At 37.2% G+C, this 288,358-nt stretch overlaps 1 protein-coding gene across 5 annotated transcripts; it reads left to right on the forward strand.

Moving 5' to 3' along the window:
- Positions 1–39,340: 39,340 nt before the first annotated feature.
- UNC5D (unc-5 netrin receptor D) lies at positions 39,341–168,920 on the forward strand. Of its 5 annotated transcripts, XR_009960921.1 has the most exons (18): positions 39,341–39,564; positions 92,460–92,678; positions 99,222–99,365; positions 103,650–103,753; positions 127,370–127,550; positions 128,363–128,530; positions 129,964–130,128; positions 138,404–138,589; positions 139,618–139,995; positions 142,457–142,541; positions 148,353–148,521; positions 150,207–150,434; positions 153,888–154,037; positions 158,044–158,208; positions 160,108–160,286; positions 162,572–163,090; positions 165,509–165,542; positions 166,860–168,920. XR_009960921.1 is itself a non-coding variant. In XM_062596761.1 (16 exons), exons 1-16 carry the CDS (start codon positions 39,459–39,461, stop codon positions 162,774–162,776), a joined length of 2,832 nt encoding a protein of 943 aa, XP_062452745.1. In that variant the 5' UTR covers positions 39,341–39,458; the 3' UTR covers positions 162,777–168,920. The 5 variants fall into 5 exon arrangements, 2 of the variants coding, with proteins under 2 accessions (XP_062452745.1, XP_062452746.1); XR_009960920.1 differs by having other exon boundaries at positions 162,572–166,924; positions 167,842–168,920; XR_009960919.1 differs by having other exon boundaries at positions 162,572–162,856; positions 163,020–168,920.
- The last annotated feature ends 119,438 nt before the right edge of the window (positions 168,921–288,358 follow it).

The raw sequence follows: 288,358 nt of genomic DNA on the forward strand, positions 1-288,358 counted from the left end.
TGGGTAGTAGGTCAGTATAAATACCAAGAAAACGTGTCTCTGAAATGACTAAATCACTGTTAGCAATGGGAATAAGGCTCTTACATCACTTAGGAACTTGTGAATTTCTTCCCTTTTAACTATGTGATCCTGGGCAATTTACTAACCTGTAACAATGCCAAAGCTTGAATCATAGTCTGAATCCTAGTTCAGTGATTTAAATACAATATCATCCTACTGCTTCTCAATTATTTATGTCTACTGTTTCTTAAGAGAACTTTGTGATACCAGCAGGAGTTGAGTTTTAATTAAATATGTCCGTATTTCTGTATACTAAGTTAGTCTCCTGCTAGCATTAATGCACACTTACTGACTGTAGCAGCCACCAATATCCAGGGTTTAAATCTGTAAATGAAACATTTCTGTATTACTAGAGAGTAGGAGGTTTATAAGTAAAACAAAGTAATGAATTAAGCAGTACAAAAACCGACAACTGTTTCTTGCATTAATGTGCAATGTAGGAGACTCCCAAAGCATATCAAACGAAGCCCTTCAGGGAAATTCTACCAATTCTCAACTCCTACAGTATCAGAAGATTATTTTGTGTAAGCCATCTGAAAGGTATTGTAACATAATTAGTTGTTCGGAGTTCAAGGAAGCTGCTTGCCAATTCTTCATGGATTTCATTTGTAATTTGCCTCAGGAGTGTGGAAGTTGCTTCAAAACCTGTTTAGAGAGAATTTTGCAGAGATAAGATGGTAAATATGCTTGTAAGGTTATGCAGCATTTGGCTAAGATGCAAACAAAATAGAATTCTATTGTGATCATTTGAAGACCACTAACTTTCTGTAGTTCCTAAGTCTGGAATTACCATGGTCTAAATGGACATTTAGTTTGCCACTGTGTAGTTTAGCTATTAATAGGTTTATCTAATTACATATTTCGTAAGATTCACTGAGCAATGTTACTTATTAAAATTCTACATCCTTCCTTTTTAAATGCATGACTTATTAAAAGTTTAATCATTCAGTGGGAAATGAAGCATTGCAAATTTTATATATATATATAGTGTATGTATATACACACACATCACACACAGCTAAAGCCTTCTGAAGTCAGTGGAAATTTTTCTATTGATCTCAGTGCTTTTTGGATCAGATTTGTAAGATACATGTAGAGGAAACTTCAGTCCCTCTTAACTGTTTGCATGAGCAAGATGATATTTAATGGTTATGAGTTACACCAGTACTTACCTTCTTTTCTGTTCAACATGAAATTTGCTGCACAACAGCTTTGGCCAAAGAATACGGGACAAACCTGCAGTTATTCAAAAAAAGGCTATAATCAGTATTTCTAAAGATGCAAAAGGAATTTTGGAACACAGATAATGTAAATAAATACATTTATATTCATTAAAATCTTTTGTTAGACTCTATTCCAAAGTTACTGTGGAGTAGAGAAGTTGCTGGAGTTGACCTTGACTTTGATGCTCTTTCTGGTTTAAATTCGATTTTGCTGAAGTTCCTTCTTTTTTCTGAGAAAGTTTAAATGATTGGCTAGTCCTCATGTCCTTTGTTCAATTTTCTTTCATCACTTTTCTGATTAGATAGTTGATCAGGGTAAAGAAACGCTATGTAGGATACAGCTGTGTCATGATCTTAGCTGGTAATGACAAATCAATTAATCTGCTTGCCTGGGTTATGAAAGACTGAAACATTACTGCAGAGATTTTTGATATGTGAAATCCTGGTTCCACTGGAGACAGATGGACCTCTGCCCCTATTGAATGAGGATGTTACTGCTGGGGTCTAAAAACTAGTTGTAGTCTGCAACAGGCTCGAGTAACACCTGAAAAATTCCCACCAGCTGCTTTTGACACTGCCTGGGACAACACATTAAGAAATTGTTTTCATGTGCTGTTCTTTTCTCAAGTTATTGAATTTTCTTTGGAATTCTGCAGATATTTCCAACTGTGTGTTTCCAGTTCTTAAGTTAAAAAGATTTTGCTAACTTACTAAATTTTTAGTCTCTATGCACAGTTTCATGCTGGTGCAGCTGCAGTACTGATGATAACTAGTTCAGATTAAAAAATTGCGCAGATTTAGCTGATTAAACAGAACAAAAATAACGTTTCTGCGATGACCTGTGTCCTTATGGAATGATTACCTTTGGGCAACTGGAAGGATTAGGAAAAAAAAAAAGACATCTACTAACGTAACTGATATTTTTATAAATTAGAGTAAACCAGATAAAGTTGCTCTCCAGACTTTGGAAAGACTTTGCTGCGAATCATTCTTCGTTTTTCATTGACATCAGCAAGAGAACAGAATAAGGTTTTGAATTCAGAACAGACTTCCTCATGTCACTTCCATTATCTCTTCTGTCAAGTAGCAAAAAGACATATTAATGACCAGAGTCTTAGAGTATTCAGGTTGCAGAGTCACACTGGTCAGTTTTACAAAAAGACTCATTTGTACAGAATGGAGAAGAAGATGAAAAGATTCATTTGAGTGACTCACTAAAGTTAATTAGTGGCTACAGGTCTAAAGAGTCCTGGTTTAAACTGTGCTCTTCCAGGAAATGTCATTAGCCGTAGACTGCAATGAACATTGTCCCACTGGGCAGTGTTATTACTGAAACTCTGGTATTTACTCTTTTGTAGCAATCCACATCCATTTTGGATCTTTGCTTCTGGTCTAGGGTCCTCTTTCAGTACTTATTGATTACATATTTTTCCTTTATGATTTCTGCTTTGTGAGGTGCTTGGTTAATTGAAAGGTAAAGAAAACATGAGTTTTTGAGGAAACAGAAAAGTAAAATGAATTAACTGAATTCTCATTTCTCTTCAGATATGATAAGGTGCTCAATTCCCTTCCTTTTCTTCCTCTCACCCACAGAAATCTTAGCCATTGTGCTTATTTCTGAGGCACGACATTTTGTCCCAATTCTATCACATTTATACCGTGCTAAATTTTATCTATTTTTTCATATGTAGTGACATTTTTAACTGAGGTGCTGTAGTGATGCAATAATGTATGTAAAATCTCCTTGGTGATATGTTACAAAGGGAAAAAATAAAACTGTAACGGAAGTGATCTTGAGAAATACACACCTTTATCCTGACTGACTTTTACTTCATTTTGTGTCTCAGTGCAAATTCTTTGTTACATGGCCTCTGCAGTTGGGTCACCAGCAGATTTGTGGTTTAGAGTAAGAAGACTTTTCTCTGAATTTATTTAAAAATCCAAAATGTAATCTCTTGTTTTATTCTGTGATATTGAACAATACAAATATTACAATTAGTGTGGTGGCCTTGTATCAGCCAAAAGGACTGTCAAATCTAGTAGTATATAGGAATTTTTAGATAAGTTTTACCTTTGGGAAATCTCCAGATTTTCATTTTATTTCTGGAGTTACCCTTTCCCTCTGGAGAGGGAAAGATAACACCTCTCTTTCATTAATGAGCCTTCTTTTATTAAATTATTTAAATACAAGGCAATGTCACTACTCATTCTTCCTCAGTATAGGCAGCCCTATACTGAGATACTAAGGACACTTCTAAATGAGATTTAATAATATAGTAGGACATTTAGCATATATTAATTAAATATCAGCAGATGGTAAGGAGAGCCCTTGCTGAGAATGAATAAGTACAGAGAGAAATATAATTGCCATGTAATTAAGCCAAACCTGCTGAAACAATGAAGGTGCAATTACTTTTTTATTAACACATTACACTTACATGCAATGCTAAGGAATTTAATTACTACCTAACTTCAGTTACGTCAGCTCTGGAGATAATACAAGTAACAAAGTTCTGAATCTGAAGATTTGCACCATGTAACAGTATTTAGATCCATAATTACTCACCATCTAAATTGTGTGAGTAGCTGTACTTTTAACAGTCCAATAACTGTCAACATAGAAAAGAAGATTTGCTTTTCCATCCTTCTTCCTTTCCTTCCCCTAAACTAGACCCAGTGATAACTTCCACTTGAGAACCGTTTACTCTAGCACTGCAAGGTCACAATACCACCTGAGCTTAGAAGTGCTGTGGAATATTGGGCTCTGGGGATGAGCCAGCTTCTGGTCCCATCTCTCCTTGTGTCGCATGCAGTATTTACTTGTATACCATAGACCTTGATAGTGGGCTAGTTTCCTAGCTGTTCTTGTTCCTGAATTCCTCTTTCTGTAACCTGTAGCAAGTGATAAGCCTGGACAGGCAGGTAAGATGGTTCCTGTCAGTCACTGCTGTTAGAAAGTCATACAATAAGTAGAGCTCTTGTGTGGATGTAGGCTGCAAGGTAGAATGTAAATTGTTTATAAGACTTGGGTAGACTGAATATTAGTGAAAACTTTTCAAAATCTAAACCATTTGGGTACCATCGCCTTAGAAAGAAACTTACAGTATCATGGTGACAGCAACAAATTCCATAGTTTTGCCAGCCCACATACAGAAAAAGCATTTCCCTATTTCTTCCAAGCAAAGATGTGCTCAAACTATCGTCTTCTTAAGTGTCCTCAAAGCCGTTATTTGGGTAACTACATTTCCATTTTCCTCATTATGATGAAGACGTAAACAAGACAGATTTATATAGAACGTGTATTTAGAATAAAAATCAAACTCTTAAAAAAGTTCCATAAAGTCCTTAGGGATCCCAAAGAATTTAGGTTTTATACCCCATTTTAAAGACGGCAGTGCGTGTATGCCTGGAGACAGGTATAGATCAGTGCTTGCACACCAAAAAGCTACTTTTCAAGTGTATATGGATGTTGGAATAGATGTTTGTGTGTCTATATCTCATTGGGTCATTATTTTCGAAAACAGGACAGGACAGGACAGAGACGTTTGCCGGTTGGTGCAATTCTTACAGTTGCTGGAACTTACAGTAAGATGACTAAACTTCAGCTGCAACAGGCCTTTTTAAAGGTTTTTATTTTAAAGGCTGAGCTGAGTGTTAAGAGGTGTTTAAGCCTTATGCTAGACCTTTGCATACAAGTGAATTTTATTCTTATTTGATAGGTCTTTTTTCCAGCTAGTCCTCTGGAAGTGTTCAGGGAAACCTTTGTCCCTCTTACCTAAGATTCATTCAGCAGGTTTACAAACTCATCAACTGAAGTATTATCATTGCAATCAACTCCTTTTCTTTGGCTCTTCTTCTCTGAAAAACTCTGGTGGAAACACTTAATCACATTTCCAAAGAAAGCAGTTTAGCTGTTGCTGCTCTTCTGTATTTTTTATCACAAGTGTGAAATTAAAAGCCTGCAAGTTCTGTTCCACGAGGATCAAAGTTCTTCTATCCAGATGAGTGCACAAAGTTACATGACAAACTACTGAGCTGAGGACCAACTAACATATAACTGGAGACTGACAAGGACTGAAATGTCACAACTCCAGCTATCTATATTTCAGAGTATTTAGAATAATTGGATAATGAAATCTGATGGTAGGCTTCAACATAAGGAGTTAAAAATTATCATTAGATTACCCACTTCACTAGGGAGTTCGTTACATAACAGAGAGTGATGCTTGACTGTTCTGGATTTTTTTTAAAACACTGAATTCTGAGAAGGTAAATCCTGAAAATAGCCTAAATTCTATGAATTCAGAGGTCTAAAACTGTTAATAGCCAGAGTAGCATTATTGACTTAGGGTACATTTTATAGATTTGAATTCAGTATGTGTTCATTGTAGAACTTTAGCTGCAATGCTCAAATTTTCCTTGAGGTCACATAGACCTCAGACCACTACCATGCACACATATCCTTTGATCAAGAGACTAGAATAAAGTAGTCATATAGCATTCAAGAGGAATGATGCATGAATTTGCACATCCTCTTGCCTTAGGTCTACCTTAAGAAGAGACCTATACTTTGTTTCTTTCCGTCCATTTCAACAATTCCCTGATGTACTTCACTGCTTTGAAGGCTCTCATTTCAGACTCAAATGGAAGAGCCAGACTATTACTAAGAAACCATGTGCTATAAAGGGAAATAGCAGAATGAAACAGAATAATGATTTATGTGCTCCAGTGTCTGATCTCTGACAGAAGACAATGCCATATGCTTCAGAAAGAAGCTGTAATAATTTCACTGTCCCCAGCCAGTATAAAGCATACAGGTGACTTCTCTTCCTGACTGCTGATGTCAGTGAAGAAATGTGAGTATTTTAGTAGCTTTCAATAGGGTTCAGAATTCTCTATTAACTTCGTGCTTTCTAAAATTTATTCCCTTAATTCTGTAATGTATTTTTTTTTAAAAAATGATGATTTTAAGGTTCCACTGTATCACACCAAACAAGAAGCATAGTTGGGATCAGGACCTGGTAATCTTATTCTCCATAACAGGGTAAACACTTTGTTTACTTTTGTATGGGAATACACACCCTATTCGATAAAGCAAGCTATAACACCAAATTTTTCAACTCTAGTCAATCAGAAGTATTTGTCCTTCTTTTGTAAACTAATTTGCAAGAGAAGAGACAGATTCTTATCAAGATATAATGCACAAATATAAAGATTGTTTTAATGTAGTATAGTATAATCCAGTAAAAGAACAGCAGTGTGAATTCCATTTTAAAGCCGTGTGCATACTGCACCTACTACACTGCATAGTGGTTTTGTGCATCTCTATTAACGTAGGCAGGATTCAAACCTGACAGATACTGACAGCAACTTATTAGGGTATGAAGATCAAGTAAATGCACTAGAGATAGTGCTTGAGACATCGTTGTCAACTCATCATCAATGTTAAGTGCAGGCCAAAACAAATGTTTGTTTCAGCGTAATTGACTGGATATCTTATTAATTGCACTAGTTAGTAATTATCAGAGAACACTAGGAGAAATATAAATGTATTTATTTGGTGTATAGTAGAGGAAACAAGTGTTCTATTTAATACACTGATAGATTGCACCTTATCCCTTGTTTCACAGGGTATTTGTTTAATCAAGACTTTAGCTGATGTGAGCAGTCTCTTAAAGATTACAATTCCATCCCCAACAACCTTGATACAAATCTTATCAGTGTAAGGAAGTGACAAAAACGTATCTCCTCTCCAAGACAGTCTAAGGATTAGCTTAACAGCATCTGCATTTTATATGCCACTAATGAAAATAATAGGTGAAAAGCTTTGTTCTTTACTGATACCATGGTTGTAGATACAGGGGTTGATGTTATGCACAGCAATATAATATCCTATAAACCTATTACTAATTTGAAGGAAAAAAAATTTTAAATGATATGCTATTGACAAACAAGTACATAACAGTCTTCAATAAATGCAGACCTTCTCTGGATTAATCTAACAGTAGTTCTAAGTCTTTTTCTAAACATGTTTGAGTCTCAAGAGTTCTTTCAAATTAATCATTAGATCCCTGATCATTATAACATGCTTAAATTTCCCTGTTTCACTTCAACTTAAGAACATGCTTAAATTGTAACCATCTGAGCTAAACCTGCCCCCAAATTCTCTGAACTGAGGTTTTTCTCAGTTCACTTCACTGATGAAGTGTGAAGCATGCAGAGAGCCTATGTGGAATATGAAGCTGTTAAGCCTGCTTTATCTTTCCAGTTTAAGACTGACTCTTCTGTGCTCTTAGGCATCTTTGTTGTAGCAGCATGAAGAGCTGGCTTACTTTGAATGATTTTAAATGCTTCTCCCTTTTACCCCTACCTTTTACTCCTTTTTTTTTTTTTTTTTTTTTTAACTGTATGTTCTTGCCTGTTTGCTGGAGCAGAGAAATGCAGAATTGTAGTTGTATCTTGCATATATTCAGTGATAGCACTTCTCAGGAAAGTCAGACATTTTAGCAATGGACTCTTGATTTCTTCTTTGATATTGGGTCTCCAAGACCCAAGACCTAAGAGTCTTATTCTTGGAAGAAGAGAACTCTTGGCAACCCATAGTATCATGAGGTCTAGTGATATAATAGCCCTAACTTTCACATTGTCAACTATTAGGACCATAAACTTCGTGTATAGAGTCTCTCAAAATGTACAGTTCTATGTGAAGAAATTCTAAGTTTGTGATATGCGAAAGGCCACCATCTGATATGTCTATATGTAGAAATGTTTGCTGCTCTATCTGTAGTCTGCGACCAATAGATGTCTTCTCTCTGCCTAAAATAAGAGGCTCTTGATCTTGTTTAGGGCTCACAGATGCTTTAGTAATCAATTACTCAAAATAATCTTAATTTATTTTTCATTAAATTGAGTTTAATTCTGAATCTCTTAATCTTTATAGTAAAAAGGTGATGTTGATCTTAGCAGATCCAGGATTTGGCCTAGTCTTTATCTTTATTTTTTGTATTTCTCATCTTCAAAAATGAAATTTGATCTATCAGTGGTGTTTTGTTTGCTAGTTGTTTTGTAGTGAATTTATATAAACTTATGAGTATCCATAATGCTATCAGTATAAAACCTTCAAGGAGAGTGCTTGCTCTCTCAAAAAAGCTCCATTTGATCCAGCTGTGGTCCTGTGTGATTTTTAAAGCTCATGGTGGTTCCTGAAAGATGCTAATCTCATGATTAACGATTTACAAGATTGTGCGGTTCAGTAGCAGGTATGCTCTGCTATTGGATACATCAACAGATTCAACTGAAATCAAAGGTTCCTGTCAGTACTCTATATTTTCAGAGCTAGGCTTTGAGTCTACATTAGTCTAGATGAAAGCTGACGTTGTGAAGAACGATACAGTACTGACTCTACACCTGAGGTTCCTGACTAGAGTGTCCTTACAGTGGCTGATACCTATTTAACCACCCTAGTGGTTTCACCCTAGTGAAAGCACCCTAGTTCATCAAGCATTCAAAGCAATCAGGAGGTTAAATCATACAGAACAAACACCACTGGCTAATGTGTGTGCGATATAATAGAGCAGAAGAAGAAGTATCTCTTGTGGGCAGAGAGTGGCAGGGCTAGAAATTTTGTGAATTGTATCATTAATAAAATATATTTTATTCTATTTGATGCTGACTTTGGAAGGTGCCTCTATGATTATTACATTTTTAAGCATCAGAAATTTTTTTCTAAAGGCTTTACCCGAGGCTAAATTGAGATCTAATACAAAATTCAAATAGGTTCTGCTGAAATGCCATTAAAATTTTAACTTTATGTTCTTTCAGGAGGTTTAAAAGTTATAGCGGCAGAGCTGTACAAGCCAAAAGGAGTTTAACTGTAAGATCCCTGTATTCTGTAATAGGTAGATTGTCCAACCTGAGGTATATTCTTTGTTGTGAATGTATTCTGAATATTTGGATTTTTTTCTGGGTAAATGGATATGATCACTAAGGGTTTTTCAGTACTTGATCCTTTCATATGACTTTCACTATGAAGTCTTAAGTTCTTTTTATCCTGTTAAATTAAAATTAGACAGAGATTTCTGTGTGAGTTTTATGGTGATACTGCTCTTTAGAGCTTGCCTGTGCCATGATGTCTGTGAAATACACCCATGTGAAAGGAGCCAGAAAGGTGATTAGCCTGTTTTACTTGTATCCAGGACCCATTGCTTTATTGTTCACTGTCAACTTTCAGCTGTTGTTTATTGGTCTCTGACCATAGTCCATGTCTAAACTGCAGGACTGAGGAAGGCTACTCAGTCCTTTGGCCTGACTCCTGTCCAGGTGGAAACCCAGATGTATACCAGCCGTCCTCTGCACCTTGCTTCAATGGGAAGGGATCCTTGGTGGTTGAACTAGAAGAGAGTTGCAGCATCCTCTGACTATGTCCCAGTATCACAGACTATTTGTCAGTAAGTGATCGATTTGACAGAGCTAATAAAGGATAAGTTGAAACCTGCTAAACATCCCAGGAAAAAATGGCTTTCTTGCTTTCTGTGAAGAATTTACCTTTTCATCAACATAACTGTTCATGATATATGAGAAATAGATTCTTGGCCCATCCCTCTCTCCATATGATCTATAGATGTCTTCATAGGCTTATTGCGTGTTACCTGCTACAGTGGTTTTAATTTATAATACAGGGTATAAAACCCTGGGAAAAATGTCTTTTGCAGGCTGTTAAGCATTAATGTTCTCACAGAGTATTTTTTTAATATGGCACGGACACTCATGGTAATTAAAATGCCCACTGATATCAGAAGCATCTCCTGTGACACTTTTGCTTTATACTATCTAAAAAAAAACTTCCAGGCTGTCATGTCTCTCTGAAATTATTGCACACTGTTTTTAGTTCTGATAGTAGCTACTGAAAATTTATGAATAAGCTTGTCTGCTATCAAAAGCTACCTCGTGGAACTTCAGTATATTGACACTCCATCATGATACGGAAAGATATATCATCTCATTTTGTTGTGGAAAATGTTTCTGCAGGAAGTCAGGCATAGTTAATGACTCCAAATAGGCAGCTCTGAAAAGTGTAGGCTGTATTTATCTCTGCTGTGAACCCAGAACAATAGCAGTACTACAAATCCCTTGTCTTCTCTCTCTGTCCAAAACTCCTGACTAATCCTGCCAACATATCCCAGCTATGAGCCAGAGGGAATGTTACTAGGGCTGAGTGCATAGTTGTTGTTTATATGGATGCAGAGTTGTCAGGGGATCAGGTCTTTCCAACCACTGGAAATCAGAGGACTGTCCCTACAGTGATGAGCACTATGAATCTCTGGAAAGAGATTGTGAATGGGGTAAGCCCCCACATAGCTCTTGTGGAAAGAGTTTTCTCCAGGCCTGATGACTATAAGAACAACCCAGTGGACACTCTAGTGTGCTGGTCTGTGCTGTAGGTCTGCCTCAAATTAAATGGGGATGATTGTCATAAATTTTTTAATGTGGACACCGCAAATAGCAAGACTGTGGTCAGCTTGGCTCTGAAAGTTAGTTTTACCGCGGTTTCAAAGCTGTGCTGTCCTCAGAGTAACTGTGCAAAATACTTGTTTTCACTATACTTTTTGTAAATGGGAAGCAAATACACCAAAAAAACAAAGCATGGAAAGTAACAGTTCTTTTATAATGAACTGACTCTGACAGATAAAATAGCCAGCAGCACATGATTAAGCAGATCACCTTGCATAGCACGTCACACTGCTGTGACACCAAGTTTTCTAGAAGGTAGTTGCAGTTTACTGATGAAAGATACTTGTATGGTTTGTGTGAAGTCTCTCTGATTTTATTTTAGTTTAAGTCTGAGAAATCAAACAAAGCACTATGACTCCCTTGATCATACAGTGTTGTTTCACATGTGACTGTTTATTGGTGTCCATTTTATTGAATTGTGTGGGATAGCACATACAAAAAATAACACCATAAGTGGAGTGAAAAGTGCAGACATCGGTTGAAGAGTCAGCAGGGCTGGATGTGGAGGGCCATGCTTGGACTTTATTTCTAGTTTCTGTTTTTCTTCAGTGTGTTGCCACTTTTAAGGAATTGTTTGGTCAGAGGAATGGAATAGGAAAGTGATTTGTTCATTTCAGAACAGTGACTTTTTTTTTTTTTTTTTTTTTTTGATGTTCCTTGTCAATGTTATCTTTAGTAATTGACAATCTGTACAATTCATTCAGGTGTAAATGCAAACGTAGGGACCTATGATTGAACTGGAGAAAAATTTGGGTAACTAAATCCCAAAGTGAAAATCTGATTCCTCTTCCTTAGTTGTTACCCAAGCCTAGAGGTGTGTAAACTTTGAAGCAGTCCACTTCAAGCCTCCCCAGCTGTCAGCCCTGTGCTCCCATGTTGGATTTATGATGCTACTTGTAAACATCTTCCTGTGGGAGCATCATTCTCCCTGCACTGGAGCGAATCCTGTCCAGGTGATCTGAGCTGCACATTATTATTCTTAGTAGCACTGTGAGAGGGTGGCAAGCTGGATAAATCTCCTGTTGTGTTCTGTTCATGCTGTAAAAGTAGGAGGCAGCAAAAGTAGAGGGTAAGTAGAACCGTGAAAAAGTTTTCATGTTCCTACTTTCCTCTGCATCCAGAACTTCCTACCTTGCAGTTCCCTGTCACTATTAGTTCATTCAAGTGCAAATGTGGGCCTTAGGCAGAAGATTGTAGCCTTTTACCTGAGTACACTGGGTTACTAACAGGAGTTTCTTGGCACCCAGGTTGGTGCTTGTTCCCCTGAATCAGAGTGCCTTAGACACGCACCAAAAGTCAGTATGCATATTGCTGGGCTGGGCTGGCCCGGCCCTTTGAAAAAGATACTTGATCAGAGGCACAGAATAAGAATGTTTTGAAAAGTGTGAATTCTAACTTTTTAAAGCTTAAAATGCTGCTCACTCTTCATAAACACAGACTGAATATGTGGAAAGAGACCAAAGGAAACAGAGCAGTAATTAGTGTAAGAAGAGGAAGGAAAAAATCTAACACGTAACTGGGGTATCATCTAGTTTTTAAGGAGGTTTGAGCTAGAGGAGTTCTGATGGTGTAGACAAGAGTATCTTTTGCTGCTGTATTATCAGCTTTCTATAACAACAATACAATAATCATAGTGAGAATTATGATTTCAATTCCTGTGATTGCTTGCCTAGACCAAAACATATGTTTTCAGAAATACAAAACTGAAGTATATATATATATAAAAACCCTGCAAAACGTATGACTTTCTTGACTCTGTTTCTTAACACAAACTGAATTTTCTTATCTGATGCCCACTGTGTATTCATTCAGCTTGCTCACACTACTCTTTTGTAAAAATCTAGATGCCTTTGTTTTGATGGGGTTTAACATTGCCCAAAGGGTTGTATGCATTCAAGTGTAGAGGAAAAAAAAGTTCCTTGCTGTAAAAAGAGTGACTCAAAATGTACATCTTCAGTTCAAAGCACAGTTCCTGATCCTCTGAGTGGCTAACCATGGCAACAAGCTGTCATTATCAAAGTTCAATTGAATTATTTCTACAAGGTAATGTGCTAATGCATAGATTTTTTAACTTCTGTTTTAGTTTCAATGGCATGGCTCAGACAGAACTCAGATCTTTCAAGGAGGTGAAATGGAGGGATTAGGATATGTATAGAGTAGACTGATTTTACTTTGGTAAAATGCCACTTATACTGAAATGATCACTGGGTTTTAGGTGTTTGCATTTGTGCATAAAAAGATAAACTGACTGTATTGATTTTTGCAGAAAATGCAACAATACTGGAAATTTTCCTGGAAATACCAGGAAAAATCTGAACTATAATGAATTTAATATATAATCTGACTTAATCTCATTTTTTAAACTGAAATTACAGAGATCCTGTTCGCCTAGTCCCATTGCATCTTTAACTGGCAACTGGAAACAAAAGTGCTACTAATTCTATCTGAAATCCAGAAGGTTTTGGAAAGTTGAACTGATGCATAACAGCAGAGTTACTCCTGACTTGCATTAACCTAACATTTTTGGCAGTTTTCCATTGTCTGAATTTGTTGGCATTTTTGTTTGTTAGTTTTAAACTGAAATAAAAAAATAAATACTTAGTTCATGGAAATCAGTGGAGCCTCCTCTGATTTACACTGACATGAGCACTGTGCTCACCACATGGCTATGTTTAACCCTCTTTAGTATTTGTTCTCTCTTAACTTACAAGAATAACTACATTTAGTGGAGGGCTTATTGTTTCATTTAAGAGTCTTAAATGAAACACATGGTGCTTGCTGGGAGCGTGAATGAGCAAGGCACACTTTATCTCCTGTGTTGTTAGAGTGCCAGAAGGCTAGGCTATTTTGGGATGAAATAACAGACAGAATTAATATTGTCTCTGACAGAAATCAGTCCAGGGTTTTGATATTATTTATTCCAGTGATGAGGATAAGGGTCTTTGTTTTGTCTTTTAAACTGTCACACCCTTTTCAGCTACTCATATTAAGAGCTGCCTTAGCAGTCACAAGATGGATTTCATGAGAATTGGATGTCATCTCTTTCACTAAATAGCCAACTGGTGCAGGGAGCCTAAGTGAGTTGGTGAATTTTCCCCCAGAGAGAATTTCATTTAAATTAGTGGATAAAATTGATACTTCTTCAGAACATCTGTTCCTGCTTCTAGACTCTTGATTGTGGTGATAATAGTATCTAGTGCAGCTATCTCACCCATGTTTTCCAAATCCTGGCTATTGATACTGTTTAGCATTTTTAATCAGTCTTGCTGCTTTTCTCCTTTAAAGGCTTGCCTTTTTAGACATAATTAGACTTTTGTTTATGCAAATATTTTATAAGCAGCTGTGTCAGTCATTATGTTAAGCTCAAGACTTTGTACTGTGGAGTGGTTCAAAGGTTCAGTAGACTCTTAAATCACATATACCAAAGGAGGAATGGCATAAAAGGCAATTAAAAGCCAACCCACAGCCATGTCTTGGTAAGCGTGTGTAATAAGAACTCTCCAGTGACTGATGTGCAGCTTTTCTTCTGAGTTACTGCCAATAAAAAAAAAATTGCAACTTGTCACTTTGAAGTTCTTTGAAGTTTGAGTCATTGGAGGTATTCAGATTTTATACAGACCTCTTGTATGACTCTTGTACACTTTTAGTAGTCAATTTATTGACAAAAATTATTTGTAATATTAAAGCGGATTATTGAGATCGTAAACTACACCTACATGACTGCATGCTACTGTTCTTACAGAGATGATGAGGATACACAATTTTTTGAATCACTATATATATAAATCCATCTCCTGTGATCTTGGTTCACATATGTGATTTTTTTTCTTGCATTTTTACCTCTTCACTTCTCACCTCTGTTTCCATTTGAAAGATACTAAACAAAATATGAACTCTGACATCTAAGTCTTAACCTTTTGTCATGATGAAAATTGAGCTTTCATTCCTACTTGTTTCTTTCTGTGCATAACTATCTTCTAATTATGACAGGGCTATACCTCTCATACAGTAAATTCTTAGTTTCCTGAATAGCCTTCTCATAGATAACTTAATCTGTTGAATTTTCATTTAAAAGTATTCAGAAGTGGTGCTTGGAAGGATCTTTTTTATACTGAATTGCATCTGCGCTTTAAAAAAAATGGTGGGAGGTTTTCCCTCTCATTCTATAGTTTTTAAACTGTCATCTTGTTGACATCTAGTCTAATACTAGATTAGCAGAGGTAGGTAATAATGGAATGTGACTGTATTATCCATCTTGCCACATACTGTATCACTGTCAGTTGAATTCACAAATAGACATTGTTTTTTCCACTGGGCATCTTCAAATGCTTGGCCTGTAAAGGCAACGAAAGGTGATTAAAAACTTCATGGAGTACAGTTTTCTGAAGCCTACAGCTACTTGACAGCTAGGTTTTAAGTGCCAAAATTGAAACAACAAAGCAAAACAAAACAAAAACCTGTTCTTTAGAGAGAGGACGTGTAGAGTTGTAATATTGGTGCCACTTTAAAAAGAATAGAAAATTTTAAGGTGGGTGTACATGCACAAATAAAATATATTTTTGTTACTGGAGTCGCATTCTACTGAAAAAGTTTCATTTTCCTTGCTATTTTGACAGCTGGCTTTCCAGCTACCCAAGGCATGGAAATGTTCTAAAAATGCCCTACTATCATGACCACAAGTTCAGCAATGTCAGTGCTAGAAATACTGGCAGTCCTGCTGAAGAAGGCCTCTAGCATTTCTAATACTGTTGATTGGGCTCTGAACAGACTGGTGGAGTGATAGAGATAAAAGAGTCAGCAGGTTATCTGCATTAGGGTTTCCAGTACTGCTAGCAGCTGTGGGGCTGAGCTTGTTTTTTCAATAGAGGAAGCATAGAGCATTTATAAATAAGGCCTGCTGTAGTGATTCTTGTGCATGAATGTAGTGGATTCACACTGCTGTCAGCATGTATGTTCAGTCCCTTGAACTCTGGGAAAGTGATTGTTTCTGGAATTCGATTTGTGCAGCAACAAAGGGTTAGCATTCTTTAATTTTGCATTTCAAGAACAAGCCTTGTTATAATCAGGTAGAACATAAGCATTCTTTGATGCAGCGATTGTGGTAATTGTGGCCATGTGTTCCCTTCAGGAACTGATGGTATGTTTATTCACAAAGCTTTCAAAATGTTACAACTTGTAATTTAGGTTTGGACTTTTTTTGAATAAATTCCTCATTTTTGTCCTCAAAAGGTGATATCAAAAGGAATATAAGCCCTATTTTAAGGGATGTTATCTGTTTCAGAGCTCTTGGTTTGTGGAGTATTTATTTTGCTTTCTGTGGGTAGAATGTCTTTTAAATAATTTCTAAACAAAACACTCTTTTCTTTGTGTTCTTACCGTCTCTTTTCTTTCTTCAAAGATGTTCATCAGTGAGGGATGTTTTCCACTGTGCATACAGTAAAACTATATTCATGGATATGCCTTTCATTTTAACTTTTTCTATATTCTGGCATTGCTAATAATCTTAGTTCTTGATCACTTCTTTTCATTGAAACTATATCAAGAAGCTTCAGTTGAGTTATGCATTGTGTGCACTTAAAATTTACATGTTTACAAAATAGATATAAGAGAAAACAAATAAAGGTTGGGTGTAGTCTCATGATCCTTCAGTGTGTAGGTAGACAAGAAGTCATTAGGTGGCCAATGTGAGGTCAGGCCTTGAGACCTATAATAAGAGATAGAAACCAAAAGAACAGCTCCTTTACCCCTTTCTAGCAGTTGCTGTCAAACTATTAATAATACTGATAATAATGTGTTTCAGAATTCCTGTCTGTAACTATGCACCACCTGGATAGCTGGGAAGGCTTGTTGCTAGTCCAAAAAAGTGGTTTGTTGTTTGGCTTTTCTCTCTGTGCTGCTTGGTAGTAAAGATCAGTTCAGATGCTTGAGGTGGCAACCTGTTATGACTTAGGTCATTCCTAATGAAGGATCCTACACTCTGTTACATTCTTAATGCTGAAGTTCCACAGAAGTCCGTTCTGTGTACTTTCTGAACTCTTAATTTTTTACATAGTAGCTTGTCTGTTGACAGTTGTTTTGAAACAATGCAATGATTTATGAATGCTTTGTTAACTAGAAAAACTCCTCGCTGCTGTTGAATCTTATTTGTTATATTCTTTGGGTTTTATTTGTTTGTTTAGTTTAACGTTTCCATTAAATAATGGAAAAAAATAAAGGTATATTCTATAGCAGATAAGTAACCTAAATCTCTTAAAATCTTTATAAAATAATAAGGAACCTCATTTTTAATATAGAACTGCACTATTTTCACTAGTATTTTACCTCATGTGCTGCCATTTGGTCACATAAAACATATTTAAAATAATTTTATATAGACATTCCCCCAATACTGCTTTCATAGTAGTTACCTACAAAAAGTTCCCTCAGAAATGTTTATTCTTTTTATATATATATATAAAAAAAGACTAATAATGGCCAAATTAGAGCTTTCAGTTAACTGTGTCACCAGGCAAAAAAACAAAAGCTATGCTGCAAACACCTATTAATGCCCAAACATTACTTCAAAGAACTAGTGTTCAAATAACTTTCTTTTGTCTCTTTTAGCTGTTAAACTGGGGTTTGATCTTGGGTATATTGGACCATATTCTTCCGCCTGCTTCCATGTAAGTTTAATTTTCATCATATACCTTTAAAGACAGCTACCTGTGGATTTAGCATTAAGCAAGTTTAAGCTTAAAGTTAAGTGTTGTATGAAATCTGAACTCTAGTCCACAACATTCAGAAGACTGCAAGACCTAAGTCTTTGTTAAATGGACTGTCTGACTGGAGCCAGGAAAGTACTGCAGGCTGCTCAAGGACCTTTCTTCCTTAGCTTGATGTTTTTGTATGAGAATCTCCAATCCTGGTTTAAGAGATGAAGAAAAGAAAAATCAAAGGGCCTTTTCATTAAGTTCGGCCACGCTTCTGCCTATAATAACCACATTGCAACAGCTAAGACAACTTTTCTATTTGTGTTGTCAGTTTTTGACTAATTTTTTACTTCATCTTGCTTGGATGCGGAAGGTGCAGTGAGGGTGACTAATTGCTTTTCTTAGCCTTAAGACAGATTCTGTGTAGGTTCCTGTCATTACTTTATCTATGCCTAAATGAAGCATCTAGTTCTAAAATGTCTTCATGAGAAGAAGCAAATAAATAAATACAATTTGAAATACAATGAAATACAATAAAACTGTATTCAAATCTTTCTGTCTATGATGAGACTCACAGTTATGTGTTGGATATTGATTGTTAAAATGTTCATGATATGTAATATTAAAGGCATTATATGTAAACGAGAGCATAAAACCGTGTTAAAAGCCTATGGGCCTTCACATTTCTTGCCATAAACAATCTCAAAGCATTAACAGGCTTTCCTTGTTTTCTCGTTACTGCGTTGTAGCTCTCTGTGAGATCCTTTAAAATGTCTGGTACGTACCTTTCCTAGAAAAAGGAGATGAGATGCCTTGCATCATGGGCTCAGTCCGAAGTTGCAGTTCCCTTATTCTTCCCTGCAAAAGAGGCTTGACGTTAGGTGTTGACAAAAATGTTGCCAAGGCAGTCATCCTAAATTTGAGGACTGCTGTCTGCAATAGGAAGAATTTATTGCCCGTTTAACAGCTGTCTGTAAGGCACTCGGAGGATGAATAAACTGTAATGAATTGGAGCAGCTTATGCTTCATTTATTTATTTATTTATTGGTAGTGGAACTGGTAAGTAGTTTGGAATTGCCTGGGCTGTTTCTGGTCCTTTCAGTGGATAATTCTTAGCTGTACTGTGGTTTGCATAGTACTCTGTGCACCTGCACTTCAGCTGGGGAAATCCATGATATGAACTAGTAACAGCTTTGCTAGCTTCAAGGAGGTTGAGGGTAAGGGATAAAATCTCAATATTTTCAGAGTAGAGCTGGCAGATTGTCATTGTTTCTGAGCTTCTTGTTTTAGTGCTGTCTGGCACTAGTGACACGATGTTACGTGGTTAGGAAATGTCAGCTTCATGGATGAGCTGTCCAATGATAATGTAATTTTTCTCAACAGGATGAGATCCTGGATGAAAAGAGTAACTGCCTACAAGCAAATCTCTTTCCTTTGGTATACCACAATCTACCTAGAGTCGGTTAGTTAAAGTATGAGGGCGGGGGGAAATCCCAATGTCTTTTTGGTGGAAACGGTAACTATTTCCATCTTCTACAATATGATTCTCTGTGGATATTATTACTGATATACATGTTAATCCTATCTCTCCTAGCTTTCCAAGCCAGGTGCACACATGCCAACTGCAACAGCAAAAGCCAGATGGTATAAAGTTGCTAAGATCCCTTGGTACTTTTTGAAAGAGGGGATATTATTCTGAATATCCTGGCTAAATTATAATGTATGCAATTGCATTTTATCTAGCTTCATTTTCCCTTTCTACTGTTTTAGGAAGACATGTATTTTCTAAAAATCTCTTCTAAACTGAAGAAAGTCTATGGTGTTTTTAGAGCAGAGCCTAAGCAGAATACTTCCCTTTCCATACCAGGTGAAGTTTAATATGCAGAAGTGCTTGATACTTGTCTAGATATAAATATTATGTTGAAGATTTTTGACAAAACGTGTGCAGCTATAGCTGGTTGAAATGTAGAAGTGTTTCTTGATTAGAAATCCAGTTGCAGCATTTGTGTTTAAATATTTGGCTGCCTAAGAGAATTAGAAATTCTATTTTCTTTATTTATCCCTCAGAGGGAAAAAAGTAGGGAAAACAGCAGATGAAACATATTATCACTGTAAGAAGTCACTAGAAACAAGAGTTAATCTGGAATGTTGGAATGGAATCTGGACTGTTCACATCTTTCTCTCGTGCATCTGACACTGGCCATAGTCAACCAGTATGCTGCTAAAGAGATTTCTTCCTAGGCACTTACTAAATTCTAGCTATCTGAACCCAAGTGTGCTATCTTGCAAATTGTATTACACATATTTTAAGGCAATTTGGAATTCAAGAGGATCTGCAAAAGAGAGAGGTGTTGCAAATTATTTTTAAAACTTCTTTCTTCTGTACCAAAGCATTATGAAAGAACCAAAATGTTCATATATTGGTGTCCAGAAGTAGGATGACAAAATGACGGAACTAGAGCTATGTAAATGGGACTTGAAGCCCAATATTTTAGGAATAGTGCACATGTAAAAGGGTAACACTCATGCATGGAAGACAGATACTGGAAAGCATGCACAGTTCAGATTATGTAGAAATAAAGGTTAAGCTGGTCAGATGGCTTGCATCTTTCCATTCACTGACATACGATGCTAAGATTCAGTGAACAAAAATACCTTTTTAGGTCAAATTCAATTTTAGGAAGGATAGTAAAGGATTCAACTGAAATAGAGCTGGGAGGCTTCCACAGATGCTCATGAGCTGATTTTAATAATGACGGCATCTCTGCAACCAGAATTGTGTCACTGTAATAGATCTTCGCTTCAAGATAGAGTTTAGAGAATAAATGCTACTAACCACTAATGGGTACAAATATTCCTGATGAAATTCAACAGCCTTCTTTACCAATTCATCTCTGAAACGCTAGGAGACAAACACCAATGTCTTTACATCAGCCATTCATAAAAAAGCCTTTGGAATACTTTGCACACTTCAAATTTTATCAGTTCAAAAAAGGATGAACTCAAAGGCTGGTGCGGAGAAGAAAGATCACTGTAATGGAGAACCTGTCCCATGTACCTGGCTTTTTAATCAAGCAAAATAAAGAGAGAAGAGGCTGTGATTACTCTGCATTAATACAGTGGTGGTAATTCCAGGGCAGGGGGGGAAGGACAAGATTAAAGGACAAAACTGACAGAAGACTAAATTGGTGTAAATTGATTGTTTATGTATTTAGGCCGGAAAATCTTCTGATGGTCTTAGTGGAAATGGAGCAAAAAAAACATAGAGAAAATAGCCAATTTCAAATGTCAAATGGGTATCAAATCTGTCAATGTTGTCAGACTTCCAGAGGTCTCTGCAGCAGCTTTCCATGATTGATGGGTTAGTGCCTGGCCAGTTGCCTTCAGGGCATTCTCTTATTTCTAAAACAGGAGGTGGAAAAGGAGGTGCTAGAAACTGGTATTCTTCATTGCGGAAATATTCTACAACACAAGGACAAGATAGAGTAGATTCATCATTGTTCTATTCCTGCTCTGTTCTGACTAATGTTATTTTGCCATCCCCAAACTCTGTCTCCCAGAACCATTCTTTGTTGTTGAAGACTCACTGTTGGAACATCAGGACACTACCCAGGAGGGGACACTAGCAATGAGTTGAAGTCGTAAAATTTAGATTTGGCATCTAGTCAATAGTTTTTGGATCCCATGCTTTGCAAGCCATTTCTGGATCGCATAAAAATGGCTGTGGTCCTGACTTGCTTTCTACAGCTCACTTTCTTGTCATACTTTCCTGGAAAAGTCACTTGTGGAGCTTATAGTAGCATTGCCAAGAATTGAATTGTGGGGAAACTGCAATTTTGGGAAACTTACTTAACCAAGTTTCTGAGAGCTCTGACCTCTTGCTGCCTCAGCCATAGGATTGGCAGGTGCAGCTGCAAAATAGAAGCAGTACGTTCAGAGGTTGGTAATCTGAAGCTGTTTCTTATCTCCACAAACAACAAAAAAAAGTCAATAAAACACCAGGGTCTTGGCAGGAGGTCCAGCACAGATCTAGTAGGAAAAAAACAAGAATTAAAAAGTTTGTTTTAAGTAGTTACTGTTTTTTGGTTCCAGTGGTGTCTCTCGTGAGAAGCAGAGATCCCTTTTTTCACTCATGTACAAGTAATGTCCTTCAGGATCTGCTGTTGCATTACAATCTAGTTTAAATAAAACCACAAGACCTCAATTCTGTGGGTATCCTAAGGTCTTGCTTTCAGGCCCACAGTGTATTTGACCTTGTCATGGAAGGCATCTTTGCACATCTGCCTTCCCTCCATCAATAGGTGGAGCTGCTACAGAGCAGATCAATAGAAACTTGATCAGACAGGGCCTCAGTGAGTGTCAGCCTTGCTTTACAACATGCAGATCAGAATGCTATCGGACTAAAACCTGAAATCATTAAATGGAATTGATACCACTTATAAGTTACGTCTGTGCTTCCTATCCTATGAAAATACATATGGATGAGAAACATGAAACTCTGTTTTTTGAAAAAGACTAGTTCATGAAGTTCAGGTGAATTTACATAATATACCTGCTACTGTTGTTCAGTTTATTGTGAATATCACAATAAACTAAACATCACACTTTTTATCAGCTGCCAAATCCTTTGATTCTTCTTTGATGAACTTTTTTGAGATAAAACTATGCATTTTAGAGGAATTATTGAACCTTTAAACCTTTCATATTTCAGAAAGCTGAATTCTCTCACAACTTCAGTTTAAAACTTACTTAGAGTCTGAAGGCCATTGCTCTTACTAGACTTCTCTTACTAAGCGCCATTACTAGTCCATATAGTTCCCACAATTTTAGAAGGAGGTGCTACATTCCTAGAAAAGGGATTTTGTGCCTTTAGCTTAGGATAGGTAGAGACAGAAGATACAGTAACTTCACAAGCATAGTTAACTACTGTTCTCCAGCTGGGCTGTGTTAAGTGCTTTGTGCTTTTCACCCATTTCAATAGTTAAGGACAGCCAGCTGTGTGCTTTAAGCCACCTGGTGGTGTTAAACTAACATATTCTTTCAGCAGAGCATGGACATGGGAGGTAATGTAGCTCAGCTGACAAATGGTAACTAATGAAGCTAAAGCACTTTGAGTTGCTTATGATCATCTGTACAGGCCTTGGATAACACCGTTCCCAAAGTAGTTTCAGCTCTTTGTATAGATTCCCCAGCTGAGGAAGACTAGCTTATAGAATGGAAGGGAGAGCTGTTTTTGCCTCTCTTGTAGTAACAGAGAGAGTAGTTAAAGATCAGGAAGATAGCTAGGCTGTGGTCTTCTTCTCTTCCCCTCGCCTGTGATTCAGTACTTGTTGATCAGAAGTTGTGAAGTAAGATTTATAGAAGCTGAGTATGATTTTTAGAATGGGTAGGCATTCCAGCTTGCTCTGCATTTGCTCAGAAGAGCAGAAATACAGCATATGCATGCAGTGGCATTACTGAATAATAGAAGGCTTGTTTTGGTGCCTGTAACACCAAGAAACCTGAGATAATCCAAAGATGTGATACAGCTCTCTGCTATCTCACAGGAGATTATTAAACCTTAAAGGTAAGAGAGAAATGTTACAACTTCTTCTTCCTTGTATTATTGAGAAATCAGTCTTAAAAATTGATGTCTGTATTTAGAAAAGCACATCTAGTCACTCTGCTTTTTAATGAAATGTGTGAAAATGTACCCAAGAAACTATGATCTCCTAAGAATTAACTGATGTTGTAATCAGTATTTTTCTTGATGAAGAAACAAACAAAACTTCAATACCTTAACAAGAGTTAGCCACTCCTCCTCTTCTCCCCCAGCCCCTTCTCGGTTTCTTTTCCCTAGCCTTTAGCACAGAGCAGCAACTGCATGCCGCAGGTGTGACCCCAAAGAGATAAGGGATTTCACTGGAGCATGGTTTTCATTCTACCCTCCCAGTGATCTAACAGAGTTTGCTTTAATAACATTCCTTTTGTTCTGGTAGATAATCATGGGCTAGCCCAGATAGCATCACAAATTTTCTGCCTTCTGATAATAGGATCTTATCAGGGCTTCAGCAGTATATAGCATTTTACAGGATATGGCTTTAGTTAAAATGACAATATGGAACAGCTGAGGTTAGAGTCTCTAGTCTGGCATCTCTGTAACATCAGACTGAAAAAGAACGGGGATAATAAATGTCCTTCATTGGGTGGTAGAGAACTATTTTGCTAATATATTAATCATCTGCTTGCTAGAGTTAATTCATTAGAAAACTCTAAAGTAAGCTCTGTGAAGGCATATGGTGACCACACACTCTTTTTTCCAATGAGTCCTCAAATGTGCTAAAACTGAAATACCAGGGATTATACCTTGATTTTCAGTCATAAGTCTCAGTAATCTATGAATGGGAAGCTCAGGTCTTGAGATACAGGATACAAGATCACTGAAGTTCTCCCCAAATCTGTGGCTGTTTCTTAGTGAGGAAACAGTGTCTTCTGTGTTTGGGCTATATAACAGAGGATTTGTTTCTGACCTCTGTACACTGTCACAAAAGAAATAGTGTTACAAGCAGCAGTCTTATGGTGCTGAACTAGTTTAGAGAATACAAGCAATATCTTCCTCTCACAGTTTCGAAATGCAGATCGTACAGAAGACCACTGTTGCTTGGCTCAGAAACACAACTCTTTTAGTGAGTATGTGTGTGGGGGGGGGACGGATATTCCATTTACTATCCAGTACAGGCATTTATAATTTGAAGCTAGTTCTTCAGTGCCTTACCGCCAGGTTTGTGCTGGCATTGAGCGTTCAGGTAGATGAAGATCTTTTGGCAGCTCTCTAAATGCACTATTCTGTGCCCCATGCAGAGTAAAACCTACAGCTTCTTTAAACTTCACCTATCAGAATTCACAGATCAATAGCAACCCACTGTCAGGGAAAGGTTTCTTATCTTTTCTGCTACCTAATGCTCCCTACTAGAGAAATCAGGGCAGGAATAGTGAGTCATGCCTTATCTGTAGCAGAAGGCTGGATTATCAAAAAGTCTGCAGTATGCAGAGCCTCACCTTCTCTTCCCATCTGCCAGCTCAAGAATTCTCAGCAGTACCTGTTCCTACTCACCAATTCAGTTTCATATTGACAACAGCCTGTTCTCCTTCACTCCTTCTGTCAAAGATCATTTGCAAACCATGTTTTACTGGTAGTTGCAGAACTTACTGAAGTAATGATGATTTAATAGCTGATGGAAAAAAGAGGAAATTTTTGAATAAAATTTTCTCTTTAAAATAGGTTGGTTCATCATGATCACTAGTGTTCTGTGGTAGTGCATTATTTATGACAAAGCTTTAATTGGTCAAATATTACCTGCGGAGAGAATTCAGGGTAGTGTGATCTGGACAGTCAGCTAAACTATGAAGACCTTCAGTCAGGTTTCCACTTCTGTCTGATTCAGTGCAAGGAACTTTCCTACAATGTAAGTGTTAATCAGGTGTTAGGGCATGTGACAAATGTGTCTGTTATTCTGTGGCTGTCTGCACGGTTAATTTTATGAAGATAAAAGAGCAGCTTGCATGAAAGTCTGGAATTTACTGACTCTATAGTCTATAGTTGGGACATGCAACCAAAAAAAATAGGAAAATCAGGACATTGACTTTGGGTCTTTTCTGTTGCAGGTAAGTGCCTTAAGAATGCCCTGTTATTAGAAAAATGGCTGTAGCAGTAGGTCCAAACTCTGGTTTAGCTTGATTATGAGCGAGAGGCCAAGAAGCTCTGGAAGGTAACATGCTTATGCAGGACTTGATGTTTAACCTCACTTTCCAATAATAATCAATGTATTCTTTATCAGTGAATTTAACATTTTCATTCCTTTACTGGAGATTGTGTTCTATATGTCTGATGTGATGTTCTACTCTAGCAATATAATGTAATGCACAATAATATAATTGACATTATAAAAAGTTTTTCATATCAAGATCATGTAACTTGGAGTGCAGATTTTGCTTACATAACATTAAAAGAAATGGTTTTATGTATTTCTCTGTAAAATGCTGTGTGTGTGAGTGTATGTACATATAAGTGCATGTGAAATACAGACCTATTTGAAAACATCTTTATTCTGATCTCTAGAGCACAAATAAAATAACAAAAAAGTCTGCAGTGCTCAAGTTTATAGTATTAAGAACTCTATTGTAAGTCACAGCTCTGCTTCTAATCAAAGTGTGGTTTCCTAATAATACTAGTTTACAGAGCCACTTTCACAGTTAAAAATATTATATCTGGCTTATAAATGTAACATGTCTTTTTACCTTAGTTCATTACAACTACCCTTTAAATAACCAATAATTACGATCCTTAAACCTAATGGTAGCTCTATCTTAGGAGACAGCAATTATTTAGTACTGGTTTATTTTAAGAGTTGAAGAAAAATTGCTTTCAAATACAGAATTTCTCTAAGTTTTTCTTCATGATATGTGCTTCTAATAAGTTTTCATAATTACTGTGTTACCTAGTTTGACTATTCTATTTTTCTTCATCACAAATCTTCTTTATAGCTTGATCAAGGAGTTAGCTATTTCAGCTACTTGTGTGAGGAAACATGAGGACTTAAAAAGCGTGAAGTACTTTGGCTGGAAGTTGATAAAGGAAAAACTCATAGTAAGTGTTATTTTTCAAAGTTACATACTTTAGTATGAACTCTTTTGTTATTGTTGTTTTCTTGCTTTTTTAAAATGAAAAATCATATGTGAATTGATATAGTCCGATTATACCATTCTCTGTACTTACTATGTAACAGTCATACCTAGAATCTCCAAGAAGAAGTTGGAGGCTGTTTTGCAGGAATTATGTGAAGTGAGAGGTGGTGCCTGACTTTAATGGTTGTGCTTTAAATACTTAACACAGCCTCAAAAATGGGAGGGAAGATGTAATTCAGAAGAGTGAATTGACCTGCTCAGAAGTCTTCATCCAGGTTAGTTGTTTCCTGCAGCCAGAACTACTGTCATGTGTTTTCCATCATTATTCTCAGTTGTTTCGGACTTGTACTTTCATAGTGAACCAAAAATTCAAGTTCTTCCTCCATCAGTTTATTGTAACAGAGTTAAAAAAACAAAACAAAAAGAAAACAATGATGAGCTTGGATAACTTATCTCTGTCTTGAGAAAATGCTTGACCTTGAAGCATTCTTAATAGCAGTATGGGAGCAGGAGACTTCCTCCCCCTCTTCCCCCCCTTCCCCCCCCCCCCCCCCCCGGTTGCAATACAGTCTTCAGTGTCATATAATTGTCTGTTGTGACCTGTCTTGAAGTTGTAATCTGCTTTTTAGAAAACACTTTTCTAGACTCTGCTACCTACTGTAAAAGTGAAAGTGGAATTGCATGTATTAAATGTATTAAATTTCCTTTATTTTTTAATGACTAACGCTTGAATTATGAGGAAAAACACAAGTGTCCAAATCCTACTGAAGGTGAGTTTTTTTGTAATGCTTAGCTCCTGGGCAGAGGTGAATTGGATCCAAATAAAACTGTTTGTGCTTTAAATACCACAACTATATTGTAAGCAGAATACTTCCACTTTTGACTATCTGCCAGCATTTGATTGTGGGAATGTATTTTCATTACTAAAGCAAATGTAATCATAAACCTTTAAGATACCTTCAAGATTACAGGAGGTTGCTCTCTTCTGATTAAGTTCCTCAGAAAAACATCAGTGTGTGAAATCAAGTATCTATAAGGAAAGCAAAAAACAAACAAACAAGAAACAAAACCCCCTTGCAATTCACTTTTTTTTTTTCCAGAGCTCAGTAAGTTTTCCCTATAGCAGAGAAAATTCAACTTCATCTTTCATAGAAGGCCACTTACACTAAGCTACTGACTTTATGGTCTCTTGTGTGATTACTTATGACAGAGTTCATTGTATTTTGTTTGAGAACATAATTAGTCTTTAGTACATGACAGTGGAATGGCTAGCCCACATTACGGTGCTTACTGCTTCCCTCTGCTGTGTGGAACTAGAATTGCTCAACCCTCTTTCATAAACGTTGTCTTTCAGAGAACTACCGTTTGGTGGCAGGTAGCACAGAAGGATTTGAGGGTATACCCACATAGCACGGCAATGTAGTTTGAAGAAGCAGTATGTTCATCACAGCAGGGTGCTGCCCCATATTCTGAACCACCTTGGCTGTCTCTCCAAAGCAATTCATTGTGTTCATTTTGCTTATCTTTGGTTCTACCTCAGCTGGACACTCTTCAGGAAAGATCCTGTTTATTCTGTTTACATCAGCTGAGTCTTTCATTTGGGTGATGCAATGTGTTATGTTGATCAAAGTTCTTGTCAATGAAATGCTGATGTAGCCTAATTCCTGCTGATTAGGTCTGGGCACCTCAGGAGCTGATTCTGCTGGTCCTTGGACATGTACTATGTTATGTAAGAACTGCTCGTAGCACACCTTGGGCCCCATCCATGTTTCAGTTTGCTAGGTAGCACTGAAATGTACCTGATTTGAGGAGACTTTTGGCACTAGATTTTGGTAACACTTTCAGAAGAGGTTCTTTATTTCTATGCAGCCATCTCCTTTTATTATTTTCCCCTGTAATTTGCATGTCAAACTCTAGAAAAGCATTCATGTGGCTTGTTTTTGACAGATGGAATAGGCTAATTCATTTGAAAAGGAAGCAGTGTTTCTCTTGATGGTAAAGGGATTATTGAAATGCTGAAGAGAGAGGTTGTTTTCTCAGTTCCTACCTATAGGTTGGTTCTCTGATACTGCAAAATCTGTATTAAACACTGTGTTAGTTTTCATGCAATGCAAGTATAAAATACTGTTCTTCACTTGTCCACATATACTGAAAACAACAGAAAGTTCATTCTAGTAAACAGACTTCAAACACTTCTGGCTGCTGTGGGATATACAGTGGGATTCATCTACACTTTACAAGATACAGGCAATTTAGCTAAAGTGGACCCAAGATAAATTAGACTGAAGTCACGTGATAGGTTTGCTAGCTTTAGCATCAGAGTGCTGTTATTCCTAAATGTTGATAGCATTGTACACTGGAGACAAGAAATCCTGAGTTGAGCTGAAAATATCTGAACACTATCACTACAGCCTACTAAAACAACTGATGTCATTTTCTTTTTTTCTGTACATATACAGCACACTTTTTCTTTTAAAATGTTTGAGGATGTTATCTCTATTTCTGACAGATTTTCTGATAAAATGGTGTGCTGAAGATATTGCAGGGTAGGGAGAAAAAAATGTTTATGCCTACCTTAACAGTCTTTTACCCTCATAATTTCATATTTATTTATTTTTGGAAAGAAGCAACTTCCTATCAGATGAAAAATACCTGGTTAATATTGTTCCTTTGTTGTTGTTGTTTTAAATTGCTCTGTAACAGTTCTGTCTTTGAGAACCTGAACAGGGTGTGAGTCTAGAGAGTCATCTGCCTAGAGTTCAAAACTTATACAAGTCCATGGATGGATGATCTTGCTCAAAGAAAGATAGAATCATAAAATCGGTAAGGTTGGAAGGGACCTCTGGAGATCACCTAGTCCAACCTCCAGTTTTAGCCTCTACAGAATGTCTGTGTGCAATATAACTGATTATCTCTGAGAACATAGAAAAATGTTGCTGAATTTACTGTTGTTGCTACCAGATCATGACTATTATGTGCATGATAGGGCAATGTATGCTTATTACTGGATATTAGAAACAGGAATAAACCCCTGTAAAACTTAGTAGGAGCAAAACCTGTATAGCTATATGAATACCGCATTTTAGGAATCATGCAGAAAAAGTTAAAGGTTTAACAAAGTATAGTAAATTTTTTATGCCAGACCTAAAATTCTCTCTCAGGCCCTTATGACTCCATGGATTTTTCTTAGGGGTACCTGTAAAAAGATAACTATAAAAAATGAACTTACAATTGATTTAAACTCCCTGTACAGGGGTCTGCAGCTCAAGGAAACGTTTTTAGGGCTTTACAAAATGAAAAAGATAGAAAACCACTGTGTACAAGTTTTGAATTTTAACTGCACATTCCCTCATAGTAAATCAACTTACTCTTTGTTACAATAGATGGCATTACTTCTCTGCAAGGCATTTCGGTGAAGCTTTTCCTATCCTTTCTATGCTATTGAGAGAGGTGCACGCTTCCTGTGTGGAAGAAAGAGGAAGCTAGATCAGCCTACAAGGTGAGAATGATAAGTTCTATAGGTGGGTTTGAATTGAATTGGGAATGGCAGGCTTTAAAACTTTACATTCAGCAGCAGCGCTTAAGCGGGTTTATACAACCAAGACCTCTCATTCCCAGCTACGCACCACTTCCAGCACTGTGTATTTTTTGATATGGCATGAACCACATAAAGGATCATATTTTATCTAGGACTGTTTCCCCATCTGATGCCTAATATGGCTGTTCCAATGTTTGTATTGGCATAGCTCCTAGGGTGCGTGAGAAGGTGGGATGGGGCGGGTTGGGCAAAACCTGCTTACATTCACAGTCAGCTGGTCAGTGTCAAACTTCACCTGTAGTATAAAGGATTGAAAGTAAACTTCTTTTGTTGTAGAGTTTCTTGTTCTGTGGTGCATTTAGAAACTGGAGGCAAAGATATGAATATATGAGAATGCACTGAAATTGAATCATAAGAATAAGTGACTGTACATTATGTATCTATTAGCAGAGGATGTGCGTTCTTTCTAAATGGCAGAAGCTATAGTTCAGGAACTGGTTAAAATGTTTGTACAGCTTTTTTTCTCTCTCTCCCTCCCTCCCGTAACAACTATGTCATTTGCTTAGCTGTAATAAGTTCCTTAAAGCCTCTTGTCAGTATTGTGACTGTACCTCATCCCTCCTGCAGAACCCTTGTATATCTTGTGGTGGAGTAATACAGATCCTATGATGTGCTCTTCATGTTACAGTTGTCTGAGAAATAGACTTTAGTTCTTTATTCAGTCAACACATTTTAAGTTTCTGAGTCTCCTTAGTACAAAATCCTCAAGCAACTGTAGAAGTGAGTGGACAACCAGTGTCTGCCACCCTTCTAGACAAATGGTGTTGCATTTGTATAACTTAGTTCTTGCCATATATACAGATAGAGAAGCATGTATCATGGTAGACCCTGGTTAGCCCTGTGCATGAACATGCCACAGGGTAGTCATTTCTCTGCTACAGTGACCTCTATTTGGGAATGATTGATCAGGTTTTGTACATTCTTACGTAGTCCCCAGACTGGTGCACAGGCAGGCAAGCGTGCCTTTCTTACAGCTTGTGAATGTAGCCCAGGGTCATGCGCTTAGCAGCAGAAACAAGTGCAGTCACCTAACAGTGCAGTACTTGGGGAGCAGCAAGAGGTTAGGAAATACATTTTGTGCGCATGATGAGATTTGTCAAAAAATTGGGTTCTTTGCCTTTAATCACCTGAAATGGGGAGAAGGAGTGTACTAGCTATGTGGTACTGGACAGATGCACATTAATAGATACTTTTCAAACAGTGTTATAACTTGCATTGAAATATATTTCTACTCTTTCTTTGCCTTGTAGCTGAAATACTTTTTATTTTTTTTACATTTAAGGAACTACTCAACTGCTTGTTGACCATCTCAGGTGGGAATGAAGAACAAACAGTTCAGTTTTGTGATTTGTCACTAATTATAAATAATTCAGAGCTGTTGTTGCTAGGTAGATGCCCTCTGCTTTTGTGCTGGAGATTAAGATGAAAATAATATAGCAGAGTTCCCTTTCCCCCTTTTCCTCTTGTTACTGAGAAGTCATTATTACGTGGCCATTTCAAAGACAACTCTAGGTAACTTAATAACACGACACTTGCATATTTCCAGTTCCGTCAGAATTGTACTTAATTAGGGTGAAAATAATCTTCCATTTCTCATGACTCATCATGAAGCTTCAGTGCACTGGTTAGCAAAAAGGGGAGACAGGAACTGAGTGTGTGATTAGTCCAATGCATTGAGCAAATCAAAGCAGGGTGAAGTGTTCCTAATCAAGCCAAACATATTTACAATTTAAATGACTGGTGCCTGCTTCAGCATCTTTCCCCAAGCACTTCAGGCTTCACAGGAAGCATGTGGCAACATCCAGACTAAAACTCCAATTGTCTCATTAACCCTAGTTCAGAGCATTAGCCTCCTGTCTTGCTAGTTAGCTGATACTGTTTCTTTGCCAGGTTCCATAAAAGAATTTTCTGAGCTTTCTGTTTTTTGGAATTCTTTAAATTAAAAAGTTCATTTATGTGTTTCCATTGTCTTATGACCTGTGATTCTATCCATCTGTGTTTCATGACTTGACTGCAGTCATGCCTAGCTGCTGAATATTTCTCAGCCTTTGCAGGTTAATTGTCAGAGGGAGCTGTTTGTAGATTGTGCTTTACAGTGCTGTGTAAGTTCGGATGAAAAAAGGTGGCAATAACTGCCCACTTGATGAGAAGGATCTGAACTTAGTAATAGCCTTTTGAGAACAACAGTATCTCTGACTGAGACTGAAATAGCTAGACATGTCACTCACTTTTTCTGCACAGGCAGAACAGGAGCACACTTGCCTGATAATTCTTGTCCCTTGCCCTCTAACTGTATCTCCTGCTCAGACAAGGGCATCACTGCCAGTGAATGAACCACGCTGTACTCTGTACAGCAATGTATACAATGTTTTAAAGAAACTCTCAGGTAAAGTCCATTAACTGCTTGAATGTATAATCTCTTTTCTTAAACACAAATTGACAGTATCTAAGCCACTGAATTGCTTGTCTAATGTCCTGCTGCATTCGATAATCTTTGATTGCTCTCAAAGCAAGCTAATTGACGCATACCTCATACTTGCCTCATCTGTTTCTTGTCATGCAGCTGTCAATCCAAGTAAAAGTTCAGACAGGAATATCTGAGCAAGGATGATAAATCTGGAATAGATACTTAGTGAGTGACTTTACAGGATAGGAAGTACTAGTGATGGACACTTTCCATTTGCAGTCTGAGCTCTTTGTACACAGGTTTGAGCGTGTTGAATAGCTGCCCTTTGCCTGTAATCCAGCAGCAGCCACAACAAAAATGCCGGGAGGTGCTGACAAGTGAATGTAGGTGGGAGCTGAGTATTAATGTCTGAAGAGAAATCTAAAGGGGCATGGAAGTAAAATAACAATAATTAATGCTGTAGTATGGAATCTTTTTTTGCCCATTTGAATGAAATTATGTGCAGCTGATTCCTCCAAATTACAAATCAAGGAGTGAATTAGGTATAAAGATTATGACATTTTCTAAATGCCTAGGTCTTATGATTTTAAAATCTATTAGTGGAGTTCAGATGTTCATCACTCCTTTGACATGTTAATCCAGTTTCTTATTCTGAGGGAAAGCCAGCAACTGCAGCATTTTACTTAGTATAGATTAAGTTTGCTAAATGGTGCTTGTTGATTGTGGAATGAGTAAAAACAAAGGAAAATGTGAATAGTAGTATTGTGCTTCATTTTAGATAAAATTTATGCTGGTTTTTTATTGATTCATCAAAAATGATGCCTTATGACAGCCCAGATTGTGACTTCACTCTCAAGCAAGTGAGGCGGAATCTTTTAAAGAAGTATCATGGGCTTTTTTGAAGTGTGTTTTTTCCCTTCACCAAGAATACTGAAGTTTCTTTGGAATAAAAGAGTTTACATCATTTTTGATTTATATGGAAACAAAATAACACAAAACATAGGAGCAACATTCTCTCATTTTAAGTTACTAAAATGTAGAATAAAGAAAATATTTCTAAACTCAAGCTAAGAAGAGTTATGTACATTGTAAATAGTAAGATTACATTATGGATTAGAGGTAAGCATGCTATTCTGGTATCTTGGTGAAAGATAACGTAGAAATTGGTTTATATACTTGTCACTCTCGATGTGCTCAGCACCTCAAAATATTCTATGAGGCAATGAGTTGGGGTTATATTACAGGGAAGAATAATGCAGAATTCTGAGATGCTTTCAGATAATTCTTACTCAGCTTTAGAAAATTAGATACGAGCTTTCTGACAGGGAATCAAATTCAGATATGCAGCTACGCATATATACAGTAAATGATTCTGCCACTAGATGTCCTAATGCATGGTGTTGCAAATCCAGTGTGAACAATGGTGCACAAAAATTATAAAGTTGGGACTCAAAATATGTAATGACGGTTTTTAGCTTGTGGACTCTAATGCCTAGAGTAATGGTAAAGAGGCTATAAAACGAAAAAGAAAGCTTCTTGGCAGAAGGCTTGTATTCACAGCTGACTGGCTGATGAATTGCCATCATTCATATATGTTATATTTTAATACTACTATAGCAAATGAAAGAACTCAATCTAATGCTGTGATTGTTTCTTAGTACAGTGTGGTTGGATGTAGTACTGCATATTGCTACTAAGGATTTCTGTAGCACACAGGGGATTAGGTCTCATTATTCGATATGACTTTAGAAATTCTTATAAGGATACAGACCCAATTCTAAAGGAAGTGCCATCTTGAAACCCTGATCTTATCCAGAGGAGTGAGAGGAGGAGAATGTTACACAGCAGGACAGGAACATGATCAGACTTTTTACTTAGTATAGTTTATTTTCAAAATTTCTACATTGTAAATGGATGAAGCATCAGGCTGTCGTCTTATAGCCACTCTCTCTGCTCACAATATCCCATCCACCATGAGGTTGCTATCTGACAGAGGTCTGCATGCGTGACTTGCACAGTTAAAGCAGATGGATGTTGTGCAATGGGTGTTCTGTGCTTAGGCTGTGCTCATGAGATAGATCTCATTGCAGCGAGATGGAGAAATGGCTAGACAGAACTAGTATCTGGCTGTTGTTTTTGAAATGTAAGCAGCCAGAGGGCTTGTTTGTTGTTGGCCTAATACTGAAAAGATCATTTAAAAAAGGCCAGGAGGAGGGAATTGTATTTTTCAGCTGACGGGTGATCCAGAGCACTTTCACTAACAATCCAGTTCCATGTTGTGCTGAGGAGAGCTCTGTAGAATTGCAGGTAGACAGCCAAGGTTGATCGTTTGAGAGCAAAGGAGAGAAATCGGGCTGAATTTTGTTATTAATGCTACACCCACCTGCAGTCTCTGTATGGTACGATGCATAAGAATGGTTTTGCTGGTCTGACCCTTAATGGTTTGTCTGCCTTCTCATCTGTCCGTGATAGAAGTAGATGTGTAGGGAAAATAGAAGATACTTTTCATGCTATCATCTTTCAGCCATTGATGTATAGGTTCTTCCTGAGTTTGAGGTTCCTTATATCACAGAATGGTTGAGGTTGGAAGGGACCTCTGGAGATCATCTAGTCCTAGAGTACGTTAGATGGGATCAGGTCCAGGCAGGTATTGATTATCTCCAGAGAAGGAGACTCCACAAGCTCTCTGGCCAGCCTATTTCAGTGCTCTGGCACTCTCACAATGAAGAAGTTTTTCCTTACATTCAGGTGTAAAAATAAAATATGTTTCTCTCTCCTGGCATATGCATGCACATTTGGATCTCCAAACCTGAAGAATGCGGTCTCGGTATGTAGGAGGAGGAATTTAATCCACTTCTTTGCTGTACGGAGAGGAGTTATACTCAGTCTTTTGAGCCCAGACTTCCTCGTTTTATTTTTTTACTTGTAGTGTGATAAGCAGGTGGCCATTTCTTTGGTTTGATGTCATAAATGGACTAATTCAATGAATGCACTATAATCGGATTGTGAGCTAAGCTCATAAATATTGCTGAACTAAGCCAGGTACTGTCAAAGCTACCACTCTTCCAGATGTGTTAGAGCATTTTTCAGATCCCATTTTATTTAGTATTGTCTTACAAGTGAAAGAAGGGAAAAGATAAATGTCTGAAGTATGCTAAGAGCATGTAGTGGCTTCTATGTCACTACAACTGAGCGCTTCTTCAAGTAATTTCATTACTTACTTGTTGTTACAGTTGGATGTTCTTGCCTGCTCCTGAATTATTTACCTGTTGTACAGATGAGAGTATTTGCATTAGAGCCAACTGCTATGTGTCTAATGTTGTCTGTGAGGCATGTCAGTAGTTTAGATGCGCTTAATCTCCTTTTGTCATTACATACGTTGTGTAGCTAGGTACATTGTATCAGAGTCCAGTGCCATCTCGTGTGTATATAGTTGCAAGAGTGGGAAAAGAAGGAGTTTTCTTTTCACCTGTTTCTGAGAGGATGTCAGCAATGACCCTCCCCCAGCCTATTATGTGACATACAGGTGATGTGATTTCTGTTCTATTGGAAATCACTGTGGGGTCCTCCAAGGTCATATTTCAAATAAGAAACAAAACATAATCACCTGGCTGCAAACTTCTTTGTTGCACCTGAGAAGAAATAGGGATTGAAAGCACCTTTGCAAGCTCATCTGGAACATTCTGCTGAGCTTCCAGGGTGAAGGAGATGATTTCTTTTTTTTTTTTTTTTTCTTGATGATATGGCTCTGTGGCTTATTGAAAATTACTAGATTATTGAATATTATATCTAGAAAAATTTACTTCATAGTTGTAACCTGCTGTTTAATAAATTAATATAGTTGAAGGTTGTAAAAACTTTAGCAACCAGCTGAGTGGTGCAATGAGACCCAACCTAAGATGTGGAGAGGAAGAAAAACATGTTTAGAGGTATCTAGTGAGTGAGCTGGTGACAGAGCTCAGAATTAGAGTCAAGACCCTTGGTTACAGATTCTGGCAATCCCTCCCATAGGCACTTTCTTACTGTCTGGATATATGTTGTTACTGTGACCAAGATACTGAGGAAGGTTGCTTTGTTTTTGTTGGTTTTGTCCTCCTTTTTACTTTCCCTTCAGTTTCTCTTTGTCAGCAGCTGCATCAAACTTCAAAGTTTCTAGGAAAAGAATCCTAGATGGGAAATATGGATACCATGTCAAAAATAGATATTGAGATATTGTCTATTGTAAAGTTTAACCCTTGAAGTGCTAGAGATGAACAAACTTCTCCCTTCTAGCACCTTGAGTTTCTTCTCTGTTAATCTCTCTACATTTTTTTTTTTTTTTTTTTTTTTTTTTTTTTTTTTTTTTTTACAGTAATGTTATCAGTCCTTGTCTGGATTCTCTTCCATTCTTGCTCTCACTCTGCAAGGTGTGAGCAAGCTTTCTCTAGGTTTCCTCTTACTCTCCCTGTAACTCTCCCATCAAAACCTTGTGTAAATACCCTCCATGCAGCACAGGAGGCTGTAGCAACTCCACTGTTAGAAGTAATGTCATACATTGGACTGTCATAGATAGCAGCTTACAAAAACAAAGCTCTAGGTATGCTATAGACCCCAGCGTGCAACAGTGTTTCAAGGAATTAATTTTACCTGAAGCTGCGTTTCACCAGCTCAAATTGCTGCACAACTCTCGCCTTGAGATTTGTTTCTTGCAGAATATTCTGCTTATTTGTATTTCCAAGTGCATTGATTGAAGTTAGCAGCTGTTGCCCTTTTTTTTCAACTTGTGCTCTCTTCTTCCTCGCTGCAATTGTATTATAAACTGACAACTTGATATTTTTATCCAGAGCATCAAACACTGACTCAGTGGCATAGACAAGAAGAGAAAATGTGCTTGCAGCAAAAATGGCTGTATGTATATACTAGAAGACAGGAGTATAATGTTTGCACCCTAAGACTCTAAAGGGAGTATACTAGATGGTTTACAGGACTTGTAAAAGCATTCTTGTATAGTTTCTTGGTTGTATTGCTCACTGTTTTTTGGAACCTGTTGGATGTGGAGGTGACCTCAAAAGCTGTTGAAGAAACATATTTTTCATATACTTGCTCTCTGCCTTTGTAGCTCTGCTCTTCGTTGTGATGCTCACATCGCTCCATTGTGAGCAAACACATGATGGAAGAGGAATAAGAGATGTTCTGATGTGATGTTCTCAGATACTGATTCCCCCCCCCCCCAAAATTCTGTTTACAGATTCCTTTTGCTTTAATTGTTTCCATCTGAAAACTGTACAGAGTTAGCTTGGAGGAGGACCAATTGACAAACCTTGTTCTTAAGTATTTGTAACTAATCCTTTTGCATTGTTCCGGAACTTATCACTGGCGAATTTCAAAGTATTTTGTAAGTAGTAATTGATTCCCCTTAAACTTGCAAAATAAGTTCTTTCTTTAGAATTTGTGAAACTGGGGTAGAATAAACTTAGCTTGGTGAAGTGTAAGGCATAAACAGGAAGAAACCACTGAATTCTCTTATGGCCTTCTGACTAGAAAATGGAATTCATTTTCAAAAGAATGGGAGGTAGAAAACAGGTTTTGAACACTGATGTAACATTGGAATGTGTTGTCTAGGAATGTACAAAGATAATTCTCTTATAAAGGCAGCGATATAAACATGATCAATTCACTCTTAACTATAGTGCTGTAGAAAGCTTGTGAGTGCTTCGTTAATACCAAATTTCTTTCTTTTTTTCTTCCTTTCCATGAAATGGAACCTTTTTGCTCCACTGCTGCAGTTGCTGGATTCTGTAGGAGCACTGACATACCAGACAACGAATTTACTTCCAAAATATTTTAATTTACTTTCCTGTGTCCAATATGTATCTTTTCTATGCATAGGCATTGCTTGTTTGTTGTTGAAGAAACACTGCATGACTCCAGAGCAAATGCAGTGTTGAAAGCCATCTCACCCTCTTCACTGTATATGGAAGGTACAAGTGCATTTACCCACAAATCATAGTGCTTAGTATAGATTAACAGTTCAGATTTTTTATTTTTTTTTTTTTTTTAGAAATCTAGAAGTAAAACTGTTAAATGGCCTGATTTTCTTAATACTTTTAGAAATCTCATGCTTAATATCAAAACACTGAGGCTTTTTTCTCTCCTTTCCCTTTCTGCCTGCTGTCATTACAGTAAACTACGTTAATTCCTGAAATATTATGCATTTGCTAAATATAAGGAAGGATTTTGTGAGAATGATGTTCTTTGCAGCTGCTCTCTCTTTACTAGAGGGGTAATTTTCAGTTTTAAGCAAGTCATGCTCTTCGACTGCTACCTTTTGTCTTCTGATTTCTTACTGATCAAATTTATCTAAAATAGAACAAGAGCAATTTCAACTGAGCATACCTGTGGTGGTTTTGGCTTTGCAGGGGTCATTTGTTTGTATGTGTGTCATACTTCCTTATTCCAGTATAAAATAAAAATGTTTATATATTATTAGATTGGAGAGGGAGAAGAGAGAGTGAAACAGTGACACTCCTGGCAAAAAAAAGAATTTTTGATCACAGAACCATATGATATTAATAAAGATAGCATAAAATGTGTTTGTTTTGGGTGTGGGGGTGCCTGCTGTATTTCCTCCTGTTTCTCTTAACAGCCGTACTTTATTTAGGATTAGGGCTCAAGCGTCTGAATTCGCCGGAGTAAGGTAGAGTAACTCTCTGAAAACCCAAGAACCGTAGTGAACGCAGCCGAGAGGGGTTTGCGCTCCCCCCACCATGACCGTCTGCCCCGAACCTGGCATCGCGCGCACCATTTTGTGCGCTGAACTTTGCTCAAGCGAGTGTCCTCTCTGGGGAAAGCGTGGCTCTTCGAGTGGAAGGCGACCCACCGCGCTCCTCTTGCTCACGGAAGGCAGTGCAGGGTGACAGCTGCTGTGCCCGGGGGGTTTTTATTAAAACCCAAACCGTGGGGGGAGCGCGCGGAGCCCCGCGGGCCCGGGCGCACCTGCCCCCCGCCCCGGCGGCAGCGCCCGCCCCACGCGCCTAATCGGCTGCGGGGGAGGGGCGGCTCGTTAGGGAGGCGGGCGGCGGGCGGCTGGCAGCGGCGCGGCTCCGCTCCGCTCCGCTCCCGGCCCGCCCTCGCCGCGCCCAGCGCCTCCCCGCACTCGGCGGGGCGGGGGCGGAGGGAGAGGAGGAAGAAGGAGGGGAGAGAAAAAAAAAAAAAAAAGAGGAGATTTCCCCGGCTTGGACTGCGGTCCGGAGCGTTCGAAAGGAGATTTACATCCCCTTCTGCTTCCCCCAGCCGGAGGGGAGAGGACCGGGAGTTGTGGGGACAGCATGGGCGAAGGGGCTGGAGGGAGAAGCTGCGTCCTGCGCCAGAGGCGGCGGCTGCTGCTTCTGCTGTTGCTGCTGGGGCTCTGCAGCTGGACAGCTGCCCTCCGAGGTAAGCGGGCGCCCGCCCTCCGGGCGCGGAGCAGCCGCGGCGCCCGCCTGCTCGCAAGTTTGCAGCGGGCGCGCTGGGCTCCGAGCGGTCCCACAGGTTGCTCCGCGAGGCAGCGGCGGCGGCAGCCCGCGCCCTTCGCGCCTCTGGGGAGGCGCGCGCGGAAAAACCCTTCCCTGAGGGCCCGGGACGGGGGCGCGGCAGGGTCCGTCCTGCCTTCCCTGTCGGCCTGCCCGCCCGGGGTCTGCGTGAGTACGTTAACGGAAGGGATGTCTGAGAACACCGCTGGAAAAATGCCACCCACGGGGGAAGAGGTGGGAGTCGGTAGAAAACATGTTTTGCTGCAGGACATCGTGTCCGGGAGTTAATTTGAGGTAGTGCGGTGGGAAGGACAAGCACAGAGGGAACGTCGTATTGGGGGCTGCGGCTCTGCCAGGAGTTTGAATCCTTAGAGTGGAGATGATTCACCACAAGGCTGCTAGCCTGATGGGCAGGGAGAGCTCTGGGCTATTAAGAAGCGTCCTTGAGAAAATGGTGGGGTTTGGGAGAATCAGTGACCTCCTCTGGACTAGAGTCTGGTGAGACTCTAATTGTCGAACAACACAAGTGTGTAAGATGGATATGCGTGGATATGTGCATGTTTGTGTATCTTTTACACACGTGTGGGTGAATGTTTAAGATCCTTGGAGTCTTAAGCATTTTTCTGCTAAATCACTTAAGTGAAATAATCTCTTCAGAGAAAATAGCCAAAGGATGTCAACAATTGCTTGTCACCTGGCATCCCTCATGCCTTGGCTGTTACACCTGGACTTCTCAAAGGATTGAGAATGTGCCTGGGAAGTAGGAGGCAGCAAGGGCAATACAGTGTTACGTTACTTTTGGAGGGTGATATCTGATGTTGCCAACACCTAAATTCTGTTTGGAATAGTATGCTCATTAAGGATGGCTTGTCTTTCCAGATCATAGTAATCTCTCAATCAGACTTTGTAGATCCTGAAAGATTCTCCTTAGTGTCTGCTATCTCAGCACCAGCCCCTCTGTGAAGGTCTCTCTTTGCATGCCTGTTATGTCTGTGCTGACATTTTTTTTTCCGTTGCACTTTTTTGATTTTGATCTTTGAAAAAACTTATGATTCATAAAAATGAGCTAAATGATGAGAACAGAGTGAATTCTAGTCTCTCTCTTTTTCTCTATAATGCATTTTTTACTGTTGCTTCCATCAAAATCTATCACTGACTGCAGAGGAATGTGTGTGCATTTAAATCAGTAGTGCAAGGTGCATATTGCCTTTGTTTTACACATTTGAACTCTGAGAGTTCTTGCACTGTGTGAAATGAGATCAGGATCAGGCCCTATAAGCACTTGAAACTTTGCACTGCAAATCATGTGCAGCAGGGCTACTCTGCTGTTGCTGTTAAGGAACATGTTTCAACTGCTTAATTAAAGTCTGCCATACAGGTCATTTCAGGTTCTTGACTGTAATAGAGTTGTTTCAGGGCATTATTATGAGGAATAACAGGATATTTTTAGACTCAGGTTACGTAGTTGTAGTCTCTTAGTTGTGATGTTACATAGTGTTTACTTGTAGCTTTAGCTGAAACCTCAGTTAACCTCGGTTACTGACCCACTGAGCTATAAGATTATGGTTTATGAAGTTGTCTGAAAACTGCCTCTCAAAGCAACTGTGTTCCAGGATTCTAATCTGAGTAGGGCTTAAAGAAAAATGAAAGCATTTTAGATAACCTTTATACTACGTTTTAAATCTATTGGAATGAATATACATATATAGTTTTGGGTTTCTGTTTTAAAGTAAATACTGCATAGATACAATAATTTGAAAATAAGAAGGAAGTCATCTTTGCATCTTTATCATCTGATGCACAGAAACTGTAATTTTGAGTTGCATGTATCTGAATAAAGATGTCTGTTAAATACAGACATTAGTTTTCTCTGTCCTCACATTAAAGCCTACAGCTATATGTTGTGTGGTATTTTTAGATCTGGGTACGTTTTGTTCTAAATAAGCATCATTTAGGAATTTTCCTGTTCTAATAGTACCTGTGCATTTACAGTACTGCATGGTAGCCACTGTATAGTGGTACTGATTTTGTTATGATAAAATGCTCCACAAAGCCATCTAATGGAACATGGGTGGGTCTGTGAACAACAAACTGTTGAAGAAAATACCTTCTTTCAATCTGAAAGTCTTTTTTTCTTTTTTAATTTCTTCTTTTAACATAAAAAGCACTGAAAATATGCAGTGTGGAAAGCTGCATATCTAAAGCGTTATTTTGGTTCTAGGAACTATGAAGACAACCTGGTTCCTGGACAACAGAGCTCTTGGGAAAAATAATACTGTTTTTAAAAAAGATAAAAGTAGCTAATTCTGTTGATACAGGAATAAATTCTGTGGTGAAGATAGGATGTATGTGCAAGTTAATTTGAGTCTTAATGGTACCTTTTGCCTTGCATTTTGCACTGTCCTTGCACAAATTATTTGAGCCTCCCTTTAATTCATTGTAACTTGGTTAGAATTTTATTTATATATCTGAATTCTATCCGTATTTGTGAAGTACTTCATCATCAATATCTTAGAGCTGTTTAAGAGCTAACACTGATGCTTTGGGGAATATTGCTGATCTGCTGTGGCCAGCTCTGTTTCTATGTGTACACTAAATTAATGAAGTGGGTTTTTTAGGTGTCCTGGTTTTTACATTGGAAAGGGAATATATTATTTCTATTGTTTTATTAGATTGTCTCAAGTTCTGTTTCTCTGTTCCTGATACCTGCTGAGAGTAAAGCTGTTTGATTTTTTTGTAAAAACGTTCAACAGTTTACTATTTGAATTTGAAGGAGAAGTATTTCTTACTTGTCAAGCCTATTTGATTACACAGTGTCAGCATATTGATCTATTTGATCTTAAAGTATGTCATTAACATATTGACTAGGTGTAGACTTGAAATATTTTTAACAAGTGATACAGGAATAAATAAAAATTAAGGGAAAGTATGAACAATATTTGTAGTTCTCTTGTGTAACTTTGTTCAGATCAGTCCATTCAGATGTGTGTTTTTATTTTGTTAGGACAAAACTTTCATTAAAATAACAAATGACATGCTCTGCCTCGAATTACGCATCATGCAGCATGATGATGCCTTACATATGTTTCTCAGTTGATATTTACATTATTTTAACTCTAGAAATGCTCAGAAAATAAACTTTCTGGTGAGTTTAACAGTTTATTATTCCTCTCAAATCTTAAGAATGATACAAGCTTGATGTGCTTGTGATACGGCATTGCTTTTGTTTTCATACATGGAGAAATTAAGATTTAGAAAGAAGACAGTTATCTAAAGCCACAGAAAACACTCGGAGACTCAGCGTTTCAACACTGGATGCACAGATTTTAGGATAGATAGTACGTCTATCTGTATGTCCTGTATGTTGTGGGTTTTTTTTTGTTTTGTTTTTTTGTTTGTTTGTTTGTTTATTTTAGTCGTCATCTGGTTTTTGCAGTCCTCCTGAAATTTTTATTCATCTATTACCATGTTGGTAATGTGTTGTAACATAGTTCGTGAGATAATTCAAAGAAAGAGTAAGTTGGAAGGTCTGAACATTTCTACTGAGTAGAAGACTGACTTTGGATATGAATATATTCTAATTGCATCTGTTACAGAACACTAATCCTAACAGTGATTCTTTTAATTTAATAATTAACTCTAATAATGCTCAAGTATATTACAGCTTTGCACAGAGAGTGCGCTTTGGATTTCTGGCATAAAGCAGGTCAGGATAGCAGTAAGTTTGCCTTGTATTACTCAAACAGAAAATCAGAGAGCTATGTGTGTGATGCTGTCAAGGAATTGAGATGTGCACAGCCTCCATCATATGCTTTCTTTCTAATATATACATTTCTGAAAATATTTCACTTCTGGAAGGACAGGATAATTCTGCCTTTAACGTAGTATGTTGCAGGAATACTTTTTTTCTTGACTTAATCTTCATAGGCATGTGCTTCTTCATATATTTTCGTGAGAGATGTGTAATTGCTGCCTTTTCAGATGTAGGGAGCAACGCTTGAGCTGTATGGGGGTGAAATGAGCTTTACATACTGTGAAAGAAAATGTCCATCTCCATACAGTAAGTTGGCATGGTATCAAGATGAATTTTCACCAGTGCAGAATAGAAACTACTCTGAGGATACTTTCACAGTGAATTACAGAAAGCAAACGCAGATAGTATGATACATGATAAAAGGGAAAATTACTTATGTGTAAAGGATCCCTCAGGGCCCCTTTTCTGTATTTTTAGTCCTGCTTTCTGGCGAAAGGTAGAGTCTGAGAAAAAGAGCAGGATTTTAACACCAGAGGCTGCTGTTTCAATTTTTTTAGATGCTGCTGCTCTTGCCGTAGAGCAGATGGTCAGATTCATCTGTATAATGTGGAAGTATTCTACTTTAAGAATGTTAATTGTCAAGTTGTATCATGTCCTTACCTTATAGCATGATTTTTTTTGTAGATATGCAATTTTTTGTACTCCATTGTATCTCATTAGAAGTCAGTAAACCACATTTTAGAGCATCTTGCAAGTAGGTATTGAAAATTGCTAACACTATGTGTGAATTTAGGTATTGTCATCCTTGTAATTTACCTGTACAGTTTTGATCAATGTCTGTTTTCGTCATCTTCCTGCCCTCTCCCTGCCCCCAAATCTCTTCTGTGGTCTTTTTTAGCACAATCCAAAAGTCTTCTTGATACAGGAGTTACTATTGTAGGCTCTTGGTCGGTCTAGTCCAGCTACTTACAAGAGAGTTTTTAGTTCCAAACATTTTGTAGGAACTTTAGAGAATTCCAGAGGGCAGCTATGCTAAAATATGCTACTTTTTGTCTATCTATTGTTTGTTTCTTTTTGAATTTTAAAAAGTCTCAGACCTCAGTGAAGCCCTGTTACTCTGAGTTCATCTTGTTCCATCTAAAAATTGTTAAAAATGGGAATGGGTATTTCCTTCAGGAAAATTCAGCATGCTTTGAATTTACTCAGCTATTAGCTTAGTTTTGAATTACTGAAGAGAATGAATAAGGGATATCTAATTAATCTGATTATACAACATATTTTTTCTTGCAGTGCTGTGTCTATTTCGAGGTAGGACAATAAGGAATTAACATGGTATCTCAGACAAGAAAATGTATGTGAGATTACATGGACACATTGTAAGTGTAATTTCAGTATACTGTTATTCTAGTCTTATATTTTACTTGCTCTAAAAAAAGAAAAACACCAAACAGCTTTAACATACATGTTTAAAAATCCTCATGTGAACATCTCATTGGAAACTTCCACTTAATGTGCAGTGGAAAGGGAAAAAAACAAGCAGTCAGTTACCTTCATTTCTAGATAATAATGTTCTGGGAAGACTTTAAAAGTCACAAACTTACTGCTTGCAAATGAATGGAGATGCAGCCTTGGACTGGGCAATTTTAGTCTGTTGGAATGGGAAATGGGACATCCTAATCGTAATCAACCACTTCGTTGGCTGCAGCTAAGTTAACTGTCTGAAAGAGAGCTGGCCTGTAGGAACAGTGGCTTGGCTGAAATACTAAATATGTGTTCTTTAAGTCTACTGTTTCACAGAAAATATGTTTTAGTAGAGGCTCTACCTTAAACAGGCTTGCAGGGCAACTTTGAAAGGTAGCAATGGCATGAACCTGTAGCTTCCAGTCTGTGAATGCAGCAGACCAGATTTCTGTACTGTCTGTGCAGAATACTTCCAGTAATTCGCAGTTCTATAACTGCAAGCAAATCATATGCTTACCTTGTCATAACTAGGGACTTACATGTTGAAGGCTTGGTGAGGACTTGAATATACCAGCAGTTTATTTTTAGTTCTGGAATTGAACTGTAACCTTAAAGAAAGTGACTTCATATTTTTCTGCTTCCAACAATTTTTTTTGAAGGTAACTCAAATTCTTCTTGTCCTGTATACAGTACCTGCCATAACTGTAATTCTGGTGTAATTGTAAATTGTTTTGATACTTTGAAGGCCCAATTGACACTGCAACACCTGAAGCACTATAATAAAAAAGCATAATTCATCTGCAGTTAATGCTTACTGAATGTATTTAGAAGTATAAAGTGTAATCAAAATGAATGAGACAAGAAATAGTGTAGCTGAGTGTTTTTCTTTTCTCCTTATCTATGCCTGTTTTAAAGAAACAGCAATAGGAACACATTTTAAAAACTGTTTTTGTCTTTTCTACCTGTTTAAGAATGAGAAGTCTTTCCAGTGGTTGAGAATCAGAGGAGAACTGCTTTTTGCCTTTATGTTGAATGTGAAATTAAAATAATATTTAACATGCTTCAATGTCTAACTTGTGTTGATTGCCAATTTTAAAAAAGTTTTTGAAAAACTTTTATCTCAGTTGATTAGAGTTCTGTCTCTAGAATACTCAAAATACTTTGATTTTTTTCTGTGTTCGTTACTGTGCTCTTTGACTTGCTACACAGAAAAAACGGAAATATACATACAGCTTATTTGTAAATGATTAAAGGAAGTACTCATTTTCTAGTTGAATATGCCTGTTTTTTTTTCCTCAGTGGAAAATGCTAAAACCTTTATTCTGTGAGTTTTTCTGCATATATAATTACTTGAATCCTGGCAGAGAATAAACATAAAAAGAGCAAACATGGAGATTTCTTACAGATTGTCAGCAGTTATTCACAAAATTACCTTTCTACTTGCACCATTCCTAATAATAAATTGCATTATGGAAAAACAAATTTTCCCCAGTAATTGAATTCAACCTCTTACATAAAAGCTTATCTGATTTGCAGTTACACAGATGTGTCTGTGACTTTTATGGTGACAAATGCTTCATGATAACTATGTTCTAGGCCAGACTTAAAACTGCTGAAGATCTGTGGTGAGCCATTACCCTTTGAAATATTAATTTTAGCTTCCAGTTCAGGAGGTATTTGTTTTTGATGACATATTGTAAGGTATTAACTGCTGCTGACATATTTTGAGTTGGAGTTTCTTGTTTTTGTCTTTTACCCTCACTGTATGGAGAGTGGACTGTTTGCATAGAATAAAAATGTTAATGTTGGATAGCAGTTAACAACCCTTTGCCTGTCAAAACTATGTACTGTAGATCAGTAATGACTGTAGTGAACACGCTGGAAGACACTAGGTGGTGCATATTTTTAATGCATGTCATTCCTCTTTAGCACTGTGTTCTAACAGAAGACTTCCATGTAACATCCTGAATGTTTTTATGCACGTTATGTAGTCCTAAAATCTAAGTCATCTTTAAAAAATATAGGTGCATTTCTAATTCTAAAGTTTAATTATTTTTCCTAGATGATTACACATTTTTAAAGGCTTTGTGGGTTTCCATTTATGTGATTCCTAGGCAAATGATCAGCAATTTCTTTTTCATAAGGGAAAGAGCGAAAGTAGCCTACAAATACTCTAGTGATAATCAGAACTGGAAAAAAAAAATCTTACCATTGATAAATTATGGAACTTTCAGAGTCAGTAGGTGAAATCTATAGTTCTAAGTCACTGAAATGGTGTCAGAGCTGCTGGCCATTAGTATTATTTTTGTCTGCTGTGTCTATTCCAAATTGTGTTAGGCTGGGTTTTTGGGGGGTGGGGTGGGGGAGGGAAGGGAGGGAGGGAGGGATGCCAATAATCATCTGGTAATAATTTATGATATTAAACCTGGCACTTATTTTTTTTTTTTTTATTTCTGAGAGAATGCAAGCATCTCAACACTTACTGCAAAGGGCTATACTGGTAATTTTGTATCATGAAAAATTTCCAGGACTCAATTTAATTTTGATAAGCGTAAATGTGAAACTGACCTTTTGAAAGGTTTTGTGAATAAAATAGCAGGAAACTCCGTATTGCTAGAACAATCACTAATCTTGTAGCAAGGACCTTCGCTTAGACCCCAAAGAGTCGATGTGTAAGTTTTGTCTTTGGTCACTTTTGTTTTCACATCTGGGTCCAAGAAAAGTTGCTATAAAATGTTCTGTTGCTGGAGTGTGGTGGTTTCTCAAGGGAGAAAGTAAGAGAGATTGCTTAAAACTTTGAGGTTACTCCATTGCTGGAAATGTGCTGGCTTCACTCTTAAGAGCAGAAGGTTATCTGTGCATGTAAACCTGCATTATTTAACCCTGTATTATAGGGAATACATGCTTATTCATGTACTCGTTCTGTTCATGTATTCTTTCTTGTCCTGCTTTTTAGGCTTTTCAGAAATGGAAAGCAAATTCACTAATGCTAGTGTGATTTCTAATGGTTGTAGTAAGTTAAATGTGGAAACAAGTTAGTATTTTTCTGCTTGTCTTTTGATAACCTAGTTTATGTTTTTACTACTCCCGAGGAACTTGCTGAATGCGCAGAGGTGTTTCATTAATACCAGCTTTACCACAGTAACAGCAGAACTCTTTGTAGGCCCGTTGTAATATTAAAAATGTAGGATTTTGTGTCAAATGAGCTAACAAAATAAAAAATGAATTTGAAGTATTTAATCTGTCAGCATCAATGAATCTAAGAGGATTATCATTCCATTACTGCTAATAGATCTTTTCTAAAGATAACTTTGGTACTTGACTTGTCTGTTTCTGTAAAGATTGTTACAGATCTAATTCAGGCTACAATTTAAACTGCTCTATTTAGATTGAATCTGGGAGTTAGTAATATGGTACCTTGCTTTTGTGGTGCTTGGTAACTTTACTTTAGTAACTTGAATACAAGCTCCAATCCTTGCATCTTCATAAGGACTGTGTAGTGTTTTCTGTTTTCAGTTATAGTAAGCATGACTGTAACAGTTAAAATTTGAAAACTGTATTTTAACGAACTACATGCTAACCTCTCCTTTCCACCTTTCTGAGGAATTAGGGAGGAGTTGGAATGGCAAAAATAAAATTAAGCATTACCTTTATGATGGATATCTTCCTCCTGCAGTTAAAAAGAGTAACAAAATTCCTGTTGACTTACCCTGTTGTAAGAAAAATGTCCTGCAGACTGGGATTCTCAGCTTCTGAGTCACCAGGTGTTTGTCTAGTTCTTCCAAAGGACAGGGATGTGTTTTTTGGAGATAAGCAGGTAAAGCTTCCTTGATACTTTAAAGAGAAAGGCGTACGATTGTCTCCCCTCCTCCTGCCTCGACAAACTCTACAGGTAGGAGGGAGAAGAGTACATGGTGGATAAACCTTCTGATTTTAGATGGAGTCTGGGTTATAGCTTTCTATGTAAGTAAATGTAAAAATGCAGGTACAGAGGTCTTGAGTTCCAACAATTAGCATTATTGTAGCAAAGAGATACTTCATGGTGACAGATATTAGAGTCACTTAAAACCAGCAGTTACATTCCCATTCTCACATCATATGCTGAATTTCTCACTAGAAAACTGTCACAAGATTTTGTGGTATACATGGGATTCCACTAAGTTTTATGTGCAGGTTAGAAAGTGTGTTTTGAGTAGCAGAGAGGCTTTATTAGTGCTTGATTTGAGAAATTTTCTTCATCCACATCTGGGTGGACTGGTGTTCCCATTGCATATAGTATTTAGCAGATGCCTAGCTCTTTCAGAAGACACGCCAGAGATTGCATGTAAATGAAGACTGCATCCACCCCTTACAGCTGTAATCATCTCCCAGATTAGCATGGCGGTGCTGTAACTTGTGATGTCAGACTGAATTTGATGGCAATTGAAGCTCTACCGATTACTTCAAAAATTGTTTCTGTTCTGTGAATAAATTAAAGGATTTTCAGTCTCCAATATTTAGTTCACTTTAGATCACTGTTTCGAATCATCAGGGTTTTAAAAAGATGAATATGTTAAATGTGGAAAAGGTGGCATGCATTATAAGAGCAAGATTCCTTTGCAAATTGAGTAGTGATGTAATACCACTGCAGGAGAGGAGAAGACTAGTAAAATAGGGTAAATGGAGACCACAGTATTCTTGAGTCTTGTCACTTACTGCTTTGATACAAGGTTATTTCTGTAACTAAGAGACATTTCCAGCTGAAAGATTCAGCAGGTATAACTGATTTGTGTGTGTGTATTTGAAATACAACCATGCTTTTTACACCTTTACCCCTTGAAGATACGAAAGCAGTCAAGATTTTATGTTTTTTAAAGGGTAGGAACAACATCAGTGAAAGAGGGTGGGGTGCAGAAAACTTACTGCTCTGTTGTCTGAAAGTGCTGTCACTGAAATACTCTGTATAAGTGAATACTCTCTATAAATGTTCTCCAGCAGCTTCTGTGTGGTTGAAAAGGTGGTCAAGCTGAAAGGTGAGAGAGCTTCTTTCTGCTGACCAAATATTAACATTTGTCTGAAAGTGCATCGTGAAGGATATTTACACTTTCTCCTCCTTCTCTTTCTCTTAGAGTTGCACCTCATGCAAAAGAATAAATAAGAAATATTCTGGAGCTAAATTCAGAGTCCTGCTATCCAGCATAGTGGTGGCTAGCCAACTGACAACCCGCATAAATGAAATCATAGCCATTAAGAACCTGGCAGACCTATTCTCAAGTGAATTTTTGCCTTTGGAGTGTCAGTTATAGTTAAAGTCTTTTTAGTCCTGCAGGGGAAAAAGGTACGCCTGTCATGATGGAAGCAAATAACAGCCACTGTGTGCTTCCATTATATCTGGCTGCATTTTACCTGCTGCTCTATCATGCAACTTGAAATATTCCGTCATCCTAGCCTGTCATGCTTAACCTCTGAAACAACTTAACATGAGAAACTCACAAAAGCTGCTAGGAGGAGATAGGACTCTTACTGTTTTTGTTCATATTTTCAACCCTTGCTTTCTATACAATAAAAACTCACAAAACATTCTGACAGCTCACATGCAGGTTTCTTAACTCTTTGAAAATTTTGTATTTAAAACATTTTATTAAAAGTAAAAATTGTCAAATGGGAATTAAGCTTTTGTTTTCCTACTGTGCAGACAGGAAGGGACCTCATTAATCCAAGAGGTGTTATGGAATGGGGAGAGTGATTCACTTCATTTTTTTCAGTGCAAATTTTCTCCTATAGCTGGAAATAAACAACTAGTTTTTGGTGGTGGTTTTCCTTTCGTTCATTTGTTTTAAACTAGTAAGTCACAGGATGACGTGATGCATCCAACCAAAACACTGGCTTGTACACATATGTGAGCAGACTTGAGCAAGAGTTTGCTACCCTGCAGGTCTTTTTTTCCATGCCATGCAGAAGGAATACAGAAAGGGAAGCAATGATTGTTGTCTACTCCAAGTGAGATTTGTGAGAATCATCTTTGATCAAAAAATGGGAACCCAATACTCTGATCTGGCTTCTGATAATTTTAAGTAGGGCTGATCTTCTCTTTTCATGGCTATTTGTATAAGATGGATTCCATCTGAAAAGACTTCTGAAATTTTGGGAGAGCAAAAATCTCCAGTGTTGCTTGAGCACCGTAGTGATATTCTGTCTCATTTGGACTCCTGCATTCTTTAAGTAAGCTGTAATACTTTGTGATGAGGACTCAGTATTGAGACCTACCTGATGATGATATATGGTAATGGCTCATAATGGTTTTCATGAGTTAGCCTGACCCAGTAGGCAGTTTAAAATTCATGTACAGTATCAGCTGCAAAACAATGTCAAAACCTGTAAGAGAGGGGGGGGGGAGTGATAGTTATTTCAACAAGTATTGACTTGTACTTTAGCTCTTCTTTGTTCCTATTTATTTCATGGAAAGAGGCTTATGAAACATTTGTGGCAGTGTATTCCACATGGTGTTCAGAGAAAAGACTCAGGAGTCTGTTCCCAGGGTAGCCATTGATGGGAGAATGGAAAGCAAGTGTCAAGTAAAAGCAATAGGCACTTATTTATAGTGGAAAGAAACACTATGAGCATTGCTCACCTGTCTTAAGAAGGAGAAACAGAAAAAAAAAAAAAACCCACTGCATTCTTGTAGATCTCTATTTGTAACACAAACACAAAAGCATTAAAAAAAATCAATTTCTTATAGACTGTAAATTGCTCCCAGCCTGCATCCTGCTTTGCCAAGTACAGGACAGTTGCCAGTATTGTGTTTCAGTTGCATGTCTCAGCAATGACTAATGAGCAATTGTGCAGATTTGGAATAGTACCATCTCCAATTTAGTCATCTTATGCTAGTTAATAACCTGGACTGTTGCATTGCACATTGGTGTCTCCTCTTCTTCCCCCCACCCACCAATTTATTTACATCTTTTTAAAATGACTTTGTTATACTTCTGAAAGATAAATTCTAGTGGAGACAGGCTGCAGTAGCTGTTGGCTTTCCCATAGGCAAAGTTCCCTGGCTTCCAATTAGCTGCAGAAGAAATCCATCTGACAAAGAAATAGAAGAAGAAATTCATATACTCAGTCCTATATAATCAAGACATAAACAACCCTAGAAAATGCATAAAGAGGGTCAGCAACAGTGATTTAAATATTTTATATTCTGCAGACAGAGTATACTATTTTTGGAAATGCAGGAGGTAGTCATATATTCCAGTTTTATACATGACCCAGATTATAATTTTTGCCTAATATTAAACAGACAGGGTGTTCTATAATACTTTCTATTTTAACACTTCAGTACCAGTGTTGCTGTGGCTTAGTAAAATATTTCAGGAAAGTTTGGCTTATGCTTTTAGTTCTTCTTGGTTAGTTTTCTTGAGTGTTAGAAAACCTCTTTTACCCATTTCATGAAAAGATTTTCTCCTGATCATTAAAGCTTCTTAAGACTTGTTTGAGAGACATGATTACTTTGCACACACTTCTCTTTTGCATAAGTATATGCAAAATTATATAATAACCACTTGTTAATAGTTTTTACTAAGTTAAATTTATGGTGTTAATTTGTCCTGTAAAAATTCTAAAACCTTTTTTTTAATATGATTAGAATTACAAAAAAGCAAGGTGCTATGCTGTTCAAATATCACAGCATTCACAAATTAAGTTGGATAAGTTGCATTTCTTTTTTAAATTAATTTATTAATCTTTATTTATTTTTTAGGCCAGCTGTTTGGTCTGTTAGCCAAAGAACACACCTTTTATTGGTGTACCTAGATTTTTTTTCATACCACTAGCTGTTTCTTTAGAACTGGTGGTCTTGTGATGATACAGCTTCAAAAATAAGAGTACTGGCTGCCTCAATATTTTTTATTTTTTTATCTCATTGACTCTTATTACAAAATTGCAAAGAGTTTATATATAATAGATTTTTGGCAAACATATTTCTATTTTTGTATGCCAATATGCTTATCAGCTGTTCTGTAATTATTCAAAAATTCTATTGGTCAGTTGTTATCTAAATATATAAAACTGCTTTTAAGTTCTGGAGCAAGAAAGGTTAGAGCCTGAATATCATTTCCTTGTTTCACTGAATTGCTGAGATATTAATGGGATTTGCATCTCCTCTATTTTCCATTATTAACTCAGCAAGATTGAACCACTGTGGTTATTTTCCTTGATTTATTGCACTCCATCATTATTACCCTTGATTTGGTTGTTTATGTATCCTATTTCTTTGCAGAAATGATTTTCCTGAATTTCACTTCTATCAGAAAACTTTGGAGAGAATAATTTCCAAAGATACCGTAATGAAGCTAAATAACAATTTTTTCCCCTTTGAAGTGCTGTCAGCATCTTGATCAGACTTGACTTTCTACTGCAGTCTTGTCAGTGTTCTTCTGGATTCTACATTGACAATAGTTAAACTTTCAGTGTGCTGACAATACTGGCTATCATGCTGTATTCAGGAGATTTTTTTTTCTCTTCTGTCTGTATCTACACAGGCCTTGTCTTAAGGCTGTAAATCTGCCATGGTCTACATCCCTCCTGTGTCCAAGCCATATACAGGCTTTTTGTGGAGAGAGCCTGTGAGAGTCTCTCTGTAGGTGCGCTCACCTTCGGAGGGCGCTGAAACATTTGGAGATCTCTTGGAGTCCCAAAAGTTACCTAGCATAGGTAACTTTATGCTAGTTGTTACCTAGCATAATGACAAGGACTCCTAGACACTCTGAGTAAAATAGATAATATTTTACTGAAAATAATTCTGCACTTGAAGGCAATCAGAATAGATAACTTGAATAGACAGGTGTCTTTCACCTATGAATATCCGTATCAGACAGTTGTTCTATCTCTCATGGCCAGACTGATATAACAGTACAGAACTATACTAATAAAGTTTGAGAAATTCTTAGTAATGCTACAAACTAATACATTATTGCTTATCAGATATATGAATGTTGTGTTTCAATGTTTGCTTTTTTAAAAAGAACTTCAGAAGAATGTATTTGTCTTGCAGATTTCCTAGCTTTTCAGAAAGGACTGAAAAATGCTTTCTGGAACTCTAAGAAACTGTCTTCTCTTAAATCTGTCTTGACAACTGTTTAATGGTATTATCATCACAAATAGACTTCACCAGTGCTGGAGAAATCTGAGCAATTTTAAGTGACGTCAGAGTTCATGGAGGCTTGCTGTCTAGAGAATAGCTAGATTAAAGACTGTAAAGGTTAAACTCATCTTGTGAACTGTAAATAGTGGAACTGCTGATGGAAGGAATGTATCTAATATAGTAAATGGAAGCACTATAGGCCAGAAAGTGAAGGTAGTAGAGTAAGGTGGAAAGATAAAGGTATTAAAGACGACGAAGTCAGAGGCATGAATGCTTTGATTAAGATGTTAGTGTGCAATCCAGAAATGCGGTTTCAGCTTCTGATCAGCATTTTTCTGATCAGCCTAATTCCTGTGACCATGCAGAAGGATCATCTGGTTTCCCCATTTCAAGCTCTTACCTTACTTTTTCAGCTTAAGCTTTTGGGATAGGATTTCAGTGTTTGTGGTGTGGGGAAAAATGGAAGCACATAACTCATTAAAATCATTCTTGAATCATTCAATCTCTTGGACAGCTGCTTTTGCTCTGATCTGGAATAGGTTGTGAATGAAATGTATGTGATGATCAGATGGCCATCTATTGGACTTTGGGAACATGTCCATCATTAGTGATTAGTGTCCATCACTGGCACTGATTTAATTACTATTTGATTATTTCTTCTCTGAACTTGTTTCATTTTCAGAGGCCGGTACAAGGTTTAGACTTGATGTGTTTTAGTAAGGACAACAGGTGAAAGCTTTTAGGCTGCTTATAAGCTGTCTGGATTAGATCTCTTTAAAAATAATTTTGTTTAAGGACATTATATTAAATAGCCTTAAATCACTTACCAAATAAGTCTGCCATTGTGTCACTTATTTTAAAATTCAAAAAATTAAAGTAGACCTTGTACAATGTTGCACATTCTTTAAAAAAGGTGCACCTTTCCATGGTGCATCTTTACCACAGTCCTAGTACTGAATATATTACAGACTTTCTTTCTCGGACTCACCCCTCTGATCCTCCAATTACTCCTGGACTTTATATTTCATTCCAGGATGCCACAACATTATGCAAAACATCTTTTATTTTAATGCTTTTTCTATATTTTCATGAATAGACAGGAGACATTTTGCTGCTGTTAAGGGTCAAGTATTATGGGCTGCCATTATGACCTGACTTTTGTGAGAGCCCTTCTCTTTTCAGAAAGGTAATGTGATGTTTGTTGATGCTTTAGAGAATTGCAGTGTGTCCTGAGCCAAACGTATTGCTTAAAGTCTTATATGTGACCCAAATACAGACTACAGACTTTTTTTTCCTCTCTCCCTGTAAAGTGTTAGGTAGCTTAGAGAATGCATTGTTAAATGTTGCTAACTCTAGCATCAAAGTTTCTGTATTGTGCTTTGGTATTAAAACAGTAAATAGAACAGTACTGACATGTTTGATATGAACTATGCTTCTTTTCAGGGCCCAAATTTATGTCTTTCAGCTGACTTTTAGTTGACACTACCTTCCACACCCCCCCCCCACCACCACTGAAGTAGGAATCTGAGTGGTGCCAATTTCTAAAACATAGAACAAACCCAAAAGTCAGCTAAATGATGTGTGTTGTTTCTTGTTGTTGCTTTTGTGTAAGCAATACTCTGTTGTTGCTTTTATGTAAGCAATACTCTGTTATGCATACTTTAATAATATTACATACTTTATTAATAATACTGTGTCTATCTCTGTCATGGTTCTGTTTCTTTCTCACATTAAAAACAAAGGATATTAGTTTGCCTTTCTCAAGGAAGGGCATTGATCTGCTCATGAAGAGGTCTGGCTTACAAACCTTGTGAAATCTAGAGGAAATCTTTGATTGGCATGGAAAATTGCCACGGACTTGACTTTGCATGCTGTAACCTCACCAGAGATTCGTTTTGATGCTGTTTTGTTTCCTGCTAATATAAAAACAAAAGTTACTGCATTCCCAATTACTACTTTATCTGTTGTATACATGATCCCTTGGGAAGACGCTTGCTTGTAAATGATTTACATGTTTGACAGCATGTTTCTTTTCACTATGTTAGAAATGTAGGACAGTATTTGTCAGTAAGAGAGGCCCTCTCTTCATTTTCTGTTCTCTTCTGCAGGTGGATAATTATATTCGCAGGTCCAGAAGAAAAATCTGATGTCATGCAATTTTCATTAATTTTGTAATAATGTAATCTCTGTCAAGGAATGTAGAATGAATCAAAACCTAAATGAGAATGACTTTTTAAATAATAAAATAGTTGCATGCAGCTAAGCTTCAGTGCATTATCTTTCAGACTCCTGAAGCTGTTAAAGTTGGAAAGTTGTAGTACATCTCAAAGGAACCATTTTTAGTTTAATATATTAAATTACATTAAAATTAAAGTGTAAAAATAGCTTCTCCTAAATTATATCTGCAGCATGTGACTTCTCAGGTCTATTTATTTTTTTTTATCCTGCTAAAGTTATGAGTGAAAATGTTACAAGCTTTTTCTATTATATACATGGTGAAAACCAATTAGTCTTGCAGTGCTGGGCCTAGAAACCTGCTAGTGTAATGTAATCAGTCATGAACAAAAGAAAGTTATTAGAATCATTTACAGTAGGCTACTCTGGAAGCCATGGAAATGTATTCAGTTCATTGAAGCCAGAGACTCTGGGAAGCTCCAGTGCAATATTTCTTCCCCTCCTCCAATCTCCAGAAATGCAAAGCATGCCCTTTAGGTCCCCCATGAGACTGGGGAACTGAAAAACTTTAATGCTTAAGTAAATTGTCTGCGTCAGGTTGAAAGAAGTAGGACCACCACAAGCACTTCTGAGAAAAAGGCCTCTTACCAAAAGAGAGAGAACATCTATACACAGTATGAACCAAAGTTGGGGCAGGGGGTAAGCAGGAAGTGTTAAGATAAGCTGAATAAAGATTGAAAAGATAAGTTCAAAGATGTATGTGTATCTGATGTATATTATATTGTCTGAAAAGTGGCACAGAAAATAGTCAAATATGGAGACAGTAGTACCTATTAAAAGCGCAAATAAAATCGCTGCCTTGCTAAGGGAGATAACAGCAAAATAGTAAAGAATTTCTGTTTAGGAAAGCCCTACGTTTGGTTTCTACTTAGTGTTCCAATACCCGGAAAAGTTACTGAGATGAGGTATTCAATAATGCCAGTTTGCTGCATATTTATAATGGACAAAATTCTTATCTCATTAGGGATCACAGAACAATAGGCAAGCCCACTGGAAGATGAGAATACCTCCTACAGCCTTGTGTAACCTGATAGCCACTCACAATTATAAAGTAAAATTTGTTTGCGAGATACTGTCAACACAGCAATCCTCTGCAATTATTTATACTTTATGCTGAAGATGATTAATCATGTATTGTTTTACATAAACCTAGAATAAAATATATTCCATATTAGTTTTATAAGTAGTTGATGGCTTTGAATTGTGAGTCATTTCTCAGTGTTGACTGTATCATACTGAAGACTAGAATATAGTGTTAAGGGACAAAAAATAAGTCATTTTTTACTTAACTAGTCCCACAAGTCACCCTAGTCCTCCTAGTTTTATGCTTTTTGTAAGAACAGAATAGCTTTTGAATAAACATTGGCCTTTGTTTTCTGCATAAACTCATAACATAAATGCTACGCTTTGAATTAACAGCTAGTACTGATTAACTGTCAAAAATAAAAGCATTGGTAGGATGGGGGAAAAAACTTCAGGAATTTTTATTTTTAACATTCCAAACCACGTTTCTGATGAACCTGCTTGTTCCCAGAATGTCTGTGATATCTGTAAAATAAGAATTTTCTGTCTTGACTGCAGGGGAGACTATATGTTTGCAGTATCCAGCATATGCTTGAATGGGATTATAAAACTTCAGGGAACTGGGTTTCTCTTCTTTCATTGCTAGGTCAGCTAGATAAATGTAGCCTGGGTTTGTAGTGGCCCAAAGCATTGATCATGGGAGTTACCAGCTTTAGTTTAGTGCCTTGTCTTTAACTGACCTTGTTCCAAGCCATCATCACAGCTGTATTGATCTGAGCCCTTGTCACTTTCAGCAAAATCATTTTAAAATGAATCATTGGCTATGTCTCTACCACTCTGAGCAGACTCTATAGCCTACAGAGCAGCTGAAAGTATAGTTTGCATTCTGTTCCTCTTCCATTTGTAAAATTTTGTCCTGACAGCCTTCGTGAGCATACTTGATGGCAATGTGAACATATCAAACATACTCCAAAGGGTGCATTTTGTCTATGCCCAAGCCCATGCTTGCAAGACTGTAGGACGGAAGGCAGATGAGTTTTGTCCAGCGGAAAACTTTGAGGCCATATATGTGCTCATTAAGACATGAACTCTTGTCTTAACTCTTGTAGGGTTTCAAATTTCACATAACTTGGGAAAATCATTTCTGACTACAGCGGTGTTCATGGAATCAGTTTTTGGATAGAAGGAGTCTGATTATTCTGCCAGGAAAGCTCACTTGTGCACTTGCGATGTCTTTATAGTGCCTCAGTATGATACCTTGCTAGATACTTTACAATATCTGCCTGCGATTAGCTGTGTATCTTCACGTAGCTGTGGAATTGAATAATGTAACGAGAAAAAAAAAAAAGGATTCTGAATTTATTGGTGGCTGTTGCTCAGAGTACAGTGGGAATCTGAGAAATTAACAAAGATTTCAAGTCTAGTTTTAATGAAATTGTTCAGAATGGTAATGGTGTTGGTCGCTGCCCTCTTGAATCACTATTGTGTCCCAGCAGGAATAGTTGTATGACAGTTGCCTCCTGACTGGCAAATGGAAAGGTTCAACTAGGAACCTTCAAGGTGAAAGAACAAGGTTCTGCCACTGGTGAATGGCTACAGATCATCTTGTGGACCAGGCAAAGCGGAAAGATGAGTGCACTTGGCCTCTCCAGCAAATTATAGAACCATTTATTCAGAGAGCATTGTTCTGTTTTCCGTTTAAAGAGTAATTTAATTGCATGTGCATTAAGCTTTTCTTAGATGGATCACTAATGTCAGTGATTCAAAAACCATGACCTCTGCTCTGTAAACTCTTCTCAAAGGCTTGCAAAAATATCTAAGCTGCATAACCATGTCTTCTCAAAGGCTTGCAAAAATATCTAAGCTGCATAACCATGATGACATAATTGTCAAATACGTAATTGTGCTTTGACTGCCTGTAACGCTTGCTGTCGCTTGAAAATGTCAAAAACTGCTACCGCAGGCTATGCAGTCATTAAATATCAGTCCATGGTATGTTCTTTGCTTGATCAAACAGCATCAGTTATCCTCAGCTGTATTAAATTTTTATATCTTGTGTGCTAGTGAATGCTTTCTGTTGACTTGGGATCCTTTTTAAGCTTTGTGTCTGCAGCCTCTGAATCAGATTCTAGAGCACTGAATTGTTCTATGGAATTGGATTTGGAATCCTCTAAAAGAATTCAGGATGAGACCAGTGATAACGTGTTGCTAACTTACGTTTTTCAGAGCAGAGGAAACCTTCTTAGAATATGATCTTTACCCACTTTTTTTTCTACAAGTACTAAGATCCATATCTACAGGAATCTTGGTCCTTTGTTATTCCTTGCTTGGCAGCTGTACTTCTAGGAGTCCATCAGCTTGAATAAGGGTTCACTGTTTCATGGTAACCACAATACTTTGAATGTACTACTACTAGTAGTAAATCCATATACACTAATGATAAGGAGACTTTCTGAGGATTTGTATTTTGGCAAGAAGCCAAAAACCAGGATTGTTGTTACCCTTCTATCACTCTCTACCTATGTATGTATTTCTTTTTCCTGTGCTGAAAATTTTCCTCATCTTGTTTTTTTTTTAATGTTGTCTTGACTATACATCTTTGACTAAAGCATCATTTCCTGATTCCACATCTCCCTAACAAAGTCTTGTAGAAGAAAGTGATACAATTCCTATACTATTTTCCTGTTCATTTGGTTGGGGATCTTAAGGTCTTGCTCTTCCGTTTTCTGACCAGGCTGTGCTAACCACTGAAGAAACCTGTGGCAGGAGAGAGGACATATACCCTGCTGGTTAGTAATAAATCCCAAAGAAGGCGGTCTCTTTCAACTCTGGTAGTCCTATGCCTATATTCTGTCTTAAGGAATTTGTCCTTCCAAACTATTTGCATCTGCAAGTGGTAAAATATCTGATATAACTGTATCTGGAATACTATATGAAAGTGTTTATGCCAGTCTCAAATTTTTGAAGACATAACTCTGATGACAGCTATGCCATTCAGTTCTGTCCCGCAAAATTTTCTGAATATTGCTCTGTTTTCTTTGAAAGCAGCAATGTTGATGTGAAACAAGAGAGTTCTAAATGGCAAGCTAAGAAAGAACTAAGCCTGTCTGGGCTTTGACAGCCCTCTCTCCATGATCTAGTTAAATGAAAATGAGTAGCTATACATAGCGCCACAGATGTTTTTTCTACATATTACTTTTTGTTGTTGTTAGGTTCAACCCAAGATGTTTGCTTTAGGTAATGAAGTAGAATTTTTCTTTTTCCAAATTGACTCTCCTTGCTGTGGTCTTTGTATCTGGAGACAGTGGAGTGCTTTTCATCCTGCCAAAGGGAGAGAAATTCTGATTCTGTTGCTTTTAACATCTGTATTAAGATTGAGTTACTAAAAGTGAAAAAGTGGTACTCAGTTTGTGTGAACTGACATCACAGAGCACTTTCAGGAACCCCACGTTTGCAGATGGTGAGCATCTGGACCTCTTTTCTCTGTGGAAAGATTGAAAGACAACTTAAATGAAAGTGTTGTCAGATCCTAAGTGTGCTTTTCCTGGTTGTACCTTACTGAAGAGGGGTATAGATTTAGTAGTTTGACTGAAGAAAGGTGTAGTGTTCATAGAATAGAAGCATTATGTGGTACACATCAGATTAAAATTATGGGACTGGTCCTTTGGATATGTGATCTTACTTTGAGAGAAATATACTCAAACCTGCCAGTTATCTTTGTCTAAATGCTGGACTTCTCTACTATTTTCATTAACTGTATAGATCTGAACCTACCACTAGTATTTGAAACATTACTTTTAATTCAGACACAAATGTGATAGCTACCATAGAAATGCTTTGTTTTCCACTTTGCTGAAAAGGGTGTATCTGTTTCTCTTGTGGCTTTATTTTTTCTCTTTTTAATGGTATGTATGTGGTCCTATCAGATGATCCTTAAAAATAACCTTTGTGAAAAGGCTACTTAAGTGTAGTTTTGGCTTATATATGTAGCAGGTACAATTGTCATTTGCTTAAAACAGTGGACTGAAAAGCAGGAGTTTTAGATCTGCTTTTGTAGATTTTATCAATGACCTTAGGCAAGAAGCTTTCCTGTTTTGTGACTCATTTAATCTGAAATAGGTAATTTTTTCCCCACTTCTGGTGTTTGCTGTTACTCATCTTGATAATAACTCTGACTTTAAAAGCAGTATTTTACTAAGTTGAGTGTAAAATACTTCTTGCCAAAGGGTTTATTTAAATTAGTGTTCGCTTAAAATGCTTTATACATGATAATGATGACTATGTTTTTGCATATTCTTCTTGTGAGTGTATATATAGCATTAATTTTTATTCTTCATTCTTTAAACTGAAAGTTCTTGGAAGGTGTTTTGAAGAATACTTCACAGGAGAGTTGTGGCAGTATAATGTTCAGAAAGCTGGAAATTTGGCAATTTTAGGACAGTCTGTTTTTATGGGATATATTTCTGTCTATCTTGCATAGTTGTAGCTGAGGATAGACTGTGTATTTAGTTATGAATAGCTCCTTTCCTAGAATCTTTATTTATGTATAAATTCACTGTAAAATCTTCCATTATTGATTGCATGAGGTATCCGTACTGTATCTGCAAATATGGCTCTCTGTGCCCGCTGATCTTGTTCAGGTGATTGTTAGGGTGGAAGATTAAAACTTTGGCACTAGAAATTATTTATGATGATAATTAAAAAACCCCTATCTGTGTTATTTCTCCCTACTTTTTCTACATTGTTATGTCTATTCTATTTTAAAAGGCATTAAAATTCCACTTCTAGGCCATATTTACACAAATCTTTAGCATCAAACTCATTTCTGTAACTGTTGCGCTTTCCTGATTGAGACTTCTAGTGATGTTTTTTTTTTAGCTGTAGATGCAATGAATATTAGCTTAGGTTTAAAATCCCACACAGCAAAAGCTGGTTCTTTTTCCAGTGTGAAAGAAGACACATCACTGTGTCTTCTTTCATACATCATCACTGATTTAGGAGTTACAGAGTGAAAAGAAAATGCAGTTGCAACTTATGGTGGATGTGTAATAATTAAAACCATCTACTGTAGCACAGAACTTTGGTAGCTGTACTTAATTTGTTTAAAGACAGCAAATCAGCAACTATGACTTTGAATCTTAATGCTTTTACAGCAGACTGTATGCCAATGACAGCCCAGTCGATTGCACAGCAACTACTGGCAGAAGAGATGCTGCTCAAGATTATCCCATTTATTGCTTCAACAGTAACTAAAGTGGCATATTTCCAAGAAGATCTAATCTGAAATTGTTTTGCAAGTTCTATGTGTTGTGTCAATTTGTGGAGTAGAAAGATGCAAATAGATCATATGCCTAGATTTCTAACCTGTGTTTTGAAGATCTGAAGTATGCATGGGAGAGGATCATTCTAGCTTTTTGGTTGCTATATAGTGATAATGCTTTGGGCTCTAATATAAAGACCTATGAAACCGAACTTTTTATGAACCATGGCAGGCCTTAATGTGCTGATGCTTCAGCTTTCAAGTGTTTTCTTTCACTGTGTTAAACAAGATATGGATAAAGTGATAAGAGACTTTAAAAATTATTGTATAAGGACAGCACACTGTCATACAGTAAAGCATTCAACCTGAGGGTAAATGTACAGAAAGTAACTTGGTGTTTTCCATCCCTTGAAAGTGCTTGTTAAGTTCGTTTGCAGCTGCTGTTTCCTTGAAGTCTGTCTTTTTTTTTTTTTTTTTTTATTTCTCTCTTGCTCTTCAAAGTGTTGTGAGCTGGAGAGAGGATGCTAAGCACGACTCTGAATATAGAAATATTTATTGTCCTTAAAAAAGATTAAAAGACAGGCTGAACATTTAGAAATTAAAGGCTTGTACCTGCCTTTCATTTTTATCTGCAACATGAACCAAGTACTCACTTCAAGATCAGATGATGAAATTTAATATGGGCACCATTAGAATAGTGAAAACCTGACTTGGCAGTATCTGTTCTTGAAATTTTACCTCTGTAGCTGTCTCTGTTCTCTTCTCTTTATTCTGAGAAGATACTTAATATCTATAAATTAAATTCTGTGAAATGCAATAAGAATTCCTGTTGATGTCTTAAATTGTTGTTAATTTTTTTCATGTAAAAGCTCGTAGTTTAAATAATATTTTTAAGAGTATATTGCATGTAACAGTGGCTTCATTGATGACATTTCAAAAGTCAATCAATATTAATCCAAGTTTAGATTTTAGAGCTCTATTAATATTCAGTGATTTAAAAAAATAAAAAATCTTAAAGCATTAAGATTTCACTCTAGTATAAAGGTACTGTGATGTAGTACTCTGGCAATGAGTTAGAATTCTTAGAAGCCTAGAAATGAAGTCCTTGACTTAAGCTCTTTGAAGCACAAAGCATTTTTAATAGTACAAGATCAAATAGGAAAAATTGCAGCGTCTAAGTAAAATAGTTTGCTACTAAACATGTATCTCATTAATGGCTTGCATTTCTAACTTAGTGTGGATTTAGATGAAATGTCATTGTACATTCCACAGTCCCAATGTAAGCTCTAATAATAGAGCATGGATGGGACTAACAGGGAAGGGCAGAGAACATACTGAGAGTGTTATGATGTATTTTTGTGATAGAAATAATATCTCTGCAATATGATCTGTTTTAAAAGTACTTAACAGTGACTGGTGACTAGATCCTGACTTACACATACAGTATTGCACGTGTAATATTTTGTTCTTATTTAGCAGGTTTCTGCTGGGAGTATTTGACCTGCTTTACAGAAGGGAAGCTGAGGCACAGTGAAGGGAATAATTTGCTTGAGACTACAAAATAAACCCGTACCATTCTGAGAATAGAGCAAAGTAGCTCTATTCTCACTAGACTGGAAAATCTAGTGTTTTCCACATAGCAAACCACAATATTATCCTGTAAAGACAAGAGAAGTTAAAGAAGCATTCAGGGAGTAGGAAGATATAGCGGTCTGTGAATGGTTAGAAGAAAAACTCTGTGCTACAACTAAGCAGAGATTAAGGGGTTTACGCTGTTAATAGGTAAATATAAGAATCTTAACTGATTTCATAAAGGTACCATGCTATTTTTTCTTTATAGCACTGAAGGACAAAACAAGGTATTCTAAGCTGCTGCTGTCTAGAGAAGTCTTGTGTAACCTCTTGGTGCTGAAAGTGGCAGAGAGGATAAGGTGAAAGAAAAAAAATGACCAAGCAGATGGGCAAGAACAGGAATAACTGCGTAAAAGGCTTGCCCCCTAAACTAAGCATTGCACAGCAATTTGCATCAGTTTCTCAGTGAAACCTTTATTGTAATAGTTTAACTGTAAATTGAAGCTGCCTTGGGACATCATAGCAATTGAATTTTTCTGCGGATTCATAGATCTTGAATGGCTGCAATTCTGCTGAATGACAAGATATGCACATCTGTGCAGCAAGATGGGTTTCTTCCATCAAACATAAAACTTAGATTTCTTCTTGATGTCTTTTTGCAAAGAAACAAAAATGAGATACATTTCTTTATTTTCCAGTAGCTACTGACTGTGTTTATTTTTTTGCTGTTAGTAAAATCAAACTGAATATTAGCACCAAAAAAAAAAAAAAAAAGAGGAACTTGACACTTGATGAGTTAACCGTGTGTTTCTTCATCTCAGCAGGAAGATATGGGTAAGGTTATTCATGAAGGCTGGAAAATAAAGCATATAAATATCTATGTTGCTATTCTGTCTCCTCTCATTTCCATACAGATTGCAGTATTTGTATGGTTACAACTTCAGTATTGCTTTATACTTAGATGTTGTTCATGCTGTGCAGCATGCTGTGATGGATATAACTAAGGGATTGAATGACTGATACCAGCACTTTTGGTTGTGTGTAAGTGTATATGCACAAGGGGGCTGTACTGCTCTATTTTGTGAAACATAATTGTAAAAAGGTATAGATCAGCACTTCAAGAAATTGAAGAGGGAGACTTTACCTTTAACAGGTGGTAAGAAGGAAAGAAATACCATGTTAAGGAGGTAGAGCAGGGTTTCTTCACCAAAGCAGAGGTAGCCATGTCAGTCTGACAGAGTATACACAGATGTACTGTGCAGTGTCAATGGAAGCGATGAAGCAAATTGTTTTTGTTTATCTTCAAGGATAAATCTCACCACAGTAAGTGATGAACTAACTATGGAACTGCACTGTGAATAGAGAATTTTGGGGGGATACCATTGCTCTAAGTTCTCATGATTTATGTAAAACTCTGTTCATTGTAGATTTTAGGGAATAGCTGTATTTAAGATATTGTAAAACCTGTTGTCTCCAGCACAGAATTCATATGCTGACCCCCTAACAGGCATTAGTCTTTGTGTGACAAACTAGTTGAGACTCACAGTTACCTCCTTAGACTTAGATTTAAATCTGGGCATCAATTTTAGTATGAAATAATTGAACTTTTCCCCTAAAACAAGGTGGAGAAATTGAGCCTGATGAAAATTGTTGAAATCTGGTATAAATACCAGATTTCTTTGGTTTAAAACATACTTCTTAATACTTGTTGTCTATTCCACAGGCCTGTTACTCATCTTGCTTTACTTTTTTATGTTCTATATGATGTCCAAAAGAGTTTAATTACTTTAGTTTGTGTCGGCTTGACTAAAGATGTTTGACAAATATTTTTTATAAAATCATGAGAAACCTAATCTATAGCACAGCCTTTTAAGATAGCTCTGTACTTGTCAACCTGCAACTTAGTGCAGCTCTTCAGTCATGCCAAAGCGAGCAGAATGGAATAGACTGAATAAGCAGCGCATAAAGTTTTCATTTCTAATTGAGCCAAGCCTTGTTTGTCTCACTTTCTGATATTTATACGATGGTGTTATTGTGTCTTGGGGGACCACCAGGGTGCAGCAACTTCCGCTGTGAATTTTGCTCATTTTATATCAGTAAGTTCTCAAGCATGTTGTCAGTTAGAAGCTGCTGGTGCTGTACCACCTCAGTCAATCAATTTCCTATGCTTTTTCTGGCAATTTTCAGGGAAAAAAAAATCTTCTATGTTTATGCTGATATAGCTATGCTTGTATGCATCTTTGAACATCATCTTTGCTCTCTGGTGGTGACCATCTGCAAAGGTCCTCTTCCTTTTTCTTTTCCTTTGTCACCATCTGAAAGCAACTTACCAGGTCAGCAAGGTAACTTATGAGAAATGACCTGTAAAACAATTTAGATAGCAGATCATCTATTCTTATTGATGCCTCTAGATACCTTAATGCATTCTGGAGGAATTTGTCTTACCTGTGTCAAGGTTTTTCTCAGCAAGCAGCCATTTTCTCAGCAATAACAGTTTACTTAAACCATATGTCGTCTTACAGTATTCATTTGCTTATATTGGGAAGATGAGTGTCTGCTTGCAGGTGCCTCTCGATTTATGGCTAACAGATAGCCATTTTTGTTCTGTCTGTGTCTGTTCCTACCCTTGCCTTCTATGCCAATCTTCCAAGCTGGAGGAGAGAGCAAAGTGAAATGGATAGTTCTGTGTACACAAGGATGTGTGAAGAGAGGTTCATTGACTTAAGAATTTAGTATGATACGTGCTTCACATAAGGCTTTTTCTTATAGCTGGACTATAACTCCTTCTTCCCCCTCCCTCTCCTGTCTACTAGTCTCTAGTAAAGTGTGAATTTTTGCTACAGACTTTACTTCAACTTGAGGCAGTCTTGGGGTCTCTCTCCTAACCAGCTGTATCTTTTTATAAAAACTTAGAGGACTTTAATTGTTATTTGTTTATTGTCATTTGACTTTCACCCTGCCTCCAGTGTAGATAGCCAACTAGTTCTCCAGGCACCAGAGAAACCTGAGCATTGTAGAGGGAGTGTCTCAGTTAAAATAAGCACTGGGCCATTGAATTGTGGTTTAGGTACAATTTATGCAGACCATTTGGCTCTGAATATTCAAACCTCAATTCGAGCACTGCTGTCAAAGGAAGAATAACCATGTATAACCAGGAAGGTCTTTATTCTTCAGTGTGTTTCATTTCAGTCTGCCAGTGGCTGACATGCAGCAAGATTGCGTATGGCTTATTTTCAAAGGCAAACAAGCTAGAAGGGGCACTTCTTACCTTAAAGTATCACTGTTCCCAGCCAACTCTGATTTTTAAGCGTATTAACTGAGCAAGATGCTTCGTTCCATTATGCCAGTGAATGACTTACTGGTAGTTAGCTATCAATGACTAGCTGTGGGTGACTCATGCTCATATCCTATATCTCAGTTCTGAAGAGTTTAATCTCCTGTTTACTGAGATCCTGTGCTGTTCTATGTCGTTTTGGTGATCTGTATTATCAATATGTTTACTGATTGCCTGACATTGTCTTCTGAATGTCAGCCTCTCAAATAAAAGGGAATCATACTTCGCATAAGCCAGTTGAAAGTTGATGGGAATTTTCCTTAAATACAAAATTGGAAATGGAGGATGAGAAAGTTGATGGGTGAATGTAAAGATAGAAAAAGAAGTGATTTCTGTAATTCCAATATGTGTGCATGTCCAGGTACACAGAGTTTTCAACAGGAGAAACTTTAGTTTCCACCTTTAATTCACCTTAAGTCATGCTGTCTTTCAGTGCAGAATTGATGCTTACAGAAGTTGCAGCGGTTTGGTGCACAGAAACCAAAAGAATTTTTTGAAATTATGGTTGGTAGCAAACAGTGTTCAGCTGTAAATGTTGATTTAGTCTGTATTCAACAAATTTTGCCTGGAATTTTAGAAAGATAGAAAATATACAGCATAAAATACTGGTCATTTCTTGAGTTTTATGCAGCAGTCATAAGCACACAACTAAAAGTTATAAACACAGTGACCAAAGGACTTAAACATCTGTTCAGTTCCTGTACGTTGGGAACTTGTTTTGTGTTTATAAAGCATAAGTAAACTGCAGTACAACATTCAATACCATCTTAGTTATTAAACCTTTTAAACTAGCCATGCCCTTCTATTTTCTCATTATTTATTTCAGATAAGTGCATATCCATTCAGGTAATCATGCTGTGTAACTAGGAGGAATGTAGATGGTATGTCTTGATGCAATGAATAGCAATCCAGGAATATAAATTATATTTATGAAGAAGTCGGGAGTGCTTTAAATATTGTGAAGCTACTTACTTTGATATTTTGGGGATAATGATGCTGAAACACTAGGCTTTTTGTAAACTGTTTAATGGCAACAATTTTCTAAATCAGAGCAATCTGAACTTCCCTATTTACAATTTCCAACTACTATAGTCTCATAAAGAAGTTTACAACACTGACTCTTAAGCTTATGTGATGGTTACCTAGCACTGATGCAATCACATTAGCTTCAAACTATTTGAATATTTTTTCTTTAAAATTATAAAGGATTTTTCTGCCATCTTTTATGCAGAAACAGAATATTAACAGATGTAAAGTTTACTCCTAAATTGTGTTAGAGGCTAAGACAGTGCATTTCTTGAAGGTATTATTTGTTACTTTCTATATATTTTAGACTTTATTTCTGAAAATATTACTGCAATATCTACTGCAAGCTTTTGGTGGTCCAGAGATTGAATTTCTCTTTCTGTGTATTTTCTGTAGAATGATGAACTTCTTCCACACAATATTCTTCTAATGAAATGATTCTCAGACTTCTGTTACAATGCCGCTGATGTGTGCATTCATTCAAATGCAAAATGTGTGTTTTCACTACGTTTATGTTGTACGTTAACTATGCGTGCTCTCATCCTAAACAGAGATCTGAAGCAAATGCTTGAAAACTGAGTGATAGCTCAGTTGCTCTCCCATGGCATATGGCTACATTAAGATAAAGAAAGTAGCTTATAATAACAGATGGGTTTGAACTCTTCTTGGAGCTGTTGAATACTTTTTAATTTACAATGAATCTTTCATACAGCATTTAACTAACTGTATTGTTGTATTCTTTCGAAATATATGATGCCTTTTTGATACAATTGTCTAGGAAATTTCATGTGTGGTTAAAATCAAAGAGTCATTGGAATATGAAATAATGTAATTTTACTGAAATTTTGATGCAGATTTGTTGTTCAGTTTTACGTTTGAGAAGAAAACAAAGCATTTTTATCCTGATCCTTTTCTCTTGGCTACCAAGAAAAAATAATATGGATTAGAGGCAAACATTAGTAAAAATAGTAAAAGTCATTTAAACACAAGAGACTAGATTCTACAAATAGCATATGTCTGGGAGCTTTACTAAACTCCATCTCAGAATAACTTTGTATTAAAAGCCCACAGAATGTCCATCAAAATCCATGAATTTCCTGATAAAATCTCTCATCAGCTATGCACGTGTTCCTTTCCATAAATGATTGTCTATATTTCTTCTGAAGTGTAACATTACATTAGAAATGATCACATGCATCTATTAAAGGAGATGCCTTTGGTTGTCAGCATCTCGCCTTTATTTATACTTACTGAATTTTAGTTTAAAAAGAAAGAACTTTTCCATCCCGTCTCCACCATCATTTTTTAATTCAAAGTATCATGTTATTTGAGAGAATGTAGTTGTTGCCATGTTTTGGTAGGCAGAGGGTAAAGTGAACTGCTACTTTACCATTTTGTATTTCAGTATCTAGGCTTCTGTTCTTCCTCCTACTTTACTGTCACTGACTGCTTCTAGCGTCATCTAAAAGGAGCTCATCACTACCATTTATTGTATTGGAAATGGCAGCGGTGGAACATTGTTCTGGATACCCCTCCGTTGGGGATGACTAAGAACATTGGCCCTTTATCTTGTAAAAATCATGCATGCACCTAACTGGAAAATACATACAAAACTCATGAGAACATGTGCAAACATTTTTACAGTTCAGTGGACCAAAGTCTGAATAGGTTTTTGTGATCTCAGCAACCACATTCACAACAACTAAGATTTAATTTACTAGGCTAATTATCCAGAATTACAGCTGTTCATTACCAGGCCTCTTGGTTGATTTGTTCCAAATACCTAACTACTAACTCTTTTTTTTTTTTCTTTTTAATTGCTACTGAGCTGTTCCAAAATTTGAGCTATGATCATAGATGTTGAGCACTTTTGAAAATAAAGTCATTACGCATTCTTTACCTCTTTTACCTCGTTCTTGTGGAAGAACAGTTTTAGATTATATATTAATATAATAAAAACTCAATAAATGCTCACCACATACTATGCATTACTTACAGAACAGGTCAATGAAAAGACAGCCAGAATGAAAAAATCTCATGGTAATATAAGAACTCTGGCAACATAGATCCCCTTTTCTTGCCTATATTGCGCTGTTCATACACAGTGATTTTTTTTTTCCCCGATATATATTCTTAATTAGCCTTCAGAAAACATACAGAACATGCCTTTGGGGGCTAAATTTAGTTTAATTAACAGTATATGTTACCAGATTTCTCTGATATTATCACACTTTTGTCTTCCTGCCTGAAAGACACACATTTCTTGTTTGTATAGTTAACAGATTAAATAAAACTGTAAAAACGTTTATATTTTTAACTCCAGAGTTTTCTTACCCCCACATGCACCTTTTAATGTTTGAAATTAAGCAGCGAGGAGATTTAGGCTGAATGTTTCAAGGCCATTATAGTTAGCTGTGCCTCTGAGATCCACTCAGCAATGTAATGCTAACAGAGCACTTAATCTGTGTCACTGCAGAGACTCTAGGGTGCATGCCCGACGGAAGGCATTTATTTACCAAATTAAAAGCACAGCAAGTAAAGGCCTGGGTGGTATTTAAGCATATTTTATTGACTCCTATTCTGCTTCCATTTACTAAAGTTCTCACTGATGGAAAATGATGGATGAACTGGTTGCTTGGCTTTCCTAAAGGTGAAATACATCTTCTCTGATTTATTTCTTTTGCATTGACAAAACAGCTTTTGGTATAATTGGAGAAAATCCAAGTCCAGCTAGACATGTAGAATCCTGGCAGCTTCTCTTACTGCTATATTACACTCAAGTTTTTAATAAGTCTCACAATGCAGATTCTGATGGATTTGAGATTTTATGCCAAGTCCAGTGTTAAAGCCATTGTAGAAATCTATAAGCATGTCTGTGAATAATAATAAAAAAAATACGTATTCAGATCTTGACTTAAATGAGGCTATGCCAATTTACAGAAGAGAGGGATCAGGCCCATAATTTCTGTGCATATGTTATATATGGTTATACATACAAATATGTAACCCAGCTCTTATTTGTTAAGACTACACAGCATGTAATGCTCGTTCAGAAATATGCGTTGAATTTGCTATGTTATCAGTCTACTGGAATTCTTATGTTTGATTTGATACTGATTTATTTAAACTTGCAGATTCAGCCGAGTCCATAGGTTAGATTTCTCACAATATATATTATGTAGCTTCCCAATTCAGAAAATTATTTAAAATATGGCATTATAAAGCACTGCGGAAGTGTGATAGGATTAGTCATATAAAGGGCTTACTTTCCAAATGCATGTAGTTAAATTCAGCCTAAGGATATGCCACTGATTCAGGCTTAAGGATATGCCACTGACTTTACTACATAGGTAAGAGCCAAGACTGTATCTTGTCTTTTTCAGTATGTCTTTTGAATCTATTTTCCTGAAAAGACAAAGAATAAAAATGCCTAGATTAAATATATCTTTTATAAAATAGAAATATAATTCAGATTAAAACACATACAAAATTTAGCATTTCAGTGTTACAAAAGATTTTTATATCTTTCCAGTGAGTCTTTACTTTTTAATGAAAATGTGGATTTTTATCTAGATACCTGTCTTCTTCTCATTTCAAATATCTCGTTTTACCATGTTTTTGGCTATTTCCTAAAGCTCATGGTTTTATAAATTCCTTTCCAGACACTGAGTTTAACTGCAAGGCTACATCAGAGCTGTCAGACTTGACAAATAAATCTTCAAATCTTAGAACAAAAGAGCTTTCAATCACAGAGCTGGTGATAAACATACTAGATTAGTAATATTGTTTTTCTTAAGAGAGAAAGGAAAAAAATGACTCAGTGCTGAAGTAACAAGTGATTTTTATCATCTTGCAAATATGAAAAGAGTATTAAACTATTGTTCATAAAGCACTTCAGCATAGTTCCTGAATAATTTCCTATCGTTCTCAGGACTTTACATAAAAGATCAGGAAAGAATTGTCTGAACATAGCTGACTGGGTTCTGGGCAGTCCAAGACCAGTTCATGTGCATTTCCTAGACACAATGCATTAGGTTCAGTGTGTGTGTATGCATGCATGTGTGTTCTGAAATACATGAAAGTAATTGGAGGCTGACAGATTTTTCTCCTTTAGGTTGAAATAGGCATTGAAATAGTAATGGTTTGGTTGTGGGTGGTATATGTTTTCATCTAGTTTGTCGAGCATGTACAAAAACTACTTTTTTTTGCGCTAAACCTTTAACTTTGTGACCCTTCCAAAAAGGCTATAACGTTGTGCTAGAGTTATGAGGAATTCAATTCACTTCCTTTCGATTTATGATCATAATTTATACACTGAAGTGAAGCTCAGTGAAGCAGGTCCTGGGGTGAACATGTGCATATCTTATATTGCTCTTGGCATCAAGAACTTCCATTAGAAGATACAGTTCGCATTCTGGAGTTGTACTATATGCATACATTTTATTTTTACAAATTTCTTAAATTTCATTCAAATTCAAGTTCTTTTTATTACTTAGTATACTGTTTTGGTGAAGAGGCCCAAAACACTGTTACGATTAAATTCTCATTATTTTTGTCTAGGGATACAAGGTGCTTGTAGAAACTTTTGGAGGAAGAAATATGAAAATGTTGGCAACTACAAAGAAAAAGAGTATATCCTAAATTTTCAAAATATGTACTTTTGGTACCTATGTATATTATTTGTTCTTTTCTAAATGGTGCTTCCTTCCTTTCTTTCTTGTTGTGATAATGGGTTTGTATTAGTAAGCACCAGTAATTTCCAACTACAATTAAGTTATGTTATGCAATGTTAAGCAATACAAGTCATACAGATAAGAGCTTTGCTGTGAAGAGATTGCAACATAAAAAGCACAGAGAATGAGGGGAGAGGAGCACCATTTTACAGATCAGAAACTGAAACTCAGAAATAAAAAGCAAAAAAAGCACCCTCGCTCTGGCAAGAGCCAGAAATCAAAGCCGAATCTGTTTGCCCAAAACGTGAGACTACTGCTCATCTGAAATCACTAAAAAATTACTGTTTTATTTTATGAAGAACTTGGTGCTATCTGAATACAGGATCTTTATAGTGATTGCATTTTTCTTTTTTTAGAATAAACTAGTATCAAGCCTTGGGCAGACAAAGTGGGAAGAAAGAAATTTCATTGTAGTCCTCCTTTTGGAAGGTGGTCAGATAACACAGTAATGGGGACTGCATAAATGAGAAGATTGATAAACAGTGTTCTGGGGATTAGTTGTCAACATCATGACTTAGTTCACTGAGTCTTACTGGTATTTGGAAGGAAAGATAAAAGCCTCTACAGTTTGTGCACAAAATACACACCTGTAAAGAAGTTCTACTGAGTCCAGCACACCAAAAAAACCATGATAGCTTTTTTAACTTAACCATGTTCAGCCCTGCATCCATAACCTATGACAAGACTTCGAGTAATTTTTCTCTCAGATAAGGTTCTTATACAGGACTTTCATGGTCGAGAGGTGTGAAGAGATTTTCATCTGAGTTCATTTAGATTGTCAGTACTGGGTCTAAGAATTAATGTTCATTTCTGACAGTGCTAGAGCTAACCCAGCTAGTAAGACGTGTATTAAAATGTATTTGTAAGTGTCCTACATCTGCTATGTAAATGACATAAGTATGCTCCTGACTAGAATTCCTCCCTATGTTCTACTTGTTTTCGCAGGCAGCTTAAATGGGGTTCAGATTCCCTAACCTGCAGGGGCAATGGGAATGTGCAGAGGCTGTGTTCAGGGAACACATTCTCAGATCCTGCTCATCAGGTAAATTTAATGTCATGCAAGAATAGCATCTCTCTTGTATGGTGAATAACTCTTCTGTATGTCTTTATAAATAAATCTTTCTTAATGGTTAAGTTTTATTGCTTAAAACTTTTTTTCTGTAAATGTAGATATTACAGCACAGACAAGTTGCAGGTAGTCTTTCTTTTTTTTTTTTTTTTTTTTAAGGGGAGGATTGTTGAGGAATGATATTGATTCAGAGTCTCATTCATGCATCTAAATAAAATCCTATTTAAGAGTTGAATGTTCTGACATGAATTGTTGCCATCTTTGGGCTTTGGACAGGTCAGATGCATTAGTCCTTGATCGAATGTAATTCTTCAGACTTAACTAGACTCAGCAAATGAGTTAAGCATAAGTTGCAAGTCAAGCATGTGCTTAAACCTCGTTGAATTTTTAATGGAGTGTGGATGCTGTTCTAGATACTTAGTATTTTTGTTATTATAAATATACTAGCCCAGACTTGCACGGAGATTGTTGTGCTGCTATTTCTCCTGAGAGAAATGTAATATATTTCCTGCTTCTGCAGACTGAGAGATCATCAGACAGTACTTGAACAGAAATACAAACTTAGTACTTAGTGTATATAGGGTAGTAATAAGTATTCCTGTTTTAAATGATAGACAAATGAATTAGGGGAATGTTGTTGGATCAACTTTGAAATTTTCATAATGTTACTCAATAGGACATCACTTTACCTGCTAACGAAAGACTTGACAGGTGAGGCAAGACAAAACCCCAACTGTACTGGACATCAGTGGGAACAGCTGTCAATACAATTGCTGTCTTATTCATCAGAGTGCCAAGTGAGAGTTGGCATTTGTTACAGCTAGTAAAGCACCATGTCTCTTAACAGTGAGAAACTGAACTTAAATATCATGTTTGTGGAGTTTGAAGGAGATGGATTTTAATGTTATACTCCATAGTTTTTTTGACATGCTGGAAAAAAAACCCTGAAGTGTGCTGTAATTTTATCGCTGCTTTTTGTTATGGGAGGAGCTTGTGAGTTGTGTGACTAAATTTCTGAGTGCAGAAGACTGCCATGCCTCTCCCAAATCAGGAAAAAAATATATATACTTCTTTACCAGATACTGTATCTACCCATAGGTTATATAATCTATGCCTATCACAGACATTATAAAAAATGTACACTATTCAATACCAGAGTCTGTATTTCTGATTTATTCTTGAGTTAGTCTAACACTTCAGTTTATCGACTGTATTAAACATAATGATGCTGCCTTTCTTGCCATAAAGTAGCTTCTACTTCACAGTTGAAATAGTCCAGTTCGTAATGGCATGAGGAGCCCTGTACTATGGGTGCTTTGTTGATTTACTTACTTGACTTGTTCAAGATAAACATTACAAGCCATTTTAGGTAAGTAATGAAGAAGATTATGTAATGTCTTGTTGTTGGACAAGAAGTAGACATTAGATTTGAACTGTAAATTGGAATCTGAAGGGACTACCTTTTCCTTTGCAAGAAATAGAGTCCCTTCAAGACTGAAGTAAAGTCATCCCTCTGTAACTTCTTTCCCTAGAGCCTTTGTCTGTTAAAAAAAAAAAAAAAAAAAAAAGTTGGGGTCATGGAGTTTGTCTTCCTGTGTGTTTCAGATCTGACTTGCTATGTAATGCATGGCTTGGTCCAGGTGTTTCTGGAATTCAGTTAGTTAAATGTTAGTTAATATCTTAAAAATTGTGTGCACGCGTAAACTGAAAAAAAAAAAAAGAAAAGGCAACAAAAAGCTTACATTTTTGAGATTTCAGGGTCAAATCTTGATGTTCCTATAGTCCTTGGGAATTTTCTACTATAGCAACAACAACGGATCTACAAACTTGAGGCATGGTTAGGATTTTCTAGCATCTACAAGCAGCAGATTCATCTTTATTCTTCAGTAAAGTAGCAGAGCAAATTCTTGACATTTACTGGCATATTTCTGGTAGTATGTATTTGGTAACCTCTAAAGGGAAAAACATGGTAGTTTCTGTACTCTATCAATACCCTGAAGCCAAAAACTATAGAGAAGAGCTACCAGTAGTTGTTTACTGAGCTCTTCAATTTTCTGTTCTCCAAGGTCTTGACTGGAGTTTGAATTGTAGGAATGTATTACTGTTTTTTAAAATAGTTCTACTGTTTGTTAGAATTAATCCTGTAGCTCTGGAAATTGTTCTTAGCCCACTGCAAAGAAAAATTCAGTACAAGAGAACAGTTGATGCATGTAAATGGATAATCTGTTTAAATACAGGATGATTGCCAGCCTCACCTGAAATTGCAGATTTGAAGAATAAACAACTTGCAGCAGAGTCAATAGCCATAACTCTTCACATGACATGACAAAAGCTGTCAAAGCCAAAAACGCCCTACTTCTTGAATAGCAATATGGAGAAGGGTATAGAAAAGATTTTTTGCAAAGTAGAATGTGATTCAGATGGAAAATGTCAAGTTTTGATTATTAATGATCTTTGAGCTGCACAAAACTGTCAGCTGTAGGGGGGTTTGGTGTAGGAGGCTCTTGATACACAGTATTTTCAAACTGATCTCTTTTTCATTTCACTTTGTTTCTTTTTCTTTTTTTGTCCTTCCCCATTCCTCCTCCCCAAGTAGCTGAATAAACAGGCAGTTTTAGTTAATAATTAGGACAGTAGCTGCCAGCTAGCAAAAATTACAGGAAACTGAGTTGAGTGAGTTACAACTCAGTCACAATTATACTTGAATGTTCTTGTCTCTGTATTCTGGTGCACTGTAGAAGCCAATTTTATTAAAAAGATAACATATATATTATTTAAGAAATTGATAGGCAACTGAATGAGAAATCATTCTGTGCCAAGGTATTACAGAAACTGATTTTGGGAGGAGATACTGAACTAGCAGCAGGAACAGCTCTGTGTGTGGAAAAGTTTGCTTTTGTGTACCCACCAGTTTAGGTAGATTTCCAAGAGACTGTTGCTTTGTGTTTGGTAACCACTCAGTCAGTGATGTGGTTGGTGTGCGCTGTGGAGGGGTTGTTTGCCCTAGAGTTGCATTACCAATTCTTTGGTAACACCAGGCTTTCTTGGGCTGGGATTCTGTTAGCTATGTTGAATAGTCATAATGGTTGTTGATGAATGACTTTTTAGGTTTTCTGTTGAAAGGCTCTTTTAGGTATATTGGCACACTGAACAAAATAAAAATAAAATGTTACTGTCTCAATTCAGGTAGGGTTTCTTTGCTTGAAGTTGTAGTAAAACATCTTTGAGTATAAGAAGGAGAAAGAAGAATTGTAAAAGATGTATTTTATTTACTCAATTAACTGGAGGACACTACAGAATTTTTATCATGTTCTAGAACAGGAAACAGCTTATAAGAACAACAGTAAAATAAATGAGGTCTGTGAGACATTTAAATTCTATATATAATATTGTAGTATAGTAGAATATTTTACTATTTCAGTCCTGGTTACACGGAGGCTGGGATAGCAATTAATTCTAAAAGAGAGGGCAATGCTACCACATTGTATACCCACAAATACATTTTTCTTTTTTCTGCTTTACCTTCTGTGATGTCTTTTCGGTGTGCTGTTTTTGTATATCTGCTGCTCTTATATATATAACAGCCTATACAAAAGTGATGCTTCATAAGCTTTTTATTGTTTACTTATATATTGTGTGTGTGTGTATATATATATATATAGAGAGAGAGAGAGAGGTTAGAACTAACGCCTATTGCAAATTTTAAGCTTTATAGGGTAGAAAAATAGTCTCAGTCATCCTTTCCATTTCAATAAGATATTAAAGTTGCAGTAAATCATGAATTTGCAGACTACACCTACTTAACATAGTAGAAAATGAAATTGCAGATGTCTTGGATTAATCAAACCAACCAATAAAACTGCAGGATATTTTCAGGAGAATAACAGTTACAGCTTGATTTAAGATTATTCTTTGAAAATATTGCTATTAAGGTGAGCAAACATAGGTATTTATGCCTCCAGTTTTCAAAGTATTAGCTAGTCACTTCCTTTTTGCAAGCATGTAAATTTAGAGACCCTCTTGAGAGAAGAGGTTCCAAAATGCAGAAGAGCCAGATATGCAGTGGATCCAAGCTTTTAATTCTAGATTGAGTTGGAATAGTCAATAGGAAATAATGAGAGTAAAGACCACAGGGTAATTAGGTTCCGTTTGCTTTGGGGCATTAAGAAGAAACTGCCAGATGTTGAAAATGGATTGTTACATCAGATGTATGGCAATCTAATCTGTTTTTGTGAGTATATTTTACACTTTCCATGTGCAGTGTCCTTGTCTACAATTGGGTGCAGATATCTTAATGTGCAAATTTAAAATGTTGATGATAAATGTGTCCTATATTCTTTCTAGAGTATTTTTCTTCTTATTTCTTTTTCCATGTGTTGTCTAGTCTTTCCTGCCCTGTTATGTCTGAGTTGGTAAATTCATCTCTTTAGTTATAGAGGGAATATAGGAATATGTGAGTATCTTCTTGTTTCTGGATTGTCCTTTGGGTTTTCATCTCAACTGCTGTTTCAGAATTTGAATCATACTATTTATGCAGATGAATCAGGGTACATGCCTAGCAGCCGAAGGTAACACTGCTGCAGATAAATAATGACCCACCATGGCATGTGAGTTAATGAAGAACTGCCCAGTCTGCAGTGCTGTTATACCGATGTGCTGTATATGATGTTTGTTTTACTACTTCCTTATCCTCTTTTTCTACCTATGGCTTCTCTAGAGATACTCAAAACTCTCCTGGATGCTGTCATGTCTAACATGCTCTAGGTGACCCTACTTGAGCAGGGGTATTGGACTAGATGGTCTCCAGAGGTCTCTTTCAACCTCTATCATTCTGTGATTCTATGATGTATTATAGGTAGAATTTATTGCAAAGATGTATGTTGATGCCTGATTTTACATATTTTCTTAAATTATTAGGTTTGAGTTACCTGAGGAAGCAAAAATCAACTACAGAATTCTTTAGTAGAGGCTTAATTAGACCATTAGGGATTTAAGACTCTGCTGCTGAGAATTACACTGTGATTTCTTATTCTTGACTGTTGAGTTTATTTAAACTACATTTCAAGATATGTATTAGACCAGTGGTTGCACATGAAAATAAAGGCCATATCTTGGGAGAGTTTCTTTCTCACTTTAGGATAAAAGAAGGGGTTTAAGTAGAAGAGAAATACGTATACCGTTAATATGAAATGGACACACGCACCTTGCACCTGTCATGAAAGTTGCTGCATTCCATGCAAGAAATTTCAAAGTTGTAATCTCACCTCCACTATGTTGTTTCTTGTGCAACTTGTGCCTCTTGACATATATATATGAAATTAAATAAAATAAAGTGGAAAGCACTTTCTCATAAAATTCCAAAGTTGGAATAGGTGGTTACCTCCTTTGAAAACTGGGCAGATAGTATTTATGGAACAGTGTGTAGGTATTTTTAGTCAGTAGTATGTAAATCTAATGATGAAATGTTTAGAGCCATTCTGAGAAGATGTCTAAATTTAAAGCCTTTAAATCTTTCTATAAATATTTGCAGTACCAATGACCTTTCTGTATTTTGGTAGCACTTAAAATTCCTACCATGACTGTACTGGTTCTGCCTGCTAAACTTGTATGTGTATATATATGCAGTACAGCTTTATAATATCTTTCCTTTTCTTTCAAATGAGTATTTCCATTTCACTGTCTCAGTAATCCAGAGTAACTGAACTAAGATCTGATCATCATAATTTTGGCTTCTGTGAACATATCGCAAGTGAAATTAGGCAATCTTTTTTATTAAGTGAAAAGGAGAGTTTTTAGTAGAAAATTGGTTAATATAGGGAGTTTTCTTCCTCTCTTTTTAATCAAATTTTGCAGATGTTGTTTTTGACAGTATGACAAGCATTTGCTGTTTATTGACAATATGACTAAAAAAGAAAGGAGGTGTGTTTGCTAGTGAACAATCTGTGCGCTGAAGTGTCTGTGCTTACTTGACTACTCTGTTTTCGGGAATGTTACGTGATTTCTGAATGCTCTGTCAGATTCTTGGAATGAATTAAGTGTAACAGGCTTTTATAGTCAGCACTTCAGGATGGAAATCTGGCAAAAGACGGGAGTATCGGATGTAAACGGTACAATTTGGGATAAAGTTGACTGAAAGAGGCCATGCTAGCTGAGTAGGAGCTAGGGAGAGCTGTTTGCACATGCTAGGAAAGAAATGTGACCTCTTCTCATTTCTCTTCCTTGTTATATATTTTATTTAGTGGAAACTTCACTGTATCTGTTTCACCTCAGGTCAGCTGAAACCTCATACCCTTACAAAAAAGAACTTTTTAAAAAAATCCAAAGAAGTGCTATGATTCAGGTTTTATTGCATCTTACTAATGTATTTGATAACTGGCTATGGTTCAAAAAGGGAATGGGTGGGAGGCAAAGTCCTTTTGTATTTAGAGTTGTGTCATTGACTATTCAGATTTTAATGACTTAAATGCAATGCACACTTTTTTTCTGTACTATAATTTACTTTTGACAGTGACAGATACTTGAGTTTGATTCATAGCAAGGTTACTGTGCAAGGCAAAATAGGAAAATAAATGAAACCCACCAACTTTTCAAATGGGAGCGATATTTTAGGTAATACTGTAATTAGTGCATGTAGGCATAAAAGCTATTTCTGAACACAGTAAGGTAGATATAATCATATCTCTCTCTGCATACCTCTTGAGATCTTTGTCATCTTATCCCTAGTTAGCACAGCTCCTTTATACATCAAAGTGCATGTGGAGTCTGGAGAGCTTATTGCTTGATGAAACTAAAATCCTGTGAGATTTTAATGCCAAACCAGGCATTGCCCCTGAAGTGGTGCACATGAACTAATATTTGAGTAAACAAATCCCAGAAATGAGCCTTTTGACTAAGTAGTTTTGAGCTGAGTGTGTAACAACTTGCACTGAAACCAGTCTCACCTTTTTTGGCAGCTTTTCCTAGTGCGGTACTACAGGATTTGCGTTATATATACGGAAAGAAATTTGTTTTTAAACTCTAATTTAGCAGAACATTTGAGGTCCAAGTTAAGCCAATATTTAAGATGAATCCCTGGTCCTCTTTCTTAGAGGAATAGGAGATAAATGATTGTATTTGTTAATTTTAGATACTTCAGACAGGAAGACATCCAATTCCAGAGTACTTTGAAAATCTCAAGTAGGAGCTCCATAATAATTTGTTAACGTTATTTTTACTCGATTTTAAATATTATGAAATCTGCTGTTATTGTTTGCATCTGTAGAGCCTCTAAGTTAATTTATGTCTTGAGGTGTTCCTGTAGCTGATGACAAGTCCTACTTTAATTAGGCAAATGCCAGTCTTTAGATCGATAAGGATTCCCAGATCTTTCTCTTTTTCTATTTCAAAGGTGGTGGTTACTGTTTTCTGTTGCTGACTCCAATGCAATTATGTGCCCTCAGTGTTTGATATGATCAGGTCACTGGTTCCTCTCTGACTGGAATGTGGGGATTTGAGAAGTCTAGATGGACAGGGGCTCAAGTTATGAGCATAGAATTAAACAGATACTACGTATCTTGCTTTTGCTGGCAGCTGAAGAAAAATGTTGCCGTGCTCTGTTACGCAACGTCTGTCATTGAGAATTATGTGTATTATCATTCTGTGGTGGAAGAAAAAAGTTCTTCACCTCATTTAAAAAAGAAATTAAACTGATGTTTATCTGCAGAACAGCTTTGATGTTGCAGTAGTTTTAAGAGAAGAGCTGTTTGGAGAATGTGTTGATTTTCTTTGCCTCCCTCCTTTTCTAATACATTGTCAGCAGTTGTACAGCAGCCTTATTATTTGCTTGCAAACAAAATGTTGTCTCTAGTCCAGTTTGAAGCAGAATATGAATAGCTTGGCAGTAAGAATTTCCTCCAGTAGTTGAATCAGCAGTTGGCCACATCAAAGTCTTTAGCCCTAATAATGATCATTGATTTGTGAATTGAGTTTGCGGAAAGCTCTGTGGCTCATTCAATAAATAAAATGGTGCTGTAGCTAAGAATAAATGTTCTACCACATGTGCAGTTATGAATTAGGTATGAATTCATTATATTTATTGTTGCCCTGTTGCTGAGCTTGAGGTACTTGCATCATCAGGTGCTGGATTTTGGCCCAAGGTTTGATAAACAGCTATGATAAGTCAATAATTGTACTTGGGAGAAATCCTAGTTTGCATGCATCATTTGTGGGTGAATTGGAGTTTTTAGTTCACTGCAGGTTAGGTTTTTCCCATGCAAGTTAAACTTTTTGATACATCACAGTGCAGCTGATCCAAATGGTAATTATATTTTTGCCAGTGAAATGAGAGCAGAAGGAACTGGAGTATCTTTCAAGTGGTACTAGCACCTGAAGAATCCCATTCTCCCAATTTCAATGTGATTTTAGTCTTTTTAGGAACAGGGAAAGGAGAGCAGGTTACATTTGAGCTCTAATATATAATGAAACTACTGGTTTTCTGGATTTGCTGGGTCCTAATAAAATGAGTTGGTGATATTTCAAAACTAACTGCTGCCTACATCATCATCATTTCTCCTTGACCTTAATAAGTACATCAACTTTATCCTGACATCATTCTGTTTATGCTGATGAATTATTTTTTATCCTTGAAAGAAATCTAGACAGTTAACTATTCTATGTGCAACACTATTTGTACCATTACTAAGTTAATCTTTGATTTTTGTTTTTAGTAGTCTTATGGATTAAAAATCCACTATTTCATGTTCATTATTGATAATGAAAATGAGCATTTTGGTCTCTTGTTCTTGTTTGGTTCTCGTTCATAGGCTTTCTGTGTCATAGACACTTGCAGTTCCAAGTTACCTTTTATGTGTAAATTGAAAATCGAATAAAAGTTCTAAAATATCCTTTGGTTTAAAAACCTTAAATGTAGAGTTTAGCAACGTGGTTTACTTGTCTCTATGCTCATAAAAAAGGTGAGGGAATTATTTATTTGGGAGTGACTTACTCACTTTGGAAGATTTAGTCTGGTATTTTTAGCTCTGAGCAACATCAAGCTACTGCAATCACTAGGAAATGAACTCATTAGTTCATATAGCAGGGTTTCTTCTGGGAAGCAGAAACTGTGTGTAGCATTTGGGTGACAAAAGTATAAGAACAGAAGAACCCTGATAAAACAGATTTGCTCATTTTTTGACCCTGTATCTTTGCTTACTGTTTAGTTCTCTCAGATTTATAAGTCATACTTTTTTATGCCAGTTGATAAACTGGATCAGCAAATCTAAACCCTATTCTGTGGAAGCAGATCTGAAGTATTTTACTAGTTGTCCTCTCATCTTTCATGACTTCAGCTAGACTCTTACAGCAAGAGGAATATGGCTTGATTTTCAAGCAGCATACTCATAATATGAAACAATACAAACATTTTTCAGTTCTTGTTAGATGGGATCTCATTCATGTACTGAAACAAAGGTAAACCTCACTGAGTCAAACATCTCAATTTCCAATTTATTGTCTGCAGAGTATAAACTAGAAACTGGCAACCATAAGAATAAAAAGGCATCTGATATGCTAATTTGATTTTTTTTTCTTTTTTTTTTCCAGAGGAATATATTGAATTGGAAACAAGTTAGTATTATTTTGCATCCTTAATAGAGTGTGCTTGCCAGTCTGCCTTTATACAAATATGCATGTGCTTGACTGAAGACTGTCAAGTTAAACATAAATGTAGATCTCAATCAAAATTGAAAAAAAAACATGCCTGGTCATAACTAGTAGTGCAGTACTGTAAACCTCTTTCTTACCTCATTTTATTTATCTTGATGTTACTTCATTTTTTTTTTTGTTCCTTTAGCTTTATATCAGTACTGGAATATTCTGTGGTGTCTTGAATGAGTGAGTGGCTGTAAGTTTGAATAGTTCAGAGCAGATGTTACCTTGCAGCTTTGAGCATCCATATACAAATAACTGATGCAGATATACATGCTGGGGCATATCCAAGGACTGAAATGAAAATACAGAAATCTGTAACGAAGTCTTAATCCAGCAATGGACTCCATTTTAAAATTGGCAATGTTCAGTGTTGTGAGAAGTACTGGGGGTAGTATTCTTACCATTTTGACCACTAAAGTACACAAGCAGGGAGGAATAAGTTTGTGCCAGTTATCTTACTAATGCAAGCACAAGAAGTTCCTGTAGGTGCTCAGGCTGAATGTTCAAAATAACATCACCCAACTGCTTACTGTTAGTCAGGTTAAGTCTTACCTGCCAGATTTGTTTTTGTGCAGAAGATAATGGGATGTTTGCCTTACAACTATTCATGTTTATAAAGCAGAATTGTTTTAAATATTCTAAAAAAGACTACTGCCACTTCCTCTTTAAAAGCTTTTAATAAAATCAGAATAATACGGTTAGGGAGATTCTGAAGCCATTATGCAATTACTGAAATGATACAGTGCTTGCTGTGAAGGAGTACATAAGAGTACCTAATTCAGAGAAAGTTATGTTCACTTTTTTAAGCTGTTTATGGGATGGAGTGCAAGTTGTCACTGAGTTTCAGTGACACAAGCCTTTCAGAACAGGTTTCATTGCAGCTCTCATAAACATCTGCTTTAGCATGCAGTGAATACCCCTTCCTCTGTGGTTGTTGAAAGCTTTGGCTGAATGATGAGGTTTGACTGAATGTGCTTTAAACTGTTAAAGTTAGGTGAGAGGGATCCTGACTTTTTGGTCTAATAAAGATATATCTGTCAAGTCTAGTGAATCCGTCGTGAGTAAAGGAGCTAAGGCCTGAGCAGAAATACCATTGCTTTGTGATTGCATAGTGTACTAAAAATTAAAATACTCTGTCTGCTCTCACATTCTGTGAAGACTGCTAAATGCTAAGTCAGTGTAACTCTGGGCTTAGTTCTTGGAACTTGCTACTGCCAATGTAACTTGTGTTGGCAGATGTAGGAGCTGGATATAGGTTGTTTCCATTACTACAGAAGAGGAAATTCCTGTTTCTTCAGCCTCTGGGCACGCTTGACTACAGTAAATACACCACACTGGGAGAACATTTGATTGTGCAAATAGGCAACCTCAGACTGCACTTTGCTATAAATTCAAAAGGCAACTCCTTTGCTGGTTGCTCAATGAATCTCTTAAGCTTTTTGCGCCCAGTGTACCCTTGGCAGAAGCATGAAAGACATAAATGTTTCATAGCATATCCATAAGGTCTGAGTTTTATTGCTGTGCAGCTATGGCATAACTTAATTTTGGGAGCAAAAGACGAATCTAATAAAGAAATATGTATAACTTTCAATGTAAATGTGAGGTATCATCTAAATATACGCAAAAATCCAAGCAGAGCACTCCACTTGAGTAGAAACTTCTTTTTTTATAAAGAGAAGTTCCTGTTAGCAGGGTGCTTCTTCGTGAAATACCTTTTGGCTGCAAGCTTTAATCTTCACTCCTCAATCTACAGTACCCTGACTTTGTTGATCTTTAGGAATTAGGATTCCTTTTTACTCAAATAGTTTGGTAAAGAACTAGAGAAAAACTGAGGCTGAATTTCTGGATAGATATGTTATGCTTTTAAACATAATTTTATTTTATATAAATAAATATATATATATATTACTAACTTATACTCTCTGTCATGTGCAGAGAAATTAAACCAGCACTATGAGTTTTAAGGAAAGTATACAGCCCCTCTAAATCTCAGACCACATTAAGGGAAAGAAAGATGGAATAAAGGAAAATTGAGAAAATAGCCTCATGCATATTAGCATAAAAAATCTTTTCTATGAAAGTGTTGCTTACACAAGCAGTAATATTTACATTCTTAAAGCATACTGTCCCATCAATTCTGTTGACATATGGACATCATAGTGTCTTTCTCAGATGGATTCTATATGAGAAGACATTTGGATGATTTTATTGCTGTTTGGTGAAAAATGAAAGCAAGTATTGAGATGCAGATCAGAATATTTTAGGAAAATACTGCTCAGCTCCTGAATTGTAGTTAAGAGTACTCGTGTGGTCTGCTTGTCAGTGAGAAGAATAGATGGTTCAAGCAAACTCATTTACTTGCCTTTCAGTGGACTAAGAGTGTGCCCATGGTGAGTTTTCATGTTTTAGCCGAGGAACAGTGAATTATTAAAGCAGGCTCACTCAGGTGCTTACAATCGTGGCAGGTCATTCTGTCATTCTCCAGACAGTCCCACTCACCAGCTTTTGAGCCTGTAGATGGTCTTTTGGGTATACCAGGACTTTCTCTTAACATGTCTTTTTTATCTTTGTTGAAGAAGCATTGATCCTGTTAAAGCTTAGTGGTTAAAGTTACTTAAGGTAGGTTATGTAGGAAAGGATTCTTAAAGTGGATAGAGAACCAGGCAGTTAAAAATGTGTAAATTATACTTCACAGTTGTCTTAATTTTTAATCCTATTAAGACAGCTCATTTCCATGATTGTATCCTGAATTTTGCTCTCCTTTCATGCTAATAAGCTGGACGCTATGTCATCCACTCATCTAAATAACAAAGAATAGTGTCTGCAACTGAACACAGTTTTGCTAAGCACTAGAACTAGTACCCATCACATTTGGTTCCTAGTTACATGACTTGCTCTTAGTCACACAAATCAGTTTCAGACCGGCTATTTAGTCTTCTGTAAAATGAAATTGGTAATACTGACTACTCAGATGTTGTCAGACTTGCTTGATACATGCTTTAATGTGATCAGAGAAACCACAATGCATTTCAAAGCAAAGAAAAATGAGGAAAAAGAAAACTATAGGTGTACAGCTAATAATTTCAAGTAGAAACATCCAGCCTCATACCTAATATGTGGCCCATGTACATAGAAACAAAAATCTTTTTTTTTTTAATTCAGATATGAGGGATTATTTTACAGCTAAAGATTTTGAGCACACTGCTTTTGTGTGATAATATTTTAGATTTATTTCCACAACTTACTGCAAATTCATTCTTTGGAGTTTTCATTGCAGAAAATTGCCAGGAGGAATGGATTTTGTCTTCCTCAGCTGGCAGAACAATTTTCCACCTGTCGCCCAAATATTTGATGAGAAGGATTATGGTTCAGCTGCTGAAAGTTTATATCCATAGGAAGCAAGAGGGTCTGATGAAACTAATACACTGACACCAAATGTTGGTTTGCTGGGATGTATATGCTGCACTTGTGACTTTCAGCCTCTGCTGAAAATTTAGAAGACTGGCTATAGAGATGTGAAATACAGAAAAGACTGTGGTTGTAGAGGATTTTTTTAAGCAGACCTTGATTTTCCACCAGTACTGCCTTTTGTTCAAAGGTGATCTATCCTTTGTTAAGTGCTTGAATTAATTAATGAAGTTTCTGGGTTTTCACTTTCACCATCAGGGTTTCCAAACACTAGTTAGTCTCAGATCTTAGTGTAGCAGATTTTATCAGCACAGCTAGAGGAGATAGAAGATTTATTTCTACTTTCCCATGAGGTGGCATCCTATGAGATGTCAGTTTTAAGAGTATCATAAAAACATAGATAGCAATTATCTTAGATGTACAACTTAAAAGCAGGAGAAATACTCCCTCCTTGTGGGTTAGATGAAATCTAGTTTTAAAAAAATAAAAAATAAAAAGCACTCTTTGGTTGCATAATCAAATTCACTTAAACTCCTTTTTATAGAATGCCCTGAAACTGGTAACATTGATGTTCTTAGACTTCCTTACTCCTGGGTATACAAACATTGTTAACAAGAGAATTTTTCCTCACAAGCCTATTTGATAGGTACTTAGCACTTAAGCCGTGGGTTTTACTATGAGATTCAGTCCATTTTTAAAATTGAATAGCAGTAATCTGAGTTTAATATAATTTAGCCAGCCTAGAATGTTCACTGTGATACTAGCTTTTTTCCCCCCCGCCCTGGATAAAGCAAAGATGATCCCTGAAGATGATTCTGTGTTTGAAATTGTTTGGTTTAAGGTATCTTACTTATGTTTCACACCTTTGAAAACCACATTTATAATAGAGAGAAATACACATTTCTTTGATGTTTGCTACTTCAAAAGATACTTGTTATTCAAAAGCAAGTTCATCTGTTTATCAGTCCTCAGATTCTCTCTGCTCTAGAGTGGCAGTAATTGGTACAAACATAGTCCAAAATACTTCATTCGTCCATGTGTGTCTAAAGTGCACAATAATTGGCTTAATTATTTTTGTGTTTGGTTCATGAAGTGTTTACTTTAGTGAAGCATAAGGAATTTATATATTCTGTAACATGAATTTTTTCATCCTCTGATTTCCCTGTAAAAATGAATTTGCGTGAACAAGACAGTTGACATTATTTAGTTTTTAGAAAGTAATGGACTGTAGGTGGTTCAAGGATCACCAGGAATTAATAGTATCAGACATATGAAAAAGGTGGTAGGTAGTGCTCATATAGAAGTTCAGCTCTGATCATCTCTTGTTGTCTCTTTCAGACAGTGAATAGATGTGCCCTAATGAACAGTGGGATGGTTTAGTCAGGGAAAGGCAGATTTTTCTGAATTGCTTACAGGGAGCTAAAACTTAGAGTGCAGAAGATTTCCAAGAGCCTAAGAAATCAAAGACTAATGCCAAAGTTTATAAATTCAGAGGACTTGGAAAAAGAAAACAAAAGGGGAGGAACTTCTGAACAAGACAAGGAATCTAAAGAGGGAATGCCTTTGCATCGGTGTAGCTCATGTCTCCCTGTTGGAATAGGTAAGATAGGAAGGAACTAGTTTGAAGGAGATCCCCCAAATAAGGAAACAAAGAACAAAGGAAAAAAGAAAACTGACAAGCAGGATAGGGAAGTCAGGGATCCTGAGAAGACTTGAATCTTAGGAAAACTTAATTACGAGTGGGAGGAAATTTAGATATGGGGATGATCATGTTTGTTACTTTTTCTAGAACTTTGTTTTCCTTGTACTATCAAAATACAAAATGACTGTTTACTCATGAAATGTCTCTGTATCTGCTTCCAGGTGTTAGGCATCTCTTTGTTTTGGTGCCTATTTAGACTGTGAGGTTATTAAGAGAGAGTCTTTGCCTTGGAAAGATGTCAGAGATAAAGAGAATAGGGAGTACTTTGACTTACTCTGGAATAGAAAGCTTAATAGCGCCTAGATCTGATGTATTTGCACTCAAATATAGTAATGTGAAAATGTTCAGTTAGGAAAACTTCATGAAGGCTGTGGCGGAAAGTGCTTGATTTTAAAACCTGAAAGTAATGGAGTCTACTGTGGTAGGTAGCATCAAAGTATGTAGTTGTTTTATCATGGTTATTGTTACAAAATGAATATCCGTATTTACCCTCACAAGCTATTGGGTTTGTTTAGGACACTTTTCTTAAGAAAAAATCTAGAAAATATTACTTCTTCAAAAACTACAATCTTTTCAATTAAAAAAAAATTAGACTTCATTTTGCATTATATTTTAAAATCTCACTTAAAGCTTTTTCTAACATCTAAATTATATCTTTTTCAGATTTGAAATACTGAAGGATTTATCTGTGGTGCTATCAAAATTTTAAAATGTGAGCAGTGAGCTAGGCAATGTAATTTGAAGGGAAGAGGTTGCTTGTTGCTGTTTTTACTCATGTATTTGTGGGAGATTTTTTAGAGTATGTGGCAGGAAATAACATTTTAATTAGGATTAGACTGAGACTGAAATGCAGAAGGGCATTTATTTTAATGTATCTGAAATATTGTTGTTTGATTCTTCTGTTTAAGTATGATAAAGGGACCAGTAAAGAAAGTCTAGCGTATCATAAATCACACTAAATATTTAGGATGCAAAAACTGTAGTTACCACAACACATTAAATGGATGTGATTGCACTCCCTGTCTAATTAGGTAGCCATATGGAGAAAAATCTATTTTAAAAAAAAAAAAAAAAAAAAAAAAAAAAAAACAAGGAATGCTTTTTTGCCGTAGTGAACTTTCTCAGATTATGTAATCTCAGAGGCACAGAACTGCCTTGGCAGCCTATCTGCACACAATATAGGAGTGGCCTTGCTTACCTATGCTAAGGATTGTGTGAGCTACTCAGTGAAGTTCAGTTCAGTTCTTGCCAGATGCTAGTTTCATCTGAATTGTAAGATGTGGTATAACAGTGAATTCAAGCAATTACAGTTGTGAATCCTGCCAAAGTATAATATCTATCTATGAGTCAGCTGAGGATAGGATATAGAGAATCATTGCTCTTTTGGTGTACTGTGATCTTTGCTTCAAATTGATTTTAAGAGCACTTAACCTAGTGCTAGTTAGGTTAAAGTGAAAAGATACACCTTGATTTCTGTCTTTATGTTAAATATTTTGTTTAAAGATGAGCCACTTCAACAACTCTACTGGTGATGGGATAAAATATTTTTACTTCACTCAGTTTTTCTGCTGGTGAAGTGAGCTGGACGAAAGGAGTCCCACAACAGGTGTAAATTTGTTGTTTTTAGGTGCTCATCGGTAACATGTTAACAAGGATCTGAAGCCACAGCATGGCCTCACCCCATGTGCACAAAGAATTATTCTCTTAATTTCAGTGGGGCCAGGATTTTGTCCTGGGTGTCAGGCCCTAAATAACAAATTCAGTGGAGTAACAATGGGAGCTTCTGACTTCTCTGGTTGAATGTTCCTTATTGAACTGTCCACTATTTTTCTTCCATGCAAGGGTGTTGCTGCCTTGTGAGGCATGCAAAGCATTGGTGGGAGCATGAGATTTCTGTCTCTCTCCAAATTCTTATAATGCCATTTTTTTTTTTATTTCCTAAAAGCTTTGGTTTTATAAAGTGTGCAGCGACATAGTGTTACTGAAGATTGACAAGATGGAAATTGGCGTAAATGACCAGCAGTAAAAAGCTAAGAATTATGATAGTATTTTATGAAATATATTTTGAATATAGTTTGAAATATTGGGGCCATTTGCAAAAAGGCCCCTTTTGATCTCATTTGAAAATCATCATAATCTCTTAGCACATACACAATATATATGTTCACACACAGATGAACGGAGTTCTAAGTGAGAGATATGTATTATTAACAGAAGTGATGGCAAAATATAGTCTCTTTTTTCATAATCTACTAGATCTGTGGATGTTTTTAGACTTGCTTTATTTCATCATCTTACCTTTCATCTAACTTAATCTCGTTATTTTCAGTAAAATCACATATATATTGCTCTCAGCTGTTCCTCTATTATAGTGCATTCCCTTCACTTGGATATAGACTGTGCTCTCCTCTCTTATGATTTGGCTGCACTGTATGTGTTCAGTCCTTTTAAATCTTTCTTCATAAATTGATCCTTCCTGGCTTATTTTTGTTGCTGTTCTCCAAATTTTCTCACAGAATTGACCATCTACTGAAATAAGTGCACTGGGACCAAACACATTCATGCTAAAAATCAATGTGAATTTCCTGAGTTTAACTACAGAGAAGAGGATGTGACTTCATAAAAATGAGAAGCTTGTATTTCAGTGCTCCAATATTCATATTGGGTATAGGAATTCAAAAAACAAGATGCCTAGGCTTAATTGGTGTTGAATGGATGTCCTTGGATCCTGCTGTCTGTGATGTAAGCTGAGAAAGCTCACTGTGTTGCAGGCTCTAGCTCTACAGAAACCTCTTTTCAACTTCTATATCACCTTAAAGGGGCTGCAGTAAATGGAATCATCCTAAAAGCATATTGAAAATTTACTGTAAGTGGGTATGAAATCGCAGTTTGCTTATTCCACTGCTGGTGTGCTACGGTAATGCTGTTTGTAACATGAATTTCTCTGTGGTTAACGCTCTGATCCCTGTTAAATCTACAGCAATTGTCTAAAGGAAATTAAATTCAGTGTTTGAGAGAGAGGCAGGTCTGATAGTTAAGGCACTAGACTGTCACTCACAAGAATAAGGTTTAATTTCTGCTTCTTCCACAGACTTTCTGTCTGACCTTATGCGATTCATTTAATCTCCCTGTGCCTCAGTTCCCCATCTGTAAAATTAGGTATACTGATGATGCGTTTTTCTGATGCTTCAATTTTCTTTGGTAGCTCTTACATGTAAATTATTGTGATTGTGCATGTGTGTGTCTGTATATGTGTGTGTGTGTGTGTTTCTCTCTCTGTTCAACGCCATGCAAAACAAAATCCTGATAACTGTTGCTTTCTTCAGGTGTTACTAGCTTATAATAAAATGCTAAATGGCATTTAATCAAATAAAGGAGATGATACATAAGATGAAAAAACATGAAAAATGTATATTTTCCTTTCCTTCCCTTTCAGGAAATGATAATGGTGAAGCCCTTCCAGAGTCTATCCCATCTGCTCCTGGAACACTGCCTCATTTTATGGAGGAACCAGATGATGCCTACATTATAAAAAGCAACCCCATTGTCTTACGTTGCAAAGCTATGCCAGCTATGCAGATTTTCTTCAAGTGTAATGGTGAATGGGTCCATCAAAACGAGCATGTGTCTGAGGAAAGCATGGATGAGACTACAGGTAGAGCTGATGTATCCTTTCAAAGATATATTTGAATGCAGTGTCTATAAGCAGTATATAAAATAGAATAAGGAAGAGGAGAGCACATTCAGAGATAAACAGGAAAACTGTAGATTTGACTTAGTTGGACTTAGTGGAGGAATGGGAGCCAGCTCTAATTCCTAAGTCATATGGTGGTGTCAGCTCTGCATGGAGCACAGCCAGTAAGCCTTGCTAGGAGGGCAGGATGTATTAGCCTAAGCTTCTAGTGCATTACTGTGACAACATGTTTTAGTTGGCCTGATGGGTGGGTAAAACCAACTCATGTCAGCTTGTGAGGTACTAGATAGATAAAGCTTTATAGGGTTGGGAGAAGCTGTTTTCCAAAATGCAAAAGGGGAAGCAGATGCTAGGAGGAAGTAAGAAATGGGCAGAACTGAAAGGCAAAGAAGGCAAATATTCATCCTGGCAGAGCAGACATAGTACAAACAGGGAAAATGGAGAAGAAAAATGAATGTGGATGCAGGAGACAATATGCAGAGAGGATAACAAACTGAATATGTACCACAAACTTTCCAAAGTGGAGGTCTAGGGTCTGGTTCAGCATTAACCAAAGATGATGAACTCTCTGAAAGAAAATTAATAGTTCTAGGGGCAACGTTAGTTTTGCATATTTTGATTGAGTAATACGTAAGAGGAATTGCAAAGAGAGAAAACCTATATTTTTATGAAATTCGTCAGCCGGGACAAAGCTTGAAAAGTAATGTAGTTCTCACTATGCTATATGAATTGAAATTTCCCTTCACCCCAGCAGTGATAGATACTAGATAGGTAATGAATCTAAATGGGAGAAATCCTTTGTGTAAAAGTGTGTATCTAAAAGGAGAGAATGAGAAGAGAGAAAGATGAAAAACGATCAACAGATTTTATTGTGCTCCCAGCACCTCCTGTATCCTTTCTCATTTAGAAGCATCTTGATAAGTATTGCAAACCAATTTAATGCTGCACCATCTTGTAATTTCACAATTTTGTTTTGTTATTGCTTTGTTCCTCCTTTTAAATTCCAAGATTGCTAGGCAACTCTGTGTCTCAGAAATAACACTGTAGGCATAACATCCTCTCTATCAATACAAGAAATTCCTTTTTAGAGGAAAAATGACATTTAAAAGAAGTTACGTTTCCTAAAGCGGCAGTGGTATTTGGCATTCTTTTGTAAGTGACACATTCTGAAGAAATTTCATACTAAAGGCTTTTTGTAAATGCTAATCTGGATGAATTTTAATTTTTACTGTTACCTTTTTGAAAAGAACTTAATAAGCATAACCTTTACTTCCAAAGGCATTGCTGAATCAATATATAAGAAATGTCGTCCCTAAATGTTTTTTTCCATATGGTTAATGAAAATCTATCTTGTGAACACTGCAATTACATTTTCTAAGTCTTGGATTAATAACAGAATAAAGAAAGATAAAGCAGTATTAGACATTAGGGTCTTTTTAATAGCACCAGTAACACTGAGACTGGAGATACAGAGGCACACGCATAGAAAATGGGATATGGAATATAAAGGTTGCAGTTTTGATTTTAGACCATGGTCAGAACTAGTCCTAAAAGTGTTGTTCTCTGAACATAGGTATTGTCCAGACAGCTCAATGTGTTCTGAAAACTACGGCAATGGTCCTGAGATCATAAAAGTGCAAGTAAAGGCCGTATGTAATAAAATGTTGAAAGACAGGCATGGACATATTCTCTCTCATGATTTATCCATAAATTATTTTGGAACTCCTTCCCAACCTTCAGTGGACAGCAGACTACTGGTTTTTGTTTCTTTTTTAATAAGTATAATGGCAATGTCCTAATGTTTTGGATATAAATCTGGGATATAAACATGTCTGTTACCAAGCATACACTGTATGCTGTACAGTGTATATATCCAAGTATTCTGGATACTGTGCAGCTTCCATCTGTGAAAAACTGCATTGGGTTTTATGCCAAGAATAGTGCCCCTGGTTCAAGAGTGTGAGAATGGTGCATTAATTGAAAGGGAGTCACACTAAATGAAAATGGGTCTGTCCTTTTCCACACTTCCACTATTTGTTAAGAGATGAAAATTCTGAGAGGATGTAATAGACGAGTGGTGAAAAACAACAACAAAGCTCCAGAACAAGAGAAAGTTAAAGGCTAAAAGCAAAAAATGTATCTTAGCATCTCTACAAATTTTTCCCAGCAAGCTCTTAGCCAGGTACATGCAAGAAGTATTTGGCAGTGGTACATGAAGGCACAATGTTGCTGATAGATTTTTACTACAGCTCAGTATTGTGCATGTATAAAAGGACAGGAAGAGCAGCTGTCAGTAGGCAAGAGTATATTTTTTCATTGTGCTGAGTATGAAATGCCATTCTATAAGATCTTATTTTTATAGAACAGAAATAGTCTTAGAGTAAGACAAGAGCCACTGTATTAATTTGAAGAGCAAGATCATCGTGAGAGGAAGGATAGTTTTGTAGTTAAATATTGGGCTCTGACAGATGCTGGCTGCCTGAGGATGTACTATATGTTCTGGTAGGCTTGCAGAGGTTGAACTGAAGTCTTTGCTGTTGTGGCTTTGGGACTTTCTGTGCAGAAAAATCAGTGTAGGCACGCCAGCATGCGCTACAGCTAGGATGTATACAGGTTTCCACCTCTGATGCTACAGTCAATTGGTCAGTTAGTGACCACACCATTTCATCTTGACCAGCCTTAGTTTCTGAGCTGCAGAAGGGAGATGATAATCTGTAGTCTACCTTTTCTGTTTATTCCACAAACGTAGAAGGACAAGGACTTCTCGCTTTGCACTCTGCCTCATAAAGTAAGAGCCTCAGCTACTTATGCTACTGTGGTAAAAATAAAATAGTTATGGTCTGACTCATTTCCTTCTGCTTTGTTTTGCTTGCCTGAACATTGCAGCCTGCACCTCATAATTAGTTTTAAAATATTTCAACTTTAGCTTTTCCCACAGGATCAGACCTGCTGAGAGTAACTAGAATTTTCTTGTCTGATAAGTAAAAGGATTACAGCAATAACTACTGTCAGCGTTTTTCTCATTTAAACAAATAAAGCTGACAAATGCTGAAGTTCTGTGCAGCTCTGTTATGTTTTGTACATAGAAAGCAATTATTCATCTGCTGCCAGCATTAGTCTATCTGCAACTAAACCATTCAACAGTGCAGAAAGCTTATTAGCATATCAGTACCATAGTCATAATTTTATATTCTGTAAGGCTGTACTGAATAACAAAAGATGATGGTTGTAATTTGCAAAGTAATTTAAAGAGTTGGACTTGTAGTGCTTATTAGAGTTGCCCAAGTTCCAGGTACAGTGTTGCTGCTGTTCATAACATGCCTGTTTTTATTTTGCATGGATTTTTTGTTTAGTGTCATTTTCTATGAATAATTTTTCTGGCATTTTTTGAGATGCAGAGGGTAGGTGAATATGGCTGTTTGGTGAACTATAGTGATGTTAAACAGAGAACATATACCTCTGTCCCCAGTAGGTTTGCTTTCTGTAGTTGCTTCTAAAAGAAATGAAAATAAATGTACTTTTTGTGTACAGAGTGTAACTTTGACTAGACACGCTCCAGAGGTCCATTCCAACATCAACAGTTGTGTGATTTTGTTATTTTGGATGCATCTGTTTGGTGTTTTGACAAACTGGGAGACCTTTAAAAGGATGTGAATTCCTACCCTTTGCATTCTCAAAGTGCTGAACTTCCCAATCTCTGAAAATCATGTACTTCTTGGTAGTCTGATTCGAGACACATAAAATGCTAATTGCTTCAGAAAATATAGGCTGCTATATATTAATTAAGCAACATATCGATGAAAGATAGAGCTCGGCTGGAGATTTTCTTGCCCGGATGCAGCCCTGTCTGACATGCTCTAGGTGGCCCTGCTTGAGCCGGGGGGTTGGACTAGATGATCTCCAGAGGTCCCTTTCAGCATTACTGATTCTATGAATCTATCTTAGCAAAGCTGGAGCTGTAGATTTCTGTATTCGGAATAATGTGTGTAGGAATGATTTCTGCTCCTCTTGTGCATGTGCCAGCTTTTTAGTTTGGTATCAGTAAAGGTGCTGTTACTACAAGCAGCAGTGCACCAGAAAAATTTGCTGAGCCACACACCTAGTTTGGTAAGGGAACGACCCTCTGTATTACGCATTTTTCAAAAACTGAGAGAGTTCAGAAGATAGTATATAATAACCAGATAGGTGAATGCTAGCACTTGCAGCAATGTTGTGGTTAATGGCTAGTGACAAAGAGAGTATTCTCTTCCCCAGGAAGTTGCTGCTTTAGAGGTCATGGTGGGACTAAGCTGATCATGGGATGGGAGAATAGCTGGAGATATTAAGGTGCAGCCAATTGTCAAGTAATTTTTTGACCTTTGCAACTGTTCGGACTGCAGCACCTTTACAGCAGTGTGCAGAGGAGCATTGTGTTTGCAGACAGCATAGGTATATGGATTGATACAATGCATATGGTTGCACAGAAGTGCATGTCATCTAACTGAATACTGGATGGGTGGTTCCAGGCTGCAGGCAGGCCCTCTTCTAAGAAATTGTCAGTATTTGTCAAGTACTTTCTTTGGTCTTTGTCCAAGAAGACATTAGCTACATGAGTTGCAACCTTGTTGGGCACAGCTGTAAATTAGCTTGGGTTTGGAAGCTCTCTAGCTTTGATATTCTGTAGCTTTGAGATCATTCAGAGAGCTCATATAGCTTGATTCCCATAGGCACAGCATCAGGAAAGTGTACATTTGTCAGTGTCATAATACATCATAATGAGATGCTTAAACTTTACCCAGTTAAGTCCTGCTGTGTCAAGTCACCAGGACTCAGAAGTGCTCTAATGGAACTTACTGCTGGTGCATTTATCTTTAGTCTATAAAGATCACCCTGCAAAGTGGTTGTATGGCTGAGAATTCAAGGATTCACCTCTGTCAGAGCAGTTTGGATGTTTAAATTGAGAGGGTATATTTTCATCATCCAATTTACAGTCAGTGCCTCACTGAGGAGAGAAGCATCTGACAGAACTGCTGAGTTCCATGTGCGCTGTTTAGTTCATAATGGCCTGCTTTCACTGTGGCACAAAATAAGGGATTTTTCATAAACAGTTTTGTTGAGAAATACATTGACATATTTAAAAAACAAAACAACACATAGAAACAACCAGGAGCAGCAATCTCTGCTTTTCACATAGTGAATAAATATTTAAGTGACTAAAACGATTATTGAGACAACTCGGGTAGATACCACAGATTTGGCCTTATCCTCAGGTATTGTTGTGAAATGTGACAAGCCAAACAGAGTAAATGAAAAGAAATAAAAATGCTCTTTGCGTACTGGTGGAAAAATAGCACAAATTTTGTATTGCTTTATGGTACTTAAGGCTCATCTGACCTTCCTCACTGCTCCTCATTCAGCATCCCCAGTGGGCCTTATCTCTTCTATTTCCTGAAGGAACAGATTGAATTCTTGATACCTTTCAAAAGTGAAATACTGAGCTGTTAATGATGCCTGAGACTAAGTGAAAACCAGTTTATGGAGTTCAAGTTTAGAAATTTCTTCCTGCTTTATAAACTTCACAGACATGGAATATTTTCAGATTGAGTTTTTATTCATTTCTAGTGAAGGGGAAATAAGTACCTTGGGATTGTACAGGAGAAAAGGAAGAAAGTAGTAGGCATGAAAGTTTTCCATTTTCAATTTAGTGTTTTTATGACTACCTCTTTCAAATGATTACTAATGCCTTTTAACACAGATTTGGGTTATATTTGTTCTCCCCAAGACTGTCATACAAAGGTAGTTGTAGATATGGCCAACATCCCAAGCATACGAAATTAGTAGGAGTCAAGCTTAAAAGGCTTAGGTACCTTATGCCAGTAATTCACCAAATTTTCACTTATTTTGGGGAGAAGCCTGATGAATTAGCCAAATCTCAGAAGAGACCTGATGACTCTCCTCTAAATCAAGGCTAGCCAAGAATAAAGATGGGAAAAGCCCTGTGCATTTCTTAGACTGCTATTATTTACATGACCTCCTGGATACAAGTGAAATTTAGCAGTATCACCCATCCACCTTAAAGTGTTGTCTTGCATTTGTCTTCAAGCTTTGTCTGAACCAAACACTTGTATATTTCTGTCTGTTTTAATTTGATTTGGGGTAATTAATAGGCCTGTTAGGTACTTCAAATAGGATTTTAAAGGCACCGAGAACATTAGATGGGAATAGTTTTATTGTATATTATAAAATTCTGAATAAGTACCCTGGGAGAAAAAGGCACAAAAAAAAAGGTTTCTGAAGGAGATGTTGTTTTCTTCCAAAGACTGCAATGGGTGGATAGTTCTTTTAACTCCATGCATTATGACCTAGTTGGCTTTTAGAATTTAATTAGTGATAATATATTATTGTCAAAGTAATTAAAGTTTTGCCTTGATAAAAAATGGAGTTGTTTAATTAAAAGATTTGGCTAACCTTGGCCCAAGCCCACGTATCCTATGTCAGCTAATTTTATGTATCTTTTCCCTTCAGGCTTAAAAGTTCGAGAGGTGTTCATCAACGTGACAAGACAGCAGGTGGAAGATTTTCATGGACCAGAAGATTACTGGTGTCAGTGTGTTGCTTGGAGCCATCTAGGGACCTCAAAGAGTAGGAAGGCATCTGTCCGTATAGCTTGTGAGTAGAACAAATGTTCTGCTGTTCTAGGTTTTGTAAGGTATGGGAAAATATTGTTCTTTCGAGTTTTTATATACGTTTATGTATTATATATAAAATGGATAGCGCTGCTGAGGCACTGCTGTCGTTGCAAATTTTCACTATGGGCTCCTGGAGGAATGTCACAGAAAGCATACTTTTTTTTTTCTTTTCTTTATTTTTTTTTTTATTTTTTTTTCCCCAGAGCTCCCTTTTATTTTAATGTGAATTGATTGGTTTGCATTTACACTCAACAGCTCTGTTTTTCTCAGAGTTTCTGCTGCATATGCACAGTGTTGCAACAATGCAATGTATAAAGGTTAATGCAAACTGAAAATTGCCTGGAAAGTGCCCTTTTGCCCCATGTTGATGACGGCTCTAAAACCATCTGGAAAATCATTTAATATTGTCTGTCTTCACAGAAAAACTGCAAGAATACAATAGAAGCTTTTGTATTATGGGATTTTAAATCTGATTTTAAATATTGAAGCATATCATTGTTTGTCAGGGATCATAAGGTAAGAGGAAAGTGAAATGAAAATAGGAAAAATGGGATAATTCTAATCAATGGAGGAAAAGATATCTTCCCTCTCCTCTTAAGAAAATGAGATACAAGTACCCTTAATGGAACTCAGACATATTTGGAAGTTCTGTCTTGTCTTTATGGGACTATGCATACATTGTTTAGAAAAAGAAGTTCAAATGCTGTTCATATAGACATTTATAAGAGCCATTACTGAAAGGTCAAGTCAATCTAATAATACAATTATTCATAAGCTAGGTAGATGGTCTCATAGTCTTTATAGTTGCTGAGAAACATGGATCAGATGGTTGAAGCTGTCATCCAAACAAGTTGTAAAGAGGATTAGAAATAATTTATTTTATGTAACAAGGAGAAACTATTGTTCTTACAGTTCGTTGATGGACTGGAAATTTGGACAAAAGCTTCTCGAAGTCAGGCCATGTATTGCATGTGTCATAGTGAAGAAGTTACAAGTTTAGTACATGCTTCCCATTTAGAATGGGAAGGATCAGCTAGAGGATCAGCTCTCCTTGTGGGAAAGGCAAGCTAATAAAAATCCTCTTTGTCAGACTTCTGGCAAGTAGGATGGTTCCATCTCACTGCTATCCTGGCTGTGACCTAATGTCACTAGAGGCAGATGGGAATGGATGTGAGGCTTTTGTGTTACCCAGATGCTAACAACTGCTTTTTCCCATTCCTTCTGCAAGGCATTATGTTTTGACCTTGGAGCCTGTGACGTGACCTATGGAGTTGTGTCAAACACATGGTATGATACCTGGTGTTTAAAAAATTGGGCCTACATAGTTGTGCTGAGTTTTTAAACTACTTGAAAACCATGCTGTATCTCTGCTGCCTGTCCTAATGGGATTAGAAAGGAATCCCACTATGTGGAATAGAATTACTCAGTTAAAATATCTCTCTTTCCAAGTCATACTAAACAGGGACAGATTCACTACCAGTGGTAATTATGATGAAGGTCAGGTGGTTATGGTAGTTGCAATCACTGTTTGACAAGGGAGCATTGTTGCTTTGTATTTAAACAGAGGGAGTAGCTATGGTATTGCAGGCTCTTGTAGGCTGACAAATTTAAATAATAAATAACACTAAAGATTACTTAAGGGCTGTGTGTGTATGCATGTGTTTATGTTTTGGGGGAGGTTATTTTGTAAGATCATCTCTTTTAGCACAGAAGAATCATTCCAGAATTTTTAATATAGTGAGGAGCAGAGGACATTTGTTCCCAGATAAAAAGTGTTCAGACTCAGTCCATCTCTGGTCTTCATATCTGAAATAAGATGCTGTAGTGTTATCACTCACAATCAACAGGCAACTATAGGCCTGTCAGCCTTACGTCCATCCCTGGTAAGGTGATGGAACAGCTCATTCTAGATGTCATCTCCAGATACATGGAGGAAAAGAAGGTGATCGGGAGTAGCCAGCATGGATTCACCAAGGGGAACTATTATTCTGAACTGAATTTTTACTGACTTCTCTCTGCACTGTGATTTCCCAATTCTGTAATGTGGCAATATGAGTGAAAAAAATAGTTAAAAAAAAAAAAAAAAAAAAAAAAAAAAAGAAGAAGAAGAAGAAGAATGAGCAGAAACAGGTGGAGCTGTGTGTTGGGACTTTTAAACCCATCATTATGGTACCAGATCTTCTGCAACCACATCTCCAGCTGCCAGCCATAACTGCAGATATTTTATTAACCTAGCAGGCACTCCAGAAAACTCTCTTCATTTTTTACTTTATGCAGTGTACTGACTGGGGCTGAATGTTGCACTTGAGAATGGTGTTCCTGTACTGGCCATTTGCTATGCTACTTTTACTTAAAGCCATGTTTTTTATAAAAAGAGAACAGCACTTCTTGAGTGCAGAGGTGATGGAATTTGTTAGTAGTCCAGATAGAAGGAAATGAATACCTGCCAGTAGATGTCTATAAGTCCCAAACTATGAATTTTCAGGGCTCACCCTCTAATGGACCCATGTCATCCTATCTCTGGTGAACAACCTAGCTGCTTAATTTGGGGAATGGATTTCTGACTTAGAGAATACTCTACAGGGAACTAGAGAGGAGAGGAAAATGTGCAAGTCTAACTGATAGCATACGGAACCTTTAACTATTTCATTTCAGCTTTTTGATAGTTCTTGTTACAGTGTTGCATAGTATGGCATTATTTACTTATTTGTTGTACTTAGAGCGTGAATTGTGAGTCTACACTTTATGTTTCTCTGAAAAAAAAAAGGAGGTAACTTTCTTTAGGGGAGTGTGGAATGCAGAGAAAATGAGAAGATTGGGCTTACTCAATTTTTCGTCCTAGTAGAGACATTTCTAGGCACAACTGTGCCCTAAGTTTGAGTGAATGCTCTAGGTGACCCTGCTGAGCAGGGAGGTTGGACTAGGTGGTCTCCAGAGGTCCCTTCCAACCTTACTGACTCTATGATTCTATGAATGATTTTTACATAGAATACTGAAAAATGAATTGGTTATCTATGTGAAAAAACATCAACATTAACAAAGAATCATTAAAAGGAAAATATATACACTATTTGCATCTTCATCTAGTGCCTGGCTATGATGGAGCCACAGGACTACTTGTTCTAATGTTCTAACTCCCAGAGATGGGAATTTTTTTTAGGCATGCAGTCTTCCGCTTTGTTCAGTAGGTCCTCATCTCTGCAGTCCTTGCTCTGTTCGTGGAGGTAAGATTAGGAGTTGTTCGCATGCAGTTTGGTCTAAGATCAGTACATACTGAAATATCTACTATTTCTATATCCCCAACATGTGATAGAAAAACTTAGTGAAATCCAGACGTGGACAGAGCATCATGTCGTCATCAAAATGGCAGGTAAATGAATATTTATGAATAACTCCATGTTAGAATGCTGCTTATGATAAATGTGCTAATTTGCACATCTACTGGAGTCCTTCTAGACAAACCTTAAATTGATTTTCTCTTTTTCATTCATGCTAGATTGCATAGCCTCCTTCCAGCAATAAGATTTTTTTTCTTTGATATTTGGAAATAGATAGATTGTTTTCAGTCCTTTACTATCATTCCCTACTGCTTGCAGTATGTAGACAGTCTAAACAAAACATGCAACACAGAACATTTTGGAAAATATTCTGCCACTCCCCTGAAGTAGCATGCCACTCACCTGAAGTCAGTTGCACTCTGGAAATTATTCACTCAGTCTTGGATTTGTTCTGCTAGGGTTTATTTAACATTTGTCAGCCTACAAAAGCCTGCAATACCATAGCTACTCCCTCTGTTTAATATACAAAATAATGATGCCCCCTAGTCAAACAGCACCCCATAGCAATGCCATGTAATTTTTTTCTAACATTTAATTCTCTCTAATTTTGGAAGGCAATGGCTTGAGAGATTACATGTAGGACTTAAAACATGGGGTTAGTGGGTTGTAATATTGGTTGTTTGTGTAGCCACAACATACGATTTCTTAAAGGTTGAGGTACAGAAACAAAGCCAAAGGTGATAGGATCTCGTCTGCTTTCTTCATCTGTGGACGATGAAGTAACTTTCAGTTGTCCGGTGCTTTACACGCATACTTAAGAAAAGAATATGACAGAACCATATTGTTGCTAACTTACTACAGTCTACCTAGTATTGGAAAAGGAGGAATGGCTTTTAGAATACCTATATTGCAGCATTTGAACTCTGTATCTATCCAGATAAACTACACTGGAGATACAACGAATGATTACATTTAACTCTTCACAGATTTGCGGAAAAACTTTGAGCAAGATCCACAAGGGAAGGAGGTTCCTATCGAAGGGATGATTGTTCTCCACTGTCGGCCACCTGAGGGAGTTCCTGCAGCTGAGGTGAGGTTTTGTACTGTGTCACTGCTGCCTGCTGATACCTCCTTGGCTGGTTAAAAATGGGAAGAGAAGCAAAGATGGCTTAGGTAGTATGTGGTTTTCAAGGTCAAGTGTTGGTTACGCTGTTCTTCTTTCATGGGCTGTTTAGTATTTTTGATTAAATAAGTTTAAAATGGATTTTTTTCAGAAATCATGAATGTTTGCTGAAAATTTTCTATTTTTGATACAAGTTTTCAAGTGTTATGCTTAAAAATGGTAACAGTTTGTTACTTTTCTTGTCATAAATGACTTTTTTTCATTGAAAAATTAAGTTGATAGATGGTTGCTGGAGAGAGAAGATTTACTGGAAATAATTGTTTTTTTTCCATTTAGCTTTAATTTGTCAACAAAGCTGAATCTAAACAAGAACTAATGCAAGGCTTCAAAATGGTAGGAGCCAGACTGTTCTATGGGGGAATATGTTCTAAAAAGGTTATGTTTAAAAATATGCTTGACATGCTTAAAAAAAAAAAAAGAAAAGAAAATACATGATTGTGGAGGGCTATCATAGCATCTAACTACTCTTACCTACCAAAAAGCAGACTGGTAGGTGGTATTTTTCTGCTCTGAAATTATGAAAGGTGAATATAACAGTGATATTCAGTACTTCCTGGGCTCTCCATGACGCAAGTGTTCTGCAGCTAATCAGCTGTATCAAGCATTGTTCTTTAGTAAAGTTGTTTCTCTGTTGCATACTTTCCTTTCAATTGGTGTGTGTGTGTGTATTTTCTGCCCTGTTTTGGAGTTTGAATTGGGATGGATTTGGGATATTTAAAGCGTTTGTCTTGATAATGATCTATAATTGTACTTCAAGAATGAAGTGAGAGATTATTTTTAAAGTTTGGGGGGTTGGTTTTGTTTTTTTTATATGGAATATTCAATTCAAATAAGAAAGTGCTGAGATGAATATTGTCCTCCTTTTCCTCGTCTAGCTACAGACTTCCAAAATAGTAGATTAAGATAGCATATACAATATCATGTAAAATGTTCACATCTCACATAAAAACTCACTTTTCCTAATGATATCTTTGAATAGTGGAATATTTATTCTAGTTTGAAAATGCTAGTTTCTAAGGACAAAAATCCTTTCCATATTGGGTAAGAGGGAGTGACTATTAAAAGATAAGCATACTACATGTACTTTTTGTCTTTTTCTTTTTTCTTCCATGCTTTTTTGCATAGCCAGTTTAGACTATAAGGTCTCTGGAGCTGAATAAACACTTATCTTTGTAACTGTCTTTAAAAGGCTGGGGATACAGCTAATACTTTTCATCTAAGCTGTGATGCTGCTTCACTGAAGTTGGGTGAAATTGAACTAGAGATGATTTTTGGTCAGGAGTCCTGCTGTTCCTTACCCTGTCTTCCAGTTCAGCAGAGACCTTGTCTAATGGTTAACTTCCTGAGGTCTCTCCTGCCAGACTGTGGTGTTGTATTTACCAGTGAAGCAAGCTGCCTGCTGAACAGAAGGATGTGCAGGACTTGGGGAGATGGAGAACAGGACAAACTAGTAGAGCAATTAAAGAAACCAAAGGAGCATTGTCATACTGTCATTTACCAGTGATGATGATGAATGGCTGCAGAAGTAACAGCTATGCAGCTAGGTGGTCTCTCTATGCAACAGACTGGTACTGCCCTAATTGAGTAGTTGCCGTTTGTGCACGTGTGCTTGATTCAGGTTTATGTTCAACTAATTGGATATCAGTGATAGTATTGCTACAGCAGTATATGCCTCAGCTGCCAAGTACTTACAGGGAAGATTTGTGAAGCCAACGCTGCCATGGCAAGACAGAGATCAGTAGTTTAAATCTCTCCCATATATCTGGCTGCTTGAGCAACAGTCACCACTTTGAGGCTCTATTGTAGGCACAGCCCCAGGAATACTGTGCTGTATTTACCCTCCCAAACTCTGCAGTGTGGTCTTTAGCATCTTTTGATAAACAGGGAAAAAATTACCAATCAGAAGTAATTTTTGCCTCTTGTCTCCATTATCAGCATGTTAAGTTCTAGTTGAAGGTACAAAAGAAGCAAAGAAAAATAAACTCTAGGCAAAGAAGCATGCCTTGTGTTAGTTAAGAAGTAGTATACTGAGCAGATGCAATTGAAAATTCACAAACAGGAGAAGTGCAACAAATGATGCAAAAGACTCGGAAGATCAGATAGAAGTGTTAATGAGCAAAAGCAAATAGATTAAGGAATAGTTTAATTTGTATCTAGACATTCAATGTTTGTTAATCCGTCATACAATTTTCGGCTATTACATTTACATCTGTTGTACATTATTTTTACTTACGTTTAGTGTTACTAAAACAATTGTACTGCGTTACAGAGGATTGCCCAAATGGTTGAAGTATCTGTTCTGGTAACGATATTTATTTGTAAACAACATGGACAAAGATGTAATTGCCCAAACATCCCTAGTCTGTGAGAGATTCGTTGCCCCTGCTTTCTGCACAGGGGATGCTAATCAATGCCTGCAAAGTTTCCCCCAAAACACCAGCTGGCAACCTCAATGGCCTTTTTCTCATAGAAAAATGTGCACTGCTTAAGCAGGTTTTCTGAGTGGGTATCCCTCCACATTGCCAATGTATCCTGTCTTACACAGATTCACTGTCAATGTGGTAAGAATTTCTGATTTGGTTTACTCCTTTCGCCTCAGTTCACTACATCGCTTAAAACTAGATGACTTTATAGTAAAACAAAGTGAATATTTATTAATAAAATGCCTAAAATAAAGTTCTGATTTACAAGAAAAAGCCTGGAAACAAGCAGTGATAAAATGAGTAGTATGCTGCTATGCATGCTTCTTTGTTTTTTGCTACTAATTCTCAAAATCAGTGTTTAAAGGGTTAGCAAGAAGTTTTCAATTGAAAAATTCTACAAATCTCATGCATTTTCTTTGAAACCAAAAGAAGCAAATTATGAGGTACTGGGTAAATAGATACACTTCAACCTAGCAGGCATGGTTTACTGAACTGAGTGATTACATACATTTGGTTGTTTTCCAATTTCTGTATAGTTAAATAATACTTTCCATGCTGTAATTCAGTCACCTGGGAAAGAGGGTGATTCTGGCAATTAGAAGTTGATACCTAATTCTGAACTGAACACTAATGGTCAGTAATGCAGTAACTGTTTTGTTTTTGTTTTTATTACCTTTTAAAATAACCATGACCAAATTCATCCCAGTAGATCAGTATATTATGTCTTCCTCTGTGTATGTTGTGAAAGCATTTAGTAAGGCCATTGTGCATGCCTGTGTGCTGTGTTGTAAGCAAAACTCTAAATGATAACACTTCTGTTACCGTGGCTGAATATAGTTCTTTCCATGAAGACGGGAAATTTGTTTCAGATTACAGAAGGTGCTGTATTTTATAGAATTTGGATTAGCACATCTGAGGACAGACAGACATTTTGTGCAGGTGTATGAAGCAGTTAGCTTTAATGTGGCACAAGATTTTGGGAGACAGCAACTGTGCTCCTTCTTGCTGTGTGGGGAAGGAAGTGAGTCTATTTTGTGGGCCACTGCAAGTGCTTAAGTGAAGCTTAGCAAAAGAAGTAACTGATGTCACTGCAGTTTATACAACATTTGTTCTCAGTGTAAAGATTCAGTGCTGTTCGTGCTTATCACTGTAATAAAAACTGATGTTATGGCCCAGAGATATTGGTAAAGAATGTCTTCATTTCATAAAACCAATTACTAAAATGTCAGAGAAGGGTGATAGGAGGGAGGTGGGGCTTGATGTGAAAGACAAAGCAGCTCTACAAGTTGCAGATACCTGAAACAGAACTGGCAGCCTAACTGCATGTTTGTCACATAAAGCTCCAAAGCTTAAGAGCTACTTAAAAGATTAAAAAGAGTAGTATTTGGATTATTTACATTTTCAGATATTTTTTCTACAATTGTAAACTGAAAATTTATCCATATTTTTAATCAAATCTGAGACCTTGAAGTTATTGGTTCCAGAGGCTAGGACTTACTTGACGTTTATCATGAGATTTGAGTCAAAATTGGCAATTTTACAGTTTAGAGGTCATGTAGAACCAGTGCACAAAACAGAATTTATACTGCTATATTATGTATTTTCATTTTTTCTTACTCTATTATTTATGAGCATGAGACCTAATTAAAAGTGATGATTGCATTGCTTGATACTTACTGTTTAGCAGAAAACCAGTGTGTTTTCAGAAGAATTTTGTCATTCTGAACTGCACTGCTTTACAGTCAACAAACAAAGTATCTTTCTTTTATGAAGACTGGGAATTATATCCAATGAAAAGCTGACATTTTAATTGTTTTCTACAGATTAAGAGTTGTAGAGTTCTCAATAAACCCTAATTTACTGATGTCGATTATAAAATTGTTACTGCTGCCAATAAAGCCCGTAAATCTTAACGGATCATACTGCTTTGGACAATGAAATTTCACATAAAGGCTCAGTATGCAAGGTTAGTTCTACGCTTAGCAAGGTAAACAGAATTACTCAGAATAATTCAATATCTTTAGAAACTGGATATCAGAATAATGGATCTGGTCTGTGGCAGTAAGTTTGAGGTTATAAGTTCTTTTGATTTTTTTTCAAGTTAAGGAAGACCAGCCCTGTTCAACACTTGGATGGGAAATAACTGAGACAGCCAGTGAGCCTTGTTCTGTATCAGTAATTGTTACATGGAGTGCATGCGGGCACTGAGAAGTGAAGATTTCAAAACCTAATTCTGGCAATGTATCTGTGGCTCTGATCCAAGAACTAATTTCATTAGAGTTTGGATGAAGCCCTATATGAAAACATAATGGAAGCTTGTCTTCCATTTCATTAGATGCTGAATAGATGCTCAGTGTGGTATTGTTGGATTTTTTGGTTAATTTTGTTTTGTTTATTTTATCCATACTCTGCATGGACCTAGAAATGCAAACAGAAATCAGGCTAGAGAGGAGACTCATGCACCTTTCATGTTGTCATGCCAGTATCTGTCTGAATGCCTTGGAAAAGATTCTGATTCCATCAAGTTCAGGAACATTATTTTCCTGAAGAGCTCTTATTTCCTGTGCTTGCCATAGTCACAAGCTAATCTAGTGATTTATTTTTGACAATGGCTATGAATGACTGATACGGCCAAACCTCTAATAATACAGTACAGTTCAATAAGAGGCAGCACTTTACAACTGGAATTAATTTTAACTTCAGCTCAATTATTTATGTGAGCCTGCCTCCACTAACAACAGTATAAATCTTCATCACTGGATGAAGTCTAGTCACTTTTCAGATATTCTCACCTAAGTGATTTTAACCCATGCTAACTTTTCCTTGTTTAAAAATCAGTTAGTGGATTTCAGCTTATTTCTTAGTGAGCAGAGATACTTGTTACTAAATAAATCAGGGGTTCCCAGGCATGTATATGCCACTAGGTGCCAGCTATGGCAACCTCCTACTGTGCTTTGTGCCGGAGAAAGTGTTTGACTGAGTTGCAGCATCAGGGGTCCACATTTGAGAATTTCTGAGATGTCATCATCACCTACATCTCTGCCAAAGGTGCCTCTTGGTACTAATCTTTCGGGGTAGGAGGACAAGGCTGAGATCATGTAGTGATAAAGACCAACCAAACTTCACTGAGTGAGATTCTCTGGAGGGAATTCTTCTAGATCTTTTTCTACCATCTCTTCTAGCATGAGTAGGGCTTTAGTATCCCATCCATCAGTAGTGATGAAAATATCTGGATTAAGTTTGCTGTATGTATTAATTTCCACAGACAATATATATATTAAAAGAAGTTAGGAGAATATGGATTAAATGCTTGGATTGTGGTTTAAATGTATCCAAACTTTATGTAGTTTAAAACTTTGCTTGTATGAATTAATTTATAAATAATGGAAGCTAATGTAACATTGTCAGTGCTCTGCATGCTCACATGGTTCAGTTTTAGTAAATAGTTTTTAAGCTGAATAATACACTAGTAAAAGCAAACAATCAAGGAGGACTTCAAATAAAGAACTGCAGTATTCTAATTCAGCTTTAATGCTATAAAGGCATAAATCAAAAGCACCAAATCCTGATGAGGCAAGCACTGATTTTAATGTTGCTTTGAAATGCACTCTACTGTCTTGATTCATTTAGCAGCAAATTTCATTTGTTGCTTGTGTCAGCTATGTCTTAAGTAGCAGATACATATAAGCAGCATCTCTCTAAATCTGTGATCCCTTTCCAAGAATTTGATGACAGCCTTCGTGGAACTAAAGTCCATCTCTTGTGTGTGAAATATTATTAAACATGTCTGATTTTACTACTGATAAATCCTCATTTGGCAACAGCAGTCACAAAAACTGAGTAAGTGAATTTTGAATTCTGTAGCAGTAAGCATAGGCAGGATTGGCCCCTACCTCTAAGTCTAACAACACGTACCACATACCATCTGTTCTGGAACACCTTAGCTCTGCTCCTAGGTCATGCTGCCTCTCAGGTTTTATGCAGGTCAAGCAATTAGCTGTCTCCAGTGCTGTAGTCCACTCTATTTCTGTCTCTGCTGCCTTCATTAGCAGGTTTCCAATCTCTGTAGTTTGCCTCTATGTAGAAAGGAACATAAGGAAATTTGGCATGTCTCCACTTTGAGAGGTTGCTGGGGGGTAGGGCACTTTGGGTACATTGCCACTGCAGTAAGAGTGAGAAAACCTAAATCCTGACAGATTTAGAAGATACTTTAAATTCTCATGCATTGGCATGGGAAGCAAAGCAGAGTTGGTGAGCAGCTGTGCTTATAGGCATCAGCACTAACCCAAATAAATTTAGTTTTTATGAGCTAAACATCACAACAAAAAAGAAAATCCAGCGTTTAAGCTGAGCATGTGATAATCCCCTGCTGTGGCAAATGCTGATTTAAATATAAGAGAGCCTCTGCTGGCAAAGGTTTGGTGGGACCAGAGCCATTTCTTTCACTGTTGCTGCAGAGCTGGCCTAGGGAAGAGACAATTCTGGCTTTCAATCTGCACAACAGATTTTCCCCATAGACGTGTTTATTAATTGTGTGCAATAGGGGCCTCATTTAGCTTGGAGTGTATGTGAAAAGGCTGCTGTAGTATATCATAGGAGTTGGCTAAATTCTCTGTTGAGGCATTAATGCCCAAATCATGAACAACTTCTGATGGAAGAGAAAGGAAACATCTGGGGCTGCTAAGGCAGGTAGGTGTCAGTCAGTCACAGGTGATCACCATAAACAATAGAAAGTAGAAAGTACTTTGCTGAAGTGGAATTTCAATCTAGTTTTCTTGTACAAGCCCTGTAGCTCTTACTGGTGCTAGGATGGGACATGGATTGTTGCTGGAGATGAAGCTTGAAGAGTCTTCAGGTAGCCTGTTTGCCAAACTGAAAGCCTTACATATGAAACTAATTCCAAAATCTTACATATAGCTTCTTATTATTTCTGAAACAGAGTTAACTCTGAAAAACAATCTCAGAGGAATGCGTAGGAGAAGAGTTTGAATCACTGTGTAGGCAAGATCTGATAGCTTTTCTGTTCACAGACAGAGAAAGAAAGAAAACCTGGTCCAGCCAGTAAATGGGTAGATTGATTTCTAAGCTACCTCTGGAAAACCTGAATTATATAGGCCCTGGGTATATTCAAAAAAATCTTCACTGAGCTCTCTGAAGATGTATCTTAGCTGAGATATTACTTGCCTGTTCAGTCATTGGGTCACCTTGGGGTGACCTTGGGGTCACCAAAAAAAAAGAAAGAAAGAAAGAAAGAGAAAAAGCATATGGAGGGCTGCCCTGTCCACGTATGTGAGATCATGTTTATGTCTGTGTGAAAACAAGTCAGGGGATTTTGTAGATCATCTGTTGACTAGTTATTTCTGAGTTCATGGTTTTGACAGTATTTTTAGCAGAAAAGCTCTGAATCTGATTACACTGCTTCCCGACTCTGATCCCAGCTATCTTCTGTGTCATCAGATTTGGCATGCAGTGCTGATAAAGTGCACACTTCAGGCATTTTCACAGTTGTGCCTACTCTGCTTCCCTTTCTGATAATTCTGAATGCACAAGAAAGCAGTGAATTAGAAGGGTGTGCTTGAAAGCAATAGCTGCAAGGTAGTATAGGCAAAACAGATGTTCCAAAAGTGAACATTGATAGAACTCGCATGAAGGTGCCTCCTCACCTTCTGAGTCAACTGAAATCAGTAGAAGAAACTGAGTAATTATACATGAGACACAATGACAGAAGACCTCAGGTACTCCAGAGAAGTTGTATCTAACAGCTAGAAAGATTGATGGACTCAGTATAGTGGCTTTTGGAAAAGAAGGGCTCATTTAATATCTGTCAACCAACAGTTTGTAAATAACCTAACTAGCCTGTTGTTACCAGAGAAAGAGAGAGCAAGAATTGAAGTACTATAGAGGAAAACCTGTTCAAAAGGAAAACAGTATTTAAAAACAAAAAAGAGAAAAGGTGTTATGTTGCCTGATGGATTTTGTTAGTCTCTCCCGATTTCCCTCCTCCCACTTCCCAAATTCTGGGGCATCTTCTCTTGGTTCATTCTAAACCTGAAAAAAGGTTTATCAAGAGACAATTGTGCAGGCCATCTTGAGATCTCTCAAGGAGTAATATGCTGAAGTCAGAGCTACAGTGTAATTCTGTCAACAAGTAGTACAAACTGATGCTTTCCAGTCATGTAATTCAGGTGTTCTTAAAGAAGTGCTCCATTTTATAGACTAAAATACGTAATGAGACCTTCTGTTTCTTTTCTTATACTTAAGTGAATTTTCTGATGCATTCTTTTCTTCTCAACTGATCTTTACTTTGATTTTTTTTTTTTCCCTCTAAATGGTTGCTCTCTAGTCTGTTCAGTTTTTTGAAGCTTCTCTTATTTGGCAGGGAGGGGTAAAAAAAAAAAAAAAAAAAAAAAGATCCTCTCTTTTGCTGCATTTGACAAACTTCTTGTTCTCCATATGTATTTGGAATATTAGATTTTTTTGTCTATTCTCCATTGTTTAAAACTTTTTGAAATAATTCTTTTTTTAAAGTGCATACTCTTTGCTTTTCCTTTTTCTTTCCCTCCAGCACACAGTTGGTTTCCCCTTGGGCCTCTATTGGTATAACACAGTATTTGCATGGCTCCGGTTACAGGACTGGGGAGCTAAGGTGCGATATTGTACTTGATGTCATGTACAGTCCAGTAAAAATCTTTTTGATGCTGCTGCATTTAAAAAGAAAGGTTCTGTAACCCTTTACATGTAGATTCACAGAGGTATCTAAAGCAATTGAGCACTGTTTCTCTCTTTTTTAGAAATCTCAGATTTAAATTGGTACACAAAGAGGTGGAGAGTCAACCTGAGTTTCCAAAAATGTATTAGGCCCTTATCCTTGAAAAATACATGTACTGCTTTTTTTTTTTTTTTTTTTTGATGTATTACAGTTCTGCCATTAACATGATACAGTGCTGTTCATACCTATTATCTTTACTATATAAAGCAACTTTGGAAAGATTTCATATCCATAATGCTGGCAGGTTGGTCAGCTTAATCATACCTTAGTATTTTCCTGTACTCTTGCCAAAGGATATTTTCTTTTCTATTAATTTTAAGAACATACAGAGTGCTGGAGTTGCTGTCTCTGTGTCAAACTCAATTACTTTCAAAGTAAAACAATGAAGAATTTGGACAACTTGATTCTGTCACTTGTGCAGCTCTGTACCGGCTTAGATGTAGCATCTGGAATCAATATGATTAATAGATCCTGGTGCTTTGGGATAGAGTCAGCAAACAGAATAAATTATAACATCCTTTCCAGTTCATTGATGGTAATTCCTTCTTACTGTCTGATTCTTGATAGCCATGATGTTGTAGTCTGTGACTGTTGTCAAACCAATCTTGAACCATTGCCTGGAAAGTGCTCAGTCAATACCCATTTAGTTAAGTTTGGGATAATGTGTTCTGTATATTTCACTTTATTACTGCTTCAGAATGTAAAATATTACTACTTCTGGGTATGGGAGCAAAAATAAATGCTTGCTTTTTTAGCTAGTCATCTCCTTAAACAACTTGTTTTAGTACCTTTCACTATTGGGGCAGGTGTTGTGGTATGTTGGGGTATGTATGTGGTATGTTCTAACATATTAGACATGTGTTTTCCATCACTGACACCAGGGCTTTGAAATTCTCAAGGTGTCATAGGTTGTTCCTGTTTAATTCAATGGACTTGATAATCAGTTTTTTAAATGCTGTTTTAATTGGACAGCCAGCTTCCATATTTAAATTAACTATCAAAGGGAGTTTCTGTGACCTTCTTGAGACCTGGATTTAATGTGAACTTAGTATATCGTAAATTTGAAGAATGATGTGGAACTGGTAATTTTGTAAAAATGGAGCAATTCCAATAACTGTCATGGAAATAAATGTAGTTAGCTAGTGGTGAATTCTATCATCTTCAGTAGTTAATGTGGATTTATACTGTTCTTCAGAAAAGTCAAGCTCTTTCTATTGAAGCTGCATATAAACCATGGTATTTGAGATAAGCATTTATAAACCTCTAATTTTCATTAAATAAATAAAAACTAAAAATCTTTAGCTTACTAGACAGTGCTTGCCTCTGTCAGAACAGTGCTGCAGTGATCATGCTACTAACTGTGAGACCTGCAGTTTTGTGGTCAAATACAGTATTAGCTTAGGGGAGCCAAATCCCAACTTGAAATGTCTGATGGAAAACTCTTTTGAAGCCCATTGCAATGTATGAGGTGCAAATCTGAGCAGAAGTTGACATTAAAATTTATTTTAAATCTCTTTTTTTATAAATAAATACTCTCTGAAACTAAACTTCTGAAAAGTTTGCGATATTTATGAGCATTAGCAGCAACTTACAGATTTTTCTACAACTACTTTTTATAACAAAAGGGCAGCTGTTGTGCTAAACAGTATTACTCATGAGTGTAAGCTTGTGTTGATTTGAGCACTCTGCTGAGGTTTCTAGAATACTCTGAAATATCTTTATCATTTAATGTATTTTTAAAGTTTTAAATGTGTTGTATCTGGTGCTACTTTTTCAAATGTATACCATAAATTTTGACATTTTAATGGACTACTGTAGATGTTCTAGTGAATATCTGCATGAGTTCTGATGGTTTATTTACCACTATGGGTTTTAATGGAAATGTAAAATAATTTCTCCTTTGGGCAGTACATATTCTGTTGCAAATATATCAACAAAATGTGAAACCCACATAAAATTCAAAAGCTGCAAGTATTCCAAAAGTAGTGAGAGCCATTGCTGCCTATTTTACATAGGCTTGTATATTTATGGAACTTGTACACATACTGTAAAATGTAATATAGCAGGATAACTGTATTGTAATAAACCACAGGCAAAAAAGGCTGGTGAATTATAGTCTTCAATGAATCTTGTTTCTAGTTATAGAAAACAGTATGATTACTAAATGCAAACAGCATGCATTTTATGCAGTTAGTTATAGATCTTGCATGTTGTGTCTTGAATATCAATATTTACTTTACTTCCAAGGTACATTAGTTACAAACACAATAAGTGTCTTCCATTTTTCACCAAAGACATTTTACTTTCAAGTCTGAGCTCAGTATGTGCAATATGTTTCAATGATTTTTTTATCTAATGTAGGTTCTTCCTAAAGACTAGTTTTACTTAAGCAACTACTGCAGCCAACAGTGACATTTTTTAAAACTTGTAAAATTAATGGAAGTTGTAAGAACCCTAATAGTCAACTTACACATGACAAAATTAGATCACATTGCATTAGGAACAATGAAAGTCAATTCCTCGTTCATTGTGAAGGAATTAAGGAAAATTAAGGATATGCCTTTGCATAGAACTGGTAGTCTTTTTAAAATGTTGTAAGTATTTTAGCATTTTTTATTAGCTATATGGCTGTATATGTTTCAGAGCAACACAGCCAATTATATAAATTGAGATACTCAGTTATGTAGCTTAAACTAATGGTCAAAAATTTTTTTTTTCTGTTTGCTTTCTTACAAGTGCCTTTTTTAAGATATGATTGCTAAACTATTCAATGTTGTTCTGGGATGTATTTTTGATGCTCTTTTTTGGACATCAGCAACTCTGAAATGTTGTGGAAAGCCCGTATTGACAACTCAATGCTTTTTTTTCTAATGCTTGTTCTCTCCTTGTCCTCTAATATTATCCTTGTTTCTGCTGCAGACAGCTGACCAGCAAACAAAGATCCCTTTTAAAACATATCTGATCGAGCAAACAAGGTCAGCTATCTACACTGCGTAAGTCACTTGTGGCTACTGAGCCTCCCCATAGAATAAAGTCTTGAAAACACTTTCTTTTTTTCAACATCAGTATTAACACAGTGACATATCCTGATTTAAGTGAAGCAAATAAAGTAAAACAACCTATCAGTTTTTGACCCTCTCACATTAGTGCCCATTTCTCTAAACTGCACTCTCACAATCGTAACAGGAGCAGCTGTATTCTGTCAGTTAGGTCTAATACCCTAATCTAGAACAGGGAAAACGAGGGATGAAAAAGCAAGATGTCCTTGGAGTAGAGCATTTCCATATCTGTTGCATTTCACTGCAGATTCAAATGTTACTACTAGAATGTGAGTATCTTTTACTGAATGGCAACCCATGTCCTCTTAAGTAATTTTGTTTTGAATAGCCTTGTGTTCTGTAATGTGCAGTGCAGGAGTACAGAAGTCGCTCTGGTAATCAAGACTAGGAGACCACACAGACAACCAAAGGGAAGTAATTTATTGCTTGTAGTCTTAGAACATTTATCCTGAGCTACAGAATGCAGTAGCCAACACTCTTGTCTCTGAATTGTGGTTTCTGGTAGGTTAACTCCTGGAGCATACATTATTTGTTAATGAGTTAGAGATATTGGTAGAAAAGTTACCAAAAATACTGCAATTTTTTTAACACAGCACAGTGAAATAAATGGAAATGAAATAACCTGTAGTTACCTCAAATTAGAATGGGGGGGGGGAGGGGGAGAGAATTCCGTAAATGACTAGTAGTGAATACTCAGCTAAGCTCATTTCCTTTGGGATAATCAGTTAAGTGAGAAACTGTGGTCCAGTGTAGATACTATTGACTCAGACATAAGTAGCTGAAGTTCTAAGAGTTCATAGCTGGAAAGTATTCCCCACCTGCAAACTGGGATTAATAATACCCACTGCTCTGAAAGTGTTTGAATCAAAGATGCATATGAGAAGTGAACAGTGTTTACGTTGACAGTGACCTGGAGGGTGACGCAACTCCAGCTGAATAGTACTTGTGATCCTGCATCTGTGAAGTGCAGTAAGGGTAAAGACACTGACTGCTTTATCGGCAGCGCTAAAGCACGGCAGTGCATTATCTGCAGTGTTAAGTCTACTGGTAATTGATAAAAACATGGTTTTGTCTCTCGATCCATCCAGTTTTTAAATCAATAAGAATGTGATCTGATAAAGAGGCATGATTCTTCACTGCCTTACTCCATTTCCATTTTTGTAAGTTTGTGAAATGATAATTAATCAGAATGTCGTGCACTCTGTAAGAGCCTGATGAAGGCATGAACTACAAAGCTGGGAAATCTGGAGCCAAATGTAGATTTTAATACTTAACCACCTTGGAAAAATGCCAAATAATAATGATGAATAGTTAAAACAACAGTTCCTCATATGTTCTTTTTAAAAATTGTTTATGCTATGTATGTTTAGCAATATGAAGAAAAATTAGATTGCTGGAAAGTATAATTTTGTAAAGGATTAGTACTAAAATTACTGTTTACTGGCAAAGAGACATTATGAATGTATTTATTTTCTCTGTTGATTCTGGAAACATTTTCCCTTAATCATCCAAGTATCATGATCTATAAGATCAAACTATCACTTCTGATTGTTTTTGTGTTGACGATATTCCCATTTTCAACTACTGATTTTGCTCCTTTTTTCCTCACAAGTTTAATATGGTTAATAGTTCCTAATATATTCCTATATATTATCCTAATATATTAGGATATCTTAATATATTAAGAACTGCTATTAGGAATTAGGTTAGTAGTTCCATATGCGTTATTACAATGACCGGAGTGCTACAGTACCTGATCTTGCAAGGACAGTTAGGCACAGTAGTTACTCTGACAGAATTGGAACAGCTCTGCAATAGTTTATGAATACTGTATGCTGACCTGGTTATTAGGGTGTTTACTGTAATGTATTTTGTTTAATGAGAGAAGTTGTTATCAGGAAGCAGAGAGGGAAGGGAAACAGTACCTCAAAATTAAGCTTTCCCAGTGAGAAAACTTGCAGCTTTTAAAGAGAAAAATACCTGAATGATTATCTTTGAAGACTTCTTAGTGCTTGGCTGCAGCCAAATTGCATATAAGGCCAAGGCTTGTAAACTGTGAATTCAAAAGAACGCTATTTAAAATAAACACTTTCAACGGAAAGATGATTACAAAGGGACACTGACAATTCCAATCTGACCTGCATAAGTTATCATTTAAATCTGATAAATCTTCAGGGGACAGAGGCTTTCATATGAAGGTTATTGTTCAAAAACACCCCTTCTCCCTGAGTATCAGCATAAGAAAGCGGTCTGGTCGTTCTAGCCATCCAAACCTTCTACAGGAACTGGAGTGCTAAATGTAGTCAGCCTTGCTGGCTAAGCATGACTGATGCCTACTGCTCAGGGTCTGGAAGAGAGAACTGTGGAATTCACTTTTGCTGAGGGGAAGCAAGACTTAGGAGTGTTCAGAGATGCAACTATCTCAGGTATGATTATAGAAAGCAAATAATAGTGACTATTGTTGTAGTCTGGATCATACTCCCTACTTAATGTGCTATCTAAGCAATACTCTTGATACTGAGTTTTCAAAAATTTGGGCCTCTATACTAAATTTTCTCGAGAGCACTAATCTGAAGTGTGGGTGGGGATACTTTTTTTTTTTTCTTTTTTTTTTTTTTTTTTTTTTTTTTTTTGGTAATGCCATGCAGTCATGTTTGATCAGTAGCAGATAAAAGTGCAGGAGCAGAGATCTCTTTATTTGTATCCTTTGTTTTGAATTACTGTAAGCTTTCTGTGATGATTTTCTTATCTATAAAAACTTGCTATAAATGTGATACTGCATATCAGGATGCCATGTTAGCAAAACACTGCACACAACATTTCCAATAATCTTATCTAAAAATGTTTTTTCAGTGTCAACTGTACATATAATTACTATCCAAATGTCTGTGCACTGAAAAACAAATAAAACTTGACTAGTGGCACCATAAACAGCATTCCCGGAGGCTTTAACTGTTGGTTTCTTTCTAACCATCTTGATTCAGAGTAATGAGAAATACAGTGTGTATTGCATACTGTTAAACCAAGATCTGTGTATTAATACATATCTTTAAATTCTGGGTTACCTAGAAAAAGAAAAGCACTAGATGAATCCCATCTAATCTGCTCACCTATCTTGTGAAGTTTTATAGTAAAGGGACTGGGGTTTCAGTTTCAACCAGATAATTTATTTGTTGCTTAACAGATAATAGCTGAAGTCAAGTCATCTCTGAACACCCTCCACTGGAGAAGCAGCATATAAACCCGCACAATAACCTTTGGCTTTATTAACAGTGATTCATTCATAATTTTTTGCATGAAGTTAAAAAATAGCATTTCAATTAATTTTAGAATCTTACTCCTCCAAAAAGAGAAATAAACTTATTTGGGGATCCGACTGCATCTTTAACAATCGGACAATGTACGATTAGCAGTGGTATACTCAGCAATGTATCTTATATGCAGTCTCAAAATAGCATGGCTGAATCAACCCAGTGCACACTTTATCTTTACCACTGCAACTGAAGATGAACATACAGCCTGTCACGTTTGTCATTGTACTGACTGAAGGGCATATATGAATTGCTTTGTGACTCATCTCTCCCATGTTAGCCTTCTTCCCCTCCTCTGGATTATTCAGCAAAATCAGTTTTTAGTAGTGATTTCAAAGCCCACACAGAAAAATGCTTGTTTTATTGCAAACTGGACATAACTTAAACTGAGTTACAAAAGAAAATACAGTGTTAGTGTATACCACACTTAAGAGAATATGACCTCTCTTGGCTTCCCTTGCTAGTTGAGGTTTAGGTAATAAATACATTAGCTATGTGCCACATAAAGTGAAACAATAAAGAAAACGTGCATTAGCAGCATACAGCTCTTGAATTTTCAGATGATTCTTCTTGCAACAACTGAGTGCATCTTTTCAAAGAGAAGATTCCTGTGCTGCTTTTCACAGTACAGCCCACAAAAGCTCAGGCTGATTTATGAGTTAGTCAGTGTGTCAGATTTATGTAATGAGATTATATATTCAATCTAATGAAGGAAAAATATGCTTACTAGAACAGTGTGACAACGCCGTGATTAAATGATTCTGTAACAGTATTCCCTCAGTGGATTCATTTAAAAAATGCAGCAGGTACAGTTGACCTGCTTCCTGTGTGTTGCTAGTGAAAGGCTCCTTGCAAGGAAGATTAATGTTACGATCGTGTTGATAAAATAACTATGTGATAATAAAGGTAGATATGAATGGTTTGTAGCTGGCAAACTGGCTGTTGTTTTTGGTTAATCTCTCGTGATGATTTATGCTGTTGGGAAGCTGCTTCTGCATATTTGTTCAAGTTTTAGGGTGGAAAGCAAAATAGAACTGTAGCAAAGATATGTTGCCACCTTAATGCATGTAACTGAAGCACCTGCCCTGCCTTTAGCCTTTACTTGTCCGTTCTAGCCTACCCAAAGGAAGATTTCTCAACCTTCACACACCTGAATTCTTAGAGGAAAGAGTTCTGTGGTAGATTGCAGTTTTGAAGGGAATATATTTTGCTCCTTTCCCTGAAACATTACAGGACATTGCAAAAAGCCATTTTAATAAGGATTTTTTTTAAAGGTTTGGCAATATGACACCTAAATCAATGATAAGGTAGGAAAAGCCTTTTTTTAGGCAAAGCCTGAGCTGATAGTATGGGAGAGAATATTCACAGAAGCTAACATTAGCCTAATGATATAGTCTTCGTGGGCCTGCTCTGTGGTCAGTGGGGAAAGCGTTTTCTCCACTTGATTGGAAGCAGATACCAAAAACACCCATTCTTAATCATGGTGTGGAGGAGAACCTATTTTTTTTGTTAAAATCAATTTTTGGAAAAGTCTTTCCTTCAAGTATGTTTTGTTCTCTGGTTAAAAAAGAAACGCTTTCAGTGAGAGATGAGCTATTTCAATGTTTTGGAAATTCTCAGACTTTCTTTTTTCCTTTTTAACAAAAAGTTGGATTTTAGAGAAGAAAACGCATATTCCTACTTCTTTTGTATATATAGCAGCATAATGTTTGTTGTTAGGGAGTTAAGAGCTGAAGTAGAGATGCCTTTTGTATTATTTATATTGAATTAATTAAGTACATTGATATGCAACAGGGGAAATGGCACTGGAATCAACTTTAAGATGTTCTCTGTTCTGTGGTTGTCGCTATAGGGATGTGAGAAGAATTAAGAGCCAAAAAGAGGTTCCTCTGAGTATTTCATTAATGAGGTTTTGTCAGTTTGGATAGTTCGGTTTTGTTAGTTCAAAATTTTATGTTGAAACTTTATTCCTCTCTGTTTAAAGTTGTAGGGAAGATTTTTTTTTTATTTCAAAAACAGATGAATATGTCAAAAATTACTTACAAGGGACATAGACATATATGCATCTACATTCCAGAATACTACTTGTTGCATTGCTTTTCACATGGTCTTCAAATTTGTCTCTTTTTTTCCCTTTCTACCCACAAAATGCACTCTTGTGCTGTATGTCATAGGAATATTTACATGTAATTTTCCCATATATAGGTGTATTAATAGTTCTTCACTAAACATGCTTTTTGATAATATTTATTACCAGATGCACAGTTCTGATCCTTGCAAACTAAGGCTAGTGTTACTAATGACATGACAATGTGAGTCTTCCCAACAGTAGACAGATGTATAGATGAAAGGGAGAAACTTGAGAATAAAGAAATGAGAACAAAAAAATCTTGAGCATTCTTTTAAGCTAGTGATATAACATGAGGTTACAAAGCAGGTCATTGCTTTTAAACTAATACCTGGTCAGGTGTAGCCAAATATCTGAAAAGATTTTACTGTCATTGTCTTTTTAAAATTCGCTGTTTGATCAAACTCCTCGCTGCATTACCTTTGGTTTTGTCAGGTTCATAAAAAGACTCTGCCTCAGTGCAGAGGAGGGATGTGAGGAGGAATTTCTTCCCTGTGAGAGTGACAGAGCACTGGAACAGGTTGCCCAGAGAGGTTGTGGAGTCTCCTTCTCTGGAGATATTCAAAGCCTGCCTGGATGCAACCCTGTCTAACATGCTCTAGGGGACCCTGCTTGAGCAGGGGGGGTGGACTAGATCTCCAGAGGTCCCTTCCAACCTTACCGATTCTGTGATTCTGCAAAGGAAGCCTAACATACCAGAGATGAGCGATTTGTGTTTAGTGTAATTATCTACAATCTCATGAGCAGCAATATACCTATTTATTCATTGCATTTTCTACCATACTTTCTGCTGTACTTACATTTAGAATATGAAGTGGATCCAGCAGTGTTATTCAAAAGATACAAATACTGGCTTATTCTCTCAGAACTTAATGAACAGAGATAGTGGCAGAGGTATATCAAGAAGGTTAAGGATGTATTTACTACTTTCTCCATTTAAGAGGTAGCATACTTAAAATCTGTAAATAGACTGTGCTGTAAGAAATATTTGTGCTGCCCTAAGTCAGGTGTTGACCTTTCCCGTCTTAAAATCATGAAGCATTTATCTTGCATCCAAAAAGCAATTGATTCCCTCTTCAAGAAGAGCTGACATTCTAACTATATTATCTCTGAAATATGTGTACTCTGGTTATTGACCATATGAGAAAGTTGGATGTTATATTTAAAGGGCAGGATAGAGTAATCCAAAAGCAGGAGTATGAAGGTGTTTTGTCTTCTGATCTATAAAATTACTGTGTGTGCCCAAAGGATTCTGGGTTGTATTATTCCTGTTGGGTATTATCTCTTTATATTCTCGAGCAAAATACACTAGGAAGAATAGAGAATTTAGTTATGGGCAGTCAACTCTCAAGATGTTTAAGTAAAATCCAGCATTTGATGAAGAACCCTTGATACACCAAATCATTTAAGGCTTGTGACTGGTCTCTGATGTACAGTCTTACCTTTAGGATTTAAATAGTAAATTTTGGCATTAAAAACAAACAAAAAACATTTCTATTACTGTAAATAAGAATATTCTTAAACTGCCTTTTTACATGAATTTTAACAGTTGTAGAGCCTCCCCATGAAATTTGGCAATAGAGAAATAATGCTTAACTAGAAGAGTATTATTTCCTCACCTGCAGTCCGTCAGCTTTTTCATTGAATTACACAGATGATGCCTGTGCAAAGGCCTAACACAGTGCCCTTCAAAGTGGAATGACATGCCCCAAGTGACAGTTGCCATCAGGCTCAAAAGCAGCTGAGGGTTTGGGGCGTAACATTCCATTATGTCTGGTTGAGTTTGGATAAGCTTTATTTTTAAAGAGAGAGTTCTCTAACCCCTATCATAATCTACCTGGGATAAGGTGTACTTAACTGATTTCATTTTGATAATGCTGTAAGCTGGTCTTTGATAATTGCTTCCTGTAATTGGAACAAATTTATTATTATGCTAATTCACCTACTGCTGCCCAATACATACCAGCAGAGTTAATCCGTATCTGCCCCTGCATTACTTTTCTAGATCATTACGTGATTAGCCTTTGTTAAAGTTGATGGGAGTATTTTAATTCTGAGCAGGTTAATTTCTGGGGAAAAACTCCTGGATTCCATGTATAAACTTAGCGGAATAATACAGTCATTTTTAGGTTTAGTTCAAGATAGAAAGGTGTAAGATCTTCAGACAGACTTAAAGAAGGAAATGTATTTTAAGTGTGTTAAAAGCTGACAGTCAGTGCTGACCTCCACTGACAGCAACAGATAAAGCAACAGAAGTAAAAGGCTGATGAGTTTTGAATCCACTCCTCAGAGATCCCAGGTTGGAAATTCAAACACAAGCCTCATTTCAGTATGATGACATGGTTGGTTTCTTTGTTGCCTTTATTTCATTTGATTGATGTGGGTGAATGTGTTGAAATTCTCAAAAGAAAGCTTGCATCACTGCAGGTAACAACAATCTTGTCATCCAGACTTCCATAAATTTATCAGTTTATCCTTTAAATTCAACCCTTAGTTTTTTGAAAGCATTAGTCTGCTGAGGTAAAGACAGTGAGTGAGTTTGAAATAGTCTTTTTTTGTTCAAGGAGGGTGGAAGCTAGAATTAGAGATTGAGAATTCGCAGTGTCATCAGGTCTCCTGATAAGAAGGAAAAGGCAATGCATGCTTTCATTTACAAATCATCTTTTGATTGCATATCTCAACACTTTCATGTTTATTTGCCTTCTGTTTAATGTTCTCCCTTCACACTGATCATCATTCTTTTAAATGCTTTGCAGTAATGTAAATAATTTTCATTCACTACTCCTGGCAGTCCTATGCTCAGTAAAAAAGTAGCCTGAGATCCCAAAGTGCTTGTTTAACAGAAATCACAACCATCAAAAACAAGGCTAACAATCCCCCCCAAAAACACCCCCACAAAACTGATGTGATGGTAGAGCCAAAATGCAAAATTTATGTGTATACTTGTGAAATTATGAACTGCAGTCTCCAGTAATACTAGTCAGGTTTGTCATTTCATTGAATATTGCTATGTGTGTTTGTCATTACACTGCGCACATTAGTTTAATTCTGACTGTGACCATTGAATTTCTGTCACTTGATTTACACTGGTTCTGTTATTCCATGATTTAAATTGCATTCCTGATTTTATTGAAACCTACTCTGATAACTAGTATTAAAGTTAATTGCACAAGAGGAACAGAAGAGTAGATGGATTACTTGATTGTTTCTTGTTTTACCCAGACTAAAGGGAAACGTGTTATAACTGGGTGAATATATCCAAATAGATATTATTAAGGAAGAGTTCAGGACTACTGTATTTGATAAGGTTGTTCTGCTACTACTCCAGAGCTATAGCTGGCCATCTTCAGTCAGTACAGCTCAAAGTGTCCGCCAGGTCATCTAAACTGGGGAATGAAAGGAAATGAGCATGAATGCTGGCCATGTGATTGCCTAGGATGTTTTTAGCAGTGGAAATTGGGGTGCCTGAACTACTGTGTGTTAAACTTGGGACACACCATGACTGACCAATATCTCCTGACAATACTAAGGAGAATAAAGTCAGGGAGTGGGACTTCTGGCTCAAAGTCTCCTCCACGTTTACTTAAACAATTCCATGGATCATCTCTGAGGCTGAACAACAGAGGGCAGCCTTCATGCATTGGCTTCTTTGATGTGCAGAAGCTTGCCCAGTAATTCACTGTCTGGATACTTCACCCTAAATGCTCATTCTGATGTGTACTGTAGCATACAAAGTCAAGTCCCCACAAAACTTTTTAAACTTTTGCAATGGAGATTGTTTAAAAAAAAAAAAAAAAATTTGAGCGGCAAGATAACAATGCAACAAAACGCAACATTATCATACAGCCTTTTAAGGATATAGAAATAAAAACAGGTTTTGAATATTAATGGTAACTTTAATGATATTTTATCTTTGTTACCATCATTGTTGGCTAATAATGTCAGTCAGGAGAGAAGAGTATATTGAACTAACATCTTTTGACTACTTTCTGTATTAAATGAATAATGTATTTCATACTAAGCTAATGCCTCCTTTAACAGACCTGTAAAGCAATCTGTTTATTTACTCCCAGAGTTACCACATAAGAAAACTGTGCCATAAACCCAGATTCTTTTCAAGATAAGTTCCCAGCTGACTGTGCAGTGACACAGAAGTGTGAGAAGCTATGGATATGTCAGTCGCACACCTTCTGTCCTCAGCTAAGCAAAGAGACTGATGCCACTGGAAGACAAACCTGCTGTCTGGCATGAAATCTAATTGGCTTTGATGGTCAGCTTTTGCAAATTTGTTTATAAGCTGGAAAATCTACAAATTGCAGACCATCTGCACAGAACAGTGTGCTAATGAATGCCTGTAGCTAGCAAATCCGTAAGCTCATTACCTCAAAGTTACAAGTCTTTCCACAAGTTCCCAAATGAGATTATTCATCTGTACTGAGATGAGAAAAGTATTTGACTTCAGGGTACGACGGTACCTCCTTAGATCTAGAAATGCTATTAAAATGAGTCATATTTGTTCAGCCTTTTAATAGCCTTTAGTATTTTTTTCTGCTTCTATTTTTAATATTTCAGTTCTGTAACAGCAGCTTAGTGTACCTTAAGTATTTTGTTTAAATGTTTCAAGTAGAGAAGTACCTTGCAGGTAATTTCTGGGTCTACTCAGAGAAACACTGGTAGGTGAACTAGAAGAGATGTATAGGAATATATTAAACACAACATTTATGTTCCTTGGCAACAAATACTAATGGCTTCCTGGTTTAAGAATGTTTATTCAAATTGAGTCTGTTAAGATGTAGCTCTTTCACTATGTGTGACTTGGAGCAAGTGAAGTGGAATTAATAATAATTATTCATGTATCATCGCTGGGTAGTATGAGACTTAATTGTTCATTGTACAATGGTTTGAACACATAAAGCAGTATATATCAAAAGCAGTCATCTTAAATGTTTATTTTTCTCTCTTGGAATTAAGAGGTTAAGATTTTCTTCTGTTTCCTTTGAATAAAAATCAATCTTGCTAAGTTACTGGCCCATGCCTACTGCCCCTGTAGTTTAAAAAAAAAATGCAATGGTCATTAGTTGATTTTCACTTAGACTGCTAATCTCATTTGGTTAGGTTTCTCTCTCTGCTCCCTGAATCCCAACAAGTACTTTTCCTATCAAAATAATAAGGACATTAGACTTAATGCATCAAGTCCCTTGGTTTGGCTTTACAGATTTACAGATATTTTTTTCACATTTTTCATTCTTTTAGGGAAACCGATAGTACTCGGACAAATTAATAGTTACAAAGGAAACAAAATGCAGGATATAGTTTCAAGAAGAAATACAGGGAAAATAATAAGATGCAAATATTTAAGAAAATGATTTCATGTTCAAGCTTTACTACTTATGGTAAAGAGAACCAGGAGTAAATGACATATTCAATTAGACCAACTCCCATGTGTTCTATCCTAGCCTCTGATTTCTAGGATTAAATCTTAAAGCTTCCTAACTACCTAACAGCACAAGGAAAACAGTGATTGATTCTTCTCCTTCTTTCTTTTTCCTATCCCCTTCTTTTCTTCCCTTCCCCCCCCCCAGTAGAACAAAGATAACTCCTCCCTTTTAATCCACATTACTTGCAACTCTGGAGGAGCTTTTTGTTTTGCCTCCCCCTGTGAATATCTGCCTTGTTGGGGACCATGTTTTAGCTTTGTAATAAAGATCAAAATGAAATTTATTAATTCCTTGAAATATTGGAATAATTTTGCAGACCTACTGCTTCCATCTTTTTTTTTTTTTTTTTTTTTTTTTCCTTATTTCATGATTTTCTCTTCTCCATCTTTCTGCAGGTGGAATGGCTAAAGAATGAGGAGCCCATTGATTCGAACCTGGATGAGAACATTGACACCAGAGCTGACCACAACCTCATCATTCGTCAGGCCCGTCTGTCTGACTCTGGGAACTATACCTGCATGGCTGCTAACATTGTTGCCAAGAGAAGGAGCATGTCTGCAACAGTTGTGGTATATGGTCAGTGAAAAATATTCAGTTATTATGAAGAAACTTAATGTGTGTGCTTACTGCTTGAGTACCCTGTATTTTTAACATTCAATTATTTATAAATCAAGTGGCTACCTTCATTGCTATTACGAATCTTAGTTTTGTTGCTCAAGGCTGAGATGATGCTTTTTTTACAGTGATTAGTATGAAGTTTTTGTTAAGTTATGTCAATAATAACAACCCTTGCTGCAGTTATTAATAAGATCCAACTAAATCACACAAATAAGCCTTTCCTGTTATCAGGAAATGCTTAAGCACGTGCCTAGGGAGGTGCCTAAGGGGTTGCCGTAATTGGATCTGGGGCGCTGCAGTGTACAAGCACTAACTAATGAATTAGATGTTACAAAGCAATAGAGAAAAGAGCAGAACATTTCCTTTATCGCCACTCCCTGTTGATCTCCTTGTTCATTAGAGAGTAACACTTTATTGATGGAGGTAGAGCATTCCTAAGCCACGCTATTAAAAAAAAAATTGTTTACCATTTAAGCAAAGCATATTTAAAAAGGATGCCTGCTTTTACCTCCTCAGAGTCCTTTCATCAGTGATTGCACCGTTTATCATATTGTTCTTCCAAAACAAATGCTTGCATTTTTTGACACCATGTCCTTTATGTAATTTTGTTCTGATACTTTATAGGTGCCAATGTTCCTACTTCACTTTGAATTTATCTGCAAGATGTGAAAATCAAAATCCTGCCTTAGAGTGAAGCGATCTGAGCACATTTTTCATTTAATGTCTCTTAATGCATCTACAGCAATGTCAAGCATGTGTGTGTTTTGCAGTAAATGGAGGCTGGTCATCATGGACTGAGTGGTCAAACTGTAATGCACGGTGTGGTCGAGGCTGGCAGAAGCGATCGCGAACCTGTACCAACCCTGCACCGCTCAACGGAGGTGCTTTTTGCGAAGGAATGTCAGTTCAGAAAATTACCTGCACTTCACTTTGTCCTGGTGAGATATCCACGATTTCTTCAAGACTAGCTTTAAATGTCACACTAAAAGAGCTCTTCTCACCTGAAATGCTTAGTAGACAATGATACTTTGCAGAGTCTATTAACATTAAAAAAGGAAATTGGAGGTAGTTGCATACTTATTCAGATTACAATTCAGAGCCTTGTGTCTTTTTTATTTTTCTTACAAGAGCAATAGTCACAAGCATCTTAGGGCCTGATCTGCCAGGTTTCTGAGTGCTTAAACTTATATTGAAGCAAACTAAATGCTCAAACACAAAACAGCAACTGGTTCAATATAAAGAATAATGTAAGGGGGGAGGGATGGATAAAGGAGGGAAGACATTTCAGTTTCAAGGACTAGACTTCACACTGGGAATTCTAACAGTTCTTTAAGTTGTGATGACATTGGTAATGCTAGAAAGAGAAATGCAGAAACCTGAGTTCAGGACCTCACTTAGATTATTGGTTTGCAGACCTGAGCTGAGGACTTCACTTAAAAGGATTATCTGTTTTGAAATATTTGCTTTAAAATATATTAACCTTTTAAAATTGAGCTTATGTTATACCTGGAGCAGTTACATCCCTGGACACCGTACATTTCCTTGTTTGTTCACCTGAAACCTCCCTTATTTGATTTTGGAGTTGATGTTTCACGTGTACAGCTAGAAAAAGTGGGATTGAATATGTGAAAGTTTTACAATTCAGACGGTCAGAGCTTAACCTACTTGGATTCTCTTGTAATCTCTTTTCTAGCCTAAATGAGTTTTTACATAGAACACATCCTAAACTTGGTTTTAAAGAATTTAATATTATTTATATTAGTTTCTGTGTTCATTTGACTTTTCCTCGATTTATGCATGAGAAGATGGGGATTGTGGACTTCCTTTTCATGTGGGACAGTGTCAGAGGCAGCTATAAATAAGTCAGCAAAGAAACATATTGATCCATTGTCTTGCTCAGGGCATTAGCTAGAGGCCGACAGGCCTAGCTATGCTCTTTTTTTAAGTACCAGCATGGCTTTTTTGGTAGGGTAATGTGTGGCCTCTATACATCAACCTATTTTAGGGTAGACTTTTTTTCCTGAAACATAATAAGCTAATAAGTATGTGGCAAAGAAAATGTGTACTACTGCAGTTTTAATTGACTATATTTTAATTAACTTTATTTGCAGTGTTGCATACTGGTGCTACTTAAAAAACTTCCTTATCCCACACTTGAGGTGGTAGCATCCTAATGCTGAATTTTAATTCTACATCTCATGAGGCTTACGTCTGTTTCTTGTGACTTACACTGTATGTTTTACTTGATGTGACCTAAAGAGAGATAGAAAGCAAGTTTTCTTGGTAGGATTTCTGAACTATACCTGTCTGACATGCAGTGATAATGTGGTGTGTTTTTTTTTTTTTTTTTTTTTTTGACCTCCCCATTCAGTGGATGGAAACTGGGAGGTGTGGAGTGAATGGTCTGTTTGCAGCCCTGAATGTGAGCACTTGAGAGTTCGAGAATGTGTTGCTCCACCTCCAAGAAACGGAGGAAAATACTGTGAGGGTTTGAGTCAAGAGTCAGAGAACTGCACTGAAGGGCTTTGCATTCAAGGTGAGTAAGAGTTCGCGCTGAAGGGGATGCGGGAGGTATTGCCTAGAACTGGTAATACAGTCTTGGTTGCATAGCACACATGCCCCACATTCATGTCAGTAGAACTCCTGTGGCTGAAATATTACTATGAGAAAGAGATTATGTTTTTAGGAAGTTGCATATGTGTAGTTTGGAAGCCACAGTGATTTCTGTGTCACTGGAATTGTGTAGCACATACTTTACCTATTCATTACCAGGTGATTCTAAAAATTTAAATGAAGATTTTTGCAATGTGTAATTACGACTGCCTGCTACAACATATTTCACAGTACTATTTATCCTTCTATCTTTTCTTGCAAGTAAATAGAAAAAGCACCAACATAAATACAGTTGCTGTTAGAGCTATGTAAGGTCAAAGTTTACTTCAATTTCTTACCTTTAACACGTAAGTTAAAGGCAAATTTACTGTGAGTTCCTTGTGAAAGGATTTACTCTTTAAATGTCTGGAAAGAACCTGGCATGTAGTTGTTGCTAGTATCAACAAACAACTAAGGAGCCAAGAAAATCAACCCTGCGGCGGAAGTAACAGTGTAGAGTTGCAGAACACCCAGGGACAGCTGCATGTTCTGGAAACAAATGAGAAACTAACAAGCGTATTTGTACACGGAATGCTGCTCCATATCCGTGAAGTAATACTGTCATCTGCTTGCTCTCTAGCAGTGAAATAGCAGCCATGGGAACAATGAGGAATGATAGGGCTGAAACAAGCGAACTGAAAAAGCCTTCTTTTTTAATTCTGTTTTTAAATGATCCCCTTTCTTTGTTTCCATGGCACTGTATTACCCTTATTTCTTGATCTTAAACTGAGGTTGGAGTCCAGTCTATCCTGAGTGGCACAGAAGTAAACTCCAGTGAAGATGCTATAGCGGGAATCAAGAGACCTGGGTTTGAGGTCTTGGTCTACGAATGGCCTCCTTGATTACATGGGTGTTACTAGATTAGTGCTTTAACAGAACTACAGAATCAATAAGGTTGGAAGGGACCTCTGGAGATCATCTAGTCCAACCTCCAAAAGATTTCCTGGTGCTGGTTCCACTGGGGCTTGAACCCAGGACCGTCAGCATGTAAAGCAGATGTGACAACCCCTACACTTGAGATATATACATCTACTACTATTATTATGAAAGGGCTCTTATACTTAATGAGACCTAAAGTTACACTGGGGTACCACGTAAGAAATACCAAGCATTTCTGTGACTTATATATTCTCATGCTTCCTAGAGAACTGGCCGTCATTTCTCTGGTGCTCTGTGACATTAAGCAGTTGCAAGATTTTTCTTTTTCTTTTTTCAACATGTGGGTTTATATTATTGCTAGCAGCCATTTTCTTCACCCACTATGATACCTGCAATGGAAAGAATGTGTCTGTAAGTCCTAAGCCTGCCTTGTCCTAAGCCTGCCTTGTGCTCCTAACCATCACATGTATGTTCACACTAGTATAAGTGTCTATAACTTCCCTCCATGTGTCCCTTCCTAATACTAGCTGGCAGTTTTAGAGAAAAAGAAACAACTATGCCCAGCCAGTCCTTCAATGAAGTATGTATGGTGAAAAGCGGAAAATAATTTTTTAAACAAAACTCTTCTTTTTTTGTCCAAATATTTTAATAGTTTTCTTAATGGCATGTAGCATCCTGTATAATTACAAAAGCTTCATAAATATCTATATATCTCAGGTGAGACTTTAAATAAGATTTTATTTGTTCTTTGAGGGAAAGATTATCTTCAGTTTTATTGTATGTCTCAATGCCGTAAATTTTCCAGGATTACAGAAAAGCTCTTAAGCTCCAAGGCGTTACATAGTCAAGCTTTATGATAAGAGGACATGAATGAAATTAAAACCTGTTTCCCTCCTTGTCTTTTTAAAAAAGAATAACTTGTAAAAATTTGTGTGCATTGCAATTCATTCAGCGTTTGAGGACCAACACAGTGATAATCAGATGCTTTCTGAGGTCTTTCTCCTTCCTATACATTAAATGAATACCCTTCTCTGCAGATGGCTTGTTAAATCCAGAGTCCTTTCATGCGTGCAGATTACCATATCCATTGGAAAACTGTCAGAAAGATGCATTGAAAGGGGCATGAAAAGATGCAGCTGAGATGTGTATGCTCATCATTGTTTGTGGCAGTCATGAATTTCATTGGAGTTAGTAAAAGGTGGCCCTATTCAGGTCAGTGCTTCCGAGAAGAGACCTAATGATACTGCAGGGTGGTAAAGACTACCTGTCCTGCTTTGGGGATAACATCATCTTATATTGTATAGTTAATGTCAGTCCTGTGTGTCATCTTCCAGCTGTGCTTATCATTTAGAGTTAGAACAACAAAGATTCCTAAGTCTATCTTGGTAGTCTGAAAGCAGCTTGTGGCCTGAGGAAAAGCTATTTTTATTAAGCACTGAGATTGATTATACACATTTTGGAGAAACTAATTTCACTTGTTGGCAATAGCTTTGTTCCATGGGAGCAATCTCTGAAAATCCCTGCATGCTTGTAGCACAGCTGGTATCAAGTACAGATTGGATCTCTGAGCATTCCTCTGTCAAGAACAAGGTGTTGCATCTCACAGGTTTCTGTTGGTGGTTTTCCAGCTGTCTACTGCCTCTGAATTTCTGCTTTCTTAGGCACTCTGTTTCTGAGGAGTTCATCTAGATGCTATTAATAGGCAGATTTTAGAATGTCCCTGTCACTCTCTGTAGTGAACTACCACTTTAAGATTGGTGTGAGTCTGTCTCAGATGTCACAGAAGTGCAGAAGGTTAGTGATAGCCAATTGTCTCATGAGGACTGTTTGATACTTAATTTTGATTCCAAGAGTGGATTTTCAAGAACTGTTCTGGTAAAGCCCTCTGAAGCTTTTTGTATAAACAAAGATTTCAGATACTGGACTACTAAAATCTTTTATCCACATTTCTGCAGATAGAGAAAAAGGGATTGGATGTTTGGAGTTCTGTCTGCAAACACGCTACCAGTGTAATATTTTTAGATATGTCTGTGTTCCCTCATCTCAAGCTTAACACTGGCTGAAGATCCACTCAGAATAAGGCTGCTTTCATAACAAGAAGTATTAAAATTGCCTTTTAAAATTCTCAAGCATCAACTATATACACTTAAGTATATTCATTCAGTGTTTTGTGCCTTAACTGAAAACATGCTTTGAAAATGACTCTACTTTCCCTTAATGAGCAACTTTTAGTCCCAGTACAGGCTTCCAGTGCTGAACTCTAAATAAGTCATTCAGAAGTAAATCAGTATGGCCTGCTGCTTTAGTGAGAAGTTTGTGTGCAAGTCCCATCAGCAGACAGAGAAAGGGGCTAGGATTTCAATGGGTACGATTGTTTCACTTAGTCTCAGATGGTGGTAGGAGAGAAGGAAATGGTTGGCTTTTTCCTGCAGATAGTGATGTAGTAGCTTTGGCTGCTGAAGATTGCCTTCTAAAGGGATTAATGCTTTTGGTCCTGTAAAGATCTGAGCTAAAGTAAAACCACTAGGAGCTGAAAAACTTCAGGCTATAAGGAGCCTGTTGCTAATTCATCTATCTTGTCAGAAAATGAAGTTTAACAAAGAAACACCAAAAAAGTGGGGTCCCCAAGACACAGACATCACTGATTAGAGATGTAGTGCAGCCAAAGTTGTTGTTTTTTTTTTTTTCTTTTTTTTTTTTTTCTGTTGTTAAATTTAATACCTATGAAAGCTATCATACTGACAACCCTGGAGACATAGGTTCTCTGTTTACCCATAGAGTGGATTACACTAAAGTCACACAGTCAAATTCCATAGATATATAAATGTATCCGTATTATACATATGGATAGTTTATAAATATTTATATGTAAATATCTGTCACTAAACATTCTTTCTTTCTAACATTAAGAATTAAATAATTTTTAACTTTGCAAAGAAATACACTTCAAAGTTTTGAACTTCTTATCTAAGATATATATTATAAATAAAAGCAATAAGGAAAGCTAACAAATACTTGAACTAACCAAGTGAGAAATGACTGTAAAGAAACATCTGGAAAGAGATTAAGAAAAAGGGAAGGAAGGGGAAAATATTGACAACATAAAATAATATTGTCAGCAAACAAGAAGAAAATGTTTCATTTATAGAGCTAGACAGGAGCAATATAGGAAATAGATGTGCTCTGTGTAAATTTATTAAGTGCAATTTTGTCTTTCTCCTTCCCCCTCTTTTTTAGATAAAAAACCTCTTCATGAAATAAAATCCCAAAGTAAGTTATTTTTTTCTCTTATAAATATGATTTTTCTCATCTTCTCTGTAATTTTGTTTTATTTGTTTAGAAGCTAAATAAAACTGGAGGTTATATGAAAGGCTTTAGAATTTACTGAAAGCATCTTAGTGACTTTATGATTGTAGGTTTTAGACTAAAAATAAAAAATGCAATCATTCTTCAGGAATTGTGCATCTGACTGGGTGCTCATTCTACAGGAATGCTTATCTTGTAATTGAGCTCTTGAGTACTGCTAAGGTCTCAAGAGTTTGTCTGCCTTGGTTTAAATCTGGTTCTGCTACTGGCTCTGTGTCTGATCCTGGTCAGCTCACTTCAGTCTTAATTTATTGCCTGGTAAAGAGTGTTTACATGCTTTACCCTGTATAACATTTATATACTGCTTTAGGGGGCTTCTATCATGCAATCTTTTTATTTCTCAGTCTTCACTGATTTCAGTGGAATTTTAGTTTTACGTAAACATTTAGAGTAAACTAATTGAAACTTTTTTTTTTTTTTTTTAACAAGAAAAGACTTGGCACACTTCACTTTTTATCAGAACCACAATTTCCACGAGATCTGTTTTGAAGTTGAGACATTGCCTAGTTAGCAGTGACCTATAATCTAGTTAGTTCTTCATGACATAGGAACTAACTAAATTGCAGCAAAAATGTGATGGAATAGAAGTAGTAATTATACAGCAGCACAGGTATTAGCTGAGATGTCTGCAACTCGTGGTGGGTAAAAGGTATTTGGCTGCTAGTTCCATTTTAAATATGCTGAAGTTAAGTAGGGTCTATCATAACCACCCAGTCTGGCCCATTACATAGTTCTGAATGCGGAAGGAGCTCCCATTACAGCATTTCACCTTCACCTTTTCCAGTTCTGAATCATTTTCATGGATGCTCAAAATTAAATTCAGGTAGCTCCAAAATGGGCTGTAGCTAACTTGGTTGCTTCAGCTTTTTTAACTTTGTTTCACCTTTATCCCACTGGAATCATTTCCTGACTGGTCACACTGTACTGTTGGTGTGTGTCATAGCTTAACTCATGTCACTGATACTTCTTTGTTTAATGGCAGAATCTTGAAAGAGCATCATCAGTCAAATTGCTTTAATTTCTGATTTCTTAAAAAAGAAACTGTAATGGAATTGGTTTTAAGATGAAAGGTTCTTAGGAGAACTAAAAGGTGAAGTTAGAAATATATAATGTAGCTTGTTGCAATTCAGTAAAACAGGAGCTTAGCAGAAGACTACATGAATCATCACTGATGCAAAATCAAAGTCAATTACGAAGATAATTGAGAAACAACTTGCTCTACTAAATAGCCTTATACATGATTCTCTGGCTTTTGGTCGCCTATCATGTCTGTTAGGACTTGTGCTCCTTGTGTTGGGATGTGTTCTCTAAGAATGGCCATATGAAGAAATGGACTTCAATTTTTGCTAAGGGGTACCATCAGAGAGATGGAAGTTGGGGGAAGAGGGGAAGCTAGAAAAATCTTTTCTATCTTGCGTCAAACTCGTGGGAGACTGGGGAAAATGTAAGACCTGCATAGTTCCTGGAAAGCACTTACTGTAAATGAGATAATTCAGTCAATTACGTTTCTTAATGTACTAAACCAAATGTTTCATTTTCTGCTCCTGCACATCTTCAGGTGCTTTATGAAACTTAATCATAGTTAATAGAAAGTTCATTACCATCAGATGTGCTTTCAATAAATGTTGTGTAACAGTGTCAGGAGGTGGAGTGAAATACAGACTACAATTACAACAAATGTACCCTGTAACTGAAATGTGGAGGAGGGGGGAAAACACCCCAACCTTAGTGCTTTAGGAGAGTTGCTACCTCTGGGTTGGGAGGATGCAGCTCATTAAGTAGTAATTGGTTGACTGTAAATGTGTTTTCTGTTTGTTTTTCACTTTGCTCCCTTTTGAGAAAAAGTAAAAACATGAAAATTGCTCCATACTCCAAAGTTGCCATATTTTCTTTTTTTCTTTAACTTCTAGTCTTCAAAGGAAAGGGAGTTGCAAGCTGTTAATCTTTTTTTTTTTTTTTTTTTTTTAATGGAAGCTTTTTTCAAGGTGAGATTATTTGAAAATTCAACGGCTGCAAAAGTATTTTCAGGGCTAAATAGGTGGTGCTAGTGAAACTGATTTCAACATGTTTATTTGGGGTTGAATGAGATATTTATGGTATTATTTTAATACTAAATGGTTGAGAATAGGGAAGGAAGAAGTGTTTTCTGTTAATGAAGTTTGATCGAAACTATTTTACATATACTTCAACTGCCTAAGTAAAAAAAAAAAAAAAATCAGTTACTCACATTGACCTATTCATAGCAGCTATCCCATATGCATCAACCTACTTAAAGCAGTGTTTTCCTACTCAGTTTTTCTGCTGCTACAACTCATATGGCAGTTTCACTTCTGTTAGAGAATAATCCGTACTCAGCTATTGCATGTGGCAGCTGGTGTGCCTTCCCAGGAAGTTCAGCTCCTTGTACTGTTAGTTGTCATTTAGTTTGTATAAGAAACTGGCAAGCCAAGAAAATGAGCTTTTCTGATTCTGCTCACAGGCAGTCATTTCCATCATCTCAGCACTTCGAAGTTTCATGCTGATTTTATTTTAGCTGAATTTTAAAATAGTCTGACCTTCTACAGAATACCTATGCACTACAGAAATGCCCTCCCCCCAAAAAAGCTATGGAATGTCGTTAATTGGCTATTTATTCAATGCTAAATTTGACTTCTTGACCTGTTTCTGTACATTGCAATTTATTTACTGATATTGTGCAGTCTGGATTTCCCAGTCATTCTATGTCATTGTTCTTTCATATAAATAAATGCCCTTTCTTTATATACTTAATGCTTCCCACTTGATAGCAGAAGAACCATATAGTGGGACAGCAGATGATACACATTGAATATATGATTATCTCATGTTAAACTGGAGTTTAACATTAAGGGAACTATCTAAGGACCTACTAAGTATACTTGCTAAGTAATTTAATTTCATGGTACATAGTCCCAAATCCCAGAAGATCTAGGAAAGTGTGATTGTATAATTAAATTACATAATATAGCAGGTTTCATTTGGATTCACTCTTTTAAAAAGAAACAAACTCCTCTGCTTTGCTTTACAAGACTGAAATCTTAGAAAACTTGGTTCTAAGTTTAGCACACAGGTATCATCACAGGAAGGTTCAGTTTCCAACTTGATTTTAAAGCATCCAGCTGAGTGTGCTTGCAGGAATCCAAGATGATATGCAGGGTTTCCTGAGCCCCTCTCTGACTTATGAGAAGAAACAGTCCATAAATAAATAAATATTTCAAATATTTATGTCAAATAAAGCTCGCATGGAGAATGAAGAGTGGAGAAGGGCCTGGGGGAAGTAGGAGAAATGTTCCCTAAGGCTGATGAAGAACTCCTTTTCCTCAGAGAATTCATGACCTTCTGCATCAGCTCCAGAACTCAGACCTAAAACTTTCCCTGGAAGCTAGCAGTAGATGAGAATCATGATGATACTTAAAACAGCCCTCTGTAGCTGCAGTTGTTCAACATTCTCTCTTTAAGGGTTGTATTACTGTAGCTTAATGATCTCCACTGGGCTAGAATGGGAGCTGAACCCCAACAAGGAACGCAGGCCAGCAGTGTGTGATGAGAGAAGGCTACTGAGTATTCAGTTCTCTGCATTGATTGCTACAAGTCAAACTCTCCCATTAAAAAAAAAAGGGAGGGGAAGCCAAATAGCATGATGCAGTCCCTAGAACAATGTAACCTCACCTATATGGAGTGATGCATCAGGAAGATTTTCTCATGCTTTCAAATGCTTGCTTTTCTTTGTTCATCTGTGCACCACTGGCCTGCTGCGATGTGCTCCACGTTAATGCCCCAAGCCATACCTTCTTGGCCACATGTCTTTGGCCTCATGTTATCCCTTTGCTCATGGTTTTCAGTCAGAGCATTTTCATGAGTATTGCTGACTTGGTACTTGCTTTCTCTCCTTTCAGATATTGAGAATGCCAGTGACATTGCCTTATACTCTGGCCTGGGAGCAGCAGTCATTGCTGTAGCTGTGCTGGTGGTTGGTGTTACCCTTTACAGACGCAGTCAGAGTGAGTACGGCGTGGATGTGATTGATTCGTCTGCACTGACAGGAGGCTTCCAGACATTTAATTTTAAAACAGTCAGACAAGGTTAGTGTTGCAATTTCATTTTCTTTTCTCCAGAGCTCCTACTGCAAAGAGATACTAAGCCCATATGCAGTGACTGGCTGGTGGGGGTGGGGGTGGTGGTATCCTAGCTTAATGCTAAGCAGACTGGTCAACAGCCAGGTGAAGGTAGCTTAAACGTAAGGAACAGGATCTGGGCTGTTAGAACTGTGATGTCTTTTCCTGTCTCTGCTACTGATGTGTCATGGGAAGCTGGACAAATAAATAACCTCTGCTGACTACATTTTCTCCCTTTAACACTACAGAAATACTGTCACTAGATTCTAGTATGGTATTTGTGACTTGGACACATGGACCAGATCTCTTAAGTCTAGCCTGTCTAGGTCCAATTTATAGATGGGAAAATCAAAGTGCAGCTGGGTGCTACATAGGATTTACAAATGCATGTAGTGTTTTACTGAAACTGACAATTAAATACAGGTCTAATCTTTTCCTCCCCCTGATTTGGGCATAGAGTGATTCAAGCTCCAGTTCTTGCTAAGGAGGAACTAGCTATAGCATACTTAGTACCACAGTATGGGCTGAAACTGAACCTGGAAGATGAGACACTCAGAAAGGCAGACACACTATCATACAGTCTACTAAACAGTTACTCAAAATTTGGCATTTTTATAAATTATAGCAATCATGACTCACATATAGGACATGAGTCACGGGTCATTAGCATGCTTAAGTCCATATGCATGTTGTTTTTTCATTTCTCAGTGTAGATGTAACTCGTGAGACTTCAGAACATAGAGTCAAAGGGTTTTATGCATCTCGAGACTGTAAACCAAATCACTGCATGACCAGGAAGCCATTGCAAGGTTCCTAATTTCTATTCCTCTGCTCTGTGGAGATCTCCATAAAATGGATGAACTATCCATATCCCTATCCATACTATTTCTCAATTTGTCTGCTATCCAGATGCTTTATTCAGCAAAACTGCATACCATTATAAAATGTAGTGTATAAAACAGTAACTAACTCCCTGATCCACTTCATTCCATCAGGTAACTCCCTGCTTTTGAACTCAGCCATGCAGCCTGACTTGACAGTGAGCAGAACTTACAGTGGACCAATCTGCCTGCAGGATCCCATGGACAAGGAGCTAATGACTGAGTCTTCACTGTTTAACCCATTGTCAGACATCAAAGTCAAAGTTCAGAGTTCGTTCATGGTTTCCCTAGGGGTGACAGAGAAGGCTGAATATCATGGAAAGACACATTCTGGAACCTTTCCTCATGGGAATAACAGGGCCTTTGGCACAATACATGCTAGAAACAAGGCTACATATGTTCAGAACCTTTCTTCTATTTCAACAAAAAGTGAGCTCAAGACAACTGGTATTTTTGGACACTTGGGTGGTCGTTTAGTGATTCCAAACACAGGTGGGTAGACCCTTTGTTTGTTTTTAACTAAAAGCTTATAAAGTATGTTTAGATGTAACTGGTTTTATGGGGGGGGAGGGGAGAAAGAAAAAGAAAAAAGGAGAGATTCCCTTAATACAAAGTTTGAGAAGTAGTACATGTTGCCTACATAGATCATTATGGTCAGGACAAAGTTTGGGATGCATTATTCCTTCCTGTTTGAACTGTTGTAAATCATTGCCTCCCTTCACGTCTTTGGTGTTAAAGTCATATTAATCAAAGCTCCCTGTCGCTTACTCAGTTCCTGAACCAAAAGAAGGGCTTCTCAGGAGGCAGTGGAAGAGTATCGAAGATCATGAGGTCATATTCAAAGGGGAATCTAAATACATTACTGTCTAATTGTGTGAACATTGTCCAAGTTCATTATGTTATCAAAGAAAAATCTGTGGCATACAACAAGTGGATGCCCCTGCAGAATAGCTTCCACTCTCAATGAAAACTCTAGTGTGGCTTTTGTTAGCATTCACTTTCGGCTTTCTCATTTTCTTTAGCTTAATTCTTGCTTGACAGATTTCCATAGTAGGGCACTTTAAAGTTAACTGGCATTTCAAGATTGGGCTGTGCACTGAAACGTTGCAGTAGAGATGCTGAATTTGTATTGCTTAAGATGAAAAGTTTGTTTTGTGACTTCAGAGCTTTGTGAAGCAGCATGAGATTCTGGACTTAGGTAATTGAGTTTGTTAAATCTGCAGAAAATACATGACAACCAAATTAGAATCAAATAAAGGACGTTAATAAGGTCATATTCTGCAACATGTTTCACTGTAGCATGTTTGTGTCGTGCTGAATAAAATCCCTTATGTTGAATGCTTCCTTGTTCAAAATGGCAAATAGAACTAGCTTGATGACACTACTGCCAACTAACAGGGTATCTTTTGGACTCCTGTGATCTGTCATTCCAAATCTCATTTAAACTCAACTTTGATTACAGTTGGTTAGTGTTTTCAAGCTTGTGGTTTCATACTATGTGGTTGAACTGAATGCTTTAAGGCTACTGCACGGCCTTATCCTTCACGTTCAGTAAAATTGGGATTTGAAAAGCATAAAAAGACATGGCCTGTATTTAAACAAGATTAATATTAGTATATAACTGAGTGATATAATATTTAGTGCAGAATCATGCATAACATATAGAATGAAGTCATTTCTTTACAGACATTTTTTGTTCAGGAATATTAGAAATAATTAGGAATATTCAGAATATTAGAAAGGCAGATGCACTAAGTCAGTATAACAGTCATAAATGAGGAAGTCCTTCATACTATGTATTTAGCTATGTAATGCTAGCACCACCTACCAGATGATTCACATGCTTATTTGGCCTGCATGCAAGGCCATTTAAGATCCACTTATGTAAGATCAAATTTGCCAATCAGTTGTAAATTACAGTGACATTGCATCATGTTACTGCTTAGCTGAGGTTCTGCAGGTGTAATAAATTCAAAGTACTTGATACCTAGTTTTTCTACACTGAGTATGCTATACAACAGTGTAATTTCACTGTTTCACTGGTATCCAGTTGAGAGCATCTTTGTTCATTTCTAATTTATATTAGTTGAGTAAAAGGAAAATTGTATCACTTGGATTCAGTAGTTATTATGTGAACTAAAAGGTACAGTGATTACCATACAAATTTAGTTTCATTTGGTTAGACGATCTATTGGGAGATTGTGATCCCAGAATCACCCCCATTTTATTTCAAGGTCAGAAACAGACAAAGCAGTTCAAGAAAAGTTTGAACTATGATCATGTCTTGTAAAGCAGTGAGCTATGCAGATGACAAGATCTGTACCCCTAACAGACATTTCAACAAGTAGGGCAAGAGTGAAAAACAGTGAACAAATGCTTATGACATCTTTTGAAACTGGCTTCCCCTCACTGCCTTCTAGAAATTGTCAGAGCCTAACCTAAAATTTACCAAAGATAAACATGCTTTTTAATGTATTTATTATGGGGAGAAAAGGAAAAGAAAAATCAAATACAGAACTTAAAACACTTTATTCTGTTGCTGCAACAGATAAAAGCCTATCAAGGTTATAGGGAAGAAGACAGACCTTCAGTCACATCCGGATCCAGTGTCACAAAAAATCCGGATTCAGTGGCACAAAACTGCAGGAAGTCCATTCTTTAAAAGCTTTGTTGGGGCAAGAAGTTTTTAGCCATTTGAATTTACAGTTTCTGGCTCTAGAAGGACCTTATTTTGATCTATATCTTTGGAAAACAATGAAATATTAATAACTGTGTGCATCATATTGCGTATTTTTTTAGAACCACTATTTTAGAGGAACTTTCTTCTATTCTGGTAGATAGCCTTTCTAGATGCTGTAAATCAGAGGCCAACTGTGAGTTTTTTTTTTTTTTTTTTTTTTTTTTATCTCCAATATTTTTCCAAAAGGTAAGCTCTGCCTTTGCTCTTTTGTAGGAGTCAGTTTATTGATACCACATGGAGCTATTCCTGAAGAGAGTTCATGGGAAGTCTATCTTGCCATCACTCAGAGGGAATCCAGGTAAAAAGTACATTAAAAATCACACAGTAATACCTTCCAAAATCTGTGGAATTGTCTCATTTTATTGATTTCTTGTCCGTGCTGTCTCAAGGAATGGAATATGCAGGAGTTGTTCCATCTTCAGTGCTGCTGGCGTGACCATGCTGTTGTGCTATAAGCCATATCCTTATAAATGACACAAAAAGCAGGCTTATTACATGATGCTCCTGTGAAAATACATGTAATTATTGCAAATGCTGTTAAGGATGGGATACCTCAAGGAAACCAGTGTATGACAGTGTTGAAATTGGTGTTGGTGATGTGTCATTTCTGATTTGCAGGCTTCTATATCACACAAGTCTACTTATAATAGTTTATAAATTACCTTTAATGGAAACTTTAGATCCAGAGACTTTCATAATCTGCAAACCACAGCTTAAAATTTACTACCTAGGTCATCAGTTTGAATGACCCTATGGTAGATAGGTACAGAAGTGTTGTTACTTCATGACAGACATTTGGTAACGTAGATGATGTGAATAAACGACTGCATGTAACAATTTTAAATATTTTGGTTGTTTTGTAAGTCCCCATTGGAATGTTCCCTTGTTGGATTCACCAGCAACAGCGGATGAATGGTGGCAATTAAACTGTACTTTGTTCTCTAAATAGTTTTTTCTACATTCTGTCTGATGGGACAGGAAGGTGGTGTTTGAAATACTGCTCTTATTTCACAAACGAATGAGTTCTCTAGAATGCTATCGAGTTCTCTAGAATGCTATCATATTCCCTGCAAAGACAAGAAAAAGAGAAAGAAGAAGAAATAGGTTTTCGGTAAATGCAAGTGTGTGTTTTTTTTGTTTGTTTGTTTTTTTTTTTTATGTTGGTGTCCATGTGTGTTGCAAGTGTCTGTTATACAAAAGGCACCTAGCTTGTATCTAGGTGCTTTTAAAAACTATTTGTCCTGTTAGATACAGGATGCTAAATACTCTTGCGAGTTCTACATGTGGATGTTTCCATTATTCCGTTGTAATCACTGGAGCTGTCTCTGTTCTGCATTGGAAGGCCTGGAATTGGCCCAAAGCCACTTGCTTTAGAATGGATTTTCCCCCTTTATTTTTATAAAGAAAAACAGCCAGAGAAACAGATGGTTTTAACAGATTTTGATAGCTGTTCCCATAAAAACATTTCTTGGCTTTAATTTTCACACAGCATGGGTTATAAAGAATCAAAGCACTCTGCTACTCTCTCATTTCTTTGAGCCTGACAGCCCCACAGATGAGTAGAACTCAGGTTTGAGTCACATTTTTTTTCCTTGATTCACTTGGCTTCAGCTAGAAATTTTGAAGAAACCCTGCAAGAGGGTAAAATTACCAAAATGAAAAAAAAATAACTAATTCAGGAAATGAGGTTAGCTTGTTTTGACAGTAGCATTCCTACTAGACTAACACCAGGATTCGAGGGAAGGTAATGATCCCCTGATCAGCTGCAAGATTGTGACTAGAGATTGCATGACCTTGCACAGTAGCTGATGAACCCCGCATGCTCATCACAGAAGAGCTAGAATGGGGTCTAGTGTGTGGCTGTTGTCTCTAAAATGCTAATGCTCCACAACCACCCGCAGCCAGCACACATGCTTGAAGAGGTTTCTGAAAGGCAAAAATAAATAAAAATTACATGCTGCAAATCAATTAGATTGTTATGAAGGAGAGAAATATTAGCCAGCTGTGGGTCCTCCAGATTATCCTGTCTTACTGGGGTCTAGAAATAAAAGAACAACAGCTGTAGCAAAATCACAAAAAGTACTGATGCCTTTTACATAGCTAGATGCTTTAGCTTTCAGGCTTTCCTTCTGTATAGAAGAAGCATAATGTTCTAATTTGAAGAAAAATTAAAATTGGTAAGAAAAAGATGATGTAGGAGAGAGGCAAGAGAAGCTGCAAATTATGACGACGATGTCGTACCTCTAGAAATTGCCACTATTTGACACTTTTTAAGTAAAGAGAGGAAACTTTGTCAAGTACTTAGTGGGCTGGCGTTTTTTTGTTTTTATGTGTAGCTTTTGCATGTTGTTGCAGTTGAAGACAGTGGAAGATTTGAAATTCCAGTCAGAAAGGGTGGTGGTATTCCAATCATCTGTTGATGATTGATTGTTGATTTCTAACAAGCCTGTGCTTGTTAGAAAGTCTGAATAACTAACTTTTCTTCAGCAAGGAGGAAAGCCACTTGTCTGTACATCTGATTGCATGCTGAAAAGATGATCCACATTGTATAATGATACTTCATTTACGTGTGTCATTTCTTTTATTGCCAGTTGCTCTGTAAGAACTATCAAGCCCTGTTAGAATAATTTATCATAAACATCATTTCCAATCTAGTTAATTACCATGTAGTGAGGATACTAATCTTGACAAGTTGAGCCTGAACTTTGTGCTTCAGGAGAACATAGAGTAGCCTGGGGGATCTGATGATGAATGCATTGTCTGCTGTCTTTGGAGTATTGTATGTTATTGGGGTTTGTTCAGATTTTCACAAAACCACACGTTACTGTGTGGTTCCACAATGAAAACAAAGCATATACATAAATTAATTCCTTGCTGTGTGCTGAAATTAGATAGTGAGATCACTGATCTAAGGTGGTAGTAGTATATAACTCACTATACAGTCCCTAGGCATAACCTTCTTACTTGTGTTAAGGGTTAACAGACTTTTTCTAGAAAACCCTGCAACTCTTTAGCAACTCTTTGATCTATTTACCTTGCAACTATGCGAATATTAAATACTTGCATCTCGTAATGCTTTCCTTTCCTGCCTTGCCTAATAAATGGCTCTGAACTGTGTCAGATTCTTAATATTGTCAGTTACTATACAGCATACTCTTGCTACTCGCAACATGTGCGAGTTCATCTAATTAGCTAATTTCAGTTCAGTTGCCATTAAATAATTCCCAGAATTCCCATATGTCTGTCCAAAATGTTCTACAGGGAGAATGATTCTCTAATAGCAACTGAATAGCTCCTTTCAGAATAGCTTATCATTGGTCATTCGCACACATCCCTGCTATTATTCTTCTCCATCAGAAATTATACAGAGTGACTCTGGAATCTGCCAATGGCTGTGACACAGCTACATCCTTTCAGTGACTGTAGCTTGGGGCGGGGGGAGTTAGTATGCTAAGATTTTATTGTCCCTGTCTTTCATAGCAATTTTGCAAGGCTGCTACCAGAACCCTCCCACCAGTATTTTAAATGTATGTATATATAAATATATAAAGAGAGAGAGCGTATTTCTTTTTGTATCTATATCTGTCTGCAGTGTTTTGTTTCATTCTTGAGACTTCAAAAATTTGAGCTATTTCTGATGGGAATCATCACTAATAGCTTGACTAAAACTGGCTGCACAGCTCTTAGGGTAAATGCAGCCTTGTTTTTGAAATAACCTATATATTGCTCCAACTATCAAAGATGAATTGTCACGCTCTGCACTAGGGCTAACTTCGGAAAATTCCTGCCCTCATCCTCTCGCATTTATGCATTTGTCAGCAGCACCCACTTGGTGAAAGACATGTCTGTTGTAAGAGATACAGAGATGCATCTACCAAGTTAAATAACTAACATTTGACTCATTTTCTGGAAATACGATTTTGTTGCCCCTTCTTGCAGCTGCGTCAAAACAGAGATAAGGAAATAGAATGTGCCAGTTTTTTTCTGAGGTACAGCAGAGAGAAATCATATGAATGGAATTAACTTACTGAAATACATATGTAAACAGTTGGCTGGAGGGTTTCTGATCATTTTCAGACATTTTTCTTTATAAGAACTCAGGATAATTTCTTAAATTAGCTGGAAAGAGAGGTGATTTGGGAAAACTGCTCCAAGATTTTATTTTTAGGAAATCAAAGGTAGCTACCTCTATTATCCCAAAATAAGTGATGTTATTTTGTACAAAAACAGTGTTTCCTAGCAGTGAATGGTTTGTGAAAAATTGTGCGTTTCACTGAATTAATGTCAGAATGAGTATTTCAAGCAAACAATTCAAACAAAACTACTTGCTTATGCCTATGAATAACAATCATCTTACGTGTCTCTAAATTCAACAGGCTGACTGGCACTGCTTGCTTCCTATAGAGCTTGAGTGTAAATGCTTTCCTGCAGGAAGGGCTACAAGCACTGTACGATCATAAACACTGCTCTGTGCTCCTGTCTCTTTCTTCCCTCTCTTATGCATACACACTCACTGTTCAGATAGAAAAATGGCAGCTAGAATAATTTCTGCATTTGTGCTTTGATATTTTTTAACCTAGAACGCCTACAAACACTTAAAAACAGTGACACTTAGGGAAAAGTTAGTGTTATGACACTTGAAAAAAGCACAATTGGCCTTTTTTTTAGTCAATATGCTGAGTCTGCTTTTCTTTTTTCCACTCTGATCTTCATCACACAGGTACTTGTATATGTACTACTTTACGTGAATTATGTCACTGAAGTTGTTAGAACTTTTCAAGTCTTCAGGAGAAATGGTCTTACTACAGTTATACTGAGAATGCTACTCCTACGTAATGTTAGGTAGATGCAAAGGTATTTGCATGAATGGAATATAATTAAGTGCAAGTCTGCACTCAAGTGTGCCTCCATGAGCACTACATTCACTTAATTGTATATACAAGTTGACTTGACTATACAAGTAAATTAGCAGCATAGTCATGTAGCACTAGGCTTGGCATAGGCGGTATGGGAGGGTTTGGTTGTTGCTGTGCTGCTATTGCAAAACTTGAGCAATGCTTTTGTTAGCTTGTGACATGGCAGTGAAGATTATATTCTAGTTGTTAAGCAGGGAGAAGCACAAGGTTTTCCCTCATTTGTATCTTGAAACACCGTTCTCTACAATTTTAAGAGTGAACTATGCATCCAGTTATTAACAAGCCACAAAAACTGGGTCTTAGAACCCAAAGGAAAGACTACAGTGCAAAAAGCTGGAGCAAGATGGTTCAAATTCCAGCATTTATATCTAACAAACAAACTAGTCTGATGCACTTTGTCACTTACTCTGCATAAGTGTTTATGTTATAAAAGGTAAGAAAAAATAGTTCATGTATGTGAGACAAAGTTACATTTAGGTTAGATTAAGGGTGAAGGCAGAAAGATTAATGTCAGCGACTTCATCTTTATAATTGAGAAAGCAATTAATCTACCAAACATAGACGATTACGTTCAGATTAGATGAATCCTTATAATTCCTCAATTGTGTTGACTAGATCTCCATTGACTATAATGGAGCTCACATATTTAGGCAGAAAGATTCTATCCCTAATGTCTGCTTTAAGTTACCTATCTATCTTGTTCATCTGGCAGAATATGAATATGGTTTCAAACAAGGAAAATCACACTCTATCTGAGGAAATTTATGAGAGACTATTTTTAAACTATACTTTACTACCATAGAAATATTGTTGATGGCATTCTTTGCAAGCAGAGTTAGGTGGTAGTGTAACCAGCTGGTCCTGTAAGCAAGGTTTACTTTCATAGAGTAATTTTAGTGTTGCATTTGGTTTAAACATATTGACATATATTTTAAAGATCAAAAACCTAAACTGACCAGCCAAGGATTTGAGTAGATGTAGCCTAATAGGTGTGTTTGATCTCCAGCCACTGATTCCATATGAAAATCAGCACAGAAGTTGGGTTCCTTTTTTTTTCTGTAGAAGATGAATGAAACAGAGCTTTTTTGACGAAAAATATTTTAAGTATTTGTGTAATGCAGGTAGTGCAAGTACATTTTCACTCCCTATTAAGGAAAAATCCTGAAAGATTTTTATCTTCTTTTCATACAAAGCCTACAGCCAGATGGCACAGATGTTCTTCTAGGTCCAGAAGTAAGTTGTGGTCCCTCGGATGTGTCTGTCAGCACTCCATTTGCCTTGACTATACCACACTGCGCAGAATTAAATTCAGAGCACTGGAATATTCACTTGAAAAAAAGAACTCAACAAGGAAAATGGGAGGTAAGTTTAGACTTCTGTTCCCATTCAGAAGATTGTACTAACCAGTGGAAGCATCATTACCCGTAGTCAGGAGCTGGTCAAAGATGCTGTAAGGGATAGAACCAGGAATTTTTAAGTGTTCTTTTTCCTTTAAAAATAAAAAGGATTATGCATTTTGTCAAGAAGTAGTTAATCTTCAAGTGCTATACTAAAATGTGCAAAAAAGGAACTTCTTTATGATCTTTCCCCTGTTACATGAGAAGGTACCAATTTTATCAGATAGCAGTTAATAACACAGCCAGGATCCATTTATTTTGAAAAAAACAAGTTTTTATAGGTCTTAACTCCCAAAGAAACTCAAAGAGGCTATTATATCTGAGCAAGATTTTATCATGATATAAATTAAGTTATGCAATTGGTAAAAATATACACTCGAAATTTAACTTTATTCTTTTTTAACCGAGAAAGGGTCCTGCTGATTTAAAATCTTGTCTCTTCACGCGTCATTTCAGTGAGCATTCAGTGATTGCCCTGTGCTAGTCACCTTTGACGCTAGTGTATATTACCTAAAGTATTTCCCTTCCTTAGTTCAAAATACATTTTCTTATCCTGATTTACTAGGGTAATTAAGCTTTGTGCACTCGTGGCATAGATGTTTGATTATTTGTGTCTCTCCACCTTGTCCTCTTCCATATTTTTAAGCCCATTGGTTATTTTCAGCCAAAATTGGCATGCGGGCAGCAGCCTCAAACACGTGAAACTTCTTTTGGGGAGAGATCCTACTAATAACACTCCTGAAGAGAACGCTAGTGCATGAACTGAGCCTTTATTCAACAGAAAGGTTTTGAATTTCCCAACATTAAATAATGTGATCATTGTACATATTATTAAAACCATAGAGTCCACACGTGAATCCACAGCCTAACAGGCTTTATTCTACTGCTGCTGATGGAACTATTTGGTTCCTTGCATTGTGAGGAAACAAACAGTAGTTAAAACATTCCTGGTTATCATAATTCACCCTCTCCTTTTCCTCCTATAAGTTGCTATGTTGTTCCTTGCCCTTCTTTAACTCATTTCAAATTCAGTTTAGTTCTCCTGCCTTAGACGCACTCAATAGTCAGCTCCATCAGTGTTGGTTACAGACACCCTGGGACTAATGAGGAGGAGTGTAACATCAGACTGCAGACTGCTCAAATACTTCATCTAATGATGTTATAATGCAGAACTGAGCATGAAAGACAAAACAGTGGGGTAGGTGTTTTTCTGATGAGGGTAAACATAATTGTAATGGTTGTTGTGAAAGCATGTCAGATACCCACTACTGCTCAAGGCTTGCTTTTTGAATTAATCTTCAAGGTAATATCTTAACTTGACACTGGGAAAAAATTAGCTAGAAAGTCAAGAACACTTGAAAAATGCTAAAACTGCTTATGCATCATCATCAGGATTGTTGTTGTTATATGCTGTGTATGCATTGAATTCTGCACAATATATTGTGCAATAGCCCTATTGCTGTCTGAAGGCTAAATAGTGAATATTTACTCATACAGGCAGTCTCCCTTCCCCGATGTCAGCACAAGTAAAGACTATGCATACTGGCACTCAGATGTACTTTATATTCCACTTGGGGGAAAAAAAAAAGTGTCAGGACTCCTATTCTCAAAGCCTACTGATATTTTTTTAACTTGAGTTTCATTTTGCAGGAAGTGATGTCTGTGGAAGAGGAAACTACTACTTGCTACTGCCTGTTGGATCCTTATGCCTGTCACATTCTCTTAAACAGCTTTGGAACTTATGCTCTTATTGGAGAGCCCATCTCTGACTGTGCCGTTCGACAGCTGAAAGTAGCGGTTTTTGGATGCATGTCTTGCAATTCTCTGGATTACAATCTGAGAGTATACTGTATGGATAATACACCTTGTGCATTTCAGGTAAATGGTTTCATGCTGTTGTTTATTTTTAGTTATTTTTTCCACAGAATACTGCCATCCCTTTTTCCTGGGGATAGTCCCTGGGTTATGGCAATAGTCCAGAACTCCAAAGAATTAGTATACTGTAATTTATTCTGTCACTGCTGCATGACCTTTATGGAAAAAAGTTAGAGAAGAGATGTAAAAAAATGTTAGGTTGGGTTCAGTGCCTTGGCTGCATGAGCACAGGCAGAGCTTGCCTGCATTTGCAGCTGAGTGATACACCAACAGAAGCAGAAAATGTAAGTCATTATCATTTGATGTATATATTTATCGTGGTCATTACCCATACACTGTTATTAGTCAGTTCAAATTTCTTTTATAATGTGAGAAAGTAGATAGATTCTCTCACAATCTTTTTCTACAAGAATTAAATTATAATTGTGCATGTCTTTCCCCTTTAACAAAACAAAACAACCTCAAGTGGCAATTAATCAAAATTAGCATGATTTTTCCATGTGGTATATCAAGAAAAAACAACAAAATTCACTGGTTTTTGCATCCTTGGTAAACCAGAAGCTTTAATGAAATGGATTTTTTTTTTTTTTTTTTGGAAGCAGATGAACACAGTTATGATAGATAAATTTTTTCTTCCTTTTCCTGTCTTGCAGAATAGAAACATGACTCTTAATGAAGCACACGCTAATATCCATATGCTTCTAATAAAAGCAAAACCACTAAAAACTACTAACTAAAAATAGCTTTGTAATTACTTGCACAATTTGTGGGATTAGTACTTCTCTGGGCCCCAAATTTGGAGGCCCAAGTTCTATCTTCAGATATTTGTGTATGTATACACCATGAACATATACAAGTAACTTTGAGTCATACATTCAGTTAATATAAACCTTTATTGCCTGTTGCCTTTAGTGAAACTGTGTGACTCCGCATCAGTTATGAATACATCCTGTGTGTATTCATGCAGTATTGTGCAGCAGGTTTATACAAGTTGTACAGAGCTCCTAAGAACATTAAAATACACAGGAAAAGGTCTCAAACTCTATTCTGCAATGCAACTATGAAAGAGGCTCACAACAGGGAAATGAGATTAGTCTTATTCAGAGCAACCATTTATTTTTTTTCATGCTGCTTCATACAGCATGGTGCAATCTCTTTCAGTGATTCATTCATACTGAATTTTACCTTCAATATACTAAAAAAAAATACATTAAAACTCTCACCCAATGCAGTCTGATTTAACTGCACCATCTTGTTTCTCAAATTATTGTGACATTCAGCAAAACAATGAAGGAGCCTGGATTATTTTTTCTTAATATGAAATTAAGTAAGATTTCAGAGCTACTTGTTTTTTCTGTAAAAATTTGTTAAAAGAATAATTACCAGTGTTCCCCCCTTGCAGAAATTAGAACAGAATCTTTGTACATAATGAGACAACTGTATATTTATGAAATTCTCCTTTCCTCATAAATATGTTGCATCAGTTCAATGCCAGTGTAAATATTTATATTGAGTAGTGGCCACAGAAAATACAGACTTTTGGAAACAGTGTCAAGAGTTGGGCCTACCAGGTTTTGTTTTGGCACTATTGCTCCATTACAGTGGAGTCCTGAATGAGATGGGAAACTCCTCAATGCCTCATTTTGTCCATGTGTGAAAACAGATACTACTTTTCTAACAGATCCTTTTGCCCTTTAGGCAATTACAAGTGTGTGCAAAACTCTCAGCTCTCAAGAAATAGAGATCTATGTAACAACCAAGTCCCTTACATTTTGCCATAATTCCTTTGATGCTTGCATAACGAAAGACTATATGCATGATTAAAGGTAGAGCATCTGGAGTACATTTATAAAAATATCCAATGCCTTCAGGGAATTTAAAAAATAATTGTGAAATCCAAATACATCTTTTGCAGTTGAAATTCAAAAGCCAAAGTGTCAATTCGTATTCTTTTTTAAGACAGAGCTGCCCCATTCTTTCATATAAACCCAACTGTCAGGAGTTGAAACACACAACTCTTTTCAGTTGTCCCATGCAACAGGACAAGATGCAACAGGCAGTAACTGAACCACAGGAAGTTCCATCTGAATATGAGGAGGAATTTTCTTCACTATGAGAGGGACAGAGCACTGGACCAGGTTGCCCAGAGAGGTTGTGGAGTCTCCTCCTCTGGAGATACTCAAAGCCCGCCTGGATGCAACCCTGTCTAGCATGCTCCAGGTGACCCTGCTTGAGCAGGGGGGTTGGACTAGATCTCCAGAGGTCCCTTCCAACCTTACCCATTCTGTGAAACTGAACACCTATAAATAGCTTTGTAGTAAATATCTGTGATTATAGTTTCAGGAAGCTTGAGCATTTATTGTATTTTCAGAAAACTACCACAGTTCTAGTAGCTCTTCTAGCAATAATTTTAGACTACTGATGAGCACTGAACCCCTTTGATACATACAGATTTTATATAATTTGTATGGATAGAAAAGGTAATTTTGAAAGACTTCTGCTAGCTAATTTTAAAATACTTCTGCAAGCTTTTCTTCTTTGCTCATCTTTATGCTGTAACCATGAGAAACACTGCTTAAGTACAGGCAGGGTTGATTTTTCTTACTAATGCATCTTACACTCACAGACTCAGAAAAATTTATGTTGGAATTAACATCTGATCTGCAGTCCAAACTCCTGTTCAAAGCAGGGCTGACTTCTAAGCTAGCCCTTTGAAGATTGCTCAGCATCTTGTCAGTAATTCTGAAAACTCCCATGGGTGGAGAAATGAAAGCTTTTTGTGTAATGTGTACAACCTAGTGTGTTTGTTTCAGTGCTCTTTAAAGTTCTGAGTGTAGCTTCTCACCAAAACTGTTGTCTGTTTAATCTGGAGAACTAAGTGGACTGTGCACCAAGTATGTCTTACGCTTTTTGTATTCCTTTTAGTCTGTAAAGTAAATTTCTTACAGTGCTTTGTACATCAAGTGTATTATGACTGGTAGAAACAGCCTGTAGGAGTTGCTCAAAAGGCTAATTAACGTAGCAAGAATAGTAGTCATATTCTTGGACAGATAAGGGACTAACCTGCAGTGATGTCACAGCTTAACCACAGTTTTTGTTTTCCTCTTTGGAAGGAAATAGCTCTACCTGGAAATGGGCTGACACAGTCTTGCTTCTCTCTCCATGCTGGTGTTAGAGATAGCTCTGCATAGTGAACTGCTGGTAAACTTCACCTTTCCAATAGTGGTCCTGTGAGATGCAATAAAATAGTAACAATCACACATGAATAATTTTCAGTTAAAAGAAAACCGGCTGGCATTGACCTGGAAATCCAAATGTGAAGACAGCCACTACTGAGTTGCAAAACCATTATAAAAGTTTCCTTCTGAATTACATGCCAGCTCTGAAATTCTTATTCATTAAATTTGGTGGTTTTTTCTAATAATTAAAGAAAGCTTTTCTCATCTGCTATTGCAGGAAGTGGTTTTAGATGAAAAGCTCCAAGGGGGACAATTACTGGAAGAGCCAAAACTTTTGCATTTCAAAGGGAATACCTTCAGTCTTCAGATATCTGTCCTTGATATCCCTCCTTTCCTCTGGAGAATTAAACCATTTACTGCATGTCAGGTACTCGGTAATTTTATTTGCTTACATTTTAATTCAGAAGCAGTGAGAATTTTCACTCGCATGTTGATAGTGAAGACAATTGCATAGCATGGAATATGGCAAAAAAAGCAGTTTTAAATATATAGCTGTACTTTTCAAAATATTACTGTAACAGATCTTTAAAGTTATAAACTGTAATCTAAATATGACACTATGAAGTAATTTATGCCACAATTTAAGGAATGAAAGAAACAGCATCATTCTCAACCTTACATAAAGAACAACGTGCTTTTAAGTGTTTTTCTTTTATTCTGGTCATCTATTTTACAGCTTAATAGATAATCAATATGAGGATGTTCCACTCCTACATTAAACACAGTTAAAAAGACTGGCAGGTTCTTGAGCAGTAATAAAAATCATGCAAATTTTCTCCTAATACAACTAAGCATTGCCTTACCCCAAATTATATAAAATAAAAAAGCTCTGTACTTTGGTTAATTAATCCTCTCTTGATTTTCCAGTCCTAGGGAATAAAACTGTATGATAAATTCAACCTCAAAGCACTATTAGAAAGTTTTTCTTTTCTGGTAACTGCTTTCTAATAAACATTCAATGGATGTGAAGTAAATGCATTTAGCAGTGTCTTGTGTAGATCTCTTCTGACTGCTTTAAAAGGCAGATAGAACACCTTCCACTGGCCCATGGTAAACAATATTTTTAGTTAAATAACCAATATAGAGGAGAAAAAAAACCTCAGTGGTTTAACTGAATTTCCCTCACCATGGTGACTGCTTCAAAAGCAACATATTACATTGCTGAAAAATTCCCTAGACTTTTCTTGCATCAAAGAAACTCTTTTAAATAACTATAGTAATAGAATATGCAGCTGTTCAGAGAGGTAAATGCTTTCACTCCCTTATATTGGATCCACAGTAGAAATGCCTGTAGTTCATGCTGTTTGCAAAGACTACTACAAAAAAAGGGTTGCAATTATATAAGAAGGAATAGAACCTAAGAACCTAAATAACACTGTGTTAAATTAGAAAAACAGCCTGCAGGAAACAATAGTTACTGTGCTGTCTGCAAACCATCTTTCTGATAACCTAAGTAAGAGTTTCTGCTATTCTAGCTGCCTTGTTTCTTTGTAGGTAAGAAATTCGGGAGGATTATTTCTGCCTGCTTATTTCTGCGAAGTTGTTATTTCTTTGGGGCATTATCTCCTTTGCTGGATTTGAGTCCCTAGTGCATGCAAAGTGCTGAGAGTGAGTCAGAGGCCCCAAAATATTTTGTGTGCAGTTCAGCACTTTTCCTAATGCTATGTACACTTCTATGAATAAATATATTGTTTATGGCATATTAAACTCGGGTATTTTTGTTCTCTGTTGGCAAATAATAGTCTGGAGTTTCCAGTTGAAATTGAACTGCAGGGTGCTGTTAAAACAAGTCCTGATAGCCATGCAAATTTCTCTGTATTAATGTTTACGTGCTGTAAGGACCTCACTTTGCTGAATCTAATACAAGAGGCACAGTCCAAAATAGCTATTAAATTTATTGCCATAAGATAGAAAATAAAAAGTCTGATGTGGGAGCCATAACCCACAGAAGAATGCTTAAGTAACGTGAAGTGCTGTATCTGCTTTAAGAGAAATGTAAATTGGCGACCCGTTGAAAATTTTGATCATAGAGGGCAGATTACCCATGCTCTCGGCAGCTACCTATGGCAAAAATGAAGCATATGCAAAACCTCTGCTGACAAAATGGTCTGACAGGATGCTGATACTGAAAATTTGTCTTTTATATTGAGTATAATTTAAATGACTTAATTGAAAACTATAATAATTATTTTAATAGGAACTGCAGCACAACTTCTGCTGGCTTTGTATATTCCCCCCTCAGTCTGTCTGCACCTACAAAATCATTTACATTCTCTCTCTCTGCTAGAAACTTAAGTTATAATGGGAGAATCAAACTGAAAGCATTTCTGGAATACTTTAAACACACATTGTTCACCATACTTTGTCCCCCCATATTAAATTTCATGTAATTTGTTCTTCAGCTGAATGATTCTTCCACTTTGAATGAAAGCAGATGATTACTCTGGAAAAATTTAATTACAATTGATATACTCCTAACACTTTCCTATGTTTTATCACTGTTGGTAGCTTGCACTGCTACCAACTAAGGATCTAAACACAGAGCTTATAATTATTACTTATTGCATCATTATGGATTGCATGGGACGCTCTTGAGAAGATGCAAAGTTAGCTAAATTTCAGTCATGATTAAAACAATCCTCCTTATTTTAATCTTGACTGCCTTTCACAGCATAGACTATAGTGGCTAGAAAGGGCCGGAGTGTTTTAGAGTGAAGCTGTTCTTGGAAGGTTTCTAAGCCTGTGTTCTCAGATTGCCACTGTTAGCTAATTTCTTCAGGGACATAGGTTGTGATCTTGTAGCGAGTTTGCTACCTCCTACACTGAAAAACAACTCCCTCCCCACACACACACACACAAGAAAAAGACAGAAATTGCTTAGAGGAAGGCAAGAATGAAGAAAAGCATGTTTTCTGTGGGGTAAAGACTGAAAGTCTCACTAGACTTACATATGTAGATTGCTTGTAAGAGATAAAAGCATTATATACTTTTATTTAAACATCTAATTAGGACAAACGATTAGTTGGTATATCACTTAGTAACTACCCGTAGAAAGAATTATAACTACCTCTACAGAGCACAGTATTATATATGCATGTGTATGTGTCATTTATTAACCTTCTATAAGGCTATAAAAAAATGCAAGTAAAATACACGCCCAGGTTAGATTTGGTTATAGTGATTAGTTTATTTTCTTTGAAGGATCAGCTTCACATGCTATTCAAATCACTTCTCTTAAATAAATGTTGCTAAAACTGTGTGGGGAAAAAGGGACAGAGTAATCCATGCATTTATACAACTGTTTCAAAAAAAATCTGATGTACAAATCTTCATTTTAAACTAGTCCTCTCATTTTAGGATAATTGCTCATTGATGCTGTTTAATGCTGTCCTGTAGTCACATGGATGAATGCTGAGATAAAGCATCCTTTGCTTTATTCTTCAGGTTGCCAATGTTACTGTATTTTCTAGTATTTTGAAATTAATGGAGAGTGTCTTTAGTTTAATTACTTTCACCGTTTATATGCCTTCAAGGCTACAGTGTAGAACATCATAGTGGGGTTATGTCTTTTGTTAGCTTGGAAATGTAATACACTGTCTGAAAACATAAAGAGAGGAGACCAATAATAAAACTTTAGTATTTAGAAAGCAGTCTTAAAACAGAAGTTAGCTGCCCCGTATGAACTTCTCTTGTCTATTTCCATGCATTTTTAGGAACTCGAACAACTAGAGATGCCAGAGATACCTGATGATTAACTGATTGTTTCAGTTCTCTATATAGCATTTGATGAGGGTATTCAACCTACGAACTGTCCATGGCTGAAATAGTCTGTGACTACAGTGAGTCCCCCTACAGTAGAGTGAAACTAAAAAGTAAAACCTGACCAGTGATGTGTAATGGGCTGCAAAGAACTCTGATTAGGGAGGTGGCCGTTTTTAAAATGGGATGGAGCAAAACATCATTAGGAAATGCGCTATCATGATCTATTTGATGTAAAATTGTTCTTTGATTCTGTAATATAAGGTGATGGCAAAGAGACACAGATTAGAATAAGAATTCTGTTCTCTGCCTAGGGAGAAGAATAAGTGAAATACATTTTTCTGAAGTTTCATTTTAAATGAGACTCCTGCATCATTTGTCTCTTAATGAAATTCAAGCTTGCAATAATTTTAACAGCCCAGTGTTATCAATTGAGCTGCCATTAATTAGTTTTGTGCTACTTTTGTATTTGCAGAGATGTTAGTACGAAAGCAATTGCAAGCAAAAATCATGGATTTTTTTTCCACTGTTTTGCAACAGCTTCTCTTTGTTTGACACAGCTTCTTTTTCGCTCTCCTGCTTCCCCTTTCTTACGGGATACATTTCTTTCACAGGAAGTCCCATTCTCTCGAGTGTGGTGCAGTAACCAGCAGCCACTGCACTGTGCCTTTTCACTGGAGCGCTATACTCCAGCAACTACGCAGCTGTCCTGCAAGATCTGCGTCCGACAAGTCAAAGGTCATGAGCAAATTCTACAGATCCAAACATCCGTTCTGGAGGTAGGGTTCGCTCTCTTTTTTGTGTTGTCAAATTGCAGTACAAGAGACTTGTCCCCCTCCCCATTTCTGTCCTCTGCCTCTGTTAGTTTCTTATGCCTTGTTCAAATCTGTAACAAGTATGTAAGGCCCTACAGATTCAGTTTCCAGAAGAAATCAAAGTGTGTATTTACAGAGATTCCACAACACAAAAAACAACTTATAGTTGAATCCATGGTAATAGTTTTCTTTGCAAAAAGCTTTTGAGTAACTTGCAGAGAGCTGAGGGTGGAGAATAGATGGACTGCCTGTATGGTTCTGGGGCATAAGCTATTCATTTTATTACAGTATTTTTGAATACACAGCATGGCTTGCAAGACTGTAGCTGTGCTCACACATGAAATAAAGCAACTGTTGTAGTCAAGCAAGCTGCTGATGCATGCCACAGCAAGTAAAATTTCAGCTATCTTTTCAAGATTATTGGGCATCTTCATTTATTAAGGATTCAAAAGTTTCCAGATGCCTCTGGATTAATGATATATACCTATTTGCAAAGATCCATAACTAAATGCACTGTGCAGAGAACAGGGCAATTAAATAAGAAAAACACAGTCATTCAGCATAAAACACATGTTCAGAATATGGCCAAGTATTTTTTCAGTTCTTCATTGTAATTTCGTTAAAAGCTTCTATCATTCTCTGCATCTGAATACAATACCACTGCTGTTTTTTATTTTATTTTTATAAAGGGACTTATCTGTCTAAAAACCCCCAGAGCATGTTATAATTCTGTCTTCAAACACATTCCCTAATATGAGAGACTTTCTCATCTCTATCTCAAAAAGTGATGGTAGGGTGAGGATAATTTACTGTAAAATAAATAAGTAAGTAACTTGATCTATTCACTATTTTACAAGTCCCTAAACTAACTAGGTAGCAGTAGATTTTCATACCCTGTACTTGAGAGAGAAGCTACTATTGTTCTGAATATTTAAACAGTCAGACAACATGATCTATCTACAACATTGCTATTACTTTGCATGGATGACTTTTGGGATGTCAGAAATGTGAAAAGACTACAGCATTATTGTTATTTATGCTGCTTTGCACTGAAACTAATAATACATGGGAATGGGACTCTCTGACACAAGACTAATGCAGTTTCATAGGAGAAGAATTGACCAGAGCTACAAAGAGGAGTCAGATTCTAAACAGATTTTTAGTGTGGCAGAACTGAGGTGTTTACAGAATTTAGGTGCTTCTTAAAGAAATGAATGGGAGGTTTAAAAGTCTGTATTTTAGACTAAAGTAATTAAAGATTTATGCAGCCATGTCCTTTCATGACTTAAGCCTCCCAATCACTGCTCTACTGGACTTCATCTGTAACCTCCAAAAAAAAAAAAAAAAAAAAAAAAAAAAAAGGAAATTGGAAACTTGTGGAAATAAAAGGACACTATTTTAAAGTGGTTTTTTTTTTTACATAGATGCTCCTGATATTCTTAGAGTTCAAAAATCTAAAAAACTTAGCTCTTTCTTTTCTGTTACCAGTCCTACAAACCATAGCTAGAATCTCAGATTTGATTCCTGCATCCTCCAAGAGTAGACTCGATAGACCAGTAGACATACATAGGCAGGGTTGCTGCAGGTAGATTATGTGGGCTCTTTGCAAGGCGACTGCACACAAGAAAGCCAAAAGAATACAGAACCCTATGCATTAACAGCTGTTTTCATTCACAAAAGGCTGTACAAAAATCTCCATGTCCCAGTTCCCCTCCTTAAAAATGAGTTAGTATCTGTTCCTTACCTCACAGGAGTATATCACCAGATTCTGATGTCACTGTTACCATGCTAAGGAGATACAACTACATACCTCCGGATAGACTGAAAGCCCGATGCTGTACTAACTCTTTTTTTTTTCCATAGAACGAAAGGGAAAACATCACTCTCTTTGCCCATGATGATGGCAACTTCCCTGCACAGATGGGCCCAAAAGCCTTCAAAATCCCCTACTCTATCAGACAAAGAATATGTGCAACATTTGACACACCCAGTGCCAAAGGCAAAGACTGGCAGATGTTAGCACAAAAAAACAGCATTAACAGGTAATGGAAGGCAATTTTGAAAGGTGAACATTTACATATGCAAAGGGAATAATTTGCTGCTATTACCATATTTTTTTGCTTGCTGGTATTAAAGATGTGTGAATAGTAATTACCATACTTACTCTCAAGGGTAAACTACATTCTTTTACATATGGCTATCTACAGCAAATAGGAATGGCTTTCTCCTCTGAATAAGCCTGTGTGTCCAGTAACTACCTGGTGTCAGTTTCTTTATTACAGCCTAGACCTGTTCCTTGTGTGTCTGCAAGAGTTGGGTCTTGGTAAAGTATTTGACTGTAGAAAGATTTTGGTACTATTGTGTATTATGAAAACAGTGAACTAAAGGACTACTTAGGTTGCATATTCTCCCAGAAAAATCATATGGCTTGTTTTTATGGCTTTTATCCTCCTATTTTCTATTTCAAAAAATACACCTTTTGTAATTTTTGAAGGAAAAGGCGTATTTAAAGAAAGTCTTGCTCTACTTGAAACAGTAATATTACCATTATTAAAAATGAAAGACACTGTAAAAACTAATTTGCTCATTTTGCTTTTTCCTCTCGGCTAAATTGGTTTGGCAAAGGCACTTTATTCACCGAAATACTTCTGGATGCTCAGAACTCCACCAGCACATTCCCAGTGGGGTAGAAGTAAACTGAAATCAAGCAAAACATGCTTGACTACTTTTCATGGCAATCTCAAAAAGCCAAATCTGAACCAAAAAAGGGAGTAATTTATAGTCTGGCAGCACAGAGGAAGTCATAAAATTCTGGTTCAGTTACCAGCTTTTACTACCTGTTGTTAGGCACTTAAATCTCTCTTTGCTTCTATTCCTCGTGTGTAAAGTAAGCAAGAGAAATTTCTACTTTCAGAGGAAACTGAGAGGCAGTGTACTAAGGCGATTACTATGACTTTTGTGACATCCCTTTAATTTTGGTTCTGTGCAAAGACCTGGTGGGGTCTTTGTAGTATTTATTTTTATAAAAACAAAATTCATAGGTATAAACAGAGATCTGTTGAACAGTTTAAATGACCTTAAATGTTGCTGTAAAACCAGATAGTAGAAGACTTCATAGATTTCCATGTAGCTGATGTAGAGCATAATCCGTTGTCATCATGATTTTCCCCACCCTTGCTCCCCACCTACCACACCTAGTTTACACCTACATTCTAGATGTGCTTTCATCCTCTTATGACACAGTAAGGCTCAATTCTGTGTGAACTGCCCCTTCTTTGAAAATGCCTCTCTTTTCAAACTTTTGCACTGGGATTTTACTTACAGTACAGTTAGGTTTTTAGGTTTGAGATTTTTAGGTCTTTTACAAATCTCTTTGATTTTCATAGTAAGTAAGTTAACTACTAGCATTTAGGTAGTGTCTCTGTTTATATGAGGGAAAGCTTGAGTTAAGACAGGGCATGGTACTTCACTGTTTGGAATTCATTAGAGAACAGGTAAGGGGCATTAGTGACCATGCTGTCATTTTTATGTTCCTCCTTTGAGGAGACAGTGTTACAATTCTAAGCTAAGCCTATTCAGAGCAGTCAAAAGAAAAAAAAAAATACAGAGCTAACGTTTGTTTTACTCATTTAAACACATGATGTGCTTGACAACTTCTTCCTTTGTCTGTGAATGGTAATGGGGTCATACATCAAATTAGGGTTTGGCATTTCAGGATTAACCAAGTAAATGGTATATGTAACACTTATGCTTACGTACATGAAGGCAACAGATTTATTTCAATGATTATGTCCAAAGCAACTTCAAAATGTGGTTTAAGGTAATCTGTGTTCAAGAAAAACATTTTGATTGACCAAGTTCTTGGCAAATATTACCACCCCTTCAAAGTTCTAAAAACCACAGGCATCTACATTTTAATAAAACCTAAATTTACAAATTAAAAGATAGAGCATATCTTCGTATAATCACAAACATCGATTAAAATTAGCTAATTTCTCTTCCTGACAAATACTTAAGTTTACTGATGATGTTTTCCAGACTTGACCGATCATCTAAATTATATAGAATGGTGATGCTGGCCAGCATTTATGTACCTCAGAGTATACAAATCCTTGTTCATCCTACCTCTGCTAAATTCAACATGTGACATTTGAGAAACAGGTTCAGGAGTTTGTGTCCTTTAGATGGCTGCCTCCACTTACCTAATTTAGATCTTGCTAAAAAAAAGACTTTTTAAATACATCTGTAGTGTCAGGTTCAAATTCATGTAGTCACAGTGTACGTTTTTCTAATCCTTTTATGTCACCTTTTTCTATCCTCTTTTTAGGAATCTCTCTTATTTTGCTACACAAAGCAGTCCATCTGCTGTCATTTTGGATCTCTGGGAAGCCCGACATCAGCATGATGGTGACCTTGACTCCCTAGCGTGTGCTCTGGAAGAAATAGGAAGGACAAACTCCAAAATCTCAAACGTAACAGAAACTGAGATTGAGGAGCCTGACTTCAACTACAGTAGACAAAATGGACTTTAGTCATCTCTTCTCCATTCAATAACCGATGGCCAGCTTTGACTTTTACACTAGAGAATCTCTTTGGCAGGGAGGAAATAAGGGTTTGTGCACGTTGTGTATAAGGAAATGGACATTGATTTCCACAATGTAGTTTTCATTTGGAGGAGCAGAAGTCCCATTTCAAATCATCTCACTAATGAGGAAAATTTAAGCTTCTCCCAGTCCCACAGCGCGCTCTCATATTAAATTTTAAATATTTTTCAGTGTCGAAAACGAAACTACACACCTACCATTCCCAGGGGTAGGAAGAGGTGAGCTAACTAGAGCTATGAAAGGTAAGCACTATGATATAATGTGTTTAGGAAACAGCAATGCCAATGAGAATAAAAAATGCCTGGTGATAATCAGTGAATATGATATTGAATATTTAAAGCCATGAGAAGTTACTTCTAGTTTAAAGGTATGTCTTGGTGGAACCTTGAGTCCCTTTTGTCTTGCATCTCTAACTTAGCACGCTTCAAGAGTGGATTTAAAATGCCTTTTGATAGCATCATGGAGTCACTTTGTATTTGCTGTAATCTAACTGCAGGATGGTTGAAAATCAGGCATTATCCTGTTCAGACATTTGAGGAAGCAGAAGATCTCGTAACTATTTAATTGTCATCCAAACAATTCACTTTAAAAATTCAATCACTTAATGAATGTACCTTTATTGCAGTTTTCCTGGCCATTCTGTTAACTAAGTAATCCAGCAAAATCTTAATCTGCATGTGCACGCAGATGTGCACAACATGCAAAATTTTATAAAGTTCTCAGTTTGCAGACTTAGTCAAAAAATTATTGTTTGGGTCAGAGTAGGGAGAAGGGGGTTTAAACAACCAAACGAAACACAGGAAATTGCCAGCCCTATTTTAGCAATTTGCACTTTTTGTATTACTCCATATTTGGGGACTAAATTAAAATGTGACGGTGAATTCAATCAGCACATCTTAATTTTGGTTTGATTACAGAAAGAAACAATAAACCCCATGTGGTACTCCCCAGAATTGGCTAGAGTTCGTTCTAGAATTTGCCAGTTTAGCATAATTTTCACAGTTTTAACAGAATTTAATAAAGCTAGCTGCGATGTACTTGGTTTAGTCACAAAGATTTTGTATTTATCACCAAAACCAGGATTTAACTCGAGAATTCTCCTCACTTTTCATCCATCTCATACAAGAATAATTTGTTACTTCAAAAGAACCAAAAAAAAAGCTGTCACTGTGAGAGTGTCCTAGTGAAACTGGTACTAACCAGATTTAACCAGTATTTTTGCTCATATAATATATTCTTCAAATTAGTTGAGGTGCTTGTTAGCTCTGGCTATAGGCTATCAGCTTTCATGGTGTAAACACAATCAGTATAAAGCAGGAATATGAACAGGATTTAAGAGCTTTATGGAAATGCATTTTTTTTTTTTAACACTCAGATTTGGTTGAGAGGAGCATGACAATCCATAGGGCACCTACTCAGCATGCACCTCCATAATTATCTAAAACTATTTTTCCACCCAAGATTCCATTTCTGAAAGTACAATTAACAACTCTTGATGCCAGACTTTGCTTGTTCTCACTGATCTGAAATTGGAACCTCTATTGCTTTTCCAGCTCAGCAGTCTGGAATAGATTCTTCAACTTGCTTAGACTCCCCCAAACATTTTTTTGTATGTTAGTATTTCATGCCACCTGACATGAGATTTCCTGTTTGCAAGGGGAAATAGTAACGGCTGCAAACATATTAAGACCAAGACAAAAATAGCAGCCTATTCGACAGCAAGCTGTCACTTTTATCAGCAGCACATGGTTATTTTTATTTGATTTTTATTTCTAGTGACTTCCATTCCTCCTCCTCCAAAACCTGTTCTGCATTGGACAAAATGTCATGAATTAAAAAAATGAAAAATAGGCAATGGCATCCACAGCAGAGCGCTGCACAGTTTTAGTGAGATGCCGTTGTCTGGGAAACCTGCTACAGTCACTCTGCAACAGTTATTTTTTTTAGCTTCTTCTCAAATGCAGTTTTAATTTGGTTGTTGCTTTTTCAAACTAGCTTAGGTTAGTTACCACAATAAAGATACCTAAATATATGATACAGGTTCTGTAACTTGAAAATGTCACAGGATTTTCCCCTCTTGTTTTCCAAATATACTTGAGCCAAACACAGTATATGGGGTTGAAAACAGTTGCTATGTAGAGTTCACACCTTAAAGCCTTTTCTCAGGAAATGCACAGTGTTTACTTCAAAGACTCTGGTCTGCTGTGAAAAATCTCTGTACAGTGACACCCAGCTCTTCTTACCAAATGCTCTGTAAAGCCTAGAGAGAAACTAAAAGCTGTCTAGACTGACCTCCTCAAAAGTGCATCTGAAAAGGCCTTCAGACTGAAGGGATCCGGGATGTATACCAATATCCAGGTTAGATCCAAAATCTGCTGAAATCCGGTCTCTGAGTTAAGGTAATTAAATAGCTGTCAAATAGCTAATGAATAGCTGTTGAAAGTTAGTTTCTTGCAGTGACCAGTTCTGTCAGTCAAAAGGAAACTGCTCAGTGTTGGGCCTGAGGTAAGATTTTTATGTTACCTTGCTCAGTGGTGTGTTGTGGTTTTCCCTTTAGATTTTGTTTCCTCTTTTTGTTCAGTTTTGCTAAAGCAGCTTCTTTGTACATTTTTTGTGAATTTGAATGAACTTAGTTATGATTTTTTTCTTACCTATTACAGTTTTGATGCCCTTGGAGACTGGAATTGCCACATAGTAAGACTTACTTACCTTTCCACCTTTATAAAGGGGCTGAAATGCTAACCAGATTTCTAGCCCTAAAGCTTGTCTAGTTGTACATCTGAGTCTTGTAACTGTCAAACGAGGTCAGATGAAATGTTAGCCCTCTACAGTTTATCTCTTAATAGTGACCAGTACTGAAAGGTTAGGAAAACAGTGTATGAAGTGAGGCCTGCAATAATGGATTTCCTCAGCAGGGGTTTGCATCCATACAGCTGTGTTTAATAACCACTGATTCTACTATCCCTCAAGATTTTGACTAATTCCTTTAGAACCAATTAATAAAATATCCAGGGGAAACAAGCCCACAGTTTCCTTTTTCCTTTGTTTAAACAGCCCTCGCCCCTTCCCTCAGATTTCCTTTTGTTTAAAATCTGCTGCCTGATAATTTCACTGGGTTCCCCTACCTCTATAATGTAAGGAGTACTGAGTAACTAACAAAGTCACCTTTTCCACATTATTCATTATTTCAGACTTGTCTTGCATGTTATTTCCCCTCATCTTGTTTTTTAGGCTGAAGAGCCTGTGTCTATTCTGTCTCTCTGAACATCCTTGTTGTTATTCTCTATATCTTCTCTAGTTCTTCTTTATCTTTTTGGAGATGGAGTGACCAATGACCTGTCTGTTTTGCAGCAGCAAATAGGCTAAATCGCTCAATTCATCCAGTCCTTAAATTTGTCACAGTTCCAAATTCAGTACCAAGCATCACAAAGGATGAGGATCTTTCTATAGCATATATAGCCTGTAGCTATGAGAAATGCCTGTGAGACAGTGTAGGACCCTCCCTGAGAATGCAGAAACTGACTTATTCTGCTAATTCAATTATGCAAACTAATACATCATCAGGAGTGGATTCAGCTGCTTGAACATGCACAAAATAAAACACCTGTGAGGAAAACCAGTGTAGCTTAAAGATAAGACTGAAAAGTGACAGAGTTCAAAATCAGAAAATATTACCACAAAAAGGAAAAATGTATTCTTCATGACAGAAGGAAGTAATGGGACAACAAGAACTTAAGTAAGTTGGACTTCTGAGTGGGGAAAAAAGCTAAAAACTTCTATGTAGTTTTCCTCTACTCATGGGAGAGAGTTGCATCTACTGATTACCTGATATATTTGGTACAGATATGCCTGTTTTCTGATGCTCTTTCTGCTGTTTTATGTTACCATCATGGCATGATGATAATACTTAACACTTTTACTCATAAAGGCTAATATCAGTTCTCCTCCCCTTTTATGTACTGTCCCAGTTTTAGAGATGGAGAAGTTAAAAAGGTTTTTTTTTTTTGAAAGTGTTTCATGTAAATGAAGCAGCCACAAATGGATTTTGGGCTACCACTAACAAAGAGCCGTACAATGTAAGTAAAATGTTAAATGGTTCCCCCTCTATTCCACAGTAGGAAGCAGCTGATTTTTGACAGCATTTTTTCCACAAAGTCTGTGGTAAGGATGCTTTGCAACATAATGTTCTCTCAGAATGGTAAATCAGAACTTTATGCAAATACTCTATAAATAGCTATGTCAAAAATGATTAGCACTCCTAAAATTCTAGAAGCACATTTTTAACATCTGTTATGTGCAGATTATTTTGAAAATCTGGACCTACATGATTTGATCCAAAACACAGATGTTAGTCAGCATCTGAACCAGGATTAGTCACCAGAAATTCAAAATTTATTGCCTTCCTCTATTTTATAAATTACGACTTTGGAAAATAATTAAAAAAAATACTCTTTGCACACAGAAAAGTAAAAGGAATAGAAATCCTACATTGCATACTTAACACTCTATCTGGCTTTCCATGAGTCTGATACAGCAAAACAACCATGTTGATTTTACATAACCTAAGAATCTGCTTAAATATATTTTCATCTTCCTAAGCATTTTTTCTGTATATTTCTGTGCTGTGAGTCACTTAAGACTAACAGTTGTGTTTTAAAAATGACATACAATTTTGTCACCAAAATGGTGCGCTTCACAGCTTCAGCAGACTGCAGCATCATAAAGTTAATCTACAGTTTTTACAACATTGCTTTTGCAATCTTAGTGGTTTACATTACAATCCTTTAAGCCTCATGGAAAGAAAGCCTTCTCTGTAAATTTAAATGCAAACTTCCATTTACCAGTGCATGTCCTATAAAGCCCTATATACTCCCACAAATATTTTACTGGGCTTTTTGTAGCAGATGAAAAGGTACAGACACAATTCTCTTAAAAGACAGAGAGCTATTACTATTATTACTGATTTTATTATTGTTTTTATCTCTGGCAACAGCTGGTCTCCTCTATGGCCTGTGCACAGTTTGCTGTGAAGTTGGGAGAGACAAGGATCTTGTTGAGGACTATAGGTATTGGCATCATACAAGAAGTCCGTTCATATTTTTTCCCTTGAAAGACAGTGCTGTATGGGAGTTTTAAACATTCAGTAGTTGTTCAATTCCAGATAGTATTTCCCACTATGAAAATAATAGCTTTATATAAGCTAAAACAAGTAAGAAATGGTTGTGGATTTCTGTTCTTGATTTGAGAGTTTTCAGTCTTTCTGCCTACAAAATACACTTTCAAGCAAAGAACTGCCATAAGTCTTGGATAGTAATTAACTGACTGAAAAAAGGCAGTTACTTCAAAGTCCTCAACAACTGTGAATGATCTGAAAATCTTTCTTTCTAGCTTTTGTTTTACTAATTTGAATTGTTTACACAGTAGTGGAAGTGGTCACATTATTCACTGAGAACCTTTTTCATATTAAACCTGCTGAAGAGAGTTTTCTATGAATTGTTCATTCCTAGGGTATGTTTTCTACAAAATTACTCCCCCGACATTATTCCTGCTGAAGGAGAGGTTATATGATTTTCTGCAGCAGCATGTCAAATGGCATATGTGCCCTTTTCTTTGATAGACAATCATTATCTAGTTAAAATTAGTTAAAACTTCAGAGATTTCTGGACAAATACAGTAAGCTAAAACACTAGGTATACAACACATTTAATACTTGCAGTGGTAAGTCAAACTCCATACCTTAGGAAATGATTCATGATCTTTTGCCAAAAATGAACAGTCTAGCTCATACATTACCAATACTGATGGTGTCTAAAATCTCTTTTCCAACATGAACAAAAACAAATAAATCACTCTAAGATTAAAGAATCCCTTATAGAATCATTTAATAGTATCTGTAATGCAGAAAATGTAACTGATGTTTTACTCATTGCCACAAGTAAAGTAAGAAAGCTGTCAGTATCCATGCTCACTATTCTGTTCAAAAATAAAATGTATGTCTAGAAATTTGCCACTATATTTTTTGTATTGGAGGTGAATAATACAGATTCTAATAGTGTTTCTTGTCTGGGGCTAGGGTGGGTAGGGTTGTAATGTAATTTTCAAGCTATTGCAGAAGCTGCTTTTAAATAAGCTGTTCAGTCGTGCTGAGTAACTGGTTTGCACTTTACAAGGGAATCTACGTAAGCCAGGATTCAATGGGTAGCCTCCTTGCCTTGCTGTTGACAGGGTAACTAGAGCTGAAGTCACTTGTGAAGATTTAGTTTACAGAAAGGGAGATTAGATGACCCACACCTGATCTGTAATTTAGTGTACTGTAATCTAATGAGATTAGACACTTGCCTACTGTAGAACTGTGGTTTTGTCAGCAGCTACTTTGTTTGTTTGTTCCCTGGTGTGATGACCTTGCTTAAGAATGTCTTTCCACAGATTTAAGATGATGTCAGCCCCTATGTGTTATCCGGTCTCTGTATGTATATATCCTACTGTCAATCCCAAAAGGAAATGTGTAGCACAAAATGAAGTTAAGGGTGCTGTGCACCAAGCCTGATCTAAATTTTTTCTGATATGGAGGGAGGAGGAAGACATGGATTTAACAGCAAGTGTATCTGCTGCAGAGAACAAGATTGTTGCCTAACAAATCCTCACTTAGAACTGATTGAAGCTTTGTTTTTGCAGTCAAAAAATTTAAGACTTGTACTTCCTGTATTGAAATTTGGACCATTAACTTTACGGTGATCATATCCTTTCAAAATTCCTTTGATTTCCCCCCAGTACATTGAAGCTGGGAGGAGAGGGAAGGGAATATTCACATTAAACTATATAGCCTTCTGTATTCTCCTCACTTTCCAAGTAAAAAAGAGACACCATTACTGAAAATCTTAAAGATCTGTGATGCATCAGTAAGCAGTATACAGATGCCTCATTGGGGAAATGACATAAATATACTTCTAGTATTTATTTGGGAATAACCAACTTTAACATCATATAATTTGACACTTGGGAGATGCAACTGCCTCTTCCCATTTCTTAATCAAATTCATTGTAACTTTGCTGATTTCATTTTATATCTCAGTACAAAAATGTTACCTTTGATAATCTGGATGAGATAAAAACTTGGTGCTGGTCAGTCTGTTGAGTCCTAAATCGATGTTTTTTGCATAGTAGACCTACCCAACTTACAGACTTTTAACCAGCCTTTATGCTGAAGAGGAAAGGGGGGGGAAACTTTAAGCTAATTAATTAATTACTTTCCCCTTGAAATGCTGATTAAAATAAAGTCTACACACAGCACTACTGTAAAAGTATTCCTCTACTGAGACCTATTTCTAAGACTTTTCTACTCCTTTATTTTTATAATGAACAGGTTCTGAAATTTTGGTTCTTGCTCAGTAGACTAAGCATTCTTCCCTCTCCCCATTTCTCCCCATGGTTTCAGTTTGTTTAGAACTGAAAAAAGAGGTTTGAATGCTTTCTTTAATATGAACCTGAAGGAGCAAAGAGGACAGAAGAACATTAAAAAAAAAAAAAAAAGAGAAAAAAGAAAAAAGCATGGCCTTGGCTTCATACCACACTTTCTGTGCCTTGTTCTATCAATGTAAATTCTGAATGTTGTACAGTAAAATACTTGGGAAAAAATCCTTGGAAAAGGCTGCACTGGCTTCTTTTTTCAGCACATGTACATATATAAATATATATACATATATATTTGGTAATGCCAAACACCTGTGTTATATTGTACTGAAAAAAAATATTGGACAGTTTGGATGTTTTATGTAGAGTTTGCAAAAATTGTATGGCTATAGCCTTTTGAAGATAAATGTACAGACATAAATTACTGCATATCAGTTATTTATGAATAAAGAGTCTTTTACTGACATCTTAGATTATGAGTGGCATATAGATTTATGTGATAAAACAAGATTTTCTGAGTGCTTTGTAATATTTCACTATTTTGTGGTTAGCCTTGTACAGGAGTTTTTGCTACCGGAAAACTGTGCACTGGGCACTTTTTTCTAGAAAAACTGCAAAGCCTACAGGAATAGAACCAGAACTCAAGTTTACTCTTTACTGACAACAGACAATTCAAGAATATCATCCTGTTTTCATATTGGTCTGAACTACAACAAAATAAATCTTAAAATTTACATTAGCATTAGTGTGCCCAGAGGTGTAATCAGAAAGCCACTGTTTACAACGTAACTATTACCCATACATTGTAATCTGACTGTGAAGGTGGCAAATGAATACAAGTATCATCTGTGCTCATCTTCTTACGCATACCCATTTCGGGGAGAATGACGGACCCTTGGTTTAAGCCAGTATGGCCTTTCTCTTGTTTCTAGAATTTAGCTACTCCCAGCCTGACTATGTCAGGAATGGTGATACATACTCCTTAAATCCAAGTCATCCTAGCCAGATAGCATGTTTATACAGAAGTATAAAAGGACCAAAAAAAAAAAAAAAACAAAAACAAAAACAGAACAAAACAAAAAAAAAACCTTCAGATTTCTGCTAGACGCAATAGATAAATAAATAGCCCTTTTCTGGATGGATCTGATCTACACTTCAGGTATTACTGTCACATTAACACATACAATTAAGTATCATTCACAAAGATATTAGCCTGACAAAATGAGTAGCTGGATATGGCATTCCTCTCAAGTGAGATGTTATAAAATGTATCATTGATACATACATAGCAGCGGATGCTATGAAAAGCTGTAAAAAGTCAAAATATCCTTCCAACATTTTATTATGTACATTTAAGTTACCATCAACAATATCACATGCCATATAAAGTAACAGCCACCCTCTACAGGACTATCAGAACTGCCCTTGGAATTCACTGTAGAATCACTCATGATTAGTTATGTTTACAGAGAAATAATGTATGATAAGAAATTTAATATATTGTGATTTAATGAACAATTACTTAGAAATTACACTGCAAGTAGAGGTTGTTATCAGATTATTTCAAAACAGAATGATGGCTAGGAATTGTTACAATGAACTTCATAAATTTAGGTGGCTAGAACAATGTCACTGAAACCATCTGCCCTGAAATAGCTTAGCTGCTTTATTTTTTTCCCTCCATTATGAGAGAATCTCTCATGAGTGTTAGAATATAAGATAAAGTTTTATAAATGATGCAAGCCCCACCACTATCACATGCACAAATCTTACTCTGAGAGCAAAAGCCACACTGAAAAAAATGAACATGCTCATTAGCGCTTGATCAAGATACTCTGTCCCTTCACAGGAAAAAGTCCAAAATGGTCAAGCATAAACCCCCAGCTGCAATCAGCTTGATTCCTATCCTTACCTTCAATATATGTGATGAATAATATAAAGAAAACAAAACTCTTTCTCTACTGTCTCATCACCTCCTTTTAAAGCATACCATGCAGCATCCTAAAGATCAAAGAGGAGTTGATCTGGCAGGCAGTTCAGATGACATGACCTGGGCCTTCTGAACTCTGCATTCTCTGCTGTTTTTTTCTTTTGTGGAGAATTGCTGAGAGAAATCTTTACAGAAAACAATACCTCACAGAGTTTGTCTTTCTTTACTGAATACAATACTTTACAGGATTTGACACTCTTCAGCCACCAATTCCTGGGTGAAAAACTATTATCCAACTAGCCCAGAGAATAGAATACTTGTGCTCAAGGAAGTAAAACATGCTGAAGAGAGAGAATACGAGAAGAACAATGCTAACACATTGAACTGAAACTCAAGACAGCCAGACATAATTCTACACCACATTTTCTGTGTGACATTAGTCACTTGATATTTTTGTGCCTCAGCCGAGTAAGATGAATATAGCAATACTTCCATCTCCTCTATCCTCCAAAAAGAAAGGAGACGGAGAGGGACTCTGTGTTTCTGTGTGCGCATATCTTAGTATTTTAACTCATCAGAGCAAGGACCACCTTTCTCATAGGGTGACTAGTAGGACAAGATTTGGACCTATAACTGTAATTATCAAGTTTCCACTCACTGCTGAAGTTAATGGGGTTTTACATTTATGTCCGTAAGTCCATTTTCTGCCCAATCTATTTTACATACCTTTACCAGGCACACCATAAAGCAATAAGCCATATTTTACTTACAGAAGAAGCTGAAAATGCTGAAAAAATTAATATGGCTAAAATAGAGTATTCTGGCTGTATTTACAGGCTATGACCCTGAAGTATCTGAAGGGAGGGTGTCAAAGGGATGGGACTAAGTTCTTTTCAGTAATCTCATGCGAAATGACTAGAGGCAATGGGCAAAAACTGAACCACAGAAGTTTCATCTGAATATGAGGAGGAATTTCTTTATTGTGAGAGTGACAGAGCACTGAACAGGTGGCCCAGAGAGTTGTGGAGTCTCCTTCTCTGGAGATACTCAAAACCTGCCTGGATGCAACCCTGTCTAACACGCTCTAGGTGACCCTGCTTGAGCAGCAGGGGGTTGCACTAGATGATCTTCAGAGGTCCCTTCCAACCTTACCCATTCTGTGATTCTGTGACCACACGACAGCTGCCTCAACAGCGTGGCTTACATTGTGTGTACAATAGGCAAACACATTATAAACCTTTTTTTTTTAATATATATGAATAAAACATTAGCAATTCAAAAACTCAGAATTTAGTAAGTACAGAAAAGCTTCCTGATGAATGCAGAGTTCAAAATAAGTTTTAAAGCAGGTCCTTTAAAAAGTTCAGCTCCTTACAGCAGAAATATTATAGCATTTCAAATAATCTAGTATTAGAGCAAACTTCACTGTGAATGAGTGTAAGTCTTGCTTCTTAATTATGCATGGTGCTACTAGGATAATTTTTCCAGAGAATTAATGAGGATATCTCTAGTACTGAAATGAATGCAACAGCTAAGAAATTCTCATGATAGAAAAAGCAACATTAGCTTTCTGAGAGTATATAAAAATAACACATTGTCATTTTGTAAGTAAGTCTTTTAGTCTCACTATACTACTGTAGAGAGAGCACAAGTTTTGTTCTGCCTGAAGGCACAAACATTTCTGTACTAGGTTGATTTTAGAGGCAGAAACACCATGCTAATGAGAAAGACTGTTCTGTGTGTCTGTGTGCATCTGTATTTCTAGTCCTGCCTTGCTAAGCAGATACATATTGTGCCAAAAATCTCTGGGAAAAGCAGTATGACAGTATTTTCGTCCTCCTTTAGTGGGATAACCAGCTCATTAAATCTTAACACGAGGGCATTTTATTAAGTGACAGATTTAAAGATTTACTTTCCCATTATTCACCTGCTTTTCCCCTTCTGCTTATTCCTTTGTATTCGTTAATGGCCTTTCCCTTGTTATATAATCCTGTCAGGAGTATAAAAATATCTCTCAAGCCTTCTCACTTGTCCTAAATCATTCAGCCTGTACAAATGAGAGGAGAAAGTGTGCATGCCACGGCAGAGAAGGAGTTCTGTCCTAGACTTCAGTAATTGTCACTGCATGCTAAGGAAGTACAAGGCCTAATAAGGTCATAAAATAGAATGACATGAGCTGGTATGATAGGTATTTTTTCACTAATACTCAGAAAATCTGGATTCAGTGGGACAGTAAATTATAGCAATTGAACAGAAATGGTGCACTTAATTATTCAAGATTTTCCGAAAGTCTAAGGAAAGTAGCAGAGCTAGGAGCACCTCCATCCTCAGAAAAGCATTAAATATATTGGGTGGTGTTACAACCATTATTCCCTGTGTCACCAAGCTGCTTTGGCTGACTTAAAGTATTAGGAATTGTACTGTAAAACAGTAGAAAACATAGTGTCCAACTGGTTTGGGGCTTTGAATGTAAAAAATAATACCTTATACAAAGAACCAAACCTGCAACTATGATACCATTTACATTTTATTTTATAGATATATGAACTCCTGCATTCAAACAGACCAAAGGTTCTGCAAGAATTGGTACTAAGCTACTTTAAAGGAAAACAGAAGAAACACTGCAATAAACCAGTTACGGGTTAGCTTATCTCTAAATTCTTATTAATCAGAAGAAAGCCTTATGCAAATATGTCTAGGCAGCTCATAAAATATAATCTAAAACCAGTTTTTCATTAAAATCTACCTTCCAGAAAGTCTTTCATGTCAGAAAACTTCACTGATTTGCAAGACTTGAGCTAGCACTCATTTATAGAGGGAGTGTTATCCAACAGCTATCATGATCACTCTGCAGCAACGTGGCTTAACTGTTCCAGAAAGTGGTCATCAGCCATGAGGACTATTAAAAAGGAGGGAAGAAAGAAATGGGAGGAAAAGAAAACAAACAAAAGTCAGCATCTGGCATAGTAATCCCAGAAGCACAACACTCCCCTAACACAAAATGGCAATTAATCCTACATTGTAGCCTAAAACCAAAGAGACAGGCAAATGAGAAAAATGAGGAAATATATATCCAAATCATTTACTGTATACTTAAGGATGAGTGCAACTAGTGGAGGACAATATGAGGCAATACATAGTGGGGGGTGGGGGCAGTGGGCAGTGATTTAAGCTCAAGTCCCAAAGCTGTCGATGTTACTCTCTTTGCACAGCAAGAAGTCAGGAAGCTTCCCCAGCTTTTGAAGGCTGTGGAGTTTTTTTTTTTTTTTTTTTTTTTTTTTTTTTTTTCCTCAAATCAAAACAAAACTAAAACAAGAAAACTGTGTAATGCAGCCCACATTAAAGCCATCCAGGGATGGCACAGTGGAAAAAAATGTTGCATGATCCCCACTGTAACTGTTCGTAAATGGACCAGGCAGACAGGAGGAACAGTGGCTGCACACAAAGTAACTCAGCTGAGGTCATCCAGCTGGTCAAAGACTGAGCTGAGGAAAAAACCCAGAGTTAGTACGGAGGCTATTAAACAACGCTGAAACTCTTCTCTGATGTAAGGATTGCTTGTTCTGGTTTCATTATTGACTGAATGAGTGACCTTGAGCTTGTGGTTAATAACTTAGCTACTTCACTGGTGCAATGCAACGATGAGTAAGAGATTGTGAAGGCTGTAAAAGTGCTAAGTGTAATTATAGTGTCAGAGAGGACTACAATGTGATTTTAAGGGTGGGAATAATAATTTTTTCTTCTGGACTTGGGCAAGCTTAAATCCTTTTTTACTGAATAAGATGCATGATTTGTCTGCTACTCACTACTTCTTTCTATATCCCATGACAAAAAACAAAAAGGAGCTAATGAAGTGACTACTGAGTGGATAAAAAGTGCTGAAGACGTTATGTACGACCACAGCTGATTCTCCAACTGTCGAAACCAAAGAAAATCTTTCCTTTCTTTGAAAATGCTCAGTGGAGACAGAGTTTCTATAAACCATGATGTACACTGGCATTCAGTCATTGAGGATTGGCTACTGACTTTGGGAGTTATGGCAAGTTTTCAGTGTAGGAGCTTAAATCAACAGCAGGATAAAATGAAAAAGCAAAAAATAAAATAAAATAAAAACTAAGCAGATTACTGCTTTTGTCCATTTCTAGCTCTTGAAGATTCCCACCCACTAGTGCTGAAGGTTGCAAGATTGGAGTTAAAAATTCTTAGACAAAGCAGAAAAGAGGTTGAAACACAAGACAGACACCCAGAAAAATCCCAAGCAGAATCGCCTAGATCTGTTATTGTCCATTACCACTTTTCCTAGAGGCTCTCTAGCTTCCTCTGCTAGCTGCACCAATCATGTTTATCCAAAGTCCTCTCCGTGTTTGCGCTGCATGGTGTCACTCAGCTCCCTTTTCCCCTGAATCTAGTGCACTGTAACTTTTATTTCAGCAGCTGACAGCTACAAATCAACTTTTGAATTCATTAGACAGCTCTGCTGAATCACTTCCCAACTCCTAAACACGTTTCTTCAACTAACAGTCTTCCTGGGCCCAGTCAGAAACTGAGTTTTCTCTGTTTCAAAGCAATGTATGCATAGCCTCACAGACCTGGTCAGATGTTTAAGTCTATACTGTTCCAATACTGTAGCTCCACTAAACAGTTCTGTGGTTGGATGGAAAAATAAACTAGAAGCAGCCCAGAGCACACATATACACAGATCCCAAGATGCTATCTTAATGCCTAGCAAGAATTTCCTACTGCCATGTAAAGGACACTAAGTTGGAAGTACACCACCACATACAAAAGCAGCTACAAGTACCATTTTGGTTACGAAGTGCTGAAATATTCCAACCTCACCCACTCACCCATCCACCTACCAACAAATTTTGCTGAACCAAATAACTATTCTGAGAGAGACATAACAAAAGTCAATAGCTAATTGAAGAGAGACACAGGAACTGTTAAGGTTTAAAATTGTAAAAGCAATTCCAAGCAATAAATGGTAAATGAATTTTTTACAAAATAAGGACAAAATCAGTCATCATACCTAACCACATTTAAGGAAGCCTCAAACATTTATAAATGGATAAGGACAGAATCCAGAGACTTATATTCAAGGTCCAACTCAAAAGAATGTATCATATTAGTTGAAATACTTTCATGTGAGATAGTAAAGCATAAATTGCAAGGCAGGGTAGAAGAACTTCTATTCCATTCTAAAAAAAGACTATGAAGACTCTTGTAATAATACAAATTATTGATTTAGCTGGTCCTAAGGTTTCATTTCTAGTTGCTCTTTCTTCTTCTCATACATTCCTGGTGTTCAGTGATGGTAACACTTGCATTGGGCTTTGTAGCTTTACGATACGCACACACAGTGGGTTGCATTTGAAAAGCTTCTGTCATTCTGTGTTAGCTATATTTTCACATGCTTTCAAAAATACTAATTTAGAATATTTTTCCTCCATATAGTTATGGGCATTAAAGGATTAAAATTTGCTCCTATCCCCTACTTAATCTCCTGAAAAACCCTTCAAAGTTTTTTCCAGTAAAAAGAATTACACAAACTGGTGCTGAGAGTGAGGTAGATGGAGGAAATCCTTTTCTGCCACATGAAACTGCACCGTTATCTGAGGTACACTCTGTTGGTATTGTTTACTTAGCCTTTATTTGAAGCACCTCATAGGCCACTATGAGAAGAAAGTTCACAGACTACCTAGACTCTCTGAGTCTTGGAAAGCACAGCCAGAGTCCCACTCAAAAAGCTGTGTTTGTTTCTTCCTCTGCTTTTAGCTCACAATTTTTCACAATGCTGGAGGTTTTTTCCAGTTCCTTTTCATAAGAAAAAATTAAGATAGAAATCTAGCTCAGCCCACAGATTCTTTTTAAAAACTGAATGAACATCTTCCCAATATCTTGTCAAGCTTGAGTACCGATTTTCTTCCTAGATCAGGTTCCCTAGTGGGCTGCAATGCAAAACAACACACACATAAATATAGCACTAGAATTTCTTTCAGACATGTGGCACTTCTTTCCCAAAAGGTTTTACAGATAAACAAAGTCTTTTCCTTCTGTAGGTTCTTCTGGAGAGCTGCCCTTAACTGAAAGTCTGGCCTTTGGAGTCAGCTAAGAGAACAGAAAATAAAAAGGTTTATTCTAAACAGAGAGCAAAAGCACCTCTAGCTTAAAACTTCTGTAACTGGAGTCGCATGCTGCTAATTCAGATACATTGGTCACTCTAATACAGCTCCTTCAAAAGTCCTTGTTTTTATTGCTTGAAGATGATGAAGAAAGCTCTGCCTTGGAACTACTACATGTAATAAATGACAGTCTTTCAGATCTTACCAGTTGATCATCATGAGCAAATAAAAGAAAGTAATCCAAACTGCCTGCTTTAGCATCACTCGCAAATTAAAATCAGTTAGAGAGGCTAGTATCAATAAACTGTCATGGAGAGTGTAGACACACACACTGCCAGAGTTCCTAGTCTTGTACTCACACTAGGTATTACCTTGGGCAAGCACTAGGCATTTTCTAAGTTTACCAATGGACCAAAGGAAGGCCTTTAACTGTAATGTAAGTGCTTGGCAGGCTTTAGGTAGCATTTTCGATAGCATGTTGAGATTAGTTGAGCCAAGGAAATGGAGAGATACAGTACACAACAACACTGCAAATATATTAAATACAAAATTCAAAACCTAAATAACATATCAGCTGAACTAACGCTGGCAAAGAAAACAAAGCAGCAAGTAACTCAAGGAAATGCCCTGCAACTTTTGGTATGTTGTCTATCATGTAGCTAAATGGGATGATCACTTAATTAATCACATTAAGGTTTTGGAAAAAAAACAGAAGAAGTAAGTATTTCTTAATCACAGTGTATCACACAAATGAATATGCTCCAAGAGATTTTTACTATGGATAAGTAGAAGATGCCTTATGCTGCTCATTTCTGTCCACAGATATTTAAAGATTTAACCTTTAAAACTAAGCAAATGTTTTCAGCCTTTCTGATGTTTGGATGAGTTCCAAGTAACCCTTGAAAAATCTTTGATCAAATAAAATTCTATTTAGAAACATTTCTCCATTGTTTTTATTTCATGGTTGTTTCCCTGTATCTATCTTCAGAATACTTGCATAAAAATTGAGGTTTATTGCTAGAAAAGTGAGAACTGAGAAGACCATTACTGAAAGAAGAAAGAACTCAAATTTTAGTTTTATATCAGACAGGTTGTAATCAAGTACAAACACAAAAAGAAACTGATCACTTGTAAATAAAATATAAATGTTAAATTATGATTCTGTAAAACAGCACATAAAGCTGAAGATGCAGTATATAAACTATACAGCTCCAATAGAGGGAGGAGGACAAGGAAGAGGATTTTGTACTGACGTTATAGACCCAGGAATTTGAAGATCCAATCAGTTCTCAAACTTATGACACTCAGAGTAGTCACAGTTTCCTCGCACGTTCTTTACTTATGTTGTATATATGCTTATATTTTATATGATTTATATATGTATGTATTTCCCAAAAGAAGACAGAGATGTCCTGGAAAGAGAAATTCAGTAGCAAGTATAACATTTTTATTCTCACCATGATACCCCTACTTCCCTCCTACTGTTCTCTCTTGACCAGTCCAGCATTATCTTTTCTGACTAGCTGTGCTTTGATTTTACCCTTTCCCCCAAAGCAAACTTCTTTCAAGAAGAATGGCAAATGCTCAGTCTTTGCTATTTGCTCTTTGATGCATCCAGAGTGGTCACACTCCATTAAAACAAAATAAAAACAAAAAATGTTTTACACACTTCCCCTCACATTGTCAGCTCCACAAACAGATGTTTTCTTTTTTTTTTTCCCTCCTCCTTCAATCAATCAAAATCAGGCTGCTGTAACTGTTTTTATTTTAACCTGTAATGTTATCAAAATTACATTTGTAGCTCCTGAAGCAACTCACAACTGGGAAGGTACAAACACACCTTAAAGCCACATCTGTCCCCCCCCATATGATAGCACAACCGGTGAGGTGCATATTGCATGCCTTCCAAAACACAGCATCCAAGTCTTTTCCCCTTGAGACAGAACACCGAAAAATGTATGAACAATTATTACCATTCTTGTGAGTAACGGGAGTTGTTGGGATGCACACAGTTTTAAAAAAAATCTGGCTTTTTTAGGATGCTAATCAGAAGCTGAGGTCGTTTAAGAGTCATTTGTGGGTGATGAACACTTCTGAAAGTGGGACCCTCAGTTTCTTTATAGCCATTTCAAATATATACATGTATTTCCTTTCTCATTACCTGGAAACATTCATTTTTGCCTCTTAGAAGTTTGTCCGCTTCTAGTAATTATTTGTTACTCAATATTATAATCTGCCTATCACAGCCATCTACTGAAGTCAAATTCAGGGAACTAGGACAGAGTAGACAATGAGCAGCAGAGATCCTGGTTTTATGAAAACACCAGTAACATTAAAATTAAAGGGAAAAATACATTAAGCTTAGGATTAATTTACAAACTCTTCTAAAAAGCAACAGTTGCTGTTTAAAAATGTGCTATGATCAAACTAATACATGGGGCTGTCATAAAGAGTCATGAAGCCCCTTGTTTTCCCAACCTTATCATGGAGCTACAATAAGGTACAAAGAAAGAGTTAAAAAAAAAAAAAAAAAAAAAAAAAAGTACAAGAAAGTTTTGCTGCATATAAATTAAATTAAAATTTAACTTACAAAATGGTGCTGTGATTTTTTCTTGCATTTCTTCTTTCACTGATTATTTTTTCCACCTAAACTCTCTGCCATCTAATACACTTCAAAGATCTTGCCAACAGCAGACGCATTAAAACCCCACAATACACTATTTTACAGAGATTATAGATATGTATAGAAAATGGATGTTGATCTTGAAAATAAGTGTTTTTCTGAATACTCCTTGAGGATTAAACAGCATGCTGAACAAACTACTGTCCTTTTTTTTTTCTTTTAACAGGTGGAAGAAACATTATAAAACACCCTAGACAATTGTGCAGCATTTTTATCCATGCTTATTTTAATCCTACAGTACACAGTGCTATTATGCATCTAAAAAAGTAATTAGGCAGGCAAAGATTATTACTAGGGACATTTTCAGAATGATGAGAGGGCTGCCAATGAAAAAGACTAACCTTAGGCTATCTGAAATTGAAATTTTTGGTTAAATTAATAACTTGATATGAGACCAGACGGTAACACTGTCTGTCCCCTGCAGGACTGATAATGTCTTTTGAAATTATGGGAAATTATGGAAAAAATAAAATAAGAGGCGGGTGGGTATCACCTCTGAGGACAGATAGAGAGGCAATCCTCTCAGTTTTGTTGATGCCACGGAAATGTAGGAGGTGGGAAACAAATGGAATTAGACAGTGCCCTTCCTTAACTGCTTGACAAGCCAAGGGAATGTTTTTGCCGACTGTGGATAAATTGCAAGAGGAAGCTAGTAACTCCTCTAATTCGTTCCTAACACTTTCAAGATCTTTTAACGTTAAAAAGGGAAATTGCCTCATTACTCTCATTATTATTCATAATAGTACCAGTAATTTTCTGAGGTATTTTACGGAGCAGATTGAAAAAAAATAAGGCCTGCTCCCAGAGCTGATGTTTACAGTCTAATTTAGACACGCAACTCTAGGTCAGAGAGACAAATAGTGTCTCCAAAGATAGCAGAGGAAAGACAAAAATTAGAGTAATAATATCATGCACTTAATTCGCTGTTTCTATGTGCAAAGCTAGATGCAACGTTTGGTTGAACTAGTGAGATCCAGACACTCAAGAAGATAGACCTCTCTTTGAAAGGTGGCTAAGGAAAAGGGGAGTAGAGGAGGAGAAGAAAGTAGAGTAGCAATATAAATAAACAACATTAAGAAATTAAATAATACTGCAAGCTAGCAGGGCTCCTAAGTTGGCCAACATTGGAAAATCCATACGTTTACCCAGTGTTCTTTATCTGTTCAGTGAAACAGCTCAGATGAGACAGGTCACAGAGATCAGCAAGGACAAAGACTTTTGCTAAATATTAGCAGAACTAGAACAGCTTTATTTCCCCCTTTCTTTCTAAAGGAAATAAAGGAGAATGAGAAATAATAAAAAAAAAAAGACAACAACTTAGAGAATATCAGGAGACTGTGATACAGTTAAGAATTCGATCACTGGAGTAAATGGATGAAGCCAGCAGACAATTAGATCAGAAATTACTGCATTAGTGGGAGAAGGAGAGAATCACATGGAGAAGGTACACTGCATCCTGTCAATTTTCTTTTGGGCATCCTGTCAGTTTTCTTTTGGAAAATCTATGGGCGTACCTTCCTGCCCTTGCACTGATCACACTGGTCTCAAAACTTGAGCGTAGCTGTGCCTGCACTGATATGTTCTGTTTCTAACATGAACTATCAGTACTATAGTGACAAAAATCTGGGTTGTGCCTATTTGAGGATAATTCATCAGCTTGAGCCACTGAATCACTATCATGGCAAAAGAAGGACAAACATTCTCATTATAGACAGCTAAGTGCTTGCTGCTTTACAGACACTCTCTTGTTGTGTGTACCTTTCAAAATTACTATGTAGCCTGTTGTCTTTGTAGTACAGTTTATGCACATGCTCTCTGAAGTCTCACTCATTATTCTATTAGACTTTAATGGTGTTCATAGGTTGGTTAGGATTAATGAGGCAAAAGTCCTCAATCAAGAAGCAATTTAAGAGTACACTGCTAATTCCACTGAGTTCTGTAAATTAACTAATTCAATACTAGCTGTCCTTTTTATTTTGAGGGATGATTTGCATCTGTATTTTCCCTGAGTGATGCCCTTAAGCAGCTACAATCTTGAAGAGCATTTCCAGCCCAACGACTGAAATCAATCACATTACAAGGTGATGAACGCACAAGTTAGGAGCAATGCACTTAAAGAATTCATTGGCATGCAGCCCAGTGATATGAAGATTATGGTAGTGTCTGTCTGGATAAGGAAGAACACAGTTACTTTGGACAGGCAGGATGAAAAGTAGAATAACCTAGCTGATTCATTCCTAACTTGCAAGGTGGAAATTCAGGAATGTTCTACAGAGATTCTTTCTTGCTTTAGGATTTGAATATACTGTTTTGTTGTAGTAGCTGGGAGAAATGGGTAGCAGTTGGACTCTGGCCCTTTTCATTACACCCTGCAGCATGGTTATGGCAAGTCAGATGCACTGTTCTGGAAATGGATAGAGACTTACAGCAGCTCACCTTCTCATTGGTACAGCATTACCACATTACACTATCTGCAGCTGGCTAGATCTAATTGTAAATTAACCTTTTTGATCATCAAAAGACAAAGCAAATATTGTTATTAGTTGTCCTCCACTAGATCATTCCATGAAATAATATAATGACTGAATACTAGACAGACATCTTGAGGTGCACACTGACTAGAACTCATCAGAAAATGGCAACATTTTAATTAAAAAGAGATAAATACTTTATAGATTGACTCTGCCCTACAACTACATATTATGGCAATAAAAGAAGTAAGCAATGAAGTACCGTGTGTTTAGACTAAAATACTGCTTAGACTTGAAGAAACCTTCTTGCTAGATTATAAACCCTATAAAGCTAGGTCAAATGTAAGGTACTGCTAACCAGCTGAGTATTGGACATTCCTAGCAGTTTATTCATCCACACATGAAGAGGAGAGGGAAGGAAAAGAACAAAATAAACCTCAGAGAGAACAAAGTTTAAACAGTTTAGGGACACAATTGTTTTGTCTAGTCTGAAATGTCTCTTTCATTCTCTGTGTGTTTTTCATTGTAAATAAGATGGAATGCATTGAAATAATGGCAATGAATAACTAGAATTTTCACTTGTTTCCAAGAATACAAGATACTGCTTTTTTCACATTTTTTTTTTCTCACAATAGTGGTTAAGATTGTGAATTAATGAATACAATTAGGGTGTCACCTATTTTTTTTAATATGATAAACCTTTACAACTATTCATTATTCTGTTAGTAGAAAGTTGTTAATTTTCCTCTGAAAAAATATATTTCTGTTGAGATGTAGATTGTGTTTTATAATGCAATTTAGCTAGTTTTCTCCTTCCCTCCTTTGTGGATTGATTTCAACTGCCTTTGTGGATAATGTCTTTCAACTGAGTAATAAATGGTAAGAACTTGCAATTGAAGATATGCAATTCTCCCTTCTGACCAAAACTTAGCATTATGTCTTCTCCTCTCATTAACCAGAATGCGAAAGCTTAAATATAGGACTGAGTTCTCCAGACCTAAAAACTTTTCAGGTTTTCTACCAATGTGAAGTAGCTGCATGCACTGGATGACTGGTGTTCGAGACACAAGGGAACACTACGACCATCAATCTAGTAATAAAAATTTTAAAATCTTGCTGGCATCAATAAAAATTTACACTGGCAAATAGTGCAAAAAATGATTTCTGTTTACTAGCTCCAGAAAAATACATTGTATCAATCAGTCAACTTCTCAACAGGACTCTTATTGAGCAGACTTTCTCAGAGCACGAAGTGACTTCACTGAAAATGAATGGCACAGTCTCACTTTTGTGGTGGCTTGTTCTCAAGCATTTTACCTCACATTACTAATGTACAAAAAATATGACTGTGGTCAGTTACTGTGGGTCTGCTTGCAAGTGGTAACTTGTGAAGCCACTGTAACTTAATGACTTGAAACAGCCCCTACTGAGAAACAGATCAGGTGGCTATCTTCCGGCCTCAGTAGCATACTTAAAGGAGGAGTGAAGGAAAGAAAAAAATTAGAGTGGAATTTCAGAAATTTAAGGGTCTACCAACACATGACTTCTATAATGAGAAAGTTGCTCTGGAAATGCTGTTTTTATATAAACTCAGTAGTAAAATACTAAAGTAAAACAATGCATATCTTATTAATTCATGATGAACAGATCACTCTGAAACAGTGGAATAAAAACCACTTAACCACTTAGTTGAGGCTTTTTAGTTGCTAATACAATTCCTCTAATAAGTAATACTAAAATTTAAACCTGGATCAACGTCATACTTCCCACAATGCCTATGAGAGAGGAAAAATCCATTTGCCTGAGTGCAGTTCTGAGTAGGAGTAGAAACCAGGGAGAAAAACAGTGCTTCAGGAAAGGCTGAAGTTGGAGTAGATGAGTACAGAGTAGAGGAGAAACCTGATGAAGTAGAAGAAACACCTTTTGGCTTCCTTGTGCTTGCATGGTACAAGCACAGCATTGATCTAACAGAATACATAGCAAGCAGCTGTTGCAACAATTTTAAAAGATTAAAAAATAAAATAGTGCCCTGCTTTGTGGAATACCTGTGAACCTAAGCACAAAACACGATTTCAGAGCTTGCCTTAATGTATTACACAGTCTTGTCAATTACCTCCTCCTTCCCTAGCAAATACCCTTGGCTTTCTGAGGGACAGTACTGATGTCCTCCTCCCTTTCGACAGAAATAGAAATGCTGAATATTAAGCATAGTCATAGTACTATTTTACCTGATTGCCTGACTAGAGAAAAAAACAACCTCCTGCTTCAGACATACCATACAGTGGATGAGTTGACAAAGGCATGAGATTGCTTTTTTTAAATGACAAGCACTTTCCCAGGATCTTATCAGTAAATTAAATGTTAAATCAGATGCAAAATTTCATTACAAATAAAAGTTAACGCACCAAAACAGTTGCTGTGGGCAATGCAAACACTCTGGCAGAGCTCATAGAATTGTGATCAGTGGCCTGGAGTCTAGCTGGAAGTCTGTAGCTAGCTAGTGGCGTCCCCCAGGGCTCAGTACTGGGTCCCATCCTGTCCAACTTTTTCATCAACGACCTGGATGAGGGGACAGATTGCCTCCTCAGCAAGTTTGCTGAGGATACCAAGCTAGGAGGAGTAGCTGACAAACCAGAGGGCTGTGCTGCCATTCAGAGACACCTGGACAGGCTGGAGAGTTGGGCAGAGAAGAACTGCATGAAGTTCAACAAAGGCATTGCAGGGTCCTGCACCTAGGGAGAAACATGCACCAGTATAGGCTGGGGGCTGACCTGCTGGAAAGCAGCACTGCAGAGAAAGACCTGGGAGTTCTGGTGGACAACAAATTAACCATAAGCCAGTAATGTGCCTTCGTGGCCAAGAAGGCCAATGGTATCCTGAGATACATTAGGAAGATTGTTGCTAGCAGGTCAAGGCAGTGATCCTCCCCCTCCATTCAGCCCTGGTGAGGCCATATCTGCAGTACTGCATCCAGTTCTGGGCTCCCTAGTACAAGAGAGACATGGAATTACTAGAGAGAGTCCAGTGTAGGGCTATGAAGATGACCAGGGGACTAGAGCATTTCCCCTGTGAGGAAAGGCTGTGAGAGCTGGGCCTGTTTAGTTCGGAGAAGAGAAGACTGAGAGGGGATCTTTTCAGTGTGTACCAATTTCTTACGGGAGAGTGTCAAGAGGATAGGACCAGACTTTTCTGTGCTGCCCAGCAAAAGGAAAAGAGGTAACACATACAAACTGAAACACAGGAAGTTCTATCTCCATATGATCATGAAGAAGTTTTTCTTTACTGAGAGGCTGAGAGAGCACTGGAACAAGTTGCTCAGTGAGCTTATGGAGTTTCCTTCTCCAGAGATATTCAAAACCTGCCTGAATGTGAGCCTATGCAATGTGCTTTAGGTAACCCTGCTTGAGCAGGAGGGTTGGATTAGGTGATCTCCAGATGTCCCTTCCAACCTCAACCAGTCTGTGATTCTGTAATAGGCAGTCACATCAGATTATTGCTCCTTGAAGACTTATGTAATGAAATGGACACATCATCTGCTTCCCTTCTACATTCTTGCTTTAATTATACACATTGGCTGTTATGAAATCTTATCATGTTGTCAGAAGTGACCTCCGTGCTGAACTCTGCCTTGTCAAGATAGCTCTATCACTCATAAAAATTTCAGTAAGAACTAAAAACTACTTATGAAAGATTGATTTCTTACAGTTCACTGACCCCTCCTTTGAAGCCTTTAATTAAAATTAGAGGAAACCCATCCTAAAAATCTGAGTATTAATTGTTACTATTATAGGCTACTGAAACACAGAGTCCTCAAAGAAAAGAGAAGCTACACTGCTGCCTTAAAGTGATACATCACCGTAGAAATTAAAAGTAATCAAATTTTCATTCAGAATCAAACTGAGGTCTTTAATGATCTTTAAAACAGGCAAGTTGAGTTCTTTGGACGTTGCTTGTCAAAATTTGTGTTTGGAATACTAAATGGAAACTAGTTGGATGTTTGGGCACCCAAGAAATGTGGCTGAATCATTATCTGCTGCCCACTGTGTTGTCTGGATAGCTTAGTTAACCACACTGCTAGAAAAATGCATCTTTGTCATTGAATCAGCCAGAGATGCAAGATTAGCAACTGGAAACTGTACAGATGCATTTTTTAAAAAATCTGATTTTTTTCACAGCAGTTTCTGTACTTATCTGGTGGGTCATGTATTTCAGCATTTTAAGTTGTTACAATTTGATGCAAGAGCATGGGTGAAATTATTTCCAGAGGTAAATTTGCTGCAGTGAGAAAAAAGCAAGAAAAGAGAAAGAAAGAAAAAAGAAAGGCCAACAGGAAACTATCAAATCTGTAAGCTTCTCAGAATAGAGAATCTTTCTTCAAATTTGCATTATGCTATATAAATAAATCATTTAGCTGATCATAAGCACTATGACAGCAAAGGGCTGCCTCTTCATATTAATGTATTTTGTACTTTTTAACATTTTGGCTCTATTTCTGCAGTATGTTTTCCTTTTTTCAAACAGCTGTGGTGCCATTACCCTAAGGATATGTACATACCTCAAAGACAAGCCTTAGCAACATATTTACCTCAACATATTCTCTTGGGTATAGATGATCTATTAGGACAGATCACCAGCTGATTCCTCTCTTTATTTCATATCCGTAACACAACTGTGAGCTCCATTTAGGCCATTCAGTGTTATATTATAATTCATGCGAAGTATCCAAAGAGGATGTATAAACTACAAATTAACCTGATATTGCTCAGTTCAAAACAACATATTTCACCATTGATAGGGCAACTGCTAATTTATATAAAAACACTATCGGGACTGTAAATCCAAATGATCATTACTTAGGACCCTTCGTCATTAAGGGGGGTTAGAGGAGGGGAGAGAGGAAGCAAGAGAGGGAAAGATATTGCCAGCTTAAAAGCTTTTTATTCACTTAAAGTAATGCTTTAATGAAATTCTGTCAAGAATCCAGACTTGTTCTCACGTTCTGTCTTATCTGTTAAAGATGTGCTAGATGGCTTGACAACCATTTGGGAAGCTTTGTATGCCAGTGTGCCTACCTGCAGAAACTACAAACAGCAGGGGTGAGAATTTTCTACCCATTTTCACCTTTGAAAAGAACTAAATAGGAAACACCAATTTAAGACAAGAAGCCAAAAAACTAGGTTCAAAGTTTCTAGGTGCTTCGCACCAGGACTGCAGGTGCTTCCCTGTCAGTAAGTGGAAAAATTAATAAATCAAATGAAGAACAGTAGGCAAGTCTTTTTGCTTCTGCTCTAGTTCCAATCTGCCCTATAGCAGAAAAATCAGAATCTTTCCACACTGTATTTATAGCTGCCTCTTCTCATCTCTCTCCAGCTTGCTCTCCACTTTTTTAAAGAATAGTTGAATCTCATTTCAGATTGTATAACTATTATATTATTATTATATATACTACTAACTATTTATATTACTATAGGTCCCTAAAGGTCACAGTGAGATGGCTTCTGTATATAATAACATGTCATTCTATTCCAAAAAGTTTGGAAGAAAGGACACTATTCTGCAACAAGCTCCATGCAGATTGAGTACTGCCTTCCTGTGTTCTGCAAGAGAGGGAGGCTCAGTCTCAATGTAAGTTGCTACCCTCACCATTTAATCTCCTGGGCCACAGCAACTATACCCAGAAAGGACAGGAAGAAAGCTCTCTCATTCACTTAAATACAGGAGAAATAAGAGTCATGGATACATGAAGTATACTTGACAAGACTAAATGAAGAAATCTGTTATAAAAAACGTCTAGACTGACAGTCTCCTAGGTCCTAGCTCTTGCCCATTTTCCTCCTCTTGTCTACTCTACTGGATAATGGGCATGGGGAGAGCAATTTTCATTGGAGAAGTTTTGCAGTCTTAAGGACATGCAAAACATTACTTATTAGGGATGCAAAAGAGGTCAACTTTTGGTCTGCTGCTTTTAGCAGCTCTTGGGCTATCTCCAGGTGCTTGGAGCATTGAAAAACTCGGTCTCTAAACAATACTGTCTCCTGATCATACTCAGATTTTCCTGGTAGCTAAAATATCATTAACATTCAAAATCTAAAGTTGCCATATTCCTGCATGTGTAATTCTAATGGTTCGATCAACTTGGAAAAAAAACCTCCACTCCCAGCAACTAACCAAGGATGCTGATGAAACACGGAGTCTACAATATTCCAGCTTTACTTGCAAGACTCATATTGAACTTTGTTCAAGGAATCAATCTATATTCAGCAGATTGATTGTTGTGTTCCAATTTTATCAATAGAAGCCCTCAGGTTCCAGGAGAGGGTTAAGCTAGGTATTGTTCCTAAACCATCAGCTTTGACATTCTGAAATGCAGATGAATGCAAACAGATTCTCTTTTTTTCCCCTCCTCCCCTCTTTCCATTTTAAATCACACATTGTAACTTTACAACCTAGACCACAACATTTCCTTTTGGGTGAACAAATAAACATGGATACTTTCGTCCTCTGAATTACTCATGCATAAAATTTCATTTCCAGAGAACCTGTGAAACCCTGAACTTCTACAATGAGAAGTGAATTGACACTTGAAAGTCCTGATTATGGTGCAGTTCTGACTTCACTGAGAGAATATAAATAAATTGCACAGTCCTACATTATTTAGCATGTATCTCATTGCAGGGGAAAAGACTGCACTATGATGATAATATCTATGAGTTGCACTCCAAGCTGTCAGGCTGTGGAGAAAGCTGGCACTCTGATCACTGAACCTGAGCACTGAGCATCAGAAACCAAGGGAAGGAATTTCAGACAAACATTATATATATATATTTAAAAAAAAAAAAAAAAAAAAGAGAGAGAGAGGCTTACAGTATGTTAAGTTTGTTAATTGCACTAAGGCCCTTTCTGACCATTTTCTTCTTAGATTAAGATAGACTTAAAACACTGTCTGCTTGGTACATCATCCACTGAATGCATTAAAATACTACAGGGGCTTCTTGTGAATTCTTGGCACAGTTTACTAGCACAGGGCTGCACAGTGTTCACTGGCTGCTAGCATACTAGGTACACTTTCTATCTCTGCATTTGTATTACATCCTATCATAAACATCACAAATATTAGTTCGTTGAACCTTGCTAACCTGGCAGGTAGGGATGCCAGATCGATGATCCAGTGGTTAGAACGCTAATTCATGTCCTTTCTCCCTCTTCTCTTATGAACATTATTAAATCCTAATTAAGTTACATGGCCTTTCATTAGCTCTGTAAAACAGGAACGTCGCCACTATTCTCCATCACAGGTGAGATTCCAAGATACTTTAAATGAGATGAGGCCTTCAGACTTACTCAGAGTAGGTGATATCAACGGTCCTTCCAATATTTCAAACAGCTATTTATTCCATGCTTCTTTATAGACAATGATCTCAAACAGGATGCTATTAAAATCATTTGCTGAAGGTCACACAGCAAATACCTGGTATGACTAAAACAAAATAAAACAAATAAAACAGCACAAGTTCAGGGAAAAACATATGTATGCTGCTTTTTTTTTTTTTTTTTTTTTTTTTTTTTTTTTTTTTTTTTTAAGTCCCAATCCAAAATCCCTAAAACAATACACAAACTCACAAACTTTATGGCATGGAAAATATACAACTTCTCATGATTTTTAGAAGTGTTTCTTAATTAAATACTGTACTAGCAAACTACAAAAGATATAGAAGAACATCAAATACCCCCTAGCAAATTTAAGCAGTCTCAGAAGATACTGTTTCATCATTTCAGCCCAGATTAAGACTGTGCTGCAGGACATCTACAACCAATGCACTCAGCATTTTTCAGTATCATAGTTAATTCAATTGAGTGAACTTCAAAAGGTATGTCAAGCAATAATGACTTAGGTTATTAACTTTAAGAAAGTCAGTTTGTTCTCACTATCATATTTACCACAATTAGCATGCATATCATTTAATAGTATGCTACACACAAAGAAAAGTCTTTCAGCCTAGAGTCAATAGTACAATCCTCAAAAAAATATCACAGGTTAGAAGTCAGAGGGCTCTCTGCACACTCCCACGTGTAAAAAAAGTTATTCTAAACTGCGTACTATCTCCCTTCGGGGGAGATGAAAAAGAGAAGCATATTCTATAAAAGAAGCTGCTTAGAAGCTAAAGATGATATTTTAAACAAAAATAACAAAAAAATTGGGAAGTATAATTCAAAGAAAGTTCTCTATCTACATGCACATGCAAGCTATGCTATGTACAACCTATCTCTTGGCACACCCACACCGTTCCCTTGCCCCTTTCTAGGCAGGATCTTTAGTATTAAGTACCTTCACTGCAGTAAGCTGTTGGTAGCCAATTGTCCTTAATGTGAGAGCTTAACCTCAGAGAAACTACAGGGTTTTTGAACTAGGAGAGCAGAGTACAGCTAAAAGAGATATATCTCACACTGGTATCATATCTTTTTTTTTTTCTGACTCGGACCAGCTTCAAGAAGGAACATCAAACTCATGCTGAGCTAGGAGGACTTCTGTGTCAGCAGCAGCAGACAGATCACAAAAGGAAGACAGGAAAAGAGTACGCATATAAAGGAACCTGAAGGAGACAGCAGAGATTACAGACTATTATCTTTCTCTTGGGTAGTTTATCTAGACATCTAGGTGAATATACTATATACCTTAGTCTATGTGACCATTCTAATAACTAAAACTCTAGACATCAAGTTCCTTTCCTTCTTTTATAAATGTTAACTTTCCACAAGTTAAAAAAAAAATCTTTAAATTATAGTCTGTCAGCATTCTCATGTTCCAGCATCTCTCATCTGCCTGTCAACAATCTCCAAATACCATTGCTCCTCAGAGATCTTCTCTTGTCTCTGTTTCTGAATTGTATAGTAGCTGAATATATGAACAAACAAACCCAGGATGTTGCTGTGGGTGAACACTGACAATTATTTCCCTCCATAGGGAAGTGTGATTAGGATCCTACAGAATGACCACAGCACCAAAACATTACCCCCAGTGTTGCCACTAAGCACTTGGATTAGACAGTATCACACATACTGCAAAACAGCTTAGCTCTGTGAATCAATACATTCCATCAAGACACAAAACAGTTAGCAGAGGAATTGAACTTGTTGCTGTCTTTGCCTACAGCATTTCACGATAATCATGTCAGCAATGCAAGAATAACAAATTGCATCTACTTATTTCTACTGTTTTCTACTTATTTTCTACTGCAAATTATTGTTTAAGTCTAATTTCTCCAATCCTTGCATGCATATGTGCTCACACTCACATTCACACCTTGGGTTTGTGTTTGCTAAGATCTTGGCCATTGTAAAATATACTGTGGATACCACAAGAGATCAAATAGGATTCCCTCAAGTCACCTGTGAAGACATCTATCAACTGTTGAGCAGATGTTAAACTGCAACTTTGCAATCAGTATTTTATTCTGTCATTCAAAATGTTGAAGGCTTCACTTGCTTTTTATTTTAATTTATTTATATGGTGGTTATTAAAATCACTTACACTGCTCCTCCTACCAAACAGGAAAGCCAGTACTTTTGAAATGACTCCTAGTTTCAGTCAAAGACAGGACTTTCAGCTAGAGGCCACAGGCTATACCTTAAATGGAAAAAAACAACAAGAATAAAATGATGCACTTTTAATTTGTCATTGAGAAGAAGTTTATCTGTTGAGGAGAGCCCAGAACTAAAAGTCAAAGACTAGGAGTGGCAGAGAAATTTGGAGTAACTGAAATACCAACTATCAAATGCCTGATCTTCAGGGTTGAGCTGGGGTCAGGTGAAAGAAAGCAGAATATTCTCATATGATTCTGTTCAAGAGCTAAGGGCAAGGTATCTCTCTGCAATTTTCTAGTTAACAGTCGGCAGCAATATCAGAGGATTTTCTCACTCTTTCCTCCTGCCAAAGACACTTAATTGCCTCATTGTTCAAATTGGAGTTAGTGCCCTTAGTAGCCTAAGCCAGTAATCAGCTCTACACCTTCACACATGTATGCAAAAGGCACTTGTGACTAGCCTGATATACCTGTTACATTACATTTCTTGTAAACAAAAGATCTTTAGATGTTCGGCAGGAGGTGCACATTTAGGCTTCTGACAATTCTGCTAATAAGGCTTTGATTCTGCAAGCCAGTTTTAAATGAGATTCATGACGGACGGTTAGGTCTACTAGTTCTTCACAGAGAAGAACCAGCCTAAGCAATGACAGTATAAGATTTCCTCAGTTAAGGTTCAGTGGATTGAGGAACAAGAAGTCATTTCAAGCTCTGAAGCTCACTCTGTTCCTAGCTTTGTTGCAGGGACTACCAATGAGCTGGACAGATCTGATTCAAGAAAACTGTGCTGAGACCTGCTTCCCACAAACTAATTTACTAGAAGCTACCAATCATCTGCAACAAAACAGGTTATATGTAAGCAATTGGACTAGATGGTAGCTAGTGACTAATAGGCAAAATGATCCTACAAAGAGCCCTTGCCCAAATCCTCTTTCTGCTCGGATTTCATGTATGTCTTCCACTAATTAGTTTGTTTCATAGTCACAAGAAAAACAACATAAAATAAGTTGATGGATTTTTTTTTCTTTTTTTCAAAGTAAGAAGTAGCTGAAACCCATTTAAATATTCAACCGTGCAAGTGTTCTGCTGTTTAGACTTATCATGTTGGATGTGGAACAATGTGGAACCGCTGGCTCAGTTTGCCTGATACTATTTCTACTGGGAAATCTGAGAGTCTGGTGTAAACTGAACATTTGTGATAAGCAAACTTCCTCCTGCTGTTCATGAACTGAAACGTGACACAGACAGCAATGCAATGCCTCCTCATTCTTCCAAGTGGTTGTTGCTTCTATGCCTTTACAGTGATCAAAAGCTAACGCCTGCACACTTGCGCTCTCATTCCCTCAATTCTGCTCCTTACAACTGCTACTAAGAATTCCCATCACTTAAAACTAGCAACCATATGTTGGTCTTAAGTGTGGGTCAGCAGACAGAAGCTGTTTCTTTAGCTATTCCAAATGCCACAGAAAAAAAGAAAAATATCTGGAATCCAGCCCAAGAAATGATGCTCCTCTTTATGCACAATTAGAGGAAAGCACCATTTCTGCTCTTAGAAACATTCATCACCTTGAGTCTCACCAGCAGCGATTGTTACTCCTGCATTAGGCTGACATCTGGTAGAAAGGTTGGGTTAAAGAGGAAATGGAGAACAGTCTAGTGAGAAGTTGCCAAGAAGATGTGATAATTCATTTCTCTGACAAAGAACAAAGTTTGTCATTAAATATCAAGTGCTGTATTAGCAGCTGTAGAGGACCAAATTTCTGTTTCAAGCATCTCTGCTCCTAACACAGTACTGTAAACCTCTCATATCAAATGCACTGCCTCTAAATGGCAAAGCCTTGGGTTCAGTATGCAGTTGCCCAGACAACAGACTTGCAGATAACCATGCACTGCTATTATCTAAAGCACCTATGTGTGACAGAGAGAGTTAGAAATATTGTTTCGTATTTTGATAGACATAGCTAAATTAATGCACTATTTTACGTACGCTCAATGTATGAAATTAAACAAGGCCTGGCTTTCGATGCCAAATCAGGCATCCCTCATTTGGGTTTGAAGTGCTTATAAAATAAAACCAAAGCCTATCCCCAGTCACTCCTAGATCAACCACTTTGCCCTTAAATTGAGAAAAGAAAATCTATACTCAAAGTTTATTCAGTCAACTAAAAGGCAATCCTACTTTGGGACTGCAAGAATGGATCACTAGAGGCTCACACCACTATCCACACATGCAACTGCTGTGCAGTTTTCCAAGCATCTTTAAACACACAACTAGGAGAAATAAGACACAAACATGCACAAGAAAGAGTGTCCTTATTTCAAAGATGAGATTCTGCACTGATAGAGAAGGGACACTAACACTATACGTCTGAGATAACAGCTTGGTTTTTTTTAAAATACACTGGTGGCTACTAGCCCAGAATTCTTTGCCTTGCTGAACCAGACTCTGTGGATACAACTAGTCCATAACACAAACTCTTTCAGCTTCACATACTGTTCCTGTCCTAGGTTGATTCCTGTTAGTTGCATGGGGAGTTTCGTCCCTCACTTACCATCTACAGCCTACCACTACAACTGTGCTGCAAAATGAGGTGTCCACAGCCTCATTCCAGTTCACAATAGATCATCAGTCATCAGACAAAAGAACAGGCTTGTTATCACCAAGTGAAATTAAGAATGTCCCATTTCCTATTATCATATCTGAAGGTCTTTGTTTCACTTCTTCCATCTTAGATCTAGTCAAAAAGGGAGTACTGTTTCAGTGCATAGCTCAAAAATGTCTCCTTTCAAAATAAAGCCAGGTTTCCTTCTTTTCAAAATACATGCAGCTCACTTTATCTCAGTGCCTACAGGTTGTGGGGAGGTAGGCAAGTCTGAGGTAGTTTGGTAGGAAGAATTAAGTTTTGGAAACCTTTCAAATTATTTTTCTCTTACTGTTTCCTCACTAAAAATTATGGTATTTTAAAACTGTGAACGGTTGCCTTAAGTACTGGATGGGCACTTCTAAAACTAACATCTGGATATCTACATACACCCTAACGTTAAGACCATAGCTTTACTCTAACACCCATGCCTCAGAAAACATGGATACTAAATTCATCCCCACAATATCCTGGACAGATTTGTAAGTCCATCATCTATACTCAGAAAGATAAACAAGGTACAGTAAGCTAACATGATCAATATCATACAGCCACATTCATAGGAGAATCCTTACAATTTTCTGAGGTCCAGTGTTGCACCCTAACCACATTCTTCACGATTTGTGTTTAGGAGCCTTAGACATGATCAAAATCCCAGTGGGCTAATTGCTGTTCAAACACAGAACAAAAGCAGATTGCACCTGAAAGCAAACACACAAAGGATTTCTTCTGTATTTTAAAGATCTTAAAGATGTTGTGCCCCTGCCATTAAATTCAGGTAAAATACATTGCCCACTGTCCTGCAGAGAGAGTCACATGGTTCCTTTCTATTTTCCTTCCCTGCCCTCATACTTTCTTCTAGCTGAAACAAATGAACAATCTAGGAGCACATTCACCCTTCCAGAGTCTATCTTCCTATTCAGACTCCAATCACTGAAGCCAGCCTGAGGCAATGCTTCTGAACAAGCAGCAATTACCAGGAAGATTAACACGAACAGCCCCCCACCACTATTTTTTTTTCCTTAAACCAGGTACACCATTGAAATTCAACATATATTTTAGTGAAGCACTCTGATGCTGGGTGACCTCTATATGACTTTTAAGAAGCAAGCTGAAGTCTCTGCCAGGTTCTAGTGGACTTCAGCACAAGGCTTTAAAACTAAGTGTTTCACCATCAGAATTTCTGCATCTGACCTCATGAATATACATGGAGATGAGATAGAAATCTTGCAGGATCCTTGAAAGAACCTAGTGAAGATTTTTCTTCTGACTGCTAAAATCCTTTTTTCCAGCCTCACTGCCCTAATTTATAAAAACAAATACTTTGCTAGGCCAAAATGGAAATCTGTTTCTCCAATGATTTTCCATCCTCTCTGGAGCACACTTAAGAGAATTTGTTATTGTGAAGTTATTTCTGGGTGCTTCATTTATAAAGAGCATCAAAAGCCTTTTTATAATCAAAGAACTTATTAAGAATGAGATATTTCAGAAATAAGTCTAAGATACCACTGACAGAACTAAGAAAAGGATGCATTATAGTGAAGAAAACACAATGCAAGTAGCCATTCTGTTACTGTGACCAGTAAATTCACATTACAGACAGTATCTTTGCAGATTATGCTGTATTCTCTCCTTTATGCGTATGAAGGATGTGTAGTGTCACAGAAACAAGTCAAGATCCTGCAAAGACAGGCCTTATTTATTTAGTATGGGGAGAAAAATTAAAACTAATCCCACTTCATTTGCTGAAGTCTGTTAATCCTCCTCTGCCTTCCTGGAAAGTGAAAGACTTGGAACCATGTCCAGGTCTCTCTCCCCCCCTCTCTCCCAAAAATGTAAGTATCACCCTATTTCTACATGTGGCATTCCTATCTATCGATGTAGAAGAATAATCAATATCCAGTTATAGACACTCAATTACAGTATGCAGTTGATAAATAACATGGCACAGTCACTCCTACAGGACTTGTTACTCCATCAAGAATGTAAGAGTACTACTCTGGATGTATCTTTTTCCCCTCACACCATTATTTGAAAGAATTTTTAAAAAGTGGATGTTGACTTTCATCACCTACTGACTAGCTGTCTCTATGCAAGCTATGCAGCATGAAACCTGGCTGTCTGGAAACTAAAGCAAATAATGAATCTAAGAAGAACAAGCTGGTTAACCAGCCACTAGAACCACCTACTGCCATTCTGTTGTGAAAGCTGGGAGACAAAGCAAATAAAAAAGTAAAATAAAAATATAGGTAATCATTCTTCGGTACACTTGACAAAAAGAGAAAGAGTTAACCTTACAGGCTGCTGACTTTGGATATTTAACAGAGTCAACCTATACCTTGCTATTCTAGTTGCAAATTAGTTGTCTTAATGCTATCAAGCGGATGATTCCCCCGCTTGAATGGAAAGGAGATGAAATATGCAACCTGAGCAACTGGTTGGATAAGTATTGCAACTTTATAGTAAGTTATTATACAGCTTTTTAAAAAATATTCTTGTAATTAGAATTATCTGCTTCAGAGACACTAAGTCCACCAGTGAAAACTCTTGTACATTATCACATTGCAAACATCTGACCTCGAAGACTGGGAAATGAAGAAAAATTAATGGGTCCAGATGTGTCAATCTTGCTAATGGACAGATGTTTGTTTTACACACCATTTAGAAATCTCCAATGCATTTGATTGCATCATGATAAATAAAACGACAAAATAATAGGGAGAAATGGAAATATGTTTAGAAAGTGACATCTCTGCTTTCCCAATATATGAAAACACAGTGATATGCATGCAGAATATTACACTAAAAACACACTACATATGTGGTAGCAGTCTCTAAAGTAAGAGAAGTGGAAATTCGAAAGAACACAAACTCTTAAAAAAAACTTCCCTCCCTTAGATGTTGATCAATCCGAATCTACTTCCTCTACCATTAAGTAACATCTATCTTTTATTTTTCTCTTGCTTCTGGAGATTTTCAGTTTTCTTGGAGATTATTTTTTCTTCCATTATGCTTGTCCATTGTGGCACTTATACTTTAATGTAATATAGATAAAACTGTCCCTGTCAGTCTGTGCTTGTCATGCCTAGAAAAGGTTTTACTACATCATAAAACCACAAAACGCCCCCGTGTATAAAAGAGATCTATCACTCTACCACTATGTCTTATAGGTTCTGCACACAGTACATTGTAATACAAAGACAGATGCCTAAGCAGAAAAGTAATGGAAATAGACAGTTTCCAATTGCATATTCATATGTGTTTCTACTTCTTCGTGAAGCAGCACCGAATGCTGATGGCTCATTACTGGCTACAACTGCAGTTAAAAGTAATTTTTACCTAATTGTTTCTGTAGAATCTGGCTTTGAGACAGCACACACTTAAAAATTTCAACCTGCTAGTCAGGTGGGGGTGATCTGATGATCCAGTGATTGCTACTTTAGCTTGGGATTCTTAATACCCTTCCATCTTCATTTGTAGCCTCTACCACCTTTCATCCTTGTTGAGGAAGCTTTCAGTCTACAAATGTACATCTGTTTATGTGATAGTGAATTTCTTATACTAGATTCTGAAAGTATTTCATTAAGTAGTATATTTATGTTTTGTGCTTTGATAATGACTCTGATGAACAAACATGCAGAAGTAGAGGAGAAAGTGGAAGCTGATACTGTCTGAACATAATTAAAATGACGAGTGCACAAACCTCAGCCTTTCAACAGCACTTCTGCCTTTGTTCCCTGGATTTTGCAACTGACAGAGACCCTTCTACTGACCAGGCAGATTTGATTGAAGTACTGTATTATAATGTTCCATAGGGCTCTCAGTTATGCCATCTTTCACCTCTAGGGTTCTTATCTCAGTCAGGTAATACAGATTCATCTTAGCAACTGAAAAACGGATCCATTCCTTGCTATATCTTATCCTCTATCCATCTTGTCTCTGACATTGACTGGTTCCAAGCACTTTAAAGAAAGAGGGTATAAGCAACTTCTCAAAAATCTCTCAGCCACTGGTGCCAAGGAATACACAGATCAGACCACATATAGAATGGAAAGTTTCTCCTCAGTCCAGCAGAGGCAATCATTGCTCTTAGAATAAAAATAGGAGGAACTACATCCTTATTGAAAGAGAAAGAAAAAATAGTTTGATTTTAATGCTTTGAGAAAGATATTGCTAAGGCTCACAGGTTTCATTTTCACCTCTTTCAAAGTGCAAGCTACAGAGGGAAATGAACTTGTCTTGCTGTATATAACTTTCTCCCTTTGTAAAATGGAGTACATAATAAATAAAAGCAGGGTATCTGCCCAGATAAGGTCATGTGCTTATGTTACTTCCATTATCAGTGCTACTGTCTTCAAATTTGACATATTCCTTTACACTAAAAAAAAACCCAAAGTATCAGAGAACTAATCCTCTGATGCTTAATACCTTTTTCACCTTTGACAGAAATATAGAGTGAAAATAAAAAGATTCAAGCCCCTTTTGATTAGGTAGTCACCTGCATCTAACACTGCACAGCTGTCAACAACTGTGTAAGTTGTTCAGCAGTAAAGAATCTGATTCTTGATCAAAAGAGGTGCCTCTGTACAAATTCATGCTAATAGGCAATCTTTGTTGGGGTAGGTGAGGTGAATTATTAACAACATCACCCAACAGAGCATGCCAAACATCAGATCCTGTTGATAGACATGGGAACAAGAATATAGAAAAAAAATTGTACAAGGAAAAGCAATTTGACAAGCTCCAAAAAGTAGCCACGTGTTTCCTGGCCGTTAAATTTCTTTTCCTTATCATACATGAAATCAGCAGTTCCCTTGTCTGACTGGCCACTGTGCCTAGGAGCATCATCTCCACCTTGTTCACACTTCGTGTACTTACTTACCACACTGCATCCAAATTGCATTCTGTCTGATGCTGACAGCTGCCAAGAAGTGATCACTTCCAGCAGAAAACGAAACAGGAGAAAATGTTCCTCTCCTCCAAAAAATAGAGCTTGAAATAGACAACTATCAGGCACAATTTCCTCTTTTTTTTTTCCTTAAATCTTAGAGAATGGAGATTGCAGTTGTTTTTAATGGTCCATGAAAGATTCAGAACAAATAAAACCAGCTTCTTTTCTTTAGAGGAAATCAGTCTGTTCACTGGTGGACTCAAGGCCCATTGTCGTTCATACTACACTAACAGGAAGTATAGCTAGCTTTAACGGCTGCAGAGACACTGGACTATGATTGAAAGGAGACCACAGACCACAGTATCATTAGGAGTGACTTGCCCAAGATCACACATTTACCTTGTGGCAGAGCTATGAACAGGCTGACAAGAGACCATTTAGTGATTTATTTTGTTGGAGCAGAACAGTAGACCTGGTAAGAAGGAAGCATCAGTAGTATGCCCACCTCACATGACTGCAAGATAACAAAAAGAATGCATAAACAGTGTGGCCCAGTTTGCTGTCTTCACAGCCCTGTGAATGTTTATTCCCATGGTAAGTACAATGTTGTGCTTCTCATCTAACATTCCCCAAAATAAAAAAGAAAACAATCCAATTTCTCATCAGAGACTAAAGAGGAAAAAGAGGGAAGGGGCAAATTCTTTGAGTATAAATGGACTGCACTATTTATACATGAAAATATTTTCCGCATCCATAAACTTACCATGCCCAAGTACTTTAATTGCAGTGGTAGCTATGGTAACCTTCCAAACTCAGCAATAAATCTACAAAGAGGCACAGCATATTTATGACACAGAAGCAGGTAACTCTCATGTTGAAACTGAAAAAGAGAGTAGGTAATGCAAACCCCGCCCCCCGCCAAGATTGTGCAGTCACTGTTAGAAGATACACGACAGATTTTTGCTGAGCCACATCTGATCTCCAGAGGTCCCTACCAAGCTAAATTAACATATGATTCTACCCACCATATAGCCTCCTGACAGGAGATACCATCATGGGAGCATCAACAGATTTGTGCCAAACTAACTGACTGAACAAAGATGATTCCATTGACTCCACCATGAGCTGAGCAGGATGGGAATATGACAGGCAGAGAGAAAAAGATTTTGGTAGAACTGTAGCTGTCACAGGACAATTGAACTCTTAAGACCTCCAGCCACTGGAGAGCACTGAGCTTTCACAGAAGGGTGAACAGTATGTCCTTATCAAGGAGCACTCAACTACTTCACTCTTATGAAAGCATCCTGCATGACCACAGATCTTCCCCCGACACTGTAAATGTCACTTAATCTCTGTTGTTGCATGTTATTCCAAATCTGTACAATCAGGATTGTACTTCCTGTTTCCTAAACAAGAAAATTTAAAAAGTCAAAGATGACCATCAAGTACTCCAATTCAGAACAGAGAAGGTCTATTTTAAAGTTATTACAGATTAACAATGCTTAAGATTGATGATTTATATGGCCTGTTCTCTCTCACCCCCACATACCAAAGTTATTACTACTCAGCTGAGTATTACTAAGTTATTACAACTCAGAACAGTAACCAGGGAAGAATCCAAAGTTTCACAAGGACGGTATTACTATCCTACATTAGAGCAGACCAGTGGTCTGCATCACATTCATTATTCTGCCTCCAACAGTGATGCAGATGTTTTAGAGGAGGATATGTAAGTTCCTCACTTGTGCCACAGAACTGAGTGACAGGCAGGAAAAATGAAGTAAGAAGGAAAATGGCATTTCCTCCTGCCCGTACCACCAAGAAGCTGAGGATAACCTTTACATCTGCTATGGAAAATCACCTTGCCATGTGAACTGGGTTCCATTCTCCTCCGTACCTCCTTTGCTTGTATATTCATTTCTTTGGCACCTCTTTCAAGAACAGCCTCACATAATAAAAGAGATAATACTTTTCCAGCTCATATGTCTGTCATCACTTGTTCTGGATGTGGCTTTTAGTTACAGTTGCTGAATATATTTTTTTCCCTCTACAGATCCTGTCACTTGCATTAAGTGTGCTTTTCTCCCCTTTTAGATGAAATGCCTTGTTAGATATTTCTAAACGTGTCTTTAGTGAGACACAGTGATATTTCTCATCCTTTCTGCCCCCATCCTTCAAGGTCACAGACAGAGACTTCAGCTTGTTTCTTAAAGGTCAAGTGCAAGTTCCAAAAGAGCAACTTGAACTTTGGAGAGCTAAAGCAGAAGAAAAAAATCAAAACTTCAGAGAATACAATATTGTTAGGTGAGGAGCAGTGAATATGAATGACAAACTAGCAGTTGGAAAAGCAAGACAGAAAATAGCAGCGCCCTTTCAGAACAGCTTTATGGGTCTTTAAAAACAACCTACTATGCTCTGTTCTGAAGAACATTGCAGCCTGCAGAGCAGGAAGCTGCCACAGGCTTTCTGCTTCAGCAAAGTCCCTCACCAGTTTTAACTGCCCTCCATGAAGGACGTATAACGTTAACTCTTCAGAGATGGATATTTTTAATTCAGTCAGGCAAACGGATGCTTATGGAGAGTCAGAATATTCAGAGGTTGAAAAAACTCTGCTTTAGCTCTTCAACAGGCACTTTAAATTACAAATTCCTGTTCAGGTTTCTACAAATATTACTCTCCTAGAGCTGAAATTTGCCCAGTTGAAAGGATCTTAACCTTTAGGAAGTGTTTTTCCCTTTTTGTTCACTCTCTACTTTTTTCTGTACCTATTATTCCCAGCTCTGACCTTTCCAATTTATTGGGTTCAATATACAGCCAACCGTATAAATTTGTACGACCTGCATCCAAACTGCAAGTCAGACTAGATAACATGATCATCTCTGCTGGCCCTGAACTCGATCAAACAACTATTACAACACACAGCTCAGCTGGGCTACCCATCTACATCAAATCTTTATAGCCAAATCTGAATCTCAATCCAGACAACTGTGAAGTGTTGATTCCCACATGCATTGTGATCACTGACAGTATTTTGTCCATTTTCAACTTCTCATGTCAGGATCTTCAAGCATTTTAGATGTTCTTAAACACACAGAGTACTTGAACTAGTGGAGGATAATCAGATCCTGGACAACTAGTCCTCCTAACTCATCTGACCAGCAAAACTGACTGCATTCCAATACTGTACTCACTTTGTTTGGGTCTGGACTGTTTGGACTGCAATTCCCAGAGCACAAAACCTTGAGTGGAAACTACTTGAAAAACTAGTTTCATTTTGACTCCCATAAATGAAAGCGTGGTTTTCCTAAGCACAGATAGCTGAGACTTAGTCAGGCTATTCCATCTATCTCCACTTTGAACAAATACCACCTGTAATCTCATTTTTACGATAGGCAGATCTGCCACACTTGTTTAAATGCCCCATCAAATCAAAATTCGTAACCCAAAGACAAAAGTTACAAACTTCTATCGCTATATAATAAACAACTGGCATTATAGTCAGAAACTAGCTACCAGCTCCAAGTGACGTATTATCATGACTGAGTTCCAGTAAAATTAAGCTAGATTTACACATACCCAGTTTTCTTCACACAATCAAGGCTCCAACTTTAAAAGTCTGTTTTTGCTGTTCTGCCTTTATACCCTTCATACAGCTCTGGTAATTGGACACGATTTTTGCCTTGGCAGCATCTGTGGAAGCAGAATCTGATAGAGAATTAACCCATGCCTCACTAGCATAGAGGCAGTCTCCGAGAGCCTGGATTACCAAGGTTAGCTTAGCAGCTAGCCCCACACATTAAACATGACTGGACATCTCAAGGAGATAGGAAAGCACTGCTGAGGAATGTATAAAGACATCCTGCTGGAAGACACAGCAAGAGAAAGGCATTCTGTTTTCTTCTTCACACTACGGTTTAAGCAATAAAAAACAGGACAGCTTATCTGCCGTAGGGATCAACGATGGAGCTCAGTTGTTTCTGCAAGTTCGACTACAGGTTTATAATTTTTTAATTATACTATTCAAGATTTCCCTCTTTTGGCAAATTCGTGATTTTATTAGGATCAATATGAATCACCATTACGAAAAAAAGGTCTGTTGTAGGCACTAGGAGAGTGTGCGCGTGTATGTGTAGGCACTAGAAGCATGTGTGTGTGTACATGAGAGAGACTGGATTAAAATATGTAAGAAAATGGTAGATCAAGTGCTTCCATCTCCACGTTCTCCTTATCCAAGAGTAAGGGAGATCAGCAGACCAAAAGAAAAAAAACTTCCAATATCTAGGAGATGTTCTGCCATGTCATGTTCTCTTTGCCATGAAACATTAATCTGATATCAAGATTTTAAATAGGATAAAAAACAAGTTACTTAACAGTTACATGCATAAAAAGAAAAATCTACCACTTCAAGTGTTTAACAAAGGAAAGGAAAAATTGACCTTACTTCAAGGCATAAACTGACCTCTAATGGATTAGGATTTTTCCTACTAGCATGAATTAATTAAAAAGTGCACAAAATCACTTTGCAACATAATTACTAGTGCTAGCCACTATTGGAGAGGTTATTAAGGTACTATTAGGCTTGATGGTGCCATATGGCTATTCTCATGCCACTACAGAAATAATTTTTGAACATCCAGAGTGTAAGTGGATTACAGTAACGGGTTACGGTCTTGTCCGGCAAAAAAAATCTGGAAAGAAATCACTTAACAACCTCCTCTACTTGTATTCCTCCATGGAAGCCAGTATTCTCAGAACTACATAGAACTCTAAAGTCCATGGAATTATACAGATAATAAGGAAAGAAGCGACATAAGAGGCTTATGAATGGTAGTAGCTGTAATGTCTGTCTTGGAATCAAATCCAGATATTCATGCAATTTAAGATTTGATCCTTGCCATTCAATACTACAGCAACAGATTTAGCAAGAGATGTACAAGAGGCACAATGATTTCCGCTATTCACAGTTTTATCTTTTCAGATTTTCTCTCTCCTATTCCTGTGGTGGTTCTCCCAAAGGAGATGAGATTTAGAAAGCATCAGGCTGACATTTAACATTGCTGTAACACTTCACCTTCTCCAAGTCCTTTACAAAACAGCTGATTAAATCTATTGTTTCCCCCATTACAATACAGAAAGTATATTCCCAGCACTAGAGATCCTATTCTCTTCTGAACTGAATCCTGTACAGCACATTTTTAGCAGCTCAGACAACCTAAATCAGCACTGTTCCACTGAGGCCAAGAGACCTTTACATAAGCTGAGGTCATGGCAGCCATGGCTCAAATATATTCATTACAAATATGTACAAAATTATTAGGACTAATACCAAGTCTAGTACTGAATATCTTTCATCTTTTACCAGGAAACTTGGAAAAGCAAATACACAGATACTGAGAATCCAGCTAATGCCACAGAAAATGGTCACTTAGGAAGTTGAGACATCACAACCTCCGTCAACATTGGGACATCACAACTATTCCTCTTCCACCTTCATTTCAGTTCTGGTTTTAGAAATTCCCTATGGAACATGAACCTCAATACTGAATGGAAAGGCAGAAGCTCACTTGCGTCAACCGCACAGCCTTATGGTGTCAGTCTTTGAATATAAACCTCTACGTGAACATAATACTTGAATCACATTTTTGTTCAGTGAAGAGTTACATGCATGGCATCATCTGCAGATTTAAACAGGTTCTGTAAAGCGATCTTAAGCAAAGGCAGTAAATAGTTATGAAGAAATTAGCTCAAGCTCAGATAAAACAAAAGCATGTGTTGCTAAGATCCTGTAACAATGCTGAAAAACCAGGAGAGTATTTGCCCAATATGAACTGACCATATTACGTATGAACAATTCATCCATTATGCATTTAACTGAAGTTGTTCTTGCTCTAATGAATTAACTGCACTCTAGTGGACTGCTGCTGAGAACTTGTTTGGGAAAACAGCTCCAATAAGAATCACATTAATAATAACTCCTCCAAACTATTTAACAGCTAGGAAATTCTTAAACAGTGATTTTCCTTCCCTTGTCAGAAAATCTTCAGAGGATATAAACACTCCATGATAATCTTTTGTAAATTGACTGCAAACAATGGGTTTTTTTTGTTTTGCTTTTTAAAGAAAAAATAGGCCCACAATGGGATTCAGTTTCTTCTTTAGGCTTCAAACACAATGTTCTTACACTTCTTCATTACTCCACCAGAGAAAATTCTTTCCTAATGGTAGCTGACAACAGATGACATTTGCATTACAATTTTGTTCAAAACTTTGAAAGCTACTCAGATTTCTTAAAAGCAACGCTAAGCTGGTATTTAGACAATACTATCTACAATGATGGACTAACTGCTTTCATGAGATCACCCAGTGGGATTCTAATGTATTATTTATATTACTGGATGAGAGAACCATTGTGCTAAGTGTTGCACGAATATATAACTGTGACAGTCCCTGTCTTAGATAAACTGGAAAAACCTCAACTGAAGGAAGTGTTTAAAATATATGCTTAATGTTAAAAGCATATTTCAAATTTCGTTAAAGTCAGTCTTCCTCTATATGTTTGCAAAACACACTAATCATCTGTCATAGAAGCTTCACAGTACTTTCAGAGAACTACAGACTCCTACATATTTCACATGCTACTAACTGTTACAACATAATGGTATTTTGCCCAGGTTACAAAGCTGTTCCATGACATACACCTGTACCATAACAATTTGGGGTAGGAATGAGGGGATATCTTGATGGTCCACTAGATTAAGTATTCTAAGGAATCCCAGTAATTACTGAAACAATGGAACTCATATTCCTATTCTTTACAAAAAAGACAGTGGGTGGTTTGTTAATTCAAAGCTGCCTCTTCTAAAAAAGATGGCATCTCAATGCATGTGTTGCCCTAAAACTCAACCTTGGAGATAATTTCAATGCTTACCTTCTCTTTCATATGTTGCACTTCTGGAAACTGCATGAGGCTGCTCTCTTAAAAACAGCAGAAGTGAGCTAATATGAAACTAGCATCAGAGAAGGGAATCAGACCAAAGCAGTTCAGAAAGTTCAACAATATTTACTCAAATATGAACTTAGGGTTGAATAGTTTGATGATTATGCTCAGCTTGACAATTATGCACCAAGTTTTGAAAAGAGTAATTAACAAGAGTTTTCTTAGTTTCCTTGTTATAGCTGAACATACCAATATTCTGAGAACTACTTGCTCTGCTACAAATGATTTCCCCTCTTCCTTCTGACTTGAATTTCACAGCACAATGAAAGATTCTGAGAATGCCCCAGCTTCATCTTTAACAAGTTATCAGATAGTATGGATTTTATTCCCCAAGAAGCATTTCTCATTTTTACATAAAGCATTTTTTTCTATCACTTGTAACCACAAGCCAAGGTGGTTAAAAATAAAATCTGACAATGGGGGTAGGGGAAGAGTGGAGAGGAACTGATCTGTGGTCAAGCCACAATGAGACTTAGTAAATAATTAATCAAAAGACATGGCAAAGACTTTATATTGAATCACTGAACACTTCAACTTCACTGTGCTTAAATCTTTAACCATCTTTCAAAGCTCGTAACTTAGTCTAATTCTTTTATCATTTTCATAAAGTTAGTATTTTTTGCTTTAAAAGTGAATTGCTAGGACACTGCTGAAAAATTAAATATACTTTTTTGCAACTAAAAATGATATGAATTCATCTCAATGCCTTTTTTACTTCTTGTTTTCAATGGCTAAGAGTTGACTTGTGCAAAGTGATAAATGCCAGTTATAACCCAATAAGCCCCTTTGAGACTCCAAATAAAGACTGTATTCTAAAGAGATAAGATCACTTCATCTTGTACTTTGCTTTCATAGTAAAGTTACTGTGAAGTGTCAAATGGCAATCATGGCTAGATAAACATGACATGAGTTGTGTCATCTGCTATTTAATTCTCACACAGCCTCACACATTAGAAGGTGTTCTTTTGAAATGACTGAATGCTGAGCAACGATGAAAAGGGTCAAAGAACTTTCTCCTTCTACCAAGACTGACAGCAGACCTGTGTATCTGTTTCTACATCACCATCTTTCACTTTTGCAGTGGCTTTTCTTAAGTAGCTTCCTCTTCATTCATCCCAGCTAACACTAGAGGGTAGAAACATGCAAAAAGAGGAAATTCTATGTCACTGTTCTAACTTCATGTGTAACACTCCATATCTCTGCTGCTTTAATCTGCTGCTTAGACTCAGACTTCTTTCTCATTCACCTTTGGAAATAAAATGTTTACTTTGTGCAGTGTGCAAAGACAGCAAAAGCTAAGACAAGCATGTTTTGTGAGGCTGCTTAGGTATTCTGCTTACTTAAGGTATATGGCTCTACCTCCACAACTTGTGCAATTTCCTCCCTCTGAGAGCTCGTGAAGAAGACAATGTGCAGCCATATGACTATCTTTATCCATAATTAACACACTTTGGCAGGGAACATATTACAGAAAGGGTCTGTCACTTCACAAAAAAAAGGAGTATCTGAAATTGTTTAGGCCACAGATAAATTAGTCCAATGGTCTGACTAATCTCTTCCAAATTCAACAGTTTTTTGAGGAGCAGTGACTTTCTGATACCTCTGAATCTCAAGATTTGCCCATATTTACAGCTGATTTTAAACATCATTTATTTCAGTAGACAACAGTTGCTATACTGAAAAGAACACATAAAAGTAGTTTAAAGTATTTTACATAACTGTAACTTCTGCAGCTAGTTAAGGTATCCAATTTGAACACAAGTTGCTAAGGGGCAGCAAGCACCTCTTCAGAAATCTGAGTTAAAAATTAATCATATAGTTAAATAACCTGCCATTCAATGGACATTAACTGTTCTGAACCTCAGCTATGCCACCACGCAGCTCCTCGTACAAGGCACAAAAAAAGCCTGACCATCTAACATCTGCAACGGGGGAGGCAGAAAGCCAGGCGTACAGTAATAGTGTTCTCCCCCCCCCCCCCCCCCCCCCATTTTAATCATAAACCATGACAATCTTCTCAAATAAAATGAAAATCTCGAGGGCTTCCTCCTTCCTCCCCTTGCCCTGTTCTTCAAAAGCATCCCCAATTGCCCCGTTCTGGGTATTACCTATACAGCGCTCTGTATTTCCCTTCACAGTTGTTACCACTTCGAATATTTTACAACTGGAAAGTAGCAATGTGCTTAGTAGCATCAATCTCCCTGTTTGGAGTTTTAAGACAAACTTTCCCTTCTTGCCTCTGTCAATATGTATTCTGATTGGATATTATACAAAGCAAAAAATATTGCATAAGTGCTATATGAATTTATAAAAATAATATAACTATGTATTAAGAACTATGCACTGGCAAGACTTCTACCAGATACAAGTTCCAATCACTTACTAAGGGCTGCACGGTAGCCAGACTCCTGCCTGTATGGACAGACAATGAAATCAGTAGCCAGATGGTCAGAATTTCTTGCCCAAATTTGGGAAATATGTGGATTCTTGCCAGTACTCTCGTAACAATTCCACAAAAAGACATTTTATTCAAAGCGCTAGCACAAGATTTGTCTCTCATCTCTCAAAAAAACAGCATGAATGACTGCACTTCAACCTATTCACTAAAGATGTTGTGTTATCTCCTCCTCATGTGACACCTGGATGTAAAATGCCTGGTACTCAGAATAAATAATAATAGTCAGCCACTTTTCCTAATGCACCAAGCATTATCATCACAAAAAAAAAAGAAAAAAAAAAAAAAGGCCTGGAAAAATGGTATTTACAGCATTTTAGCAAAGAGAAGTAGTGAACACAATTTTAGTAAATGCCATCCAGAATTTGAATGCTGGCAAGTGATACCAACCTGTTCTGTACCTGTCACAGTAATGGCTGGTTCAGTAGCACAACTGCTTCCAATAACTGTGCTGCTCCAGCAAACTGTGTTCACAATTAAATTACTAAAAGCCTTTCTCACTACTGGCATTCACTAGCTGTAACAGCAGATGAAAGAAAGAAAAACTTCAAAAGCATAGACTAGCTGTTTTCCCATTCTCAAACTACATACACTGGATATCACCAGGAAATGGAATGTATTGCACAGTGCATGCAATTTAATTTTGTGTTTTAATCTCCATCGTAGCTGTAATTAAACATGCCCCCCTCCACCCCAAGTCTGCAAAGTACTTTAACATCCCTCAGTACAAAAGGTGCTACATCTCGCTATACATTAATAGACAACAGTAACCTAACCTAAGATTCATGGAGTCCAGCACTTCCTAATGTATTCTTATCGATGGAACTCTATGCATATCTTATGTATCAGGATTCACACACTAACAAAGTACTATGTCTCTTTTCGAGGTAGAAATAGTTGACATTGAGACAGACAGGCCTCTTGCCCAGGGCCACAGAACAAGTAAATAGTGTCAACTGTATTCACTCAGAGCGCCAAACCTTTCACATAAGAAAGATCAATTAAACATGGTTACTGCTAATGCATGAGAAAAATGTAGAATCTCTATAGGTGTTCATACAACACATCACCAGAATATCTGACCGCTGTCACAGCACTGCAGTTAATAGATGTTAGACTACTTCTGCCCACCCCACAGAGGACAGTAAACTGGAGGTTCAAACTGGGAGGTACTTTCTCCCAGTTGGGCTGTCAGACTTCGGATTAAGGCAATGTTGTTTTTCTTTTTTCCTGCATCTATACACAAAGGAAGCTGTTTTTGCAACATGTTCTGAAATGTCTGGGCTGCCCACTGTGTTGCTAGAAGAAAGGCATGGTGGTTTCATATAATTCTATTTCATTTCCCCAATCACTGCTGGTTGGTATCACAGACATTCTTATAGCATGTAACATAGCACCTGTGTAGACCTCATCCTGTATCAAGAAGGTAGCACAGGAGGATTCAATTTTTAATGGCTCCTAAAACCTAGAATAATAAATATTTTGTATAATACAGAACTAAAGAGCTAAAGATTAATAATGCTGTACAGCCCCGATGTTCAAATTTGCTCCTGGCAATCTTTCTATTCCTTCCATAAAGAATCCTGCTATATATATTGCACACATACATACATATGCCTATATTCACACACATTCCTTTTGTGAATGCAATGGAAATTCCGGATCCTTTTCTCATTATCATAAGTTGCAGGATTTAAAGCTTGTTTGTGTTACAGCTGCCAATGTTAAAGTAACACTTACCCTGAAGCTTTCATAAAATTTTCAGAACTGCTATTATTTTTAACCCACTGCCAGAGGCTAATCTTCTAGCAGAATGCAGCTACAAGATGTCATCTATTTCCTCCTAGTAAGCAAACTTAATTTACTTATCAACGCAATAAATACTATCACCAACAATGTAAGTATCTTCTCCATTTTGGAGAGTCTCAGAAGAGCTTAACTGACTGCTAATTTCTAAAGTGCATTTTTGACTTTTCAGTATGACTGCAAAATATGATCACTGCCTCAAGGGGACTAGTTCTGTAGGATTAATATTCTCTGTTTTTACACATTTGTCTTGCATCAAAGGAAAAAAATGGACAAATGGATGACTGAGGAATGAGTATAAGATCTAGAACATTTTTAAGGATAATCAACTACAAGAGAGGCTTGGGCTGAAACACAACAGTCTCTGGAAAATTCTGGTCAAGATGACAAGGTATATTTAATTGTTGAGATGCTTAAGAAAAAAGGACAGAGATAGATGTTATTCTCTACTCCTGTATTTGCCTCTATCTCCCCTGCCAGCTCTTTCCCGTAACCTTTGCTTGCCCGTTATAGTAACAACTCATCATTCTCGTGTTCTCAGACACAGAGATCCCTTCAATCACCACCACATTACAGCCATAATATCATTTATTACTAAATATGACCCCAAATCCTTTTCACCTTTAGAGCTAGTATCTTTACCTAAACCCTCACTGTTCAGAATGCAGCACCACTGTCGAGAAACTGGGTCTCTTCCTGTGACTCTGAAACACAGAAAAATAATCTTTCTCCTCTCCATCCAGATTGGTTCTTCTCCAGAAGGTCAAGGTAAGACAAAGTGACAGGCAGCTGGATAGAAAACAATGCTGCCGACTGCTAAAGAATACATTTCATTAGTTTCCATAACTGTTAATCTGGCAAATTTGTCTCTCTTTTTGCATTACAATGCTTTTTAGGAAAAGAGTAAGAGAGGACTGCACACAGCAATTTCATATTAGAAAGGTTATAACAGAAACTGATTAGGCTTTCTCCCTTTTCCTTCCTTTTTCCATTTTTAAACTTATGCCTTGATACAAGAAGAAGCCTTTTTATTAAATTAGTAGGCAGTATATTTAGGTTAATTTTTTTTAAAAAAAGGAATTTCTTCACATAACATGGAAATCAAACCACAAGACTTGCTGCCATTATGATTGCCATTTCAAATGTTATAACTAGTTACGTTTAACAGAACAATAAAAACAATACTAGGAAGTAATGCCAGCTGAAACAAACCTAGTTGTACTGCATTCCCTAGAGTGTAAAATGATCGTATGTACAGAGGCAGGAATTCTCCCTCCCACATATAGCTCATATACAATGTGTAGACCCTACCATTCCTATGAATGTTTCTTAGACAACAGTCTAAACTGTGACAACACAGCTATTCCCAGATTATTCAAAGTATTCATTTTATAGTACATACTTCAAGAATACAGAAAATAGCTCAGATTTATTCAGGGTAAAATCCCCAGTTTCCTTTATCACAGCACACTACTGATTTACAAATCCCTCTCTAATCTTGTTTTCAGTTAGGATTCAGAAGTGCGAGCTACAATGCTTTTTTGTGTTCCTGCAGCATCTATCCTCTTATCAGTATATTCCAAGACAAACCTTATGGTTTTCTATATTTCACAAATCATTTGTCTACCTATTTTAAAGAGTCAGTTCCTCTTTGTGCTTCTTTCTGGATAGAAGTTCTAAGTGGTAGACTTCAGTGTGGAAATAGATAAAATCCATGATTTTGCACATTCAACAGGTTATCAGGGCAGACTTTTTACAAGTAAATATTTAACAGCTCCATGCGAGTTAAGCCAGACAAACCATAACTCAAGTAAATTACTGAAAAGCAACTCCAATGCAGATACTTCATTTGGTAGGTTATCTACCCACTCCTTGTTCAGGTCTACTCCAGTCGCATTCAAAACTGTACTAGCACATTTCAACAGGTACTAAACTTTGAAGGTGTATTAAATGTCATAAGGAAGCTTCTACTCATTCTGCTTTGCTCCATATGTCACTTTGGTGTCTTCAACGAGCAAGTCATGGCTGAGGCAGAGAATTTAGGAAAATAACCATTTCCAATTTCCTCTCTAGTTTTCTTGTCTCCCAAATAAAAAGTTTTTCTCTAAAGTCACCATGGAAATAGAAGGATGCAGAAATTAATTCCTGAAGATTGAATTTTTCAAGTACTCCAGTGTTACTCTTTTACTGAGAGAACCACAGTCACGGATGCCCGTGTATCTATATAGTTTCATTTGTAAATATATGACAGCTCCCACTTCAGCTGCCACCATGGTGGAACATTGGTTCAATGATTATTTAGACAAAATTGCACTTGCCCCTACTGATCTCAATTTCCATGAAGAAAGAAATTACAGTAAAATTAAACAGCCTCTCATTCAAACTGTAGGAATCTTTTACACATATTCTAGGTTAACACCTCCCGCTCTTGTTATGAGCAACACTCAAATACTCAGCGGTCTTCATTTAATTCAAATTGGTCTCCAGAAATAGTAAGTTCTTTTGAAAACTATAGCACTAGATCATTAAAACATACAAAAGACTTTATCTGTTGTGAGGGGAGAAAAGAAAATAATTTCTACAGAGTTGGGGGGGGGGAACTCACATAAGAAAATGACAGCAGTTTCCACCTTAACCTCTTCAGCTACAGTTGCTAAGCAACTGTGACACACCACTGTGTATTCTCTGCAGTGCCTGGTCCAAGGCCTGACAGTTTAATTAATTCTCCTGAGTACCAAACCTGCATGGGGAATATTTTAAATATTTAAGCATTTATTTAAAAAATTATTGTCTATTATTTCTTAAATTATGTTTTATTACTAAGCCACCACATTTAGATGGGAAACTAAAATCTTCTTCCAATGTAGTAAGGTGGGAGATGCTGTGGTTTCTTCTTCTTTTGTCTCACACATTAGTAAATATCTCTCTCCTTGTATCTTTAAATGCACACGTTTAATTCTGGACCCTAGACTGTATGAACTGTTAAGAAATGGTAAAGAAAAATAATACATAATTCATCATTACCTTTTCTTCTAAGTGTCTACATTTCTGCATGAGGGAGTTCAAAGAATCAACAAATACTACCATGAGAAAGGCGGGGAAAAGATGTCTGACATGCCACTGTACACACAAATCACACTTCCCTGGATCTTACCTGTTTACACCACCTCTCATTTCAAGACTTCCACATTTCATAGAGCAGTTGATCAGGAGACTAATTATCAATATGTATCTTAAAAATCATTTTACCTCCAAAATTCTCAAGCATTTATGAAATAACACCTGCCTTCTACATCCCTCTCTATTGTTTTCAGACTGCTTTGGGAAGTATAGAGGGAAAGAAAATGTAGTACTAGCAGAGAGCTTTTTTTTTTGATTGCAAGCACATCACTGTGCAAGCAGTCAGTACATCAACAACTTGAAAGACAGTCAATCCTAGGGTGAGGTTTCACAGACTGGCCTGGTCATATACAGAATACTGTAGAAAGAAGAAATATGTTCCATTCTAAAAATGCAGGGGGAATTTATCAAAGCAAATACATTTTTTTCAAGCTGAAGTTTGACCAGGATACTTAGACTGAAAGAGGTGTCATTGCTTTATCTTCAAAGAAGCCTCCCAGGTCATATTAACAGCAGAAACACACACAAAACCCTTGTAGGTTGTAAGGTATTTGCACTCTCCCTTTGCTGCCAGTGGTTTTATTTAATTTTAGATATACAAGAATAAAAACTGAATTCCCTTTGTGTTACTACTGTAATGCAATTGTGTCATGCTTGCTAAATATAATTTGATTTGATTGACTAATTAGGCATTACAAGTTACCAGTCTTTGAGCCATCAGTCTCCCTGGTGGAGATAAACATCTTCTAACTCCAAGAAACTATATAGAGACTGCAGCATATCCCCCACCAGCAGGAAATATTTCCTAATACAGTACTATAAATGTGGCATAGATTTGCAACAACAACAAGACAAATGTCTATATAACAGTATTATATGTTCTCTGATAGAAAGATTAGAATATTCCTGATGTGATGCTTCCTAAAAACACAGGCTGTTCCCTGTCTTTCACTCCAGTAATTATCAGACTGTTTCCTCGGATAGTGCCTAGAAATATTGACAGAACTAAAACCACTAATTAAAACGCGATCAAACCGATGCTTTTTGTCTATTTGTATTGTGTTGTGTCTCTAATATAACTACTTAATGGTATCTGCCTAAAGATGAGAGCCAAATATACATGTAGAGATTACAGCTGGAAATCTGCCCTTTGATATTACAGCAGGCCCAGAAGCAGGAACACTATCATAGACTGCTCATTAAGAGAACAATACAAATAGAGAACTAATATTACGTATCCCAGCTACAAGCTACCGTATCTCCTATCGAGCAGCATTTCCTGCCTATACCAGGCCTCTATTCTGAAAGAAATCTCTGAAAAAAACAGCCAGAGCCCTCCTGCAGTCTGCAGATTTTCCCCTAAATTGCTCACACCTGGTTACATATCCCTCTCCCACAGTGGCACTCAATTGGCTGCAGGTACTTGCTGCTCAGAGCAGGCAGCTCTTGTGTGTGGTCATATCTTTTCCTTCAGGAGTTTCCACAGGAAGAGGAGAGAAAACCAAACCAAACTCTTAGGGAAGATTTTGCCATCCCAGTTAAAATGAAATAGTCCCCACCGCTTTGCACCAATACGTACTCTTAACACATACAAGAGGAGGAGGAGTTTCCATATATGCAATTAGTAGAATCAAATACAACATACATGTACCCTGGAAAAAAGACAAATAAGCATAGCTGGGTTTATTGTCTAGTAACAAATTTCTTTGCAGTGTTCCAGAGGACAGGCTTCTACAGAATCCTCTTGCTGCAGCACTATGCTCAGAATTGGAGAATAGCTCAGTACCACTGGGTAATGATTTTGTACTAACAGAGAAATAAATTAAGGATTAGATCTTTTGGGAGGCATTTTAATGCAAAGTGTTTTCAATAGAGAGTTCTTAAATCATGCATATTTGCCAGAAAGGAAGAATAATAATACTTGCTTTAGTCAGATGTATTTTCTTCCATCTGATCACCGGACTCTTAAGGCTATAATGATTCTTATGAAAGTTGCTGCCCAGATGCTGTTGACATGACTTACTTCTGCTGATAACGAATTTTAGGGAGACTTGCAACAGAATCTCAGATGTGCTGTTTCAGACATTCTTAAAATTAACGCAGATTGAAATGTAACTTTTTGCTACAGAATACAGCTCTCCATATCAAATTTAGTAAAACTTTATAGTCTTACTCTAGGAAAAATAAGTTTTCTTGTTTTTCAAAATGTGAAAAAAGTGAGTTTTCAGAAGAAAAATAAACTTTTATTTCCATCAAAAAAGGCAAGAGTGTAGGAAGTTTGTTTTATAAGTTAAATACATAATGCCTCTTTTTTGCCTCTTTATGGTCAGAAGCACTTACTGTAGTAAGCAGTAAAAACTTTCTTACCTGTTTCTGGTTAAGAGTCATTAATAAATTGCAGCTTAGGAGCTATGAACTACAACTTATAAACTTTGAGTTCTAGTTGTACTGTAAATTTTTACTCATTACCTGCTTTGCAAGCAGCCTAGAATTATACTTCCATTGCAGTTTTCACTCCCAGTAGTTTTGCTCAGCATTTTGTAAGCATTCTTCCTGCACCACTTCACACTTCAGCTTCAAATCCATCTCCAGAACTCAGTGCTTCAAACTCAGTTCTCCTTATTAAAAAGAGTATTTTTCATTTATGTCAATTTTCACCAAATCTCAAGTAACTTTGTAAACACTGAACTACAAAGCAGCTGTTTAAGAGAGCTAAGCATTATTGACCATTTTCCAAAGACTAATAAACTGAGATTGATGAGTACTACACAGCCAGGAGTTAGAACACACGTTTTCTTTACTATAATTTATTTTCTTAGAAGTCTTGTAACAAAGTAAGATTTCATTGTATCAGCTGGCATACAAATGCAGAAATAAGAACAGGTTACTATTGTTCCTCTGCTGTCAAAGTTGACCATCTAAACATTATCCAGGACACAACTACAAAAAGAGAGAGGTGGGGACACGTGAACTAAGTGTTAAATTCAAGTTAAGTGATTTTAGAACTTAGTAATCCTAAATCCCAGCCTTTTCTCTTTAGTTAAAGACACTTTTCTCAATGGACAAAGATGCAAATCCCTGTAAAGAATTTGTACAGCATATTCTAGAATCATTTAGAATCTTTGTCATGGAATTCCTGAAACTAGACTACTGCAATTTTGGTCCAGTTATAATGCTTAGTGTTTCACTCTGGTCTGTTCAGTGACTGAGCAGAATTCTTCATGCTTTTGCGTTATTATCTGCTTTTGATCAAAGCTTGGCTTTATATTTTGCTTCTGTTAACTACATGATAAATTATTAATGTACTGGCTTGATAAGAAGCGGTGTGCCTAAATGCATGTGGCTTTGAGTTCTTCTTTTCTCTTATAGTATCATGATAAAGAAATCTCTCATACAGGGCAAGGAATTACTTTAGTAGACATGATCAAAAGCTGTGGAGGCACACAGAGATAGTCTAGAAGCATCCAAAGGAGAATAGTGTTAGTAACTTTGAATGCAGATTGATCTCCTGATTATTGTTAGTGGTCTACAATAAAGGAAAGGTAATGTGAGAGATGCAAGATGAATTTCACTTACAAAACATACGCTAACAGCAACTAAGCTGGCGTTATCCAGCTCTCCTACCCTCTCTTCTCTCTGGCATCTATGGACTACTTTCTATTCTGCTGATCTTACTTGGACAGTTCATTTTTATCTGCATAGCCTTGTTTCCCTCTCTTGTCAACTTTAGATTGAATATACTTAATGGCCACTGAAAAAGCTCTAGATGGAAAGTGGACTGTGCTGCACTTCTTGGTTCACTTGATCATATAATCAGGATAAAGCGATGAATATTTGCCTTCTGTATGCCTTATTCTGCGTGCTCTCCCATGACACAAGCTTCGTATCTCTTTTTTCATAAAGTGCTCTGCAATTATGTTGGAACTGAGTAGACTTGAGTGACTACTTTCCAGAAAGTCAGTGTGTAAGAAACACTTACTAACACAACAGGCTTCCCAGTCCTATCCAGCCGGTTGATCTCACTCCAAAGCCAGAAGAGCATCATCCATCAGCACCGCAACAACTACCGCTTATAGCGTAAGCCATTCTCAATTTCAACTGTTTGAGACTGGCATAAATTAGACATTGCTACAGTACTTTGTCACCTCTCATTCACTGGATATTAATACTTTAAGTGACATGCTACATGCTGGGGAAAAAAACTCACTTCCTTTGAGGTTCTGTCTTTAATGCTTTTTCAGCAGATGATAGCTGAGCAATGGCTTGTTCTGATAAGGTTCACAGGGCTAAATGTGCTGTGCTAACACAACCACAAACCTTCTAGTGACTCAGTGCAAATTACCACGTAGACATCCTATGATAGTTCCTACTACATATTACTGTGGCAGCCTTTTTTTTTTTTTTTTTTTAAATGCTCTCCACTAGTTTATTTCTCCTCCAAAGTGGTAGCTGTTTTCATATCAAATACTAAGCAAAGCTTCTCTCAGATCCTTAAATTAATAAGTATTCACTTATCCACAGTGCTATGTTTTGGACAGAATTAAAATGCGAATGGCTAAAAAAACCCGCTGTATTTGCACCTGTATGTTGCAAAGTGTTCATAGAGGATGGAAAACATTACCACCATGGTTACAGGTAAGAAAATTTAAATAAAGATAAAAATGCACATATAGGAAGTTTTGTACCTAATGAAATACGACCCGATCCCCTTACTATGCCACTACATTTCCAAAATATCCCACCCGTGTTCCTACATACAAAGCCAGTAGTACTCCACAGCTGTAGTCACAATTCTCTGTCCTAAATTAAATAGTGCTTTTTTCCTATAACCCTCCCCCCAACTTGACCATCTTATTTGTCTGCCTTTTAGTTGTGCTTTCCAAGATACATATTCAAATTTATGCCAAAGCAAATAATCAACTGCATCACAAGGGAACAGAAGTTTCACTGTAAAATAACATGTATTATAGGATTATTAAATTGTACTTTTATTGCAAGAAATGTACAAGAACAGGGATGAACACTACTGCTGCTGAGTCTTGCAGTAGCACATTCATTTGACTAATGAAGTGACAGCTCTATGATGTGAAGTAGCAGAAGGACCTGACAGTTTAATTTTCATCACTGACTCTAAGAGTTGGAATGATGATTCCTAACATTCTCAAGGTTTGTTAGTAATATGCTATCCTTGTCAGTCTTCTCCAAATAGATTCTCACACAGAAGCAAGTATACGAACTCCTGCAACAAAAAGCAGAATGGGAGATACGAGCAGCCAATAGAATGCAAGTTCCCCGTAACTCTATCACTTTAACTATTATTGTTAAGGGCACAGTGGATATGTTTGTCTTTATTTTCCTGGAATAGAACAGATACACAATACATTTGCATGCATATACCCTAAAAAGAGGAAGTAAGCATTTTTGGCATATAAGAGATAGCGCATTGAAATATGTTTCTGTGATTTCAAAAAAGTGTCCCCCTCTTCAAGCAATAGGCCTGATCCAGCTTTGAATCAATGGTCAACACTGGAGTGTCAGGTTCTGCTTCAAAATATTCAAGGTTTGCTTCAGGAAGAGTCATGATCTTTAGGAATTCCAAATGCTATGCCTGAAATGACATTGAATCAAAGCCCAAACACTGTAATACGTTTCACTGCAAGGTGTGTAACACTTACAGGCTACAGTTGCTATTTCATTTTTTAGTATCAGTGAAATATTTTTTTTCCAGCACAATTAAATCACGGAATTCAACACCTTGGGTTTCTGTGCGGCCAGAACTGTAAAGAGGTTTGTAAGGAGATTACACAGATTAACAGAGCACAAGAGCTCTATCAAAAGCTATTTAAATATAATACCTTTAAAGTCCATCAGTCAAATGCTAGAAAAGTATACTGGTAGAACAACTACGTGTACACTGTATATCGTACGTAGGATTGAGAATAAAATACCAGACTGCTTAGAGCTTTCATCTGGACTGATTCAATACAGCAGCTCTTATTTTCTTTTTATTTTCTAGTTATTCCCGGATAAAGCAGTGTAAGAACTTATAACGAGAATAAAATAGCTGTTAAAGCAAGCTGTCTGTAACACTGCAACAAGCTATCTTTAGCTGAGCTATTAAAGCAACAGAAATCTAGAGACTTTGGATGTAAGTGACAAGAATTCTCAAAACATTTCCCTATGAGAAAACATTAACAAAGGTATAATTTGTTATTTGAAATAGTAGATAAAAAAAGGCAACAAGGGAATGAGGGAAATGACATGTTATATGAGAGTTAGCCTTATCTACTGCCTCCTTTATATTCTCTCAAAACGCAGGTAGAAGGGGAAAGTTTTTTTTAAAAAAAGAAAACTAAAAAAACTGCATAAAACAATCTGTGCAATTCAGGACAGATAACATTGCACAGTTCATGCTAGGATTACTTAAAGGGCTGTGCATCTTTGGAGGTTGTTCCTAGCCTCTCATACCTTGCTTTTTCAACAGAATGATCAGCAAGTGTTTTTGGCTAGTTACTTGTGCCACACACATCCTTGCATCATAGACCACACTATCAGAGAACTCAATCTAATGCAGTCAAATAATAAGGAAACTCTGCCTTCTCACCAACAAACAGATGTGTGCCCCAAACTGGTGACCTTTTTAATACTGCTTTATTGAAGCTGTCAATCTCTGACAGTTTATCATTAGATCAAACTGAAGCAAAGGAAATATTTACTGAACTTCATGACAGCGACAATGCTAAAGCCTTCTCCACCAATCTAGCACCCTCAATTGACTGAGGAACGGTCAACAGTTCCTGGAACATAATCTGGTAACAAGTTGTCCACTACTCAAACAGACCCAATATTCTACTTCAACAGAAGAAGATATATTCCTTAATTGCTGGTCTTCAGTAAAATGCCACTGATCCAGACAACCAAAATGCGAGCATGTGGTTTTTCTCCAGAGCAGGAGACACTTGGGTAAAGATTTTTCACTTGAAAGTCATGTAAGAAGTTACGCAAGTATAAATAATATTTGAATAGCCTTTAAGAGACTCAGATTCAGTTCCTAGGTTTGTACTGGTTTGCTAACTTTGGTCTTAGCTCCCCCCTACTTGTGTCTCAGTTATGACACCTCTTTGAAATACAATAAACATCATACAGTACTACAATTCAGGACAGATAACATTGCATAGTTCATGCAATGAAAATCAAAATTATTCTTAATCTTTATGTTTTATAATACTAACAAAAATTAATAATTACTGGCTGTTATGAAGGATATGTATTCCTTGCCATGAAACTTCAGCTAGTACAGCAAAAATCAATTCAGGAGTTTTAAATCTAGATCTGAGCCAGAAGTTGCACGTGTGACCTTCTGGCATTCCCCTGTGAAAGGAGTCGAAGAAAAAAGTTCATTTTCAGAAGACGGGATCTTTATGTCACGGATACAGATCTTAAGACAGACAAAGGTATCACAGCCCAACATCAGAGATTTAAGTGGACAGTCGCACTTCCTTTGACAAAACTCCACTAGACTTAAAGATACTATATGCTTTGCCAGAGATAGTAGTGCTAAATGATGTTCACTATGTAAGCTGCCTTTGTGGTCTTCTCTCTATCACAGCCACTTCCAATGTACAGCTTGTCACTTAAAATATTTCTCTTATTTCTAAAATGCTCTCAGTTTGGTAGGAAGAGATCATTACAACTTTCTGATTTTTACCTAGCAAATTTTGTGCATCCTGTTGCACAGCATGTTACAGAATTAATAGGAGTAATGACTGCAGAACAGAAGTGGGCTTGGTTTTAGAAGAGATTTGGAAAGAGGACACAGCTCAGTGACACATCTTATGATCTACAGCAAGTGCAAAATGGTACAAAATCAGAAATGTTGGTGTCTTCTTTGTAGTAAGGCCTCTTGATATCATTGGGGTATTACATTGTTAATATATCATACAGCCGCACTTGAAGGTCTCATCAGGCTTACCTTGGAACAGTCGCACCTGCTGGTTATCATGAAAGAGATGCTTATTTTAATTTGGTAGTGTTCATGGCTATGTTAATAGAACACAGACACATAGCTCACTGTTACTGTTCCAGTATTTTTAGTTAAGATTTTTTTTTGGTCTCCTTTCATGCCTATAGAATTTATTGCTCGCACAAATAGCTGTCTCAGAGCCCTGACAAACAAAATCCAGAAGAGTTACAGCAAGGGGACATCAGTGCAGCGTTTTTCATTACCCTCCTCTCAATGCCGTTCAGACCAGAGTAGAAGAGAGAAACATTAGAAAGTACTCTCCAGGTTCTTCATTCTTGTCTACTAATTCTTTTGAGACAAGAACAGCAAAGGTCTTAGTACACAGGTAGTTGCTATAGTTGAGATTACAACTAGCAAGCAAAGAGTCAGCCTGTCCTGCAATGAAACCTTCAGTTGCTTGACTTTCTAGACGGTTGCCAGCACATCAAGTTCGACAACTTGCAAACTTCAGTGCCTACCATGTATTAATTTGATAACTTTAGCCTGTATTAAATTCACAGTAAACAAAAATATCCTACTACTTCCTGCACTGAGTAAGTACCCTGCTTAGCTGAAGAGTTTCCAAGTAATTAATCTAATCATAGAATCAGTAAGGTTGGAAGGGACCTCTGGAGATCATCTAGTCCAACCTCCCTGCTCAGCAGGGTCACCTAGAGCATGTCAGACAGGGTTGCCTTATTCTTGTTTTATTGACCCCCTCCTCAATGTTTTAGCCTTGAGAACATGAAGTATGCTATATGAAATCAAACACAGATAATGTAAATCTTAGCTCCAGTGCATTTCTGTATGTTTCTTCTGGGCAACGAAGGTAGCTTGGAAAAATAGTAGTAATTCATTTACAACAGCTGCAAGTAAAAATCATAAGGTGCCTTTAAGAAGAGCTAGAGGTGCATGTACATAGCAAACTGTAGTGCTGAATAGGCTGCAGTCCTTAACTACTGTAATAGTAAATTAATTAATCAAAAAATAATTAAATGTCCCAGAAATATTGAACACAAATGGGACATGCTTAATTTTCCTCCACACGAATTTCCACTGATGAAGCACTTTTTGCTGTGACACAAATAAAACCATGTCTGGGTGATTCAATGCAGATCTAGCAATTAAGGTTCTAAAAATCCCAGAGAAGTAGAATTAGTTTTCTGGAAAAAACCCTAATTTAATAACTGATTTTCTTCTACTTCCACAGGGAAGAGAAGGGTGAATGTATTTTAGGAAGAAACTAGAGTAGTTAATCTAAATAGATTCAATGATTAAAGTCTTTTTAATGAAGGTCAGTCTTCAAAAAGGGCAAGGAGGAGGACCCAAGCAACTATAGGCCTGTCAGTCTCACCTCCATTCCTGGTAAGGTGATGGAACAGCTCATTCTGGATGTCATCTCCAGACATATGGAGGAAAAGGTGGTGATCGGGAGTAGCCAGCATGGATTCACCAAGGGGAAATCCTGCTTAACCAGTCTGATAGCCTTCTACGATAGAATGACTGGCTGGGTAGATGAGGGGAGAGCAGTGGATGTTGTGTAGCTTGACTTCAGCAAGGCTTTGGACACTGTCTCCCATAACATCCTCCTAGAGAAGCTCAGAAAGTGCGGGCTAGACAAGTGGACAGTGAGGCAGATCGAGAACTGGCTGAAAGGCATGACGACCCTCTGGGCTCTCAGTGGCCTGGAGTCTAGCTGGAGGCCTGTGGCTAGTGGCATCCCCCAGGGCTCAGTACTGGGTCCCATCCTGTCCAACTTTTTCATCAACGACCTGGATGAGGGGACAGAGTGCCTCCTCAGCAAGTTTGCTGAGGATACCAAGCTGGGAGGAGTGGCTGATTCACCAGAGGGCTGTACTGCCATTCAGAGAGACTTGGACAGGCTGGAGAGCTGGGCAGAGAGGAACCTCCTGAGGTTCAACAAGGGCAAGTGCAGAGTTCTGCACCTAGGGGGAAATAACCCTAGGCACCAGGGCTAGTCTGGGGGCTGACGTTCCAGAGAGCAGCTCTGCAGAGAAGGACCTGGGAGCGCTGGTGGATGACAAGTTGACAATGAGCCAGCAATGTGCCCTTGTGGCCAGGAAGGCCAATGGTCTCCTGGGCTGCATTAGGAAGAGTGTTGCCAGCAGGTCAAGGGAGGAGATCCTGCCCCTCTACTCAGCCCTGGTGAGCCCTCATCTCAAGTACTGCGTCCAGTTCTGGGCTCCCCAGTACAAGAGAGACAGGGAGCTACTGGAGAGAGTCCAGCACAGGGCTACAAAGATCATCAGAGGGCTGGAACACCTGCCCTCTGAGGAACAGCTGCAAGAGGTGGGCCTCTTCAGACTGGGGAAGAGAAGACTTGCAATGTAACTACAAATCTCCATAGCTGCTCTGTAATATGAACATACAGCTGTTATTTTGAACTATCAGAAAAAGTTTATTCCACTTCTGCATCCTGCACACATGGCATCTTAAAGCACAAGATCCCTGGATATAAATGTCAATTAATGACACAGAAGAATGAATGTGACTGAATTCAAAGTCCAGCATCTAAAACCAAACACTGCTTCCATTCCTATCTCTTGGTAACTTGCCTCTACTATTTTCTGATCAGTACAGCACTTTGAATCAGCATTTTCACCCTGGCATACACAAATCACAGGCAAACCATGCTCAGAACTCATAGTTGTGATGCTGTCTCAGCTTAAAGACCGAGCGTAATGCATATGCAACTCTTATTGATGTAGTTTCAGATTTAAGGAGAAAGTATTTTCAATTCTACCAGGGAAAAGCAGCAAAGAAAAAGAATGAGTACTGCTCTAATTCATAAGGCTGTACCTGTATCTGCAACAGTATCATAATAATAAAAAGCGATAGTGAAAAAAAGATATCTTATACTAAATTTATATAAATAACAAAGGCAAAAGAATGAATATTTATATATAGCCTACTGCTTAACAGGCTACACAGTATGTTCTATTGCATGCATTCTAAGATAGAAATATGTATAGATTTCAAACTTGCTAATTGATAAATTTTAACTAATAGAGTTGAGGGAGTCTGCTGTTGGTGCTGATGGGACAGACAAACTTAAAACCCTGATAGTGTAACTTACTTGAACCCAAAGATTCATTGCCTTGTCACATCTGTACTTGTTATACTCTATGCTTAGTAAAATATGGGTTTTGCCATAGCTGATATTGCAAATACTGTAAATGGTATTTGGAAATGGTGTATGACCTACAGATGCACTGCAGTGGTGGTATATGTGGGGTACAGCACACCTGCAACACTTTCTGTAGACAAGAGGATTTGCCAGCCACACCTTACTAAACACAAGCATCTTTGAGAGCCTGATTAAGATACTCATAGGTCAGTCAGTGACTAACCATAGAAAACACCAACAGCAGAGGAATCATTACCTGATTGACTGCGTCTAATATGGCAACAACCTCAAATCTAAGGATAGAGGGACTGGATCAGAAACTTGGATGAGACCTCCAAGGGGGAAGAAAAAAATCACTACATTGCACAAAGCCACAGGTTGGCATTGATTAACTACCTTGGAAGGAAAAATATCAGCTGTTGAGTTGGTGACATCACTTGCTGCAATGCTATACATAACATTTTTTCCAATTAATCTCAATGCAGAATGTGGTATCTCAACAAAATTTGAAATGCAACTGAACACCTGTGACACTCTGAACGTATCACTGTGATCATTACTGCCACCAAGTAGTCTAACAAAGCCAGCCAGCTGTAGTAACCAGTAATCTTTTTCCCCATAAAAAATAAGGCAGTAGAAAAGAATATTCATGTTACCAGAGTAATCAGAGGCTATGAAAATCAGAAAAAACAGGAGAAAATAGGAATTTTGGCTATCACAAAATATTCAATGCACTCAAAATCCCTGATCATCAGGACAAGTGCTGGAGAAGCTAATGCACAAGCAGGCTCAATTAACCCTAATTAGTTCAGAGTCAGGCTACAAAAGACTTAATTAGCAGTTATTGGAGACAGCTAGGAAAAAAGCCTAAATAATGTTTGGTTACAAGCTGTGTTTAAGAATCTTGAGACTAACTCTAAAAGGAGAGGGAAAAAGCAAAATAACTGTTCCTTTATCAGGGCCAGATTGGAAGCAACTGGGCATCACTTTAAAGGCTGTAAGTATTTTTTATTATAGCTATGTACAGAACAAGAACACAGTCCAGGAACATATTCTGAGGATTTTATTACTGTAAATGCGCTACCTGATTTGCACCTTGTTTCATGCCTTACTTTGTACATTGAAAGTCCTGCTCATTCCACATGCATTAAAATCTTAGTGTACCTTGCTTTGTTAGAAATCTCCATCTGCCTGCCTGTTATCACTGGTAGAATCTTGAAGTTACCTACTTTTAAATAGTTGGTACTGATCTTAGCATGAATGTGTATCTGGGCTTTACAAAATAAAATTTGATTCCCTGCCCAGAACAGCTTACAGTCTAAGGCCTGAAATAAGCTATTCCTCAGCTTGTTTGTTTTTCTCCTTTAAATAGGAACATACACTGAAACACGTATTTCAGGCAGGTTGCCTAACATCTACGTTTTCCAGTAGGGAAGCAAACTGCTTTTCACATCACTGTACTTAAACTCACCCTTTTCAGCAGTAGTTAGTTGCCATTGTGCACACTGAAGAAATCACCCACTTGAGTGAGAAGATTTTTTTTTTTTTTAAGTTACAAGAAGAGGGTTTTTGTGTTATTATAGCTGCTGGAGTTCAGACTTAAGCTATTCCTCACAATTGAAGGGATATGCCTATGCTCTACAGAAAGAGAAGAAACACCAAATGTCACCAGTTAGCAACACTACAATAAGGATGCTTCCATAAAGCAGAGCATACTTCAAAAATCGTTCCAGCCTCAACACATCGTCTTTTCTGCATTTAGCTTGACCCATTATACTAGTTTCCTGCATATTCACCCAAGTCCACAGTTCTTATTAAGCTGCTGTCTGAACATAATTTTAAAGTATAAAAGGCTTTTTATGAGAGGGAAAGATGTCATCTGCAAAACCCTTTGCTGATATGGCTGTACTCCATTCATCTTGACACCCTTTTCTTAATCTTATTCAAGGCTTCTGCAGATCTTCAAGGAAGCAAATGAAGGGTTTAAATGATATAAATTTGCTTTTACCAGTTTTAGCTTTCAGCTTGATCTTTCCTGTCTCTTTTCTGGAGAACTAAATGCTGCAGTACAATTGATGTCTTGCTAACTAAGTTCAGCCCTGTGGCAATCCTTCTTTCAATATTTCCATGGTTTAGACCACCTTCTTTTAAAGGCCTCAATTCACATTGGATAAATGGATAGTTCCCATTTTCTATAGATCATATTGTAGCTTGACAATCAAGAACTCTTAAAAGATATCGTTCTGGATTCTCATCTACCCTACTTGTGTTTATGTCCAAAATTCCTCATGATTTTCCTCACTGGTAAACTTTTATACAGGTCAGGTGTTACAGTAACAATAAAATTATGATCTATGATTTTAAAGTGTTCTAAATCCCCCTTACAGTGTAAAAGCAACAATAAAGTAGCTTCAGTTTAAATGAGAACTAAGCTTCCTATATTTTCTTCCACATTGCTGAAAAATACACCAGCAAGTGTTCAAACCTTATTAAACTGAGCAAGTTTCCTGAAAAAAGAAAGTTATTTCTAGATTTGATTTCTTCCATGCTCTGTCCATTTTATTGATGCCTCACGCACAGACCAATAGATATCAGTGACAAATCTGCCTTTGATCTGAGCTAGGATTAACCAGAAAATTAAGGTGGTTATAGGGGATAAGGAAATCCCTCCACTACTTACAGATGTATGAATGTTAATGCTACGGAGGTCTCTGATACCCCCCCCCCAAAAAAAAGACCTGTAAATACCACAGCTGGATCAGGCATCCATTCTCATGGCATCCCAAATTTTATGCAAGCAGAATTCAGAAAATGGTTCTCAATTATTAGCCATGTATTACCAGCATTCTTGTAATCTTACACCTCAAAGTGGCTGCCTTGATGCTGCTCAATTCCACACCTGTCTCTTCCATTAAATTGTCAGCACTCTGAAATCAGAAGTCCCATTCCATCAAAAATAGTAAATAATCAGTACAGTCACCTAGCACAACTCTGCCGTCCGCAGTCACAGCACAGAACTGCATGCATTTGTCTGGGCCACATGTGTATGTGCGTACAAATGGCCCAGAAAGGAAAATATCTCAGTATGAAGCACTGCATAAAAATACTGAGTCTTCCTCAGAACTATTTCCCTGAGCTACTTGTGAGAATACAGAAGAGACTATGCAGAAGTACTTGAACTACACTGAATAAGGAAAACCCTTTGGACTTTCATTAGCTCATATGACACTGTTTTCCTAAAGAAAAGGTACCAGATAGGCCAACAAAACAGCAAGAGTGTAAATCTATACAGTAGTGGAAATAAAGCAGTATTAATGCAGATTTTTTTTGTGGGAATAATCTGCTAGATTGCACCTGGGAAAACTGATCCAGTTTAAACTAGCTCAATAGCTTGGTTACTGTAGCACAACGATGATGATTTTGCTGATTCAGTTTTTCAGAACTGACTCTAAGGTTAACATGCAAAACATTGTCCTGGCCTGAAACCCACAAACTTAGGCTCTAAATATGAAGTTTAGTGATTCTTAACCCACACAGTGATTCTTTGATACAAATTCAGAGTACGAAAAGCAATCAATGTCTCTTCTCAGCATTTCAGTTAGCTGAGAGAAACAGACTCTGAAAGTGGTATAAGCTGCTTCAACTTGAGACAAATTTCCAACTTTAACAGAGGTACCTCAAGTCTTTCCTTTCCTTTCTTCTCTGTATGCTGTATAGTATTACAAAATGATCTACTTAATGTTTGCTGTTACTTCAGTTATACGATTTTAAATCAGATACAAATTTTACAGCTTTTTTCATTTCATGAACTTCCATAAAAAAAATTGTGATGATGAAAGCCAGGGCTCAACTGAAACATACAACACTGACTGCTATGAACATTTAGGTTTTATATTCACAGTTACAGTGTATTAAAGCACTTCGAAGGGGGGAAGGGGAGAACAACTGCATCCTGCAATCAGAAATAAGTTAAATTAGTATTTCCTCACTCCAGGCAGCTTGTTGAAATTGTAGCTAAACAGAAAGGTCAAAAACATCATATACTTACTCAACATAATAGTGGTATCTAAGAACAGTAGTAGTATTCATCAGGGAATCTGTTCATTCTCAGTCTTTAACTATTTGGTATTAAAGCTACTCGAAAGAGCTTCCACAGGTCAGTTACATTATGCTAGGAACTAATGTAAGTAAGAGCAACCAGTAAAACCTCTCAAATTGGTGTGGATACATCACTATAGTTCTATTCCAGACAATACGTATACAGTACAAAAATTCAAGATTTAATGCCAAGCAACTCAGGTCACCTCACTGAGGAGGGTGAACTTAAATACCTAGCTTTGTATGGACGTTTATCTTTGGGGGTGTGTGGGTAGGGTGTATGCAATGACTTCCGTCCTAGGCGTTTGGTTCTAGGAACCTCCTTTACAAATTAGAGCTGTTGTATTTAGATCTTTTTCACTACTAGCGTGCTGAAGAATTCCATACTAAGTCCCACCTCATTTATCCATCAGCTGGCAGTACAGATGCTGGAACCATTAGCTTATTACAAGCCCAAAAAGATTTATGGCTGGCTGCATGTGTGGGCTGCTTTCTCCCTCTTTGCTGTCATGCACCTAAGCTACATAATGAAAAAGTCTGTCCCACATACTACCTGCCATTTTCATGGGGTTACTTTCGCACTTCTGCTTTTGTTTAAAGAAGGTAATTACAAAGTTATTACTTATAATGATCCATATATCAAGGGTCAGAAAAACATCTGTTAAAAGGTATCATTTATCATGCAGGGCATCTGGTAGACATACTCTGGTCAGTTACCCAATTAACACATACACCATCTGGTATTTGTCCTGTCTACTCACATTTTGATGCATGCGGCCTGTAGGATATCCGGTGTTTTCCTTCCAGCAGCAGCAGAGGTTGAATACAATTCTTTTCAAGCTGAAGTTTTTCTTTAAAGACTTTGTAGATGCCTACGAGGAAAAAGAAGAGAAAACAAGAGGTTAAGAGTGCAATTCCTTCAGGACCAAAAGCAGATCTCAGATCTGCTCTGATGCACAGTCACCTGCTAACCAATGTGTTCCCTTAGGATTGGCACAAGAGGAACAAACACTGACATCTCCTCCTCCACACTTTTGCCATGGGTGGCAACCAAAACATTTATCTATGTACAGCTGTCTACATAACAAATCCTAGCCAGTCTCCAGTATATTTTAAGAAAGTCATAGTATGTCCTTTGGAGAAGCTACAGATGCCATGGCCCACAGGAGAGAGAAAAAAAAAAAACCCCACTTCATACAGAAAAGATTCTCCTTCACAAGTGAAAGGACCTTAGATGATTGGTAGAAAAAGCCCACCTTGGCCAGAATTTCAACTTTAACTTAAACCTTTGGCTGAGCAGAGTTTTGAATTTAAATATCCTAAAGTTGAACTTCACTTCTGTGTTTTCCAGTCTCAAGTGTTCAAGAATTGAGTCAAGAGCTTTCAAAAATTGTATCACGCACCTGCCAACAGTTTAAACAAAGCTCTTCTAAATAGATTCATAAGTAATGAACATGTAAGGTGGTGTCAGCTTCAATAATCTCCAACTTCCTCAGTCTATTTTATTTATTTCTAAGGCCTTCCTCTCTTCAGTGACTGTCCTCCTATTAAAAGACCCCAATTTATAAATGGGATGTGACAAGGTGAAATGGAGCCTGAAGAAACAGCTATCATAGGTGAATGCACTGTGCAACTCTGCAGCTGCAAGCACATAAGGGAAGCTCCAATAAAACCTAAAATGCATTTTGTATGCAGAATAATGATGCGTATTTCTCTACTGCTTTGACTGACCCCAAACTAACCCTGCAACTCAGCAGTTCTCTGCCCACAGAAATGGCCCTAACACTCTTCTATTGCATTAAATGAATCTGATTATACATTACAGTGGTTACAGCTTAGGCACGGATACGCGTGCTCAATTACTGATACAGTTTTGCTGGCTAAACATGGATATGTCAATTTTTCAATTTTCTCTTGAAAAAGTTAGTATCATATGCATACATATATTTATAAATCTGAGTGTCCTTCTCCTTTGGTTACTACATAATTCATGTTTGTAACAAGTCTGTGATATTTTCACCTTCAGACTATGCCACATCCTTGCTCTGTGCACCTGAATAGGTAGAGTGACTTCACACAGCCAAGTCCACCATGATAAGGCAAGAGCAATAAAGTAATTCAGAGATGCAAAAACAGAGGTCTGGTTTCAGAACAAAGACTAATCCTGGTTTAGACACATTTGTGTCATTTATATAAATGACACATTAATTTCTCTTCTACTTCAAGAAGAGTGCCTTGGCTTTGCAAGGCAAAGTAAGAAGAGAAAGCAACTTGCTGGTGTCAGAAGTCTTGCAGTGGTTTTGGAAATGAAAACCAAGTTCTCCTAGACATAAGACAATGGAAAAGGGAAAAAAAGGCAAACTATCTTAATTTTAGGAACAAGTGTCATACAGCATGATTACAGGACCTGCCCAAAGTAGCACAGAAAGAAAACTGCACTGCATTTCAAGCAGACAGAAATGTCGTATATTGGGTAGTAGCTACAAACCAACCTGGTAGAAGAGTATCTACAATTATTTTTGCTTTGTGGATCATCTGCATTGCTAAGCTTTGGATTCTTCCTGTACACTGCTATAATTGCTATTGATGTCACTAATTCTTTAGTGGTATATTTATATAGCTGCCAACAAAAATCTCTTTATTCAAAAAGAGACAAAAGAACTCCTGTGTGTGCAAAAATACTAACTTAAGGCTATTAAGACTTGATAAAAGCAGCTCATTTTACAATATCATAAGGACCTCCTTCTAATAGGCCCCCAATCTGATGTTTTTTTAAATGACCTTTTTAATTTGATTTCCTTTCTTTTTGCCCACTGAGATTTAGAAGAGAACATACACATATAGAAATCAACCAATCACTGCATTCTTTTTTCTCTATCAACCCACCTTGCAGAATTTCATCCTTAAGAATAATACTTCCTTTTACATGCATCAAGGAACAGAATTTTAAGGTGGCACGGAAAACTGAGGGGTGACACTCAAGTTTTAAAAGAAGCTCAATATGAACAGCAAAATAACTCTGTTTACAGAAGTTAGTCAATACCTGAGCAACACACACTGTGAGATTGCCACAGCAGTGAACGATTTCAAAACAGACTCCATTACAGTATATAACTTCCTAGCCCACAGAAACTAAACTGTTGTTCTTTGTACTCTGAAGCACCTTGTCATTGTGTACTGAAATAGTAGTGTGGAGGCTTTAGCCTACAAATAACCTTTCTGATACTGGAAAGATGACATTCATTAACATTAGAATATCCATACATGGAAACTAAGAAATATTCAAAACTTCCAGACACAAGAATTATTAAAAACTTATCTGCCTTTTGTTCAGTCTAAAGAAAACTAAAGGAGAATATACAAGGAACCTACTTCCATATAGAAGGAGGTAATAAAGAGCATAGGACTAATTACTGTAATTGGCCAAATAGGGCAGAACAGGAAGTTAATGGGCTTACAATGTTGCTGCACTCTGTATAGTGGCTCTGAATAAAGAGCATTGTGGGGTTCCATGTTTACTGTTACTCAGTGAATCCCAATTAAAAAGTGCTTAGCTTACACATTAAAAATGGGATAAGTTTCCCTCTTCATTCCTTATTTACTTTTATATAAAACTCAGCTTTGTATCACAAAAAAACCCACTAAATATGCTAATCAATCTGAGCATTAGGAATACAGAGAAAAAACAAAACAGATTGGATTCTGTATTCCACCTAAAGTTTATCAGAACTCCTGATTTCAATGAAGAGTCAGCCAGAGAAAACTGTGCAAGGTCTTCATGCCCCACATTTTGCTTTTAGCTACCTTTGAGCAACTCCACTGTAACTAGAAGTAACAGACATAATTGAGAATAATTTTGCCTGAAGATCTCCAAGCATCAGAGGAACTTAAGAGTGTACTCAGCTTTAATCATATGGTTAAATACTTTAACTAAGACTTTATTTAACAGTTCTGTTGGAAATATACCAAACACTAGATTCCATTTAAATAAAGAGCATAATTCAAGTAGTTTAAAGATTTGAGTACACAGACTTGTACCTACTGCAAAACAAAGATCCATCTGAAATAACATTTGTAAAGATGCACAAATCAGACCACAGAGTCCAAGGTCTTTATTGAGCTATTCCTTAAATATACATAATTTTATATTCAAAAGCAAGACAGTTTTACAGTACTATAGTTTTGCTATGAGATTATATTGTGCCTCCCTGGTAAGAGTGAACTTCTAAACACTACAGTCAGATTTAACATTCAACTGCTTTACACTCAGCAATCACATGCTGGAATAAAGTTACTGTATTCCTTCCCCCTCCCCCCCCCCCAAAAAAAAAAAAAAAGAAAAAGAAAAAACAATGTTAAGTTATCCTTGCTATCATAAATATCCAACAAAGAAAAAATATATCTCTTGCTTTAAGATGACTTCAAATTCAAAGGCTCATTTGACTAGTCATTAAATTAGAAGCCATATTCTGCTGCACCAGAGAAGGAAAATCTCAGACTAGAATGGAAATACAGCCTTCTATGGAGGCAGATTAGCTTTGATATATCATCTACCACTGTTATTTAAAATAGATCGATCAAGATTAAGAGTATGCTTTAAAGGACAATATACACCTCTGCTATTTACAGATAGGGATATGACTAGATATAATACCGCATCATGGTGTAAGCACTTTAAGACTGCAGGACTGGCTGACAGCTCATTTGCTGAGCAGTTGATTCACCACCACAGCAAAAAGCTATTCTAGTAGACAGATTTAAGTTCTTCAGGGAGAGGAAAAAACAAACAAAAGCTACAACGGACAGGTAACAGCAGGTGATGAAGCATATCACATCTACCTCATTCTATTACCTCATCATCTCATTAAATTTCGTATTTAATTATCATTCATTATTATTTCAGGGGCTATTCAGGCTTTAACAATAGATCAAGGAGAATTCTAAGCTCATCACAGTAAGATCTTCCAGTTTTTTAGGTAATGAATTGTGAAAAGAAATTTCTTACTTAGCTGGCATCAGAAGTTTATTTGGGGTAAAAAGTGGAATCTCAGAACTAAATATAATTTTTTCTTGAAGCATAAGAATAAACCCTTTCCTGCTGGCAACTGTATAGGAATTAAGACTCTGCAAAACACACTAATAAAATGGAAAATAGTTTTATTTAGTCTCTGTAACATGATCCTTCTAAATATACAGAAACAGACAGAACTTCATTTGGCCCACTATGAGTATTTTTATCTTGGAGTAGAGAGAGAGATAAGCAGTTTACCATTTATGAGCACCAGCAGGGAGATCAACTTTAACCTAGGACACAGAAGCAGCAGAGGAATCAAGACTGATTTTGGAGGACAAGATCAGGGAATAGAACAGCCAGCTATGCAAGAAAGTAACCACAAAGATTGGTTCCAGAGGACAAGATAAGGGAGAAAAAGAGCCATTTACAACTGTGCATAAATGAGAAAAAAAAAGTAAAGAACACACCCGTAAACTACATAAAAGGCCAACTGAGAACTGGAACACTCTGAACTAATAGTTCCAAACTATCAGGGGGAGGGGGAAGGAGAAAGTTTAGATTGTATGGGTGTAACTGCCCAGGAATTTGTGTTTGAGGTCCCTCTTCAGAGCCACTCAGCTTGAGCTCTAATTACTGTATGTGTGCCATTAAACTTTATTTCCCTTTAGTTTGGCTCTGAACTTCTGGAAGAGGGAACCTAGGGTCAGATCCTGTCATGGTGGCCCTCAAGCATAATTTTCTGCAACAGCTGGATACCAAAATATTTGTGTAATGGTCAATGTGTTCCTCTTCTCTCCCTTCCTAATGAAGATAATGATGACAGATTATTTGGGGGGGGGGGGGAGGGGGTGTTACTTACTAACATCAGGTATCTCCCATGCAACACTGACAGCCTCTTAAAATGTGAGGATAAAGAGCTCTGCACATCCAGGCTCCTAGAAGCCACCAAACTAGAAGTACATTATAGCATTACTAAGTGACAGTAATAAAAAGGAAGAGCTAACACTATAAAAGATTTTCATAACACATACTCAGAATTATGTGAATTTGCACATCTAAGTTCTCCTTTTGCTCATTGCCACTGCTACTACACATAACACCCTAGAATCTTCAGGGCTCCTAAAACACACAGCAGTCTATTTTATGTAGGTTCTGCCACTCAAGTTAATTTTGACCTGCATGATGCAACATCATGCTTTGCTTAGTCTGGTTCTCACTTCCTTCCCTGGAACCTTAATGAATGGATTTCTCATCTCATCCACGGACATACATTATTGCAGTTTATGAGTAAGTTGTGCTTCATTCCACACAACTAGTTCATTCCTTTCCTGTAGGCATCCTAACGCCTAATTTTCAGCAGGCTCTCTCCAAATGAAAATCACTATCAGTGCAGTTAGCATTTGGAGTTTAGTATTGATTTATGCCTCAGGTGAGGAGGTTAATTAAATGTGAATTTTAAGCTGACAACATCATTAGGAGAGTGAGGAAACCTGAATTCATGAATAGTTCTAGGGCTGTTAAAAATCAGTTAAGATGAACAAAGACTGGGAAAACTGTTTGTTACTGGCAACTGGATTAAGGCAATTCTGAAGACTAAGAGAAATAAATTCTGCCTCAAATATTCAAGTACAGCTGTTTCATTGTTGTTTTGCATTTATACTGACGTTAGCACTCAGTAGTTTAACAAACTGCTTTTATAAATTCTATTTTTGTTTCTTGTCTTTTTCCTCCTTTTCCCCCCTCTCAAAAATGTAATCCTAGAGCTAGATGAACTAATGGCTGTCAACTTTTGAACCCAGTCTCATCATAGGCAGTACATGCTTTACTGAATTACCTTAACTGAAAGCTTTGAAAGATCCTAGCCAAGGATGTAGCTGGTACATACCCAGTGAAGACAGAGGAACTACACTAGCCCATTTGTTTTAGAAGAAATTCTGCTCAGGGAAATTCCAATTCCCTTTCTGACTAAAAGTTTTAGTGGAATTTCAACCATTTTAAAACACAGATCTACACTCCTCATTCTTACCACAGCAGGAAATGAAGGAGGAAGAATCTGCTATTTGTTGAGCACTGTAAAGTTAATCTTTTCTCTTAAGCAACTTCTTCTGTTCTCTTGTTGCACAGAACTAGAAGAGACAGATTTATAAATAAGCAAAGAGGAAATTATATTCAACTTAGACCCACCTGACACTTGCAGGGAAGCAATAAAGTGGAAAAATACCTAAAGAGATGGGATAGAAACAAAAACAAAGCCATAACACTAAGACACCCATACCTTGATGCACTAAGACTAAATACTGGAATCCAAGATTCCAAATGGAAAAAAAAAAAAAAAAAAAAAAAGCAATCAAAAATGGCAGTTCAATTGCTATCACCATTCTCTACTTTTTGCCGCCTTACAGGCCTTTCACTCAGTTGTTCAGCTCAGTAACACAGCAACAGCATGGAGCTCTACACTAACAAGCAGAATGATTCCACACCACTGACTAGCTTTCATCTCACTTGAATTTCTTCATACTACACTGCAGTTTGCAACACATAGGCTTCCATTTAGTTAAGAACACTGGACTTAGTACCATTCACTCTGCACATCCTACAGCAAACGACCACCTGGCAATGAAATCCATTCATCTCCCTCTATTTTTTTAGATTGTATCATCCTTGCCTTGCCATCCTTCACAGTAGACTACTGTTAATAACACAGGACAGAGGAAAAGGCCAGAACTGATTATTTATGCAGTACATTGCCTCAACTAATGGATAGAAAAGTGTGTTCACTCATTTCTTTTCTTCCCCTTCTCTCATGAAATCACAGGTTCAGTGGAACTTTTACTAGCTATATCTGAAAACCTTTGGAACACTGCATGACAGCAATCTGCAATGAAGTATTACATTCAGTCTTTGCCCTTAGCATACTGTGCCTGTCTTGATAGGGAGATCTGTGCCTGAATCACTTCCAAATTTGTAACAGGCTGTTTATATTTGCTTTTTGGTGACTAATAGGAAAAAATGCTAACAAAAATTACTGTTTTTCCTATTCCCTTTTCCATCACATCTGGCCTACTTTTCTATCATTTTAAAGGTTAGACTAAGGAAGATTAACCTGTGAGTATACAATGGCAGTGACTGATTAACTACCATAAAAAAGTGTAAACGGATTTATTGGTTTTAGGTAAAAAAAGCAACAAAGGCAACAAAGAGTGTCAACATGGCCAGATACAAGGAAGCTCAAGCTCCTCTTCTTGTTCCCCAGAAAAGTCATACAAATCCTTTAAGCACTGCTGAGGTTCCATTAGCTTGGGCACAGCACAAAAGCCTACCACACATACACTCACACAAAACACCAAAAAACCCACTACATCACAACATACAAAACCAACAAACGAGATAAGTCACATAGACGAGAATAAAACTCTGGGCTCTTTTACCTACTGCAAACCAATATGTAATTGACTGTTTTACTGACAGATCTTATAACTTGCCAGTGGTATGTTCACCAGGGTGGGCTCACTGCCATGAAGTACAGTTCTGACTACAACTGTCTTAGGTCCCAGAAACAGTTCAAAGATGCATGATAAATCAGCTGTTATGCAGCAATATCACAGCTGGATTGCTGAAGCAAGCTAGACTGTTTAGGACTTGCTCAAGGATCCCTACATTACCAGATTGACTTCAGTTCCCCACAGTCCAAAAAAGCCTTCAAGTGTCTTTAAAATCAACAGCCTGAAAGGAGAAAATATTAACTGAACTGACTGCATGACAGAAGACCTCAAGAAAAAGCTTCATCTTTTCAGCAGGAAAGATGTTGCTTTTCATTCAAATGCAGATACAAAATTGGTATGCATTATGTATATACATACTACATGGAAAGAAAAAACACATTTTGAATGTATATGCATGTAAAGTTCTGAGTATAGTAAAGCAGGGAACAGGAGCGGAATAAAGTGCACCAGGATGCTAAGCAACAGTATTTTGCGATCATTTTCTGTCAGATAAAGAAATTCTACAAAGTTCTTCATGATTTTGTAAAAGTTCTTTTAAAAAAGAAATGTCAGGAAAAAAAAAATAAAAGACTCTGCCAATGGCAATTAAAAAAAAAAAAAAAAAGAATGTTTCACCTCCAATTCATGTTATTTGCCTTTGGGATGAAATTGCACTCAAGTAATAGTTCTTTCCACACACTGTGCTAAAGCCAAGGAAGCAATAAACAAACATCATTGTTCCAGAGAACCTGACATTACTACTGACCCATGCAGTGTAAGTGAGACTAAGATCAAGCTCATGTTTCTCCAAACCCTAATTTATTCTTTGCTGTTCAGCATGTTATTCTGAAGCAACTACACTACGTTCTTCCTAGAGAATAACAGGGAAGAACTGTATGCATGCGCACCCACACCCTAAGAACTCCAAAACAGACTGCCTGCTTACTGGCATTATTCCTGCTGCAACTGGAGCAACTACACTAATTTTATGCCACCACAGCACACAAATCTACAGTTCTCCACCCTAATTATACCATAGTTTTACAAAATTACACAAGTAGCAAATGTAAGACAGCAGCCCTCTTTAGCTCCTTTTTTCTTTCAGAATACTTTTAACAGTCCTCGGATATTTAATTACATACTACACATTTCTCTTTCTACAAATTAGGGTGTCTTACTTCATTTAATTCAAAATCCTATTCTGTTAGCATGGCTGAAATTAGAAAAGAATAGTTACTGTTTTCTATAGTGCTCTCTATTAAAGCTGATTAAATTATTTGCTGTGAGCAATGCACCTGCCCAATTTAGCTGTTTTTCTCTACTCACTCTAGAAGGCAAGTAAGTTCTGATTTTCCTAGTTTGCTTGGCCAGATTATCTTTATAACTTACAAAATGTTGTACCTTAGCCTACCTATTACTTCTCACTTGAATTTCTTGAACTGATCACCTGACTGTTTTCCCACCAATACCTAATAGTTAGGAGTTTTAAAATTAGGGTTTTTCCTCCATCCAGAAGTTATTCTTGTATCTACAATCATTCTGTTCCACGAATAATGGATAAAACCTTACAAAACAGCTAAAGAACAAATCTCAGAAGCACATTTGCATGCACTTACCTGTGTGCTTCTCCCTTTTGTTTGTACTTTGTGTAGAAAGTTTTTCTCACTCAATGTGAAAAAAAAAAAAAAAAAGAGAGAATTACAAACATATGGTAAATAAGGAGAATGTGTTCACAATGAACCTAAGCCTACATCCATAATAATGTGGCCTTTGCTAAGGCTGTAAACACAGCAAGCATCATGAAATTCTTTCAATATCATTTAACTTGGTATTTTGGACAGGCAGCCTTAACCCTCAAAACACCATTAAACCCTATCTGAACACCTCCCCCCTCCCACACACACACACCCCTCTATTAAAATACCAATCCTTTACAGCTCATGCACAATCTTACTATGTTTCCACATTATACAATAACATGAGATTCTGACTTGCATGAGGAGAAATCAGGAGTAAGTGGAATTGACCATGCTACAACTTGCAGTATAAGACTTGCATCAAATTGATACAAGTAATATCAAATCACACCAGTTAAACTGGCATAAGATGTTGAGTGAACATCCTTACTTAAGCTTAGAACAGGTAAAGTTCAGTCTAGATTAATTCCTAATAAAATTAAAGCGAAATAAAACAAGCCACTCAATCTGGTGTTACATTGCCCATATATCTTTTACATCACTATCTTTTTCACACCTGTTTAAAGTTCTACTGTGCAATGTCACTGGCATACAAAGCTCAGGGGCTGACAGCCCTAATATGAAATAGTGGAGACTAAATCATTTACACAACATTCTAATATGCCAGAGATTTCCTTCAAGCTCTGCACTGATGTGCTATTTCTTTTTATTCTTTCCAAAGAAACAGAATTATTTTTGCTAAGCTAAATCAGTTGAAACTTGTATAAAAGCTGTTCTAAAAAGGACTGTGCTGCTACTTACAGTCCCTGTCACTCCACAGAGCTGTCTGATCCTGCATCTCACCAGATTTGCAAATGTCACCAAAACCTGCAGAGCACTGACCTTTACAGTACCCTGCTAAGCCCTGCAACACATGGCTCTCAGGATAATTGAGCTTGTTGCTTTAGAGTGGGAGGAAAGACAAAAAGCATGCAATTCTTTCTTAGTTTATGTAAGCATGTAAATCTGTATGTTAGGAAAAGATGATCAAAATGGATATATCAGAAATATTTTCCAGGGCCTAAACAAACCTTGCTCATGTTTATCGCGTAAAATAGAGGAATTTCAGTGCAAAGGCCACTATCAGACTCAACACAAAAAACAAAGGATGTGCCTTTATTTGAAAGCAGATTTCATTTAAATAGAAGATGAAATAAGAAGCAAAAGTGAACAGACAACATACATTTTAACAATGCCATAGAATGGAGCTAAAATAGCTGAGACAAAAGAAAGTAGGTTTTAGATGCTTAAGAGGGTCCACTTTAAGTGGAAACATTCTATTTCTGACTGCCACTGATCTACAATGAGACCATGGGCAACACCCCTTACTGCTGTGCCTCATTTTGCACTGTCTTGTCCATTTGGACCATAACCAGTATATTTCAGCAGTGTTTGGCAATGTGATGAAAGAGCAAGAAGAAACAACCTCACAAGAAAGCAATTATCTAAAACAAAAACCATCAAAACAAACAGAAAGAGTTCCAATCATTCTTTACATGTTATGAATACTGTGTAACACATAATTTGCAAGCGTAAGGGCTACTGAATTGAAATAGTCCAGAAAAACAGTTTTTAAAAATGTTTAAAATTAGAGTTAACCTCTAACTGCTTAAGCTTTCCACCCTTTATTTAAAATAACCTCAAAATATTTTCTTCATTCAACAGCAGTCAAGATTTAAATATAGAAACCACAAATTAGGTATCAAAACACCAACTGTTAATCTAACATGAATAGATGACCAGATTGCTCTTGTGACAGAAGAGGTCACAAGTTGTCTACAAGGGTAACAATTTATCATATGTTTAACTTTTTCTTGCTGAATATTACGCTATTAACAGTGGGGGAAGTTTCCATCAGTTTCTGTGTTGAAGAAATTGAGTCCATCTGGGCAGGAATTTATTACAAGTCTGATGATGACAGCATCATATGGATAAGTTCACTGTTTGTAATGGAGGGCAGTCTGGAAACCCTAGGAAGCATAAACACACATCTGAGAAGAAATGTAACACCCATAACTAGGCAAATTAACAAAAACATAGTATGATAAGGCTCTCATTTCCTTGGTGTATACAAACTCAGACTGTAAAAAAAGTGAAATAATTGAGGAATTGTTTGTGATATTTCTTTGACTGGATCTGTCTTCAAATAAAGCTGCTTTTTATTCTCAATTACAAAGTTAACATAAAAACTTTCACTCTGTGAAAGACTAGAAATAAACTGATGAAAAACGTAATTTAACCTGTAAGACGCAGCTAGAGAAATCCAGAAGTAGCTGGTAACCTATAATTCAAGTTTTAAAGCACGTTAGATACTTCACTGGTAAAGTAAGGAAGAATAATCCATTTGCATATAACTAATAATCTGATCCCATTTCTGTATGAATTTCGTGAGTCTTTCCTTTAAGATTTCATAAGTCTTCCCCTGTAACACCTGGTACTTGCTACACATAGATCTGGCCAGCAGCCTGCAAAGACTTCTGCAGTGTCAGTTCCAAAGCCTCTGTCAATCTTATTTCACTCTAAGATTCATATGCAAAAAGCTGAAGAATAATCAAGACAGTTTGATATCCTCCATGTCAACAGCAACATACAGAGTACAAATACTGATTGTGACTAGAAACCTTAAGAGGCTTAGTTTCCCAGTGTACCTATTTATTCAAGTGACTACTATAAAGTGTCCGTCACCTTGACAACAAGGCTCTTATTTACAAATCTGTAAGAACAGCATAAAGATAACCACACACACCGTGCAACCTGACAGGAAATGACTGTTGTTACTATTTGAAAAGTAACCCCAAAACAGGAGGGGAAAAACACCATAAAGGAGGAAAAAAAGATCTGGAGTTTACTGCTTCTTGCCATACAAGGCATTCTGTTTAGCGATATTTCTCAGAATTAGTAGCCGTATGTATTTAACCAGGGATCAGCTTTTCAATAACCTGCTAAATGCCATGGGCTCCAATTGGCATAAGCATTAAGTATAGATGAAGATGATGAACAATTACCACCTCGAAAGGGCATACAAAGGGATGAGGCAAATCAGTGTAAAGTTAGAATTAGAGGGATTGTCAAGGCTCTACAGAACACGTTAGATTAGTTATTCAGAATGGGAAAGATTCATTGTTCAGGCACTGTTTAGGACAACACACATAGAAATATCTTTCAGAGACCAAACTTTAAAAAACACCTATATTCAATCCAGGAAAAAGGCCAAAGTATACTAATCCATTAACCCAAATGGGCTTTTATTACTCACCTAAAAAGTTAAGTTTTTAAAAGATATTACATGTCAGGCACCAAGAATTCAGACTACAACTGTGAAAAACCCACATTTATTCTTTCAATCAGCATAATAAAGTAAAAATGCTGTTAAAGAGCAAGATTCAAAGGGCATCTAAGCTCCAATCTTAATTTGGAAAAAAAAAATAGTATTTCTCCTGTATGTGTGATTACCTGACACTACAATGCAGTGGCCACAATCCAAATCTGTTAAGATCTGCCTCTAGTAGAAACAAGAAATCAAATACACTAGAGCTACAAGTCCAGTTGTCAATCCCCTAGAAATCAAAGCTAGAAGCTGTTCAGTGAGTTACTGCACACATCCTTCCAAAGCAGCTGTTCTCTACAGGTCTGTCAGCTATTTACAATGACAAAGTAGTTTCAAAGCGGTCTTACGTCATTCATTAAACAGCATATATCAAAATGTTGTCCTAGGGATCCATCATCCCCAGAGCTCTTCAGCATTACAAAGAATTTGACGCATGAAAAATATGAGGAGGAACATTAACTCAACTTCCAGTACCTGTTCCACAAATGCATACAGAGCAAGAGGGCCAAAAAGCCACTCCACCACATCACTGAACCTCCTAGTTGTTTCAGACCAGTATAGTGGCAATACTTAGTAAGTGATAAAACACAGAAGTATCCAAATTAGCTAAGCAATCTCCCACACACCAAAATGTTAAAGACTGGGAACTTGATTCACAGACATTAGTTAAGTATCAGCTGCAGAAACTGTAGTTTTAGAATTGGTAACTCTCAGAAGAAAGTTTTTACATTTTTCCTCCCCCTCCAAAAAGAGGTTTTGCACATATGCTGCACATGAAGTGCACAGTAAGATTTGAGCTAGTCAAAGCTTTAAATCTTTTCTTCTAAAGAAAAGTGGGTTGATTTATTTTTTGAGCAGTATGTCAGCTTTTGAGGTCATGAATATCATGGCTACTTATAAGAGGTTTTTCTTGACAAAACTACAATTAATTCCAGAAACTCAAACAACATACTTCTCAGGGGTGTTTGACTGACTTAAAAACATCCACCTATGTATTTTAAAGGTCTGGTCTTCAAAGTATGTAAGCCCATCACAATCATTAGCAAACGAGTGTATCTGGTGAGGAAGAAAATATCGGCATGTTATGAAAGGAAGCATACAAAGCAAACAGCTCCATATTATACATCGAGTTAAATGCCAAGAGTAAAAATAAATTAAGATCCCATGATGCACTTTACTTGCACCATCATCTCTTCCCTCCACATAGAAAGGCCTTACTAAAATGTGGGGATAGTCACATATGAATGTTTTGGTCCAAGATAGTCTGAGAGACTTCTTGTTACATAGTGCTGTTTTGCACACTGGAAGCTCAATGAACCATGCTATGCTCTCTGAAGTTTCACCTGGAGTTATACAAAATTTTGCTGTTAACAATGGCCTCATATGGCATCTCAAGAAATGCAAAATATTGGTGAGCTTGAAGGGACACCTGGTGGAGAGAGGTGACATTGCAAGGAAGTGGTACCAGATCTAGGCTACCAGGTATTGGCATGGGATGAGAACCTCAAATGATATTGCAGCCTGTATTTGTTCAGTGATCAATATGCCTAGAGGAAAGAAACTGTAATAAATATAATATTCATTTTGTTCTATTCAGGATTCAGTTGCAATAGCATTAGGGTAACTCTACTCAGTTAGGTTACCAGTCTGCCTTACAATATGGATAAACTGAATACTGTATCTGCAAAGCAACTATGTATTATTCAGCTAGAACCACAGCACACTGCCGTATTTCTAGAAGCCCTGCCTGCCTACCAAGCTGAAGTAATGATATCAAGGATAGGTGGCTGCAAGACTCTGCCTCAGTAGAAAGTAAGCAGAAATGACTATGGGAGAAGTTGCACACAAAGACACACTAGTGGATTTCAACTGGAGATACTAGCTTTGGGGATTTAGACAGGTAAGGAGAGTTAAAAGGAGTTAGAAAAACACTGGTCTACTCAACTTCTGATGAACAGGAAGGATGTGCCAAAAGAGTAATACTTGTTGCCATCTCAGGGAAAATAAAAACCAAAAACAAGACAGTCAGGAAAGCCAAATGAAGGAGACATACAAAGGCATCATGGAAGAACATCAGAAAACAAACAGTAAGGAATTAACTTGAGACAGCACTCACTGCTCTGGGTAAAAGTAGCACATACTGATCTGAAAATTCTAAGTATTAGTAAACTCTGTAATGACACTGTTAAAAGCAGATCATGTCAAGGCTGTCTTCCTTTCCATACTGATCTTAGTTATTTCGGGGAAAGATCTACCTTTACTTTCCAGATATCAAGAAAGGAAGTATTGAACAAAATGAAAAACACTACCTGTATTAGATTACATATTCTGGATGCATATAGAGACGAGAGTACCGGTTTATTCATATACAGACAAGCCATACTAATTCAGTTCACATACATATTGTAAGCCAGCAAATATCCAGGCAGAATGGATATGGGAGACATAACTCCTACCTAAGACTAGGGCCTGGAAAATACAGCTTTTTTTTTTTTTTTTTTTTTTTTTTGCCATGATGTGATCTTCCCGTATTCACAATGATTAGATGAAGCCAAATTCTTGCCCTTTATAACCACTCCCTAAGTGGTTCTGGTAAAGTGCTATTATCTTTGCAATATCTGAGAACTTCACAGTCAGGGCTTCACAGTTCATTCTCATTCTAGAAAAGCATTGATTCAATCAAAAGGGAGACAATTTATAGGAGTATAACACTATCTCCCCCTATTTCTCACCAAGCCACATGATGTTGTTGAGCTGATATTCCTAAATTTTTCACTCAAAAGACAATTGCAAACATAATGGTGCCAAGTTTAACAAGGAAAAAAGAATAAAGTCAAATCACTTTCTAAGGTTATTATTTCTGAATATAGTTGTAGGGTTTCCTTTTTTAAATGCAAACCTTTAGGTCCTTTTGCTTTAAGCTGATCCACATAATTAAGAGCTGATAAGGACAGTTTAAGAGATCTGTGCATAGAGTTCACCAAAATGCAATTCCTGCAAAATAGAGCATTTTAATCTATCCATACTTGGGAAAAGGAGAATTAGATTATTTTTCCCTGCATGTATCCATAGGCCATGTGTTAACTACAATTTAGTTGTACAAATGAAAAAAAAAAAAAATCATATATTAGCAAGTATTTAACTATTTATTAACTCAATCACAATTCAGAGATTTGGGTAAAACTAGACTCCCAGCTGTGTCCGTTTCAGCTTGTATATTTTAATATTAATATCTATTTTGCATATTTTTTAATCTACAGATTGTAGTTGGTTTTAATGCCATTAAAACTGTATTACAAACACCAGTTAATTATCACAAGTTCTACAGAGGAATACTCATGCCTATTTTACAGAAATAGGAGTTGAGGTAGCAATTAACATGCTGCCAACAACCCATTCTGTCTCAGTTATAACCATAGCTAAACTTTCAGAACCAGTTAGCACTAAGTATGGCCTCAGCTATCTATATTCATCACTCAGGTCTAAAAAGCTGTCCCAAACTACAGTGGAGTAGAGCTAACTGGAACAAAGAGTGATGTCTATTCATGAAAAGTAGGAGTAAAACATTTTTGATATGCTTTAGCTACTTTGGACTGGCATTACTCACATATAGAATCAGAAAATGGGGAGAGAGGGGAGAAAAATGTCCAAAACATGCCCTGATCTTCATATGGGATAAGCTGACTCCTTGGAGGAGCACCATTTTCCGCAAGTTTATTATCTCTTCAGCAAATCAACCACTTCACTTGCTAAAAACCATTCAAAACATCAGATATCCAGTACTGTAGAGAAATAGGCCAACTATCTTTATATAAGGAGCTGCTGTTATAGAAGCTTTTTTCCTCTTTTCAGGACACACAATATTTTTCACAAGTGCTCCCCTCAGTCCAACTGCTATGTTGACAGATGACAGCAATCATGATTGACTGTTATTATATCTTATTCTGTGAGTGGCAGAGTGAATAGCATGAATTCATTCCAGAGTGAATGAATACCTTCAAAGTACCTTTCATAAAACAGGAGCTTTCAAAGCAAGGTTACCATTTCCAAACCTTCAATATTGCTCCAATTTATCTTTCAGATTAAGAACCAAGCTCATCCTCATAGCAAGTCTTCTGATGTCACACAAGGTACACCAGAGCTAACTTTAGCTCACAAATTTAAAATACAAAGGGTATGTCTTAGAAAAAAACAGTTTCCTTTACTGTACCTACTAATCATATTGCATTGTGCAGCATAAAGTGTAATTCTACTGCTGTCAGCTGGTGGTCACCCAGCACAGAAAACCTTAACCCATTACTTCACTGTAAGGCTCCTCAGCTACGTTTGCTACATGACTCAAAGGCAATAGCACCTTTTATGAACTAGCTGAGATTTCCTCATAGAAGTGATAGCATTTGTTCATAAGGTAACAACACTGGCTGAATCACAGGACTCGCATTCATTGTTTATACATACATCCAGCAAAAGTTATGACCTGGTACCCATTCTACCTCACTTCCACCTGGCATGTTAATGCAGTAATGGAAAATACAATATTATAACAATCTGAAGGATAGATTTCAGCAGCTACATATTCCTATTACTTCCTCCAAGACAGATACTTTAATTCCACATGCTGTCAAACTGCAGCTTCATTAAATAAAGGGATTTTGGTCTATGTACTGTGTACTAGGAACCACAGAAAAAATGATATGAAATAATCTCTCAGAGCATACTGCATTAGCAGCAAAAGGCAAGGCAAAGCTGCAAATTCTTCAATGTGGCAAGACACCAAAAATACCATTTCTTTGGAAGTAACATATGAAAACTTTTATCTGGGGGTTTGACAGTCCTAAATTTTGTTCAGTTTTCTATTTCCTCCTTGGACAAAATAAAATTTCACAGTTTTACTACAGAATATTAGAGTTTTCAATTAAGAAAATACCAACTGTCAAAACAAAACCTGTTATTAATGCATCATTTTTTTGATGAAGCATTAACGCACACCTTTCTCAAATGCAGATATCATTTCTAATTTGTTCAGAGCATTTACTTCAGAGGCAGAGAGGGAGAACCACCTTTAAAAAGGTCATCAGTGACACAGAATGGAATCCTGATAATCTTACACAGAAGAAGCATTACTTTTCCAGCCACCTTAATTTTTATATATGAAGCATCCTGCATTACTCTTTCTGGTTACTCATAATCCTCTTTAAGTGCCCTTTCCAAGGGGGAAGAAATGAAGGCTCTGGAGAGGATATGAGTTCTTGACAGGTAAGCCAGACACCACAGCTGTGTGTCCTGTCAGTTACTTGTATCATCTCTGGCCTATGAGATTACTGCTCCTGAGCATCTAGTAACCTCCTACTGCAATAGGCTCAAGCTTAACCTACACGAATTCTCCATTCTTTATTAGCCCCTCAGTAACTAAAACAAACTGCTGTTTAACTGAGGAAAACAGAGCCTGACCCAGGGCAAGAGTAAAAACATAGCAAATTCAGAACAGTAGGAGCATTTTATACACTTTTCACAAGATACATATGATTCATGAGCATGAAGAATATGGCCTGTGCGTTAAACTAGAAATGAGACAGTTACATAGTTGTAATATGTGACATACGAACCTTCCCTAGAATTCACTTACATGCACTCTCCTATTCTTAGAAAGCCTGACAAAACAAGACAAGACACAAGACCAGAAAACCTGGAAAGTTAAGTAACCCCACCTAAGCCACTGTCCTGAACTAGACTTGTAAAAGTGAAAACTTAAGCTCACACAAAGCCCTCTGAATACTTGTGGGTTTCTTTACAGGCAAAAAAAAAAATAGATGTTATTGAAAACTCAAATACAAATTATATAGCTACACACAGAAATATCTGAAGACCTTCCTGCAAGACATTTGTAAGCAGGAGCCTATTCCAGTTTAGATTTCACATCTGATGTACTCATTGAATAAGCACAAGAACTTTGTTCAAATCAAGCGTTTGCTGTTAAACTCCATCACAGAAATACACATTATAGTCTACTGTGAACTTGAATCATTTTACCTCTTCAGTGGGACTCCACCAGCTTGTATCTGCAGAGGATTGGACAGAGAGTAACTCATGAACACAGATGGAAATATGGCTTGGTAAGCAAGCTGAAAGAGAAATATGACAGCAAAGCCAGACCTCTCTAAAGCCAGACCTGCATTCTGATTGTCATCAGCTAGAGTAAGGGACAGGAAGGTTTTCAGGAAGCAGTCAGGGGAGGAAGGGGAAAGGGGAGGGAAAAAAAGATTAAATCAAGAAAGTTGCTATATGGAGGGAGCTTTCAAGAGTTGCTTCTCTCTTCTGATATATTAGATTCACTGGTGTGAGAAATGGTAACATCACTTAGCTGTGTTAGTCTAGCAGAATTAACTCTTTTCCCAATGTCTAATAGTGGAAAATTTGCTTCTTCCTCTGTGCTTTTCTTGGCTCTCAGTGTTTACTTATTGATAACAAATAAAACAGTTCATTAAGATTTCAAATACTCTATGTACAAGAATTGTCTCTTATTAGGCCTTCATGTAGTGCCAAACACAAGGAGACCCCTATATCAAGAAGCAATTTAAACACTCAGGTTTTCCCTCTCTATTCTAACTACCAGTAAACAAAAGAATTTCAATGGTACAATTGTTCAGTAAGTCAAAGTCTTTTGACGTGAAATCCCAAAGTCACTTGGCATTAGTGACTGAAGCATTTGAGATAGACGTACTATCCCAGCACCACACTGAAATAGAGGGTTTTTAGCAGCAAATAAGAGTGAGGAATTGAGGATTAGACCTACTAAGCAATTTTCAAGGCTGAAGTAGGTAAGTACTTATCAGCAAGCTCAGCACCAGCGGCACAGGAAAGAATTTACATACACACATGCTACATACTCTACAAAATATGAGCAGATGGGGCTGGAAACAGACATTTGCATAGCTTCCCTTTTTGAGAAGTTGCTGCTTCTTTCTACAAGATGCTTTCTTGCATAAACTGACAAGGTTCATACAAGCAGCAACTACCTGTTCCCTTCTAACACATAAGTAATAGTGATTTCTGAATCAGTAACAGCTGTAACATAGCAACTTTACTGCATTGAGACTCCTGGCTTTGGTGCCAGAATTACTTCATTCAAATCTCATCATCATCATGGAGTCATCTATTAAGTACTGATTTACTTTGTGAAACCTACCAGTCCCCTGGCTGAGGTTAAGGTACCGAACTACTGAAAAGGCGGCAAGTATTTACCTCCTAGGTTCTGTACAGAGTAAATACGCATTTTATTTCAGGTCCAGCATCTACAATCCTGAATGTTTGTTTTATGGCCATACCAATCCTACTGATTTACATAGATTCCTCTCTTTAAATTGCCACCTCTTTCTCTCTCATTTTTTGTTAAAAACAGCAAAAAGATCAGAAGAGCTTCAATTCTTTTGCACTGTGATGCTTATTAAAAATTCATAAAGATCTCTGATGTTGCTTGTGCTGCTCTGCTATGTCCATTACAGCAACCAGAATACATACTGCCCAAAACAAGTTTTTTTGCTTTGGGAAACCTGATGTGTTCAACATATGTGACAACTATCATAATGCTGAGCCACAAGTTGTTTTGTACTGACAAACAGCCTGAGTGTTCTGTATTGTTCACATTTCCACAACACTTGAAGTTTCTTTGCAGAACTCATCTAACACAAACCTTGACCTTCCACCTAAAAATACAGCTACTTATGGTATCGCACTTCAAAGCTTCAATTCTTCTCTATTTCTACATATAAAGAGGATCTGTGTCCTGAGGAAACAGCTTTTTACAATTTAGAAAGCATACAGGTTGGGTTTCTCTACTCTTCTGCTTCTAAAGCACACCACTCAAACTCTTGAGATTTGAAACATCAATTACAGTGAAGTCCACCTTGTATTAATTTGGCAGTTTTGTAAACGAATAGCTAAGAGGTTTTCCACAGGACTGCACTGCTTTTATTGCACAGCAGAAACACCTGGATTGTTAAAGAAATTAAACTGCTGTTCTGAGAGCATTTGTCTCATTTACTTCAGAATTTGAATCATGACATAAGGCAGGGGATCAAAAGAGAATGGATGGTTTCCATGAGAAAGGCCATTGTTTTACTACCCTAGAAAACTGCATTCTATTCCTGCGTCTCTTGACATTGTTGTATGTGGCCATATGGGGCAGGCGGTGGGGGGAGACACACTCAACTGTCCTCACTTGTAACAGTTCATTAACATCGTCAGGCTGCTTAATCAAGTTTGATTTGCATCAAAACTCTGCACAAATGGTTTATTATTCTTTCTTCATATGCAACTTTTCCACTTTTCCCTTAGACTATGAACTCTAGTACAGACACTATTCTGTTGGAGATGAATAATTAACAAAGCTCAGCAGAGAAAACAAAGCAATTTGGGAACCACAATGCACATTGAGATTGTTACTGTTTTACTTGTCTGACAATTTCTTCAAGAAAGTTAGATTTATCACAACTGTAATAAAACTTCCAGGCTACAGCTGAATATAAGTTAGAAGTTTGTTTCTGAAGACTAAACAGCATGTCAGATGCCATCAATTAGGTTGGGATTTTCTAAAAAAAAAAAAAAAAAAAAAAAAAAAAAAAAAAAAAAGCCATTAGTCATTTGCCACCTTCCACATCTTACAGATTTGAAGAATTAAGCTTAGTATTAGATATGAAGGGCTCTTACTCTAGACAAGGCTAGTATATTGTAAAGTATTTCTCTATTTTTCATATGGAGCAGTAAGTGGAATGAGTGTTTGTGTTCAACAGTTTGACACAGTGACCTATGCGAGACCCCTCTTCCCCATATTCCACCTGCATCACTGAGCCATGAGTTTTATAATGCTGCACTAGGCTGAAGAAACCCTAATTTCATCTTTGCATCCATGAAAAACTAAGTATATAGCAGCTGCATACAACCTGAAGAGAAAAAATTGCCTTAATGCACTCAATACACAGTTCAGGTATGACAAACAGGTTTCAACTGCAAGGCTGGGACTATGTAGGTCTGTGCAACAGGCTACAGGTTCAGCTGTAAGGCTATAAACACACCCACATGCTTGGATTCTAAAGGAAGACAACAGTGGATAGATCAGTGCAGTGACCAAGCTGCTCAGTCTCCCTGCCCCATCCTTGTACTTACTGAGGTCTCACACATCTTACACTGCAACATACAGATGATTGTCATGAAAATTTTCACAAAACCAGTAAGAATAATTAGGCCTGATCACATACAGGAAACTTGGGCCATCGGCATTACCCTATCTTAGAAATAGGAAAACCAGCCTCAGAAATTAAGAGTGCTACTCAGTTTGCAGCAGAATCAAGCTTAACCTCAGGTCCCCAAGTATCTGTTTCAGTCACAAACTTTGGATTTCTTGAGACAGTAAGTGAACAGGAGCAGGAAAAACAGAACCAGTTTTCAAAAGCATGAAGTATTCAAGAACATCTTCCAGTGATGCTAAAACAAATTCTCAGTGACTCTAAGCACCATGTCTACGTTTAAAAAAAACACTAGAGAACACTCATTGGCCTGCTACATCTGGAAACCCAAAAGTACATCTTCTAGATGTACTGCCTTTTCAAATTTGGCATCTTCCCGCTTCTCCTACATATACTTTTGAAATCTTATTCCAATCACTACTCTGAAGCAACGGGAACTCACCAGGAATTAGGAAATTTGCCTCCCACTGTGTGTATTGCATCTTAGGGGATGAAAATTAATAAATAAGCCCTTAAGTTTCCCTCTGAACTGCAGTATAAGTACTTCTTCAGAGTGCAGCAAGTGGTTTGAAGAGCTTGTTTCACCCATTCCAGGCAAAAAAAAAAAAAAAAAAAAAAAAAAAAAAAATTCTAAATCTGCCTGTATTTTAAGAAAAATGAGATTTAATTAAAAAAAAACCCTCCTAAATTAATATTCATAACAGTGCTGAATAGTACAAAAGCAACTCATTTTTTATGTAGAAAGGGGAAGAAAAAACTGTCAAGATTGCTCCAGAAGCATAAATACATATTAAGTAAGGAAGTGAGGAAGTCTTACAGGATGTACTTTATTTATGAGGAGGGCTAGGGGCTCAGAAAGGGTGTGCAACATGTCATAGTCTCAAGGAATGAAATCAAGTTAGAGAATTTGGAATCACTACTGGATCTGGGTCATGTCAAACCTTGTATATGTCCCTCTACGTTTTCTGTTCATTCTTATGAGAACTGTAAGCCTGCATTCAGTCTGTTAACAGCTTCAAAGCTCAGGAGGATTTTCATTTCACATCCTGGGGTAAGTACATGCCTGGGTTATTAGCAAGTTAAGTGCATTATGCAGGGAACACTGTAGAAGCTCAGAGAAGTATCACTGTCAATGCCTCACCTTTCCACACTTTGGCAATATGCACAAACCCAATTTTGAAGTGTGGACAGCAATAAGAAAAGCTGCCTTAAAAAAAAAAAAAATATCTTGCACTGTGTAACAGATTCAAAGAATTGTGTTTCTATTTTTCACAAAGCTCCCACTTTAGGTAAATACATATTTATCTTCGCATTGCATATGTTAATTAGATACGCAACTAAAACCCACCACCACACCAACAGGTGACCTTCCATACAATCAGCACTACCAGCTCTTGAAACAACCTGCATATTGTTTATTTTACAGTTAAAAGCTTTTTTCCTACAATAGAGTTATACCATTAGCGGGAACCGCAGACATTCACATTAAGTTTTAAGCCTTGCAAAACTGGAACAGCTTGGCAATATATACACAGTTCACATACACAGAAAATTAAAAGTGCTAAAATACGCTATTTAGATGTTATCAATATATTTAATTTCCTGATCATTAGAAGTACTGAATTATGATTTTTGCATGCTTACAGTTTGTGATGTTGTCTTGTGTAGGTGAAGTTATTCAGTTCAAATATTCAAAGATCTTAAACAGTTAGGTAACTGAATATACAGGAAGGTATCCACTATCATGAAACAGATGGCTCTTCAGAAGCTTAGAAATAGCTGACATTGTGCTTCATTTTCGGAAACACCTCATAAGATCAAGGCAGAACTCCAGCAGGGACTACACTAATCTGGCAAATAAATCCTCTGTATGCTAGAAATTTCATCCACTGTGCAGTTAGTGCACAAAAGATTTTGGTCTGCTACTACTACTAAAGCTAGATCAGAAAAACTTGGTAGACATTAAGGAATTCTGAAAGAATCTGTTACTCTTTACTGGTCTCTCTCCAACACATCTGCTTATTTTCTTGATAGAATGGTGTTCAAAGTTGGTACAGTTTCTCAGCTGAGACATCACCAGTCCTCAGCAGATTGTTCCAATTACCTCCCTTGTCTTACACATGATACTCAGATCCAAAACCCAAGAAAAACATTTGCCTTTTCTTCAGCCAAATCCCACTGTTGACTCACAGTTCATGACACCACATCCTCTGCTCCCACACCAACTATCTTATACTACAAATCTATGCATTTGCCTCCTCCTTTCTTCTTGTCTTTATTAAATGCTATCCTATTGATACTGAGATATTTCCCCAGTGAGTCAAGATGTAAATTGTAATCTCATCTTCCAAAGCACTGGCAACACCTACTCCGGCTTCCAGGTTTGGGTCAGCTTTAAACACTCCAAGTAACTGAGATGCATCCAGAAGTGCTCACACCATGTTTCAATATGCAATATACTTATAATCACTCAGAATTTCATAGTCTACATTATTCTATATGCTATGGTCCCCCCAAAAATCTCACATAGTATCAGAGAGCATGGCTATATTCAGATCATTCTGCTTAGAAAAAAAGTGCTTCCTAGTAGTTAGATCAAGATAGTAGTATAGAATCTCTAACAATGAAGCAAAGAGCTATCCTACAGCTATATACAAGACAATAGGATCTACAAATACAGACATGAACCATACAAGTATACCTGTCCAGAGAAAAAGAATACCGAACTAGAGCAACCTCATGCTAGCCCAGTACAGCAGCTGTTACATTTGATAGAACTCCCAAGTTTTCCAGCTTTCTGCCTGTTCTGGCACTGCTATTTACACAATTTAGGGACAATTCCCCTTCATAGAGGGAGTTTGCTTTTGTGTTTCATCTCCCCCATTTTGTTGTTTGCATCATTGTTTGCCCCTTCCAAAGGCATTTTCCTTTCTCACTCTGCTTTGAGAGTCTTATTTTGGCCCAGGTCTAGAGCCAAGTAAAACAGTGAAGAGGAAAATGAACCAAATAAGATGTTTTTAAGCTTTGACATCACTCAGATTTGTGCAGGTTTAAACAAACTTCAGTGAACCCCACTGATCATCTACTTGAGTCTTCCCCAATGCAAATACAAACCAAAGCTGTCATGGACATGTCTATGCTCAAGCTGACTTGTGTGAAAGTACCTGCACTAGCTCAGGTATGAAGTACGTTAGCAGCAATGATTGACTAATTCCTAAAATAAAGTCTGGAAATGGAATGAGCTCAGAGAAGTCATCTTTAGGAGACTTATGCCTGTTGCATTACTTCTATAATACCAAAGTGCAACTTTCCATCCACTTAGTCCTCATTACTGAGGTAGCTAGAAATGCCTCACCATTCAACCTTTCCCACACAGTATGAGAATACCTAACACAAATACATTTTGCTCTGTTTGTTTTTACAGCTTTCACTTCCTCACATGCATTTCAATGCATGACTACCTCCATCTAATAGATGGACAAGCAACATCCCAAAAGGATATTCTAAGAGTGTAATATAAGAAGGAACAGAAACAGATACCCAATTTCTAGTGTCCTGGGCCACATTTCTCTCTCCAAGATAGCAAGAGAGCTTAGAAGCATCAATTACCAGTCTAAGTATTAAACAATACTTAAGAGTATTAGACATTACCTTCTGCCTGTACTCTAATTAACAGGAATTAAGAAAAAGGCCTGAAAGGAATTAAGTTTAAGGTATTTTCACAGTAGCTTTATCTCCCCCTCTGTGTATCACTCAAGGCACATGCTGTTTGTGCATCCTACAGAGCACTTGCTCTCAGCCCTAATGAGGGCTGACAGATCCAGTCCAATTATAGCCAAGCAACCCAAAGAATATTTTTTATTGCAACATTACCTTTAAAACACTCCCATCATTTTTTGTCATTATTTGTCATGGCAACAGCAGTTTAGGCTTTTCTTCCCTAGCCCTTCCATTAGTTTCATTCTCAACACTCTGCTCATTCTGCTCTTTGAGCAAAAAGGATATTGATTTGCTGTCCTATTGGCATCTCAGAAAGGCCACAGCTCCCTTCATGTGTTCCTGCCACTCAACTTCTGTCAGGTCCCAGATCTATTAAATACAGGAGCTAATCAGGGACTGTACTGGAAACTAGCAATCATAGTATTGCAGACACAGCCAGGATTCTTCCTATTGCCCATCATCCCTTTTCCCACCCCCCTGCAAAGAAAGGGTGGCCAGGGAGACCAGCTGGGGTTACTCTCCCACCACCCAGCTGCTTACCTGCTAATAGCAGGATATAGAAATAATTCTTATTCCCAAATTTTCTACTGTGGGCTTGCCTCAAAGGCAATCACATTTTTCTTTAACAATCCTATAGGGAGATCATGCTGCATGGCTTAGGGGCAACCCAAGAAACTTTTGTTGGAATTCCTTTATTTTCTCTTTATTCTGGGTGATGAAAAGTTAGTATAGCATTTCATCTGTGTAGGTCACATTTTTCATTCTTAACAGCAAACTGCAAGGATATTGCAACATTATTGTAAACCCCTTACACAGAGGCCATAAGACACTCCTTGTGCTTTACATTTATTCATGCATTTATCTGGTCACAGTTTTTTGGAAGTCCCTTAGCGTGAATGAAATTTATCAGATTTAGAGTTCCCTGAAGAGCTGAGTATTATTGTAGAATGAAGATAGTAAAGAATGAGAATGACTACTCAAAAAGAACTAATAGTTTTCAGCACTTTTCAATATCCAAGTTCTTTGCAAGCATTAACTTCTTAGATCTTACTTATTTCCACTCACAAGCTATTTTTATCTTCCAGAAAGAATGGGAGGATTTAATACCCTAGCTGGAGCATAAAAGCAACTATAATAACCAAGTAAGAGAAACAATTAGGTCTGGAAGTCAAGTCAGAAGTGATGATTTGGGGAATCCTTTGATACTCATCCACTAGAAGCTAGGCACACACCAAGTTAAGTACTTCCTTAAAAAAATAGAGTAGATAAAAAGGCTCTTAAGTACAATCTATCCAATAGTATCTCTTTCCAATTACAGAACTCTTAGAATACCAAAAACTGGATCCAAGATAAAAGCTTAAGTATCTGAACCAATGGAATCAAGCACCTGTGATTGTAAAGTGCCTTAACTTCCACAAGGAAGCATTTACCTTGTGCTTGTTTATTACTCGAAATTACTGAATCTAAAATTTGGGTCATGTAACCAGCAGCCTAGATCTTCTTCATGCATTAGTTTCAGATAGGTAGATACTGCATACAGCTAACCAAACAGCACAGAAGTCAAGAAATATTCCAAACTATTTTTTAAATTAAAATATTTGATCCTCTCACTGTCCAGTTCTCAGGACATTCATGGCTCTTGAATTATTCATGAAATTAAGCATCAATTAACATAATTGTTTCTTATGGGATCTACTCTAGTGTTACTCCTCTGAACTGATTTTCCCATAATGGCCACTTTTTTTAAAAAAAAAAAAAAGTTAACAACAGTCCATTTCTTCCATGACAATTGACTACTTTTTATATTTATCACAGATGTGCACTAGCCCAGTTAATTGCTGTGCTTGGAATCCACTTCAGTTTTTAAACTACTGAGGAAGAAGTCACGAACAGCCACTTTTTAACAGCCCTGTCAATGGCAAATTGGATTTTTGTAATTCTGTGCTTACACTCTGCCATGTAATTGGTTAAAAATTAGTTAAAATACATAATACCTTTGATGCACACCTGCCTTTTACAATAAAAGGTTTTGATCTGAGAAGGTGAAAAAGTGCATATTTAACACCTCAAAAAAAAAAAAAAAAACTCTTGCACGTTTCTACAGAGATATAAAGACTTCACAGCTTTGCACATTCTTACAAGTCAAAGACAGAAGAGCTCAGCACAAGGACCCCCCACACTCTGTAGGCTTACAAGTTGATTAAAATTTTACATTTACGTACGCCTTTTTGCTAATCAAACGCCGCTTACCCCCCACCGCAGTGCCTTATGCCGCCCGCAGAACAGCCCTCGCTCGCCGCTACCTCAGCCGCAGCTTCACCGCGCACCGCGGAGCTTCTGGAACGTTCCCCGCAGCTGCCGCCGGCAGCTGTTAACAAACTCGCGCGAGCGCCGCAGCACCTGTTTCAGGAGCTCGGTCGAACCCCGTAGCACGGAGGTTCTTCGCCTCGCGCTGCCTGCGCGCGCAGCTCGCGCGCCTCACAGCGCCCGCCTCGCCTCGCGCTGCCTGCGCGCCCTCACGGCGCCTGCCTGCCTGCCCGCGCCTCACAGCGCCCGCCTCACAGCGCCCGCCTCGCGCTGCCTCACAGCGCCCGCCTCGCCTCGCGCTGCCTGCGCGCCCTCACGGCGCCCGCCCGCCCGCCTCACAGTGCCGCGCCGCGCCTCGCCTCGCGCTGCGTGCGCGCGCAGCTCGTACGCCCTCACAGCGCCTGCCTGCCCTCACCTCACTCTGCCCGCGGCTCCCTTCAGCCGAGCTGTGCTGCCAGGATTAAAAAGGGGGTGGGAGCAGAACCAACCTGCCCGCTGCCACAGGTGAGGCCGGTAACAACTCTGCGGGGCCTCCGCCCCTGCTCCGCTTCGTGGAGCCTGCAGGCACTGCAGGGGCCTGTGGCTGTGACTCCTCGCTGCGGTCGCTGTGGTTTGTTATGAGCCATCAGCGTTAGTGGCACACTTTGGAAGTCCACAGATCCTTCCCCTAGCTGGATCTCTTCTTTTCCAGCTTCTTCAGCTGCTTTTTAGTATATCTCAGAAATCTGGCAGCTCCTGGATTAAGACTCTTCATTTAGCCTTTAGCTTTTAGATACAGAGAGATACAGAATAGCGTACCATATTCCAGGTGGTGTCTAATAGAGAGCATATTAAAAAATTAAAAACTATCGATTCCCTGTATGTTATCTCTTCAGGGCTTTGTTAATTCCGTTGGAGATCAGAGAACTGTGTGGCAAAACTTCGATTTCTTTATCAAGATCATTTGAATTAAGAGTTTTATTACCTCTGCTGCATGCAGAGCTTAAAGAGTTAAATTAATCTCGTATACATTTTAAGTAATGGCAGTTTAGCACCTTACTCCACAATTTATGCCATTTTCTTAAAGCAAGTTTCAAAAATGGCATTTTTTTAAGCACTATGGAAGTGTTTTACTAGTGTTGGTAGTGCAAATCAAGCAGCTATGGTCACCACAAACTGATCATGCTCTTTGGAGATTAAAGCCCCCGGAACAGAATTACCTTCCGATGAATTTGACTAAATGAATTTTCAGGACTTTCATGAGTGAGTGGGTGAGTGAGTGTGTGTGTGTTTCTCCTCCAGGAGAATTTACATTGCGACAAATGAAGAATGAAAAAGCATACCAGGATTGTGTATCAGTATGAACATACATTGTAATTAGATAGCTATTACTATAGAATAGACAAAGAACTAAAGGAGTATAAATCACTTTTATCCTATTCTAATTGCATCCACCGAAGTGTTCATAGGAGCATAACTCTTTTATATATATATATAAAAAAATACCCCTTACCAACATTATTATTCTAGTAAAATGTAAATGCAGAACAGGCTTTAGATACCAATTAAGCTGCAATTGATAGAGATGTTATTGTCTAAATAGAATAAATGTAACAGAACAAAAAGCAAAATAAATAATGAAATAAGCAATAGAAACATAAATCTGTGAAATTGTCAAAATGCTCCAATTAGCCAATAAGAAGATTCTGGAGGCAACTATTATATAAATCATTTCTGCAATTTCTTTGCCAAGAGAATACTAGTAGTTTGGAGACAATCTATTAATTCTAAAGATATTAAAATTAATTTTACAGTCTTTTGTGTGTATATATCTCTCTTTATGAGTTATTATGTGTTCAAAACATAAAATGGATCTCTAGAGCCAGATTCATCACTTGCCCAATGAAGTTTACCTCAGTGGCATACAGTTGATATAAAAATTTAATTTAATTCCATTCCCTGTAGGACATATGGCTGCCATTTCCATAGCATTCTGAGTGATCTCTGAGAAGAAATCTGTAATAAACTGTATTGTGTGAATTCCTAGAACCAAATCTGTCATTGATATTTTGTAAAAATAAATAAATAAATAAAAATAAAACTTATTTTCCCTGCCAAACTTGTGGTAATTCCTATATATTAAAGAAGCAGGACTCCATATGCAGATATGATCAAATTCTTACTGTGATTGCCTTCAGGTTTCCCCACAACATTTGATTACTTTCTGTTATATGCCTTTTTTTTTTTTTTTTTTTTAGCGGAAACACTGGACTTCTTCACAACAAAGACAAGAAGAGTGAGAGAGAGGAAGGATGATGAGAAAACAAAGACAGCCATGGAAAAGAACATCAGTAAGATTTGTGGGTCATATATTGCCACAGAAAGACTGTAGGTAGTAAGGAGCATGCTGTGCCTTGCTGTGAGAGACATGTAGATTAAAGATGAGAAAGGTGCTATTAAAATAAAGGCAGACTAAATGTAATGTTGTGAACAACAGTCCTCTTGTCACAGCCACTACAACTGTTGGTTGATCATTCTCTGGGAAATTAGCAAAGCTGTAACATTTTCCAGGCTTAGTTTGGGACCTTTTGAGGCAGGATTCATCTGATTTTACTACTTTACAGATAATGCTAAATTGGTAAAGATACAGTAGAATAAAGATAACACTACTGTGTTATTTCTCTATAGCAGGAGAGAAATAGGCTGGTATAAGCATCTTTTAGTCTTCTGTGGCTGGGAGGGAATTTAATGTTGAATATTTTAGTTATAAACAAAACCAAAAACCTTATCTAAAATAGCTGTACCTGTGTATTTTTAAAGGATTGACCTCTACATTTGGCTGGAACATAGACATTATAAAATTCAAGTGGACTTTCCCAGGATTTTGATGTTGAAATCAGTTTTCATGTCTCTAAAATCTTGGTCCATTATCTAAAGAGCTGACTCTGATAGGAGGCTGAGCAATTGTGTCTTGAAACGTACTGCAAGACAGGAAAAAGTTACACTTCTTCATAACAGGATGTCATGAATCTAAGACTTTTTCTTCTACATGGCTCTTAGAGAGTGACTTTGAAACAAGTTTATCATCATTGACTTAAAAAGTTCCTCTGAGCCATTCTACCTCCCTCTTTTAGTCTGTCTTATTTTCTTGGTATTTCTGGTGTTCTGTTTCTTGCAGAGTTCGCTCTGCATTTTAATGCTGAGCAAATTGGGGTAACTGTTACAGGTTTTGCTCCTAAAGTAAGCAGACAAGTGGTTGGACCAGTAACTGTAGCTGAAATGATAGTGCAAATGAAATCATACTCGCCTAGTGACATTCTTAACTGCTAACAAATTAATTAAGCATTTGACCTCCAAAAGTATTCCTTTTTTTTTGAAGATTATCTCCATAGATTATTTTCCAGAGAGAATAACATGACTTGAAAAAATAAAGAAGTTATAAACTTGGATGACACTAAATATGTGTGTGTGTGTGTGTGTGTTTAAAATGTACATACACACATACAGAAAGATACATATGTGTGCAAAATGGAAATGCAACAAAAACAGAGAAAGATAAAAGTTTGCTTTGGGGATTAGATGTGTTATCTCATTTTTTAATTAAATCCAAACATGACTGCCATATTGGGGCTGCAGAAGCAGAAGCTGATGTGATCGTTCACCCATATGAGGAGATTATGCACATAACCTACACTGTTCACCAATCTTTACGTGAGTGTGCAGTTCAGAAGGGAATCTTGAAACAGTTTCCACCAAAGATTTTCTCCTAAGCATGTAAACTGTATCTGAATGCAAACTTGAAGTCTTTGGGGTTTAGAGATTAAAGTTGCTAGGGCATTTTGAATGTTACTTGGAGTGTGAATGAGCAAAAGAATTTACTGGCAGTCATGGAAGTAATAAAACTTAAGTGCTGCTGGAAGATTTAGGAGTGAGATGAATTTTAGTGTCATTTACAAACATGTTTTCTTTTAGTTTTAATGGAAAAAAATCTTTTGCTCCTCTGGATATCTACACTTAGAGGTGATTTGGGTCTGACCTTTGTTGATGACCAATGTTTCCCTCTTTGAGTTCCAAAACATCTGTCTGAAAAGCCCTCCATGAAATGCCCTGAAGAAGGATTAGGAAGCCAGATAAGCAACAACATCTAACATAAGACAATCTGCAGATGGATTGGGAATCAAAAGAAACGAAATTGTCAATAACCTCAAAATCATGTTTCTCTTTCCTGCTTCTTGCTGCCCTAAAGAATTCTATAGTGATCAGAATAACTCACTGCAGATCATATTAGCTTTCTCCCTTAAGTATTCGTTGCTTCCTATTTTACTACACAGTATGAATATTTAAAAAGATAGCTTTATCCAAGGGTACATTTAAAGTTGGAAGAATTTCTGTATTATGGGAGGACAAAAATTATGTCTGTCAGAGTGAGTTTATGTAAGTGATGTAGCAAATCTGGACTTGGGAAGGGGCTTAGAGTTGTGCTCAGCTATGAGTGTGACGTGCCCTTCACCATCTTGATCCGATTAATATTAATAACTCCCAGAGTCCCAGCTCCCTTTTGCCTCCTGTCAACCTCTAATGATCCATATCACCAATAGATCGTCCCATCCCTTCCACATTCCCCAAATGCAGCCCCTACCCTGTCTGTTTTTCGCATGGTGGATCTAGCAGTGTACATCTCCCCGATAAGTGATCTCACTTCATGCTAGGAGCTCATGCAAGAAAGTCTTGTATCCTTTGACTCCTCTATATGACATAAACATGAGGCTGATGAATATCTTATTTTAACTGCATAATGTAGACATGTAGCAACCATCAGAAAAAATGCTTGATGAACAAAAAAAGTCTCTCTGAAAATATAATCCCAGGCATTTACATATTTATTTTCTTGACAAGCTGTTCAGATTCTATTAGCTCAGCTCACATGATTTAAAAGATAATAAAGACTTTTGAAACTGCTACTGTTGCAAGCTCTGTGATCTCTCTTTTTTCCCCTTTTTTTGCTCAGAATTATCCCTGCACACACACCTCTCACTTGTATCCTAATTAGCTGTATTGAGGTTGAAAACTCAGGGCCTTATCTGCACTCATATTTGACATGAGGAGATTCATTTTGATATAAAGACATATCTATTTAAGGACAGGTTATTAGAAGGGTTGGTTTTTTTCCAATGAACATTCAGTATGAAAAGGAGATAATGTAGACTGTTTTCTAGTAGCAGCAGAGCGGTAAGATGGGTCAACTGAAAGCTATAACTGCCTCCCTACAAATCAGATAACAAGCTGAACAAGGCTGGCTCCCCTCTTGATACCTGTGTAATTCTCGAAATTACTGAAACTGTACCCAGTTGCCTTTGTAAGACATGGAGGAATGCAAGAAGCTGTGTGATGACATGCTGACACATAAGAAATGACTTCTTGTATTTCACAATTTAAATGTAAAAAGATAACCAGTGATCAAGCTACCCAGCTTCCAAAAATAATTTGTCCAAGTGTCTGATAAATAATTTTTGTTGGAAACACATACCTCTTTTCAGCCAGCCAGCCAACCAGGCAGCCTAGCCTGTCTATTAGACTCATTGCTGCAGTTTCTGAGTGCTAGACCTACTTAGGTTTTCATTTCCTGTTTTTTATTCTCCATTCAAAAGATGGAAAAGTCTCAGGAGTTGTTTGAAGAACAGTTATCTGAAGGGACTTTGTTTAAAATGCTGGTATGTGAATTTGTCTTTTTAGCTCTTTGGAATAAAAATCTATCCAGTACTCTGCTCCCCTCACTTATTCCTTGCCACTCTGCAGAATAGGCACCTCAGAAGTGTCCCAAGAGCCTTCCTTGGTGCTGTGTTGATAAACAGGAACTCAGAGCGAGTAATAACAGAAACTGAAAGGAAGGGAGGAACCAAAACATGATGGCTCAATGTTTCAAGAATCCAAGTGACAGCAAAAACACCACATTTCTAGAAAGAGTAATCCAGACACACATGGGGCTAGCAAATGCTTCAGAAGTGTTAGATAAGAAGGCAAGAGGAGGGAGGCTAATTGCGTGCCCCTACAACCTGAGACTAAAGGCTGAATGTAGCAGTCTGGGGGAGCCCACATGCAGCAATGCTATGTAAAGACACTCACACACACACAGGAAGACAATCTATTTATTAACATACATGTTGGCACTAATTGAGGCATTACATATATCATTCTGTAGTTCCTAATTACAATAACTGAAACATGCGAAACCTTGGAAACCAACTCTCACTTCTGCTGAATTTATTCTTTTATATGTAATGTTATGGAGATCTGGTCTTTTTTCTCTTTTTATTAAACAAGCATTAAGTGAAAAGCCTCACATAAAAAGTGAGAGAATAATAGGAGCACTATTACCATAATAAAAAATGAAATAAAATGAGAGAGCCTTCAGAACAGGTGATAAAATCAGGAGTCTTGTTTTTTTTAAGAGAAAAGAGACTGCAGGTATCTTTTGGGGGAATGTCCACTGAGTCACTCTTCACAGAGAGGTAGGGGTATGAGTCTGTCACCCCGTGTTGAAAAAGAAACTTGTTAAATCTTCTTTTAGCAGCATATTTGCTTTTCCATTACATTATCTGCCCATATTTACCCATACAAAGTGACTAAAAGCTTCTTGAGGTAGATTTTTCTTTTTCTCCTCCTTGTTTCCCTGATCAACTACAGCGTGACAGTTAACATGGCCTGATTTCAGAACTGCCATAGATAATAAGGTAGGCTTTTGCCACTAACATGCAATCTTCAGCAGCACTAGATAGTACCTGAGGAAGACCTGTTAAAAAAAAAAAAAAAAGAAAGAAAAAGAAAAACTCACAAAGCTTGTGAGTGGCCAAGGAACAGAAAAACTTAGAGCATACATTCACTGTTGCTGAAAATGAAACACCATCCCAGCGTAGGTCTTCCATAGTAAAGGAAGAGGCTGAAATGCAAATAGAGCAATTGCAAGCAATTACTTGTGTTAGATAAATGTGCTTCAGCGTAGGAGGATTAAAACCTACAGTAGTTATCTAGATTAAAAAAAGTAACTTCATTAACCTACACTATAAAGGTTCATATTTAAAGGCCACCATTGAAGGAAGAATCATTGCTTACTAAAGAAGTCTCTCTCATGTTGATTAAAAATTCTGGTCTGGGTACCTTACCTGTGAAAAAGTTTGCTTTGGATAGTCTAATAGTGTTTTCTAATCAAAAAAATCAAGTAAATAAATCTGCATCACCAGTACTGCTATAACCTGTCAGGCCCCTGCACGCAGCAGTAGGCCTTAATTGCCCTGGCCAGCCTCACCTGGGACCCACACACCCACTGCCCATTGGCCTAGGAGCTCTATTTAAGTTCAGGCTTGCAGGCTACCTCCTTATTTAGGCAGTGTTGTATAGAGGGAGATGTCTAGTTCTTCTCCTGACTTGTTGGCTGAGTTATCTATCCTGACCTTGGGCTTGACCTCTCACCTTGTATTTGGTGAGTACTGGACTGCTGCTGTCTCATCTCTGTTTGGATATTTTGGGACTGAGCTTTGTCTGTGAGGTTCTTGCTGTTATCTGTGTTGTGTTTATCTTCAACTCTCTGCTTATTTTCCTTTGTGGAACAGTCCTACTCTCACTGTTACCTGACATTACCATGGTGATATTATGAAAGCTGGGGACACAGGGATTTGTGTTGACTTTGACAGTATGGCTAATGATATTTTTTTGAAGAACACCAAAAGTCATGTGACTGTTCTGACAGATAGAAACAAAGAGAATGGGTTTTAATTTAAACTCAGTCAGCTGGCTAACAGGGGCCTGGGCTGTTCTGTGCATCCATTTTGGGTAGATTAAATGAGAAAAAGCTTTATGAACAATCTTTTCAAAGGAGCATGAGGTGTTAAAAAAAAAAAATACTGGGGTTTATGTTTACTAGAGATAATCAAATAAGCTCTTTTAAAGAATTAACTGTTCCCTTGCTATACTGAATGCTCAAATAGGTAGCTACTGCTAAAATGGACTTCAAGTTTCAGTCTAGCCTAACCAACTACTGAATAACATTACAAGCTGCAGGTGACTCTCCTTTTTGGGAGGCTACAAGCAACTATAGCTCAGGGATGCTTTGTGGTACAGGGGCTTTAGTATCAAGTGTAATAGGGTGATGCTTCCTCTTTTTCATTTGATACCTCTATCTCGTCTGTCTTCCTGCTCTTTAGGCTTATTTCCTACTTGATTGTATTCATGTTTGCCTACTGAGGGAACTCCTGAAAGATGCTACAAAATATCCATAGTGAAAATGACTTTTATTTTGGAGGTATTGAGAGTATGAATTTGAGATGATTGACCTGGATTTAGCTCCTGCTGTGTCACTGTGCCCCAAATGTTGGCATTTGTCACTAGGCATGTCTTTTCTGCAGAAGGCAGAGAGCAACAACACAAGTTGAAGTAAATACCAGCTTATTGCCTCTAGAGAGAAAGGGCTGTAGTTCAACTAAGTGAAATTAAACTGTTCAGTACAACTTGCAAAAGGCTTGCACAGCACATAGGTAGCCTCTGAAGCAATACTTAAAAATGCCTGAATATTAGCAAACAATGATTCACTTCAGCATGTAGGTAATATTTTTGTGTGGGCTTTGCTGTTATACTATGTGAAAACTTGGTTTGCAGCAAGATCTAAGAAGCCTTATCTCAGAGATATTTATTTTAGATATTCCTAAAGCAATAGGTTGTCTAATATATAGAAGACGACAAAGGAACTCTTGTGCTAACCATGGATATGCTTTGCACTTCCAGGCTATGAATATAATGAGAAATTTCAGCAAAGCCCTTGAAGGTTCAAAACCTTATGGGTGTTTGTTGGATTTTAAAAAAGGCTCCTGTATGCTTTCTGGATTAACTTCTCCCTTTCCTTGCCTGAGAGGCTTCCACATGTTACTGGTAAGTCCTATTTTTAGCAAAAAAGGAAATCTTCTCTCAAGGGTGGGGTTTTCTACTTTTTGTACATCTATTAAGTGACATCAGGATAGACTCTGACACATTAGAGACTGAGTATATTCCTCAATTCATGTATTCACTTCCCTTGATGTTACACAGTGTTGTGATTCCCTACAGGAATTTTCATTAAAAGTCCTTGAAGGTAAATGGATATTTTGAATCAATTTTAAGAAGGTGCATTAGACTAATATAATGCACTAACTCAGCTGTAGTGGTAGAGTCCTCTTATGAGGAGAAAAAGAGTCTTAAAGCAAAACTACATCATCTACATGGCCTCGTAGCCCATTCCTGGGGGTGAGGAGGTAAGAAGCAGAAAGTGCAATCTTCAAAAGGCTAGTTTCAGATGGATCTAAACATGTTCTGTAGTTGTTGCTCTTCTAGGGTGTCTTTTTCTGATCATAGCTCTTTATTTAACAAGTTTTTGGGCAGTACTAGCTAAAACATCTGGCATGTTCCATTTGATAAAGCCTACAATATTATGAAAACCTAATTAAAGAATTGGTTCTGTTCATTGCTTTAGTGTGTACACTAAGAGATGCCTTGATCCAACAAGACATGACAGTAGGTGACTATCTTAACTCTTAAAGCTACTTTATCTGCATGGCTTTACTCTAAGATTGCTGCACATAATGAGTGGTGTATCCCAGATACAGGGATAGGTCAGGGCAGACTGAAATCTGACCGGTTTGATTAAATATTCAGTCCATGTGAGTTTTATGCTGCCATTACAGAGTATATTTGCTAGTTTTAAACTACAACTTTAGGCTTCAGAGAACAGGCAATGTTGTGCACCAAGGTAGGAAGAGAATTAGGAGGAAAGATTTGAGATAGGCATGTATGGGAAAAACAAAGATGAATACATAACTAGACTATGTAAACAGATGGCCCTTCTTAGTCTGGCTGTAAGTAACACTAATCTAAAACAAGTTTTCAAGGATGTGGAAAAAGTGAGAAAAATCTTTGTGGCAAAGGAGGAATGTCAAGCAAACAAAAGTGAGTCTTTCCAATAGGTCACTTTTTTGTCAATCTGTCTTTGCTGGCTCATGGCAGGAATAGGAATACTTTCATCTGCAACTAAATGGTGCAGCTAAAGAAAAAATGCTGCTTTAATGAAGAAAAACTTCTCCTGGCAGGCTTAATTTAAACTTAATTACAACAAATGCCATTTTAAATCAATAAAATGATTGTTCACTATCATGGGAAGCTGAAATACAGCTATATAGATTAAACCCACTAACTAGCAAACTGTCTAGTGAAACAGGTTGTCCTGGTAATACAGCATTTGGAGGCAATAATATAAGTTTGGGGGGTTAATGTTCCTCTTCAAGCAGACCCAGATCCTCTAACAGCTTCAGCAGCACCAGGGCAGTAAAAAGCAAATAACACTATTTCTATCAGTGTTCTCTATAGACTCAAGATAGGAGTGTTCCAACTCAACTTAGCGTTTAGGTGCACACTCAAACTAGCATGTGAACAGTTTATAAGTATTAAGTAGCCAGCTATGAAGTTTGGGTGCAGGTTTGCTTTGATTAGGCAAGAAGTCAGTTTTTTAATTTTGAGTTATTCCCATTTAAGAGCATCCTGAATCATAGGATCCAGTTTCAACCACAAATGAGTGGTCAGATTGTACCAATTGCAAAGAAAATAGCAGGTGAAAGGCAGAATATTAGGGTTATTGAGCAGATAGAGCTGGGTACACAACACACTACCCAGTGTCTGAGTTCAAGTTCTCTTGGCTGTCTACAAATACTTTGTCATCTTAAGTGCTCTTTAGGTGTTGTATAAGTATGATATACTGAGGCAGACTTTAAGTATGAATCATGGTTAAAAATTCAGAAGTGTCCTCTGGATATTTTATACTTGTTCTCTATGCCACTAGCCTAGAGAGTCACTGTAAAAGGCCAGATGCAGATATGTATGAATATCCACAGCAAGGAATACTCCTGAGAAGCTGACTCAGTTCTGCATGTCCCATCATAGGTTACTTGTGGTGGCAGTGTCCCAGCACTCCAGGCATCAGTGATGTGGCACCTCAAATAGAGCCAGTGCTGCTCTCTACTATGCAGCTTTACTCAGGCTGTCATCTGAGGGGCCAATGCTCCCTGAAGCACTCTGGGGCGGACTAGAAATTCTTTTACTGAAGTGCTGAAGTGCTTCAGCTTTTCACTCTTTGCTATCTAAGTAAACCCTTGTCAAATCCAGTATTAGTTCTTGTCTTAATGCAACTGGAAGAAAATTGGTATACTACTGCCTTAAAACCAACCTTAACTCTCAACAACTATAACCCCTTAGATCTTGGCATATACTTTGTCAAACCCATAAAACTTACTTTTTTCCTGGTGAATGAATCTTTTGTTTGTAAGTGGTAAATATGGTACCTAAAGAGTCCTTGTGAACCATATAGAAGTCCTGTAATTAACTGTACAAAACTAGCGAAATCAAGGAAGACTTTCACTTTCCATACTTCATTAGTGGTTGGAGAAACCCAACAGCCAGCAGGTTAGAAGTTAGAAGCAATGTTAAGAGACTGCTATCTGACTTAAGTGCATAGGGTAGTTTAAAGTTCTTTATTGCTGACTGTAAATTCTTGTGTTGGTCTTTTTTGTGTTTTGTTCTCTGACAAAGGAAAACAAATTTCTGAGTATCTGAGGCAGGCTGCTGTCAGCTCTGGGGCTTCTGACCACAGTGATTCTAAATCTACCCAGCAACACATGTTGAACCTGCATTTTACTGTTTTTTCCCTAAGAAGAAAATTGTGGGGAGGAGGTGATCAGGATTGGGCTTTCTTAGCAAAAGTACTTAATCAACATACTTTACAACTAAAGTTGGAGAGCTCCATTGTTTGGAACAGTAGAAGATAAGGAGTTCTTAGAATGTAAAAGCAATGTGTACAAATATTACAGATCAGGAGGCTTTTGTACTTGCAACAGATGATAAAAAGAAATGTTCAGAAGAATTTATTTACTTGCAATAAAAATGAACCTAGCATTAATTCTATTCAGAACCTCATTCTTTGCCTACCAATTGCATCTCTAATCTGATATCCCTCAAAGGATGAGGAAATAAAATCAGTGTTCCTGGCCTTCTGAGCACATGGTCTATCTACAGGGTCTCTGAGGTCAGTTGCAGTTCACCTGCGTATGGTGAACTAAGAATTGCTTACATTCCTAGATAACTTTTCATTGACCAGATAAATGTCATACTTTAGACCCAGATTCTTAAAATTTCATTCTCTGCAACAGTGAATTCCACTAATGACACTGAGGTAATAGTTCTTTGTTCAGTAATACTAAACCTGTGTTACTGGATCTCTTGACAGTACAATTTGATATAGGAAAGACAAGTTCATGAGCATGCCTCTATGAAATTAGAGTATACAATGTTTGTTCTGATTTACTAGCTTTATGCTGGCTATAGCAAAATATTTCTGACCAATCAATCTGATCTGCAGGCATGAAGTTACCCCTTCAAAAAATTTTCAGCAAGCTTGTACTAGCAGACTCAGTTTGTCTTACTTAAGCACTTCATTTCGTAACCTGAGCTGGTATGAGAAATCCTAAACTTGATTTAATCTCATGGAGCTATTGTTTGAATTTCTGTAAGAGAACACCAGTTCAATCTTACCTGATAGAAGCTTCACTGTTAAGATTGCACCACTGTTCTTCCTGCAGCAGGATTTCATAAGGGCAAGCATACTGACTTTCATTGGCTTCCTTTATCAGATTCTAGATAGTCACCAGTGACCTACCATTACAAAAGAATTTGATAGTATTAGGAGCCTTAACTCTTGACTCTTTCTTGTTAATTGGAAAGCAAGGGTAATTTCTTTTCTACTTTAAAAACTGCAAAGAAGCACTAAAGTAGCTAGGAATTGATACCTCTAGTCAAATGGGTCCTTTTTCCAGGGAAAAATGAGAGATTCTGCTTTCAGGGACTACATTACAAAGACCATGTCCTTGTGCTAAGAATTCTCAATGAATAACAGAAGAAAGTGAGACTTGCAGGTATGTCAAAGTTGCTGTCCCACTGCCATCCTGTGTAGGAGCCTATCCCTTTTGTGGATGCCATGCACCTCTCGCCCTTGGCTAGATTAGCATGCTGCTGAAAGGACTGAATTTGTAAGGGGTAGTGAATAGGTAACAAACTGTTGTACCCTAATTTCTAGAGGTCTTGTAAAATATATGGGGAATGCTGAGGTTTCTGATGAAATAGACCTCTGTGCTGAGTGACTTACAGAATCATGGCTGGAAGAGACTGAATAGCCTATATGAAATCCACTATCCTAAAAACCTTGTCTTTCTAACCTATGTGTTTCCAAGTTGGATGTAGATGTACTGCACTGTTGATTGCTGATCTAGTTGCTGCATATGCCTGATGCTTTCATGTTCTTTCTGTTCTCTGGTGTTTCTGCACTTGGTCATCCGTGTTCATCTCTGTTCATACCTTAACACTTGTTAGAGATTTCTACAAACTTAGACTTTCAAGAATGTAAGCACAGTTCAGTTTCCAGATGGAGAATTTACTATCTTACAAAGGTTCTCTATAGAATCTACCCTAGCTTTTTCCCCACTCCTCCTAAAATGCTGCAGATTCTTTGCCCTGCACTGCTTACATGGGAGGTATTGTAAGCACAGAGCTATGAAAGGATTAACTTGCCTGGGCTCCTTAACAAGGGATGAGCAATAAATGGCTCCAGCTGTGTATAATTAACAGTAATACTGTAAAGTAAATGACTTATTGGCAAGCATGTCATAACTTCATTAAAAGTCATACTTACAGCCCTCTCACATGGAATGGGTACTTGTGTAGTCTGCAATTTAATGAGCATTCATTTTCACCTTGTTCCAATTATCTTTCACCCACCCCTCCCTCTCAGTATGGGGAGCCTGAAGAGGAAATACAAGGGGAATGTAATTAAGGCTGGCACAGACCCTTTCAGGAAATGCTATTCTATTCCAGCACAATTTCTATTGCTTACTGCTAATACTTTTTAATATTTAAAAGACAATTTTCTTTGGTCCCTAAAGCATTAGTTAAATAACAGTTATTAAAGAATGACTCTATGGGAAGTTTCCCAAGCCCAGGAACCCCTGATAGTTGGGTACCTGAGATGCTGCCTCTAATGAGGCATGGAGACCTGACAAAGGCATATATACAGTAGGAAATCATTTTTTAAAAAAATGAAGTATGAAATTTGGCTTGATTGCATCTGTGCTGTGGAGATCAGTAGAAATTCCATGCAATAACTAAAAGGTCCTTATCTCCTTCTAGAGGGAACTGTTCTGTGCAGCCTTGTGCTGCCTTCTATCACCCTGCTTGTTGGCTGATGTGGACATGCAGTGAAACTTACGTGAGCTGAAGTGGTTTTTCTTTAGAGTCCTTGTGCTTGTGTATTATACCAGGGTGGTGCTTTTAGAACAGTAAATACTATTGCAAGAAGTCAGGCTGAACTCTTCTTATATTGTCAAAGGTTTGTACAAATGATACAAGGATATCATGTTAAAAACAGCAGTAGCTGGACTCTTTATTTGCAGTGCAGTCTTTTCTTGTCGTATAAAAGCAGGTGTGTCAGGCCTGAGGTGAGGCCATCTCAATTTAGGATGCAACTATTAAGTTCTTTGGTCTGACTACAGTTGTTTTTGGGACAAAAGTGACTACTTGCCAGGTTGTTCAAAAAACCAGGATCTGGCCCAAAGGAGCACAATGTTGCTATTCAGATTTTTTGCGGGATATATAATATGTATAACTTATTCTCCCAGCAGCAGCATCTTGTGGTTGTAATTCCTGACTGACAGAAATCAAATATGATAGCTCAGTCTATGATAGCACTGTATATACATCTAGGACAGTGGAGTGAAAACCTTGCATGTCTTAAATGTAGACAGTACAGTGGAACTGCAGGGTCTCATCATTCCAGAAATTAAACCAGAGACAATGTTTCTTCTTATAGTACCTGAGTAGTCTTTGGAAAGAAGGGTGCATTCTTCAAGAGATGTTAACAGTAAATATCCTTTGGGAGCTATTTGGGGACTGCTCAAAGGTTTAGAATGGAATAAGTGTTATGGGAGGTTAGTTACTGAGCACTGAAAGTGATATAGCTAGAATCACATGATAAATATGATTTACCTGATGGCACTATACTAACAGCAGCACAGTCTGTTGTTCTTGCCAAACACATGTTATGCCCTCCTAAAAGAATGTATTAAAGTTAGAGATCAAAGACTAATTCTTTGCATCTATAAATCAACAGAGCACTTAATTTATAGTAACCAAGGATTTGTGCCAGTTACTTATAAATATCCCTCAGTTACTTCTAAATACCCCCTTAGACAGAAAGGAGCCTCAGTAGAGTCTTTGGCCAAGTATACTCTAGCATGCTGTTCTACTTGGGCTAGTTACCCAGGCTATAAGGTGTTCAAGGCTAAATGTGAAAGATGTTCCAGGTAGATTGCAAAGGGGTAATGCTTGCCTTTGTGGGGAATTCTGACAGTGTCTGTAAACTTTTTAAAAGTTTTAAAGTTATCTTGCAAGTTGCACCTTCCTTCTGATTGGGGGAGTCTAGGTCAGAAGACAATTATTGATATTAAACCTAACTATGCAAAATGCAGCTGCTAATAGGGCACTGACTTGGTTGGCAAATTCTAGTAAAACAGAAGCTCTGCTCTAGAAACAAGAGCATCCGTGATTTTGATTATTCATTTGTCTGGAGCTGAGCATTTTTACTTTAGCCCTCATTCTTATAGATCACAAAGTATTGATGCTTGAATGTCTCTCTTAGTGCTGCGTAGAGACAGGTAGATACCTCTACTTGTCCAAATAGCTGACACAACTTCTTATCCTATCTTGTAGGAAGCAATAGATGCTACAGAGGCTAAAATTCATTAGCAAATTAATTTTATTCACTTATTTGTATACTGAAAGTCATTCTGACAAATTGAAAACATACCTCTTGCAAAGAGATGTGGAGCTCAAACTGGAGTCTTTCTTTGGAGAAACTGCTAACATCTCACTGTTACAGCTTTTGACTGTTCAAATTCAGTATAGCCCCTTTATGCTATATAAAGTGTAATTTGCATGCTGTTGTGGCAGATCTATTTGCAGCTTCTCAGGAAGGCTTAAGCTGATAATAGATACACTTCATTACTGGTTATCTCAGGGAAGCTTTTCCACATGCTTTCAAAGATTTGGTGGTTACTGCACAGTCTTTTGCTATCAAGATGCCAACCCACATGCATTACATCATAAATATCATTGATAATTCTGTGCTACAGTAATTCAAATTAGCAGTGTTTAATTTTTGTAATAATATCTGTCATCAGAACAATTGATTTTACTGCCAGAAATGCACAAACTTCCTAATGGAAATACTTTCACATTATTATTAATTACTGTTCAGCTTTTTGGGAGAAAGGAGAAATGAAAATGATTACTTTGGATTAGTCATCACTATTTTTATGGCTCATAACTCCTCTGTATTAAAGTGATCATAAATAGGTAAACATGCCTTGAGTTATTGGAAAAGTTAACAAATTGTAGAGGCTGAAAAATGGGTATCATGAGGAGATCACAAGTATAAAACTGTAGGGTGTATTACTTTCTAATCTTTGTTCTTAGAAAATATGATGAATGAGGGGATGGCCAGCAGCCTGGTCACTTAAGAATTCCATGTTTGTCTGTAACTGAGTTGTAACTTACTATGCATGAACTAGTTCAGAAGTCTTCCTTGGGGACATACTGAAGGAACATGAATCTTTGAAAGCCCTTCGAGAATCACTTCCTCTCTGATATTGAGATAGATGAAGTCAAATAAAACTACTGGATCCTGCCCAGCATGTTTGGAAAACTAGCTCCTGCTGCTACGGGAACACCATTTTCCATCAGTGGGGTGACTCTTGCTGTATGTATTAGTGAAAATGCAAGGAAGTAATATTCACTATTCCAACAGAAAATGTTGCTCAAGGAGGATCCAATGCCTTGTCATACATTGTTTTGTCCTACTAGGAGGTTAGAGATAGACAGCACAGCCTGTTTCTTGATATAACTTTCAGGCTTAGTGGGACAAACTGATCAGAAAAGCTGTTTCTTCCATGAATTTGCCTTGCAATTTAACTACCATCAACTAGTGAATTTAACAAAACTTTCTACCGTTTTGCGTGAACGGCTATTACAAATAGCCTATTCATTTTTGTGGTGTTTTTGTCAGACATCTAATTCAAGTATGTCAGGTCCATCATGTTATACTCAAGCTAATTGAAAGAAACAGCCTCTTCATTATATTTTCCTAGTTGATATCACTAGTATCTATTGTAATTAGTTAATAGGTTTGTACTAATTAAAATTGGAGCCATAAGAGTGTACCTCTGACTAGTCTTGGGATGCTGACAACTTGGCAACAGATGCTATGTTGCTTTTGTAGGCTGATAACTAAGAATGAGGCCTGATACTACTTCTAATCTTTCCCCTGCTCTTCTAACTATATTGACTCAATGTTGGTTTAATCCCTACAAAGTAATGAGAGACAAAGCAATGGGCAGAGCTGATTCTCGAAAGATGAGACTGGTATAAGCAAAGCAGAAGTGGTTCTGATCAGGGAACACTAGATTATTACATGTTCCAAGGGGCTACAGATAAGTATATGATCCAGAGTCAAGGCAGTGACCAAACAGAAGCAATTTGTCCAAGAACAAATCAAGAAATTAGACTGATTCTGAATCTAGTGTTTTAAATGCTGTAAGGTCTAACAACACTGTGCTGGCCTTTCTTTGGGAGAACCTGAAGTTTAAATGGCAATGTCATTGCTAATAGCTTTGTGAGATAGGACAGTAGGTATTAGTATTTGGTGATAATGTAGTGGTACCTGATTTTTTGCAGTTAGTTTGTTTGAATAACTTTGAGAAACTAGACCTACCTTATTACAAAAGTTAGTGTATAAGAGTCTAGATAGGCCATGCAGGCAATCTGTGCTCCCCTTCTCCCCCCCCCCCAATAACTTAAACTAAGGCGAGACCTGAATCAGTAGCTTTTCTTTTATTTCCTCTTGAGTAGAAATGATTTTCATGATCCCAGAATTTGGGGGTAAGAAACTCACACAACTGTTTATACCATCTTCTTTCTGTGTTATTCTAGATTTTAGGTGATGAGTAGTTAGCTGAGGGAGATGGGAATAATTCAGTAGCATTGCAGAGCTGTCTGTATATAAAATATCAGTAATTAAGTCTGACTATTTTAGATCAGCATTTTTTTCTTTTACCTTGGAATTGCATGCTTCACTTATGTGCTGTTTGGACACTGGAAAGTGGGGAAAATTAGTTCATTTGATTTCCTGCTAATGCTCTAAAATCTCTATAGTAACAAAGCCATTAAATGGAAGCTGCCCTCCCTCTCTGGAATCAGTGAGTAGAAGTGGCTCTTAGGACTTCAGCCTCATCAGGGAGATAACTATAGCAGCCAGAGCTCTAGTAGTGCATGAACTCTAGCTTGTAGCAAACAATGGTCACATACTGCTGGGGCAGATATTAAGCTGATAAATCATCAGTGCACATTCTTCAAGCAGGCTTTCTAAAGAAGTCTCTCGAGCAGGAAGCACACTGAGAAGGATATTCTTTTCTCCTCTAATGACTATTAAAGGAGGTATTTATTAGGAGCTGTAATCAGTGGCTGATAGACTGGCACAGGCAAGCCTTTGTAATGCTGGTGTTGTGTTACAATATAGACTAGAGTGTGGCTGAAATGGAGACCTGGAAAACAATCTTTTCCTGTAGTAATGAAGAGCAGAAGTTATTTTTGAACTCTGCACTTAAGGAAAATCCAGTTTTCCAGAAACTGGAATCAGAATAGTTTTCCTGCTGATGTTGCATTCCCTGATGGCTTAATCTATAATGATTAAAGTGTTCAGTTGGGTCTTAATGCTCTGGAGAAGACTTTGAGCAGGTCAGTGCTTGATTCACTTGGCATGGTTTCTGAACACTTTAGCCACTGCTTCAGGTGAGAGCTCAGCTGTCTGCTAGTGAAGTTTCTCTGAAATCACCCAATATCAGAGCAGGAGAATAGTCATTGCCTGGGAAGCAACTGAATTCTATAGCAGTAAGGACTGTGTATCTGATTGACTATCTTGTACTTAATATCTTAGAATGAAGACTAGAAAGTATTGGATATGTCCCAAGGAAGGAATTTCATATTGTTCATCAGCTTTATAAGCCAAATATGTTGGGATCATTAAATATGACTTTGTGCATGTATGAATCTGACCTGAGGCTGTTACTGTATTTCTTTGAGTGAGCCTTGTTAGCTTAATGTTGTCATTTTTAGTAGCCCTTTTAGCTGTCTACTGAATTGGCAAGTGAGCTCTATTCACCTGGCAATAAAAACTTACAAGGTGTTAAGGTTATTGGCCCTGTCAGGATAACTTTCCGGTATGTGAATCTAGCTAGTTTTACAGGGCTGTCAAAGAAGATTCTGTGGCTAATCAATATCTTGTAGGTAATGAGCCAATGATGAGGCCAAACTGTTGAGTAATAAGAGCTAGCACTCAGATGTCCCAGGCAGGATTGCGGTGTCATTTTATTAGTTCTTAGACTTAATGGTTTCAGACAGTACTTGCGTTTAACTTCTCAGTAAGGTGACTAAATAGCTTCAGTCATTACTTACTGAGTGTGAGTCAATATTCTGGGGGAAGCTGCAGGGAGAAGGGAGACTTTTCTGATGGTCACAGTGATCTCTCTGGCTGTAGAGATATCCTGCAGGTCCTCTGCTAGTTGAAGTTTCCTAAGTTCTGAAAGCTTCATGACAAGGTTATGTGAACTGCTGCTGATTATAGATATGAACATGACAAAGTGTGTCAACCTGCAATATAAAATGACTGCAGCGTAATTAGTCTCCAGATTAGAAAAAACAAATTGTGATGTTTTGTAGTAGACTAAACTATTGTTACCGCTTTGCGGTACATTCATAAGTGTAATCACTGTGGCTATTCTTTTTAGTAATAGAGTAATGCAGGTGCATACTGATATGTATTTTGTAGGCATATTAACACTGTATACAACCACCTTGACATGTCTATTTTCAGTTGCACACTGTCCTAATACCTTGCTTACTGAACCTGCAAAGAGTGACTGTATGAACATGCTGCCCTGAGTGATAGGTTGGTATTATGATAATGTATGAAACTTGATAATGTAAGAGAATGTTTTACTAGGACTTAATGAATGTATTCCGGTTTAAAATAATTCTGCTTCTAGGGATTGATTTGGCCCACAAGATCAGTAGCATAGCTAAGGCTGCTGCCTTTAGCCCTGAAAACAATTTTTCGGCAATGAAGTTTAATCCTTTTTTTATTGTCTTGATGAAATAGCAGCATGATCATAAAGCATAAGAGAACAAGGAGAAGTTGACAAAGTCTATCTTTGATTAATTGCTATAATAGATTGTGATGATACAAAAGGAGAAGATAAACAGCTAGTTAAAGGCCGTGAACAATTTCATGCATGTGAGCCACCTAACAGCAGCTGTCCTTCAGGCTGCTTTGCTACCTTCATATGGGAGTTCTGTGAAGTAGATGGTACAGCGGTTAACGTGAACAGGGGCTTGAGACTTACCTGCAGTTCATTGCTTCCCCTTGGGTATCTAACTACATCTAAATTATGTAAACTAAGTGCTATAGCTTGTACTGAAGTAACTACCTGAATCTGCACTGCATAGTGATAGTTCTGCTTTTATCTTCATTCAGTTTGGGAAGAGATTCACTAAAATGGCTGAAGAATTCTGTTCCTTGAAGTTAAGCACGTGCTGAAGGATTTTGAGTCTGAATTTCTTACCTGTTCAGAAGCTCTCATTACAAAGAACACCTCAGTAATATGGTAAGAGATGCTGCTAGTATGTGATGAAAGTAATATTTTGTTAGATTTTCTGAAAAGTAACCTTTTTATTCAGTGACTCACTGAAATTCTCTAGTACATCTCTTTTTTTTTTAAATAAAACTTAGGAACTGGTAAGTGATATAGTGACAACTTACGGATGAAATTGAGGGGGAAATGGACTTAAGATCATACAAATTCTACAAGCCCATCTCCAGTCTTCCAGAAGGCTTTTACTTCTGATGCTGTCGGAGCTGCGATAGCTTAAAATCTGGAAAATCACACCTCAATGACTGCCGTTTCTGAAAACACTAGCCAAAGTGTCGTGTCTTGTCAGAATCAGTGGCGCAGACAAGCGTAAACCCAAGGTATCCTTACACTCCCAATTAGTTTAATTAGAAGAAACAATGATGTTCATTACATTTAAAAAAATACTGAGTGGGTTGCTGCTGAGTTGGATATGACAGGGTATGGACACTAGCAGAGGAATGGAGGGCAAGCCCTCAAGAGGGGTGGTTATTCTAGTAAAGATTTCAGTGGCTGTTCCAAGTGGTGCCTCATGATCCTGTGACTTTTTCAGTGGATTTTATATTCTTTTATCATTTGATGCTAAGTGCTGTCATACTAGAAGCAGCTCAACAATTTAAAATCCTCCCCAGAGATATTGGTAATTAAAATGTTTTTTTTTTCCTTCAGTTGCCAATTGTGCAGTTCTAAAGTGGGTTGTTGCCTATCCTTTTAAACAAATCTTCATGTTCCACAAGCAATGTAGTTTAGCAAAAAAATACAGGAACAGACTGGTTCTGATGGAAATGCCTTTCTTGGTTTTGTAGACCCAAGACATCTATGTACACTGAAAGCCTTCACACCTTCAGAAATGAGGAGATAGGACAGAGTTGATCTTTTTGCATGTCAGTGTTTCTGTAAGTTCAGTTGATTGCTTGCCTTTAGACTGTAGAAGATTCAAGAAGATGCAGCTTTACCTGGCAGTGAGAGACTCTTGCAGATGCCAGTGATTTGTTCTGATGCCCTATACAGGGGTTAGCTGTACCCTATTTGAGAAACTGCTGCCTCCTTGAGCAAATCTACAGTTGGATTGTCAGGGACAACAAACAAGCTCCTAACCTTGAAGGTATGTGACCCCTACCACTGTGAATCTGTGGGCATGCAGTGAGAGTAAAGTAATGCTTTTAGGTAAAGTTAGGAGCATGGAAGGTTCTTTCCAGTATATATCATCCATCTAGATTATTCCTGAATAGTTGATTCCTTCAGCTACACTAAATGCTGACTTTACTGCAGCTGTCTCCATGATATAATGAGCTGCCTATCTCCTGACATCAGAACCCTGAGAGAAAGGAGGCTGAGAGCACAGCCTCTGCCAGGGCTCACTTCCTGGCATCTTGACAGGCAGCAAACTGACAGCAGCCTAGTCTGTCTTCCTTCCTACAGTATGGCAGCCTATAGTACCATCTGCTGGCTGATAACATCTGTGCTGTTTCATTCCCTGTTTTGATATTAGCAGGGAAATGTTCCATGCTTAAATTACCTTCAAACTACAGGAGAGAGCTCTATAGCAGTGGAAGAATAATATGCATTTTGACATGCTGCCTTTTGTTGGACTGTGGCGTAGAATTGCATCAACTCAGCAGACCTTAGGTGGGTGAAAGGTACCAGGCACTGCATAGTTTTGAGAAAGCAGGTTGGTCCGATGGAAATACAGCAGTCGCATTCAATAATAATGGTCCATAATATTTAACTGACTTTACTATGGTAATTTGAAGAACATAATAGATTATTTGTACTTAATTATTCAATGTTTAATCATGTATTAGTGAAATCATAAACTAAATGAGGGATAGGGCATTCACATAGATTCTTAACTCTTAGACAAGAAAGCAGACTTCTTCTAAAGGGGATATCTCCTACTTTAGGAATTCAGTGAGCATGAAGCATGTGTGCATGCTTAGATGTTTTACCTCCTTTCCTTTACCTGTCCTGAGAAGAAGTGGTTATGTTTTTGGAGTTTTTGGAGAGAAGTAACTTCAAAGTTACTGTTTCACTTTACTTGAATTGGTTTAGGCTTACAGATCTTTTCCTTGCATCCATGATGGCTAAATAGTAAAAATTCCTTTAACTATGAAATTTGTGTTGTAGCTTTGGGCTTGTTTAACTTCTACTCAAAAAGAAAGATGAGTGGAAGGAGAATATCTTAAATGATAATTTAAGGTAACCCCATATGACTGAGATTCAGGATTCCCTGTGAAGGAGACAGTTCCACTAATAATTGCTTGCCCAGTGTAGAAGGTAACAAAACTTAGTGCAACATAAGGTCAACTGGCTCATCTATCTTTCATGATCTTCAGCTGAATAAAATAACTACCACTGGTGTTTCTATAGCACTGCCTATTGCCTTTCATACAAAGGCTCTATTAAAAACTTAAGCTTCACAAGTCCTTTTGGTAGAACTTTGTTATAAACAGACATCACTGATTTTGTATATAACAAACATACTTATGGATCCTACAGAAGAGTTGATGCACCTGTAGTTTAGCAATTAAGCCTTCTTTGTCTGGTGTCAGCTATGGAACCATCACAAAGATGACATACCTGCCAAGCAGATTGACCCTTACTATGTGGCTGCTGATAATAGTATAATATTCTGCCCCACACATGCAGGACTTGACATCCTGAAGTGTGCCAGACAGTTGAACTTGACTTTCTTATGCATGAGGCACTCTGTACACAGAAGTGACTGGTCTCTCCTTCAGAGGGTCATGGACAAAAATAGAGCTTCACTTTGGAGAATGGAGGTACAGAGCAGAGGCAACAGAATCAAGGTCATAGAAGTTTGCAGAGGTGGGAAATGAGCCCCAGAACTCCTGTTTGTGTTAATACCTGTATTAGAACTGAGCTTCCTTTTTTTTTTTTTAATGGTAGGTGCTGCTTATTGGGGTGTATGTAAATTGTGTCAAGAAGGAATTGAATGACTGTTACTATTGAGAATTAAGCATGAGAGCACAAGGTAGTATTCCCATACCTTAAATATAAGCCAAATCTAATTTTTTGGCTCCTGAATAAATAATGTATCTGGTAGTGTGCTGTTGGGCGATCTCGAAGTTCATCTTGTCAGGAAAAAGATTCTAGGGACTTCTTGGGTATCTCTGCTTTGTGAGCTGCACATTGCTGCTCCTAATACCATGTTGTGCTGGCCAAGGCAGTCTTATGACTGAACTATGAAAATATTTATTAAAAATCCTCCAGGCTAGATGAAGAAATACTTCTCCAAGGAAGAGTACTGCTGTTGAATTTAAGAGGTCTACAGTCTCCACTGCTGTCACTTCCCACCAGCATAGTGTTCACTTACTCACTGTTTTTAATATATTGCTAACCTTTTAAATTTTATTCTGGGTGAAGAATTAGCTATTTCTTGGTACCTCAAAGTATGTGACAAGCATAATTGCAGCAGTTGGAAAGCTTGCATTGTACTAATAGGGAAGAATTCCTGAAATGCTTATGAAAAATTCATGTTTAACTCACCAGAACAGAAGACTTTAATTTTCTTCAGTTGTGAGGAATCATTACTTTCCATCTATTGTTTTTTCATGAAATAGATACACTTATGTCAAGAGTGAAAGTGAAACAAATATAATTCTTAATGTAAACTGTGCATGTACATTAAGCCACAAAACAAGAACTGAATTCCCTATTCTACAATGTAATATTGCAAGTTACATAATTCAACTCCATGTTTAACTACATGAAGATTTCTGTCTTTTTGGATCATAAAATACTTTGCTGTTGTATTCAAGTTGCTAGTGCTATCTGTAAGTCTTATTTCTGCAGCACACTTTTAGACACTTTATCATTATTCTTCATTTAAAATGTCAGCCTTGCTCTGTCATAATTTCTGTGCTTGGTTTGAATAGCTTTACAAGTGTCAGACTGGAGCTGTCAAATAGCAATGAAGGCTACATCTTCTCTTTTCTAAGAGAACAAGCTTAGATTTGTATAGGAACACTGGATTGAACTGATACTGCAAACTTTGATTGTTCTTGTACATCAGGATTTTTACATAGTGAAATATAGGGAAGGCTATTACTTAAATCTGGAATTACAGGACTCAGCTGTGTCTGCAGGCTTTTAAAGGGTTTTTCCTGATTCAGAAATGCATCTTGCCTCTAATGTTTTCCTATGACTTCCCATCTTTTGTTTGCTACTAGGTAGCAGATTTGCAGACTCTCAAGGGGATGCAGCAGGAAAAGGGATATTGACTGTTCTGATCAGGTTCCTGTGCCTTGTCACTGTTCTTAAAATACACGAGAAAAAACAGATAAGAAGTCCTGATAGGGCAGGTATTTTAGGTAATGGGAATTTATTGTACAAATGTTTCTTCCTCTTCTACTCCCTACAACTTACACTTCTACAAACTGAGCAATGTCAAAATTGAGAAAAAATTCTCCTGCTGCAAACTTCTGCAGTTTTATCTTGAAGGAGTTCTAGCTTCTCCCCAGATGTCAAGTATAATTGTATATATTTATACAATATATACAATTTATTATAAATTGTGATGGCTAGAATTGGGATTAATATCTTGATGGGCTGATCTAAAGTGGTTTGAAAAAAATCCTGTGTTCTTCATCCTATTTGCTTCTTGGCAATAATGCTTGCATGTCAAAATATTGGTTACTGTAGAGTATGGGCAGTAAATTAGAGTTGAAAATCTGTCACAACAGGACTGAGAACACCAAGCAGAGAACAAAGTTCGTTTAGGATTCATGCAACATTAGCTGTTTCTACAAGGAATTCCATGTCACTTGCATGCAAGTGACAAGGATGTACTTTCTGTTCAGTCACAAGAAATATCTGGCTGCCTATTTCACTCCACCCCTCTGGAGAACCCTACTGGAGCATAAGAGGCAAATGCAGTGTTTCCAGTTAGGAGCTATGTATGGTCTGGTTAATGGATAGTTTTCAGACTGTACCTCCCCCTTACTCAAACACTTGTGTGCAGATGCAAATAAATGATATTCTAAATTTATGATAATTAAAAATTACCTGAAATGTATAGTCTCTCTCCACACTGAATAGCACTTAGCAGAAGATTATCTAGACAATGAGCTTGCTTAAAAACAAATAAAACAAAATGACTTAAATTGGTGCCATTTCCTCAAACTTTTCTTGCATGTCCTAGTGCTGATCAAGAGTAGCTGTTCCCTGAGAAGCAGCATATAACAATTCATATTTGTCTGGGCTATTATGTGTAAAGTAATATGTAATCACTCAGGTACGAGTGAAAAGCAAAATCAAATATTATAGGAGACCTCTATCCTGAAAGGTTTCAGAAATAAGTGGAATACAAGCAACAGTTTGTTTACATATAATTGGATTCCCTTATTGGAGTCTCTTCTTTAAACAATTAGATTGCCAGCAAGATTGCTTTTGGATTACTTGGATTAAGCATTGCATTCAGAGGCTTACTGAGTACCTGAATTCTGATTGAATCCTCAGGTTTTAAAACTTTGTGTAGGGCTTGCAGGTTTCCATCATATGCTAATGTGCCTCTGTGCAGTCTCAACTGCATTTGTTCTTTGGAACAAACACTGCAGCAGTAAAACTTGGTTCTTGGTGATAAAGGAACAATTAATCCATAGCTCAGTATTATATAATCTTTGTAACCTAAAAGATAGTTAAAACAAATCCTCCACAAAGAAATGCAGAATTAAAGCTGTCCCTTTCTGATAAGGTGCTGAAATCACCTTAACTCTGCCACAGGGGAGATGCCTGCTCCTTTCTTTGCAGACTACCTAGATTTAGAGAAATTGTCTCAAAGTGAAAGTACTTCTAATCAGCAGCTAGTAGAACCAAAGCAAAATAAAATGTTCAGGGAAGTAATGTCCATTTTTGAAATTCAAAGATTTTGAATTGCTGTGACTTGGTTTTTGGAGTTACTCCATTTAAGTTTCATTAAAATGTGATCCCAAGTGTCATCAGTCTTTTCAAGATAACATTTTTCCATCTTAACTTTCTCAAGTCACAGGTGCTTCAGAGTACAAGAAATCTGATGTGATGACTTAGGTAAAGCTTTCTGAGGGAGCCTTGTCTAACATTGTCTTTGTAGATATTTATGACATTGTATCTGCATGCTGATCAGTAAACATCAGCTAACCTCAGACTTCAACGGAAGTAGAAATAAGTTAAATCTTAAGGCTCTATCTAGCCTGCTATTATCTTGTACTTTTCCCCTTTTGGGTTATAGTCACAAGATGTACCACTTCCAAAATAGCCAGGCAAATTGTTTCTTTTTAGCGGCCTTTTCCCCATGTGCCCTCTAGTGGAAGTAAATAGTGCAACAAACAAGTCTAGCCTTCAGTTGCTTCTTTTTTATGTGGCTTTTTTGCTGTCCACTGAAGATGCCCAGGGAACAGTACTTACTATGCTGTTAGCCTGCCGCACTGAGAGCGCTCTCTGAGATGAGAAAGCTCCAGAGGTTTTTACCTTGGTGTTTTTAGGAAAATCTGTGTGGCTAACTAAAATTAATTACAGAATTAACTACATGCAGCAGAACCAAGCTGAAATGGTGGTTATCTTATTGGAAAAGTGTAGATTTGTTCAGTCCTTTGCACTAAAGCAACTTTGAATATTTTGATTAGCTTAGGCTTAGGACAACCAATTGGATTGAAACAGACTACAAAATTTGTGTATATATCTACTAGTACCAAATTAATCACTCATCCTCATGTTTTGTTTCAAAATATGATGGCTTCTCACTGATCTATATAAAATATGCCCATTTTTGCTTCTGTTTCCTAAACCTTATATTGGAAGATCTTCAAGACTTCTTTGCTCTTCCATAGCTTTTCTATAAACTGAGAACAGTAACAAAGTCCTGACTGTTGACATATAGATGCCTGTCCTACTAAGACAGGCTGTAAGAAGAGCTATAAGAATTATGACCCATTTGGCCTGCATAAAAATTTGTGTTGCATCACTGATCCTCTGATCAGGAAGAATGAATAAAAACTGACCAGAGGCTTGTTCCATTTCTGAAAGTCATATATGTATTAGTTTCAGCAGGATTATTGATGTTTCTTCATCCTCACCTAGCCCATGGGAACTAAGACTTCAATTTCACTTAAGCAACATGAAAATAAAAGATGAGAAAAGCCTTGTTCCATTTCTGGTATGATTAACACAATTTAGGCTGAGTTTGTTACTAATGTGTAGAACAGTAACCAAAAGGAAAGACAGGATCATGCTGGGTGGAGAACCTTTCTTCTATAAATATCCTTTCTCCATAGTTTTGCCTCATGGAAGCTTTTGTTCTTAGAAAAGAATGGGAACCTGAATGGTTGCAGACCAGTGGTGAATGATGCTGAGTGATTATGCAGAAAACTTGACTTTTTTTTTACACAGGTAGTGCAAATCTGAATTAATCTTAGTTCTATATCTGTTCTCTTGTTAAAGAATACTACTGCCTGCATATAATGAAACTAAGACTAGAAGTGGATGGTGTAGGGTGAGAAATAATGCAGAGATTCAAAATTTTAATATTATTGAAATCTATTAATGGTGTTGATTGGTTACTACTAGTGATGATGGGAAAGATGGACTCTACAAGCTAGCTGAATTATTTTTCCAGTTAGTGTTGGTTAATAAATTCTCAAAACCAGAAAGATGACAGAAGAAATAACTATTATTCATGAGATGCTCTCTTAATAGATAAAACATCAAAGATGTCATTGCAAATATCTTTACTGTTTTTTTTAATAATCAGAACACTTTGTTCTTAAGCTTTTGGTGAATCACTGCGTGACAGTTCAGAAAAGATCTAAATGGCTCATGAGCATATTTGTCTTAAATGAAACACAATGACTCAGGTAGCAAGCCTCTATACAAGCCAAGGATATCTCAGTAATTGTGATGCCTGCACAGTGTAGCTGGGGGTGGGACTCATCTGAAGAACTGAGAATGACTGAGTTCTGATCCCTACAACTATATCTCTAAGTGGATCCCTAAAACTATATCTCTAAGTGCAAATGTCTAAGTATTTTTTTTTGTAAGCTGCCTAAAGTCATCTAGCCTGAGGTCACCTCCCCTTTAAAAAAAAAAAAAAAAAGAGAGAGAGAGAAGACTCAGGAATTGCACTCAATGTTTTTAAGGCTCTGGAGTGCACCTTAGCTCTTTGAAGATTTGTTTCCCTAGGTTCATGTCATGAATGTCATCTCTCTACGCACAACATCTATGGCTTGAAAGGGAATGTGATTTCCTGCCATTTATAACTAAGGACTGTACAGGTAATTCCTGGTGTACAGAAACAACCAAGTCCTATGCTGTAATATGGTGAACAAATATAGATGGGCATACAGTCCTCTTAAACTAGGAGATAAAGAATGCTTTGACTTCAGTTTTATGTTTGAGCATGGTACTTGGTCAACTCTGGTATCATCAAAGAGAATCTTTGGAACTGCAGATTAATCCCAGGTTACTTTCTTAGAATTTTGATCATAAGTGTCCTTTT

The sequence above is a fragment of the Rhea pennata genome, chromosome 28 (assembly GCF_028389875.1).
Source record: "Rhea pennata isolate bPtePen1 chromosome 28, bPtePen1.pri, whole genome shotgun sequence".
Classification (NCBI taxonomy): domain Eukaryota; kingdom Metazoa; phylum Chordata; class Aves; order Rheiformes; family Rheidae; genus Rhea; species Rhea pennata.

Bases quoted from the DNA above. Each gene is read 5' to 3' on its own strand.
- UNC5D (XM_062596761.1), top strand. From the start codon at position 39,459: ATGGGCGAAGGGGCTGGAGGGAGAAGCTGCGTCCTGCGCCAGAGGCGG. The intron at 103,754-127,369 runs GTGAGGTTTTGT...ATCTTTCTGCAG, and splicing joins AGGGAGTTCCTGCAGCTGAG to GTGGAATGGCTAAAGAATGA. The intron at 128,531-129,963 runs GTGAGATATCCA...CTCCCCATTCAG, and splicing joins CTGCACTTCACTTTGTCCTG to TGGATGGAAACTGGGAGGTG.